The sequence below is a fragment of the Triturus cristatus genome, chromosome 3_1 (assembly GCF_964204655.1).
Source record: "Triturus cristatus chromosome 3_1, aTriCri1.1, whole genome shotgun sequence".
NCBI classification, from domain to species: domain Eukaryota; kingdom Metazoa; phylum Chordata; class Amphibia; order Caudata; family Salamandridae; genus Triturus; species Triturus cristatus.
In genome coordinates, this window is record NC_140583.1 from 1,044,641,130 (window position 1) to 1,044,929,487 (window position 288,358).

A 288,358-nucleotide genomic window follows, 5' to 3' on the forward strand; every position below is an offset into this window, starting at 1 on the left:
GGGAGGGTACTCTGAAGGGGGATGTGGCAGAGTCCTTCCGTTTTGGCGGTGGAGGAGGAGTTGGCTTGTCTAAATGTCTTTTCTTGGAAGACAAAGTCAAATGTCCAGTCTTTGGATCCTTTGTTAAAGTCTTTTGAAGAGGATCTGGCGTGAAAAGCTCCTCCAGCACCGATTCCTCTATCGGTGCCGATGTTTTCGGAACCGACGGCTTCGTTGGTTTATCCGCGCCATGCTTTTTCGGGGCCTCCGATTTTTTGTTCGGCGCCGAGGCATGCTTCGGCACGGAAGCGTCGGTGCCGAGGGATTTAGGTTTGGTCGGCACCTAGAGACCAGGTTTCGACAACGATGGCTTCGGAACGGAGCTTGGTGTGGTTTTCTTCAGTGCCGAAGGGTGTTTTTCGGCGCCGCTAGTAAGCTGGCTCGAGCCCGAGCCGCCGGGAGACTTGTGATGCCTCTTCAACGGGCCCGAAGGTGGGGTGATGGAAGCGGTATGCTTGGTTTTTCCTAGGCCCGGAGGCGAAGGTGTAACCGGAGTCTCTTTCGGTATGGGCGCGGGAGTGGGAGGGGGTAGAGTACTCACGACCCTCTGCGCCGGTGTGATCGCCTCCACGTCGGAGTAGTCTGCCTCGGAAGCGCTGACGACATCGTCCTCCTGTTCGGTGTGCTGCTGTCCCGAAGCTCCGGTGTCTTCTCCGAAGATGTCAGGTGGAGCCGAGGTCGATGAGTGCGCCATGGTGCGTCGAGCTTGTCGATCCCGAATAGTCTTTTTCGATCGAAAAGACTTGCAGGCGGGGCAGTCTCGGGCCTCGTGTTTGGGAGAGAGGCAGAGGTTGCACACCTTATGGAGATCGGTGTGGGGAAATTTAGACCCACATTTTGGGCACTTCTTGAAGGGAGTCCTTTCCATCGGCCGAGACCGGAGTCGAGATAGGCCCGAAGAGAGAGATGAAGAAGCCGATTTCGTCTGAAGAATCTCAATGGACGAGGATTTTTCGTCGAAGGTCGAACTGGAAGGGTTCGAAGCCGGAGCACGAAGTATTACATCCGAGCCCGATGGCGGAAAAAAACAATCTGAGGATGGAGCCGAAGCCCATGCGCAGTACGGACCGAAGGAGGAGTCACCGTGACTTCCAAAGACTGTCCAAGAAGAAAAACAAACTGCAAACATCCGGGCCCAACACCAGATGGCGATCTATGCACAGTGTATAATCTGCAGCTCATATGCCTCGAACATAGTGTTTTTTGTAGGTATTTATTTTTAAAACCTGAAAAATACTAAAAATTGTGCTTCTTGCGAGTGACTCTCCATGCAGTCATTCACAAATTTCAGGCCAACAACTGACCAGATGGATAGCACAAAGCTTTAAAAAAAATTAAACAAAATTCATTAAAGCATTTTTGTATATAATAATGTGGGTATAGAGTTTTGATAGATTTGGCGGCCTTTTTTGCTAAAACTCGATAGGCATCAAAGTACGAGTGTATGTTTATCAGTTAAATAAACGGGGCCCTATACCATTTTATGTCTGCTTATTATCAAAACACAATAAATATGGATAAATACCAAAAAGATGGCCAAAAAATAAAATATGGAAAAATAGACTCAAATGTTATAAGAATAAATACCATGAAATAGGGAACCCTACTCATAATGTACGTGGTGGCTTACTTCATCCCTCAAATTATACTGTACATTTAATAGGTGGATTGGATTTTACATACTTTCTGGGAAAGAAACATTTGTTATCAATTACATACACTTCGATCGGTCTCTTAAAGAACCATGTGAAAATCTAAAATAAAAAAAAATTGTCAATCATACTTGCACATCTTACATTGATCTCCACAGATTGTGTGAAAGCATTACCCTTTGACCTCAAAGGGCAACCACCCTCAGGAAAAATGGAGAAGAGGTATAATAAGGTCCAATGGATGCTTGTGCTTACGATGGGCCGCAATTGTAAGTCAAGGCTGGTTTAGAAAAACATTAGGTTCTACTTACTTGCATCTTGAAAATCTACACAATGACAGGGGACTGACTCCACACGGAGTGCGCGAATTTAGGTGACATTCAATACAAAACTTTCAGATCAGTACATAAATATCAAAACTATGACAACGTTTGTGTTCACCAAAGCAAGTCAAGAAACTTCAGAAAAACTGTTTGGCAAGTGTTCATCAAAAAAACATTAAAAAAGAGATGACTCAATATTTACATACGCAATGGCAATTTTATTCCATATATTAATCAAAAACCTACTGAACCAATTGACTTTAGATTTGCTAAGGGTCCCCAACACAGCTTTCCCTCATCTAGAGTTTGATACATGTGTTACTGTGGGATTTTCTGAGAACACAGACAATAGTCATGCCCGCATGAAAGAAAAAAAAAAAAAGGACAAGGGGCTGGCAATACTATGGGTCCATCGAATGTTAGGGTGAAAAAGAAAAGGTAATTTAAGGACCCATCCCTTTCTGGAAAGAAAGAGAAAAGAAAAGTAGAGTGCTGCCACCATATAAAAACATTTGGCACAGTACAGAGATCTAAATGACACAACCTTAAAGTATTGTTCAATGAGTATTTAAAACAAGTCCAAACAATTCACATTAATTGCATGAAATGAACTTATACTGAGCTACCTAAAGACTGGATAATTTATCTTCTTTTTAGGGGAAATTAGGCTTTTCTACTCCAACTTAACCAGCTACAAACCCAGGGATAGGCCAAGATGTTTAATAAAGGAGTCTAATTATCACCTTAAAGAGCTAGAGGATGAATTCGTTCTTTAGTGTGTTGGGCATGATGGTTAACTGAAAATGGCAATATAAAAAAAAAGCCAATAAAACTGCAACTCATAATATACATACATGCACCTGTCACTATTTCTCGTTCACCTGAATGCTTCAACAACACGCCACCTATTACTCTCCAGCAAGAACTACAGGTTAGCATACAGTACGCGGTTGAAGATTCATGGTGGCAGAGCTGCACATGATCGTAAGAGCATAAATAAATGTTTCTAAAAAAAGTCTTTAGAAGAACAGCATCATTGGGAATAGAGTTCTTCTAACAGTAGTTGCCATTTGTTTTCATGAGAGGGGGTTTGGGGGAGGGCAGGGGGTTGGTGGTAGTGAGTCACACGTTTCAGTCTTCTTCAGAAATCCTCAACAGGTTTGGAATCAGAAGATGCAACTGCCCGTCCCATCTGTTACGCCAAAACAAGAACTAGAAAGAACAAAAATAATTAGTCAAATTTGAAAAAGCTTAAGCACCAATTACTCAAGCTCAATAAACAGGCAGAGTGACAATTAAACACAGCATTTGAATATGAAAAGGTACAGGTCAAAGAGGTAAATGGTTCATAGTACAAAACTTTAGAAAGGTCGGAAAGCGCCAACAATGTATAAATTGCTCTGCAAAAATACGTCCCAACATCTTGTGTTCTGAATAATCGTGCTGCACAAATACCAGTTTTTTTTGTTGTTTGTTTTTTAAGTCAGTGGAAGAGCTTTTATACATCAATGAAGAGATGGAGTAAGGTGGGAAAACAAGGAAAGAGCGGAATTTTACCACTTGAGCATTAGAGCAGCTAGTTAAACAAACCGTTTCCTACCACCTGACAGGGAGCAAAGTTATTTAATCACAAACAAATTCACGAAGACAGTTAAAGTGCCCATGTCGAGATAGAAGATGTGAAAATGTGTTATTTTATAGGTTATTGTACTGGTGCATCTTTAGAGCTATGTAGAGTACTTACCACTCATTGCTTCTTGCGCAAAGTATTTGACATCCATGTCCTCGTCCTGCCCCAACTTCTGCAGCACTGGTTTCACCTCTGCCTGCAGTGTACTGTTACAGTAGACACAAACCACAATAATGACAACTTACCACACAGAAAGGCAGAGTACAAAGATGCAGTTAAACACAAAAACAAGGTATAACATCTCAACCTGGCTGCTTATAATGGCAAGAGATCGATTTTTGAGAAAATCAGCAATGTCAAAAAATTCTAATGCAGAAAAAAGTGTGTACTGTTTAAAGACTAATAGTTTCATAAAAGTAAAAAAAAAAATCACGCATGGCAGGTAGGGTGCAATGTTTTAATGGTTTCATATAGGGAACAAAAATACCTGCACAACATTAAAGAACAGCTTTAGAGGGTGGCAAACGCTCCCCAAAAATGCATCCGACAGCAACCAAGATGGTTACATACTGATGCCCCTAAAATGATGATTTGTTGGCTTTTCATATGATCTCTGAACCCCCTCCCCAACCCACAAAAAAACCAACAACTAAAAACATGGAAGTCAACCTGAAGAAACATGGATCTCTGTTCAGTGGAAAGGTTACCTGCCATCTAGTACTGGCCCGATTTTCTGAAGCGATTTGGCCACGTTGAAGCGAACATTTGCTACCTGGTCTTCAGCCATTTTCAAAACAATGGGCAGCATCAGCTTGGTGGTTATGTCCTGTCCACAAGTTTCAGACAGTGCCTAAAGAAGATATCGGTGAAAGGTTACAGAGTGGCCCCCACACTGGATGAAAATGAAGACAGTCCAACTCATTGAAATGGATTTTTAAAAAGCAGCATAATTCTTCCCCCAATACACCTAGCAGTTGGTGCCCCTCTCCCCATGTTTACATTGCAATCTCAAGAGACACAATGTGCAGTTACCTCCCAGTACGACAGATGCAGACAATTGCTCTAACTTTACTGACTCAGATTCACATCAGCCATCAAATCAGAGATTTTGGTTTAAAGACTTAGTCATCACAACTGAACAAGGTTCTCTGTGGTTCACCATTAGCTACATTTCATTTTACAATAGAGGCGACCAAATGAATGCCTAAACACAAATTAAGCTCACCAACTGCTTCCAACATAATTAAGTTAGGGACACCACAACTCTGTTACATCCACCAGAATACCAGCCCATAACATTTCAGCTTTGCAACCAAGCTACTAATTTCCAACTAAGACAGTGCTTAATTTGAGAAAGGAGTGCCAATGCCGTACGTTCTGCTAAGCAGGCCGCGGCCAATGCTATTAGAAAGTGCCTCTTGATATGGTTAGCTCCCACTATTTGCCTGGTACTGGTATGTTTTCAATTGTATTGCGCAGGGTCCCATCAAACCAGGTTGCCAGTGCTTCTTCCCTCAAAACTATTCCACAATTGGCATTTCAGGCCCCCTGCAAGTCCCTAGTAAATGGTACCCGGGTACCTAGGGCATTGGGACTGAAGAGGGAACCCTAGGGACCCCTCACATGCCACACAGACTGCCATTGCAGCATGCGTGGCCTGGTGCAGACAAAACCGAAAAAGTTGACATGGCACACTGCCTCTGCGCCATGTCAACTAGCAGTGCCTAAGTATAGCTAAGTTATCCCTCTAGCAGGCTTTCCAGCCCCAAGGCAGGGTGCACTAAACTATAGGTGTGGGCATATCTTCATGAGACGATATGCCCCTCACAATATTTAAGGCCATTCTTAGAATATTGCAAGTGTCAGGGAAGCCATAGAGAGTACATGGGCAGGAAACTCGACAACTCTAGTTCCCCAGCCCCGTGATTGCTTCTGAGTTTGGTGCCAAACTACTCCAATAAACACACACTAATGCCAATGTGGGATTTATACATGTACATGAACCATGTACACCCAGAGGGCACCTCAGAGGTGCCCACTGAAAACCTACCAACCTTGGTGTGGTACGACTTGCTGTAGGCAGCCTGCCCCCACAGACATGTTTCTGGACCCATGGGTCGAGAGCCTCTGCTTTTTGGGTCCAGAAACAATGCACAGCCTGGGCAGAGGTGTCACACCTCCTCTCTCAGGATGTGCCCAGTGCTAGAGAGGGAAGCTTCAAAGGCCTGCCGCCTTTGTTATGGGACTCTCAGCCTATGCTGCTAGCAGCAGATCGCAGCCCCCGGTTTACACCCCTATTTTGGGAGGGATAACTTAGAATAGGTGTGCCCACCTCTGCCAACTCCACTGCTAAGGTGAGAGGCGCGGTGAAGCACATCTTCAAGTCCCTGCCATCTTGAAGATGGCAAGAACCCCTCCAATCAGGGATAGGTCTATGCCCACTCCCACAGCAGGATGTCATAATTGAATTTAGGTGTCCCCCAGACCTGCCGACCTAAGAAAAAGGATGATGAAGACACCATACAGCGAAGCCTGAAGACGACTGATTTGGATCCAGCTCTACCTGCCTGTCTCCAGCTTCCAAGCACCTGCAAAACAAGAGGACGCCTGTCCTGCAGCCAATAACTTCCAGAACCCGAGGGAGACTACCTCCTCTTTGACAAAGAACTAGAACTCCAGAGAACATCTGATCCGTCCCCAAGAAAACTAGACAAAGGACTATGGTGCCCTCTGGATCTGAGACTCCTGCCCACTGTGCAACAGAGCTGTAATTTACACTACAGGCAGATCTAAATAATCAATATTTTGATAGGCCTTAGAGGATACGGTTGAATCTAGGTGAATTATCTTAGAAAGGTCAGCCTTAATGGAAGAGGAAACCTCACAGACATTGGCATGCTTCATCATAGGAATCTTCTCCCCACCCCGTTAGGACAGTGCCACCGAGGCGGACTCAACCTCCTCGAAGACTAACGGTAGGAGGGAGTTCTTGAATAAATCTTACTGGACAACAAGGGGGATCCAGGTGGAAAAGAACAAGTTACTTAACTTCGGAAACAATGTATCTGTAAGAAACATTAGTTAGTCCGATTCCTCACCTTAGAATATACCCAGGCGTCAGGCTGGATCCGGAAAGATTTTTGTAGCAATACCCCTTGCGCGTCGCTAGGTGTCGTCTGCGGCTCCGCGTCCGTCGTTGGCGTCTTCCGTCGGAATGACGTCGTCTGAAAGGGAGAACCTTATCCCTAGATGTTGGTTCGCAGAACGGGGAGGCTGGGTGGGTCGGTGAGGAATCTAACTAACTAATGTTTCTTACAGATACATCGTTACCGAAGGTAAGTAACTTGTTCATCTGAAAGAAACACGTTAGTTAGATTCCTCACCTTAAAATAGATACCCCAGCAATACCAACCCCAGAGCTGGGCCTGCGAACCAAGATCACACCAGAAAGTCCTGGAGAACAGAACGGCCAAAGTGGCCATCTCTCCGGACTTGGCTGTCCAGGTATTAGTGCTTGGCGAATGTGTGCAGTGAAGCCCACGTCGCCGCCTGACAGATGTCCTGCAAGGGGACTCCCCGTCCCAGGGCAGTTGTCGCCACTGTGGCCCGGGTGAAATGGGCTCGCAGCCCAACAGGAGGGACCTTTTTCGCCAAAGAATAGCAGAGTTTAATACACAACACGACCCATCGCGAGATGGTCCGCTTGTGCACAGCTTTACCCTTCTTCGCACCTACATATCCAACAAATAGTTTGTCGTCCACCCGGAACTGGTTTGTGCGGGCCAAATAAAATGACAGCGTGTGAGAAAGTGGCTCTGTATATACTGTTCCCTAATAGGTACAGGGTGTACAGAGTCCACAGTCCCCCAGAGGCTGATAGAGGTCAAAGTTAGGTATGACCTTACTCTCAAAAGTGGTAGCTTGGTCGAGCAGTAAGGCAGTACCAGAGGACAGTGTAAAGCATTTATTGTACACACTCAGTCAGCAAATGGTTTCACACACAATAACTGAACTCTAGGCCAATGGTTTATATATATATAAAATATATGCTTGTTTTATTTTTAGAACCACAAAGGGGGTAAAAATATACTTTCTCAGAATGAGAGGTTGAATATAAATACTTTTGTCTTAAGCAATAAATTTGTGTAAACAATCACAGTTGGTTGCAATAAACAATCCTATTTCCTAAACATAACAATGCATTGAGCTCAATGGTAAATTCAGGTTATTTGTAATAAATTACTTTTCAGATTACTTTTGGAATTCCAGGTCTGGCTCCTAGAACCAGCCTGGGGTCAGTATTCAGAATCAAGTGATGAAAGTCGACTTAATAACTGTAATGATTTTTAAATAATATTTAGCTATTTCAAAAGTTAGCACTTAGAAAATATTTCAAAGAAAACATTCAATGGATCTCTATGGCAAGAAATTCAAATTGCAGGTAGAGTACTTTATCGTTACTTTAGTAATCCAGGACTGGGTACCTAGACCCAGGACTGGGGTCCTTATCAAAAGCAGGTAAGTAATTTCGTTTGCAGAAATGGTACGATTTTAAAAGAATATTTCAAATTTGCAAAAATAGACACTTAGAAGAAATTTCACAGAAAAGCAGACAATGGTTTCCTAGGGGAGAAAAATGAGTTAGAGGTAAGTATAGTTGTGAACACTTTTCAGGGTCAGGGCTGGGCACCAAGATCCAGCACTGGGAGCTCACCTAGGAGCAGGTGAGTAAATTCGTTTTTGTCACTTGGCTGATTTTTGGTGAATTTTTGCAGTTTTGAAAAGTTCACACTTAGAAGATTTTTGAAGAAAAAGCCAGTCAATGTTACCCTATGAGGAAAATGAAGTTAGCGGTTTAAGGGTAAGTACTCGACTGGCAGAGTTGAAATTCCGGGCATGGACTCAGGGGTCCCCCAGTGTTAGGTAGGTACAGTTGGTTCACCCTCAGCGGTTTCAGGACGGCCGGGTGCAGAGAGAGTTAGGCCCAATGTTATCCTATGAGGGATAGGGGGGCCTTGGTTGGTGGCTGCTGTCTGGCAAGCCACGCGGCTGTGGGAGCTGGGCTCCTGCTCACTTACTCAGGGCAAGTGGGGAAGTAGGTTAGTGTAGAGAGGGCACTGCCAGGGCCACTCGGGCGGCTGGGTGCAGGGTGCTTTTGAGCCTTCGGGCGCTCAATGGAAATCAATGGGAATGTTCCAGTTTGGAAAAAGGCTGCAGGCTCGAGGATGAGGATGTTTCAGGTAACACCACCACTTCGAGAGGTAAGTTGGGTAGTTGTAGGTTAGGTGGGTACCCCGGGATTGGGCACAGGGGGCCGCAGGGCGCCGGGGTGCCTTTTGACGTCGGGAATCTTACCCTCTGGTTGATCGCGGTTGGGGTGGCACTTGGTTCTGAGGCTGCAGGCTTCCTCCGGGATGTCGAGGGGGGTCCTTGGGTGCCGGACTCGGGGTCACAGTCGCCATGGGGTCGTCCTCAGGGTCTTTGTCCACTCCAGCACTGGCCAGGCTTGGCTGGTGCAGAGTGTGTTGGGTCCGCGGTTCCGGGCTGCTGCCAGGGGTTAAAAATAGGTTTCTTGAGTAGAGCCTCTACTCATGGGAGTCCCAGGGGCTTAGAGCCAAAAGGTAGCCAGATCCTCTGGGGTTGGTGAGGTTGCTGGCCACGAGAGATGCCGCGCTGGTGCAGGTTCGAGAGTCGACAGGCCGGTGGGGCTGGGGCCTAAGCAGTTGGTGTCTTCTCTTTTTAGCAGCTGCAGGGCAGGTCTTTGTTCTTCTTGCTCTTATGTAATTTTCTATCTGGAATCTACGGGAGGAAGGTTCAGGGTGCCCCTAAATACTAAATTTAGGGGCGTTACAAGTAGGTGAAGGCCAGGGACCAATGGGTCCCTGTCCTGGGGTGGGTACACCCCCTATCCTGCCTCTCTCCTGTGGGAGGGGGGCAGTAGCCTAATCCTGATAGGGTAGGGCCTCCCATCTTCAAGATGGCGAGAGCCCGGGGATGTGTTTCACCTCGCCTCCCCCACCTGAGGGGTGGGGTGGGCAGGTTGGCACATCCCCTGTCCTTGTATGGGGTTTCCGGCCAAGCTTCCCGCCAGAGTGAGGGGTTGCAGTGGCCTGGGGAAACTCCAAATGGCGGTATGCCTTTGAAGCTTCCCTTTGCTCATCCTGGGGGAGGAGATTTCTCACCTCACCCAGGATGTGCATTGTTGCAGGCCTCGGAGAGCAGGGGCTCTCCCACCCAGGGGTCCAGCAACGTGTCTGCTGTGTGGCAGCCTGGGCAGCCTCAGAGCAGACGTGAATTGTAGGTTAGCTGTGAGGGGGCATCTCTAAGATGCCCTCTGGGGTGCTTAGTACATTAAATCCCACACTGGCATCAGTGTGGGTTTAATGTGCTGAGAAGTTTGATACCAAACTTCCCAGTCTTCAATGTTGCCATTATGGTGCTGTGGAGCTCGTGTTTGACGAGCTCTCAGCACCATGTACTCTTAAATGGCAGCACTGCACTTACAGTGCCCAGGAATGGACCCGGGTACTGTAGGGGCACAGGGCTCCTGCTCCTGTGCCCACACCATAGGCGTAAGGCACCCAGCCAGAGGGGTGACTGACATATGCCTTGGCAGTGTAGGTGATGGGCATGGCACAGATGTGTGCCATGTCGACTCTTTGTTTTGTCCTGCACCCAGACACCCAGCCTGCAAGGCAGTGTGTGTGTGTGTAAGGGTACAGGGCCTCTGAGGGTGGCACAATGAGTGCTGCAGCCCTTAGAGGCCTTCCCTGGCCACAAGGCCCTGGGTACCTAGGGTACCATTTACCAGGGGCTGACATGTGGCTAGGGTTTGCCAATTTGGAGTTTGTGTGGTTTAAGGAAGGAACATAGGCCCTGGGCACCTGATTGGCAGGAACCCAGGGTACACTCAATCAAAGTACATTCAGCAATTTAGCAAAAAGTGGGGGCATACCATGCAAGAAAGATGGCACTTTCTCACACAGCGCACGTTTTGGGTCCAGACGGTGCAGCCTCTCTTCATCTTTTGAAGGATGCGGAGGCGGAAAGAAAGTGGGCCGCGTGACAGATTGCCCGATGTGAAAGGGAGTCACGACTTTAGGAAGGAAAGAAGGACAGGTCCGGAGGACAACCTTATCCGGATGAACCGAAAGGAAGGGAGGCTTAGCTGACAGAGCCTGGAGCTCACTCACCCACCTAGCGGAGGTGATAGCCACCAGGAAGGCAGTTTTCAGAGTCAGTAGACGAAGTGGACAGTTATGAAGGGGCTCAAAGGGAGCGCACATCAGAAAAGTAAGAACAAGGTTCAAGTCCCACTGAGGCATTACGAATGGAACAGGAGGGAACATATGAGTAATGCCCTTGAGAAAACGGGAGACAGCAGGGGACTTGAAAAGAGAAGGCTGATCAGGAAGCCTTAAGAAAGCAGAGATTGCAGCAAGATAACCCTTCAAGGTGCCCAGAGCAGAGCCCTGCTGGGCCAAAGAAAGAAGAAAGAGGAGAACCTCAGAAAGAGGGGCAGAAAGGGGATCCACAGCCTTTGCTGTGCACCATGCCACAAATTTGTTCCACCGGCAGGCGTATACCGTCTTTGTGGAGGGACGCCTGGCTGCCAGAATGACATCACAGACTTCAGGAGGCAAGTCAAATGGCATCAACTGCCGCCGCTCAATCTCCACGCATGGAGGTGGAGGCTGGACAGGTTCGGGTGGAGGACCGTCCCCTGCTGCTGCGACAGAAGGTCCTCCTGAAGAGGCAGTCGTATCGGGGGATCGATGGACATACTGAGTAGCTCGGGATACCAGTACCTTCATGCCCAATCCGGAGCCACCAAGATGACTTGGGCCCGGTCGAGCCTGATCTTCTTCAGCACTCTGGGCATAAGTGGTATAGGAGGAAAGGCGTACAACAGACCGCAACTCCACTCGCGACGAAAAGCGTCTGAGCGAGTGCCGCCTTGGTAATTCCAACGCGCAGAACTGCTGACATTGCGCGTTCTCTTCGGTGGCGAATAGATCTAACCAAGGCTCTCCCCACTGCAGAAAGAGACCTTGCGCCACGTCCGAGTTCAGACGCCATTCGTGATCCATCATGCACCGGCAGCTGAGTTAGTCTGCTCTGGCATTCAGAGAGCCCGCCAGATGTTGAACCACCAGGGTGATGCCCTGATGGTCCAGCCATGTCCAAAGGCGCAGAGCCTCCTGACAAAGGGTCCACGACCCCACCCCGCCCTGTTTGTTGCAATACCACATGGCAGTGGTGTTGTCTGTGAACACCTGCACGACACTTGCCCGGACAGAGGGAAGGAAGGCTTTCAGTGCAAGTTGGATCGCCCTCAGCTCCAAGAGGTTGATATGGAGCAGAGTCTCCGCCGGAAACCAGAGTCCTCTGATCTCCGCCTCTCCCATATGGCCCCCCCATCCCAGGAGGGACGCATCCGTCACTACGACATGCTACGGTTGGGGTAGGGAGAGGGATCTGCCGCTGACCCAATCACGATTCGTGAGCCACCACTGCAGCTGGTTCGCCGTGCCCTCCGAGATCAGGAAATGGTCGGACAGGTTGCCACGATGCTGGGCCCACTGAAAGTTCAGGTCCCACTGCAGAGCCCGCATCCGCCACCTGGCGTGAGGTACCAACAGGATGCAGGAGGCCATCAGCCCCAGAACCAACCTGACCGAAACCCAGGACAAAGGCCGGAAGATGGAAAGCAGGGCCTGAATGTCCCGGACCCGCTGTTCCGGCGGATTGACCCAGAACTGAGCCGAATCGAGAACCGCTCCGATGAAAAGGAGCTTCTGGGAGGGACTCAAGTGCGACTTCGGCACATTGATGGAGAACCCCAGCAAGTGCAGGAGGTCGGCCGTAGTCTGGAGGTGGGAGACGACTTGCTGGGGCGAGCCCGCCTTCAACAGCCAGTTGTCGAGATAGGGGAAGACTGGAACCCCCGATCTGCGCAGATGAGCTGCGACCACCGCCAATCACTTTCGTGAACACCCGAGGGGCACTGGTGAGGCCGAAAGGGAGCACGGTGAACTGAAAGTGCTCCTGACCCACCGTGAACCGCAGGTAACGCCGGTGGGCCGGCAGGACGGGGATGTGAAAATAAGCGTCCTGCAAGTCCAACGCTACCATCCAGTCTCCAGGGCAGCCAGAACCTGAGCTAAAGTGAGCATCTTGAATCGGTCCTTCCGGAGGAAAGCGTTGACACTCCTGAGGTCCAAGATCGGGCGTAGGCCCCCTTTGCACTTCTTGGGAACCAGAAAGTAATTGGAATAACAACCACGACCTACTTCTGGACCAGGAACGCGCTCGACGGCCTCTTTGGCCAAGAGGGCCGAAACTTCCTCTCGTAGAAGATGCAAATGATCGCCCGACTTACGGTGGTTCAGCGGTGGCATGGCTGGAGGAGTCGTTTCGAAGTGGAGGGAGTAGCCCCTTCGAACGATTTGCAGCACCCACCTGTCCGACGTGATGGAGTGCCAGTGGAGCAGGTGATGGCAAACTCTACCGCCCACTGGCGTTGAATGGGCCTGAAAGCTCGGACTAGGAGGGCTGAGGCGGATGCTGCCGGGGTGGATGTGGACTGACCGGCACGTTGACCTCCAGTACCGGCACGGCGGAATCCACGTCCGCGACCACGTGCAGGTTGGTTCTGCGGCCGGTGGCTGGGCGGACGTGAGGAGGCGCCCCTTCCTTGGCCACGAAAGGCGGAAGTTTGCGGCCGCGGGGCCGAAAGACCCAAGGACTTGGCCGTGGCCTGGGAGTCCTTGAACCGAGCCAGCGCACTGTCCGCCTTCTCACCAAAAAGGCGAGTGCCATCAAAGGGCATGTCCATGAGGGAACTCTGGACATCCCCCGAAAATGACGTGGACCTCAGCCAGGCGTGACGCCGAAGCGCCACCGTGGTGGAAATCGCCCAACTCAGCGAGTCCGTGGTGTCAAGTCCACACCGTATGGCATGCCGCGCTGCATCTCGACCGTCAGCAAGAGCTTGAGCGAGTCGTGTCCGGGCCTCCACCGGACACAAGGGCAGCACGTCCTCCACCGCATCCCACAGAGTGGGAATAACGGTCCAACAGGCAAGCGGTATTTAAGGACCGCAGTCCCAAACTCAGGGACGAGAACAGTTTCTTGCCAAACTGCTCCAACCTCTTCGATTCCCGATCCGGAGGAGCGGACGGGAAGGAGGATTGGGAGGTTGAGGCCTGGATAACCAGACTCTCGGGGGTGAGGTGTTGGGAGAGGAAACTGGGGTCGCCCGGTGCAGGACAGTGGCGCCGGGCAACGTTCCGGTCCACAGGAGGGACTGTGGAGGGCTTGGACCAAGTGCCCTGCAAAACGTCAATGAGGGCCTCATTAAACTGCAGCAGAGGCTCAGTGGAGCTTGCTGTTGAAGGACCTCAGTGAGGACATTAGTCCTCACGGCCACAGCAGGCAACTCCAGCCCTAGGGCTTCAGCCGCCTTGCGCAGCACCACTGAGAAGGCTGCACCCTCCTCCGAGGCCACAGTCGGAGGAGAGATGAAACCAGCGGCCGGGGAGGTATCCAGACCGCTGGCATCCCCAATTCCTCTGCCCAGTCCTGAGAAATTTGGGCCTGAGCGGCCAAAGGGTCATCATACCCCTCCCAGTCGCCCTCGTCATCCGATTCCCGATAAACAGGAGGAACGATCGGAGCCGGGCCGGCGTCTGGCCCGGACCGGGGCTAAACTGGGGATGGCGTTGGAGGTGGAACCAGTGTCGGCGCAGGAGTCGTCGTGAGGTCGACCGGCGCAGACCGACATCCAGGCCTGGATCCCTCGGAGACCTGCGGCATTGGGGCCGGAGCCGCCGGCACGCGAGGTTGCCCAGTCGAGCCCACGGGGCCCGAAGGCGTGCCGGCAGGCGTCGACGGCGGAGTCAGGCCCCTCATGGCTGAGAGGAAGGAACTGACCTCCGGCGGAGTCGCATCAGTCCCAGGGACCGGCGGGTATGGGGACGGACGCGGCTCCTGCGGCTCCGACGGAGCCGCGGGGTGGGACCACTCTGACCCTCGGCTGAGTCGCGCGACCAGCGAGGGGAGTCCGGAGAGCGATGTCGTCTCTTGGACTTCTTGGAGTGCTTCGACTTACCCGAAGACCCCGACGAGCGATGACGATGGCTGTGGCTCCGCGATCGGTCCTTGGACCTCCTCCAGGACCGGGACCGAGATCGGCGCGGAGCCGAGTGCCGAAGCTCGAGAAGCTTACGGGACCGCTCCCGCCTAGCTTTCGATGTCAAGGCCTGACAGTCGGGGCACGACTCCGCGTCGCGGTCGGCCCCCAGGCAGTAAAGGCACCGGCGATGGTGATCTGTCACCGACATCAGGCGTCACAGGCCTTAAAACCAGGCATCCTACCGGCACCAGAGTCAAGTCGATAGACCAAAAAGTTAGTAAAAAAATGACTAAGGGTAAGCTCTTCCCGGATCGGCGTGGAAAAAAGAAGAACTGACGTCAGCGCGCGAGGGCGGCGTTTAAGTACTCCGACTAAGTCATTCCGGTGCACGACGCCAACGACGGACGCGGAGCCGCAGACTACGCCTAGCAACGCACAAGGGGTATTGCTACAAAAATCTTTCCGGATCCAGCCTGACGCCTGGGGATATTCTAAGGTGAGGAATCTAACTAACGTGTTTCTTTCAGATAGCAAAAATACCTTTGTGTGCCAATAACAACTTTAATATACTGGACACTAGGTATGATTAAAAATTAACATAAATGGGTTAGGAGATCAATGCCTCTCACCCATACATCTGTTTGCCAACATGTGTCTGCCCAACTACATTAGCCTTAACGGTATGGGGAATTAGTCAGGGCATGTGGATCCGTAGTGTAGGTGAAATAGGATGCGTTATCCTCAAGATAGACACACCTATATTGAGAAGGAATTCATGTGTTTGAAACCAATTAGTTTTTTGTATAGTTGGGACCTATCCAACCGACTACTCCGTGATGGCTTGATGCCCTAGATTTTAGGGGCAACGTACAAGTTGCTTAACTTCGGTAACGATGTATCTGGTAGAGACTATTCTAGCCGCAGATTCCTTCACCTAGAATTATCCCCAGGCGCTAGACTGGATCCGGAAACTTTTTGCCACAGCATTCCTGCGCACCGGGGGCGGGGCGACATCACGCGACTCCACCCAGGCGTCGTCCGCGTAAGTGACGTTAGCAAGGTCACATAAGATCCGCCCCGCCCACGTCAGTTTTCTTTGGAGAACCTTACCGCACCACAACGCGGAACCACCAGATAAACTGTGGGAGCATGTGAACAGTGTGCGAAAAGCAGAAAAAGTGGAAAGGAACTGTGACTAACACCACCAGGGTATTGAAAACACCGCAGACCCCAAGGGCAGGGAAAGACGAAAAAGCAGAAACCTGCGCAGCCACCCTGCCTGCACATAGGCAACCTTCCATTCCTGTGCCCCGAAGGGAAGAACAGGCATAAAAGTCAAGGCACACGTAGGAAGCCCACCCCCCATCATCCTGAGCAAGGAAGGGGACCAGACAGACAGGGACAACAAGCCACCCCAACCTGGAGGACAACCACGCACAAAGGCAAGACATGGCCAGAGGACCCTCAAACCAGAAGATAGCAGTGGAAGGAGGGGAGGGAGGACAAGGATAGAAGCAATCCCCCCCCAAACCTGAGGTAGCAGGGCACTGGCGCACCGAAACCCCATCCTCCAAAGAACGAAGGGAGGAATGAACCACCCCCAGATGGAGCCACCCATCAATAACAAGGAAGGCACTCACAGGAAACACAGTCCCCCCACCGGGAGGCGAGTACCGAAGACCAACCTAAGGGTCCTCGCAGAACAGGGGAGGAAGGGCGGGCCGTGAAGGAATCTGCGTCTAGAATCGTCTCTACCAGATACATCTTTACCGAAGATAAGTAACTCGTACATCTGATAGAGACTACTAGCCGCAGATTCCTTCACGAAGAATAGATACCCTAGCAATACCCCCTGGGAAGGAGGGTCTGCGCAAGGACCCCACCAGCCAATGCAGAACAGAGGGCCCCACAGGGGACCAGCTCTGTGGATCAGGTAGAGCCTCACCCCTGCCAGGCTAAGGGAACCCCCACAAGCAGAACCCCACCGACCCCAAGGGGATGTAGGAGGGAAAGAAGGCTGAAGCAGCTTCTACACTCACAGCAGAGGAGGCAAGGGCTGAGAGGCCGAAGCACCCCATTCCCCCACAAGGCAACATAGCTTCCACCGAATGCCAAGACAGGAAGAAGCCTAGAGAGCCCAAGGAAACTAGGGAGAAGAAGGCGAACCCACTCCCGATGGAGAGCAGCCTACCAGCCAGAACAATGCCGGCAGTCAAGGCCAGAAGCAAGAAGAACAGCTCGAGGCCCCAGGAAGGCCAAGTAGGCAACGCCTGGCAAAGGAGAACAGAGGGACATCCCAGACCGCAGAACGGGAGCAAGGAGAGGCCCGGGCCACCACCACGAGTGGCCGCACACACTACCTCAGGAAGCAAAAGCAACCTACGTAATCACCATGGAGAACAGGTACCCGAAGGCGACCAGAACCCTCCGGCAGAGTGCAAGCCATATGACAGCTACCATAACCCCACATAGGGCACGTGAAGTCCCAATATATGGGAACCCTCTTTGGAAGAACTTCCGAAGCAGAGAAATTAAAAAGAACCACGGGGAATAAAAGCATCCCTGCTACAGGCTTGACAGCAGCCCAAGCACAGTAGAAGGCCCAATCTCAGGGCCAAGTTTGCGCAACAACTCCTGCAGAACTCACACAACAACAAAAGGGCCGTCCAGCAGCCAACAATGCCAAGTCCCAAGGAAGGACAAAAACGGCCAGAAAAACACACTCCATAACCGCCAGCCTAAGAAGGCCAAAAAGCAACCCTAACTCAGAAGTCACAGAGGAGTGAATGGAGATGGAGGAGGAGGACGGAGCCCTGCCAAGAGCCTCTGGAAGGCGGAGTCGGCCGGGGCATGAAACAGACTGCCATCAAATGGGAGATCAATGAGCCTCTCCCGAATATTTTCGGGTAAGACGCCGTCCCGAAGCCAAGCATGGCGACGGAGGGCGACTGAGGAAGCCATGGCTTGGCCCAGCGCCTCAGACGTCCAGAGCGGAGAGGAGAATAAACGCCGCAAGCTCTCGGCCATCCAATGTGTGGAGCCGCAAATCCACCTGAGCAGACTCCTGGGACGCTGCAGACCCCAGAGACTCAGCCGAGTCCCACAAACAGGAGGAGGCCCTAGCCAGCACACACAGGGTGTTAAGGGCCCGCAGGGCCACGCTGGTCGAGGCGAAAATGTTGGGTCTAAGTGTCCAGCCAGCAGGCCTCACTGGACGGCGGAGCCAACGGGGTGGCAGGGAGGGAAAAGCAGTCCTCAGAAGGGGACTGGCGGCTGAGGGGTGAATGGACAGGCACGCGGCGTCGGAAGGTGCCGATGCAGAAGATGCGGAGGGACCAGGTCCCCGGAGGCAGGACGCCTCCAAGCCCTGGTCAAGGCAGAAAGGAGCGAACCCTCGAAGGGAAGAACAATAGTTACTTACCTGTAATCTGTGGTTCTCCAGTATTGGTGTCTTTCATAGATTCACATGCCTGAATCATTCCCCGTCGTCGGAGTGGGAGTCCCACGGTACATAAAAAAGCAATAATTATGCATATACCAAACGAAAAACCTTGGTAACCTGAACCAGGAAGTAAAGTAGCCTAAGCTACAAGGGAAAAAACTTCCACAGCTATGACTATCACTGTCATTATATACAGTCCAAACTGCAGCCAATCAGGCGACAGCACCCACCAGAATGTTCTCCTCAGAGGCTAAGGCTCTCAGATTTTCTCGCACAGGAGTGAAGTAATATACCATAGCCTAAAAAGCCTCTGAGGGGAGGTGGGCGGGTTGCATGTGAATCTATGAAAGACACCAATACTGGAGAACCACAGATTACAGGTAAGTAACTATTGTTCTTCTCCAGTATTTGGGGTGTCTTTCATAGATTCACATGCCTGAATCAGAGTAGATAGCAGTACATAACCTTTTGCTCATAAGACGCCACCTTATATATATATATATATATATATATATATATATACATATACACATTATGAAACAGTATAACCATACAGAAATACACATGTGTTTCAATTTATGCAAAACAATTTCACATCACAAAAAGCGTCTTATAAAAGCATAGCGGAGGAGGGAGAACAGAGGCTCACCTTATTTGAAAAGATTACGTAGAACAGCTTGTCCCACTGAACCATCCGCATCACTTGCAGCTTCCAAACAGTAGTGTCTGGTAAACGTATGGCAGCTGGACCATGTTGCCGCTTTACAGATCTGGTGAAGAGGCACACCGGCGAAAAGAGCTGTAGATGACAAGATTGCTCTCGTAGAGTGTGCTCTTGGGGTCGCTTGTAGTGGTCTTCCAGCTTGATCATGGCATAAACAAATTGCAGCTGAGATCCAACGAGCTATGGTTGGCTTTGATACTGAATGGCCTTGACGTGGTCTGCCATAAGCTACCAAGAGCTGGTCCGATTTGCGCAGCGGTGCTGTACGTTGTAAGTAAAACTTCAGACATCTCCTGATGTCTAGGGAATGCAAGGCCCTTTCTGCAGCTGTTTGCGGATTTGGAAAGAACGTTCTCAAAACTATGGGTTCATTAAGATGGAAATCCGTCGGGACCTTTGGCATAAATTTTGGATTAGTGCGCAGCACCACAGACTCAGATGTGAATTGCAGAAAGGGTGGATGAATAGTGAACGCTTGAAGGTCACTAACCCTTCTTGTAGAAGTTAGAGCCAATAATAAAGAAACCTTCCAAGAAAGGAACTTTAGATCCGCCTTGTGGATAGGCTCGAAAGGATGCCTCATTAGTTGTGAAAGCACTATATTAAGGTGCCAAGAAGGAGGCGGACGCCGAATAGGCGGAAACATCCTAAATAGCCCCTTAAAAAATTGCTGGATGACTCTGTTGGAATAGAGAGAGTTAGTACCATCCTGTCGGAATCTTGAAATTGCAGCCAAGAACACCTTCAAAGTAGAGTGGGAAAGACCAGACCTCGCCAATTGTAGAAAGAAAGGTAGAAGTTGTTCCAGCTTTGCGTGGATCGGATGGAGATTAACGGATTGACACCACATGCAAAACCTCTACCACTTTAGTTTGTAGGTCTTAACAGTTGCTGGTGCTCCAGCATTGGCCAAAATCTCTTGGCAGTCTGGCGGGATATCTAGGTGTGCAAATTCAAGCTGTTGAGGAGCCATGCCGCTAATCTCAGCGATGCTGGGTCCGGATGACAAATTTGACCGTTCTGAAGGGTCAGAAGATGTGGAATTGGTCGAAATTGTATGGACTCGGCCTCCGAGAGGAGGAGAAGTTCTGTGAACCAGTACTGGCGGGGCCACCTGGGAGCAATTAAGATTATGCGGCAAGGCTGTTGTTTGATCTTGCGCAGAACTCTTGGAACCAACGGGATCGGTGGAAAGGCGTAAGCAAATATTTGCGACCAATTCATCGAAAAGGCATTCCCCAGCGAGTCCTTGTGGGGAGCCCAGCTTGCGAAGAATGGGCATTTGCGGTTCTGGCTGGTCGCAAAGAGGTCTATATCGGGATGCCCCCATTCGTGAAACACTTTGTCTAGGAATGGTTGGTGTAACTCCCATTCGTGATTCGACGTTGTGGTCCTGCTGAGGGAATCCGCCAGAACATTGATTCCCGGGACGTGAATGGCTTTGAGGTTGATCTTGTGGCGGATCGCCCAATCCCAAATCTCTTGCGCTTGCTGGGATAGGAGGGCCGACCTCGTCCCGCCTGGTTTGTTCACGTAATGCATACTTGTAGTGTTGTCTGTTCTTACAAGTATGCATGCTCCTAGGATGATGGTCTGGAAGGATTTTAGAGCCAGGAATATGGCTCGCAGTTCTAGCAGGTTGATAGGCCACTTTCTTTGTTCTAGAGTCCACCTGCCATTGATTGTCATTCCTTGAAGGTGCGCTCCCCAACCCTCGAGGGATGAGTCTGTGGTGACTGTGAACTCCGGCATTTCGACCAGAAATGGGCAACCCTCTTTCAAGTGGTCCATCTGACTCCACCATTGAAAGGCCTCACGCATTCGCGGGGTGATGTGAATGAGATCCTCGAATGACCCTGTGATCTGAAGCCATTGCAAATTGAGTTCCTCCTGCAACGGTCTCATTCTGTACCGACAGTTGGGAATGAGATGAATGCAAGACGAAATCATCCCTAGGAAGGATTTGTATACACGGACTGAAACGCACTCTTGATTTTAGAGAGCGCGCAAGATTGCATATTTTGGTTTGCCTTTCTTTTGATACAAAGGCTTTGACCAGATCCGTGTTAAACGTCGCTCCTAGAAACGTTCTTCTTTGCGAAGGAATTAGATGTGATTTCTCCAGATTTGTTGATAGAGCCAGGGATTGGAAGAGTAAAAGGCATTTCTGAACATGCTCGGATGCTACCTTGGCGGAACTCGCCTTGATAAGACAGTCGTCCAGGTACGGGAATATCTGAACTCCCTGCAGACGGAGATGCGCAGTCACTGGCGCTATGACCTTTGTGAAGACTCTGGGTGCAGAACGGAGTCCAAATGGGAGGACTTTGAATTGGAAATCCCTGCCAGCCACTCTGAACCGTAGATATTTTCTGTGCCTTGGTAGGATTGGTACGTGAAAATAGGCGCCCTGCAGGTAGAGGGTGGCCATGTAATCTCCCATCGAAAGCAACTGCAGAATTTCTTGGAGCGTCAACATCCGGAACGACATTTTCTTTAGGAATTGGTTGAGGGCACGAAGGTCGAGAATTGGACGCCACTCTCCTGATTTTTTCCGGATGAGGAAAAATCTTGAGTAAAAGCCCGTTCCCTTTTGTAAGAGAGGGACTTTTTCTATTGCTCCTTTTTGAATCATCAAATTTATTTGGGAAAAAAGCTCCTTGAGATGAGCAGGGGGTGGACCTTTGGGAGGAGAATTTGGCGGAATCTTTGTGAATTCCAGAGCATGTCCTCTGGATATTTTATCTAACACCCACTTGTCTGAGGTAATCTTGGACCAATTTGAATAAAAGTGGGATATTTGACCTCCGATTCTTGTACGTGGGAACGGTAGAGATGGTGGTAGGTGGCTGAACTCATTGCTTCTTACCGGACTCTCGTCCGCGAAAGGACTGCTTCTTACGCGACTGCGAATATTGTTGATTTCGCTGTCCGTAATACTGCTGGCGATAATTCTGAGATCTTTGGTTATACTGAGAGGTTTGAAAGGAACGCTGCTGGTTATTACCTCCCCTGCTAGAGAAGGATCCACGTCCTCTGGCTCCGCAGAAGGTAGATTTTCGGAATTGCAAACTACCCAGGGACCTTGCCGTCTCCGTATCCTTCTTTATTGCCTGTAGCGCTTCATCTACATGTGCACCGAACAAGGATTCGCCATCAAATGGCATGTCTATAATTTTAGACTGCACCTCCTGGCGAAACGATGTGGACTTCAGCCAGCCCTGCCTTCTCAGCACTGCGGCTCCTGCCAGCTGCCTGAAACCAGTTGATGCCACATCCACTGCTGCGTCGATGATCTCCGCAGACGCATACTCTCCTTCCTGCAGGATCTTTATAGCCTCGGATTTTGAAGGCTCCGGTAACATGTTGAGGAAAGGAGAGATGTCGGACCACATCTGGCGGTCGTATCGCCCTAAAATCGCCAGGGAGTTTGCAGCCCGAACTGTGGTGGCTGCCATCGTAGACACTTTCTTTCCTATTGCGTCCAACCTTCTACCATCTCTATCAGGTGGAGCTGATATGGGTGTTGAGGGATTTCTAGCCCGTCTCTGAGCTGCTTGTGCTATAACCGAGTCTGCCTTAGGTTGACCAATGAGGCATGCTGGTGAATTACTTGGGGCTCTATATTTCTTGTCCAGCCTTGGTAACACTGCTGGAAGAGAATTAGGGGTAGCCATCAGTCTCAATCCCTCTTTCCAAATAAAGTCAATGATTGGGATTGCCCGAACCTGCTTCCTTGGTTGGTCCTTGAAGTCATATAGGAAGCAGTCATCTTCCTTTGTTTCCATGGGAATCAGGAATCTCTTGGTCGCTCTTTCCATTAGTGAATGGAAATTCCCAATGTCCACCGGGGGAGAGTCCACCGGAGCTGGAGCACTTGGAGAAGGAGTTTGTACTTGGTAATTATCCCACTCCGACATGATAGATTGATCATCTACCTCTCCTTCCTCCCTTTCATCGTCTGAAACCTGCAATTGCCGAGATGGCAACGGAGAAGGTGGTCTTGATGACTGGAGCGACGACAACTGTACTCGTGGTCTGGGCGTAGCCGGAAGAGATTCCGCCGTTTCCGAAGGAGGAAAACGTCTATAGTAATCTTGCAACATATACTGCAGATTATCAAGTAGTTCCAACGGCATTTGACCAGACGGCACTGGTGCAGGTGGTGTTGGCTGTGGTTCCATATTAGGATGTTCGTATTGTTCATCCTCATCTTGATATTTGATGAGAAGCTCTGATGGACTCCTTACAGTCCGAAATCTCTCATCTTCTTCAGAGTCGTTATCCTCCGATTGTAAAAGTTGTGCCGGTAATTTTAGAGGCGATATAGCCTCTAAAGACGATCCTCTACGCTGTAGAAGCGTAGATGCTGGTGACCTTTGATCAGACACGACAGACGAAGGAGTCGCAGTCCATACCTGCATATCCATGCAGGTAGATAGTGAAGGTGGTAACACTCGTGTCGACGGAACGAATCCTGACGTTACAGCCGATGACGAGGCTGTTTGTCGACGAGATGGCATCCGTCGACGATGGGACAATCTTCGTCGACGATGGTGCCGTCGGCGAGGTTGTCTTCGTCGACGAGGTCGTCTCCGTCGACGAGGGTGTCTTTGACGACGAGGTCGTCTCCGTCGACGAGGGTGTCTTTGATGACGAGGGCGTCTTCGACGACGTCGACGCGCCCATCTTCGTCGACGGGGCTTTCTTCGTCGACGAGGTATTCGTCGACGATGCAACTGTCGACGGTGCCACAATCTTCGTTGACGGAGTAGACGTCGACGAAGTAGTCGACGGAGCCAGCTTCTTGATTCTTACCGTCGACGGAACGGAGACGAGAGATGACACTTCCCTCGTCGACGAGATGGGTTTTACACTCACCGAAACCAGCGTCGACGGCGATGAAGCTGATGACATTATCATTGTAGGTCTCGGCGACGAGAATGTAATCGTCGACGTTGAAATCGCGTCGACGATAATAACTGTCGACGCTACTGCCGTCGACGGCGCCGTCGACGACAGCAATCTCACCTGAGGTGATTTCTTGTCAGGAAAACTCTTAGCTGGCTGGGTTTTTCCTGTTTTCCCAGGGGGCGTAGAGGGCTTGGATCCTGAAGGTGGAGATGTCTTCTTAGATGAAGACGAAGACTGCCCCTTAACAGACTGGGCTCTCCGCGACACCTTTGCCCCAGTAGAAGAAGATTCTTCCTCAGCCACCCTTTTTGTGGACGAGATAGAGGATCCAGAGGCAGTTTCTATCTCTGATAAAGGAGCATCTTTATCCTTAAGCTTCTGTAGCCACAGAAGAAGGCGTCCTCTCTATCTCTTAAGGTCTTCTGAGAGAAGGTACGGCAAATCTTGCACTCCTTCACCTCATGATCAGGATAGAGGCAATAGATGCATTTTTTGTGAGGGTCTTCAGAAAAAAGCCTAAGCTTTCCGCAGGACTCACAAGATCTGAAGAGTGATTTCTTTGTAGTTGACATCCTAGAAGTTGTAGAAACAGCAGAAAAACTTGAAGAACTGAGCAGAGCTCAGGGAGACTCCCTTCACACGACATGCGGTAGAAAATGTGACAGCCTGAGCCTCTGAGGAGAACATTCTGGTGGGTGCTGTCGCCTGATTGGCTGCAGTTTGGACTGTATATAATGACAGTGATAGTCATAGCTGTGGAAGTTTTTTCCCTTGTAGCTTAGGCTACTTTACTTCCTGGTTCAGGTTACCAAGGTTTTTCGTTTGGTATATGCATAATTATTGCTTTTTTATGTACCGTGGGACTCCCACTCCGACGACGGGGAATGATTCAGGCATGTGAATCTATGAAAGACAAACCAAATACTGGAGAAGTAAGATTTCCCCCCCACCAGAGCCCTGGTGGAGGACCTCCAACAGATGGTCCGCCGGAAAGTGAGCCACAGGGTCACCCATGCAGAGGATTCCCACAGCCGTGGACAGCGTGTGGGCGAAAGCCGCACCCACATCCGTAGGGCCCCGCGGTGGAGAAAGCACCTCCTCTGTGGGCGACAGCTGCAAACTAAGGCAGCCGTCCCCTAAGCCAAGCGGGGCGAGCCACGGGTTTCCCATTGGTTATAATGGCGCAAGTCGCGGTTAGATTTTTACAGTTCTAGGGTACTTCTAGGAAGACAAGCAAGCCACTTACAAGTATTTCGAGAGCCAACACACACTTGGGAAGCGGAGTGCACGAGTTACCTCACCCAGTAAAGCCGGGTGCATAGGTGTCGGGTCGCGTCGCTGTTTTCTATGGAGACCAAAGAAGACTAGCGGCTTGCGTCGTCTGAAGAAGTGTCCGGTGGAATCCGAAGGTGGACTCAAGATGGAGGAGACCTGAAAATTGAAGGGACAGTGCTCAAACTTGCTTGCCAGTGACCGGTTGCCAGCAAGATGGATGACCACAGATGTCGCGTCGATTCAGGTTGTCGATGGTGTTTTGACACTTCGCTCACGAGGTCCAGGAGAGATCGACGATGACCAGCAGCTGGATTTGGAGTGTCCCACGACGTCTGCAGTGATGGCGGTGTCGGCAACCGGATTGGAGCCAACAAGCCTTGGCAAATGCAAGTCTCGTGTAGACTGAAGAAGGTCGATGGTGCAAACCAGCAAGGTCTGAGGGACTCACCCAGCGAGGGCGAGTGAGGGTAGGCCCGGAGCAACCAGGAGAGCCCTTTGAGTCGTTGAGAAAGTCTTCGGGGGACCCACTAGCCAATGGGCAAGTGATCGCTAAGACGCAGCCACAGGAAATGCTTTACAGGAGCCCACGGTCACTCGGGACGGGGTAGGCCGCTGATTTTTGGTGCAAGACCTGCTGGGGGCTTGGGCCACAAATGGTCCAATGCACAAGTTCGTAGAACGTTGTTTAGGGTTTGCACTCGAAAATAGTGCACGGTTTCCAGGTATTGCAGTTCCTAGTCACTCGAGGGGCCCAGACGCCACAGCTTCGCTGGGGACTCAAAATGGCAGTCGGAGATCAGGAAATCCACTTCTGGGAGTCGCAGGGACTTCGTACTCCGGCAGGAAAGTTTGCAACCATTGATTAAGGTTTTTGGTGCCTGCCAAGCAGGGGAGTCATTCCTTGACTCCAAGGGAGATTCTTCTGTCTTTCAAAGGTAGTGGAACGTCGAAGGGCCAGGATTCTTCTTTGTAGAGCATCGTCCAAGGTTATCTGATTTGTAAGGGCAATGCTTGCTATCTTATAGTGAAGATAGGGGAGGGACTAGCTCTAGGACCACTCCTTTAGGAGAGTCAGGGGAGGGGGTGGTTACACCCACTTCCCTTTGTCCAGTTTCGCACCAGAGCAGGGACAGGTAGCCCCTGAACCGGTTTGAGCTGGCATATGCACAGAGGAGCCTACTGCTCCCCCAGTGCAGGACTTCAAGGCACTCTAGGAGTGCCCCACCCAGCTCCAATACACTAAATCCTGTCTGGAAGGTGGTGACACCTCCCTGTGACAGGATGCCTTTTGATGGGCCTCCTCCACTGCGAGTTTCAGTCAGCAGCAGGAGGGCAGCCCAGTGTCTGTGCTGGTGGCATCCATTTTGTGATGCCAGGGCTCTATAGGATTTCTATCGTTTTACATGTCGTCCCCTCTAGAAGGGTGGGATCATGCTCCCACATCATGGACTGATGTGGGGGTATGATTCAAAGTTGTTTGACACCAAACACGACATGTTTTGATGCAGTCATTCCAAAGTTAGCATTTTAATGTACCTAAGAGTATATGGTTTAACCGCATCCACAAACAGCCATAGAGAATAGCCTCTGGTAGCTGCAGAGGAGCCCTGCTCAGGCAGAGGCACCCCCTCACATTATAAACCAAGCACCCTGCCCTCAGGATTGATAGGGCCTGCCATAGGGGTGGCTGATAGGTTTATATGTGTGTGTATGGTGAGATATAGGAACCTATATCTCTGTGAGGAGTGCTAACACTACCTCACACAGGCTACAGTAGCAGGCCTGTGGTGTCAGATTGCGTCTGCTTCCCAGGGGTGACATAATACATGCTTCAGCCCCTGGTAGGCCTGTGAAGTACCAATGCCCTAGGTACCTAAGGTACCATATACTAGGGGCTCATAAGATACCACAGTATCCAATCACTAGTGCATCTAATATGCACACCAAGTCGTTTAGAGAGAACAGAGAGACTGGGGCCCCGATTAGCAGGGAGCCAGACTATAGCCAGAAACCAGTGTATACATCAGAAAAAAAGTGGGGGCAACATTAGTGCAGATCCTACTCTCCTACAGAACGGATCCGCGTTGCACGCGGAAAAGGAAAAAAAACTGACGTGGGCGCGCCGGGGCGGGTCTTATGTGACCTTGCTGACGTCACGTACGCGGACGACGCCTGGATGGAGTTGCGTGATGTTGCGCAGGGATGCTGTGGCAAAAAGTTTCCGGATCCAGTCTCACGCCTGGGGATAATTCTACGTGAAGGAATCTGCAGCTAGTAGTCTCCATCAGATCGGAATCTCGGTCACAGAGGGGGTGGTGTCCTTTGAAGTCACACATTCATCAAAAGGTACGCCACTCAGTTCTACCTTAGCTGGTCCCGTTCTGTGCCGCTGTGAACAAAATATGGTTCCTATAATTATCAGCCCCCGTACCTTTGTGTTAAACTCATACAAATACAGAGCCAGCTTCCTACAGTGCCAAAAACCAAGGCTGCGTAGTTTGGAATCCTTCTCATTCCTCCTTAAATCGACAACCAGAAACTCTTGCCCCTTTACCTCTCTTGCAGGTTCTGGCTTTCTCCCTTTGTGACTATATTCAGTCTGTATCCTTGTTGCCCCCAAAAATGAATGCATGTGGGCCCCACCAGCAAACACCGGCTGAAATTACGCACTATACTAAGTTAGAACTAAGAGGACTGTGGCAAACAAAAAGGCAACATTAACAGTATGCCATTGCATGCCTCCAAAGGCCATCTTCAGAAGTGACAGATGACAATGCTAAGAATTCACACTCCAGGCAAGGAGCTGGACACCAAGTACAGTGATGTTTTAAGGTATGGGCAAAGGGGGCTCTGGCTCAGGCTCCCAGTCTTTTAAAGGGCCTCTGATACAGCCAGCTCTGTTCTACAGAGTTTTGCCCAGATTACCTTGAATAATTCTTAAACAGATTGTTTTAATTACCATTTTCTTTTCATTTATTATTAATGTAGGTGATGTGTGGGAGTCCATTAGAGACATTTTGCAGAGAAATATTTTATGTTCTATGCAACATCAATGAAAAGAAGTTTAGAACAAAACAGGACCACCCATATGAGAAATGGGAAGGTGTTGCAGAGATTACTTGCAGTAATATTAGTAAGCTACTGCGGTAGTACAATATTGAAAACAGTCACTATCCCGGAATATTAGATGTAAACACATTTAGAATTTGTATGAGTGCGCCTGTACACTGTCTGTGACCTGGCCAAAGAGGGCATGAAAGAGCGAATAATATAATAATCCACATTTGTAAAGCGCGAACAATTACCCGTAAGGGTCTCTAGGCGCTGGGGGACGTCGGGAAGATTAAGCAAGCTATTGCCCAGAGTCACATGGTGCTGGGCTAATCTGCTGCCGGCGCTGGGGCTCGAACCGTGATTCCCAGATTCTGGAGTCAGTCGCCCTGGCCGCGGCGCCACACTTCTTTGCTGAAATTGGATCATCAATTTGAGGCTGTTCAGAACAGGGGCACACAGAATTCTTAAGATGTCCTATCACTGGCAAAAAGATCTAAAAGCGCAACCATCTGCCCCCACCCCACTCCCCCTTTCCTACCCCCTCACCTCAGATCTCTACATTCTGCATCTGTCACGAAGATCAGACAAGGCTCTAAAAGCGATTGGGCACTTTTTTTGTTGACTTTCTGTAGCTAGCTAAATATTAGGAAGCAACACTTTTAGTTTTAGTAATGAAAGTAGGTGCATCTTAAGAAATGCAACAGATGTAAATTATTATTATTATTTTTTTTTTTACTAAAGCAGTGGCGAACGAGCCGGACTAGAGATATGCATCACCACACTAAGTACTTGTGTTCCACTCTAGTCATCACGGACTTGCACTGCTGTTGCAGCAGTCATTGGACTGCCTGGACTTCCCTCCCACACACAACAGTGCTTAATTTGAGCCGGTGGTTTCCGGTGCTTGGCACTGGCAATAGTTTTCCGGCACTAGTAGTTAATTGCCTGAACATGCACTTATGACAGCTGCCACATAGTGGCCCTGTTTGTATAATTTAAAGGGGCGGAAAAACTTTTGCTTGTTAATTCAATATACTTTAACAGCAACTAATACCTGCCGCCCAAGCTAGTCTTCAAGCTCTGGCGGCCTCGAACAGTCTGAATTGTTACACTTTAGTGTGTTGGTTAGTAGTTGTGCAAGTGCAGTGGCAATGTGTGGTGCAAACTGCGGTGGCATCCTGACAACGGCCCCACCACTTCTTTTTAAACAAATCAAGCACTCACTGTACATTAACCCCTATACGTGTCACAGCAGCCTTCCACATCTGTTTTGATTTCACGGAGATCACTTGGACACACTGTTAAGCATTCACCCCTTCAGTCTTCACGCAGTAGCATTTGGCCGCAGCACATACGCATGGAATCGCCATTATTCAAATAAATAGGATGTCACGTTTAGAGTTTATAAAAGCAAACTCAATTAGGATTTTTTTTTATTTATACCACAAGCAGAAAGTTCATCAGAATTGGGGTGACAACCTAAAACGGTGTTTACTGGACTAATACTTAGTTTTGTGTCCCCTCTGAACAGAGAAAGCCGTCTGAGCACTGAAGACCATTGAAAAATGAAAATGAAAAAAACTGAGTGCATGACACGACCCCTTCCTAACGTTCACAATTGACTACCACGCTCAACCCACTGGCTGGAGAAACTATCAATAGCTGTAGTCTGGCTTCGGCGCCGGCTACAGTACAGCGTTGGCTTTGATAGAGATGGCTAATGCCATTCGATGGGCAATGGATGAGGGTGCAGCGTTCATGCTGGTGCTGCTTGACCTATCGGTAGCTTTTGACACGGTGTCCCATCCCATCCTGATTGATCGGCTTAAGCAATTTGGCATCCATTGGATGGCGCTGAACTAGGTCACTTATCTTCATGGCCGTGACTACCAGATCTTTCTCCACCCTTTTTCCTCTGAGCTCAAGCCTTTAATATGGGGTGCCCCAGGGCTCTGCCCTTAGCCCCCTCCTATTTAATATCTATCTGGCTCCTCTGGCTAAACTGATCGCCAACACTGGGATCAAGGTGATATCCTACGCGGACAACACCCAACTGATGTTTTCCTTTGGGGAAGTGTCAGTATCGGCCTTTAACTCCTTCAGAGAGTGCCTTAAAAATATCTCCGTCTGGATGAGTAGCAATTTTTTAAAGCTCAATCGTGATAAGACGGAAGTTCTGTTCTATAACAAAGCGGTCCCTCTCCCAGGGGCCTTGTGGTGGCGGGCGAATTAGGAACTGCCCCCACCCCCACCCCGAAGGATTCAGTCAAGAATTTGTGTCCGCTGGGATAACATCCTATCCCTTTCCACACAGATCAAGCATGTTTCTGCGGTCTGCTTGGGTAAGATGAAGATGATTAGGAAATTCAGCGACTGCTTGCCCGAGTCAGTGCGTAAATCTGTGGTGCATGCGTTAGTCACCTCCCATCCTGAGTACGCCAATGGACTATCTGGGTCTGCCCAGTGGTTTGATCCGAAGGCTGCAGACCGTACAAAATGCGGCAGCTAGGCTCGTCCAAAAGGTCCATCTTAGTCATCATATTTCCCCTCACCTCAGACAACTTCCATTGGCTCCCTGTGGCCAAGAGTTGAATTTAAGGCCCTCACATTTGCCTTCCGAGCTTACCAGGGAAGAAGCCCCAAGTATTCGAGGTCGAGCCTAGGCCCTTACCTTCAGGACAGATCGCTGTGGTCCAACTTGAAGCGCTACCTATGCGTCCCCCGTTTTGCCAAAGCCAGACTGGGGGCAGAACTTTCGAGGTGGGAACCTCTAAATGCTGGAATGACCTGCCACTCCAGCTTCGTATGATTAACTCGGAGCAGGAGTTCAGAAAGGCCTTGAAAACCTGGCTGTTTACCCGCAGAGTCTAGTGGTCCGTTGGGCTTGGCTACAACGTTATACGCCTTAGCGCCGGAGCACCTCAGTTGAGGTAGCTGCGCGCTCTATAAATGTCTCCTATTGAACAAGTTACTTACCTTCGGTAACGATATATCTGTAAGAAACATTAGTTAGATTCCTTACCTTAGAATATCCCCAGGCGTCAGGCTGGATCCGGAAAGATTTTGTCAGCAATACCGTTGCGCTTCGCTAGGCGGCGTCTGCGGCTCCGCGTCCGGCTTCATGATCGCCGGTATGACGGATTACTTAGACGCCGCCCTTGCGCGCTGACATCAGTTCTTGTACATAGCTTTCCGCGCCAGGAACGCAGAGCCATGCAAGAGACCGACACTGGTGCCATGAATCTAGGGCCCTGAAAGGGATGACCTTAACCCTAGACATCAGTTCGCAGAACGGGGAGGATGGGTAGGGCGGTAAGGAATCTAACTAATGTTTCTTACAGATATATCGTTACCAAAGGTAACTTGTTCATCTGAAAGAAACAAGTTAGATTCCTTACCTTAGAATAGATAACCCAGCAATACCAACCCCAGTGGTGGGTCTGCGAACCAAGATCACACCAGGAAGTCCTGGAGAACAGAACGGCCAAAGAAGCAGTCTCTCCAGACTTGGCTGTCCAGGCAGTAATGCTTGGCAAACGTGTGCAGCGAGGCCAACGTTGCTGCCTGACAAATGTCCTGCAGAGGAACTCCCCGTCCCAGGGCAGTAGTAGCCGCTGTGGCCCAAGTGGAATGTGCCCTCAGCCCAACAGGAGGTTCCTTCTTAGCCAAGGAATAACAGGCCTTAATGCACAAAACGACCCACGAGAGATGGTTCGCTTGTGCACCGCCCTTCCCTTCTTAGCGCCCACGTAGCCAACGAAGAGTTGGTCGTCCACCCGGAACGGTTTCGTGCGGTCCAGATAGGAGAGCGCACATTTTGGGTCTAGACGGTGGACCCTCTCTTCCTCTTTCGAGGGATGCGGAAAGAAGGTGGGCAATGTAACAGACTGGCCGATGTTATGTTATGTTAGATGATATTTATATAGCGCACTGACACCAAGGGTTTCCTGGCGCTTAACCACGAACGAGTGATAATGGCAACAGAAGAGAATTGAACAGTAAGCTGATTAACAAGGAGGAGGGAAGAGGGAAGTTTTTAACAGTTTCCTAAAATTAAAGGCAGTAACCACCTTCGGGAGAAAGGAAGGACGAGTCCTGAGAACAACCTTGTCCGGATGGACAGAGAGGAAAGGAGGTTTAGAACAAAAAGCCTGGAGCTCACTCATTCTTCTGGCAGAGGTGATGGCAACCAGGAAAGCAGTCTTAAGTGTCAGAAGACGAAGAGGACAATTATGAAGTGGCTCAAAAGGAGCGCACATCAGATAGGTTAATACCAGGTTCAAGTCCCACTGAGACATTGCGAAAGGGACAGGAGGAAAAATATGAGTAATGCCTTTAAAGAATCAAGCAACAACAGGGGACTTGAAAAGAGAAGGCTGATCAGGCAGCCGTAAGAAGGCAGAAACGGCTGAAAGATATCCCTTGAGGGTGCCCAGAGCAGAGCCCTGCTGGGCCAGGGAAAGAAGAAAGAGGAGAACTTCAGAAAGAGGGGTGGAAAGGGGATCCACAGCCTTTGCTGTGCACCATGCCACAAATTTGTTCCACCTGCAGGCGTGTACCGTTTTAGTGGAGGGACACCTGGCTGCCAGAATGACATAACCGACTTCAGGAGGCAAGTCAAATGGCATCAACTGTCGCCGCTCAATCTCCACGCATGGAGGTGGAGGCTGGACAGGTTCGGGTGGAGGACCATCCCCTGCTGCTGCGACAGAAGGTCCTCCTGAAGAGGCAGTCGAATCGGGGGATCGATTGACAGACTGAGTAGCTCGGGATACCAGTATCTTCATGCCAAATCTGGAGCCACAAGGATGACTTGGGGCCGGTCGCGCCTGATCTTCAGCACTCTGGGCAGAAGTGGTATAGGTGGAAAGGCGTACAACAGACCGCAACTCCACTCGCAACGAAAAGCGTCTCCGAGCGAATGCGCCTTGGAGACTCCAAAGTGCAGAACTGAGGACATTGCTTGTTCGTCGGTGGCGAACAGATCTAACCAAGGCTCTCCCCATCGCTGAAAGAGGCCTTGCGCCACGTTAGAGTTCAGACGCCATTCGTGATCCATTATGCACCGGCGGCTGAGTTTGTCCGCCCTGGCTTTCAGAGAACCCACCAGGTGTTGAACCACCAGGGTGATGCCCTGATGTTCCAGACATGTCCAGAGGCGCAGAGCCTCCTGACAAAGAGTCCACGACCCCACCCCGCCCTGATTGTCGAAATACCACATGGCGGTGGTGTTGCCCGTGAACACCTGCACTATACTGCCCCATACAGAGGAGAGGAATGCCTTCAGTGCAAGCCGGATCGCCCGCAGATGCAGGAGGCCATTAGACCCAGCACCCGCAGGACCATCCTGACAAAAACTCGGGATAAAGGCTGAAAGATCGGAATCAGAGCCTGAATATCCCGAACCCGCTGTTCTGGAGGATATACCCTAAACAGCGCAGAGTCCAGAACCGCTAATGAAAAGGAGCTTCTGGGAGGGACTCGGATGCGACTTCAGCATGTTGATGGAGAACAGCATGTTGGAGAACCCCAGCAAATGCAGGAGGTCGGCCGTAGTTTGGAGGTGTGAGACTACTGCCTGGGGCGAGCCCGCCTTCAACAACCAGTCGTCGAGATAGGGGAAGACTGGAACCCCTAATCTGCGCAGATGAGCTGCGACCATCGCCATCACTTTCGTGAACACCCGAGGGGCACTGGTGAGGCCGAAGGGGAGCACGGTAAACTGAAAGTGCTCTTGGCCTAGCGTGAACCGCAGGTAACACCGGTGGGCCGGCAGTGCGGGGATGTGGAAATACACGTCCTGCAAGTCCAACGCTACCATCCAGTCTCCAGGGTCTAGGGCAGCCAGAACCTGAGCTAAGGTGAGCATCTTGAACTTCTCCTTCCGGAGGAAGGCGTTGATGCTCCTGAGGTCCAAGATAGGGCGTAGGCCCTCTTTGCCTTTCTTTGGAACCAGAAAGTAGTGGGAGTAACAACCCCGACCTACTTCTGGGCCAGGAACGCGCTCAATGCCCCCCCTTGGCCAAGAGGACCGTAACTTTCTTCTGCAGAAGTTGCAAGTGATCCCCCGACATGCGATGGTACTGCGGTGGCATGGCTGGAGGGGGTCGCCTCGAAGAGGAGGGAGTAGCCCCTTCGGACGATTTGCAGCACCCACCTGTCTGACGTGATGGTACGCTAGTGGAGCAGGTGATGGCGAACTCTGCCTCCCACTGGCGGAATGGGCTTGAAAGGTCGGTCTAGGAAGGCTGAGGCAGATGCTGCGGGAGCAGATGTGGGCTGACCGGCTCTGTCCCCCTTCTCCACCTCGGCGGAATCCACGTCCACGTTGAGGCTGGTTCTGCGGCCTGTGGCTAGACGGACGTGCGAGGGCGCCCCTCCCTTGGCCACGAAAGGCCACGAAAGGGGCGAAAAGCGGAAGTTTGCGGGCACGGGGCTGAGATGCCCAAGGACTTGGCCGTGGCCCTGGAGTCCTGGAAAGCGCTCCAGCGCACTATCCGCCTTGTCGCCAAAAAGGCGACGGCCATCGAAGGGCATGTCCATGAGTGTGCTCTGGACATCCCCGGAAAAATTTGTGGATCTCAGCCAGGCGTGGCGACGAATCGCCACCGTCGTCGCAATCGCCCTACCTAGCGAGTCCGTGGTGTCAAGCCCACATCGGATGGAGAACCGTGCTGCATCCCCCCCTCAGCAAGAGCCTGGGTGAGCCGTGTCCGGGCCTCCTCCGGACACTGGGGCAGCACATCCGCCACTGTATCCCACAAGGAGTGGGTGTAACGGTCCAAAAGGTACGCGGTATTAATAGACCGCGACCCCAAACTGAGGGAGGAAAACAGTCTCTTCCCAAACTGTTCCAACCTTTTGGATTCCCGATCCGGAAGAGCAGACGGGAAGGCGGTCTGGGACGTAGAGGCCTGGATAACCAGATTCTCAGGGGTGGGGTGCACTGACAGAAAGCTGGTGTCGCCCGGAGCAGGGCGGTAGCGCCGGGCCACTTTCCGGTCCACAGGAGTGACTGTGGAGGGCTTGGACCAGGTGCCCATCAGAACGTCAGTGAGTGCCTCATTGAACTGCAGTAGAGACTCCGAAGAGCTTATTGGCGGTTGAAACACCTCAGTGAGGCCGCTGCAGGGAGCTCCAGGTGAAGGGCTTCGGCAGCCCTGCGCAGCACCACAGAATAGGTTGCACCCTCCTCCGTAGCCACGGAGGGAGGCGAGATGGCGAAGTGTCGAGACCACTGGCATCTCCTAGCTCGTCTGCCCTGTACGGACTAAACTGGCACTGCTGTGCCAGAGGGTCCTCAGACCCCTCCCAGTCGTCCCAGTCATCCGTCTCCCGGTAGAAAAGACGGAGCCGGGCAGTAGATTAAATGCTCATCCATCGGCGCCGGAGATGGCGCCACTGATGCCGGACCCGGACCGGGGCTAAAAATGGGAACGACGTCGTCCGAAGACTGAGCCGGGGGCGGCACCATAGGGGTCGGTGCCGGCGGAGGGGTCTGTGCCGGCGGAGGGGTCGTAAGGTCAACCGGCGTCGGCCGGGATTCCACGTGGGCCTGCAGCGTCTGGACCGAAGTCGACGACAGCGCCTGGGGCCGAAGCCGCCGGCTCGCTAGGCCTCCCAGTCGGGTCTGTGTAGCCGAAGGTGCGCCGGCAGGCCTCGACGGCGGAACGAGACTCCTCATGGCCACGAGGAAGTCCCGAATCTCGCCCGAAGTCGCATTAGGTCCAGGGACCGGAGGGTATGGGGCCGGATGCGACTCCCGCGGCTCCGACAGAGCCGCACAGGTGGTGCCACCCAAACCCTCAGCTGAGTTGCGCGACCGGCGAGGGGAGTCAGAAGAGCGATGTCGCTTTTTTGAGTTCTTCTTACTGTGCCTCAATTTACCTGAATGAGAGGACTCCAAACCCAACGAGCCGACTGCCGGATCTCGAGGAGCTTGCGGGACCACTCCCGCCTAGCCTTCGAGGTCAAGGCCCGGCAGTCGGGGCACGACTAGTCATCATGGTCGGCCCCAAGGCAGTAGAGACACCGACGGTGGTGATCCGTAACCGACATCGTGTGACGCCTGTCACTGACTAGCTTGAAACCGGGCATCCCTACCGGCACCAGGAGTCGAGGTCGACTCTAAAGAAGAGACCAAAAAAGTCCAAAAAGTTAGTCAAAAAGTGACTAAAGGGTATGCTCTTCCTGGATCTGCACTTACTGGACGGGAAAAAAGAACTGACGTCAGCGCGCGAGGGCGGCGTCTAAGTACTCCGACTACGTCATCCTGGCGATCACGACGCAGACGACGGACGCGGAGCCGCAGATGACGCGCAACGGTATTGCAGACGTAAAATCTTTGCGGATCCAGCCTGACGCCTGGGGATATTCTAAGGTAAGGAATCTAACTAACGTGTTTCTTTCAGATATTATTATAGCTAGCCTTTGGCTAGAAGTACTTACGAGGAAAGCTTTAGTGAACCGGATATCTGCAGACATATATAGTTTATTAAGAGTTTACATTTAGAACAGCCAATGCTTCTGCCTTAGGAACTTTTTTTTTTTTTTTTTTTTTTTTTTTTTTAACAACGTGCCGGCAATAGCAAATTAAAGAAGGTTGCTGCGCAATCTGTGTAAATAAACTCGCTGCATCTGTTTACCATTTAATAACCCTCCTTTGAGGGGTGAAAATAGAAATGGAATAATTAGTTAGTTTACTTAAGAATCCACCAAACAGTGTTGTAGTTCAGCCTTCGACTTTGCCCTCTGCAACGGTCCATTCAATTATTTGGTCTGAAAATCACAGGTCAACACGACGCACAATCACGCGGATCGCTTCATCCAGGCAGTCTTAATTGTGTTACAGTGCACTATAAATGGCATTCGACAAGATGATACATATCACTGAACACGACAAAGGATACTTTAAATGAAGTCGCAGATGTGTTAATATAGTTCCTAAAGAATGATAGCGCTCCAGTTTGCAAAATTACGACGCCCTTCCCCCAAGTCGTTTAAGCCCAATCAAAAATGCACCTCAAGTTGGCTATTTTTTTCTAATACGTGGGTCCAGCGAAAAACAAAAACCCAAATTCCCATTTTCTAATGAGCTAGATTCCTCATTGTCGGTCTCCAGGAGTAGTAAAGAAAGCCCAAGTGCTAACATTCCATAGAACACAAACAAAACAAAAACAAAAATAGTACAGGTTTTGATTTTCAAAACATGTGCCACACCACTGGCCACATTTAGAACTCTTAATTAGCTAGTTGATATGGTCATTAGAATGGCATACAGTGTCTCCATAGTGGCTACCAATAAGATATAAACATTTTCTTTAAGGGTCCTACTTGGCTCGCGTATGGGTTAACAAGATCCAGTAGTAACCAAAACAAAATTATATAGACTGTACTAACATGGTTCATACACTGGAAATATTATTTCACCAGTGTATTGTAATATTTTGATAAGGTTTACTATCCCCAAGTGGAGATGCTGAAGCCCTTGTCCACAAGGGTTTGAAGGTGGTTGTTCTGGTTTTGATCCGATGTGTGAAGTGTTGCCATGTCGTCTGTGATGACAACAAAGTGTAGTTGTGTTTTGGGATGCAGCGATTTAGTGGTGTGATTTCAGGCTGAAGGGGTATGAGACAGACATTTATGGTTAGTAGCCTACCTCGGTTTCGAAGGTTCCATTATGACTGTCTTGAATTCTACAGTTCACCTTAATGGTTACCACACAAGGTTGTCTATACCAAGGTCTTATGGACCCTAACAGCCATGGGTGGGAGGGGAGAAGGCCTGAGATCTGCCGAAAGAGACTACATTACTGTAATTCTTTCTGTGAATATCATTAGAAAAAAAGGCGTGGTCATAGTATGTAGCTAGCTAGGACCTTTAGGGGAGGACCAAGGTAAGCATCCTCCAGGTGATCAGCAGTGAGTAGTAGAGCTCTTCAGAAAAAGCCCTCCGCTCCACATGCCTGTCCAGATGGTGAGAAGATTAAGTTACATTCTGTGACCGGATAACGTTACTGAATCTTAGGCGAGGCCTAAAACGGATCTGCTCACGTTTGGTTTACGACATCCTTGTGGCAAAGTGCATTATTAGGCAGCCTGTATTGGTTTACAATCCACCGCAGGACCACTGTCTCAATATAGGCCTGGTGGAAGGAGATAGGAATCTGAGCAATTTAGCCCCCTCTGGATTGAAAGAAAAAAAAAATGACAAGAGACCAATAGATTGCTCGCTAAACTAAATGTTTGAAGCCTATCTTAAGGTTTGAATGCACTCTATTTAGGAATGCTGTTTGCGAGGAGGAAGTCCATGCTCTAGGATGATCAGCACCAGGTGGCGGTAGGGCACCTGTATTTGAATTTGTGACACGCGACTCATGGGTTTAGAGATTATACAGAACAAATGCATCTGTATTGGGCTTCTTACTGCTTAGTAAGAGTAAAACTTGCATGAGACAGTCAATCAGGCTAATTCTAGTCTAGAAATAAGAAGAGTGCATGTATGCCTAGTTGAAGTTTAGGAATCCTTTCCAGTGGAATGACATTAAGCACGTTACTTTAAAACTCTGAATGTTCAGTAAATGTCCACCTTACAAATAAGAAGTGACAGTAGCTCCTTACATCACTTATGAAAAACAACTTTTCAGGGGACTTAAATACCCACTCTGGGCTTTGTAGCAAAAAAAATAACAATTAAATTAAAAAAACAAAGACTTTTCAAACGGATCAATGAGATGAGACCCACAGCACCTAAAAACACAAAGTCTCAATTTTATTGTGAACACCACCACCTGGTAGATCTACTCTCTAAAAAATAGTGAATATCAAACCACTAAAGAAATAGTCTTGAGGGGGTGAGAGTAGTTTATTTCATAATGCGGTCACAACTCCTTCAGGAATGTTTTCTATTACTTCACAGTGACTCCCAGAGCATTTCTGAATAGCTATTTCCTACTCCAGAACAATTCCACAATGGTTGCTTCAAGGTGGTCCTTTTCTGTGACTGACAAATTTCCCTCCTAAGGTCCTTTAACTAGACTTTAAACAGTACTGGGGTGGGATGTTAAAGAAACAGATGCCCCCTATTTGGAGTGCGGCAGACACATTCAAACCACTTAATGATAACACTACAATTCTAGAAAATGCAACTCGAAGACTAAAATGCAAATTACCACAAGATGTGTAGATCATTTGATTTGGATAGGTCAGTGTGAAAGGGTAAAGCATCCATTCAGATCCATGGTGCAATGGAAATAGTGAGGAAAAAAAGGAACATCTTATTTATACAAGCGGTGTCAAGGTGGCGTCTGCCACATGCAAATCGCGTTCTAAATTGAACGCTAGGATCACAACATGGCATCTGTGTTGAATCAAATAACTAGGATTATAGCAATTATACTGAAAGATGGCTGTCTTTCCTGATAAAATAACAGCCATGGTGTAAACAAAGGTAGTGTCAAATTCTAGATCAGTAGTGGTATTTAAGGTGGAACCCTTCTACAAATATCTAATACACCTATCTTATAGCATGAGACGACAGACGACAAAAAAAGATAAAAATTGGTTCCTTTATTATAATTAAATTAGCTAATACAAGTACAGCAATGTACCAGGTAAGATTTGAACACCTAATGAAATATCTGGTTGATCCTCTACCAGTGAACCTTTTACACCCCCCCCCCCCCCCCCCCCCCTCGCCATACACCTTTGATGAGCCTCAAACTACTTCAGGAAAGAGTGCCCAAATTATTTAAAGTACAATGTGATTCTTTTAGAAAATGTTATTAATAAACATTAACAGTAATTTTTTATTGTCTTGCATAAGAATAAAAGTGTGATCTTTATACTATTGATGGAAAATGTTACTTACCATGCAACCATGTGTGTTATGCAGTGCAGTAGGTTCATATGCTCTGCATACTCCTGCCATGGACTATAAAGCATTTCCTCTGCAAAGCATGAACTAGTGAGCAGATGTCTGAAAAACTGTTCTTAAGACGGCTAAGCCATCCAAAGCCTGTTGACTTTGAAGGACTTGACAACAATAATGTTTGTTGAAGGTATGTGATGTTAACCAAGCAGGAGCCTTACAGATGTCGGTTATAAGGGGGTTACCCAAAAAGGCTATTGTTGCACCCTTCTGTGAGTAAAGTGAACTAAGGGGCACAGGAACTGTGGCTTTACTTTTGTATAGCAAATTTGAGTACACTTAACTCTCCACAGGCAATGCCAGCTTTAGAGATGGCAGCACCACTGTGGAGGTATGGGGAAGGCCACACAAGGTTGGAGACGTTCTAAAGGGCTTAGATCTATGAACTTGTTACATTAGCACTTTTAACATCCAGAATGAGAAGGACTCTTTCTGCCACTGACTTGGATGGGGGTGATGGTGTCAAGTTCAAAGAAAACAAACACCACAAACCACAAGGAGCTCAGTGGTCTGGTTCATGTGGAAAGGCAAAACAATTGTAGGCAGAAAATTGGGGCTGGTATGAAGAATCACCCTATGTTTATGAGCCAGAATTCAAAGGTCTTGCGCTGTATGAGCCTGAAGCTCACCAATGTGTCCGTAAGAAGGGGGTCTTTCAAGACTAAAATTAAGGTTGCACTAGATACAAGTGTAGGGGTGCAAAAGGAGGACCCAGAAGTCGAGAGAGAACTACACTGAGGTTTGAGGCAGGTGCCTGTGGCATTTTTGGAGGCATTGCCCTCTATAGAGCCTTAAGGAAGGCTTTAATGACTGGTTACCTTTCCTTGAAATTGTCTTTAGCAGGCAGCAGCATGCCCTTGAGCATCTGTAAAAACAGTAGTATGCTTTTGGACACTTTGTACAAGAAAGTCATTCACCTCTTCCACTGTATGGGATTTTATGTGCTGATGCGCATCCCATTGAATTACTGAAAGGAATGCAAGCGTAATCATCTGGTGGGAAGGAATTGACATAGTATGGCTCAGAGTCCCGAGTGATTCTGTGGTTCAGATGCTGGACTTCTGGCTTGAGGCTCTCTCTAGTGCCAGAGCAGTTGGAGAAGTGTGCCTCTGGATGAAAACAAGTTACTTACCTGTAACTGTAGTTCTCCAGTATTGGACCTTTCATAGATTCACATGCCTGAATCATTCCCCGTCGTCGAGACGGGAGTCTCCGGTACATAAAAAAGCTTTGCTTAGTATCATAGCAAACAGAAAAAAGGCCTAGGCCCATTTTCCTTTGCAACCCATAACCTTCGTTATGTAAAAAAGGACTAAACCAGTCCCTGAGCCAATCAGAGCCTCTCACCCTCTAGAACACTCCTGAGAGAACCTTCTGCCCTCAGATTTTCGTGCACTTGTGCAATAACACTCTTTGTGCTAAATCCGAGGTGAGCCTCTCAGGGGAGGAGGGTGGGTTGCATGTGAATCTATGAAAGGTCCAATACTGGAGAACTACAGTTACAGGTAAGTAACTTGTTTTCTTACTCCAGTATTGGAGCCTTTCATAGATTCACATGCCTGAATCAGAATAGCGAGCAGTAAATAAATGCACATTTTTTGTTACCTAGAAAGTGAATCCAGGAAACATATACAGTGTGATAAAAATGGTATCTGTAAACCAAATTCCACCTCTCAAAATTTCTTTGCAAATGGTAATACAATAAACAACCATAAAATGTGCCAACGTACATAACAAAGGAAGGAGGGATGGTAAAGAAGGCTCACCGTTACTGGATAAGGTTCCTCAGCACCGCTTCTCCCACTGCCACATCTCTCTCTGTGGCTGCATCCAAGCAGTAATGCCTGGTGAAGGTGTGTGTACTCGTCCAGGTCGCCGCCCTGCAGATATCCTGGATCGGTACTCCTGCAAATAGAGCAGTAGAGGTGGAGACTGCTCTTGTAGAATGAGCCCGGACTCGTGCATTCAAAGGTCGGCCAGCTGCCTGATGACAATACCCTATGGCACTTGATATCCATCTGGCAATTCCTCTCTTTGACAAAGGGAAACCCTTTCTGGGTGCGCTGTAGGCCACAAAAAGCTGTGAAGACTTGCGGAAAGGCTTAGTTTTCAGCAAATAGAATTTCAAACAACGCTGGACATCCAGCGAGTGGAGAGCTCTTTCCGCCGCTGTTGATGGTTGTGGAAAAAATCTTTTGAGAATTAAAGGTTCGTTCAAATGAAAGTCAGTTGGAACCTTAGGGATGAATCTTGGATTAGTCCTGAGTATTATCCTGTCCTCCTTGAACTGCAAGAACGGCTCTTGGATCGTGAGAGCCTGAATTTCTCCCACTCTCCTGGCTGAAGTGAGTGCAATGAGAAGCGCAACTTTCCAGGAAAGAAATTTCAGTTCCGCCCTGTGAATTGGTTCAAAGGGCTGTTTCATCAACTGGGAAAGAACGACATTCAATTGCCAGAGAGGTGGCGGTGGTTTTATTGGAGGAAAAACTCGGAACAGACCTTTCATAAACTGCTTGATGACTCTAGCAGACCACAGAGATGGACCAGAGGCCGTTCTTCTAAAGCGTGAAATTGCAGCTAGATGTACTTTTATAGACGCATGCGCCAAACCAGACTTAGCCAAAAGCAAGAGGTATGGAATAATCTCGTGAGCTTCTGAAAGCAGCGGATGAATGTTAGACCTTTTGCACCATAAACAGAACCTTTCCCATTTCATCCGATATGTCTTGTTTGTACTATCCGCTCTAGCTCTAGATAGAATCTCTCTGCACTCCGTAGGGATATTCAGATGTTGAAATTCACGGTATTCAGGAGCCAGGCTGCTAACTGCAGAGATTTCGGATCCGGATGCAGCACTTCCCCCTGGAACATTGTCAGCAGAGACGGTATCGGCTGCAGGCAAATCGGGCGCTCCTCTGACAGTAGAAGAAGCTCTGCAAACCAATGCTGTCTGGGCCACCACGGAGCTATCAGGATTAACCTGCATGGTTCTTTCTTGATCTTCATAAGAACCCGCGGCAGGAGGGGAATTGGAGGAAAGGCGTAGGCAAAGATGCCTGACCATGCCATCAAAAACGCATTCCCCCAAGATCCCCGTTGGGGAAGCCAGCTTGCGAAGAACCGGCATTTTCTGTTCTCCCTTGTCGCAAAAAGATCTACTATTGGAGTTCCCCATTTCTGGAAGATGTTGTCCAAAATCCCGTTGTCGATTTCCCAATCGTGACAGACAGACTTTAGTCTGCTTAGAGTATCCGCTTTGGTGTTCTGGTCCCCTGGAAGATGTTCCGCTGTAATGGATACTTCGTGTCGTAGAGCCCATTCCCATATCCACTGGGCTTCCCGAGACAGGGAGAGAGATCTTGTGCCTCCCTGTTTGTTCAAATAGTGCATTGCTGTTGTGTTGTCTGTTCTTACCAACACGGCTGCACCTTGAATCCTTGGCAGGAACGCTAACAATGCTAAGCGGACGGCTCTGAGCTCCAAAAGGTTGATATGCAATTGTTGTTCGTCCGCTTTCCAACGACCGCTGACCTGCAGATCCTGAAGGAATGCTCCCCATCCTTCCAAGGATGCATCTGTTGTAATGACCAATGGAGCTGGCTGAGTCAGGAAAGAAAGACCCTGTGAGATGTTTCGTTTTCGGGTCCACCATGTCGCCGCGTGGACCATGATCGGCGTCACTTTGATTATATCCTCGAAGGATCCTGTCGCTTGATGCCACTGAAGATCCAATTGCTCTTGTAACGGACGCATCCGTAGTCTGCAGCAAGGTACGAGGGGAATGCAAGATGACATCGTTCCCAGCAAAGACTTGTACCTGCGTACTGAAAGAGACTTTCTTTTTATAAACGCCTGGGATAGAGATATTATTCCGCGCTGTCTCTCCTCGGAGGGGAACGCTCTGTTTACCTCCGTATCCAGAATCGCTCCCAAGAAAGTTATATTTCTTGAAGGTTGTAGAGTCGACTTCTCCTCGTTTAGAGTGAGGCCTAAACTGGCAAATAGTTCTATGCAAGCCTCTGTTGACAACTGGGCTGACGCTTTCGATGGAGCCTTGACTAGCCAGTCGTCGAGGTAAGGAAACACTTGGTGTTTCTGTCTCCTTAGTACCGCTGCCACTGGAGCCAGACATTTTGTAAAAATCCTCGGGGCCGATTTCAGACCAAAAGGAAGCACCCTGAATTGGTAATGATCTTCGGCCACCACGAACCGAAGGTACTGCCTGTGTGAAGGATGGATTGGAATATGGAAATATGCATCCCGTAAATCCAGTTTGGTCATATAATCCTCTGGGTTTAACAGCAGCAGAATATCCTGGAGGGAAATCATTCTGAAGGTCTGATCCTTGAGGTAAGTATTTAGGGATCTGAGATCCAAAATGGGGCGCCATTGAAGAATGTTTTTCTTGATCAGAAAAAACCGGGAATAAAATCCCCTTCCTTTCTGGGAATTCGGTACCGGTTCTATTGCTCCCTTTCGGAGCATTGTCCGAATTTCTTGACGCATCTGATGCAAATACTTGACCTCTTGAAATCTTGGAGGTGAACAAGGGGGGCTTTCCAGAAATTCTAGAGTATGACCGAATTGAATTATCTGGAGGACCCATTGGTCCGTCGTTATCTGCTGCCAATTTTGATGATGATGGGAAATTCTTCCACCCAGGGGAATATGTGACATATGAGGAGTAAGTGTCACCAGAATGTCATTGTCTTCGGGTGGTGTCTTTCCCTTGACGACCTCCTCGACCTCTAGGAGTAGATTTTGTGAAACCTCCTCTTTGTGAATATTGTTGTTGACGATATGGTTGAGATGATGTGGAGTAGGAAGAATAACGGCCTTGTTGATAACCCCCTCTATAAGAGGGCTGGCCCCTACCACGTGAGCCACGAAAAGGAACTTTCCTATACTGCAATGTTCCCAGAGATTTCGCTGTTTCCGTATCCTTTTTTATACTCTGTAAGGCCTCATCCACATGTTTTCCGAACAGATCTTCCCCATTGAACGGAAGATCCAAGATCTTATTCTGGACTTCAGGCCTAAAAGATGTTGCTCTCAACCATCCTTGTCTGCGCAAAACCGCCGCTCCTCCCAGAGATCTGAAGGCCGTGGTCGCAATGTCCATTGCACAATCTATGACTTCAGCCGAAGTCCTTTCACCCTCCTGGAGGATTTTTCTAGCCTCTTGTCTGTCCGCTTCAGGTATGCTATCAATGTATGGTGATAGGTCGCACCACATCTGCCTATCATACCTGCCCAGGATGGCTAGTGCATTTGCTGCCTTAACCAGAAGAGCCGACATGGACGAAAACCTTTTTCCTGCATTATCCAAGCGCCTACCCTCTCTATCCGGTGGCGTGGAAATTGGAGCAGAGGGATTCCTCGACTTTTGCTGCGCCGCTTGAGTTATAACCGAGTCCGGTTTGGGGTGACCTAATAAACAAGCCGGAGCATCGGAAGGCGCTTTGTATTTTTTGTCCAGCCTAGCCAGCACTGGAGTAACCGTTGCCGGCGTCTCCATTACTTTGAGACCTTCCTCCCATAGATGACTCACAATTGGAAGAGATCTAACAGTCTTGCGAAACGGTTCTTTAAAATCATATAAAAAGCATTCTGCTTTATCTGATGACATACTGAGCGCAAATCTCTGCGCGGCTCTTTCCATCAGATTATGGAACCCTCCAATGTCCTCCGGAGGGGAATCCACAGGTCTTGGTGACGGAGATGAAGGGGACGGAATCAAATACTCATCCCATTCCTTACTAGGATCTGTTATCTCCCCTTCCTCCTGCTCTTCATCCTCAGAAGTGTCCAGAGCCGGCTGTGGCAAAGGTGTTAGTGGCCGCGGAACCGGTATCTCCTGTCTTCGCAGTGGTGTACATGGCACAGAGTGCGCCGGAGCCACTGGCATCCTTTGGGTAGACTGAGGCAAAGTATGCCTCTTCTTGTAATCATCCAACATGAACTGCAAATCCGTCAGAAGAGAAGCTGGAACACTCACCATCTCTTCCTGTTCATGTTGTCGGGGGGGGTCCTGATAACCCCCATACTCATCCTCCCAGTCATCCTCCTGACATTTAACGTGCAACTGAGAGGGGCTACTTGCATAGCCAAACGGGCCCTCATTATCCTCTTCCTGCGAATCTTCTTCTTCCAATAAATGGGATGGAACCAGAGGCGTTACCTTACTAGGAGACGTAATATCCGGGGTAATCCTTCTTTTCCTGTCAAAACCCCGCTTTTCCGGGGTTTTTTCCCTCGTCGACGAGCCCGTCGACGAGATTGCCATTTTAACCGCCGTCGACATCGTCGTCGTCGATGCCGTCGTCGACGCTGTAGACATAGTCGTCGTTGCCGCCGTCGACGATGTAGTTGTCACCGTCGTCGACGGTGCCGTCGACGCTGTAGTTGTCGTCGTCGTCGTCATTGCCGTCGCCGTCGGCGCTCTCGTCGTCGACACTGCCGTCGACGATGCCATCGTCGACGAGAGTACAGGCTTAATAATGACTTTTACTTCACTCCTCGTCGTCGACGACGCTACCTTCTTCGTCGACGATCCCGTCGACGATGTAGATTTTCCTAATTTCTCCTCAGGTGAAGTAGACGCTGGCTTTTTAAGCGCATGTTTAATTTTAAGGGGTGATTTTGAAGGCTCAGAACTTGTTTTCTTTGGCTGTTCCACCCCTGAAGCATGACCCTTGCTCTCCTTTTCTTTAGTTTTAGGAGATTTTGAGGGACTGCGCTCTGAAGACCCAGCAGTGGTCTTTTTAAGAGCCTTCTCAGGTTTCTCCCCTGAGGTATGAGCCTGAGGAGATCTGCCTCTCTTCTGAGATCTCCTTGAAACATTTGACGCCTCCTCACTGTCACTAGACACGACGTCCTTCCTGGTTTTAAGTTTTTGGAGCCAAATTAGCAGTCTGCCTTCACGATCCCTTAAAGTCTTATTAGAAAAGGTGCGACATACCTTACACTCCTTCGCCTGGTGGTGTGGGTAAAGGCAGTATATACAGTCCTTATGAGGATCATCAGTATATAATCTCTTCTTTGAGCAGGTGGCACAGGCCCTAAACAAGCCTTTCTTTTCTTTATCAGCCATTCTCCTAGATGATGTAGAAATTTCAGTAGAAAAAATCACCTCAATCTAAAACCAACTGTAGAATTTGAGCAGAGCTCAAAGGAGACTCCCTAGCACAACGTGCGGTAGAAAATCTGAGGGCAGAAGGTTCTCTCAGGAGTGTTCTAGAGGGTGAGAGGCTCTGATTGGCTCAGGGACTGGTTTAGTCCTTTTTTACATAACGAAGGTTATGGGTTGCAAAGGAAAATGGGCCTAGGCCTTTTTTCTGTTTGCTATGATACTAAGCAAAGCTTTTTTATGTACCGGAGACTCCCGTCTCGACGACGGGGAATGATTCAGGCATGTGAATCTATGAAAGGCTCCAATACTGGAGTAACTTGTGGTTCTAGTCGTGCAGGAATACCGTAAGGGCTGTCATGTCTTTGGCACTGAAAATCGTAGGCATATGACAACTAATGATACTGCATCTTGTGATATGCCTGCTTACTCCCGCTCAAGATACCAGAGTCTTCTTACAACAGTAGGCGCGGTAGGCGTCATAGGATGTCTCAACACGCTCTGCGGTGAGGCAAAGGTTGCAGACCTTTTCGCGATCCGCCAAAGGATATTTTGTGCTACATCTACGGCAAAAGCGGAATAGAATGGGTTTACGTAGTCCTCAGTGCTTTCAAGTGTCCAACGTAGAGAGTGTCAGAAATAGTGGCTCAAGGCCAAGTTATGCCAAGGTGCTGAAAGTCTGTTCCGAAGATCTGGCAAAGTGAACAGAAGCTACTCCTGATGCAAAAACATGTTTTCCAACTAAAGACTGAATAAGGGAGCTCCTGAGCCCACAGCAGACCAGAGAAAGATGATCCTGTGCATTTAAATGCTCAGACTTCAGAGGAGCATTCCAAACCATCGGAGTCCAATGGCGAAAGACAACAATTTGAGGTGGAGCCAGTGTGCTGTTGCATTGTTGACTAAGGATGGAGTCACAACAGGTCTTGTGACTCGCACTTCTTTGAAGAAAAAGTATTTGTAAACGTCCGAGCCCAACATTAGATGACAGGGGTAGGCAGAGAATGTGTATACTGCCACACAACCTATCAACCTATTAATTTAACTTATCTTGGCTGTAGAAAAAACAATTTACTCTTCCACAACACAACTAAAGCACTGAAGAAACAATAGGGATTTTGAAGTGTTGGCCAGTACTTCTCATACAAAAAATTAGGAGGATGGTCCATTATAGGAGACAAAGTTGAAGAACACATGCAAGAGGTTTGATGCATCACAGAGTAAACAAGCTTGTACATTTCTCATTCCGTCCCTCACAGGATTTGTATTTAATAACAACCATTTTAAACAATGCATGTCTCCGAATGAATTCAGAGTGCACAAAAAGTACAAGACTGCCATAGCTCACAGAAGAAGGCATGTAGGGCAAAATTCCATGAGACACTATCAGGAAGGACGTTTTTCCAATCAGTCCCATTTTGGTTACACAAATTTTTAAACACTCAAGAGAATATAACTTCCGCATCAAAAGCTGCATGGCAAAGAAGAAAGAACCCTTCCTCTTCGCTTGCAATCAGGCTAGTGGACCAATGCACCTAATTTAGGGGTCTGTCTCTACAGGTTTTCATAGATGTCATTCAGTGGACTGAAATGTTATCAGAAACTGCACTAGCAGTTAACTTGTGCTTAACAAAACAGACTTCGAAGAGTTCCTGTGGAAGCAAAATAGCATTCAGTGACTTAAGACCACAATGTGGCTCTGAAACAAGCACTTCTCTTAAACTACTCTTAACAGCTACCATGAAACTGACATCACCCTTTGTTTCTACTCTCAAAAAAGGTTACCAGACGACTTCTTGTCAGCATGTAATACACCAAAGGGGATGGGAGAAATGCTTGCAATAACTCTCACTACTGGCAATAGCAGGGTAGCATTCCAACCCATCGTTCTTATGCCCACTTTGCCACCTCAGTTTGGACCTAGCCATATGCAAATCACTCATGACCCTGCTCCAATAGGAACAGTCCATCCGAAGTACCGGGCCAGGGCAACCCTGAACAGGAACACAAGCAACCAAGACAATGTCACCCCGATGGAGCTCTTCAGTCAGGGATAGCTTGGTTCCAGTGGCACAGTGAGCAAGGGCCTAATTTGTAAATGGCTGGATACAAACTGAGGCGGCATGGCGTACTAAACAATGACTGGGTTGCAGACCCATGCAATTACCTATGGCGAGATTAAAGTATTCCACCCATCACCTTCTTGTATACTTCAATGCAAGGAGTATGCGCAGAAGCAGGTCCAATACTCAGTGTAGCACTGGAACCAAGTTACACCTGACTGAAGGGCCTCAATCCGGGTGAAACTGGCCTTAGGTTGCTTGTGTTCTGGTTCAGGGAGGACCAGGCTTGGCAGCTCATGGACTGTTCACATTGGAGCAGGGGTATGACAATCGCATATGGATGGGTCCAAACCGAGGTGGCATGGTGTGCAAAATAATGATAGACTGGGATGCAGCCCTGAATAATTAAAAGTGGCTGAATTTAATTCAAGCATCCCACCCACTACTTCTGTGTATACTTTCTTAGCATGGGAACGAGATTCCTTTTTTGTGGGTCATTTTGCAACCCCAGGCATTCTATGGGGTGTAGTCCAGATGATCTTATTTGGCCTAACGGTATAGATTTTATTTGCCTGTGGAAAAGTGTGGGGGGGGGGGGGGGGGGGGAAGAGGCCAAAATGGTACCCAATTACATGAAGTAATCTTCTAACGCAGCAAAGATGTGCCCTCAAAGTGGTCAAAGCAGACAATTATAAAACTATGCACTAATCAAGTGAACAAGATCACTAGCGAAATTCAGAAAAAAGATAAAATCAAAGATCAAATAATCACAAGGCCCAAAGGATATAGAAAGCACTGGTTGAAAAGAAAGAAAAAAAAAGTTGGAGTGGCATGGCATGCGAGTCCTGGAATTTAATATGCACAAGTACTTCTCATGCCTTGGAGTGGCGTCATAAATTAGAGGACAATGTCAATGAGAAGTAAGATACAATTCAAGGTGTTATTTCAAGCTTACTAATAAACACGCGCAATACCACAGCACAGCATCAACATTTGGAGCACAGCCACCAGGTTAGAGGCTTCACACTGGACACCATAGTTGCAAAGCTCTGCCCAACCGGGTTCAGGCTCCACAAATTCTCCATGCCCACCATCTTTTCTTGGGTGGATGAAGGCAGCAGTGCTTGCAGTTCGGCAAGAAGTTATTCTTACAACTATCGTGCCTCAGACCACCCTTCAAACTCCAAAGTAAATGGAGTCTTATTCCCCCTTTCAAAATCCATAATACCCAAATTTAACGACCACCACCAGACTTGCATGCATTAGATTTGAAATGAGGGTGAAAAATGCAGTCACACCATAAAAAAAGCACACAGTAAAATCCTTCATGGGAAACTAACAAATTTCAGGTCCTTCATGTTTAAAACCTTCGCTGCTAGGCCTTCCCCTCACCCCCTTCCCCGTGCAACACTTTGTTGGCTATTTGGGATAGTCTGTGCTCAGGCCCCTGTACCTTTTGGACCACATAAGATATCCACGCCAAATTTGCATTCTTTTCTCCCAACACAATGAGGATTTTAAAGGTACCCAGGTTTTTTTGATTCCCCTGGAAGGGACCCAGAAACTAGCCTAAATACAATTAAATTTAGTTTTTGGGGGGGAAAATGGGGAGAAAAAAGGCTGCAGATGAAAGTGTTTTTTTCCCTGCAAATAGCAACAAAGGGTTTCTGGTGCTGAAATCATCACCGGGTGTCTAGTTTTCAGAAATGTGTGGGATTGGTAGATTTCCCAAGATGGCCGCCGAGCCAGACGCTAAAAAACCAGGTGCCCCCCCCCCCCTCCCCCTTGCAAAACCAGGTTGTTTTGGGATAGGTAACTTTGATGTCTCCAAAATAGGTTTTGGGCCCTTGCCGGTCACGGGTACTTGACCCACGCACGCGACTGAGGTACCATTTTTATTGGGAGACCTGGGGGAATGCTGGGTGGTAGGAAAATTGTGGATCCGTGCATATTCCAGAACTTTCCACCACAGAAATGTGAAAAGGTTTTTTTTTTTTTTCTTTTACAAAGTTTAAGGTTTGCAAGGGATTCAGGGTTACAGAACCCGGTGAGAGCCAGATAAGACTCCCATGGGCGTCTAGTTTTCAAAAATGTACAGGTTTGCTATGTTTCCCTAGGTGCCGGCAGAGATAGGGTTCCAAATCCACAGCTAGGTACTTTGCAAAAAAAGGATCAGTTTTCACTGTAAAAATGCGGTGTCCACGTTGCGTTTTGGGCCGTTTCCTGTTGCGGGCACTAATCGCTCTCACAAAAGTGAGGTGCCATTTTTATCGGAAGACTTTGGGGAAAGTGGGGTGGGAGGAATTTGTGGATCCACGCAGATCCAAGAACTCCCAGCACAGAAATGTGAGGATTTTTTTTTTTTTTTACTATCGGAGGTTTGCAAGGGATTCTGTGTAACAGAACCTGGTGAGAGAGACAAGTCACCCCATCCTGGATTCCCCTGGGTGTCTAGTTTTCATGTGCCCCCAACGGGGGGCAGAAAGACTGTGGCTATTTGTTTGGGGGTGGGGGCATTGGAATGCCCATTCTGGGCAGCCCCCACGCATAAAGAAAACCTAGCGTAATCGCTGGAGCTTAGTGGGCTCTTTGACGCCCCCTGAGGGGGCAGTTCAGGGGCTACTGCCCCCATCTATCTCCTGGGGGGCAGAAAGACTGGCATTTTTGGGGGGTGGTGGGGGCATTGGCATGCCCATTCTAGGTAGCCCACACCCCCGAATTAAAAATATATATATATATTCCCTGATGCCCATTTGGCTTTCTGCCCCCCATGGGGGGGGCAGATAAGGGGCTATTGCACATATGCCTCCCGCAGGGGGAGCAGAAAGGCTGTCTGGCAACATTTTATGTGGGGGGAGCAAAGGCCCTTGCCCAAGGGGCTGCTGCCCCCTCCCTGGTGGCTAGTGGATGGATTCCTGCTTGGGGATTGCCCTCCTAGGGCAATCCCCAAGCAGGGATCCACTAGGCAAGGGTCCCATTGGAAAGGGGAGATTCTCCCCTTTTCAACCATACTTCTCCCATGTTTGTTCGGCGCTCGGGGGCTGAGATAGGCCCACAAGCACCGGAACTGTGAAACAAACCAAGTTTCAGTTTCGTTTTTATTGTAATGACGATAGCGAGCGATAGTCATTACAATGAGAACCCTAACCATGCTTTGGGAGGTTAGGAAAGCTCTTCCCCCACCTCCCATGACAAGAAAAAAAAAAAAAAAAAAAAAGGAAATACCTTTGCCGTTTACAGCAGAGGGATGTGTGTGTTCATGACGGAACGGTTCTGTCATGAGCACACTTGCACTTCTGCTCATGACGTAACCATTCCATCATGAGCACGGAAAGGGTTAAACACCCCTTTGATTAAACATTTTTTTTAAAAATCCCAAAAAATGTGTTTGTGACAATACAGAGACAAAAGCAAGCATCAGAGCAACTGCAGCAACAGTCGGTCAGTCTAGGTCACAAAACTGCACTAGATACATACATTAACACAGAATAAAGTGGTCATTCTGTGGAGGTAGTTCGGGTCATTGGCCATGGCTAGCACTTTCGGAACAATGGTGTTCTGAGCCCACTCTGCACCAAACTTCTCCACCAGCTTCATGAGGTTGTTGGTGGCTGCTTCACGTATTGCGTACACTGGAAAGTACAATTTAGAGAGACATAAAGAGTGTTACACACTGAAAACATGCATTTTAAATCAGCACAGTGTTTGTCAAATAAAAATAAAAAAAACTCTTCATACCACATTTTTACCTTAAGCAACAGTCGCATTAAAGTGTAGAGTTTAAACAAACAGCCTGGCTGGTTAAAATTAAAGCATTGAACCTTCACATCATTCCACACACGCACAACCAGTATTCTTATTTTGAGTTTTATGCTTTGCACACACTGCACAGAAACATCTCAAGGTTAGAAAAGGAAGAGGTGCAAAAAAAGTCTGCTTGTGTGCTATCAAAAGATTACAGATTGCTATCAAAAGATTTTGATTTAAGTCTGCTTCCATACAACACTAACAGGATATCTGCAGGCATGGTCAGTCACACCAGTTTAAGGTGAGTGCACGGCTGTGATTTAAAACTCAACAGGAAGCTTACTTTAAGAAAAATAAGCACAACATTAATAGTTCATTTTGTTGAGTAACAGATTTGATGAAGACCTGGAACATCAGGCACCACTAACTTGTCATCAACTGTGAAGGACAGAATATTCTTCATGGGGTCTTAGTATATGACGTTTTGGTTCAAAACACCAGCACGACAGATGGGTCAAGTTGGTCTACTGTTCATTACACAAGCGTGGGAAACCTACAAGTTACAAGCTCAAATCCAGTCAGGGTGGAGTCAAACTTGAGAAGCTGGAGAATTATCCAGGTGGGTATCCAGCCACACGACGTTGACCCGTTCAGTCCAGAGTTCATCATGCTGTAATGTGTACGCTAGCCCCCTTCAAATAGAATTATTTTCTGGCGTGATTTGCGTAGTCTTGCTCAGTGAATCAGTTTTTTTTTTTACTGTGACTCCAACTTGAAAACACAAATGGAAACGTTTACTTTTATTAGAAAAGTCTTTCTTTCTGTATTTAAGGAGAGCCACGGCCATCCGACTTGCACAGCTGTTTTTCACCTTTCCTGGATTCCGAAGTGTATAGAGTAAAACCTTCTCAAAGGATGGTGTCAATTTTAGTCCGTGTTGGTACGGATCCTTACAGTACCAAATCATCAGCCTCGAAGTGATTTAAGGATGAATGATAACTGATGCTCTAGAGGACGAGATGTTCGGGTTGGGTGATTAGCTCACTCGGATGTCGCACAGCAAACTAAAATGCACATCGCAGGTCAGTGCAGACTTGTCTAGCAAGGTAGGACAATAAAAATGCGTCTGGGTAGTCTCCAGCAGAAATAAATTACAATGTGTTTTGGTTATGGAGCACGTGCAAGCCTGTCCAGTCCCATTCCAAGCATACCCAATCTTAGAGGATGAGATGGGAACAAACTGCAGACACAGATTCCGTGACACATGTTTTTCTCCACTATACACCCAGGGATTAGAAGACTGCCAACTGGATTCGGGTGAGCAGAGTGACCGTTTGCCCAGTGCTCTTAGCTGTTCAGGTATAATAAACATTGATCAATGAAGCTGAGAAATATGGTTGGCGCGACAGGGTGCCCGTCGCCTGCAATAAATCTTTGGCTAATATGAGAGCCAAAAATGAGAATCCACGTGCAGCTAAATAACAGATACAAAACACCAACAATAGATAATAAATGCGTTCGTTGCCAAAAATAGAAAGTGTCAAACAAAGAGTTTTGCAAGGCTTCTCATCGTTAAATCTGAAAGAGCAAACCCATTCACCAGCCTGTCCATATGTGGAAAGGTAATGACGTAGGAAGCCAAGAGGAGGTAAGACAGGACCTTCAAAAACTGGCCGAGAAGTAAAACCTATCCCTCGCAGAATAAGAATCTCTAGAGAGGACTCTCCGAAGAGCACATTACAGATCCAATCCCTTTCTGGGGTCAGGCTGGGGTACCCAGCAAGTCACGTTACCTTTCTGAACATATGCAAAGCTAGGTAGATTTCTGCAACCAGGAAGGTAGGGGAAGCCATGAACAGACTGACAGGAGTGCTCACGCAACCCCAGCAAGGAAAAGGGTACTCTAAACTCCAAGCCCATTCAGTCAGACACCAAACTGGAAAGTCAGATTCATTTTAAAAGTGATCACCCAGCAACAGATCATGCGAGTACTACTGTGCACAAAGTCCTGTGCAGTGAGTCCAACTGCCTGCTAAGTCTACCCCAACTCTTGACGAGTAAAGCACACGCGATAGCTTCACAGTAGGAGCCTTGCAGGCCTGTTGACATTTCAATAATATGCTCCAAGTATGCACAAAAATAATACTCCTCAGTGCAGAAGACAGCAGTCTATCAGTTGCAGCTCCTTTAGGTGGGTGGGTGTGAGGTGTTTGAGACTCCAGTTTCATACCGCCTACTAAAGAACACTCCGAATGGGGTTCTGGGGTACTGGATGTGCAGGTAGGCGCAGTTAGTGCACTTCCTGAGAACACGTCCTGCCCCTGTATCAGTAACGCTGCACAGGTGCAAGGGCAAACGTTTTTTTTGTTCTCATTTTCAAGGAGCCATACTCTCATGCAATTAAGGCAACACAAACTATCAGGATGCATAATGAGTTATATTAATTTGTGTGCAAAAGCCCACAGCACCCGGTGGTCCAACACATGGTGTATTTAAGAGCGGGTGGATAGGACAGGCTCAGTGGGAGTAGGACAGAAGATGTTGGATAAAATAGAAGGCGACATTCTTAAGTATCTTATTAGTTGCACGTAGGTTTTTTTTTTTTTGTCGCACATTGTGTCGCGAATGAGCTCAGATCTTGGGTAGGACATCAATTTCTTGGCTGCCCTATCAGCCAAACTGGGAAAAGCGGAATCCCTTCCACTGAGCAGATTAGCAATGTAAGATCTTCAGAGAGTGTTGAACCTCGACCTCAGAAGCTGTACACACTGTTAAAGCGGAGGTTTGCTTTGCACCTGTCCCGGTATTCAATGCAACAATGAAAACACAGCTTTAAAACAAGTTATGAAAACAACTTACGGCCATATATCGATCAGTAAAATGATTGTGCCTTAAGTGGGTGACTGGCCCGAACAGTTGGTCGGGTTGCCCTAATTGATAGCACAACTAGCAGATCCGAGTGTATACAGTTACTCTTGATACTGACACTGACAGGGTCAACTAAAGAATGTCTTTTTCTTGCGCAAAGAAAACTCACCAATATTTTTTTGCTTTGCAAAACATAGGTTGAAACGGTCGAAATGCATAAAATAAAGTCCCAATGGACAGGCTAGGATAAAGTACACAAAATAAACATTCAGCGGCAGCAAGGCGCCCAGTAAAAGCGGTTTAGCTCCTGTGTGCGGGGCATGGTTCTCATTGGGTGAACGTCGCACACAACCCACGCACCGAACCTCCAATCGCCACATCTTATGTATAAGGATAATGTTACCAAGTACATGACTGGCATGGGTCCCGGCGCGAGCGGAAGCCAAGAAGCTCCCAGTATGCGGGTCATTAGCAGCACTCCACACAGGTAACGGGTACGCGAACATCAAATACGTCATCTGTGGAGAAAACAAGGCTGTGCGAGGGACCACGTCGTGCACGTCTCGGGCGGAAATCACTGCCGAGGCCAGCGTAAAAGAAAGCGCAGGCGCGGTTTATACAGGCCCTGTGGAATGTACCACGGGGTGTCACTGGAGCCACAGTATACAAGCTTCGGACAGCCTGCCAATGCAGAAGAGACAAACGGGTTACAGTGGACAACATTTGTGCTAAAGAAAAACACCACATCGGTTCAAGTAAAAGTACGGGCAGGCATCGTGTTGGGCACAGAGATGAGCTTCTGTGCTGCCCAACCTTTCCTCTCGGAACCGTTCGTTTCAACCTCACAGATGGGCATGTCCACATGACATACATTAAAGAACACTATAGGCAAGGGTGGGTGGGGTTGGCAGACGTCGAGGTTGGGCAAAGACATGGAATTATAGGAGATCGGACATGGGCCTAGCGCGGCGCCCATGTGGTTCGGACTCAAAGTAACCACATTCATGACAGGAAGCAGGGACAGGCTCCCTCTGAGGGAACAGTAGGTCGGGGCCAAACAAGGAGGGCTGTGGTCAGAGTTATTTGCCTGCTCCCCCATACTACTCCAACTGGTCCAAGGTCTGCTCATTAGCTTCAACAGCAGCTTGAGAAAAGCAGTCAAGGGCAAATGGCAGAGCGGCCTACTGAGGAGTCTTGTCCAGGAGTAGTGGCAGTAAACCCGTAGGGCTTTAAGTGGGGCATGCCCTGCTAATGCTCAGCAATGGCTGCAATTAAAACGAATCCCATTGAATCGTATCCTTTCCGGGCCCTACAATAATTCCCTTAATTTAAAAATTTAGGAAATGCCCTTGACACGGTGCACAGGAACCCTGAAGGCAATCCAAGTCGATAGTTACATTTTACATGTTCAACTTCGAGCCATTTTGTCACTATTTTGAGTTTTTTTTTTATTTTACGCAGATACGTTTCAGTAATTTGGTTTTCACCCAACATATGACTCCATTGTAATATATAGGGCAAAGTGAGTTGCCTCCAGGCATTTGGGCGAGGCGAATTAAGTGGATGGGTGTCAAGAGCCCCGATGTGGAGGCTAAAAGCAACTTAAGTTTCTCTTTAAGTGCCTCTCATTTTGTCCCAAAGGTGTTCAGAATACATGCTCATTCAATCTTTGGGCTCTTGCACGAAGTGCAATTTCAACCCTCAGGCAAAGCTTGCCTCAGGAAACATTTTTGGACTCGTTCCAAGGGTTTAACACGCACAGACAAAGAAAGACAAGTGCCTCGATGCAAGCCAACAGCACTAGACCATGCATTGTGCGACTGCATTACTAGAGTATTGAACAGCCTGAAGAATTAGCGTCAGGGGCAAGTTATGCTTAACACAATAAGATGGCAGATTTAACACACCTCCCGCTGTAAACTATGCACTGAATTTACAAAAGAAAAATTGTTCGAGCAGTGCATGAACCTTGCTCTATGGGAGTTCAAGTGGCCTAAGAAGAAACAGACGAGTAGAGATCTGAACGATAACTATTCAGGAAGCAATTCAGTCTTTCCAACTTTGCTTCACAGGCCTAAAGTCACCTGGAATTTCAATTATGCCAACAATCTTTAGCTCTGAACACTGATAGATTACATAACTGGCATGTGTTCTTCCAAACTTTCACAAGACTTGAACACTGTTCATGGATGAAAAAGTGAAACCCCAGTAATAAGCAAGCGGCACGTCTGCAGCCACATTAGAAAACAGTGTGTGCAGAATCTGAGATAGCGGGCCCTAAGAAGACACAGTAATACGGAAGTGGTGCCTGTACAGCAGAGGTGCTAGAAGCGGCACCCAAGTATAAACCGGCATTAGAGCAGCTAGGTAGTAATCACCTGAACAGCTGCAGAAAAAAAGGGTTGCATGAGCCACAGTATTAAGCACTAAGCGGCGCCCGAGCAATCTAGACACAGAATTAGGATCAAGCGGCACCCAAGCAGCGTCCGTTAAAAGGAAAACAAGCAGCTCTTATGCAGTCCCAGTTAGAGAAGATTCGGAACCTGTGCACCCATGGATGAACGCAGCGCCATGGTACACGGCACAGGAAGCGGTCACAGGGGAAAACAAGCATTGGCATAGCCAATAGGTCTCGCCTTAGGGATCTTATAGGTATTTAGTTATGCAGCAGGCCCCAAAGGCGAGACCAATTGGCTATGCCAATGTTTGTTTTCTGTGAATGCTGGGACTTATAGTCCTGTTTTATAATGGAATACACAAGACTACAAGTCCCAGAATTCAAAAGAAAGTACCTGGACTGGACCTAGGAGACTTGTCAGCCATGCGGAGTATATACTGCAATTATAGACCTGAAGCAAAGTCCTGGGAGATTTTCTCCGGGCATCAATTTTAGCACTAAGAAACTGGGTTAAAAAATTGTAAACTAAAAAACACTCATCTAAACAGGGAGGATTCACGGTCACAGAGCAACAATTTAAGCAGCTAAGAGGGTGTGGTCAGTTTAGCCCCATGCTGCAGGGTGTCGGATGCTGACTTTAGAATCGAGTGCTTTGAAAAGTGTACTTGTGTGTGAGGACACGCAGACCCGCCGGATCTGACTTGCACTGAATGTAGTGTCTGTTTCAGTCAGGAAGTCGTTCGCCCCCTGGGCCCCTCCCTGCTCAGCGGGGAGTGTACGTGCGGGGAAGAGGCAGAGACCGAGGCCTGAAAGGGACGTCTCATCAGCAACAGTCAGCATCCTGCGGCAGGCAGGACTGTGGGTCTGTTACCGGAGGCCTGCGCCGGGAAGGGAAAGCCCAGGGTCCATGCAGGAGGGGTAGGACCGCACAAGAGAAGAGAAAACACAGGGCAAGGTAGAGGAAGTTGGGGTGCGGCAGTAGGCATAACAAGAAAGAGAAGGAAACTGGGGTAAAGGAAGGGAGTCCTGGGGTGAGAGAGGGCAGCAACACGTGCAGGGGATGGTCATACTAGCAACAGAGGAAGTGTAGGGGGCAGGCGTGACACCAACCGCAGAAAAGAGGAGAAAGTGCTGTGAAGGAGGTGGGCATGAAAACACATAGCAGAGGAACGCACACGGGAGGGACTTCTAAGAGAGGGGGGAGGCGGGTGCAGGAGGCAACCTGCCAGGGCAGAGGCTGCTGTGGCAAAACATCGTAGGGACATATGATAAAGGAAGGGCACTTCAAGAACCACGCATTGCATATGGCGTGTCTTAACTTTGAGACCCGAGGTTCCTCTGAAACTTGCTTTATTTTGGAAGGAACCAAAGCTGAACTTTGAACTAAATTGATGGGCGAAAGATCGCATACTTTGAACGCCGAGTAACAAAGTGCTTTACTACTGCAGAGAGACCCTGAGGAGTACGGGTGCTGCAAGGCACTGAATAAAGGGGGATACACAGCTTTAGCAGATGAGTGGAGTGATGCTATCAGCCGAGTGCTAAGGAAGTGGAGGGCAGAGATGGAGAGCAATAAAAGGGGAAGTGGGCTGTGGGGTAGTGGCAGAGAAAGAGGAACGGCTGAGAGGGCCGGGAACGCGAAGGGCTGGCCGAAGTGTCGAGAGAGGGTGTGGAAAGTAGGCAAGACCAAACAAACCCAGGAGTGGTGCATGCGCATGCAGTCTTCACTTATCAAGCACTGCACTCGTGCTTGTAGCGTGCTGCTGCTCGCTCCCGCAAGGTGGATGCCGCCACAAGCATGAGTGCAGTGCTTTAAAAGGGAAGACCGATGGCTAAAGGCCCTCCTAGAGCAGTGCTTGCGCGCTACCTAGGCGAGACCTAAAAAGGAAGACTAACTTTATAACAAATCATGCCCCTGACAGTTAATAAATGGAACGTTCCTACCTTGGAAAAAAAATTAAACAGGATGGTCCATGCACCTCATAGAAACTAAGGATTTGCCCCTGCAAACTCCCCACAGCCCCCAGGAAACGATGAGGGCACACAAAACAAGCAACACAAAAAGATACGAGCAATTCTAAAATTTAGAACAAAATTAAAAAAAAAAAAAAAAAAGGATGCTGCCTCAAAAGTTACGACGCGTTTATAAAACATATTACAAAGGAAACAAAATGGATGCTGCTACGGACAAAGGAAGAGGAAAAAGACTAGTGAAATGCTGAGAGGGAGACTTTACAAAGACATCAGTGTGGAGGATAATGCCATAAGTGGCTAACTCAGACTGCAGTTCAAAGTGATGAAAGCAAGAACTAGATATGCTACTCATTTATATGTATAGCGATTTGAAAAAAAAGCTAAAAAAGTAAAGTATAGGTGCAGCTTTAGTACCATGTGGTCCTTGATCTTTAATTTAATGCGATACACTGAAACACATAGAATCACCCAAACACAGGATGGTGGCACCAATATGGTCTCAAGCACAGGATTCTAGGGCACAAGTTTGAGGCCATGCCCATGATTACTTAAGCCTCACCTCTTGTAAAACATTTAGTAACATTTCTATGGCTACAGTCCTTTTAGAGAACCCCAATCTTTTTCATTCCACTTGGCGCACAGAAATCAGGACATCTTACTCTGCTGCCTGTAAAACAAAAGGCACTATACCACTCTGCCTCACCTGTGTTATGTGAAAACTGTTCATCCTTGACTGTGTTAAACAACCTCAGACTCTACTTTGTTACAAAGGGACTACCTTGTTTTAATTAACTTATACCAAAGGCTCCGTCAACCCACACTGCCTCTATTAGACAGGTTCGACTTCATTTCCCTGGTCACAAGTCCTCTGCATTAATCTCCTTTGCGACAAGGGCACTAGTAAGACAAGAATTGGCAAAGCCAATAAGTCTCTGCAATCCAAGACATATTGGCGTAGTCAAAGACAAGGTCTGTTAGCCATGTGTTATGGAGTGGATGTATGTGTTGTGGAGTGGAATTAAGAGGGTTTGACTGGAATGGTTTGTTGTGGAATTGAGGAGTGTGGAATTGTTTGATGTTCGAGTGGAGCCATGTAGCGGAATTATGCAGCATGGTGTGAAGTGGAAATATGTGGATAGTAATTATGTGGTAGAGTGCATTTATGTGGTGTGGTATTTTTGTGTTGTGGAATGATGTAGTGGAGCCGAATTATGTGGTGTTAAATTTTTGGGCACGATGTGGAATTCAGTGGTGCGGATTAGATGTATGTGGTGTGTAGTGGATTTGTGTTGTGGAATGATGTGGTTTGTTGTGGAGTTATGTGGTGTGGAGTTGATTTGTGTGGCTTGTAACTGAATGGAGTGAAATTATGTTGAGGGGAAATATGTGGCATGCGTGGAGCGCAGCAAGTGTATTGTTGCTAGGTGGTATAGAAGGGATTTATACCAGGTGTATATATGTATTAAGTAAAGTTGAAAAACTTTTTTTTTTTAACTAGAGCATTTTTTTAAATTCCAAATCAAACTTTTATGCTGTCTTCCAAAATAGGGAGCCCGGGGTGGGGGGGGTTTTGGGGGGTTGAGAAATGAAGGAGAATGCGGAGCTGTACCAGCGGAGACTGATGTAATACTTTGTTGTAAAACGCATGGGAGTTTTTCTGGTAGAGGGGAGGCAGACTGCCACTTGCCGTCTTGGAACCCTCATGGCCACTGTTGACTGTGAGCTTGGCTTTATGGGGAATGCTGAACAATTATGGCCTGCTTTCGTTGATTGCATGCCCTTGCCTACATCACAGAGCAAAAATGGCACAATCGGTAAGAGGCACGGGTTCGGAGGGAAGGGTGAAATGTGTTAACAAATGTCAGTTCATGTGGTAGATTGTTAAAAGAAAACTGGAACTGCGTCACCACAGTTGGCTGACAGACAATTAGGGGAAAAAAGTTTAAACAAGACGACAGGCAGCAGGAGGGAAGTATCAAACACCACCCTATGACACGAGAGAGGTACAGGGCAAGCAGGCAGGAGGAGGGGTGTCTGAAACAGCAGCTTTTAAAGAATGGAGATATGCTTCATACGTTTACTTTGTAGGTTCATTTATTTTAGTGCTCTGAAGCTACCGAAGTGCTTTACAAGAGCACACACAGCCCAAAAATTCAGAGAATGTCAAGTTTCACACAGACATGTGCAGGCGTTGCTTAGCAACCCTTAGAGCAGCATTTCCTCGGAAGGTGGTAGCTTGGATTAACCAGCTCAGTGTCAACACTTGACACATCACATAATCCATCTTATTTTGGTAGTCCAATAGATAGGGGTCGTTTCAAATGCCATCAGCACATATAATAAGCAGGCCAGTCTATGCCTTCCCTGCCTGCTGATGGTAAATGTATCCAGAGGGAAAATAATTCCTTAAATTATTGCATAATAATTCCGTGTTGTGGTTAATGATGCTTGCTGAAACAACTCCCAGCTTCTGAGTTCAGATCCAGTGGCTAATCACTCCGAATCACAATTGCGCTGCTATACCCTGTGGGGAAACAGATGATCGGTATGCCACTGACCGTGCCTTCTATTGGCCTGGCTAAGACCAGTTACTGGGAGATAGGGCCTCTAACGATGGTAGGCACAACTCCTGCTGTTTAGAGATGGGTGCGCTAACAGCCCACACAAAGCTCGTAAAGTGCTTACAATGTAGATCATGCAACATCACAATAATATGATAGTTTATAAAATACTCTTGAGTGTATTTCTTGAATGTATGGAAACTTTGATATTAATACGGCACAGAGGTACTTGCTAAAAGTAATTGTTTTTAAAGTTTTTTTTAGAAGTGCAAAGAGCCCTTGCAGTCGCAGGTTCAGGACAGGAGTAGAGAATTTGGCATTTGGCCAGAGCAGCCAAATATGGAGCTGGGAAACCAGGTTCTAGACCTGGAACAACATCCTGTGATCGTGGGCAAATCACTTAATCTACCTGTTCCTACAAAAACAAACGTTTCCTTGTGTAAAGTAACAGACGCTCACGTAAAGTGCTCGAATGCACTCGGTGGTGTTCGCGCTATAAATTTTTTTTAAAAAGGACCGAGTGAGTTAACTGAAACCACGAGCACTGTATAGAGTGCTCCAAAACAAAGAACAAACGTAGTTCTTAAAAATGGGATCAGTGTATGGTTACAAGCACTTGGTGCATGCTCTGGGGCAGAGGGACAAACACAGGAGAGTCATGACACATTAATGCCATAGACAAATGGGGACAAAAGGATTTGAGAGAGACGCTGAAGCAAGCAAATGGAAAGCCTGTGGGCAAGCTGAAGCCCACAGATGGAACACTACATGTCTCTTCGAGACAGCTCATGTGCAGTCTAGCAGATACCTAAAAACAGCATCTTTGGGAGCCTACACTTATTCAACACAAGAGTACCCATCTCTCCCCCCGCCGAGGACTCTATGTGGACACTTTCTGATAAAATAATATGTGCCTTATAGCACAAGGGATTCGCATTGTGCAGCTGGTTTACATGAGTCTACACACTTTCAAGGTTTTGGAAATCTTAGTTTCAATGACAAAAGAAGATAGAGTGCTGCCCAACAAGCAAACACCTTGGTATCTGCAGGTTTAGGGACTGTTGTATTGCTCACTCATGATTTACTTAGATTTGGGGCAAATAGCAACAACTGCCCTACGATCCATCTTTGCTTTTGTCGATGCAAGATCCCCATGTCAAACGAGGCGCCAAGTTGATGGCCAGGACCTAGCAGGTGAGCACTGAAAAGGGAAACAATGTTTGGAAGCCAGCATTGGCCACACTGGGGTAAAGATTGCAAGAAGGCTCAAACAAGAGTTTTGTCAATTAGAGCTGCGTGGAAAGGCGATGTACTGTCCAGAGCCAGGCAGTACTATTGATGTGGCTACAATTAAATGAATCCTGTGTGGAATCACAAAACTGTACAACCCTATAACATGCACTGGAGAGATTTGCAACATGCTTTAGGTTGGGTAGTCTCCTCCTTCATTTATGTCACACCTTGCAATTCATGCATCATTGGACCTTTTTGAGAAAGTCTTTGTGGTGTGCAATGGATGATTTTAGGTGCAAGGATAGTAGCGGTAGGTTGCAGGATTTGGCCGCAATTACTAAGAGCGCTTGGTTGCCAAATGTGGCAGGTTTGGCTTATGGCACGTCCAACAGAGTAAGGTAAGCAGAACACAGAGCAATTTGAAAATAGTGTAGTAGTGTAGAGAAAAGAGTATTAAGACTAAATTCAGAGGCAATAAAGTGAGGGTCTGTTTCAAAAGCCGTCCTGAGTAAAACTGCCTGAAACCTAAACAGCACTTGGAAGCCAATGCAGGGCGCAGAAGACTGGACTAACTTGCTCACAATGAAAGAGATCCAAAATGGGCTGCCCTGTGCATTTTGCACCAACAGTATTCTCTTAAAAGGAATATGCTACTTACCAGTATGCATCTGTTCTTGGCATGTAGAGCTGCAGATCTATACACTGTGCATAGATCGCCATCTGGTGTTGGGCCCGGATGTTTCCAGTTTGTTTTTCTTCTTGGACAATATTTGGAAGTCAAGAGTTCAGTGACTCCTCCTTCGGTCCGTACTGCGCATGGGCTTCGGCTCCATCCTGAGATTGTTTTTCGCCAGCAGGGAAAAGATGGAGCGTAGTGATAATAGTAAAGAAACCCATGTGTGTTGTATCTAAATAAGATAGACTGGAACGGATACACGTAGCCGGGGAGGCGGGTGGGCGTGTATAGATCTGCAGCTCTACATGCCAAGAACAGATGCATACTGGTAAGTAGCATATTCCGTTCAAGGCATATGAGCTGCAGATTATACACTGTGCATAGATTATATAGCAGTACCCAACCCTAGCAGCGACCACCGGTATCCGTTGCAGTGGTTTGAAACAGTGTCTTTAGTACAGCCTGGCCCACACTAGCTTGTTGTTTGGAGTGCACATCTACACAGTAATGTTTTGTGAAGGTGTGCGGTGTTGACCATGTGGCTGCTTTGCAGATGTCATCTAAGGGTATGTTCCCTAGAAAAGCCATAGAAGCCCCTATCTTTCTTGTAGAGTGGGCTTTAGGTGGAACAGATCATGTTCTTTTTGCTTTATGATAGCAAATTGGTATGCACTTTACAATCCACCTAGCTATCCCTGATTTTGAGATGGGGTTGCCTTTATGTGGTGGAGAGAACGAGACAAACGACAGTTTAGTCTTTCTGAAAGATTGCGTTCTTTGGATGTAGTAAAGTAAAGCCCTTTTAACATCAAGTGTATGTAGAGCCCTTTCCGCAACAGATTGAGGTTGCGATAAAAAAAAGCAGTAACTCCACTGATTGATTGAGATGGAAGGGGGAAATGACCTTAGGCAGAAATTTTGGATTTGTGCCAAGTATCACCTTACTGTGATGTATCTGTAGAAAGGGTTCTTGTATAGTGAACGCTTGTATTTCACTAACCCTTCTAAGGGAAGTGATAGCTACGAGAAAAGCTGTTTTCCAAGTAAGGAACTGCAGCTCACATTTATGCATTGGTTCGAAAGGCGGTCCCATCAGCCTTGTAAGAACTACGTTTAGATTCCACACAGGTGAGGGTGGTGCCCTGGGCGGAATTACTCTTAAGGCCTTCCATGAAAGCTTTAATGGCAGGCACTCTGAACAGTGATAAATGCTGTCTGTTTTGCAGGTAAGCAGCAATTGCTGCTAGGTGTAAACGGATGGATGAGTATGCCAGGTTACACCTTTGTAGATGGAGTAGGTAGCATATGATGTGCTGTATGGATACATCTAAAGGGTTGATTGTATTGTTACGGCAGTAAACAACAAATCTCTTCCACTTTGCGGCATAGCATGCTCGAGTGGTAGGACGCCTGGCTTCCCTGATAATGTTCATGCAATCAGGGGGAAGGTTAAGGTATCCAAATTCTAAGATTTCAGGAGCCAGATCGCAAGGTTGAGCTGAGCTGGGTCCGGGTGCCTGATTTCTCCATGGTTCTGGGTTAGGAGGCATGGGGACAGGTGCAGTTTTTGGTGTGGTACCACTGAGAGCTGTAGTAGTGTGGTGTACCACGGCTGCCTGGCCCATGTTGGAGCTACCAGAATGAGTGTGAGGGAGTGCTGTTGTAGCTTCCTTTCCACTAATGGAATTAGCGGGCGAGGTGGAAAGGCGTATGCAAATTTGCCTGACCGGTTCATCCATATCGCATTGCCTTTGGACAATGGGTGTGGGTATCTGGCGGCGAAGCTTGGGCATTTTTTGTTTTCGTAGGTGGCGAAGAGGTTTATCGGAGGATGCCCCTACTTGTGAAAGAATGGGTGAAGAACTTGTGGATGCAGTTCCCATTCGTGCATTTGCTGTGTTTGTCTGCTGAGCAGATCTGCCATGGTGTTTTGTATCCCTGGGACGTGTTGTGCCAGGAGAAAGATTTTTTGTGAGATTGCCCATCTCCATATGCTCTGTGCTAACCGAGAGAGCTGTGGAGAGTGTCCCCCTCCCTGTTTTTGAATGTAGTACATTGCAGTCATATTGTCTGTGCGAATGAGGACTGCTTTGGCTGAGATCCGTTTCTGAAATGATTTCAGGGCTAGAAAGATCGCCAATAACTCCAGATGGTTGATGTGGAGTAACTTTTGTTGTGGCGTCTATATACCTTGCACTGTAAGGTGTAATAGGTGCGCTCCCCAGCCGGAGAGCGATGCGTCCGTTGTTAGAATTACCTGAGGAACCGGGTCCAGGAACGGTCGCCCTTTGGAAAGGTTTGTGGTGTTCCACCACTGCAGAGAGCGATGGGTGCGACCGTCCACCAACACCAGATCCGTCAGTGAAATGAAATGAAATGAAGATTTGTAAAGCGCGACTGCTGCCCGAGGGAGTCAAGCGCTGGGTAGAGAGCAAGGTACTCTGAGGAGGGGGGGGGGGGGGGGGGGGGGGGGGGTTAGTTTCTGAAAAGAAAGGTTTTTAGTTTTTTTCGAAATGAGGAGAGAGTCTGGATAGATCTTAAAGAGAGGGGAAGGGAGTTACATAGCCTAGAAGCATTGAACTCAAAGGACCTGCCTCCGGCCCTGGATCTTTTTATTCGGGGAACTATGGCAAGGCATGCGTTAGAGGATCGGAGCTGTTTTCCGGGGAGGTATGGAGTGAGAAGAGGGTGGTTGATCTGGGGACCAGCTCTGTAAAAGGCTTGATGGGAGATACAGAGGGCCTTGAATTTTACTCTGTCTCTGACAGGGAGCCAGTGGAGAGATCGAATCCCCGCCTTGGCTGATTCTCTGCGGGGTATCTGTAGTAGTTTCCTGGCTGCACAGTTCTGGGTCAGTTGGAGTTTTTCTAGTACATATTCTGGTGCTCCCAAGTAGAGGGCATTATTAAAATCGAGCCGAGATTGAATGAGGCCCTGAATGACGATTTGTTTGGCTTCGAGTGGTAGGACTGGGAAGATTTTTTTCAGCATCCGGATTAATCCGAAGCAAGTTGCTGAGGTCTTAGTTGCCTGGGTATTGAGAGTCAGGGATTTATCAATCCAGATTCCTAGGCTCTTAATGTCCTCTTTTGGAGATGGAGGTGGGCCCAGGCTAGGGGGCCATAGCTGTGAGATGGTGGTTGGGGAGGGGGGGGCAGAGGAACAGGATCTCAGTTTTGTCCTCATTTAGTTTTAAAGAGGATGCCGTCATCCAGCTTTTTATCTCTTCCATACAAGATGCAAAGTTGACTTGAGGAAGCCTGCAGTTTTTCTGTGCCAGGGAGACCACGAGCTGGGTATCGTCCGCATACGATATGATCTGGATATCGTATTTACGAACGATCCCAGCCAGTGGTCTCATATAGACATTAAACAGCGTGGGGCTCAGGGAGGAGCCCTGTGGTACCCCGCAGCTCAAAGGTTTGCTAGTGGAACAGAAATCGCCATCGAAGACCTGGAAGGTCCTTCCACTCAGGAAGGATCTTAGCCATGCGAGAGCATTTCCAGAGACTCCAAGATCGGACAGTCGATGTAATAGAGTTTTGTGGCATACTGTGTCGAATGCGGCGCTGAGGTCGAGGAGGACCACTGCCACTGATCCTCCTCGGTCCAGGATCTTTCTTGATTCTTCTACTACGGCTAGGAGAGCTGTCTCCGTGCCATGTTTTGGGCGAAATCCTGTTTGAGACATCCAATAGGAGATTTTCTTCAAGGTGTTTAGTTAGGTGGTGATTAAAGTACTTTTCCAGTATTTTACTTGCCCAGGGTAGCAGAGAAATAGGACGATAGTTATTGGAGTTGTTTGGGTTGAGGTTGGGCTTTTTTAAAAGTGCTTTCACCATGGCCTTTTTCCATATAGGGGGTACTATTCCCTTTTCTAAAGAGCAGTTCAGTAGCTCTAAAAGGGTGGGGAAGATTGTTTGGGTGGCCCTGGTCATTGTGAGGGGGGGTGCTGGGTCAGAAGGTGAGCCAGATTTTATTTGATGAGCAAGGGTTTGAAGCGATTCCAGGTCTAGTGGAGGGATGTCACTCATGGTTGTTAGACACAAAGGGGTAGTATTTGTTGACAGCTGGGGTTTATTGATGATTGGGTCGGATGTGGAGGTGGTGAAGGAGGAGTATATTTTATTGATTTTTTGGTGGAAGAAATCGGCTAGATCATTGCATCGGATGATAGGGTTATCGGCTAACACTGAAGGGGGAGAGATTTTGGAGAGGGTTTTGACAATTTGGTAGATTTCTTTGGGTTTGGATCTGGCGGAAATAATTTTTTCATTGTAGTAGGTGGATTGGGCTTTAGTAATCCCAAGTTTGTATGCATTTATGGTTTCCTTGTATCTGACTGTCAGTGGTGGTATATTGAAGGCGCCATTTCCTTTCCATCTTTCTACACTGACGTTTGAGTGTCCTTAGTTCCTCTGAGTACCATGGAGCAGTTTCCTGGACTCTTTTAAAAACTGTTTTCCTGATGGGAAGGACGGTGTCAAGGGAATCCTTGATCCACTCATTAAAGATCCCGCTGTCCAGTAGGGGATCCTGAGAAAGGAATATGCTACTTACCAGTATGCATCTGTTCTTGGCATGTAGAGCTGCAGAGTTGTACACTTAGCATAGATCGCCATCTGGTGTTGGGCCCGGATGTTTGCAGTTTGTTTTTCTTCTTGGACAGTCTTTGGAAGTCACGAGTTTGGTGACTCCTCCTTCGGTCCGTACTGCGCATGGGCTTCGGCTCCATCCTCAGATTGTTTTTCGCCAACAGGGAAATGATGGAGCGTAGTAATAACAGTGAGAAACCCATGTGTTGTATCTAAATAAGAAGTACTGGAACGGATACAGGTAGCCGGGGAGGCGGGTGGGCGTGTACAACTCTGCAGCTCTACATGCCAAGAACAGATGCATACTGGTAAGTAGCATATTCCGTTCGAGGCATATGAGCTGCAGATTGTACACTTAGCATAGATTATATAGCAGTACCCAACCTTAGCGGCGACCACCGGTATCTGTTGCAGCTGTTTGAAAAAGTGTCTTTAGTACAGCCTGGCCCACCCTAGCTTGCTGCTTGGAATGCACATCTACACAGTAGTGTTTTGTGAAGGTGTGCGGTGTAGACCATGTGGCTGCTTTGCAGATGTCATCTAAGGGTATATTCCCTAGAAAAGCCATAGAAGCCCCTAACTTTCTTGTAGAGTGGGCTTTAGGAGGAACAGATAATGTTCTCTTTGCCTTTTGATAGCAAATTTGTATGCATTTTACAATCCACCTAGCTATCCCTGATTTCGAAATGGGGTTGCCTTTATGTGGTGGAGAGAAGGAAACGAACAATTGTTTAGTCTTCCTGAAGGGTTGCGTTCTTTGTATGTAGTATAGCAACGCCCTTTTCACATCAAGTGTGTGTAAGGCCCTTTCCGCAACAGATTGGGGTTGCGAAAAGAAGACAGGTAATTCCACTGATTGATTGAGATGGAAGGAGGAAATGACTTTGGGCAGAAACTTCGGATTTGTGCGAAGTATGACCTTGCTGTGATGCATTTGTATGTAGGGTTCCTGTATGGTGAACGCTTGTATTTCACCAACCCTTCTAAGGGAAGTGATAGCTACAAGGAAAGCTGTTTTCCAGGTGAGAAACTGTAGCTCACATTTGTGCATTGGTTCGAAGGGCGGACCCATTAGTCGTGTAAGAACTAAATTTAGATTCCATACAGGGGAAGGTGGTGCCCTGGGAGGAATTACTCGTTTAAGGCCTTCCATGAAGGCTTTAATAGCGGGCACTCTGAACAGTGATAAATGCTGTCTGTTTTGTAGATAAGCAGCGATCGCTGCTAGGTGTAGGCGTATGGATGAATATGCCAGGTTACACCTGTGAAGATGGAGCAGATAGCATATGATGTGCTGTATGGATGCATCTAGAGGGTTGATTGTATTATTACGGCAGTAAATTACAAATCTTTTCCACTTTGCGGCATAGCATGCTCTAGTGGTAGGACGTCTGGCTTCCATGATGATGTTCATGCAATCAGGGGGAAGGTTAAGGTATCCAAATTCTAAGATTTCAGGAGCCAGATCGCCAGGTTGAGCTGAGCTGGGTCTGGGTGCCTGATTTCTCCATGGTTCTGGGTTAGGAGGCATGGGGATAGGTGCAGTTTTTGATGTGGTACCACTGATAGTTGTAGTAGCGTGGTGTACCACGGCTGCCTGGCCCACGTGGGAGCTACCAGAATGAGTGTGAGGGAGTGCTGTTGTAGCTTCCTGACCACTAATGGAATTAGTGGGAGAGGTGGAAAGGCGTATGCAAATCTGCCTGACCAGTTCATCCATATCGCATTGCCTTTGGACAATGGGTGTGGGTATCTGGCGGCGAAGCTTGGGCATTTTTTGTTTTCGTGGGTGGCGAAGAGGTCTATCTGAGGATGCCCCCACTGTTGGAAGAATGGGTGAAGAACTTGTGGATGCAGTTCCCATTCGTGTAGTTGTTGCGTTTGTCTGCTGAGCAGATCTGCCATGGTGTTTTGTACGCCTGGAACGTGCTGTGCCAGGAGAAAGATGTTTTGGGGAATTGCCCATCTCCATATGCTCTGGGCTAAGCGGGAGAGCTGGGGAGTGTGTGTCCCCCCCCTGTTTTTGTATACAATACATCGCAGTCATGTTGTCTGTGCGAATGAGGACTGCTTTGCCCGAAATCTGTTTTTGGAAAGATTTTAGGGCTAGAAAGATCGCCAAGAGCTCCAGATGGTTGATGTGGAGCGATTTTTGCTGTGGCGTCCATAGACCTTGCATGGTGAGGTGTAGGAGGTGCGCTCCCCAGCCGGAGAGCGATGCGTCCGCTGTTAGAATCACCTGAGGAACCGGGTCCAGGAACGGCCGCCCTTTGGAAAGGTTTGTGGTGTTCCACCACTGCAGAGAGTGATGTGTGCGGCCGTCCACCAACACCAGATCCGTCAGCTGACCCTGGGCCTGGTTCCACTGTTGTGCTAGGCACTCTTGAAGTGGACGCATGTGGAGTCTTGCATGGGGCACTATGAAGATGCAAGACGCCATCATTCCTATGAGCTTCATAAACACTCTTGCTGGAAGAGAGTGTTGAGGAAGGAATGTTTTGCGTAAGGCTTGAATGCTTGTGATTCTGGCTGAGTTTGGATAGGCAATACCCTTGGAGGTGTCTATAGTGGCCCCGAGATATTGCTTTGTGTGAGATGGTATGAGGTGGGACTTTTGGTAGTTCACCGTGAAGCCTAGCTGGTGGAGCAGTTGGATGGTGCTGTTTGTATGTTGCACACATTGGTTGTAGGACGCGGCTTTTATCAGCCAGTCGTCTAAGTAAGGGAAGACGTGAATATGTTGACGTCTGAGGTGTGCTGCTACTACTGCTAGGCATTTGGTAAACACCCGTGGTGCGGTGGTGACCCCGAAGGGGAGAACCGTGAATTGGTAATGTTGCCCGTCCACCACGAACCTGAGGTATTTCCTGTGAGAGGGGTGTATTGGAATGTGAAAGTATGCGTCTTTCAGATCCAAGGTTGTGAGAAAGTCTCCCTGGCAGAGGAGTGGGAGGACTTGTTGTAGGGTGACCATGTGAAAATGGTCTGAATGTATGTAGGCATTTAGAGGCCGGAGGTCGAGAATGGGTCTGAGGGTCCCGTCTTTCTTTGGTATTAAGAAATATAGGGAGTAGACCCCTAGATTTTGTTGATTGACGGGGACCTGCTCTATAGCGTGTTTTTGGAGGAGTGAGAGTACCTCTTGTTTGAGCAGTGTGGAATGTTCTTGAGACATTGGACGGTGCCTTGGTGGGATATTGGGTGGGGTAGATGTTAGCTCGAGACAGTACCCTGACCGAATGATTTGGGTCACCCATTTGTCCGATGTTATGGACTCCCATGTGTGGATAAAGTCTTGTAGTCTGCCCCCGACCGGAGTGGGATGGTCTGGGGGGAGCGGAGGGGAGTCATTGTGCGGGTGGGGTGGCAGAACGGGTGTTGTTGGTTTTGCCCCTGCCCTTATTGTTGTTGCCTCTGTAACCACCCCTTTGATTGCCCTTTGAAAAGGTATTTTGAGGAGGGGACTTGTAGGAGGTAGAGGTGTTATCGGTGGAGGAGCCTCTGCCTGTGCCACGAAAGGACGAGCGTCGAAAGGAACGTTTAGAGGCTTGTGTTATGAGTGCCCCCATAGACTTTGCTGTGTCTGTGTCCTTTTTCATCTTTTCCAACGCTTCGTCTACCTTTGGCCCAAAGAGAGTTTGCTGGTCAAAGGGGTGATTGAGTATGGACGCCTGGACTTCAGGCTTGAACCCTGAGCCAGGCATGGCGACGAAGCAGGACACTGGTATTTATGGCTCTAGAAGCAGTGTCGGCTGCATCGAGGGCACACTTAATGGAGGTGTTTGTAATTAGTTTACCCTCCTGTATCAGGTCATGAGCCTTGCGCTTGTGTTTTTCTGGAAGGTGCTGCATAAGAGCCTCTAGTTCGTCATAGTGTGCTCTGTCATATCGCGCAAGCAGTGCTTGTGTGTTTGCAATGCGCCACATGTTTGCAGCCTGGGAGGCGGTGCGTTTACCAGACGCGTCCAGAAGTTTAGATTCCTTGTCTGGCGGTGGGGCTTCTCCTGAGGATTGGGAGTTAGCCCGCTTTCTAGCTGTGGAGACAACTAGGGAATCTAGGGGAGCAGGGCCCTTAATGTATGCAGGGTCTGTGGGTGCCGCCTTGTACTTCTTCTCTATTCTAGGGTTCAGTACTCTGGCCCTGACAGGGTCTTTGAACACCTCTGTAGCGTGCTTGGTGACACCCTTAAGCATGGGTAAAATAGAAGTGGATTTGTCTTGTATGTCAAATGTATCCAGTAGGAAGTCTTCTTCCACTGGTTCACTGTGCATGTCCACCCCATGGTAGTGTGCTGCTCTCTGCACTAAATGATGAAACCCTAAGGAGTCCTCTGGAGGAGACGGCCTGGATGGGTATAGGTCGTCCTGAGGTATATCTGGTATATCAGGGTTATTGTAATCCTCCCATGGGTCTGGGGTCCCTGGTGGAGTGGGATCCATTGGGGCGTCCGCCGGGTAATTGTCCGGGTCCCCGTCATCCGGATCTGGGGATGGGGCCGGATCGTAGTGAGGTAGAGGTGGCGGAGACCTGGGAGGGGGAGGGGGTGGAGGAGGTGGAGGAGGTAGGGGAGGCGGTAGTGGGGAGGGCACTCTGAGGGGAGAAGTAGCAGAGTCCTTCCTTTTGGGTGGAGGAGGAGGAGGAGCCGGAGTATCAAGGCGTCTTTTCTTGGTAATTAAAGTCAAAAGCCCAGTCTTTGGATCTTTGGACAGAGTCTTTTGTAAAGGGTCTGGTGTAAACAGAGCCAATGGTGCCGAATCGTCTGTCGGCACCGGTGATTTCGGAACCGAGGGTTTCGATGGTTTGTGTGCGCCATGCTTTCTTGAGGTCTCCGGGTGTTTCGGCGTCGAATGAGGTTTCGGCGCCGGGGCGTCGGTGCCGACAGATTTATGTTTGTGTTTGGTCGGCACCGAGTGTCCAGGCTTCGGCACCGGTGGCTTCGGAGTCGAGCTGGATATTGCTTTCTTCGGTGCCGGATGCTGTTTTTCGGCACCGGGCGTCGGCTGGCTCGATCCCGAGCTGCCGTGAGACTTTGGAGGCTTCGACACCGGGCCCGTAGGTGGGGTGATAGAAGCTTTGGTTTTGGTTTTGCCCAGGCCGGCAGGCGAGGGAGTAACCTGAGTCTCTTTGGTTTTCGGCGCGGGGGTGGGAGGGGGCATAGTACTCACGGCCCGCTGCGCCGGTGTAACGTCCTCCACGTCGGAGTCGTCGGCCTCGGAAGCGCTGACGACGTCTTCCTCCTGCTCGGTGTGTGTTTGCCCCGAAGCTTCGGCGCCGTCTCCGAAGATGTCCGGTGGAGCTGCAGAGGATGAGTGCGCCATGGTGCGTCGAGCTCTTCGATCTCGGATGGTCTTCTTCGATCGAAAAGACTTGCAGGCGGGGCAGTCTCTAGCCTCGTGTTCAGGAGAGAGGCAAAGGTTACACACCTGATGGAGGTCGGTGTGGGGAAATTTAGACCCACATTTTGGGCACTTTTTGAACGGAGTCCTTTCCATCGGCGGGGACCGGAGTCGAGGAGGGCCCGAAGGCCGGTGCCGATGTACGGGATGGAGAAAGTGCCGCTTCGAGAGATGAAGATGATGATGAAGAAACTCGAAGAAACGAGGATTTTCCGTCGAGGCTGGAACCGTAGAAGTTCGAAGCCGGAGCACGAAGTATCACATCCGAGCCCGATGGCGGAAAAAAACAATCTGAGGATGGAGCCGAAGCCCATGCGCAGTACGGACCGAAGGAGGAGTCACCAAACTCGTGACTTCCAAAGACTGTCCAAGAAGAAAAACAAACTGCAAACATCCGGGCCCAACACCAGATGGCGATCTATGCTAAGTGTACAATCTGCAGCTCATATGCCTCGAACAAGAGGGTTTCTTGGCCATAAGTTCGTTGCCCCATTGCTCTAGAGGGAGTTTTGACCAGTTTCTCTTTGTGCGTGAGGCGGGGTTTTTGGGGGTATGTTTATGGGTGGACCAGGTGAGTGAGATGAGAAAGTGGTCGGTCCATGGGAGCGGAGTGATGGACCCTACTGAGAGATTGGGGCAGTTACTAAAGATGGGGTCTAGCAGGTGACCTCTGTTGTGGGTGGGGTTTTTAATTAGTTGTTCCAGTTGGATGGCAGCAAGACTTGAGACTAGCTCATTAGTAGTGTTGTTAGACCGGTCGTCAAAGTGCAGATTGAGGTCACCAAGTATAGTGAAATTGGAAGAGGACATGGCGGAAATTGCTGCTTGCGAAGGAAGTGCTATGTGAAAGTTGTTTAAAGGTCCTGGGGGGCGGTATATGAGTATACCTGTTAGGCTATCATTAGGAGTGAATTTCAGGCAGAAGGACATACTTTCACAGTCCGGGATTGGGTTTGGTGTGTGGTAACATTGAATTGCATATTTATGTATAACAGCAATCCCTCCTCCTAGTCGCTGAGTGCGGTCTCTGCGGGCGATCTGATAGCCTGTAGGGAGTGCTTGAATTACATCTGGGTCGCAGTCAGGAGTTAACCAAGTCTCGGTCAGTAGGACAACGTCGGGTTTTTTCTCGTCGATTAGTAGAAAGATTTCTGCACTATGTTTTGGCAGTGATCTGCAGTTTAGGAGTAATATGGTGAAGCTTTGTTGCTCAGGGACGTGTCGGTGTGAATGGAGACTAGAATCACAGCGAGGGCAGGAGGTAGGAAGACAGAGGGTGGTGGAGGTGGCGACAGCCGGCTTTCTTGGGAGGTTTCAGTTTGTGAAGGTCACTGAAGCTGTATTGGGTTCTGGTGGGGGAACCAGGGGGGGTGGCCCTTGGTCCCTGTCGGTCGCGGACGGGCGCAGACGGGCTTGCCTTTAGCGCGCCTTCGGCGCGCTGGCGGCACGTCCTGGGGAGGCACATTTAAATGCGGCGTGGCCTCACGTTTGTGGGCGTGGCCTGCGGGCTTTCGGCGCGTTAGCGGTCTCCACCCCGTGACAGCGTTCAGCTGTGCTGCTCGGGACTGCGGAGATCAGTGACAGGGGTGGGAAGTGCTCGGGAGACGAGGTAAGCTTGAGAGTGAAACACACCAAGATAAAAGCAAAGTTTTAAAATCAGCGCGCTTTTTAAGTAAACTCCCGGCTTCCGCCTCAGGAGTGCTATGTCTCTGGTGAAAGTCTGTCGCCGGCGCACCCAAGTAGCGATGCAGGGGGCGTGGCCTCACGTTTGTGGGCGTGGCCTGCGGGCTTTCGGCGCGTTAGCGGTCTCCACCCCGTGACAGCGTTCAGCTGTGCTGCTCGGGACTACGGAGATCAGTGATGGGGTGGGAAGTGCTCGGGAGACGAGGTAAGCTTGAGAGTGAAACACACCAAGATAAAAGCAAAGTTTTAAAATCAGCGCGCTTTTTAAGTAAACTCCTGGCTTCCGCCTCAGGAGTGCTATGTCTCTGGTGAAAGTCTGTCGCCGGCGCACCTAAGTAGCGATGCAGGGGGCGTGGCCTCACGTTTGTGGGCGTGGCCTGCGGGCTTTCGGCACGTTAGCAGTCTCCACCCCGTGACAGCGTTCAGCTGTGCTGCTCGGGACTGCGGAGATCAGTGACAGGGGTGGGAAGTGCTCGGGAGACGAGGTAAGCTTGAGAGTGAAACACACCAAGATAAAAGCAAAGTTTTAAAATCAGAGCGCTTTTTAAGTAAACTCCCGGCTTCCGCCTCAGGAGTGCTATGTCTGAGTTGCCCCTGCGCCTGGTTCCACTGGCGTGCTAGGCACTCTTGGAGTGGACGCATGTGGAGTCTTGCATGAGGCACTATGAAGATGCAAGATGCCATCATCCCTATTCGCTTCATAAACACTCTTGCTGGGAGAGAGTGCTGAAGAATGAATCTTTGTCGCAAGGCTTGTATGCTTGCGATTCTGGCTGAATTGGGATAGGCTATAGCTTTTGAGGTGTCTATCGTGGCACCGAGGTATTGCTTTGTGTGAGACTGTATCAGCTGGGACTTTTGGTGGTTCACCGTGAAACCTAGCTGGTGGAGGAGTTGGATGGTAGTGTTTGTATGTTGCACACACTGGTTGTAGGACGTGGCTTTTATTAGCCAGTCGTCCAAGTAAGGGAAGACGTGAATGTGTTGTCTTCTGAGGTGTGCCGCCACTACTGCTAGGCATTTGGTAAACACTCTCGGTGCGGTTGTGACCCCGAAGGGGAGAACCTTGAACTGATAATGTTGGCCGTCCACTACAAATCTGAGGTGCTTTCTGTGAGAAGGGTGTATTGGAATATGAAAGTATGCGTCTTTCAAGTCCAGTGTAGTGAGAAGGTCGTTCTGGCAGAGGAGTGGGAGAACTTGTTGGAGAGTTACCATGTGAAAATGGTCTGAATGTATGTATGCATTTAGAGGACGGAGGTCTAGAATGGGCCGTAGAGTCTCATCTCTGTTTGGTATCAGAAAGTACAGAGAGTAGACCCCTACATTTTGTTGATTGATGGGGACCTGCTCTATAGCTTGTTTTTGCAGGAGGGAGATTACCTCTTGTTTCAGCAGTGTGGTATGTTCTTGTGACATTGTACGGTGCCTGGGTGGAATATTTGGAGGGGGGTAGATGTTAGTTCGAGACAGTACCCTGACCGAATAATTTGGGTCACCCATTTGTCTGATGTTATGGTCTCCCAGGTTTGAAAAAAGTCTGGTAGTCTGCCCCCGACTGGAGTGGAATGGTCTGGGGGGAGCGGGGGAAAGTCATTGTGTGGGCGGTGTGGCAGAATGGGCGGTGTTGGTTTTGCCCCTGCCTTTATTATTGTTTCCTCTATAACCACCTCTTTGATAGCCCTTTGTGAAGGTAGTCGGAGGAGGGGACTTGTAGGACGTAGAGGCGTTATCGGCAGAGTAACCCCTGCCAGTGCCTCGAAAGGAGGAACGGCGAAAGGAACGTCTAGGAGTGTGGGATTGTAATGCTCCCATAGACTTCGCCGTATCTGTATCCTTCATTTTTTCCAGGGCTTCGTCTACTTTTGGGCCAAATAAGTGTTGTTGGTCAAAAGGGTGGTTCAATATAGATGCTTGGACCTCCGGCTTAAAGCCTGAGATTCTGAGCCAGGCGTGGGGGCGAAGCAGAACACTGGTGTTTATAGCCCTGGAAGCGGTGTCTGCTGCGTCAAGTGCACATTTAATAGAGGTGTTGGTAATGATCTTTCCCTCCTGTATTAGTTCATGAGCCTTATTTTTATATTTTTCTGGGAGATGTTGCATGATAGTCTCCAGCTCATCATAGTGCGCTCTGTCGTACCGTGCCAGCAGCGCCTGCGTGTTGGCGATGCGCCACATATTGGCAGCTTGCGAGGCAGTGCGTTTGCCTGACGCATCTAAGAGCTTGGACTCCATATCGGGTGGTGGAGCCTCACCCGATGACTGAGAATTGGATCGCTTCCTAGCTGTGGATACCACTAATGAGTCTAAGGGCGCAGGTCCTTTAATATAGGCAGGATCTGTGGGGGCTGCCTTATATTTCTTCTCTATTCTGGGGTTTAAGACCCTAGCCCTGACTGGGTCTTTGAAAACCTCTGCCGCATGTTTGGTCACCCCTTTAAGCATGGGTAATATGGCAGTAGATTTATCTGCGATGTCAAAAGTGTCAAGTAGGAAGTCTTCCTCAACTGGATCACTGTGTAACTCCACCCCATGATAATGTGCCGCCCGTTGTAACAAGTGGTGGAACCCCAGGGAGTCCTCTGGTGGAGATGGCCTGGATGGATAAAGATCATCCTGAGGCACATCTGGATTATGATAATCCTCCCATGGGTCTGTGTTCCCGGAGGAGTGGGGTCCTGTGGGGCATCTGTTGGATCATAGTAGGGATCCCCTTGCTCATCAGGGTCTGGAGACGGGGTTGGAGATCGATGAGGCAAGGGTGGAGAAGGTGGAGGCGGAGATGGGGGAGGTGGAGGAGGTGGAGGCGGTGGGGAGGGTACTCTGAAAGGGGATGTGGCAGAGTCCTTCCGTTTTGGCGGTGGAGGAGGAGCTGGCTTGTCTAAATGTCTTTTCTTTGAAGACAAAGTCAAATGCCCAGTCTTTGGATCCTTTGTTAAAGTTTTTAGGTCGAGGACCGCCGGTCTGCCGAAGGCAGAACCGGAAGTCGGAGATTTAATGACTTGGAGAAGAGGGGCTTGAACCCGCCCCTCTTCTCCCCTGTTCTCCATTGGCTGGCCTCTTCAATGCTGGCCAGCCATTGGAGAAGAGGTCCCGTCACTCCGATCAGGCCCCGTCCTTTTCGGATCGGGGGGCGTGTTTTTTGCAGAAAGCCTAATTATCTCCTCCAGCCAATGGCAAGAGGAGATAACAGCAAAATACGCCCCCAAATCCGAAAACGACGCTGCGTTTCTCCGAGGCATTTCTGCTCTGCCTCGGAGAAAGGCGGCGGTGTTCGATGTTTGAGTTTCAAAAAGAGACAATATAATCATGCAGTGGCTGAACTCGACAGATTAAGAAATATATCCCAAATTATATATAACAGTCGGTAGACGCATGCCTCTACAGTGTTCTCTTATATTTTGAAACCAGAATTGGTCAAGTTCGTATCCTTTCAAAGTTCCCTTTTCAAACAATCATTATCAACGCCAAGTCTGGCCCTGGCACGGTAGTGCGATTTTTGTTTAGTATTAATAAAATTTGACACTTCAGACACAGTTTCAGCAGAGAGGACAAAGAAGTGGCCCGGTGGCAGTGGGCTGACCGGTGAACGCTTGGAGAGCTTTGCCACCACTTCCCTGCATCTCGCCCCGCTGAATACGAGCGGAGGCGCTACTACGTCGCGCACTGTATTTTTAAACTGTCACTAACCTTTTTAAAGTTTGTGCCGGTTCTGACTTGATTTCTGTTTCCAGGGGTGGGCTGCCGGCTGGGGTTGGTCGTGTTTGCGGGCTCCCAGCGGCAGCGGGCGCCATCTTCGGTTGGACTGACTACCTATCCCAGCCCTGCCACTCCCCCACCGCTCCGCCCCTATTTAAACGGGCAGTATGTGTCAGCGCAGCGGACGAGCGCAGCGGGCGCGACGAAGGCGCGCCGGAGTTGCGCCTGAGTTAAGCCCGTCTGCGCCTGTCCGCGGCAGGCCGGGGCTAGGGGCACGAGATGCTGCCCGTCCAACTATGTATTCGCCATCTCAACTTTGCTCATATTAGGCCCCAGGTGCCATCGACCCCTCAGTAACTACTCACTTGATGCAGCTTTGTTTGTTCACCCCCCCTCCTTACCCCCCCCCCCCCCCGGGATCGCATCACATCTAGCTTCGCTACCTACTACGCCTCTCTTCACTCCCCCACCACCATCTGTCCCTCTGGTTCCGGTATTTAACACTTCGGCCACACTCCTAAACACTAGGTCTGCGGTCAACCATCAGTACAAGCTATTCTACTACATCGATACCCATGAACCAGATCTCTTATTCCTAACAGAGACCTTGTTCAAGGCTGACTCCCTGCCCAATGTGTTAGCCGCATTGCCCCCTTCATATTCCGCCATTCGAGCGGACCGCTTAGAGGGCAAGCGGGGCGGTGGAGTGGCCTTAATAGCTCGGACTGATTTCAGTTTTCAGATTCTCCCCTCCCCTTCTATTCCTGACGTAGACTACCTTGTAGCCCGTTCGACCTTCCTTCAGGTACCCCTCACTTTTGTTCTAATTTACCGCCCTCCCCAACCAACTCCCTCTTTTCTCTCAAGCATTCAGGCCCTCTTGGCTACTCTGGTGATCAACAATTCATCAGTACTAGTCCTAGGGGACCTTAATTTTTGGCCTAATGACCCTGCTGAGAGTCCTCAATCTAAAGAGTTCACCGACCTCATGATCAGTTTGAATTTGTCATCGCTCATCCACAGTTCCACTCACATACACGGCCACACGCTCGATCAAATCTGGGCATTGAATGTCCCGTCCACATCCCCTACAATATCCCCGTGCTCCTGGTCAGATCATTCCATTATCACCTTTTCCCTTGCTTTGGCCCCGATGGCCAAACCCCAGCTCCCCAAGAACACCTGGGTCAGGAAATGGGGCAAAACTGACATGCCTTCTCTCTGCTCGACCTTGGCCAAAACTAGTCCTGACCTTTCAGGCCTTGCAGCTACTTCCCAGCTGGCCGCTATGAACAACTGGCTGACCGTGGCGGGTGATGAATTCGCCCCCCTGAGGCGGCTCACAGTCAAGCGGGCCCATGCAGCCAATCGGTGGTTTACCCCAGATCTAAAAGAAAAGAAATTAGCCGCAAGGAGAGCCGAGCGAGCTTGGAGAAGAACCTACAGCCCCGCGCAAAAGAATTTGTCTGTTTTACAAATTTATAAAAAGGGCATTCTTGAGGCCAAAACAGAGTTCTATACGAGCAGGATAATGGCAGCAGAGTCCTGCTCGAAGGAAATCTTCTCTACTGTCCATGAACTGGCATCATCCAGTAGAGCTACGGCCACTATCCCCCCCTTCCCAGTCCCTCTGCAACTCGCTCAACGAGTTCTTCATTGACAAAGTTGCCAAAATTAAACTCAACATCCCCCCGCCCTCCCCTACATTTGTCAATCCCTCCCCACCCCCTATGGCCCTTAAATTGAACACTATCCCGCTGTTAACCAATGACACACTTCCCCCGCTGCTTCATCGGGTTAAATCGGGTTCCCCCCTGGATTTTGCCCCAGCCCATATCCTCAGGGAAATCTATTTAGCTTGTCCCACCCCACCCCTGACTCTTCTTAATGACTCGCTTAGAAGTGGCATTGTCCCCAGTCCACACAAATCAGCGGTTGTCATTCCTATCATAAAAAAACCTGACGCCGACTCATCCTCCCCCTCCAACTACCGCCCTATCTCCCTTCTGCCCTACCTAGCAAAAGTTCTTGAAACCCATGTCACGACCACCCTGAGTACCTATGTAGAGGCTAACCATTGCCTCTCCCCTTGTCAAGCTGGCTTTCGCCCCCTGCACTCTACGGAGAAGGTGGTGATCTCAGTAATGGACGAGCTGCGTGAAGGTATTGACATCAACCTTCCGCAAGCCCTGATCCTCCTGGACCTGTCCGCCGCTTTTGACACGGTGGACCACTCCATCCTCCTCAACCGTGTCAGGGCGGCGGGCATAGAGGGCTTGGCCTTCTCATGGCTTGAGTCCTTCCTAGCCGGGAGAGCTCAAGCGGTCCATCTGGCTGGCTTCACCGCGGCCTCCCGTAAGGTGGAGTGCGGGGTCCCTCAGGGCTCATCACTCTCCCCGCTCCTATTTAATTTATACATTTACCCCCTTATTTTTATGTTACAACAGCTGGAGGTCACGGTGTTTAATTACGCCGATGACCTCCAGCTAATCTTCAACCTCTCCCATTCATCTTTATCCGCCCAAAATGTCCAGACAGTCAGGACGTTCATTCAGGATTGGATGAACTGCAACCACCTCAAACTCAACCCGGACAAGACCGAGTTGGTCTTGACCGGAGGTGGTTGCAGTCCGTGGTCCCCCTCCTTCTGGCCCCCGTCACTTGGTGTCCCTCCACTCCCCGTACCCAAAGTTAAAACTCTTGGGATCTTTCTGAACTCACAACTCTGTTCATTCTCAGGTTGGTTCAGTGGTCTCTTCCTGTTTTTTTCCCCTCAGAATAATTAGGAAAGTCTCCCGCTTCTTTTCTCCCTCGGCTTTACAAATTATCGTGCTGGCCATGGTATTATCGCGCATCGATTATGGCAACATAATCTATAATAGGGCTCCTGCCTATGCGATCCACCGCCTGCACTTGGTACAGAACCAGGCTGCTCGCCTGATTCATGGCCTACCTAAATACCATCGGGCCACTCCACTGCTCAAAGCACTACATTGGCTTTCGGTGAGAGAGCGCGCCCTTTTCAAACTTGGCTGCCTCACTTTCCAGGCTAGGTCGGGTACTGCCCCAGAGTTCATATGCTCAGCTATTAAGCCCTACCTTCCGGGCAGAGAACTTCGCTCCACTCATATGGCTCTTTTAGCTATCCCCCGTTTTAAAAAACAGAAGTCTGGTGGAGCGAAGTTCGCTGTTCTTGCTCCAGTCTTCTGGAATTCCCTTCCTGCTGCCCTCCGCACATCGCCTTCTTATCTACAGTTCCGGAAGGATCTTAAAACCTTCCTATTTGTGCGAGCTTACACTGCCTAGCCCTTCCAGCTGCTGCCGTCCACTGCATCACACATAGCAGCATGAAACCGCCTGGTAAAAGAGCGCTGAATAAAAGTTTTTAAATTCGAATTCAAATTCAAGGAATGGGCATGGAATCCAAATACAGAAACTGAAACTTCTCTATCAAGGGGAAACATCACTGCCAAAGTTCAGAGCTTGTGAAAAAGCGACCAGCGAAATCACTTGCTAGTTAATGTTCGGGGGGGTGGCTAAGCAAAAATTTCAGGGGGGGCTGAATCTTTAAACAGTAGGCAGAGTGGCGCTGATTTCGGGGGTGGGGGGGCTGAATCTAGGCAGAGTGGAGCTGCGGGGGTTCTTAGAAGGGTGAACCAACAGCGAGGCCTCATTAACATGCAAATGGTCTTTTTAAAGACCTGTGAAGTGCTCGGGCGCGGCTTTGTGTCTGCCCGGGAAGCGGTCTCATCCCGGGCTGCCACACACGACGTGTGGGGGCTGAAGCCCTTTGAGTTCAATTGGTGTTGCGCGCCTGATCACAGGTAAATGCAGGAGAGAACGGGGTTGTTGAGCAGGGCCGGGCTGGCTTGCCCGGGCATCGGGAGTTTCCTGTAGCAAAAGTGCTTCACAGTTAACCTCCCCCATGACCCTCCAGCTGGTCCGACATAATTGCCAGGCCTACTTTGGGGTTCCAGTTCGGCCCTGTTGTTGAGTATCCTACCCAGGGCTTTAAGTGGGATAAAAAACAAGCATTTGCAATGCAATAGGTCTCGCATTTATGCAAGTTTGAGCTAATGACATTGCAAATAACAATACCTTTTATTTTTGTTTTCGTTTTTAAAACATTTACAATGCCAATAGCTTAAACTCACGTAAATTTGAGACCTATTGCATTGCAAATGCTTGTTACTTTGGTTATCCATTTGGAGTAATGATCAGGCATTACTTACATGCATCTCCTGTGATAATGAACTCCGAATTCCATGGTTGGCATATATTAAATCGGAATTCAGAAAAATTGTTAAGGAGAGAGCTTTTGTAAAGAGAGATTATGCCCTTCTTTTAATAAAAAAAGAAAGTAGCTTTAGCTTTTTATGACTAAGAACGAGAAAGTTGTTTTAGAAGTGTAGTAGGGAAACCACTGATAAACGCATATCTGTCCCAGAGTACCTCACCGTCATCACCCGTTTATTTCGAGCAGCCTTGTGGGAGATGGGAGCACTCCCTGTTATTTAGGTTTAGAGCTGACACAGTCCACTATTCACTGTGTTTTCCTTTTGGGTACCAAGCAAATCTTGCAGCAATTCCTGCCCTTGTAATAATAAGTCAGGCCAAACCATGAAACTTTTTTTATTTATTCTGTAAATCTTATCAATTGTATACAAGGTTATTCTTGATTCCACTGTTTAAAAGGAAATATCACAACATTAGACTGAGTGGAGCAATGTTTTAATCAATTTTCCAACTGCTGACAGTGAAACATGTTTACACGTAGGCACATTTCTAAGTCATGCTGTGGGGAAACGTGGCACGTTATTATAACAATCCGCTGCTATTTTGTATTTTTAATCTTCGCTTTTTAATCCATAGCGTTTCGTACAGATATGTTTTTTATTTGATATATAATAGTTTGATAATGTACTTATGTTCATAACCGAATGGAATGTCGACTGTTACATATGCATTTACTTTTATGGAAGGGAAAACCTTCTGGATAAAGTGACGAACTGAACTGATCCACACATAATACAAGGTTGGCACACCACACGAATACAAAAACGATATCCCCTACTTGCACTTACAAAACTAACAGTAAGGTCGCCCACACATGTAACAGTCAGTTAACCCTGACAACCATACATATGCATCTTTAACCCTGTACACACACTAAGAAGACCCTGCTTTATCTACTGCTTACTAGAGGTGGATGAGCCAATGAATGGTCGGGGCTGGCTGGAGTCAGATGCCTGGAGTGGCTCAGAGCAAGTTCCTCTTAAACGCTCAAGTTATAACCAAGATGAAATATGATGCAGCTTTGCCTGGCGCTCTCATCTGAAAATAAAAACGAATACATTCCCCACCCACTGACCATCAGCACTCGGAGGTAGTGAGCAGCGCTCCACTGCTGCTTTTTGTGCCAGTTTTAACTGTTGCGGGGAGGGTGGGTGTGTAGAATCAGATGGGCTGATGCTGAAGATGCAGAGGAATGCTACGAAAGTACTAAGACAGGGTTGTCGTGTTCGTGGTTTTTCAAGCAGTTGCTTGTGTGATCGTATTAGTAAGTAACTACCACTGATAGCATTATCCTCCATAATAGGACATGGCTCACTGCTATGAACATATTCAAGAAGGTTCGCAAAGCACCAAAAGTGAAAAGTAATTTAGAGACTGAAGTCACACATACAGAGGCAGTCTTACAATGACAACCACAATAAAGACTCCGGGAAACAAGCAAAACAGAAAGCAGCTCCGGGCTGGGGAGGAGACCTGGGAGGCGAGGGCTGCCCGCGCATGCGCAGTACCTGTTACTTTAGCGTGCAGCCGGTGTGGGAGCTGAAGTCCCGGGTCCCAGGAGGGGGCCCGGGTGAAGAGCGGCAGATAGCAGTGCGGGGCTCCCATGCATAAGGAGAGAGCCCCACGTCGTGCTGGCAGTAGTGGAGCTGGAGTGCTCCGGAAGCCGCCGTTCAGAAGGATTCCCCCCGCAGACCGGGTGAGTGGGATTCTCCATATGTAGAAAGTGAAACTAAATGCTGGCTTGCGAGGGAAGAGGGACAGGAGATGTGCACGCCGCCGCGTGGCTGTAGGCGCGTACACCAACTCAAATCCGCCGAGAGCCTGCGCGTGCACATCTCCTGTCCCCTTTCCGAGGCAAGTCAGCAACAATAGATCTCGCCGAAAGCAGCGCTCCGCGCTGCGTTCGCAGGCGAGACCTAAAAAATGGGTGGGGGTGGGGGGGCGGTGTTGCGCGGGGTCTATACGACTTGTATTTTGCTGTCTCTTTTGTCATTGCATCCAGGCATAATGATACAACAAGTAACATGATACCTACAACAAGTTAGGACTATTGGCTTTGTCAATCGTGGTTAGTTGCATAAGATAAATTAGCAGTAACTGTGGCTTGTATATAATATTGAAAAAGCATCCACTAGAAGCCCTAGTGACACCACGACAATGTTACTGCTCCTGAGTTTCAAAAAGAGAACAATATAATCATGCAGTGGCTGAACTCGACAGATTAAGAAATATATCCCAAATTATATATAACAGTCGGTAGACGCATGCCTCTACAGTGTTCTCTTATATTTTGAAACCAGAATTGGCCAAGTTCGTATCCTTTCAAAGTTCCCTTTTCAAACAATCATTATCAACGCAAAGTCTGGCCCTGGCACGGTAGTGCGATTTTTGTTTAGTATTAATAAAATTTGACACTTCAGACAGCAGTTTCAGCAGAGAGGACAAAGAAGGAATGGGCATGGAATCCAAATACTAATCTGGGCCACTGGCATTTTGCGATGCTGCAGCGTTTTCATCATAATTATGGATTTGCCAAACTTCCCAAATAATGCTCGCATTAAAATCTCGCTTTTGAGAGTGATTAAGCTATTGACATTGTAAATAACAATGCCGTTTCTTTAAATGTTTTAAAAACAAAAATAATGTCATGAGCAATGCCAATAGCTCTAACTTTAACAATGCCGAGACCGTTGCATTGTAAATGCTGATTTGTCGAGGATCTGGCGTGAATAGCTCCTCCGGCACCGATTCATCTGTCGGTGCCGATGTTTTCGGGGCCGACGGCTTCTTCGGTTTATCTGTGCCATGCTTTTTCAGGGCCTCAGATTTTTTGTTCGGTGCCGAGGCAGGCTTCGGCACGGGAGCGTCGATGCAGAGGGATTTATGTTTGGTCGGCACCGAGAGGCCAGGTTTCGACACCGATGGCTTCGGAACGGAGCTTAGGGTGGTTTTCTTCGGTGCCGAAGGGTGTTTTTCGGCGCCGCTAGTAGGCTGGCTCGAGCCAGAGCCGCCGGGAGACTTATGATGCCTCTTCACCGGGCCCGAAGGTGGGGTGATGGAAGCGGTATGTTTGGTTTTGCCTAGGCCCGGAGGCGAAGGTGTAACCGGAGTCTCTTTCGGTATGGGCGCGGGAGTGGGAGGGGGTAGAGTACTCCCGACCCTCTGTGCTGGTGTGATCTCCTCCACGTCGGAGTCGTCGGCCTTGGAAGAGCGGACGAGGTCGTCTTCCTGTTCGGTGTGCTGCTGTCCCGAAGCTCCGATGTCTTCTCCGAAGATGTCAGGTGGAGCCGAGGTCAATGAGTGCGCCATGGTGCGTCGAGCTCGTCGATCCCGAATAGTCTTCTTCGATCGAAAAGACTTGCAGGCGGGGCAGTCTCGGGCCTCGCGTTCAGGAGAGGGGCAGAGGTTGCACACCTGATGTAGATCGGTGTGGGGAAATTCAGACCCACATTTTGGGCACTTCTTAAAGGGAGTCCTTTCCATCGGCCGAGACCGGAGTCGAGATAGGCCCGAAGGCCGCTGCCTGGAATCGAGGAAGTGCCGCAGAGAGAGATAAAGAAGATTATTTTGTCTGAAGAATCTCGATGGACGAGGATTTTTCGTCGAAGGTCGAACTGGAAAGGTTCGAAGCCGGAGCACGAAGTATTACATCCGAGCCCGATGGCGGAAAAAAACAATCTGAGGATGGAGCCGAAGCCCATGCGCAGTACGGACCGAAGGAGGAGTCACCGAACTCGTGACTTCCAAACATTGTCCAAGAAGAAAAACAAACTGATAACATCCGGGCCCAACACCAGATGGCGATCTATGCACAGTGTATAATCTGCAGCTCATATGCCTCGAACACAACGTTAAGTAGGAATCCAGGAAGGTAAAATTACTTTTTTTTTTTAAATTTTCTTTATTGATTTTATATCATCAAAAAGCCAGGACACAAACATTATATAGCATATAGACCAATTGGTAATATCATCAAATAGATCACAACATAAGCAATACAAAAACGTAAAATTCCATTCATAGCCAATTGAGAACTGGAGACCATAATTTTAACCCAAGTGCCCTTCTATTCTTACCCTTTGTTTTATAGACAGCAGTTTCCAGATGATAGACAGACAGTAATTTGGCTTGCCAATAGCTAAAAACGGGTGGTTCAGCATCTAGCCAGTGTGTAGTAATACAACAGCGAAAGATAAACATGCATATAAATAAGAATCTATCCTCCAAATCAGTTCTTGAACAAACACTACTAGTTTGTACACCTAAAATAACCAGTTCTGCTGAAATTTGCGTTTGGACACCTAAATAGGTTGACAAAAAATTCTCTATATCACGAATGAAATGACTTAGCTTTGGACACAAAAAAAACATATGTATCGTATCTGCTGCATTTAAATCACAACGGTTACATTTGTTCACTTTGCCTGGTGCCCATCTCGCCAATTTAGCAGGCGTATAGTATAAATCATATATGGACATAAAATGTTGGCTCATTAATGATCCATTATATAATGTTTTAACAGAAATTCCTATAACTATGCATGTCCAAACTTGGCACGTTAAGTTTCTTTATCCATTTATCTTCTAACATCAATATATCATCTTGATAATGCTCCATCAGCAATTGGTAAATATGGCCGATTCTTGGTCGTTTCCGAAGTGCTTCAATAATTTTGACCTTCTGAAGCACATTTTGACTTTCAGAACAATTTCTATCTAGAAAACTCCGAATTTGTAAAAACTTAAAGAATTCAGATCGTAAAAGACCATATTTTTGTTGTAAAAACGAAAAAGACCCTATATGTTGGCCCTCCATCAAATCACCCACTTGGGTTATCCCAGCCCGATGCCATCTATACATAATAGGGTCTTTAAAAATATCAGGTAACAAAGGGCAATTGCTTAAAGGTGTATAATAGTTTAAATTAGTAGTAAATCCAATTTTCTTTTTAATTTTCTTCCAGATCTCAAAGACGGTTAAAACAATTTTAAATTTAGTTTTCTTGTAATAACTTGGTTCAATGATGCGAACTAAACATTGACGAGCTTCCTGTCCCAGTAGCAGCTCATAGATTGAAGGTCTTATTGCCTCATCCAGATAAGCTTCTTTAAACAATAAAACACCCATATTCTGTAAAAAAATTAGACCAATAGTATAACTGGAAATTAGGAATTGCCCAACCCCCTCTGTCTCTAGATAAAGTACATTTTTTTAGAGCTCTTCTAGATCTATGATAGCTCCAGAGAAACCTGGAGCACATTCTTTCAATCCGATTGAATATAGACATAGGGAATAACAGTGGAATAGTTCTAAATAAATACAAAAACTTAGGAAAAATAAGCATTTTCAAGACGTTGCTACGACCATATAATGATAAATGTAAGTTATCCAATTTCTCCAAAATTTTATTAGTAGACACTATTACAGTATCAGTATTTATTTGAACAATTTTATCAATATCCGCAGTTATTTTGATCCCAAGATACATAGATTCCACCTCAAAATGCATGTCTTGTGGACGTCCAAACTCTGAATGAAGCAATTGGGTCTTAGCAACGTTAAGCTTATATCCAGAGTGCTTACCGAAATTCTCCGAAGCTTGTATTAGCTTGGGAAGGGCAGACTTAATATCTGAAGTAACAATAGCTATATCGTCTGCATATGCAAAAACCTTATAAGCTATGTCATGTATGCAGACTGGTTTTATTCCAGCATTATTATCCAAGCTACTTAAGAAGGGCTCGATATACAGAGCAAATAGCAAAGGCGATGTAGGACAACCTTGCCTTGTCCCCCTAGTGATTATAATATTCCCAGAAAGATGGCCTGCTATCCGAAGCGTTGCTTTTGGGTTTTTATATAAAGCCTGAATAGCCTTGATAAATTCCACCGGAAAGCCCTTCCAAACTAACGTTGACCACAAAAAATTCCAGCATACCCGATCAAATGCTTTTTCAGCGTCCAATAAAACGACTGCAAGAGAAGAGCTCGTAGCCTGCGCCCAATCTAATAAGGAGATGATCCTCTTAATATGATCTGTCGTATCCCGACCTGAAATAAATCCATGTTGTCTCTTAGATACCAAAGACATAAAACTGTTTAATCTGTTTGCAATAACTTTGGAATAAATTTTACTATCCACATTAAGGAGGGATATAGGTCTATAAGATCCCATGTCCGTATCTAGCTTACCTTTCTTCAAGAAAATTACTATAGTGGCCATTGACCAAGAAGCCGGGGGATTGCCTAGAAAAGCTTGTTGGCATACTAACAATAAGTCATTTTTTAGCATGTTCCTGAACGTACGATAGAACTCCAAGGGGATTTGATCTGGACCCATAGCTTTACCCAAAGCTAAAATCGCTCTTTCAACTTCCTCCCATGTTATTGGGGCCTTTAAGCTTATTACCTGTGCCTCGGTAAGTCCTGTGGTTGGGACTCCCAACAGATAATCCTTCCCATGATCTAAAATCTCTGATGCCGGAGGTTTGTAAAGAGATTGGTAAAAGCTTTGAAAAGCCCCCAGAACCCCTTCTCTCGTTTCTTGCAAAACCCCATTTACATCTCTAATTTTAGATATATCATATGCAGCTTTTTGCCTTATTCTTTTAGCCAAAATTTTTCCAGTTTTTTCGCCAAATTCATATGCCAACTCCTTGTGTTGCTTATATTTTAAGGCTATTTTATCCGCCAGATTAGAATACACTCTAGCCCTATTCACAACGAGTTCTTTCTGGGCCCCTTCCAGATCCCTACCCAGCCTAATTGTCTCAGCCAATTTCTGCTCGGATAGCATAACCGACCTAAAATCTTCTTTATATTTACTTAACAATAATTTACGTCGTGATAGAGAGAAGCTAAGGGTTTCCCCTCGGACTACTGCTTTAAAAGCATCCCATATAGTTTGTGTAGAAGCTGTACCTTTATTGAGCAAGAAAAACTCCTGTATCACTTTGACCATAAATTGACAATATTCCTTATCCCCGATCAAGCTCCGTTCAAAAGACCATGAATGCGGTCTATTCTCTGTTTGTGGATCAAGTGACAATCCCAGAGCTAGTGGGTTATGATCAGATATAAATTTAGGTAAAATCTCTAACTCAATTTTACCTTGATATTCTAAAGAAACAAAGAAATAATCTAGTCTGACAAATTTTTTGTGTGGAGCAGAATAAAAAGTATATCCCAAATCATTCATATGAATTGCATTCCAGGTATCAAACAGGCCGTGATCTATAATGACCTCTCTTAGTGCTGTAAACAAACCGGGCTTCCTCCCCTTATATAATGAGGATGTCCTGATATTAAAATTGGCATCGAGGTGAATATTCAAGTCCCCACATAACACCAGAGGCTGTGGCCATTGAGCGAGCTCAAGGTTGAGAAAATACATAAGCTCCGTATCGTCCAGATTAGGTCCATAAAGATTACAAACAGTAAATCTGCATTGCCCAATCTGGCATAAGCTAATCACCCAACGCCCCCATTTATCCTCTGCTGATTTAACACATACCCCCAAGCCTCGTTTCATGAGAATGGCGACTCCCCTCTTCACCCCAGTTTGTTTAGAGCATGCAATCAGTTCTAGCCCAAGTTTCTTTAGACAATTCCTTTTAGCCCATGGAATGTGAGTTTCTTGCAAACAGAGTAAATCAACATTAATAATCTGAATAAATTTAATGAACACCTCTCTTTTTTTCACATCGTTTAGCCCGCAAATATTGAGTGAACACATTTTTATCTTCTTAGCCATGAGACCAGTTTGAGAGACCAAAAAAGGACCAACCTCTTCACATAATGCTTGGCCAAAGTGATTAAGATGATATACTGTTTATTCCTTTTTTTTTTATTATCCTTAACATGAGAATTAAGGTTTCCTAGCTCAAAGAATTCGTGTGACCAGGCAATTGATGATTTTTCACCCCCCGTGCCCACTTCACTCAACACCCCCCCCCAACTCAAAAAACCCACCCCTCCCCTCCGCCCCCCACATACCACCCTTCCCACCCATCCCACCCAAACCACCACATGAAGCATAGGGATAAACAGCCCTAATAAGATGGTCTACCGCTTTCCCTCTCCCAGCTACAAGGAGAAACTTAATAGGAATCAGATCCCTCGCACATATTAAATCCTATGTTAACAAGGAATGTAAAAATTCACTGGCCATAACCTCAGAAAAAAAAAACCTAGTTTGGCCTTTATGCATAACTTTAAGCTTAGCAGGGTTTTGCAGAAAGACGACAGCACCTTTCTCCTGAAACCCAGATATCAACTGTCGTAAATGCCAGCGTCTTGTCACAGTTTCTCGACAAAAATCCGGTCTGACAAAAAAATAACAGCCTTTTGCCAATCTTTTCTTATCCGGTCTAGCCAAGCCAAAGACAGCCTCTCTAGCCAAAAAATTATTGAAACGAACCAGGATAGCACGGGGTTTCTCTGCCTCTCCCGGCCTCGCTTTCCTCACATTAAACGGAACCCTATGTGCCCTCTGGATCTCTATAGACCAGTCCCATGAGGTGAGTTCCGGAAAGGCTTCAGAAAATAAGTCACATACAAAATTTCGGACATCAACTCCTTCTTTCTCTGGAATGCCCAAAATACGGAGATTCTTTCTCCTGGCCTGATTTTCTAATTCTGCCAGTTTTGATACTACATCATCCTTATGACCAGATATAGTACTGATTTCAGTTTTCTGTGCCGCTACTATGTCTTCTAGAGCCGATATTCTTGACTCTGTTTCAGTCACTCTTAACGCTGTGTCCGAACAAATCTTAATCACACGTCGCACAGAGTTTTGCACTTTCCTGCAAGTTGCTTGCATACGAACATTCTCTGCTTTAATCTCGGCCCTATGATCCAACATGGTGTTATAAATTGTTGACAGTGTTATCCCATGTTCAGATAATTGCTCAGATGATTGTATGGCACTTTCTTCCAAAATCGGGCCAGTTTTTGTAAATCCTATAGACATATTGCCATTTGCAGGGCTTTCCTTCCCCTTTTTAGTTTTTTTTACCGTGGTAATCGGAGAAATCTTACTTGAGTCAGCTTCTTTATCCGTGCTATATTCTGCCTCGTCCTCAGACCATTCCTTGCTGCTTTCGTCCGATGATAAATCAGATAGGGAGTAAAAATTCTCAGTTAATTCTTGAGAACCAGTATTAGCCTGTGATAGTTCCTCCTTATTCTGCTCTGCTGAAGGGGTTTCAGCTATTCTAGTGACAGAGTCGTCAGTTGAGCCTTTAGAAGGAGGGATATCAGATCCTACAACTCCCAGAACCCCCCTGCCGAATTCTGATAGTACCTGGTTTTCAGATGTGGATTGTTCAACCACTAAAGCTGTTTTCTCCGGGATAGATAAAGATGAAACAGCCGATTCAACCAGCAATGAAATCTTATCGGACACAATGTTGCCAGAATCAGAAGAAGACAAACGTGTCTCACCTGCCTGTTCATTCAGTTCGGTCTGCAACAAAGTATCCCCATTAGCCATCTGTTTGCCAAACAGCTCCGGCAGTGTCAATCCCCCATGCTTTCCTGCTCGGGCTTTCTCTTTTCCTACACCTCGTTCTCCTTTCCTCTGAGGTGGGTTGCTGGAGCGCTGGGTGCCCGCCGCACCATCCGTGAGCTCTCCCGACAGAGTTCTCCACAGCTCCTGCCTGAGCCCTCGCACTACGTGTTGATTTTGGCGGCATCCTGAACCAGGCGCTACTATCGCGTCCACCAGCAGAGGTCCAGCGAAGACGCCACACACGAACCGTAGGGAGGCAAACGTATAGTTCTCTCCAGTATCGACCGGTAAGCGCCCTCCAGCCGTTGCAGATTTTGGCGGCAAAGGAGGGTTTGAAAGCGCCGAGAAACATTCAAATGCTGATATTTTAAATAGGAGGTTTATTTAAATGTGGAAGGTAAAATTACTATAATCACGTCTGCAGTGATTAAGATCATTTAAATGGATGGGTGTCAATATTCATGAAAAAACGTTGAACTGCAGAATTTACATACGCACATAACATAAGACTTCATATTTGGGTCAGCCATGAAGTTGCTTGCATGTCGCATAGCAGTATTAACATTTTACATAGATGTAGCATGTGGCAAAAAAATTACAAATATTTAGATGGCTTGGGGCATATACAAGGGCCAATACAAAAACGCAACTGGGCAAGACTGGCTAATGCCCTTCATGCAGATTATCTGAACTATTTTAATATACGTGCCCATGTGTGGATGAACGATCACTAGAATGGAACTCGGAAACCCATGAATGTGGACAAACTAGTTGATTGTAGAGTCTACATAAAGGCGGTTGTTTCGCTGCATGCATAACTTACCATGATCCACAAGCCACGCCATACACAATGTATTCAGCTTTTCATCAAAAAATTCCACCCCCTAAAACCACAAGAGATGGCGATTAGTGTTTCAGAACATTAGGATATGTTATTCGCAGTTATACAGCACAAACCATAAGATCTACACAAACAAGGATAAGCAACATACTTCATTATGGGACCTGACATTACTTTATAGAGGCAGTACTCGGAGCATACTGAAGAATAAAGTTACTTACCTTTGGTAACGCTCTCTGCACTGAAAATAGTAATTGGTCATGGTTAGTATTTCTCAACAGCGAGATCTAATTTAGGATTGTCAAATACTGGCATATCTATTTATAAGAGAATCGAAATCACTTTCTGAAAAGATTAACAAACCATGTAAAATCAGTAACATATACATGCTTACCAGATGTTTAGTCAAAGGAGCACACTTTATACCCCAAAACGACCATGCCTCAAGCAGGTAACGGACAAAGACCCAATACCTTGCCGGATTTGGGAAGAGAGCCATGTGAAAAAGGTGTCCTAACGAAGATAATTTTTAAAGACCTTCTTGGAAAAGCTTATTTGCACCTCTACATTAGTTGCAATGGAAATTACAAAAAGATTTGTGGCCGAAAGATGGTGGGAGAGGAGCAACGCAGTCTACTGGTTGAACTTCTTGGTTAAGAAACCAATATGCACACGGACCATTTACGTGAAAAAAAATTAGGTACTTACCTATAACTCTAGTTCTCCAGTATTGGCATCTTTCATAGATTCACATGCTTGAATTCATCTCTGTAGAAGTGGCAGTCCCACTGTACTAGAATAAAGCAATGTGCAGTACTATCTTAGATTATGGCAATGAACCATAGGTCTTAAAGCCTATGTCCTTTAAAAAAAAAAAAAGGACAAAACTACAAACTTTAGCCTATCAGGCGATGGCACCCATGAGAACACTGCTTGTCCCACAGTCACATCAGTCTTAAGAGTCTCGTGCAGTCAATAATACTTTGTAAATGTGTGCCTGATGGACCATGTTGCAGCCCTGCAGATATGTTGTATGGGTACCCCAGCAACAGGGCTGTAGATGGAGAAATGGCTCTGGAGGAAAGGGCCTTGACTTTGTCTTGTAGTGGCTTTCCTGCTTGCTAGTGACAAAATTGTATGGAAGATACAACCAATCTAGCGACAGTCTGTTTAGATACTGGGAGAACTTTTCTTATGCCCCACCCCATAATCCAGAAATAATTGATCTGCTCTACAGATTTGATGGGCCCTGTGCAAGTATGGAAAGATGGGCTGCTACTGGGGCTAGCACCATGGTAAAAATTCTGGCGGCTGATTTTAGCCCAAATGGAAGTGGCTGCCGGCTACCCGGAAGCGAAGGATCTTGCGGTGTATCTGAAAGTGGAAATATGCGTCTTGAAGGTCTAGTTATGTCATGTGATCTCCCTTGTCGAGGAGGTGTAATATATCCTAAAACTTCAAAATGCAGAAAGATTGCTTCTTTAGAAATGTGTTCAACCTTTGCATGTTAAGAACTTTACACCAATCTCCTGATGGTTTCTAGATGAGAAAGAAATGAGTAGGATACCAATTTCAGAACAACCTCTATTGCTTCCTTTTTTAGCATGAGGGAGATTTCGTTTAGTAGTGTTTTTAAGTGAGGGGGAGGTGGTCCTGATGGTGGGTTGTTTAGAGAAACTCCAGGGTGTGTCCTTGGGCGATTACATCTAGAAGCCACTGTTGGATGTTAATCAGGACATTTGGTGACAATGGTTTGCGATTCGACCTCCAAGACTGGTTGTTGAGGAGTGGAGGGTAGTGAGCACTAAATTGAGGTCCACGTTTCCTGCTGGAATCTCTGCCACAGGCAGGCAATTGTCCTCTTGCTGAGTGCTTATACAGCATAATACACACAACCGCCAGCGCCTGCATATATGCAGCTGCTGGCAGTTGTTTGTATTGCTGTGGTTGTGCATACTGGGGACAATACTGGGTCTGGTTCCGATTCATATTGTTACCTGTAGGGTTGGTAACCACCTATAAATGAATAAGCTCCTCTGCCTCTGGACCCTCAAAAAGGTCACTTCCTATACTGGAGTGTGCAAACAGACTTCGTGTATCTGTCAGTTTTGATTAATTGTAGGGCATCATCCACGTGTTTTCCAAACAATGAATCGCCGCCAAATGGCATGTCCAGTATTCTACTTCGGATCTCAGGGCGGAAGGAAGTGGATTTTAACCATTCTTGTCTGATGAGAACAGCCGCTCCCACAAGTTGTATGAACCCAGTAGACAAGAAATCAATAGTGCAGTCAATTAACACTGCCAATTTTTTTAACCCTCCTGTAGGATTTTTTTCGGGCTTCCATCTTGGTGTCCCCTGGCAGCAAGTCAATGTAAGTGGACATATACGACCCACATTTGGCGGACATAACCGCCCAATGTAGCCAAGGAGTTCGCAGGTCCGAATGTCGTGGCTGCCATGGAGGAGAATTTCTTGCCGATATTATCAAGCAGACACCCATCTGTCTGGAGAAGAAATTGGTATGGGCTGGCTCTTACAGCAACCTAACGCCGCTTGGGATACTACAGAGTCTGGTTTAGTCTTTCCAATGAGACCAGTTGGAGTCATCTGGAATGTTGTATTTGTCTAATTTTGGAATGATCGCTGGAACCGTAGCCAGGTTCTTCATGGCCTGAAGACATTCTTGCCAAATAAAATAACTGGGACAGCCATAATCGATTTCATCCGCTTGCTTGGCAAGCACTGATGTTCAAATCATTTGGCTGTTCTTTCCATTAAATTATGAAAACCGGCAATGTCCTCTGGCAGAGTGTTTACTGGTGCAGCCGGTGGAAGGGGGTGGAGTAGGAATAAAGTAGTTGGCCTACTCATTTGCCACTACGGTAGCGTCTTGAATTTCTACTTCCTCTCTGTAGTCTGCAGACTGAGATTCACCACCAAGAGGCAGCTAAAGTATCTGCCAAATCTGGTTGAGGGGCTAAAGGTGCCTCAAGCAATCGTGATTTCTGCTGTTGTGGTTCAGGAGTTGGAGCAACTGAACAGGTCTTGGAGCTTGTGGCAGAAGAGTCGCAGGAGCAGAAGGTGGAAATCTGCGATAATAGTCTTGCAGCATACTTTGTAAGATGGTAACAAGAGACATGGGCATTGGGATAGAAAGCTCCTGTTAGTGCTGTCCTGAATATTCCGGTTGGTATGGTTCAAGGCGTTCTCCTGCCGAGTAATCATACTCCTGATACGGGTCATCATCCTCAAAGTCCTGGCATTAGACATGTAGTTGGAATGGACTACTAGCTGCCACAAAGGGAGCTTGGTCCTCAATCTTCATCCTCATCTAAGAAGTTCGCAGGTGGATAGGGCAACATCTTACTTGGAGAGGTGTTAACTGGTAAAATGGTGTCTACAGTCGATTTTTCATTTACAGCAATGAAAGGCAATGGAGGAAAAGTCATTTTTGCAGGTTTTTTTCCCTTTGGTATAGACTGTTCCATCAAGGTTTTCTTCATTGATGGTACATGCGTCGGTGATGGCATTGTCAGACAATAGGATCAATAGCGGCATCATCGATGGAAGCGTCAACGGTATAGTCGTTTACTGTAGCATAGTCAACAAGCTCATCGTCAACAGTTTCACTGATGAGTGAGGTGTTGACAGCAACTGACCGCCAGCAACGACTGTCGACTGTATCTTCGCCAGCAACAGTAAGCTGAGGAGAGACGCAGTCAAAGGAACCCGTGATGACTGACATTTTAGTATCCTCGTCATTATAATAGTCGATGACAGTGGTGACGAGATCATGATCATGGGAGACAATGCGGTGGTAAAGCACGGTGTTGTCCTAGTTACCATAGATGCCTTCAAAGGGGTAGTCGTAGACTGCGTTGTCCTCAATGAGAAATTAGCTGGAGAGCTGGATTCCTCTAAAGATTCTCGTAGATGGCATAAGCTAGGAAGCTTTTTTAGGGAAGAAGTGGTAGGCTCTAAGCGAACCATTTGTGAGGTAATTATTTCCTTCTTGGAGGAGGAAGGAAGATCCTCATGCCTCTTTTTAAGGCCAGATGTAATAAATGTTGATTTTCTAATGGACATTAAAGGCGGCTCAAAGGCAATTTTTTCTCTTTGATTTAAATCACTATCCTCCTCAGATAATGGGCATTCATTTTCAGCCTTTGAAGCCACAGCAAAAGTCTACCTCCTGTCTTTAAGAGTCTTCTGAGGAAAAGGTGCAACCGATTTTGCAGTCTCTCACCTTATGCTCTGTATAGAGGCAATAGATGCATTCTTGATGTGGGTAATCCGAATGGAGCAGCCTCTTTCCATAAGTCACTGGATCTGAAAAAAGTCATTTTTTAGGAGGTTGGGACATAGTATCCTGTCAGGATATGTAGGCAAGTGCTGGTTTTGGGAAGTAAATTCTAATGAAAAATCAGAGAAAAGTAATTGGAGCAGAGCTCAAAGAGACTCCCATCACACAACGCAAGGCAAGAAATTCAGCCTCTCGTGGAAGTATTCTAAAGGGTGCTCTCATCGGATTGGCTAAAGTTTGTAATTTGGCCCTTTTTAATAAGACAGATTGGCAATAAAACCTATGGTTCTTTGCCATTATGTTTAGGATAGTAATGCACATTGCTTCATAAAGTACTCCCACTTCGATGACCGGGACCGATTCAAGCATGTGAATCAATGAAAGACAATAACTGCAGAAATGAAATTTTTCTTAGTCTCTAGTAAAGAGTTTTGAGATGCAAGTGTTTATGGTGTGGAAGGCACAGGTTTGCCCAAGAAACCCACTGCGCGCTTTAAAGGCTGTACAGATAAAAGTAGCTCAAAGTACACAATTACATCAAAATGCCCTTTTTTGGTCCGAATGCCCAGCAAAGAGTGCAATTCTACACTGAAGAACCAGTGAGATCTACATATGAATCCATCTCGATGCCAGTGTATATCAAGTAACTCTTGAATTTAACAAGACCACTAATCTAAGCAATGGTTGCAGCTGTATGGCACTACTACCAAAGAAGGTTGATTAGCTTTGGTCTGAGTGCAAACAGGACTATCTGTTTTATTCTGCAATTGCAGCACTTGCTGAGCCCCCAACACTCAGCAAAATTCCAAATCATGGGGACCTGAGCAAATAACTGGCCACCTTGGAAACAAGGTTATATTGTTGGATGGTCATAAGATAGCCGATGCAAGTGCACTTTGAAACAGCATATAGAGAGATCCAATTTAAGATTCCTGCTGAGGGATTACTCTAACCCTCGCATTTTGAGCCCTCCAAAGTTTTACATTCAACCTCAAGAGGCTACAATTAAAAGCACTGCAATAAACTAAGTGCAAGACTGTGTTAGCCCTGACAACCAGGGGTTTTGATAGAAGGATAAAAATGAATTGTAACTTTCTTTACTGAAGGAAAACACCTCTAAATCTCCCTAAATAGTCCAACTTATGACACTTAATTCAACATAACTAGTATAAACATACATTAGGGTTATATAGTCCATACACATTGGCCACATACATGCGAGAGAAGGAATATGCTACTTACCAGCATGCATCTGTTCTTGGCATGTAGAGCTGCAGAGTTGTACACTTAGCATAGATCGCCATCTGGTGTTGGGCCCGGATGTTTGCAGTTTGTTTTTCTTCTTGGACCGTCTTTGGAAGTCACGAGTTTGGTGACTCCTCCTTCGGTCCGTACTGCGCATGGGCTTCGGCTCCATCCTCAGATTGTTTTTCGCCAACAGGGAAATGATGGAGCTTGGTAATCACAGTGAGAAACCCATGTGTGTAGTATCTAAATAAGATGTACTGGAACGGATACAGGTAGCCGGGGAGGCGGGTGGGCGTATACAACTCTGCAGCTCTACATGCCAAGAACAGATGCATACTGGTAAGTAGCATATTCCGTTCGAGGCATATGAGCTGCAGATTGTACACTTAGCATAGATTATATAGCAGTACCCAACCCTAGCGGCGACCACCGGTATCCGTTGCAGTGGTTTGAAATCGTGTCTTTAGTACAGCCTGGCCCACTCTAGCTTGCTGCTTGGAATGCACATCTACACAGTAATGTTTTGTGAAGGTGTGCGGTATAGACCATGTGGCTGCTTTGCAGATGTCATCTAAGGGTATATTCCCTAGAAAGGCCATAGAAGCCCCTAACTTTCTTGTAGAATGGGCTTTAGGCGGAACAGATAATGTTCTTTTAGCCTTTTGGTAGCAAATCTGTATGCATTTTACAATCCACCTAGCTATCCCCGATTTAGAAATGGGGTTGCCTTTATGTGGTGGAGAGAAGGAGACGAACAATTGTTTAGTCTTCCTGAAGGGTTGCGTTCTTTGTATGTAGTATAGCAAGGCCCTTTTTACATCGAGTGTGTGTAAGGCTCTTTCTGCAACAGATTGAGGTTGCGAGAAGAAGACAGGTAATTCCACCGATTGATTGAGATGGAAGGGGGAAATGACCTTGGGCAGGAACTTCGGATTTGTGCGAAGTATGACCTTGCTGTGATGTATTTGTATGAAGGGTTCCTGTATAGTGAACGCTTGTATTTCACCAACCCTTCTAAGGGAAGTGATAGCTACGAGAAAAGCTGTTTTCCAGGTGAGAAACTGTAGCTCGCATTTATGCATTGGTTCGAAGGGCGGACCCATTAGTCGTGTAAGAACTAAATTTAGATTCCATACAGGGGAAGGTGGTGCCCTGGGAGGAATTACTCGTTTAAGGCCTTCCATGAAGGCTTTAATAGCGGGCACCCTGAAGAGAGAGAAATGCTGTCTGTTTTGTAGATAAGCAGCGATCGCTGCTAGGTGTAGGCGTATGGATGAATATGCCAGGTTACACCTGTGAAGATGGAGCAGATAGCATATGATGTGCTGTATGGATGCATCTAAAGGGTTGATTGTATTGTTACGGCAGTAAATAACAAATCTTTTCCACTTTGCGGCATAACATGCTCTAGTGGTAGGACGTCTGGCTTCCATGATGATGTTCATGCAATCAGGGGGAAGGTTAAGGTATCCGAATTCTAGGATTTCAGGAGCCACATCGCCAGGTTGAGCTGAGCTGGGTCCGGGTGCCTGATTTCTCCATGGTTCTGGGTTAGGAGGCATGGGGATAGGTGCAGTTTTTGATGTGGTACCACTGATAGTTGTAGTAGCGTGGTGTACCACGGCTGCCTGGCCCACGTTGGAGCTACCAGAATGAGTGTGAGGGAGTGCTGTTGTAGCTTCCTGACCACTAATGGAATTAGTGGGAGAGGTGGAAAGGCGTATGCAAATCTGCCTGACCAGTTCATCCATATCGCATTGCCCTTGGACAATGGGTGTGGGTATCTGGCGGCGAAGCTTGGGCATTTTTTGTTTTCGTGGGTGGCGAAGAGGTCTATCTGAGGATGCCCCCACTGTTGGAAGAATGGCTGAAGAACTTGCGGATGCAGTTCCCATTCGTGTAGTTGCGTTTGTCTGCTGAGCAGATCTGCCATGGTGTTTTGTACGCCTGGAACGTGTTGTGCCAGGAGAAAGATGTTTTGGGGAATTGCCCATCTCCATATGCTCTGGGCTAAGCGGGAGAGCTGGGGAGAGTGTGTCCCCCCCCTGTTTTTGGATATAATACATTGCAGTCATGTTGTCTGTGCGAATGAGGACTGCTTTGCCCGAAATCTGTTTTTGGAAAGATTTTAGGGCTAGAAAGATCGCCAAAAGCTCCAGATGGTTGATGTGGAGCAATTTTTGCTGTGGCGTCCATAGACCTTGCATTGTGAGGTGTAGGAGGTGCGCTCCCCAGCCGGAGAGCGATGCGTCTGCTTTTAGAATCACCTGAGGAACCGGGTCCAGGAACGGCCGCCCTTTGGAAAGGTTTGTGGTGTTCCACCACTGCAGAGAGTGATGTGTGCGGCCGTCCACCAACACCAGATCCGTCAGCTGACCCTGGGCCTGGTTCCACTGTTGTGCTAGGCACTCTTGAAGTGGACGCATGTGGAGTCTTGCATGGGGCACTATAAAGATGCAAGACGCCATCATTCCTATGAGCTTCATGAACACTCTTGCTGGAAGAGAGTGTTGGGGAAGGAATGTTTTGCGTAAGGCTTGAATGCTTGTGATTCTGGCTGTGTTTGGATAGGCAATACCTTTGGAGGTGTCTATAGTGGCCCCGAGATATTGCTTTGTGTGAGATGGTATGAGGTGGGACTTTTGGTAGTTCACCGTGAAGCCTAGCTGGTGGAGCAGTTGGGTGGTGCTGTTTGTATGCTGCACGCATTGGTGGTAAGACGCGGCTTTTATCAGCCAGTCGTCCAAGTAAGGGAAGACGTGAATGTGTTGACGTCTGAGGTGTGCTGCTACTACCGCTAGGCATTTGGTAAACACCCGTGGTGCGGTGGTGACCCCGAAGGGGAGAACCGTGAATTGGTAATGTTGCCCGTCCACCACGAACCTGAGGTATTTCCTGTGAGAGGGGTGTATTGGAATGTGAAAGTATGCGTCTTTCAGATCCAAGGTTGTGAGAAAATCTCCCTGACAGAGGAGCGGGAGGACTTGTTGTAGGGTGACCATATGGAAATGGTCTGAATGTATGTAGGCATTTAGAGGCCGGAGGTCCAGAATGGGCCTGAGGGTCCCGTCTTTCTTTGGTATTAGGAAATATAGGGAGTAAACCCCTAGATTTTGCTGATTGATGGGGACCTGCTCTATAGCGTGTTTTTAGAGGAGGGAGAGTACCTCCTGTTTGAGCAGTATGGAATGTTCTTGAGACATTGGGCGGTGCCTTGGTGGGATATTGGGTGGGGTAGATGTTAGCTCGAGACAGTACCCTGACCGAATGATTTGGGTCACCCATTTGTCCGATGTTATGGACTCCCATGCGTGGATAAAGTTTTGTAGTCTGCCCCCGACCGGAGTGGAATGGTCTGGGGGGAGCGGAGGGAAGTCATTGTGTGGGCGGGGTGGCAGAACGGGTGTTGTTAGTTTTGCCCCTGCCCTTATTGTTGTTGCCTCTGTAACCACCCCTTTGGTTGCCCTTTGAAAAGGTATTTTGAGGAGGGGATTTGTAGGAGGTAGAGGTGCTATCGGTGGAGAAGCCTCTGCCTGTGCCACGAAAGGAGGAGCGTCGAAAGGAACGTTTAGACGCTTGTGTTTGGAGTGCCCCCATAGACTTTGCTGTGTCTGTGTCCTTTTTCATCTTTTCCAACGCTTCGTCTACCTTGGGCCCAAAGAGAGTTTGTTGGTCAAAGGGGTGATTGAGTATGGACGCCTGGACTTCAGGCTTAAACCCTGAGATCCTGAGCCAGGCATGGCGACGAAGCAGGACACTGGTGTTTATGGCTCTAGAAGCAGTGTCGGCTGCATCGAGGGCACACTTCATGGAGGTGTTTGTAATGAGTTTACCCTCCTGTATTAGCTCATGAGCCCTACGCTTGTGTTTCTCGGGGAGGTGCTGCATAAGAGCCTCAAGTTCGTCGTAGTGTGCTCTGTCATAGCGCGCAAGTAGCGCTTGTGTGTTTGCAATGCGCCACATGTTTGCAGCTTGAGAGGCGGTGCGCTTGCCAGACGCGTCTAGGAGATTGGATTCCTTGTCTGGCGGTGGGGCTTCTCCTGAGGACTGGGAGTTAGCCCGCTTTCTAGCTGTAGAGACAACTAGGGAATCTAAGGGAGCAGGGCCCTTAATGTATGCAGGGTCTGTGGGTGCCGCTTTATACTTTTTCTCTATTCTAGGGTTTAGTACCCTGGCCCTGACAGGGTCTTTGAACACCTCTGCGGCATGCTTGGTGACACCCTTAAGCATGGGTAAGATAGAGGTGGATTTGTCCTGTATGTCGAATGTATCCAGTAAGAAGTCGTCTTCCACTGGTTCAGTGTGCATGTCCACCCCATGGTAGTGTGCTGCTCTCTGCACTAAATGATGGAACCCTAAGGAGTCCTCTGGAGGAGACGGCCTGGATGGTTATAGGTCGTCCTGAGGAATATCGGGTACATCAGGGTTATTGTAATCCTCCCACGGGTCTGGGGTCCCTGGTGGAGTGGGATCCATTGGGGCGTCTGCCGGATAATTGTCCGGGTCCCCGTCGTCCGGATCTGGGGACGGGGCCGGAGAGTAGTGAGGTAAAGGTGGCGGAGACCTGGGAGGGAGAGGGGGTGGAGGAGGTGGTAGTGGGGAGGGCACTCTGAGGGGAGAAGTAGCAGAGTCCTTCCGTTTGGGTGGTGGAGGAGGAGCCGGAGTATCAAGGCGTCTTTTCTTGATAATTAAAGTCAATAGTCCAGTCTTTGGATCTTTGGACAGAGTCTTTTGTAAAGGGTCTGGTGTAAACAGAGCCAATGGCGTCGAGTTGTCCGTCGGCACCGGTGATTTCGGAACCGAGGACTTCGATGGTTTGTGTGCGCCATGCTTTTTTTGGGGCCTCCGGTTTTTTCGGCGTCGAAGGAGTTTTCGGCGCCGGAGCGTCGGTGCCGACAGATTTGTGTTTGTGTTTGGTCGGCACCGAGAGTCCAGGCTTCGGCACCGGTGGCTTCGGAGTCGAGCTGGATATTGTTTTCTTCGGTGCCGGATGCTGTTTTTTGGCAACGGGCGTCGGCTGGCTCGATCCCGAGCTGCCGTGAGACTTTGGAGGCTTCGACACCGGGCCCGAAGGTGGGGTGATCGAAGCTTTGGTCTTGGTTTTGCCCAGGCCGGCAGGCGAGGAAGTAACCTGAGTCTCTTTGGTTTTGGGCACGGGGGTGGGAGGGGGCACAGTACTCACGGCCCGCTGCGCCGGTGTGATGTCCTCCACGTCGGAGTCGTCGGCCTCGGAAGCGCTGACGACGTCTTCTTCCTGCTCGGTGTGTGTTTGCCCCGAAGCTTCGGCGCCGTCTACGAAGATGTCCGGTGGAGCTGCAGACGATGAGTGCGCCATGGTGCGTCGAGCTTTTCGATCCCGGATGGTTTTCTTCGATCGAAAAGACTTACAGGCGGGGCAGTCTCTGGTCTCGTGTTCTGGAGAGAGGCAAAGATTACACACCTGATGGAGGTCGGTGTGGGGAAATTTAGACCCACATTTTGGGCACTTTTTGAACGGAGTCCTTTCCATCGGCCGGGACCGGAGTCGAGGAGGCCCGAAGGCCGGTGCCGATGTACGGGATGGAGAAAAGTGCCGCTTCGAGAGATGAAGATGATGAAAAAACTCGAATAAACGAGGATTTTCCGTCGAGGCTGGAACCGTAGAAGTTCGAAGCCGGAGCACGAAGTATCACATCCGAGCCCGATGGCGGAAAAAAACAATCTGAGGATGGAGCCGAAGCCCATGCGCAGTACGGACCGAAGGAGGAGTCACCAAACTCGTAACTTCCAAAGACGGTCCAAGAAGAAAAACAAACTGCAAACATCCGGGCCCAACACCAGATGGCGATCTATGCTAAGTGTACAATCTGCAGCTCATATGCCTCGAACATACTTTTATTCTCATCACAGAAAGAAAGGCTACAAATACTCACCAGCTGTCCAGCAAGTAGAGGCATATACTCTATGATCGCAAGTCGAACTCTCCATTTGGCGTCTTCAGCCAGCTCCACAATTGCAGGAAGGAGGGACTGAGAGAGTTGGCGAATCCCAATCACTTCATTCACACAATCAAGATTGGAGATAATGTTCAGCCGCACTTCAGGACACTAATTAGAGAAAATAAATGAGAGGTTGAAATGGAGAGAAGTAAGGCCATATTAGATTATTTACTACACCAAGGAAGGTGAACAAGAACAGGCTAGTGGGGAGTAAAGTCTGGAAGTAAGTGGAAGGAAATGTGTAAGGGAGGGTAAATATACACAGCTGGAGTATTTCTAAATTGCCTTTCTTCTACTGTACACTGTATGGAGGCAGAGAACGTAAAGTCTGCGGTCTCTTGGAAGGGGAGGTTCTTGGCACTTAAGTGACAGGTGGAAGCCTGAGCGCATTGTATCTCCACTGTTTAGCTTTTATTGTGCCAGCCTTTGAGTCTTTACTACTGCGCCACCAGTCTAACGTGTTCAATTTAAACAGCAAGTATAACCTGCCCCTGGATAATCAGGAAACGTGCTGCTACAAGGAGGAAGCACAGCCTAAATTTTTAACATTTAGCAAGAAAGGTGAGGAATTGGATGGAAAAATGTTTTCCATTTTAGTTCATCCTATTCACACCTTTGATGGTAGTCCTCTGCCATCTTCAGTAATACCTACAAGGTCTAACACTGGTATGGGAGAACTCTGCATAGTACAACTAGATTTCAGAGTCTCGGGCACAGCCACTGAGATCACATGTGTTTTTACTTCAACCACAGAACCATTTTCTCAATCCCCCAACCTAGATAACAATTCTCCCTCAAACCCCACTTGCCCAACCTATAGCTCACCATTCTAGTTAGTTCCCCCTAGCTAAAGCGATTCTGGTCAGAAGCTACAAATAGTTTTATCTTGCATCAATTGTCCATTCAATACATTACTACTTTTTTTTTTTTATAAACCGGCATACACCAATATTGAGAAGATTACCTCATCCTTCAGTTGAGCCAGGAACAGAGGTAGAAGGTGTTCAATCGTGTTATCTTTACCCAGGATAGTGGATAGTCCCATGATAACGGAGGCTAGGGCAGACTTCACATGCTGGTTTGTGTCAGAAACCAGTTCCTACAATTCAAAAAGGTAGTAGATCAAACAATTCAAAATTCATTTTCAAAACATTTGCAAGAAATATTGCTTTATCCAGCCAATAAAATTCACTTTGATGACTGAATGAAAAAAAAGATAGGCACCTGGCACTAGTCTTTCTGGAACAAAACATTTTAGTATAGAAAAAAGCAGCTTGAAATACAGGATTGTCTAGCATATGGAGCTCAAGTGTTACAGGAATGAAGGGTCTTATTTATTGTTAGTTCCTAGTAGAGCAAGTTTAGATTCATGCCTAAACTAATTTTAATTTCTTCCGCACAAAAGCAGTACAGCATAAAAATAAAAAATAAACATTAAAAAAAAACCAAAAAAACCCAGCATCTATGACTACAAGATTGAAACCATCTTACCTTGACATAAGGAAGAATGTGGTTCATAATGATGGTTTCTCGACCATCAGCAGGTAGGTTCTCACAGAACTCTAGAACACAAAGAAGAAACTGAAATTACAATTGGGACATAACGGATTGACAATGGTCACGCTCTCAGAGCTGACAAGATGGCAGGTGGAAGCAAAACAGACATTTTCAACAGTAGATGAGGTGGGAAAATACCAACTGTATACCTTCAATAGCAAGGTATATTTCATAGAATATTGCTGACCATATTGAACCACCCCAATTCAAACCTTCTCTACATACAGTACAGAAAGAACAGAACACATTATTAAGTATCAGATACAAACCAGAGCTGCAGTGAAAACAAGTATTTTCATATTTTTCTGTTAACTGTGCATACATGTAGAATTACGGATTATTCAGAATTACTTTTCGTTGACAGATAGTAAATCAGACACTGCAGTATAAATTTTACTGACCACTTAGTACCCAAATGCACACATTCCTCACTAGTTTAGACAATCCTATGAACCAATTAGATTTTGCATAATTTTGAATCAAAAAGGGAACAGCACAGAGGTATTCATATTGAGAGTGTTTGAAGGATTAGTTACTTACCTGTAATCCTAGTTCTCTTCCAGGGGGTATCCTCATCAAAGTCATAAGCACTAGAATATTCCTGCCCATGCACCGGACCCCGGAAACACAATCCTATATGTGACAAGCATATATGCATCTCTATACATATACTGGATTCACAAGTTGTGGCTAGGTTGTAAATTGCGCAAAATCAAAAATAGAGTACATCACAAATAAACGGTCATAGAAAGAGTGCTCAAGAAACAGGGGGAAGCAACCACAAAGAGTCACCAGATCTTCAATTAAACAAATTAATTGACGATAAACATGTAAAAAACGTGGTTAGTTCCCGAGCATAGGCAAAGTCAAAATGTCCAGTGTAGTTGAAACAATTGACAAAATCAAGTTCAATCCTTTTGTGTGAGGATTTATATTTTCTTTATTTTCTCAGTTGTCCTGATCACATATTCCACAGCATCACGCCAAAGGTGCATGTGGCCACATGCACCTTTGGCGTGATGCTGTGGAATATGTGATCAGGACAACTGAGAAAATAAAGAAAATATAAATCCTCACACAAAAGGATTGAACTTGATTTTGTCAATTGTCTCTCTATACATATACACACACACATATATATTCACTGAAAAAACCATAGGTTTCACACAAGTTATAGTTAGCGGACATTTTACTGATAAAAAACCATTGAAATTCCACGTTATAGTTAGTGCAGGCAACTATAACTCACGCAACCGCAATCCTCTGCTGATGCTAATACTGTATTTAGACACTTATTTGCCCATGTCTTCTTCCATTAAATTTTAGCTATACATATAATACAAATATTTTTTTTTCATAAAGACACATATGTCATCAGCAGAGGATTGCGGTCGCGTGAGTTATAGTTGCCTGCACTAACTATAACGGGGGAATTTCAATGGTTTTTTATCAGTAAAATGTCCGCTAACTATAACTTGTGTGAAACCTATGGTTTTTTCAGTGAATTTGCAAGGTTTTTTAAATGCTAATTCCCAACTATAACGTGTGTGAAACCTATGGTTTTTTCAGTGAATTTGTACGGTTTTTTAAATGCTAAGTTACTTTACGCCGTTCGTGGCGTGCGCGCCCACTTTACGCGGTTCGTTCCGTGCACGCACGGTGCGCACCGTGCGCGCACAGTGAGCACGCGGTGCGCTTCGCGCACCCACTTTACGCAGTTAGTGCCGTGCACGCACGGTCGGCACGCGGTGCGCTACGCGCACCGCGTGCCCACGTTACGCTAAATGGGCCATGTACGCACGATGCGCTTCGCGCACCGTCTGCACACGGAGGCCGTATTAGGCACATCGTTGTTAATGGTTATCTACAGATAGTCTTTAAAAAAAAAAAAAATTGGCCATGCACAAAAGGTGGCCTTGGGGCACCTTTTGCACACGGGGTGAGGAAAACGTGGATATTGGTTTTTTTTATTTTTTTTAACCGTACGCGTACGGTAAGCGTAATCGGCGATTTTTCGAAAATATTTTTTTTTACATTTTTTGCCTTTTGGGTTCTTTGGGGACACCATAACAATGACTGGGTGGTTGGGAGCTGTCTATCAAGCCGCTTTTACTGTTTTCGGACTTTGTTTTTCCTCCACTCCCCTCAGAGTGCGAGAGAGAAAATGGCGGCTGACACTTCCTGGTTTCGACCGATTCGAATGTTAACTAAGATCTAACAGCCAATCAGAATCGCGCTCGTCACCGTACGCGTACGGTAAGCTTACCGTAAGCGCACGGTAAGCGCACCGTAAGCTGGCTCAGATATATATATTGATTTAAATGCTATTTTCTCAGGAACTACTGAACAGATTTACACCAGACCTACAAAAGGCACTTCCTTGACCTGAGGACTACCTCTCTGCCAAATTTCAAGTAACTCTGTTCAGCCGTTCGGGCTGTAGCTGTGTCTAAAGGTCCTATGGAAAAATGCATGGGAAAAACGCGTTTTGGGACCCCCCTTTCTTCTCAGCCCCCGCTTGACGAATCCGCCCGAGACTTTCAGGGTAGGAGCGGAGCGCCCCACCTATTTTGAAAATTTCGCGAGGATTCGTCGACCGGCGCCAAAGTTATTCCAAATAGAATGTTGCGGATTTCCTATGGAAACGTGGTCCTAACTATAACTATCTACTGGCGACCGCCAGTAGATAATATACACACACACATATATATATATATATATATAGATGTACATATACATATACACATACACACACATTACCTACTGGCGGTCGCCAGTAGGTAGTTATAGTTAGGACCCTGTTTCCATAGGAAATCCGCAACATTCTATTTGGAATAACTTTGGCGCCGGTCGACGAATCCTCGCGAAATTTTAAAAACTAATGGGGCGCTACGCTCCGCTCCTACCATGAAAGTCTCGGGGGGATTCGTCAAGCGGGGGCTGAGAAAAAAGGGGGGTCCCAAAACGCGTTTTCCCCATGCATTTTCCCATAGGACCTTTAGACACAGCTACAGCCCGAACGGCTGAACAGAATTACTTGTAATTTGGCAGAGAGGTAGCCATAAGGTCAAGGAAGTGCCTTTTGTAGGTCTGGTGTAAATCTGTTCAGTAGTTCCTGAGAAAATAGCATTTAAATCAATATATATATCTGTAAGCGTGCTCCGTGCGCTTACCGTAAGCTTACCGTACGCGAGCTCAAATCTGATTGGTTGTCACATGACTGTAAACATTCGAATCGGACGAAATCAGGAAGTGTCGGCCGCCATTTTGTGTGTTTCACACAGAAAAAAAAAAGGGAGATATCGTGAAAAGGGGGCAAGGAAGAGAGTTACAGACCCCCTAACATTTGAAAGGGGGTCAAAGAAGGACACAAAATTACGAAAAAAACATTTATTAATTTTTTTTTTAAATCGCGGAGTACGCGTACGGTAAGCTTACCGTACGCGTACGGTAGAAAAAAAAAAAAAGAAAAAAGAAATAAAATTCAGATTTAAGTGTTTAGATATTAGGGGACTCTAAAAAGAGCCGTTGTGTTAATGAAGTGCTTTTTTAGTGGTACCTACAAGTAAGTACCGATGCAGAGTCTAAGGTTCAAGAGGAAGACTCTGTTCCCTTCATCAGTGAAGTGTACACCATCTCCTCTATAAATGTCTTGCATGTCGTAACGCAAGTTGTTGTGGTAAATGGAACCCATACCATAGTCTCGGAGGAAAGCAGAAACAGATTTGTTGACGTGTTTCCTAGCTTTCTCAATCTGTGGACAAAAATGATTGGACCAGTTCCATTTTTGCCTTTGGCATATGTTAGAATACGCAAAGGCAGTTTTAGGGAAAAGTGAAAACAGTTGTGCAAAGGTGTCCTTCATAAGCATTTCCAGACCTACCCCAGTCAAAGTGCCTAGGTCATTGCCACCACAGTGCACTATTATGAGGTCAGGGTGTTGGATTTGCATGAAGGATTTCACCAATGGCATCAATTGGTGCCACTTTAACCCTCTCTGACCAATCCATTTAATGTCTACATTTGGCAAAGCAAGGTCTCTCACTATACCCGTTTTCTCTGCATACTTTTCACTCCAGAAGACATAGCTGTGCCCTACAATCCACACTGTGAACATCTTCCAAGGAGATCTGGATGCACTCAGGAGGTGTATTTCAGTAGAATGGGAAAAAGAAATGAGACAGTTTGGAAATGGAGGCATACATATTTTTTAAAAATAAAAAGAACTCATTGGCTGTTTCATACCATTCTACACTAAAAACTAGGCTGTATGTGTCAAATTATAGAAGCATGTTTTGTATTGGTACAGAAAAATGTGTTACCAAAGAACAGTACTATGGATTTGCCGTTAGGTTCGAAAAGTCAAGCACTCTTGCTGTTTGGAAATGAAACATTGTGTGGTGAACTTCTGACCTAACTCCACACAGCAGTGTTCCATGAGCTGTTGCTATGGTAGCAGGCAGAAGTCAAGTTGGGGGAAGGGTACTTTTGGAAAAGGGTTGGTTTTCATCCAAAAGAAATGTGTGATTACATTTGAAAAAAAGGGGGAAGCACTGAGATTTGAAATTAACATGTATATGTGTGGAAAAAGAGAGGGAAACATTGCCATTATCTGGTTCTGCTGAGAGGAGAGAGGTGTACAGAACAGAGATCCTGGCTCTGATAATCTGCTGTTTGAGTGCCACATTTCTTTCACAACTAACTAACTTTAAAGGTGAGTTATGAGTTTGAGAGGGGATGTATGTGGTAAATTAAGAAATTAATAATAGAATTTGAATTCCTTTTGTTGAAGTTCTGTTTATCATTTTTTTTGGGGAGAAATTTAAATGTAAGGAACATGTAAAATATTATGGACTATGTTTTCACCATAAATTAAGGTGTACTGGTATAAATGAGGAATACTGTTTTCTAATTAAATTTTTGGGTGGGTCAGGTAAGTCAGAAATTAGATGGTCCCTTTTTTCCACTTCTCCTCAAACAGATTTTCAGTATTTCGTTATTAATCCCTCAAGGACCTTGTAATGTGGTAATTGTTTTAAAAAAAAAAAAAAAAAAAACGCTTACCGTTTTTAAGAAAAAATTAAAAAAAGTTGAGAGGTAAGGATGGCTCTTAAAAGAGCCGTTGTGTTCATGCAGGGACAGAGGAAAGGAAGAATGGGAATATCAGCTGGTAGGACAAATGTGCTGGTCTATTTTGTTGTTAATTAGGGGAACACTGGTCTCCCTATGAACAATTAGACCATGGCAATTTGAGCACCGCATTGTAACCCTCGCAAATCGATGGTTAGTTTCCACAGGACCAGAAAAAGGTGAATCTGCCCCCACAGATGAAGGGCTCAGCTGAGCTTCCGAAGATGGACTTGGCTGAGCTGCTGTGGATGTGCTTGCTCGACTTACTGAAGGGTTTCCTCTAGTATGTCGTGCATGTGTCCTAGGGTGTACATCCTCAAGGTGTCGTAACATAGTGTGATTCCCGAAGGAATACTTCTTGTTAGGATTACCTCTAGAAAGTGCACGCTGGCACAGCTTGCAAGTCACTAAAGCAGCATTTACTTTTTTCTCGCCCTCAGGAAAAGTAAAATACTCCCATATAAAAGAGCTCTTCTGTTTCCTCCTTCTCTGCCTGATGGTGGTGCTGCTAGCCTCACTCTCAGAAGAGGAGTGCTGGTCTGCCATTGTATCCCAAAGACAACTCAGCTCCTTCTTCTAAGGGATCACAAGCAGAAATGAGGGGAATGGGTGTGGTGTAGGAGAGTTCTAGAACTGAAACTACTTTGAACCAATCAAAAGTTTTGTTTCTTGATCACATGACCCACCGTGCGCGTACGTTACGCTTACGGAGCGCTTACGGTAAAAGTACGCATGCGTGTATAAAAGACACGCGCACGCGCGCACAGGCACGCCCCAACACTTCCGCGTAACGTGCGCGTGTAGCGTATGGGCTTACGCGCCGCGTACACAGTACGCACGGCTATGTAAATTGCGTAACCATACGCAAAAAGAGTAGAAATATTACGTACATTACGCAAACCGTACGCTTACCGTAAGCTTACCGTACGCGCACGTAAAAAAAAAAAAAAAAAAAGGAAAAAAAGAATCACTATGTTATACTAATATATCTAACCTGTTTGGTAAAAAAAAAAAAAAAATGAGAAAAAATAATATATTGCAGAATTTTTAAAATTTAAGCATAGTGTTTTAAGAGAATATAAAGTAAAAAAAAAAATGTAAAAAACCTTGCAAATATATAAAAAAAAACCACACGTTTAATATAAGAATTTGTATTAAAAAAACCATACAAAATCAATGAAAAAACCATGGGTATCACACATGTTATAGGTAAGAATTAGCATTTAAAAAACCTTGCAAATTCAGTGAAAAAACCATAGGTTTCACACACGTTATAGTTAGCTGGACATTTCACTCGTAAAAAACCAATGAAATTCCCCCGTTATAGTTAGTTAAGCTAACTATAACTCGCGCACCCGCAATCCACTGCTGATGACGTCACATTACATCACTCATGACATGGTCAGTGACACTCATGACATCACTGATGACATCTCAAATGACATCACTGATGACATCATCCTTGTGACAGAGTGGCAGACCTCCTCTCACCCTAATATAACCTTTGAAACACACATTCAAAAATAGAGACTAAAATTTTCCAAAAAATGGACATAACAATACCAGTTACAACAACCTCTTCAGTAATTCTAAGATCCACATACACATCCACACATTCACGAACAGTCCTGTACAGTCACTCATACATGTACTCATTCATCATATGTACTCATACACCTATACATCCTGCTACACAATGCCACTCATCCACAGAGTTACTGACACACATAGTCACTCATGCTAATAAAGAATCAAACATCAATTTACTTGCATATACAGTTCTACACACACCACCACACTTACTTCTACGGAAACTTACACATACTTAGTCTTTTAAACAATCACTTATAGAAACACATACTTATTCATACAGGAACTCTTTCAATCTCTCACTCTCACATATACTCGCTTATATACACCAATAGTCACATATATCAGATTAAAACATATGTAGTTACTCATAAAGACACTATTGAAACAGTCATTCACTCACTAACACACCCATACACACTCATCCACCCATACAGTCCTGCACACATGCTGTCTTCAACACATACAACCAGTGAGTCACTCATACATGCACCTATGCACTACGTAATACCCCCCACCGAACCATGCAGACACTCAGACTGATACTCAAAAAACCACCTAATATCCTATATAAACACCCATGTAGCTGCTCACCAACCCATGCAGCCACTTACACAAAGTGAGAGACTGATACAGATATTTACATATTTAAACATTACTCAGTAAGCCATATATTCACTAAGATACACTTAATCAGTCAGTTATACAATCAATTTAGACACTTATATACCCATTTATTCTTCCATCGTCCGTGAGATATACATATATAAAACATTTAATTTTCAGACAAATACACATTCACTGGATGATGTCAGTGATGTCATTTGAGATGTCATCAGTGATGTCATCAGTGATGTCACTGACCATGTCATGAGTGATGTAATATGTGACGTCATCAGCAGTGGATTGCGGGTGCACGAGTTATAGTTAGCTTAACTAACTATAACGGGGGAATTTCATTGGTTTTTTACGAGTGAAATGTCCAGCTAACTATAACGTGTGTGAAACCTATGGTTTTTTCACTGAATATATATATATAAATATAAATAATAGCAAATGCAGCCTTTCGTAACCAGAGCTGAATAATGTTGTAAGGACTCCTCTGTATATCATAAGCAATACATTAAAAACCAGGGAAAAACAACAGCAAAGCATGTTTGAAAACTGTTTTAATGCTTAGCACTTAGCACAATCTCTCAGATAGGACTGAAAGCATTGACAGCTCACAGGCTGCATTGCAGAAAAACAGCCTAGAAAGGCTGAAAAGCTAACTCATAGCAACATAGAAATAAACTGGCACCGTGCCTTTAAGGCAGCCATGACCCATAGCTTCCCATCATGCCTCAGGGGTGACAGTTAGGTCAGTTGTTCTTTGCGGTGACTTAAAAGCCATGACACAAAGAGTTGACAATTCCTTAAAAACAAGGTTCCTTTGCCTGGGGAGGTGGGAGGGTTGCTTATGACTTTGATGAGGATACCCCTGGAAGAGAACTAGGATTACAGGTAAGTAACTAATCCTTCTCTTCCAGGGGATCCTCATCAATAGTCATAAGCACTAGAATAGAATAGCGAGCCTCACCTCTTCCACCTGCGGGCAAAGGAAAAAGTAATTCATAATCAAGCTCAGATAACCAAACTTGAAAACCCAGATCGAATATGCTACTTACCAGTATGCATCTGTTCTTGGCATGTAGGGCTGCTGACATTCATATCTGTGCATAGATCACCGCCTAGTGTTGGGTCCGGATGTTTGCACGTTGTTGTCCTGGAAGAGTCTTCGAAGTATCCTGAGATAGGCGACTCCTCCCCTGGACTACAGTGCGCATGGGCATCCTCTCCATCCTCAGATTGTTTTTCGCCATTGTGGCAGTGATGGAGTAGATACAGAAAGTGATGACCATGCTATACAGTAATTCTGAGAGCTGCAGCTGCTACAGGCGCCGGGGAGGAGGGTGGGCGATATGAATGTCAGCAGCCTTACATGCCAAGAACAGATGCATACTGGTAAGTAGCATATTCGGTTCGAGGCATGTGGGCTGCTGAATTCATATCTGTGCATAGAATACATAGCAGTACCTCCCATTAGCGGAGGCTACCAGTGCCAGCTGCAGCGGTCTGAAAAAGAGTTTTGAGAACAGCCTGTCCTACAGCTGCCTCCGGTTTGAGTGTACATCTACACAGTAGTGTTTGGTAAATGTATGTATAGTGGACCATGTGGCTGCTCTACATATTTCCTGTAAAGGAATGTTTCCCAGGAAAGCCATGGATGCCCCTAACTTACGTGTTGAGTGGGCTCGTGGGGGAATCGTTAATGTGCGTTTAGCCTTTTGATAGCAAATTTGAATACATTTAACGATCCATCTGGCTATACCTGCTTTTGAAATGGCGTTGCCCTTGTGCTGTGGAGAAAAGGCAACGAAAAGTTGTTTTGTCTTCCTAAAGACCTTAGTTCTGTCTATATAGTACATGAGGGCTCTCTTTACATCTAGTGTATGGAGCATTCTTTCTGCTACATTCTGTGGATTTTGAAAGAAAACAGGCAGTTCAATAGTTTGATTCATGTGGAACTGCGATATTACTTTAGGCATGAATTTGGGGTTGGTACGTAGTACGACCCGGTTTGCGTGAACCTGTATGAATGGCTCTTGAATGGTTAGTGCCTGGAGTTCACTAACTCTTCCTAACGAAGTGATTGCCACTAAGAAAGCTACTTTCCAGGTGAGGAATTGAATCTCACATGAGTGGAGAGGTTCGAAGGGTGGACCCATCAGTCGGGTGAGGACCAAGTTGAGGTTCCACACCGGTGCTGGTGGGTGTCTTGGGGGAATTACACGTTTAAGTCCCTCCAAGAAAGCTTTGATGGCAGGCACTCTGAATAAAGAGAGGTGCTGCCTGTTCTGGAGATAGGCTGCTATTGCGGTCAAATGGATACGTATTGAGGTGTATGCCAGATTGCATCGGTATAGTTGTAAGAGGTAACAGATTATATTTTGAATGGATGCGTCTAGCGGGTTAATGTCATTGTTGTTGCAATAAATGACAAACCTCTTCCATTTAGCTGCATAGCAAGCTCTGGTAGTGGGTCTCCTGGCCTCCTTAATGATCTCCATACAGTCAGGTGGCAGGTTTAGGTAGCCAAACTCTAGGACTTCAGGAGCCAGATTGCCAGGTTCAGCTGTTGCGGATCTGGGTGCTGAATTTCTCCATGGTTCTGCGTCAAAAGCGCGGGTTTGATCCGCAGCCTTTGATGCGGCACCACGGAAAGTTCCAGAAAGGTTGTGTACCATGGCTGGCGTGCCCATGTTGGAGCAACCAGGATGAGTGTCATTGAGTGCTGTCGCAGTTTGCGTGCCACCAGCGGCATCAATGGCGCTGGGGGAAAAGCGTACGCAAATCTGCCGGACCAGTTCATCCATATCGCATTGCCCTGCGACTGTGGATGTGGGAACCTGGCGGCAAAGCTTTGGCATTTTGCGTTTTCGCTTGTCGCGAATAGGTCTATCTCTGGATGACCCCACTGCTGGAAGTACGGTTGGAGTACTGATGGGTGTAACTCCCACTCGTGCATCTGGTGGCTGTGTCTGCTGAGCAGATCCGCCATCTGGTTGTCCTTGCCTGGGAGGTGTTCCGCCATGAGGAATATGTTCCTCTGAATGGCCCACTTCCACATGCTCTGAGCCAGATGGGACAACTGTGGAGTGTGTGTTCCTCCCTGTTTCTGTATGTAGTACATGGCAGTCATGTTGTCCGTCCGGATCAACACGACCTTGTTGCACAGATGTACTTTGAATGCCTTCATGGCTAGAAAGATTGCCAACAGTTCCAGAAGGTTGATGTGCATCTTCTTTTGGTGTGTTGTCCATAGTCCCTGCACTGTGTAATTGAGTACATGAGCTCCCCATCCCTGGAGAGACGCGTCCGCTGTCAGTATTATTTGTGGAACAGGCTCTTGGAACGGTCGGCCCTTGCAAAGGTTTTGTGGATTCCACCAATGCAGAGAGTTGTATGCCCGACCGCTCACCAACACTAGGTCTTTTAGTTGCCCGTGAGCCTGATTCCATTGACGTGCTAAGCACTCCTGAAGCGGGCGCATATGTAGTCTCGCGTGTAGGACTATGAAAATGCAGGAGGCCATCATGCCTATCAACTGCATGCGAAGGGAGTGTTGGGGTTTGAACTTTGAAATCAGCGTTTGCATGCTGCTGATCCTCACTAAATTTGGCTGAGCTGTGGCTGCCAGAGTGTCTATGGTCGCACCTAGGTACTGTTGTACGTGTACGGGTTGGAGATGTGATTTTGGGTAATTTAGTGAGAATCCCAGACTGTGAAGAAGCTGAATGGTGCGGGACATGTGGCTGGCACATTGCTGGGCTGACTTTGCCTGAACAAGCCAGTCGTCCAGGTAAGGGTATACGTGAACGTGTTGCCTCCGTAGATGTGCAGCCACGGTAGCTAGGCACTTTGTGAAAACTAAACTCTGGGTGCTGTTGTCACTCCGAAGGGGAGGGCTTTGAATTGATAGTGCTGGCCCTGAATGGTGAACCGGATATATTTTCTGTGTGACGGGTGTATGGGTATGTGGAAATACGCATCTTTGAGGTCTAGCGTGGCTAGGAAATCTCCCGGTCTGAGGAGCGGGAGAACCTGCTGCAGGGTGAGCATGTGAAAATGCTCTGAGAGAATGTAGTGGTTGAGGGGTCTCAGGTCTAGGATAGGTCTGAGCGACCCGTCCTTTTTTGGTATTAAGAAGTACAGAGAGTACACCCCTGTTCCCTGCTGGTGTACGGGCACGACCTCTATTGCGCCTTTTTGCAGCATACTTAGCGCTTCCTGCTGTAATAACGCTAAGTGCTCTGAGGACATAGGACGGTGCCTTGGCGGTATGGTGGGTGGAGGTTAATTCGAGACAGTAACCGTGTTGGATAACATCTTTGACCCACCTGTCTGTGGTGATGGAATTCCACGTGGACAGGAACCGCTGGAGTCTCCCCCCGACAGGTGTTGTGGTCGGGGGGAAGGGAGAGGGCGTCCCTGTTTGTTCTTGGGGGAGGACCTGGTATTGCCGTAACCACGTCCTCTGCCCTTGGTGCTGGAGCCACGATATCCACCTCGGGTGTTTTTATCGTAGGAACTCTGTGTGCCCCCTTTATTGTATGTTTGCTGTGCCCCCTGTCCTCTACCTGCACCTCTATTTCCGGGGCGACGAAAGGAGCCACTACGAAATGTCTGCGTCTGCAGAGCCCCCATTGACTTTGCAGTGTCCGTGTCTTTTTTTATCTTTTCTAAGGTGGTGTCAACCTCCGGTCCAAATAAGTAGTCGGGGTTGACCGGCTGATTGAGGATGTTGTTTTGGACCTCAGGTTTGAATCCGGAGATTCGTAACCAGGCGTGTCGTCGTAGCAGGACGCTGGTGTTTATTGCCCTTGCAGCAGTGTCTGCGGCATCCAGTGCACACTTGATGGATGCGTTTGTGAGCAGTTGTCCCTCCCTGATGAGGAGCTCCGCTGCCTCCTTGTACTCGTCTGGCAGGTGTTGGAGTAGGGTCTCTAATGTGTCATAGTGTGAGCGGTCGTAGCGAGCTAGGAGGGCCTGTGTATTGGCGATGCGCCATATGTTTGCTGCATGGGCTGCAATCCGTTTGCCGGAGGTCTCTAGAACCTTGGACTCTTTGTCCGGGGGAGGAGCATCACCAGTTGTCTGCGAGTGTGCCCGTTTGCGAGCATTGGCAACTACAATGGAGTCCAGAGGCAACTGGCTCCTAATGTACGTGGGTCCCCAGGTGCGGGTTTGTATTTTTTCTCGATCCTGGGGTTTATTACCCGTGCCCTGGTGGTTTCTTTGAAAATGTCCTTTGCTGGCTTGAGGACACCCTTTAACATGGGCAGAGTTTTTATAGTCCTCTCGGAGGATGCGAAAGTGTCCACCAAGAAATCATCCTCGATAGTGTCTGAGTGGAGTTGCACTCCATGATTGGTTGCGGCCCGTTCAATGAGGGCGTTGAATGCAGCAGTGTCCTCTGTGGGGGACGTTTTTGCGCCATAAAGTTGCGTGTCCTGTGGATCCAGAGCGGCACCTGGCTCTACGGGGTCATCCCAGACCTGATCAGGGTCTTGCTGGCCCTCAGGGTCCATGTCTTCGGGGTAGGTGGCGTCGTCACCCATGTAGTCCTCCACTGCATCCGTGTCGGAGTGCGTTGGAGAGAATGATGGATTTGTGTAAGAGGTGTGGATGCGTTCATAAAGAACTGGTTCCGATTCCGCCGGCATTTTTTGTTTTAGCGGGATCCTATAAGAGTCCAAAGCGTGCCCTGAAGTGATCTTCCGCTTTCGGAGCATAAGCCTGCCGGTGTCGGCGTCGATGAAGTGGGACGGCGATGTCCCAGTAGTCGAGTGTTCGGTAGATGGGGACCTTGTCTGGGTAACGCGGGTTCTGATTTCGAAAATTTTCAGCGCCGTGGGTGGTGGCAAACCAAAGGTGATATTGGCTGGTGCCGAAGGTGCCTTCTGTGGCCGGTTCGGAGCCCGACGAGGTCTGGAGGGCTGCCTTTTCCCTGATGCGTTGCAAGGACGCTGCCACTTGTTGCACCTGGAACGCCGACGGTTCTTTGGCGCCGAGAGGTTCCGTAGAGGCAGGTGTGGACTTCTTCGGAGTCACCGGGTCATCGAGCCGAGGAGGGGTAGTAGCCGTCGACGATGAATGTACCTTAGTCGCTGCCTTCGAGGTGGATAGCGATGCAGTGGCCATTTTCACCTTGATGGCTGGTGCCGATTGCTTCGGTGCCGGGGGACTTGGCACTTTGACGGTACCGATGGATTTTCTATTTGGGTCGGCGCCGACATCTGCTGCAGCAAGTTCGGCACCGAAGTCCCTTTTGGTGCGGTCGGAGCCGACGGATTTGGCTGGCGTCGAAGGTGTGGTGGTCCTCGAGCCGACCAGTGTCAGTTTCACTTTCGGTTTCTGTTGAACCGGTGCGATGATTGGTTTCGGTTTCGTGGTAGGGAAACCAGTCTTTTTAGGTAACAATGGCTCTCGCTGAATGTCCGTGGCCGGGCCAGAGGGCGGGGCCGAGGAACTGCGGGATTGGTCTTGGGTAAGGCCCGAAGGCGATCCCTCGACCGGAGCCGTCGACCGACTCACTGGGATATCCTCCATTTGGACGGGTAGGCCCTGCTCCTCACCGGAGCTACCTTCTTCGGCCCCTAAGGCCTCATCGTAGTCTCCTACCTCATCGTCTGCTTCTTCCCTGTGAAAAAGCTCTTCATCGACATCTTCCGATCGGGAACCGTGTTCGGAAGTGGGGCTGGAGGGTGTATTTTCCACGCTTTCGACATCTTCGTCCTCGGTGCTGAAGATGTTGGTCGGGGCCGGTGTCGCTTGCTGCGCTTCCAGTCGCGCGGCTCGTAGATTCCGTAGAGTCTTCTTGGATCGGAATCGGGCACAGGCCATGCATTTCGATTCGTCATGATCCGGTGAGAGGCATTTGTTACACACCGGGTGGACGTCGATATGGGGGTATTTGGCGTGGCAAACAGGACACCGCTTGAATGGGGTCCTCGATTCCATCGTCGAAGTTCGGTCGATGGTCGGATTTAATGGATCCGAAAAGTTGTTATCGGAGGATGGAGAGGATGCCCATGCGCACTGTAGTCCAGGGGAGGAGTCACCTATCTCAGGATACTTCGAAGACTCTTCCAGGACAACAACGTGCAAACATCCGGACCCAACACTAGGCGGCGATCTATGCACAGATATGAATTCAGCAGCCCACATGCCTCGAACATCTTATCTGAATAGATTCCTCAAGGAGGCTTGGCCTACTCGAGTATCCGTTCTGGAATCGGATTCAAGACAATAATACCATGTGAAAGTATGTACCGATCTCCAGGATGCTGCCTTGCAAATCTATGCCATTGGAGCATCATACATCATGCAAGAAAGCTATTGTAGCCACTCGCTCCCCCCCCCCCACTCCCTCCTAGTGGAGTGTGCTTTAGGCGACAATAGGGGTTTATTTGCCAACAGATAGGCCAATTTTATACAGGACACTATCCATCTCGAATTGGACCTTTTGGAAGCTGGAAAACCTGTCCTCATGGAACCATTATTTAAAAAACAATTGATCTGATTTTCTTATGCCTTTTGTTCCCTCCAAATAGAACTTGAGTACTCTCTTAAGGTCTAAGGAGTGGAGGGACCTCTCCGCAGGAGTTGCGGGATTGAGAAAAAAGGATGGTAGGGAAATTGACTGGTTAACATGAAAATCAGATACAACTTTTGGCAAAAAAGCAGGGTGAGTCCTTAACACTACCCTGTTGTGGTGAAAAATTGTATATGGTTCTTTGGCAGACAGCGCTTGGATTTCACTGTTATCGCCACTAAGAAAGCGGTTTTCCATGTTAAATGCTGCAATGTGGCCTTCTGGATGGGCTCAAAAGGAGGACCCATCAGTCTAGAGAGGACTAGATTCAACTCCCAAGGAGGAGAAGGAGGCCGAACCGAGGGATACACTTTCTTCAACCCCTGTAGGAAATCCTTGACCACCTGTATTTGGAAAAAGGAAGGCTGGCTTGGAGACTTTCTGTAGGCCGTAATGGCCGCTAAGTGTACCCTGATCGAGGAATACTTTAAACCTGATTTGGCTAGGTACAGGAGGTAAGGAAGAATTACCTCCTCCTGCCCTGTAGTAGGATTAAAATGATTACGAGTGCACCACAAGTAGAATCTTTTCCACTTAAGAGTAGGACGCCCTCGTGAAAGGTCTCTTTGCCTTTTTTAGGATGCGCACACAGTCCTACGGTAAATTCAAGTGTCCATATTGCAGGACCTCAGGAGCCATGCTGCCAAGTTCAGTGAGGGAAGGTTGGGATGTAGAATCTTCCCGTCCATTTTGGTCAGCAGGTCCGATCTGTAAGGTAGTCTCCTGTGGGGGAGCACAGACAACTGTAACAGGTCTGGGTACCACCACTGCAAGGCCAGTCCGGAGCTATCAAGATCATCATCATGTTGGATCGGATGAGTTTGGACACCACCTTCGGGATCAGAGACAGGGGAGGAAACGCGTATGCAAATATTCTGGACCAATCCATCAAAAGAGCATTCCCCCTCGTCCCTGGACGGTGGAACCTGGATGCGAAAGCGTGGCATTTTTTGTTTTGGTCGTCTGCAAACAAATCTATGGAAGGTTGCCCCCACTGATGGAAAATATCTGCCACTACCTAGTCGTTTAGCACCCAGTCTGGCTGATCTTCGAAGTGCCGACTGAGTGCGTCCGCTCGCACATTTCACTCCCCTGGAAGATGCACCGCTGTGATGGAGGCCTCGGGCTAGAAGCCAGTGCCATATCGTTTGAGCTTCCAGGGAGAGCGGGCGAGAGCGCGTACCACCCCGTTTGTTGAGGTAATACATGGTGGTTGTGTTGTCTCTTTGGATCAGGATCGAGTTGAACGTGATGGAGGGCTGAAAAGCTTTCAGGGCTAGGTGGACTGCTCACAGCTCCAACAGGTTTATATGGTAGGATTGTTCCCTGATGGACCACCGTCCCTGCATCTGCAGGCAATCCATATGCACTCCCCACCCTTGTAGAGATGCATCTGTTACCAAGGACTGTGTCGGAACTGGTTGATGGAAGGGGACTGCCACCAAGAGGTTCTTTGGTCGAGTCCACCATAGAATGTACGATTTTGCTGCTTGCGAAAGCACAATTCGGTCTTCCCAGTGACCCTATGCTTGGTCCCACTTGTCCTCTAGGTCCTGTTGCAAAGGTCTCATTCTCAGCCTGGCGTTGGGAATGAGAAATATGCAACAAGGCATCGATCCTAGCAGAGATGCCACTTGCCGGACTGTTGGACGAGCTGCCCGGAGAAGAGTTTCGCACTTCTGTTGCATTGAAGAAAGTCTTACCTCCGAAGGAAACGCTCTTCCTAAGTTTGTATCCAGAGTGGAGCCCAAATAATGGATCACCTGGGTAGGCCGGTGAACCGATTTCTCCATGTTCACATGCAGACCTAGCCTGCGGAGTAGATTTAGACAGATTTGAAAATCGCTCCTTACTTGCTGAGGGGATGGCCCTTTCAGGAGCCAATCGTCCAAGTACGGGTAAACGAACAGACCCCTTCTGTGTAGAGCCGCCACCACCACCGCCATGCACTTGGTAAAGACCCATGGGGCAGATTTCAGCCCAAAGGGTAACACCTTGAACTGGTAGTGTTTGCTGCCGACCACGAATCGTAGATATTTGCGATGATGGGGAATGATAGGTATGTGGAAGTACGCATCTTGGAGGTCCATCGAACACATCCAATCTCCTGTTTGCAGGTGGACATATTTGATGTAGCGCCAACATGCGAAACTTCTCCTTCAAGAAGACTTTGTTCAGCGATCGAAGGTCCAGGATAGGTCTGAATTGGTGCTCTTGATCTCTTTTTGGCAAAAGAAAGTACCTGGAATAAACTTCCTGCCCCCACTGAGACGGAGGAACCTCTTCTATGGCCTTTTTCCGCAGAAGGGTTACCACTTCCTGTCGCAGTAACTTTAGCTGGTGATGACTAGATCTTTTCGGAGGGATGTCCTTTGGAGACACACGAAAACAAAGTGCGTATCCATTGTGTAGTATACTGAGCACCCAACAATTATTTGTTATGTTGCTCCACTCTCTCAGATGATGTGAAACACTTCCTCCCACTGGAGTGGGCAACGGCGCCAGAGGAAGCTCCTGCTCATTGCTTCCCTGCTGATCTAGCCGTGGTAGAAGACTACTGCTGAGGACCTCCTCTACCCCTGTTTGACTTACGGCTTTGGAACGGTTTTCCTTGATTTTTGTTTTGGGACCACTGAGGGGTTTGAACCCTCTGTTGGTAGCCCTTGCACGGTTGGGTCTGTATCTCCGCTTGAACTCTTTTTTCTTTTCTAATCCCACCGCCTACAGAGTGTCCAACTCGGCTTTCATCCCAGCCATCTCCTCATCGGTATGGGTGCCAAACAGTGAGGAGCCAGAAAAGGTAGGTTAAGGATCCTCTGTTGTGCATATGGCTTGAGAGCTGTTAGTCTTAACCAGGCAGACCTAGCGCAAATCCCATGCGCATAAGAATGCGCAGACAGCGTGGCACCATCCGCTGCCGTGCTAATCACTTGGTTAGCTACAAGGGAACCTTCCTTGATGACCTCTTCAAAGTCCCTTTGATCTTCCTTTAGCAGCTTTTCCTTGAAACGGTCCACGGAGTCCCATAAGGCTCTGTCGTAGCGGCCTAATAAGGCTGCTGCGCTAGTTACTTTTAGCGATGATGCTGCAGACCCGCAAACCTTCCGCCCCCAAGAATCCTGGGACTTACTTTCTTTGTCAGGGGGGACCAACGAAGTTGCAGACACTGCATGCATTTTTCTTGCCTCTGCGACGATAACAGAATCCGCAGGCGGATCGGATTTCAAGAACACCGGGTCTGCTTCAGCTGGCTTGCATTTTTTCTGAATCCTAGCCGGTGCAGCTTTAATTGTAGAGGGGGCTAGGAAAATGTCCATCACTGGTTCCAGGAACCAGAGGAAGCAACGGACGAGATGCAGATCTCTGATGTAGTGTCTCAAAAATCACCGCTGTTGCAACGAGGAGTCACCATCTCAATGTTCAGCTTCTGAGCCCACTCTCTGAAGAACCTCATGATACGTATTTATATCATCCATCGGAGACACTCTCGATTGAGGGCTATCCGATAGGGCGGGTGAATAGTGTTTTAGAGGAACGGGTGGAGGAAGACCATGTAGGAGACCTTTTGTGATGTGAAGTAGAAGGTCTGCGCTCCCGCGATCTGCCAGTACGGACTTGACGTGTAGCCGAAGGCGATCTATCCACCTATTGCACCAACCTTTGCAGAGGAGATCTGTGGATCGGACTGGCATATTCCTCCTCTCTTCGTGATGCTCCTGTCGGATTCTTACTCCAGTGATGGATGGGAAGAAGCCACCTTGGAGATAAGTGAACAGAAGGGGAAGCCCTTCTGTGATGTGAAAGATCTTTGATGTGACCTCCCCGAATGTCGCTCTGGGGACGCAGATGGCGAATGCGTTGAAGGGCGTCTCGAGGAATGAGAGGATGAGTGTCTTGACGCTGATTCTGTCACCAAAACTACTGAACCTTCTCCAGACCTCAACGATTTGGGTCTCGACGTCGAGCGTATGACCTGCTCCGACGGAGCCCCTCGACGTCGACCTTCTCGACGTTGAATTTCGGCCAGGTGTTGGAATCGATTTCGACGTAGACTCTGTTCTTGGACGTCGAATGTTTTGCCGACAACGGAGTACTTCTGCGCCTCGACGTCGATCGTCGTCGGCAAAGGACTTCTGCGCCTCGACGCTGATTATCGCAAGGTTGGCGACAGCGGAGGGCTTCCTATCCTCGACGCCGATCGTCGCCGTGTTGACGACGGCGGAGGGCTTCTTGTCCTATACGCCGATCGTCGTTGGATTGACGACCGCGGAGGGCTCCCAGCTAACTACTGGATATACGCCCCTTCCCTGCAAACTACGGTTGACTTGCTACAATCTTCTGGAGTTGCCTGTAGCTACACTGGCAAATTCCACGTCAAAGAAACACTGTACTTCTTGAAACAGCCAACCAGGTGTTAGTGGTATACATTTACTTTGAAAGCAGACACGCAGGGACTTAGCATTTCGTTGTGAAAGGGAGACCTTGAAAGTCTGTTGTCAACATTGCAAAAAACTAGAAGACTTTGGTCATGTGTAACTAGAAGATCCCCTGTGCCAGAATAAAAGGTTAAAGAGATAACTTCTTATAGTTGTGCCGCACTGAGATCACTTAACCAAAGGTAAGTCTGCTGGAAGTGCTGAAAAGCCTATAGGAAAGGACTGCAAATGTTTTTAGCATTTTGTGAAATACCACTGGGAGAGTCATCAAGAATTTAGCAAATGAGAAATTTGGAGTTTTACTTAGTTCAGGGTTCACTCTGCAGTTAACTCAATTTAATTCTGAGCTGCAAAAGTAAAGCTATAGTTTGACTTCTTACCAAATATCCTCCACCATCCAGTCATGAAAGTAGTTCAATGCGGAACCAGACTGTAACCAGGGAATACAGCAATATGTAGTTCCACAGCAATAAATGCACTGGTGCACATAAAGGGGATATGCACAAAAAAAATTACATTAAGAAAATAAACCAACTAGCAAATTCTGAATAATGACTGCTTGGGAAACAGTTACAAGATAGGTTTAAAAGTGGAGAAAAAGGCACTACACTCACCTTTCACCTTGTGGGCACCAGCAGCTCGCACCTCTGCTTCACAGTCTTTCAGAAGATTTTGAAAAGCAGGGACGAGATCATTCTTGGTTATTTCTGGCCCGACTGCTTTTTGGAGCTGAAAATTTAAACAGGATTGCACACTTACATGGATATAGAATTCACTGTCTATGAGCATCTGATAACACTTTGGATCATAAAGAATTAGATGACCAGTACTTTGACATTAACACATGCACAAGAATGATTCTTACCCCCAATATGGGCCTGAACTTGCTAACTCACCTCAGAAAATTTATCTGCCACCATGTACCGAACACGCCACGATTTGTCTTCTGTAGCTTGTCGGAGAGTTGGCATTACCAAGGCCTCTAAATCTTCCTCTGGAAGGAGCTGTGCAATGCTAACACAGGCTTCTACAGCAAGTAGACGCACAGAGTCCTGCAGAAAAAAACATGCAAGATGAATAAAGCAGAAAAACTAGAACATAATTACAGTGATCACTTGGCACTTAAAATGTTCCACGTTCCCCATGCGACTACATCGAGCTGGCAGGGCTCCTCAAGCTTGCTGTGCACATTGCTCCCCAATTAATACCAATTTCTTCCACATGTTCTGGTCTTGCCTGGCATCGATCCCTTCTGGGAGGGCACAGGAAGGGAGGTTTATGATTCTAGGCCATCAGGTTAACCTCACCCCCAGAGTTGGACTGTTGGGCCTATTGGAGGAGACTGTGGGTTAGGGAATGGAAAGGACCTTTCTTGGGGTGACCACACATTGGTGACCAAACGGGACACTGCCTGCAGGTGGAAGTCTCCCAACCCCCCCCCCCCCTTGCTCACAGAGTGGAGAAGGAGTGTGGACTGGTGTGCCCGCAAAGAATGATTTATCTACAAAGCACTGGGATACCCTCGAAAACTTGACAATCTCTGGGGTGGGAATACCATGGATTGCATATGGGATCTTAATGTATGTAACCCGATTGTGTTCCTACTGCATAACCACATGGAGCCGATGAACAGTGTTACCTCTACAAATCTGTAAAATCTGGTTAGCAAAAATGGTGTGACGTTAAGGACGGACACGTCATTAAGTTAAGACATTTAAAAAGACTACCACCTCAAAAAACATGTATAAAGTCATAGAGACTAACGAGAAGAAAAGTGATGTAGCAAAAGACTGGAGATGGTGGAGAAAGGGTAAAGAAACGAGCAACAGACAGAAGATGAGAAGGGGTAATGTCTTAGAGACAGGCAAAAGCTCTTTACAAAACCTATACACAGACAACACAAAGAGACCAGAATACACACTTCTGCTGAAACGTCATGTAGTGCAAGCCCTCTCTTTCTGGTAGAATTATAAACCGAGATTCATCATGTAAAGCTAATGAGAAAGGCAACGCAGAGTTCTGGCACAGGAAACATTGCAGAAAGAATTAACGAGTTGATGCAGCTGTGTAAAATAAGTCAACAGCACATAAGGTAGTAGTGAAGGCACTGACTAGCAACTAAAGGCAGACCGGAGAGATACAGATACACTGAAAGTAAATAAAAGCCGTTAACATTTAATCGAAATTTGGACTTCAGCAGAATCATTGGAATAGCTTCCAGAACCTTATAGAATGCTGATCATTTTTTTATCATTACATGATAAATACTTAATGCATCAACAAAGTGCTTTATTGGTAAATTTAAAGATTATAGTCCGTTGAATTCAGGAGCATCACCCCACATTTTAACAAGATTGTGCTTATTTTGTTTAGAAAAAGAAGGTCTCTAAACAAGTACAAATGTTTTCTGAAAAGAATGTCAAGTTATTACAAAATATATTTATAGCTAAACTATATTGCATTACGTTATAGTTCTAATCTGCCCAGAGATCAGAGAATCCATCTGCAGAGGGAAAGCAGCAAGGTTTACTCAAGCACTCCATGAATGGTATCCAAAAAGGAAATAAATTATGGCACAGCCAAATAATTAACGCTAATGACACCCTTCAAGGCCTCTTCAAATGGAAAACTAATATCAAGTTTGAGTATAGTCTCAACAAAAATCTAAGAAATTTGAACGAAAACAAAAAGGAATTAAAGACATGCTTCACATATTGTGTGGTCAAAACAGAAGCCTCAGTCAAATCTTTTTCAGGTCCTAAAATCGTAAATCTTACAAAGCCAAGTGGTGGTAGAAAAGCAAGGATTTTGCACTCAAAGCAAGAAGTGCGGTTATCCAATATTAAGTTAAAATTGTGCATGACAAACTAAAACCAACACCACTATTTAAAGTATGAAAGAAAACATGTATGAATATTGTATTGTCTTCCATGCATTAATATTGTAGTGAGAGCACAAAAAACCTTTAGTGTGTGAAACCACTCTAATGCTTTTCATTCAGCCGCTGTTACATGCATCACAGAAGTTTGGGCTGTGAAGTGGGCATGTCACTCAATGTTTTACTCCAACAAGAAAAAATAAAGTACACTAAAAAAACTACAGTGAAAGACAAGCTAGATTAAAATCTAAGAGCAACTCAAACCAGTCCAAAGCAACCAATCATACACGGCAGAACTGGCGCTCTATAACAGCACACAAACAATTAGTGAGAAAAAGCATTCATGCGATGATTTTAAGGTGGACCAGGTCAGCTTAGAATAGTGATGCCTGTTGATTCAAAAAGCAGTTTTCAAACCAGAAGCTTACCTGTTCATCAGAAGCTAAATTTGTAAACAGGGGAATTATGTCATTTTTTACATATTCGAGCTCCAGAACCTTTGCAAACTCCCCGAGCTTTGATGCTGCAGCACGGCGCACCATAGGAGTGTCATCAGAACACAAACTGCGGAAGTGTCTGTAAAGGGGGGAGGAAAAAAAAAACAAAAAAACTTTAAAGTAACCCAAACCTAGGTACTTCGGCAAAGTTTAGATTGAGCATCAGGAAAAAAAAATGTCCATGGGAAGTGGTCTAGTTGGGGGCCAACAGTGTATGCCAAGGTTCTAAGAATACAGAGGAGATTACATACCCAAGTGAGTTGAAGTACAAAAGACTATGCATACCCATATGCATTTTAATAAAAAAAAAATCTAAAAATGAGGTTAAGTGCTACCTTGCACTGATTCCTGCCGAAAATCTTTTTCATACTTACTGCCTGATCTCCGCTTTTACGGTGCTGGAAACGCGTGGATAGCACACGCTAAACAGGCCGCATGCAGAGGTCCTTGAAGTAAACCAGTCACCACTTGCAAGGCGCTTGACCAGTGGCACAAAGTGTGCCTCCAAATCCACAGGTGCATGCTCGTGGGATATCTTCCTCAAGGAATCTACTGCCTTGTCCCTAACAACTGTTTCTTCTACGGTGGCCAAACTCTCCAAGGGAGGCTGCAAGAAAGCACAAGACAAAAAGGAAAAATAGTTAAACACAAGAAGCGTTGGGAATGCTAAAAGAGAGTTCTGTTTATATAAAGCGTAATCCTCTCATCGAGTGCAAGTTAAACCAATGAGGTGTCACCACCTGTCAGGACACTGAAGTCTGCTGTTTGTAGAGCAACTATAAAACAGGATCTCAGTGAGTCCAGCTACTAGATATCCAACACAAGAATCAGTGTTTCATGATATAGTATTCAAACATTGGGAACAACAAGAACATGACATATGAACGACGATTGAATACCAAATAGCTGTATGCCTTTTGGGGAATGTTGAAACTGAATGCAAAACTGGAATGTTGGGAGTTCCATTGAAGACAATTGGGTGGCTCAGGGCTAATAATAGCCGGTATAAGGTTTCTGCTTCAACATTCCAAATATGGTCTTTGTTTCCCATGTTAATATAGATTATTCGATCTGCAGTGCATGCAGTTCTGGCCAATAACTCTAGTTCAGAGCTTTAACAACCAGTATGGTAAACAGCCATTACAACGAGGCTGTTACCACACAAGTTGTGACAAAGCATGCGATGCAACAGAGACTACCATTACAACGCAAACCATTATATTGCATGCGCTTTTAAAACGCATGTGATGTAATGATTATCCACATCGTTGTGAGAAAACTGGGCTGTTCAGTTTCCTCACAATGACGTGCACGGCCCCTCTGGCGACGCTGGAACCAGGAGAGAGGAACCACGAGGAGAGAGAGAGAGGTAAGGGGGGGGGGTTCAAGATTGTGCTTGGGGTGAGGGTTACTTTATAAGGGTTATGGGTAGTGTAGTAATGTTTTTGTAGTGTAGTGTAGGGTTGCGTTTTAGGACTTAGGGTAGTGTCGGGGGGTAGGGACCGGACTGGGGGGAGGGTCGTGCTGGGGGTAGTGTTTTAGGGTTGTGTTGTGGTGTTTGTGTAGTGTAGAGAAGTGTTTTTGGGTTTAGGGTAGTGTAGAGTGGGTCGTGCAGGATAGTGTTAGAGGAGGGTCGTGCGGGGGGGGGGGGTAATGGTTATCCACATTGTTGTGGTAAAACTGGGCTGTTCCGTTTCCTCCCAATTACATGCACCGCCCCTCTGGCGACGCTGGAACCAGGAAAGAGGAACCACGAGGAGAGAGAAGTAAGGGGGATTGCGCTTGGGGGTTACTTTTTAAGGGTTTAGGGTAGTGTCGAAGTAGTGTAGTAATGTTTGTGTAGTGTAGAGTTTTAGGATTTAGGGTAGTGTCGGCGGGGTCGTGCAGGGTAGAGTTAAGAGTGTAGGGACCGGACTGGGGATAGGGTCGTGCTGGGGGTAGTGTTTTAGGGTAGTGTTGTGGTGTTTGTGTAATGAAGGGTAGTGTTTTAGGAATTAGTGTAGTGTCGGGGGGTTGTGTAGTGTAGTGTTATTGTAGGGAGAGGACTGGGGGTCGGGGAATTAGTGTAGTGTTGGGGGTTGTGCAGGGTAGTGTAGTGTTATTGTAGGAAGAGGACTGGGGGTCGGGGAGGCTCATGCAGTGGAACTACATTAGGGATTAGGGTAGGTTGGAGTCACTTACCTTGCAAACGTTTGCCATGTGTATACCTTTACCACGCATGCCTAGGCGTTGAAATGGCATGCGTGGTAAAGGTATAGTCCTGGTAAAATTTTGCGATGTAATGGTACTTGTAATTGACATCGTGTAGCAATACCCGCTTTGTAAAGGCATGCGTGGTATTTCTATGCCATGTAACGAGTGCTATTCAACTGGTAAAGCCATAGGCAGTGGGCTATAGGTCATTTTTTCTTTCCGCGGATGGCCCCATTAATCTCTTGTGCAATTAAGCAACAATGTAGATAGAACGTTGAGCAGGTCACTGGGAAGATATTGGCAGTTATGAACTGGAAGGTGTGCTATTCCTGGTGTGCATCACAGAAGTCCAAATCTCACAGAATCCAATCAGTTCAATGTCTCGGTAATGGCAGAGGTTGAAGTTGTGGTGGTTAATAATGAAGTCATCTTTTACACAACAGCAACCATAAGCCTGAAAGAACAGGTACCATTAGTCGCCATTTCCCAACTCAGTGTTGATCGTTTAGAAAATATAACAAGCAAAACAGTCTAGGATTGAAACTGCTCCTTAACATTTTAGAACCATTCCTCTATTGCAGATTCATTAGCTCCCCAACTAACTGGCTACTTTGGGGGGCAAAGGGGGTTGAATAAGCGTGGGTCCTTCATAATCTGCAGGGAAGGTATTTTGATAATGCAATCAGCGGGCTGAAGAGCTTGGCAGGGTGGATTGAGCGAAGCCATTTAGATAGTTAACTCTTGTTCACTTTAGAGGGTGTATTAAGACAACAAGATTATCACAGGAGCCCTTACATCAGGGTGTTTGAAGGATATTTTTAAGTCAGAAAATGTCATTTCAGAATAGAGCCATTTGGAAAAAGGTGTTTAAAAAAAAAAAAAGAAACCTGGAATCCCTTAAAAAGTATTGTTTCTAAAAAGAAAAATCGGGGACAATTTGCGAAACCCAAGCTTCTAGGTTCCACTTGAATCTCTAATGGACTAGATTGCTACAACTCGTTATATAGCAAGATACATTTTTTGTTAAATCAGCCATGGGTAGATGGATGGATTCCGTGATAATGGTGTTGCAGCCTACCTGTGCCCCGATTGCAGTGAGCTGAGTCCAGGAAGTGGTAAGAAGGCAGACTAGTGCTGTCTCTATCCTAAAAAGTTTTTAAAAATCAATTTTCCCTACCTGTGATTACATCTTATTTTTTTCTTTTTTAAATGTCTTTACCAGTCTTTGCCTGTGGTTGTTACAGTTTAAAATTGTATTTGTAACCTGCCAGTGATCGCATAATTTATCCCATGTTTTTGTGTTTAAACTTGTGGTTTTTCCTGCCCGTGACTGCTTCCATTTAACCTGTTGAATTGTGGGATGAGCAGTCCCAACTCTGTAGTTTTTCCCTCTTATTCCCTGTGACTATCAGTTTTTCCCTCCAAATGTCTCCTTTTTGTATGTAAAGCAGTGCATCCCCAGCGACCAATTTGTGTTAACAAGTCAGTTAAACAGCCCCCCTTCCCCCGTCAGACAGCAGTAATCTGCTGTAAGCTGTTTAAAGTGTGTTTAATAGGGACTGTGCACTTCGTTTTTGGGCTAGGAGAGGGAGTAAAGCTTTATACAAATAATGTTAGAGGACAAGTTTGTTAGGGTCTTACCAAAGTGTAGATTGAGCCTGTCTGTGTCCTAGGAGATCTCTGAATAGAGCAGCTCCCCAGTTCCAGCCCCACCCCTAGGCCAGCAGACCTAGGACTGCAATTGGTTTTCCCCAGCTCCAAGCAAATCTGAGCCCTCCTCTCACACCTGCCCAGGCCCCTTAAGATTTTGCTGGGTGCACCCCAAATCAGTCTCCTCCATCTTGTGAGTTGCAGCCTACCTGTGCCCAGATTGCACTGAGCAGAGTCCAGGAAGTGATTAGGAGGCCGACTAGTGCGGTCTCTTTCCTAAAAAAGTTTTAAAAAACGATTTTCCCTACCTGTGATTGCATCAAAAATTTTTGCTTTTTTAATGTCTTTACCTGTCTTTGTCTGTGGTTGTTACAGTTTAAAATCGAAGTTTTAACCTGCCAGTGATTGCATAATTTATCCCATGTTTATATGTTTAAACGTGTGGTTTTTCCTGCCCGTGACTGCTTCCATTTAACCTGCTGAATTGTGGGATTTGCAGTCCCATCTCTGTAGTTTTTCCCTCATATTCCCCATGACTATCAGTTTTCCCTCCAAAGGTCTCCTTTGCTCTGAGCTAAGACCTGTATGTTAAGCAGTGCACCCCCATCGACCATTTTGTGTTAACAAGTCAGTGAAACAGCCACCCTCCTGTCCCCCTGAGACAGGAGTAATCTGCTGTAAACGGTTTAAACTGTGTTTAATAGGGACTGTGCACTTCGTTTTTTGCCCAGGAGAGGGAGTAAAACTATACAAATAGTGTTGTTAGAGGACAAGTTTGTTAGGGCCTTACCTGCAGAAGTCCAAAGTGTGGATTGAGCCTGTCTGTCCCCTAGGAGATTTCTGAATAGAGGAGCAGCTTCCAACTCCCTGGCCAGCAAACCTTGTCTGAAGTAGCTGGGACCTTATATAGTCCGATATTGTTTGGTACATGTTTACACGGATTGGTGGTTGTATCTGATGTTTCTATTGGATTAGGGTTAGTGTCCTTATTGGAGGTGTATTTGAGGGTTCTGATTGGTTTCTGGGTCTGGGATTCAATCAATGTAGGGTTGGGGCTAGGGTTAGGATTTCCAATAAAGTAGGGACTAGGGCTTCCTGTGTTATTGTTTGTTGGGATTAGGGGGGGGGGGGACTAGGGCTAGGGTTAGGCTTTTAATTGGAAGATGTGATTAGGGCTTCTGGTGTTATTGGTTGCTGGACTAGGTGTGGGACTAAGAGTAGGGTTAGGCTTTTTATTAGAACTAGGGACTAGTGCTTCCTGTGTCATTTGGGTGCTTGGACTAGGGCTGGGACTACTGGTAGGGCTAGGGCCTCTATTGGACGTAGAGATCAGGGTTTTTTTTAAACTGATTGGGTGCTTGGATTAGGGCTAAGACTGGCTGTAAGGTACTGGTCTCCTATTGGTTCTAGATTTTAGGGCTAGTGTTGTGATTGGATAGTGTTAGGATCCCCATTGGCTGAAGGGGTCACCTGACTACTAGGGCTATAAACAGCCAAAGCTTAGGGCGTCTCAGCCCGGGCGTCCAGGCCAAGGGTGGAGAGGACAAGGGTGGAGAGGACAAGGGTGGAGAGGACAAGGGTGGAGAGGACAAGGGTGGAGAGGACAAGGGTGGAGAGGACAAGGGTGGAGAGGACAAGGGTGGAGAGGACAAGGGTGGAGAGGACAAGGGTGGAGAGGACAAGGGTGGAGAGGACAAGGGTGGAGAGGACAAGGGTGGGTGCCTGTTTGAGCCTGATCGGGACCTGGGCCAGAAATGCTGCCCATTTTCCCATTCATTAATACCCACCCTATGTAGGTGTCCCTCTGTATATAAGCATTTATTTTCGCTATAGATATGTACCTATCTTTGTGTATTGCTTTTGTATAAACATGTAGAATAATTAGGTTTTAAAAACAACAACAAAAAATCATCTTTGGTCTACATGTACTTGCTTCCATTGTGCATCTATGGACCTCCATGTACTTGGATCTTTGTGTCTGTTACTTTTCTCCTGAAAAAGCATATCCAATGCACTACCCTATTTCTCATCCTGTACCTCTATCAATAACTTTAATCTGCATATACTTACCTACTTTATGCATCTATATACTTTCAATGTACTAATGGATCTATATATTTATCACTTTCTTCTAATTTAGTATTTCCAATGCACTACCCTATTTCTCAGCATATACTTCTCTCGATACATCTTCTAGCCCAACTTTGACTCATCTCAAACTTCTTTCTACTACTCTTTCCAATGCACTACCCTATCTCTCACCCTATACATCTATTACACCCTCTACACCCAACGCCACAACACTACCATGTTCCCCCCCAAAAAAAAACCGCTCTTTTTTTTTTTTCCTTTTTTTTTTTTTTTAAAAACCATTGACAGTTCAATCAAGAACAAGTATGGGCCTACAACCCCCCGGGGCCGGCCGCTAAGCAATCAGAGCAAAAACAGGCAAGTGTAAACACAGGCAGCACTTCGGGGAGCAGAATCGTAATGCTAATACTGTGAACAAAGTAGGTAGGGCACCAGGAGAAAAAGGTTTTCATTTTATAATGAAACAAGGCAGAAGGATCAGGTGCCAGACAATTTTCAAACAGCAATTACATTGCAGAGTAATAAACGTAAGCGATTTACAGCAATCCATTAGGTCAATGGCGCAAACACGAAGAACATCAGGATGGGGAAAAATGTCATAAGCAGTTGCGCCTGCAGTCCCACGCCAGAACTCCCGGAGAGCACCCCGGAAATTGTGGTACACACGGAGCGGCAACGAGTCATAGCAAAGGAGGTGTATCACGCTGATCCCAGAAAAGAAAAACAAAAAGAATCAGAGAAGAAAAAGGAGGCCATGGAAAAAGGGATAAAAGACTAAAGAATCCCCTCCACCAACCCCCCACCCTGCACCTCTGCAGATGAGTACGGCCCCCCCCCCAGCAGTGTGCCTGTCGCCCTGGAACCAGACCCGAAATATAGGAGAATAGGGAAAAAGAAGTAGGAAAAGAACCCCACCAGACGGGGGGGGGGGTAGAGAAAGTAATAATAAACTGGAGGAGGGCCTTCAAAACATACCCCCGTCTTCTCCCTCCCGCACGGTAAGTTTCCCCCAAAGTGAACAATAAACGGCACAAAATCTATCTTCTAAAAAAAAAAAAATGGGGAGCATTATGCACCTATTATGCTGTTAGCTATGCCAGGAGAGCACGCAACCCCTGAGCCCGCCCGTCCACTAGATGACCACCCCTGAAGGATCAGCCTCATCCCTGACCACTCTTTGGGAGTCTGCCCATGCCTACCCCTCGACCCAGCACCATATCCGATGTTCCAAGGTAGAGGATTGTCCAAAAACGTCCGAGAAGCGACGCACACAGGTGGGGTGGAAGTCTGAGCATCAACACAGTCCGCAGCGTGGAGAAACAGGCTTCCCAGTGCTGCACAAGGATATGCACTGCACTCCAGGTCCAGGAAGGCAGAAGCAGCCAAAGCAGACAATAGTTGCTGGAGTTGTCTCTGGGTCGCAGGAGGGCACGTACGGGACGAGGCTACCACATCCCACTCAGGTCTAATGCCTCCGGGGCAGATCAGGTCCTCAGCTGGACGAACACACTGTAGCATACTGGCCGGAGTGTCCAGCCGTGCACTAACCTCAGGGGTGGCCGCCAAAGTGTCCTCCTGTGCGCAGTGTGGGTAGTCCCTGTGTACATGCGGACAGGCGGGCCGCCACTGCCCCAACGCCACACCGTCAAGCTTACTCCCCAAGACCCCGACACCATGAATCAAGGAGGAGTGAAGAGCACCAAGGGCCTCGAGGAGGTCGCCGTACCCCAGCACAGCTCTCTGCGATCGCGCCGCCACACTCCCGAAAGTCGCACTCCCACAATCCCGCTGCGGCCCAGCGGACAGGAAGGTAGGCTTCATCGCAACAAGATGGCCGCCAAGTATGCCCGACCCTCACCGGGGCCGGGACCCCGGGACAAGCGTCTCGATGTCCACGTCGCTGGTGACCGGGTTCCGGGGGCAGGCGAAAAGTTATCCGTTGCGTGGTCACGGGCAACAGTCGTCCCCACTACGGACCAGCTCCCGTAAAAATTCGGGGGCGGCCCGCAATGATCAGGGCAGGATACGGGCGGCGGCCGGGCAGCTCACCATCAAAGGCAGGGGCAGCCACCGGAGGGTCTGAGAATTGCACCCCCGGGCATGCACTCGGCCCGCTACGCTTGACAGTAGAGACGACCACGATGAAATGTAGGCCGAGTTTGGCACCGCTCCGGTGGACCGACTCCACCCAGTCACAACAGGCCGCTGTTGTTGAACTGCCACCCAGCCACGGCGTCCACTCGAGGTCCCGGCTCCAGGGCCGCACAGGCCGCAAAGTTCAAATGCACATTTCTCCAGCGATACCGCAGCCAGAAACCTCGGAGTCACACAGTCGGGTGCCTCTCTCCTTCAGAAACACGACCGCGTAGCACAGGTTAAGGATCTCGTGCAGGATATCCGTGCGGGATGCGGAGGTTCACGGAGCCGGGAGTCTACGCTGCCGTCCCGGTCGCCATCTTGGCTCCTCCCAAAAAAAAAAAAAAAAACGCTCGACTCTCTCCTACTTTACCCCTCCTTGCATCATCTGACACCTTTTACTATACCGATCCCCTAAAACAAACCTTTCTAAACTCTTCCCTCTTGACTCTTCCTCTCCAAAAACCCTTTTTACTCATCCAAAAGCCTCCTCCTACTGCTATGACCTAAAAAACAGAAACCCTTCACTCTTCTATCCTTTTCAATCAAAATAACAGACTAACCTGTTCACTTCTCCAATTACATATTGCACTATACTAATTCACCACTAATCCTTTATGGGTTCCAGAGTAGCATGCTACTCGCCAACAAAGCGTTTTAACACCTCAGGGTTACAAACGCTATATAAATGCAAACCTTTTCCCCTTTTTTACCCCTCCCCAACCCTTCTCCATCCAAATAACTGACTAACATATCCGCCACTCAAACTACTTCATATTTCACTATTCTAATTTTCAACACCACTCCTTTATGGGTTCCGGAGTAGCCTGCTTCTCGTCAGAAAAGCGCTTCAACACCCCATCGGGGTAACAGGTACTATATGAATGCAAACCTTTCTTTCCCTTCTACCCCTCCGCTAAGCTTCTCACTCCAAATAACTGACTAATATCCACCACTCAAATTACTTTCATATTTCACAATACTAATTCACCACTAATCCTTTATGGGTTTCCGGAGTAGCGTGGTACTCACCAAAAAAAGCGCTTCAACACCCCATCACGGGTAAGAAGTGCTATATAAATACAAACTTTTTTTTCCCCTCTATCCTTCTGAATCCAAATAAATGACTAACATATCCACCACTTAAAATGTACTTGCATGTTTCACTATACTAATTCAACACTAATCCGCTATGGGTCCGGGAGTAGTGTGCTACTCGCTGAAAAGCGCTTCGACGCCTCGTCCAGGCTAGTAGGCGCTATACAAATGCAATTACAATACAATTCTTTGTCTTGCGGCGAGTCAGCACGGCTATTAATTCATGTATGTTTGGTACTAACCTCAAAGTCAATAGGTCTCCATGTAGACCCATTTGCTATGCCAAGAATTTTGCCGCTGCTATGTGGGGGATAAACATTAAGCCAGGCTGATAAGAGAAAAAACAGCACATGAAGAGAGCAGAAAAGAGGTGATGGGGGAAGTCTGGCATGTGAGAAGAATAAGAGAACAGCACACGATGCAGAGGGCAAGCCTGTACATGGAGTGCTCAACAAATAAAAGTTCCAAGAGTAAGTGGTGATAAGACCCAAGTTAGCAGTCCAAAGGGGATGGCAAAGATGTGAAGCTCTAAGGGAGGGACAAACACAAGAATAAGAAGGCAAGCCATTGATTAAGAAGCCAGTGAAATGACAATAAGCCAACCAATGGAAAGCATAGGGCAGGCTCCAAACCCACTTTAAGTCTTTGGTAAGCCACAAAAAACTATTTCGCAACAAGACCGATGTGCTGTCTGGTAAATAAGACCTTAAAAAAAAATAGAGAAACTATTTCCTACCATGTTGCTAGTCCCAGTACAGCTATGAACAGCTTTGTTGTTTATTTTTTTCACAGGGATACAATCCTCAGACTGCAAACTAATTAGGGGACATTGTCTGTGATATGACAGAGAACTGGATTCAACTCAAGTTGTGTACTAACAACTAGTCCTACAGTTCCACACCCACTCCCCGAGCACAAAATCCAGCCGTAAGATCCAACCAAGTAAGGTAAGACGTATTGCAGCAGGAATGTGGAAAATGGCTTTGACGAAAAGGTGTTTTGGGGGACACAAAACAGCAGTCAGATACAATTTGTAAAAAAACACTAAAACAAGCCAATTTGACCTCGTAATCCTTACCAACAGACAGTGGACAAACTCTGGACCTCCAACAAGGACTGTGAAACTCCCAAGCTGTTCAGCAAGAGCCAATAAGACCTCATCTTCATCATAGATCGTATCTGCAGAGAACAAACAGTCAGTTGGTTGCAACCTGCTCAAGAGAAACTATGTTTTGTTTCATTTAACTTTTCACAATTGGAAGGTCAGACATTACATCATCATGTTTTCTATAAGCTACATCAAGAGGAGTTCAACGTGAAAAAATATGCTTGCACTGTATAGCCAATTTTCTAAATAAATCCTCATCAAGTTCTCCTCTAGAGAAGTGAATATTTCAGCATTTTGCTTTTCAGCAAAATGGAGTGGAATTCTCATCTCTAGATGCCCAGGACATATTGTTTGGAGGTAGCGACAAGTGTTCATGTATATTTTGCCAGTTGAACAAGTAGGTTCAAACCCCTGCAGCACAAACTCTTTGGCTGTCAGTTTTCAGTAGGACTGTATTGATCTGTGAAAAAGGAAGGCATACATTTAAGTAAAGATTTGTTTAAAGTTGAACATATGATATATGAATGCAAAACCTTTACTATGAAGGAAAGCACCATTAAGAAATGCCATTTTCTGTGGTTTCAGCTAGTATTAGTGACAGAGGTTCCAGCATGAACACAATTGCAAAACAGTGAGAGGCTGCTCACAATGTTCCCAGAATGCTCTCTGATTAAATGTAAATACATGCAGAAGCCCGAAAGGCAGATTGGGGATTGTTTGCTTTAGAAATAAAATGTACATAAAAATTAAAATTTGGAAAAGAGGAATCTTGTTAAGCTATCGTGCAACTTTGGAAACCATTTACTTGAGGCATCATTTAGTAGAAGTTGTTTGATGCAGGCCGGTATTAAAAAGAAAAAAAAAAATGAAATATTGGACAATCACTTTAAAACCATTTTGGGTTGGCATGAAAATAAAGAACGTCACAAGTGCACCCATATCTATATGGACATGTATGGATGCAGATTTACGAGTCTGAGGAATTCACTGGAGTTTACAGAGGTAGGCCTGGAAACCATACCCCAAGCATTTTGGCACGAGCAAGAATAGATGTGCAAATTTGATAGAGGAAAAATTTGCTGAGCAACTACAAAATCAGTTCCCCTACGCCCTTAATCTACTCTACGTAAAAAAGATGTACTACTGCCCTTGTCAGGAGAAAATAATTTCGAACTTTTTCCAGTTTGACTAAATTGGTGAAGCCTTTGTGAATACCCTTAAACATGCAGGTCTGATGAGGTGCACAGACTTAGATGGCATGTCAACCATGGAACTAGAGTTTACCACTTAATTCTAATCTCTGTATGTAGATTTGCAGAAAGGTGGGAAAATAAGAGCCTTGCCAGAATTAAACCCCTAATATATTAGGAGTCCTAATCAAATTAGTTATCCGAGATCTTCTATAATGGGGCTGCTGTCAACATTTGGTACCCTGCTTCTTTAAAGTGAAAGCAACAAATAGTTTTTTTGTTTGGTTTAAATAGGAGGGATTTATTAAGCTTCCATTTTTTGGGGGGATACGACATTTTATAAAATTCTATAGACACGCTTCAAATTAATCCTTACTTAAACGCAGTCTTGACAATAGTTCCATCGCTGGCCAACAAAGTTAGATAACTTGTGAATAACGAGGTTAACCGTAGTAAATGATGCATACTATCCCTAGGTTTAACAAGATTTTACATACCAGTAAGAAAAGGAAGGAGTTCTGTTCGAGTTCGCTCAACGCCCAGTGCTAATGCAATGGTGGACAGTTTCTTGATGCTGTTGAGGCGTAGCTGTGGAAAGAGAAGAACAAGAACTTTAAACCTCAGTGCTGTCCGATTTTAGCATGTAAACTTGATAGGTAACTGGTTAGATGTGACACACCAGTTAACCTCTAGACCGTCCGTATGAAAACGACTCATTGCTTTAGCGACTTAAAAAAAGGAGGGTTGTAGGCACAGAGTTCCTATTGAACCAGGTCACCCACCAGTCACAGGTGACTTATTGTGTTGCATGCCAACAGAACAGCCACTGAACATATTCTACATATCCTTACTTGAAGGATAACAAATTGGATTCAATTTAAGCAAAAATAATTAAAAAAATAAATAAAAAAGTTAATAGGAACTTTGGGGTCAGAACAGAGAAGCAAGATAAAACATCCGACGAAAGGCGGAGACAGGGTATACACTTGCTTTGCTAAACATATGAGCCCACAAATGACCTATCCAGCGAAGCATGGTCGAACAGTCTTGGTTTGCCCATAACTGACCATTCAAACAACAAACAAAGGAGTACAGAATTAAACGGTAATAGTCTCTTCTGGGGTTTCAAGACAGAGCAGAGAAGTAAATGTTTATAGAACACAGGGACATACTTTGGGCAGCAGGATGCCCCTCCTCTTGTAACAGTTCTTCATAATTAAAACTAATTTTGAAAACTGCAGAATTTGCCTGGATATACATAGGGAAGCCTAATCCATCATTTGCATTCAGGAGTTTGGAATTAGAATAGTTATGGTAGATGAGAGTTCAAGAGCTTCATTTTCCCTAATTTCTGAGATGTTTCCTACCCTATAGGAATATATATTATGGGATATACCTCTCAGTCTGCCCACCATCTACCCCGCCCACAAACATGTACGCCCTGCTTACTGCTCAAAGTAATAAGCTGCACAGCGAGTGCAAAGTTAACTCAAAGACAATGCACTGGCCTGCATGACACCTTCAGCAACAGGCTGATATTCCACCACTTCTACGCTTCACAGTAAAGCGGAGCCTTTAATACATACATCTCATACTACCCGTTAATATCCGTTTGGCTCATTCTGTATTTTTATTAATCATTTTGTATTACATCAAAAGGTAGAATTAACTAACAAGTGAAAATTCACTTTGCAATTAAAAAAAACAAATAAAATAAATCAGAAGAAAAGACACAAATTTAGTATAGAGGAAAAAAAGTAGTTAAAACAAGCATTGGTAATGCATCCGTTTCGCCTATGTAATGAATAACAAGCATTTACAATGCAATGGTCTCGGCATTGTTAAAGTTAAAGCTATTGGCATTGCTCAGGACATTATTTTTGTTTATGTTTTTGTTTTTAAAAAACATTTAAAGAAACAGCATTGTTTTTTTACAATGTCAATAGCTTAAATCACTCAAATGCGAGACCTATTGCATTTGCACCCACACAGAGCCACACACCCAAAGCCACCCACACACACACAGCCACCCACAGACCCACCACCCATAGAGCCACCCACCCACACAAAGTTACCCACCCACAGACAGACCCACCACCCATAGAGCCGCCCACACACACACAGACAGAGTTACCCGCCCACACACAGACAGAGTTACCCGCCCACACACAGACAGAGTTACCCGCCCACACACACAGACAGAGTTGCCCGCACACACACACAGACAGAGTTGCCCGCACACACACACACACACACACACACACACACACACACACACACACACACACACACACACAGCCGCCCACTGTTGGAAAGGCGTTCGCCGGAGGGGGGTTCAATGCCCGTCTTGCCCACCCCTTTGACCCACCTCTCCCACGTAGGCCGAACCAGGCGCGCACACCCTGATATACACTACGAACAGAGTGACACCACACGTATTCTTTGTAGGACGATAGGTTCTTTTATCGATGTTTTCAAGGGATCTTTATGATCCAAGATGCAAGCAGTACAGCAGTGGCACTTAGTACCACAAATCGGTCGTGGGGAATGGGGGTAGCGAGACAGTCTTTCAAGATAGTGTCTCTGCGAAATACCCTGCGGATAGCTCACAATCCTCGAGCCGGAGGGTGTCGTGTCTCTGGGCGATCTCTTACCGAGTCGTCCTCAAGGGGAGCGCCGCGAGTCTCTCAGCAGGCACAGGTGGTCGGAGTTCGGGAGCCGCGATTCCGTCAGCAAGGCTCAGATGGTTCAATAGCTGGGGGCCGCGAGTCACTCAGCAGGCCTAGGTGGTTCAGGGTTCGGGAGCCGCGACCTCGTCAGCAGGGCTCAGATGGTTCAATAGCGAGAGGCCGCGAGTCACTCAGCAGGCCCAGGTGACTTCAGCGTTCAGGAGCCGCGACAGCGTCAGCAGGCTCAGATGGTTCCAGGTCTTCTCTGCATTCGTTTCTCCGGCACCCCTTGTTATACTCCGCTGGCTCTTTGAAGTCCGGAGTCCTCGCAGAGGGGGGACTGGGGTGACGGAGGGGGTTCGGCGGGATTTCCTGCCGCTCACTTCTTTGGTCTTTTCAGGTGGGTCTGGGAGGGACCCCAGACGCTCGGCAGGGGAGGCGCCTGCTCCCCAGGGGCCTGGTGGCCGATCGAGTCCTCCCGGGGAAGGCGACCCGAGGTGTGACTGGGCTGGCGCCTCTGGGTCTGGTTCGAGGGTTCCCGCTCCCTCGGGCGGACATGCGTGGTAGGGTGTCGAGTCTGTCAGGGCTCTGGCCGGCCCTCGGATCTGGGTGGCTGGGGCGGCCGGAGTCGGAGAGGCCGTGTCTTGAGGGTGGTGGCAGGTTGGCTGGGTGATGGGGAGGGCAACGCCGTGAGGCCGGTCTCACACCCACACACACACAGCCGCCCACACACACACACACAGCCGCCCACACACACACACACAGCCGCCCACACACACACACACAGCCCCACACACACACACAGCCGCCCACACACACACAGCCGCCCACACACACACAGCCCCACACACACACACAGCCCCACACACACACACAGCCCCACACACACACACAGCCCCACACACAGCCCCACACACAGCCCCACACACAGCCCCACACACAGCCCCACACACAGCCCCACACACAGCCCCACACACAGCCCCACACACAGCCCCACACACAGCCCCACACACAGCCCCACACACAGCCCCACACACAGCCCCACACACCCACACACACCCACACACACCCACACACACCCACACACACCCACACACACCCACACACACCCACACACACCCACACACACCCACACACACACCCACACACACACCCACACACACACCCACACACACCCACACACACCCACACACACCCACACACACCCACACACACCCACACACACCCACACACACCCACACACATGGTGTGAGGTGAGGGTGGGAGGGGGGCTGGGGGGGATCGGTGGGTGGCATAAAGGTGCGGACAGCTGCAGGGCCACGGTGGTGCATAAGAGCCGGGAGGGTGAAGCGCTCTCTGGGAGGGATGAGGGTCGCGGTACACGGAGCAATGCTGGAGAGGGCGGGGGTGGTTGCACTTGGTGATAGCTGACCTGCAGATTGCTGCTGCACCCCGGCTTCGCCCGTTGCATAGGTGACCCATGCGGCCTTTAGCGGAGGGTCGGTCGCGGTGGTGCTCAGGAGCAACAGGGGGAAGACCTGGGGGGTAGGCAGGAGTTGCGTGGTATTTATCCCGAAGCCTTTCGTCCTTCAGAGGCTGGTTGGGTGGGTCACAGTTTCAGCGGGGAGCCCGGGAGCCATTGGGCAGGGGGGGGTAGGTGATGGCCGGGAGGGGCCAAGGAGTGTATGGTAATGGAGGAGGCGGGAAGGGCCGAAGGAGACCAGTGCAAGTGGCGCCGATCAAACTGTCACCCAATGCCAGCCAAATGGGAAATGATTTAGCATTTTGGGGATGTAAAATGCATCACTTTGGAGAGCTATTGAGTGTCGTCGAAATGCACAGCCAAAACAAATGTAAAGAGATGTTGGGTTTACTACTCGGTCTTCTTCCATGTGCACCTACATTAGTTTTGTACCGCACGGTTTCTCACGAAAAGAATGAACATAAAGAGATGTAATATGTCCGAAGTTGGTGATAGCCTGATCAGCCCCAAAGCCCTTGATGACGTGTACCTAGCGCCTAACACAACCCCATCGGTGAGCGCTCTGTGTAAGGACTCCACACATAAAATTACGTGCACATCAGCCACCTCGTTTCTGATCACCACAAGCCTCAAGAGTGTGAAGCCTCTACAGTCACTGCATCCTAAACCCTCCACCCATGCATTACCTAGACCAACATACTTCCTCTCCCATTCATCTGTCTGTGTGCTCTACCACAGTCACCAAGTATCCCGGGAAACTGTCTCACGGCCACCAAGTCCCTTTGTAACATCAAAACAAGCCCCCTCCCCCTTGCTCCAGACCACTGTTTGCTGACGTGTCGTTTTAAGCCATGCTAGCGTCGCTCCCAACTCCTTTGCTTACTCCGTCCATGACTAGAGTGATGTGCTCCTACTCTCTTAAGCACGGTGCTCTGAAATCAGACAAGGCACTTACTGCTTCAATACTACGGTGTCTCACCTCAACGACGTCTGGCACTGTCCACAACATGAACAGGAGGAAAGGACGAGTGCGCGTGAGTGAATAGCCCTGCCTGGAGAAAGTCCCACCCACGGAAACACAAAAGGAAGAGAAGACTGGTGGATCGCTCACTAATCTGTAGTTCGCTAGGTTGCGAACTGATATGGCTGCCATCTTGAAACTACAACTTTTTCATAACTCCGAAAGAAACCTTACTATAAAATTAAGATTTGTAAGGGTATTTAAAGTTATTTATGTGAAATCGAGCCTGTGTAATAAAAACGAAGCTTTATCAATTTGAATATCAAACCTTCAAAAGTACCCTTTTTTCATGGATGGGGTATTTGCTATATAAACATTACTTGCATCATCATTTCTGGATAAGAGATTATATTATTCTAAAATATATACCAGTCTTTGTATTATGCATTATTTGTATTTTGTATATATTGTATTGTGATTGAATTTATAGAGCTTGCTTAGTGATTTAAATAGGAAAAATAAGTGCAGCTGCAGCACCAAATTACGCAGTGGATCAGGGATGGGGCTAGCAATGCCAGGCATTTATTCGGATCAGTATTTCTAATGCATGCCAGTGCACGCTGATGGAGCAAAAGTTCACATTCGTGTCAGTATATAAGTATATCAGCAGCCGAACACGGGAGCCAACAGCAGGGGGGAGGACGCCATTAACACCGCCGCCTTTCTCCGAGGTGAAGCAGAAATGCCTCGGAGAAACGCAGCAGCGGATTCGGGGGCGTGTTTTTCTTTTTCTCTCCTCTTGCCATTGGCTGGAGGAGAGAAAAACACGCCCAGCGAAAAGTAACGAAAAAAAACACGCTCCCGAATCCAAAAAGGACGGGGCTCGTTTTGAGAGACGAGCCTCTTCTCCAATGGCTGGCCAGCATTTAAGAGGCCAGCCAATGGAGAAGAGGAGAGAAGAGGGGCGGGTTCAAGCCCCTCTTCTCCAAGTCATTAAATCTCGCGAGCGAGACTGTGCAAGCGCAGCCTTCGCTAGCCGAGACCTAAAAAACTGTTTTCCTCAATCATCATCCGGAAGAACTAAAGAGCTCTGACAGATAACAAGGAAGTGGAGATGATGTGGCGCAGCAGCCAGAGCTGCTGACTCAACAGCTGGGGATCCTGGTTAGTCTCGACAGCACCGCTTAACATCCCGTGATTCTATGCAAACAACAATCACTTGGGGTGATAAAACATTGAATAGATTTGCGGCAAGAGTAAAAGGCAAAACCTTATGAAAATATAGTTCCACCAAAGCAGATGTTAACAGTATTTCGGCGGCAGTAAACTGATAAGAGAAGCATTGGTAAATTCAGGAAAATATGCTAAAGTCAATTGAAATGGAGGAAAGGTAAGTGGCAAGTACAGGAATCAAGGAGTAGCCAGGATAGAGTGGAGACAGGATGCAAGTGCCTTTTAAGTTTATATTAAAAACAATACATTTTTCAGGCATAGCGCTGAGCAGGCAAAACCTTAAAAGAGAAACACAACATGCAATCTTGCTAAAACGATACAGGTTTGGCCAACTCAGTTTAGATTACCAGCATCGAAAAGCACCAAGGTTGCTTTTCCAAATACTTACACAAACACTTTCAGCCCCTTTCAGAAACGGCAAAATACTTCTATTTTACAGTGCATGAAAGGGAAATTCGTTTTTGCAACAACATTTTCTTTATCCAAACTTTGAAGATATGGTCTATAAGTTTAGTCAGCCTAGACACAGAAAAACTTAATGGAAGTGACATCTGCACTGAGCGCTCTCTCAACTGTGTTGTGTCTACTTTGAACTTGTGGCATCAGAGTGGCAGGGACACGGTATGATTTTAACAACGCAACCTACGCCCCCACTACAGCCGAAGTTCCCTTCATTTTCTTCCTGTAGCCCAATCAAGAATTCATAAACTTTGAAGTACCCGTCGGGTAAACTGGACATCCTTTACTTTGCTACAGGCCACTTTTGAAATGTTTCCATTCATTTTTTTTAACTTTTCACGCCAATAGCAATTGGAGCTTAAGTTATGTCATTTGTTTATAGCATTCTCGCAAATTGTGTGATCCCAAGGCACCCTCGGAATCTGGGCTTGCTCTAGCCAAATTGTCTTGTTGATTTTTAGTTGGTTTTCATATACTTTAAAAGCGAGCTGTATTGATAGTAGCTAGCAAGGTTGTAGATCACCAAAACATTGTTTAATGATTACCAAATATGAATTCGCTAGGTTATGAAGTAGTTGTGAATAGCCATTTGTATAGTGATTTATATGGCAAATCCCCTTAAAACCTAGCAACCCTGAAGTATCCACAAGGGGATGGGTGGAGGGTGAAGCTTACAGGAAGGACGAAAGAGAGGGAGTAACTCATCAGGAGTGATTTACCCACAAAGAAAATGTTGAAGAGCTGTGGTTTCAGTTACTGGTGGAAATCAAAGAAAATTGTCAAGGGTATCTGGAATGGAATGCAGTTATTATCATGAGACAAATACTTCAAGGTGTGCATGCATCACCAGAGGTCCTGGGTTACCTGAACTGTCAGTCGCAAGGGTTTACATTACGTTTTTAAAGTGATGTCTACAGGCAACAAGAGGTACAGTAGTTTTGAGGGTAGCAACAGCCTGTCCTAATTTGAGGCAAGTGACTGCAAGAAGGAGGCTCCTCTGCCGGTCCAGAGGGATCTCAGGAAAGTTGTTCAATATGCCTCCACTGAGATAGGAAGTTTTGATCCTGGATAGTAGTTGTTTTTATGATAGAATGGCTTCATCCAACACAGTAGGGCCAATTGGCACAGGCAGTAGTCTAGTTGAATGCAGGGAACTGGCAAAGTCAATAAGTCCAAGAGTGAAGTTGTGAAGATTCAAATCAGTCAGTTGCAAGGAGCACAAATTATTCGTCAGGTTCAAGTTTAAGGTAGGCCATATGCATCCAGGCTTGTATCATTGGAAAACACAGGACCTGTTGGAGACCAATGTCAGACCATTCTCAAGAGCTGTACATCACAGGCATACCAGAAGATTCCAATGCCTCGTCAGTCAAAAGGATTATCATGGACTTTATGGGGAGAGTGGAAAAGCTTGTGAAATGACAGAGGACACAGTTAGGAGTCTTGATCTTGAGGAGCTCCTTTGGACCAGTTACTGGTCTCTGTCCACCAGGTATAAAATGTGAACCATTACAGGACAATGTTTCAAACACCATTTAGGATGTGGAGGTGTACATTTCCACTCAACAGTTGAGCACACCGTCAGCTGGGCAGAATAGAAGAGGGAGATGGCAAATGTCATATTTTTATAACCAAGACTGAAAATCAAGTAAATTTGCGATTTTTTTATTTTTTAAACAAGTGGGGTGTCAATGCAAACGTCTAGAGTGAGTCCCGATGCAGTAAAATGATCGAAAGAGGGAAGCAGTCAAGATTCTGTTTGATCTCATAGCGTTTGTGTGTGCCAGCATTTTCAAAGGACTTCAAGAATGGGTGGTAGGTGATTAGCAAGTCATTTTTTAGGTCACTTAGGTGCACTGCAGGCTGTCCTTCATGTGTGGAATAATCTGCCTGTACGCGAGAGCATCCAGGAAGGAACCATGAGCACGGGATGCATGGAGCAAATTAGGTAGAGGCATTCAAACATTGCCTGAGATTTCCTTGCCTTAAAGGAAATTGCATGGCATTGGTCTGTTTTAAATCACCATAGATTTAAAAGTTATTATCCAGTACTGTGTATTGTTTGCAGAGAGTAAAGCATGACTGGGATAAGAATACAAATTACCTGGTGACTGTATGCAATTAGTTTCTTGAATAGCAGTTACTGCATCTAGTTCTATAATTAGAACATGGTTGTCTCGAGTCATCCGATTCAGGATTAGCGAACACACTGCCTTCTGTATATGGTGGAATTACATCAGATAACTTTGCCCGACGTGTCAATTACACAGATGTAGTCTATATCTGAACCTGTTGCCAGCAGGGAAACAGTCTTCAGCCTGCACTGCTCTCCAGAGTTGTGTGGTCAGGTTAAGTCACAGCTCTAAGAGTACAAGTGCAACAAGAGCAGCAACTAGTCGCAATGCAGAGAAATCAAAAACCAGCACAACCCTGACCAAGCCTTTTTGAACACCGTGCTAACCATCACACAGCACTTCACCAAGAGGATGCGAAAATGAGCCAGAGGCAGAAGAACAGGAGCAGGAAAGACTGCAGATACTTCAGTGGGCCCAAACAAAGTTCTCCAGAATCCTAGGGTAGCAACAGTGGTGACGTCATATCACCAACAGAGATGCAGTTAATGGTGCTCCACTTGGCAAGCAGTTAGTATCAGGATGGCAATGTTTGATTAGGCTGCAGCGTTGATGTGCTGTAAAATCCAGTCAATGTGGTTTTATGAGTGCCTGACTGGTGGATGCCCCATGGAGTTTAGGTGTATACACAGAAAGATGGACCTTGCATAAGGAGGTCTATTAGTGTGGGGGCCTTGGCATTAGTGACACCATTTATGGACAGCACATAGGCCCTTCAATATAGCTAGGTATTGCTGCATCTATGTTCACTTCTAATTTCAATAGCCCGATCAACCAACTGCAGTAGACTAGCTTCTGGATGTACCATGTTTTTGGAGTGAGGGGGTGGAGGGGCTTCGCTTTCAAAGAGCAGGCTCTTATCGGAGAGGCTGGGTAGCCTGCGTCATACAAAGGGGTTTTGTAGCTGGGATCTTATTGGGATCTCCCGGGTGGGGGACCTTTGGGGGCCGGAGGGGGTCAGATCATTGGCCTATCTCCAGGACACTTACGTCCTGGCGCGCACAGATTATTTTAGGTATCTACAGGTCCGTCACTCCCTCCGAGCTAATATCCCTTCGGGCACCAGACCCCCGCAGGCCTCCCCGTTGGAGGACAGATTGCTGGATGGCCACATGCCAGAGCATGCCATCTCGCTCACATATAAGAAATTGGTTAACAACCCCCCTGATCCTTTGGACTCCCTGAAAGAGAAGTGGATGGCGGATGGCCTTGAGATTGATGACGAGGAATGGACCACCGCTTCGGCCTCCCCTAGGGAAGTCGCAATCTCGGCTAGACTCCGTCTGGTGCAGCTTAAAGTACTACATAGGGTATACGTCTCCTGCACCAGGCTACAGGCGATGGGGCGGGGAGGGACTGTGTCGGCGGGGGTGCGGAGAGAGGGGCTCCTTCTTCCATGTTTTGTGGGAATGCCCTAGGGTGCAGCGGTATTGGAGGCGAGTGGTGTCATGCATGGGTGAGATATGGGAGACTCCTATTCGCACTGAGGCCAAGAGGTGTTTGCTTAACATTTGGGAGCCTACGGACTTGCCCCAGCGGGGGAGACTCTGGGTTACGCTGGGGCAAATGGTTGCAAAGCGGAATATTGCCCGTCTGTGGGGAGCATCGACACCACCTAAACTGGTGGACTGGCAAACCGATATGGACTGGTGCATGCTACAGGAAAAGGCGGTATACACGGCACGAGGATGCCCACGAAAGTGGGGGGAGGTGTGGTCACTGTGGAACACCTTCCGAGGGGACATGGTTGAGCCTCCGCAGGCCCGGCTGTCTGGCCTAGAGATTCCGGTCTAATCAATGGCTGGTGCCCGACTTCAAGTATATTGGTTTAGTCCTCCTGCTGTCTCTGTAGGTTCCTGGTGCTGCGACACCCCAGACGTGAATGCACTTTTAAGACCTGTCTTTTGTGAACTGCTTTTGTTATGTTCTGTCATAAAACCAATAAAAAAGATTTTACAAAAAAAAAAAAAAGAGCAGGCTCTTGCTGAATAAGGGCTTCTTACTCTTCATCCTCAACCATGGTGTAACGTAAAGCAGAAGGGACTACTTCTGTACATTGAAGCACTGTGAAAGGTAGAAAGCTATTTGCAAACGTGTCCACTCACACAATCCAAAGCATATACTGTGGCATTAGGACAATGGCCCCCAAATTCAGATTATCCCACCACCTTTATTTTCCAATCTATCGTTTTACTGCTAACTTTTAGTTAGCACTTTGCTACAACCATACCTTTCTATGGTTTGGTGAGATTATTTCATTAACAAATGAAAGTATCCTTTAGAATGTAATGCCTTGACATTTTCATCCCTAAAATGTATGCTGCTTCTCTGAATTACATCAATATACTGGCAGATGGTAAATTGCCCTGCCCAAAAATAAAGATTTGTAAACATTGCAATGACTTGGAGATGACAAGACATTTTTTACTTAAATGCTTGTGTGCTGTCAAGCCTGCATATATGTCATGTTTAAGCAATGGATACTTGGAAACAGTTAGTGCCTTTAAACTTCGGGCAATGGTCTGAGGACAGTCTGTCAGAGGTGAGAAAAATATGAATTTGGCAAACTAAGGGAAAAGAAAAAGATGTGCCTGGTTCAAGACACTTTACTCTTGTAGATAGCGCTAGTACACCGGTCTACATCACTGTGATGTAAACCATGATAATGCTTCCAGAACCAGTATTTGGTTTTGGACAATTGTTGCTACTGCTAAAGACTTTAAGTACAACTTATAAAAGGTGTTTGTGAATCACTTTTTGTCACCTTTTTGTCAGCTCAGCGTGCTGAAGATGAGATGGCAGACATATGCTGTCTGGAGGCAAACTTTTAAGTAGAGTTAGTGAAAGGTTGCCAGAAATCTGATATTCTTCAATCACTGTCCAGTTTGCATGGAAGCCAGCTGCAAGCCTGCCAAAGAAATTCAATCTTTAGGCCTCTACTGAAGTGTGTGTGACTTCTAACTGCTATAATACTTCACAGTCTAGGATGCTTAACTTCCAAGTTCCTGGTTAAGTTTGAGTTATTTAAGACTAATTGGCTGAGGATGTGTGTGTTTGTGAAATACCAAGAGGTGTTACACATATAATGGGAATGCTAATTTTTGCAGATGGTCTGGCCCTCGGCCCAGTGGTCTTATGCACTAAGCAGCGCACTTTAAACCAAGTCCTTGCAATCCCTCAGTCAATTCAGAGGAGTTTACATTTTTGATATTCAACCAAATGACCAATACTTTGATATGTCAGTTTATTCATAGTGGATGATTTTTCTGGTATTGCAATAAGTCCACCCATTTAATCCATACATTCAAAACTGCCTTTACTCCATAGACTGCTCTTCCTCTGATGTGCTGCACCAGTCCCTTCTGTCAGCCATAGACCTCTCTGGGCACAAATATATGTAATGAGCCATTAGCTGCAGGAAATTTCCTATAGCGGACAACAGGTTTAGCATCAGCAGAAGCCAGAGACTGATGCATCTAGGTCTACTCGAGGCAGCAGCAAGAAGCAGTGAATGTCCAAGCACCACAATGGAATAATCCACTAGTACCTCTAACCTCAGTGATTTGAATACTCACACAAGTAAGCCTGTGAGACAAGTAGCAAAGTTTGTTTTCACCTCTAAATTTAGACTGTTGTCCACTTTAAAAAAAAAAAATCCACCTTTCCTTGAGCCCAAGGGTAAACAAATGATGGCCTACATTTTGGTAGCATTAATGCACAATGGAAAGCAAAACAGGTTTCCCCAAACAAGGAGCTGGATAGACACTGCATTTAAATTTCATTTCTCCACCTTGACATGCAGCTTAGCCTCCTAGACAGGGATATAAAAGTAGCAGAATTTGTGTTTAATTTTGTTTAAGGCATGGCGTGCATCTGTGAGGCACCCCAACAATCACTGGTACAACTACGATACCCAAAGCTGTCAATGTGGATGCAGTGGGGGAAGTCTTTGTTTGAAAAAAGATGGGAAAGAACCAGCTATGGTTTGGCCAAGCGTTATATTTATAGGATTTAACAGGAGGTGTCTATGGCAGAGTTTTACTTTTTCTGGGACAATGCTAAGATCTTAGTTGCAGCCTAACGGGAAGAGGAGTGTCTTCAGAAGCCGACTGCACAGCGTGCTTGTAAACTGCTAAAAAGTGACCTACCAAGGAGTTTTTGTACCTGTATGACTAACGGGTATGATTGCCAGGACGGTGCATCAGATGCAGCAATAGTTCCGCTAGAGATTGTGACCACGACCATCACCAGGTCTATTGTAGGAGGAACAAGGGGGAAGGATTCCACAAGTATGTCATAGGTGAAGGCGCACATGCCGGGAGACTGCATTTGTATAACGTGTTAAGGAGTAGTCACTAAAACAGTTTTCGGACCACATATTTATAAGAGCCTGACTATTTCTTTGGTAGGGTTCTTTTAGTCTTACGTTTATTTATCATTTCTCAAGAGATTGTTGTGGGTAAACGTTGCATACATTATGCTAAATAAATACGATTCATCAAAAAAGTGACACGCGCATCTGCGTGTCAAAAGAATTGCACAGCCTGATACACATTTGTAGTCCATTGAAACACGTACTCCGTATTTTTTTCAAAGTTAATCCCATTTATTTTCCATTTTAAATCCATTTTTATCCGTCACGTCAAGGATGTAAAGTTATTTTTTTCAAGCATTTTCATTAGCGCAGGAATTGCCCATCCAGGCCTATTCACAGGCACGTATAAACTTCATTCCTCTGTATTATACAAGTTAACCCAATGCGTTTCGGTCATATGAGACCACCTTCAGGGGTATCTAAAAAGTGGTTAAAAAACATTTGTTAAATGAGAACTTTTTTTGAACTCACCCAAAATAAAGACTGGATGCTATATTTATAACTGTACCATACTTTGTGTCTCTCCCTCATCCCTCAAAACCTTAACATAAAACATAAAACACTCCCCCTTCAACCTCCCATTCCCTATCCAAAGCGTCTAGAAACATAAGAGCCACGATGTTCCTCTCGCCTATCAATTGATAAAGTTTTCCATTCTAAACCGCCCGTACTTCAAACCTTCTAACTCTTCTTCTCACAATTCTATCAGATTCTTTCTCACTTCAAACTTTAATGTACAGTCAATACCCTCCCCGATGTTTACCTCTCGACAACTTGCATTCTGCCCAGTCGTTTTCTCTCCTAATGTATACGATTAACATAAGCACCACTGCCACAATGAGTTTCTTCTGTATTTGCCCTGGAGATGAATCTATAGTATCTGTCCATGTTAAGGTTATGAGAAACAGATTCAATGGGCTGAACAGTCATGCAGCATTATATATGATGTCATAAGCAACAGTAATAGAATAGGATCTTCATTGAAAGTTGAACATGGAGAAGAGTCGCTGAGGGTGGATAAAGCAGCGACATGTGGATGCTGCCCAATGACTATGTATTTTGGCAAGTATATGTCTTTCAAGACTTCAGTCTTTTGGCTTACTACAAACTACAGGCTACACATTTCCAAAATCCACAGAGATCATCCTGAAGAACCAGTGTATTCCATATCACTGGCAGTTTTAAAAGGATCTGTGAGCTCAAAAGTCTCACCACCTGTTGGAGGTGCAAGGACTACGCAGTAAGCTGTAAAACTGGAATTGGCCAAGTATACTTAAGGTAAAATAATTAATGCGGTCTCAAAATGTGCTTAATCACGCCATATTATTTGCCTTTCCTTGCCGCATAATTTACTCAACCTTGCTGCATAATTCGGGACTCCATTGCTGCATAATTCAAGTGGCTCTGCTGATATCTTATGGAAACAGTTGAGTAGGGTCAATAAAAAGAGTTGCATTAATTTTATGTTTTGGTGTGATTTACATGATTTTCACATGGCTTAAACTACTCTGGCATATTATTCAACCTTTTCCACTTTAAAAAACCCAAAAAGCAGGTGCAACATTTAGTGCACTCGCACTTTGCATTTGTCGAAGACTTTTGTTAGTTTTGGAAATCTAGAGCCACTGACCAGCAACCCGCTCCAAAAATTGTTCCAGTACCACTGCCCGTGACAATACCTGCAGAGCCAATCAGTGCCAGCAAGGACACCCTGAGGTAGGTGAGAGACCAAATAGAATGGAGCAGGGTTTAATGCTCCAGGCTAAAACAAAACAATGGATCTCCATATGGTTTCTCGCCTGAACGGGCAGAGTTTTCATGATACATGGAAGCAGGAAAAAATACACACCCCCCACACTGGAGACCGCCTTCATTTTTTTTTTTTCTTTTGCGGCAGCATTTCTGAAAATTTCGGGCATCACAAGAGTCATCGGATTTTGAGGGAAAAATGAAATTTGCAAAATTGAGAAAACCTGGAGGGTCTGATGGAATTAATTCCTCTTCCAAAGAATACTGAACTGCTGACCATGATCAGTGGATCTAAAAGTTTCACAAAACTTGATTTGGCATCAGCATACCTTCAGGTGGTACTTGTTCCTCAATCCAGACATTTAGCAACATTTGTCTAGCCAACTGGTATGTTTCAGTTCTATAGAATGCTGTTTGGCCTCTATTCGGCAGACTGTCTTCCAGAGAACTAGGTTTACTCCATTTAAGGAAGTCAAATGTATAGCTTCTTTTTATGATGGCCTAGTATACGCTGTCCCCTAGAGAAGAACTTGACGTGGTGATAAAAAATGTTTTTGAAGGTCATGCATGGCATGGAGATGAAAGTAGAGAAATAAAGTTCGACATTTAGGGTACATGGTCTATGAAAATGGGGCAAGACAGAGACCTAGATTAGTTACAGTCATAATTGATGCACCCCTGATACAACTGGTCTTAAATCATTTATTAGACTATGCGTTTTACTCAAGTCTCATTCCAGACTATGCATAGCATGCCAAACCGATGACTAACTGGAGAGAAAAAAAGTAAATCAACTAAGACAACCAGTGCTAGGGAGCATTTGAGTGGATCAAATCACGGTCAGTTGGCTCAAGATTTCTCAAACCCTAAGACTCCCAGCTTGCAGTGAATGTGAACAGTGGATGCTAGCAATGTGGGTTTCTGGACAGTAAGAACACAAATCAAGGACGGAGTCAAAAACCAGCAGGTTGATGAACAGATAAGTGAATACATGATTTGAAACAGAGTTGGGAAAAAGGATTTAAAGTTAGAAAACCTCCACACCAAACATCAAGGAAACCATGGGAAACTTTGGGGAATTGATTTGGTCGGTCCTTTTAACGCACTTCCAAGTCATCAACTTTATGCCTTGGTACAGATTATTCAAATTGGTCAGAGATTAGTTTTGTAGGAGAAGCAAGCTCAAAGAATACAATCTAGTTTGTAAAAGATGGATTTTTTAGAGAAGATTTTCCGTCTTGTTTCGTCTTCGATAATGCTGTACAATCTGTCAGTGAAGAGTTCCAAATGCTTTTGAAACAAGGTGGAGATATCTTCTGAGTGCACTTTATCATCCCCAAACTAATGGTTTGGTGGAGAACATGAATAGTGTATGAGTTCAATGTGTACAGTAAGCTGTTGAAAACAAATGTGTGATATAAGCAATGCAGTGCATGAAATGCTGTGGCTCTATCGCACAACACCTCATTCGACAACCAAGGTATGAATTATTGTGAGGACACAAACTTTCATCTAAAATTTGCCCAGGATGGATGTCCAAATCGGGTAAACAAGGAGTGTCTGTGTGACATGAAGCTGCGTCGCGATTGTGCAGAGGGAGCGAGCGGCAGTGGCGATGCAAGGTCTGTGCATGGCGATTTGTCGCGCCGCAACTGTTCTGAGGAGATGCAGTGGCGACGAGAGGTCTGTGCATGGAGATGCAACACACAGCTTCAGTTCCGATGGGCTGTAATGCAAAGTCCTGCATCAGGGGTACACTGCGCAGCAGTTCCGATGCAGTCTTGCAAGGTGATGCATTGTGCTGCTTCGGTTGGGCTGGCAGAGCACCTTCAAGTCCACTTCAAGGGTAAAAAAAATCTACAAGTGACACCAACCTTTGCCCCAAGGAGCTAAAGTAACTTCTTTCTACTCTCAACACCCACTTTGACACTTAGTTTAATTTAGGACTCAATTAAATAGATGGGTGTGATCTGATGGATTACGCGATCAGAGCGCTGAGCAAATAATGTAGGGGAACGTTACAGATCCGTCGGTAGTAGTTGGTTTGAGCTGGAAGGCAATGTTTCCATGTGGATTTCGTAACATAAATTAATGAATTATTTACTCCTCTTGTGCTTGACTGTTCAGTGCAAGGCACTGCCGCCTAAACAAACCACAGATTGTTATTCAAGTACACAATACCTCTACTTCCAGTAACAGGACACTCACCCATCTCACCGTGGGCAGCACCCAGCTGATCAACACCACACCTCTTTATATACAAAAGCAATTCTAACAAGAACATAAAAAACGACATTGACAAAGACCAGGATGCAACAAAAACTCATACTACTCGGCAATGAAATAAAATGTTCACAATTTTACAATCATGAAGCCTAAACTGCATGATGAGCACATTGAAGATGATCTGCTCATCATAATGTAGTAGATCAGTAAAAAAAAAAGCACTCAACTCAACAGAATCCATGCCTCACAAAGATTCCGAATCTCTCTAGAGATCCAACTAGTGTTAATGAGGTTAAATGCAAACCTTAAAATCTTGACAATTCGTGCCTATTTAACCACTTCCAAAATCAAGACAGCACTTATTATCCAGCTACATAAGAACATCAGAACAGCATCTTGCAGGACAAGTGGACAGTAGCTACAGAGCTATATACAGTACAAAAAAACAATCCACATGTTAGACAACATTTCATATCACTAAATAACTCGTCCTTTTCAACCACGTTGTAGTACTGATACTCTTAATCCCAACATAGCCTTCAACATGCATTAAGTAGTTCACCTAATACCCGAAGAACTAGGAGCAAGAAGATCTGAGCACATCTAATAAGCGGTGTTGCACCCTAAGTATCTACCGTCACTGATCATCTTTAAAATGACACGGATCACTGTGTGCCCCCAGTTGGCTGCAAAACCCAACTGGTAATGGTAGAAGGCCCTTAATCAATAAGGCACACCAATGCCCAGATTTACAAACATTTTGCTTTGCATTTGCAAGTGCATCACAGAAATGACAACCCAGAAGACTTTTTTGCGCTGTAAAGGTATGCGAGTAATGCAATGCAGTGCAAAGCGCTGATTTGACCTACTCTGCGTCAAGGGAACGTTCCATGGATTCTAAATAGGTGCTCCCATGCAACTACCTATGTTTTTTTGAAGCAAAACCATAATCTACTAAGATTAGACAGGGTTTTGTGCAAAATAATTAAGCCACTTTCATCCAGACGTTAAAAGGAGACAGGACTTCTCACTTCTCCCACTTTGCATGTGTGCTGCACTGTACAGACCAACTCCTAAGTGGGAAAATTAATGTTTATCTGGGTATAGTATTTTGTACCAAAAGGGTGCCATTTCAGAACAAAACCTATGCTAGACTCGGGCAAAGACCTTTGCACTATGGTGCAAATGTGTGTGCCTGGCACTAGACAGCATGATTCTTCACAAGCGTTAAGGATGGAGAAGGATAGTGCCATCTTTGTAGATATCTTGATTTCTTACTCATTCTCAGTCACAAAACGCAACAACTTTGGTGCCTTTTCGCTAATAAAAGGGCGATACGTTTACTATTGTGTTAATTCTTGGAGTTTGGCCCAGTAAGCAATGGGGGGGGGGGGGGGGGGTGAGCTTCCTAGGCTATTGCCCTCCCAGAAACTAAGGACACTTATGAAAACTTCTTCCCAAAACTGCCCTACCAGAAAACACTGCCAGGCCATTTGATAAAATCCTGCCTCCTCTTCAGCACACGTAGGACAGGCATTGGACTCTGAGTACATTTGCCCAATTCTTACAGGAGTCAAGTATGTGTAGTGCAGGTACCTGAAATTTTAATCTGGCAATTCAGGAGACTTGCTTAACAATTTGGCCAGAAATTGGGTCCATTCCTCCGTAGTCAATTACCTGTTCAAGTGATGCTCCCACCATCCTTTCTGAGTGCCCACTCAGGTCCGTGTGTCATGTACTAGGGGGCATTGTACAGACGGGTAATCTCCTTCCTACTGAGCCGTGTCTTGTGGCTCAGTGGACCAATGCATCCACTGCAGGGACCTGTGTTCAACCTCAGTCACAGGTTCAAATCCCAGCAGGTCCACTCAGCCTTTCTTCCATCTGAGGTCGATAAAATGAGTACCATTGAGCTGAGCTGGTTAACAATAGACATCTGTTATTCAGCACCAAGATGTCTATGGGTGAACGTGCACTTTACAAATACACAGTTTGTTACAGCTGTGTGCCGAGAGCACTTGTAATAGCTGTGAGACCTCCGCCCCCACCCACAGCGAATCCTAGAGTCTGTTAGTAGCTGTGTGAGGGCGCTGTATAGTAAGTAGCTTCCAGGCCCAGAGTATGAACATCACTGAGATCTGTCAATTACAGCACAATCTTAACACTAAACCGGTCCCCCCAGAGCGTCAGGCCCATCTCTGTTCATAGTAGTATGTTAAGCACTCTCCGGAGCTCTGGACAGTCAAGGCACAACAACAATGGTAGTTCAGGTGCATATGGCATCTTATCATTCTTCCTCCGTACATACACATTCCAACACTAGTAAGCTACTCTCTTCAACGTATCATTCAGGCATTTATCAATCCTTGGCCCCATCAACCACTCCAAAATATGCTTTGCATGTGTATCCTCTGCCACCAATCCATCACATCAGCCATTGCAGCTGTGCCGCCGCATAGCACAGCTCTTAATTGGGAACAGCCAACCTACTCTCTGCTACAGGTATATATTGTGTATGCAATCGTCACTCAACAGATCCTCTTTCACCATACAGGAGTTGCAAGCAGTTTTTAAGTACAGAAGTCAATGGAGCTCCAACATTTTAGATCACCACTATCCATCTGGGACAACAGGAGTGAGTTTCAGAATGGAAGCTATTGGTGTATCGATGCTACTGCTCATCCCAAAGTTATATCTACTAGATCTTTTTCAGAGAGATAAATATTAACCCCCTGATATTTGAGTGTGTTGTATTTCTGCTGCAAGACCGTATTGGGCACTATCAATCTCTGGGATTCAGATAGTCAGTGCAGGGGGAACAGACAGGACTTACCCCAGTTTATCTTTAATCCCAACACCATTCCAAATCAGTCCAATAAGTCATTATCATCTCGTAAAAGTAAATCAGTGCATCGTTTTTCATATCGCGAGACGATGTGCCATATGGAGGGTCTACAAGAAAAAAGTTTTAAGACCACTCGTAGGGGTATAAATATTCCATAAGTAACCTAGTAGGCCTTGTTTGGCAAATAGCAATAAAAAGAAAAAGGCATTTCTTAGAAGCAGAAGTTTAGTCCATAAGATCTCAGATTCAGTCAGCCAAAATTAGGCCTAGAAAACATTTCAACGAGTCAAAGCAGCATCTAAGCCCGGTGCCACTCAAGACCAATCAGAAAAGCAGCAGGACTAATGTGCACATTTCTTAGATGCCATCATCAAAAACATTGAAGCATTTCTTCCAGTGCAAACTTTAAACACTCGTGCCGTACTGGCCAGAAAATCCACTAGAATGTGGTCAAACAGGATTAACATCTCCCAGACTGAACTAAAGAAATCCGGTCTCCAAGACTAAACCCTTCTAGTCATTTCTCAGACTCACTACTGGCCAGTCCAGCAAAAGAGATGAGCAACATCCTACTATCCAACTGTTTGAAACTTATAAACCTTCATCCACAACAAGGCATTTTCCTAGTCTGCCAAAAAGAAGTTGAAAAAACACCAATGATTACCCATAAGATTTCAAAAACTATCATCCAGTCTCTAGACTTATTCCTGGAGTGCCGCGTCAACACTCAAACATACAGAGTATCAATCTGGGTTTAATGAAGGTTGGGGTACAGACACTAGGGTCTGTCATTAAAGTCTCCAGACCTGGCTCAAAACTAGAAAGACTAGGGTCCTCCTTAAACTCCACCTTCGATAACTTAAACTCCTCTTTACATTCACGCTTCCATGAAAACTCCACACCCTTTTTAAGCAGAATTTGCAGGCTGTTGCTCTTCTCTGCTAAGTTTGCTATAAATTTGCCATAGTACTTCCCAAGAACTTCCCCAACGTATCCTTGTTGGTTGGAGATGGCATCTCACCAACTGCAGCCATCAACTCCTTTACAGGACAAATACCCTTCGCAGAAACCTGGTGACCCAAATACTCTAGCTTGTCTACCTTGAATTTGCATTTTTTCAACCTCAGCACGGGTCCAATCACATCTAGCCTTCTAAGAACTGTACACAACCATTCATCGTGCTCTCTAAGAATACTCACAAAAACCAACACGTCATTTTGGTAAATCTTAAGAGCTGGACCCCCCCTCACCTCTTAAAAACAATCTCTGAAATACTGAAGAAGCAGATGTCAGTCCAAAAGGCTTCCTCACATAATTAAATGTACCATATGGAGTGATAAAGTTAGTTCTTGCGACAAAGGATGAAATTTGATCTGACAGTACGCAGACAAAGTCCAGTGCAGAAAAATATTTGGCATCCCCCAAGGAGCTCAACATCTCCATTATGTTTGACAACAGGTACCATTCTACAATGATTCATCGGTTCAACTTTCTCAAGTCAACACAAAGCCTCACAACTCCGCTCGCTTCCTATTACACGACCACTAGAGACAACCACTCAGACCCTTCAACTTTTTCAATTATCGCACCATTTTCCAACCTTTTCAATTTATGGGCCATCTCATTACTCACCCTTAAAGGAACACACCTCAATTTGAAAGCTTTGGGTATTGATCTCGGTTTGATTTTTATTAAGTGGGTGCAATGCCTCAAACATTCCAACCAATTTCTGAAAACAATAGGAAATAACATTTTATATTTGGCACTGTAAGTATCAGACTCCACTTCACACAGTCTCTTTCAGCTCAACCCCAGCGAAAACACTAGTTGGTCTGTCATTCAATGGGGAATTACTAGTCTTGACGTTGGTCCGTTTCAACTGGACTGCTGGGGATTCATTAGAGTCAAGGTAGACACCCAACTCTCCTTGATGGAGCCAGCTAATAAGAGTTTTCTCATGGATACATATATCTTTCTGGACCTCAACCTCCCTCCAAACTCAATCTCACCCACAAAAACACCTATGGGCTTGATAGGTTCTCCCTATATCCTCTAGGTCTTATATCGGCTCAAAGGGTTTTACCTTTACTCTTATTTCTCAGTCATAAAACAGTTTTGGTACGAGTGTGATCTTGGCCCCTGATTTAAGCAACATTTTCACCTTTGCACCCCCTATGCTCACCTCATCCATAGACCCATCCTCACATTTGACTTGGACTTGTAAAATGATGTCACAGTCACCTTCCCGCTCACACTCCACTTCCCTTAATATCCCTTTATCACCAATCTATCTACAATTTGTCATAAAGAGACTTTCTAACACATTCTTTTTTAATTGCTTTCCACCCCAGGCAACCCTTACAGGTGGCCAAATGCAAAACACTTAAAACAAAAGCAACAAAGTTGCTTTTTAGACTATTTAGGATTATCCTTTGTTATTAAGTCTGTAGGACCATCCTTTTGAGTATGGCTACATTCTTCCATTTCGACCAGTGGAGGAAGGGAAGAATGTAGCTAGACTTACATTTTTCATGGCAGCGAAACGTTACTTCTTAAATTTAACTACACACAAAAACAGGAATTACGACAAATGTTCTCCAGTATACGATGAATAAACTAACTCCAAGTCCTGCAGGGAACGAAAAATTAGTGAAAAACAAGTGTTCCAGATGTTATATAAAAAGTATGATTGATGAAGCAGATACAGGTAGTCAAGCAAACTCCAACCACTGCACAAAGATAATTCCCCCATGTCTGATGGCGACGGACTTGAAGATTTAAACCTCCTCAATTCGATGAGACACCCCGAGGACTTGATGCAATATGGTCTGAGCAAAGGCATGCATCACTGAGCAAAGCAAGCAAAGAGGAACCGTTTGACAATCTCCACCCCCCCCCCAAAAATCAATAAGGCCACCTGTGACAGCACAACAAGTCTGTACATCCTGGCCGAGAAAGGTTGTACGGCAACGAGCTACCACAGTACTTTTGAGTGTCCTCGTACTAAAGTGGTGCACACGCAAGTAGCGCGAACAGCCTCCAAGAATTGTTGCCTGCCAACCAGCTGCTGCAGTTCTTCAGTGAGTCCTCCTGTTGAAGCGGGGTGCGCATGCATATTGAGAGCTGCATGGATCTCTGCGGGTAAGCGAGAGTTGGAGGATAGTGGCCGCTAGAAGGCTCGAGCTTCGCCAAACAGTAAATATCAGATTGTAATCAATACGGAGAAATAGTTTTGACACAGCAATTCTATGCAGTGCAAGTTATACGTAGGCAAAGGTTTAAGGTGTACAGTTCTAAGTTTAAAACTAGTTTGAAGTAGCGCTGTGAGGTTAACATAAGCGAGCGCTCATTAAGTTTCCTTGCGATGGGGCAGCTCACAAAGTTTTCATACGCAAAGACCTCTAGTGTTCATCCCTCAAAAAATGTAAACGCGACTGATCATCTAACAGAAAACAGACCAGAGGACAGTTTAGTCTTTAGTGAAAGATAGCTAAGGTGAACCCGTAAAACTATCATGGGTTACAACTGCTCATCACCAGGGTAGAGTCGGAGCCAATAGCTTATTTTAAGTCGTTATTTCAAGCTGCGGATAACGCCTCATCCAACTCTTTCCGCCTTCTCCAACTGTTTCCCACTTCATCTACAAGCATTCTCAGAACCCACAAGTCTCATCACAAGAATGCTGCCCTGCTGCATGAAATTCTATGCCCATGCATGCAATTATCATGCCAAGACACCACACACCGCTAGTGCAAAAAACAGATAAAGTGTTAGAATCATGGATAACAGACACTTGTGCTTGCTGATCTTACTTAACTTTTTAGTGACATTCTATACTGTCAATCATAATGTCCTTGCCTACACCTTGAATGACCGTATGGGCTTTGAAGGGAAAGTCCTGGAGAGGTTCCAGTCATGCCTGAAGAACTGCTCTCGAGATTTAAGTAGAACATGCATTGTAGAAGCCTCTGAAAGTCTCCAAAAGCATGAACCAAGGCTCTGTTCTAGTACCCACCTGGAACCATTGGATTAGCTCCTAAAGAACACACACATATACTTGCAACACTTTGCAGAGGACTTCCAATCATACAGGAGAATATCTTGCCAGCTTACATCTCCCCACTGGTAAAAACTCATGATAAATTGCGATAAAGGAGGACAACTTGCTACCTCAAGATAAACCTCCAATGACCTTCTTGCACCGAATGCATCTATGTCAATCGAGGACTAATTGGCCATGACTAACTTCCCACACTGCCCAACTACCTGCAAAATCTCCAAATTCATAGGTTTCATTTTTGACAAAACACAAAGGGGCATATTCTCAAGGACTTATCGCCGAGTTATCGGCACTTTATCGCAGCCAAAGTGGTGATAAAGTCATCTCCCTATTCACAAGTGATAGCAGCCGCAAAAAACATGGCCACCGATGCAGAGTAGGCGTTCCCGTGCAAAAAACCGCGACAACACCACTTCGCAACATTCTCAACGACCAGCCAGATCTGTGATAAGATCGCAAAACAGGCGATAAGGCGCGTTAGCAGCAGGGATTTAACAACTGCTCTGACCTGGTGTAAAGTCGGACGACAACCTGCACCATAAAAGGGAGCCCAGCCCAGAGCCACACCGGAAGATCAACAGATGCCAAGGAGCTAATGATCATGCAGCTCGGAGCACCAACAGGGCCACAACACCCACCGCCACCGGCCACAGAATGTGTGGAGAGATGGGAACCAGGCATGTGCGAAGGAGGCAAGTGACACAAATGAGAATGGACACAATGACAAGTGTGGCGTGGATGTGCTAGCCAGACTGCAGATCACAAACATGCCCATGTTGACATCCACTGCTGTTGCCTGGAGTGTAGTGAACAGTGGACGCAATCATATTACCCCAGGCAGTGGGGAAGATCAGTGAAATGTAGCTTGTTACGCCCCCCCCCCCTCTGTAAGCGTGAGCGGAGTGGTTTGGCCCAGCATACGCCAGGCCAGCGTAGGGGTGTGAATAAAAAGCCTGATGCTCTGGGCGTGGTTCTTTTTCACAATGGCCAACGTGTCTGCCAGGGTGGCGCCTCACAGCCCACCACAAAGCAGACGCCGTGAGCGGCGGTGCCTGAGATCATGTGCGCATGCGGCACCCCAGGCCCCAGACCCATCTTGGCCGCCCCCGCGCAACCAGGTCACACCGCCCGCCTGCCGACACCAGCGTGTGTCAAACAGGGCCCACCACGTGCCTATGCAAGCTCCAAGCCAGAGGCCCGCGTCCTTGGCAGCGTCCTCAGACCATCACGGCCTCCATGACACACACACCCAGCACTCCTTTTTTGTTGACGTACTCCACCGGCCTACACTGCGGTCAAGTAGGTCACACATTTGGAACGGAGTCTTGATTATGCAATGGCAGAGTACACATTTTATGGCTGTGTTGCTATCACAGTACTCCCTTCGATGTGGTGCCACCAACTCTGTGGATAGCATCCGAACAACTCCTGTCTGTGGTCCCTTGCGGACTACTGCCTTCGGCCTACACTGCGGTCGAGTAGTCCACACATTTGGAACGGAGTCTTTATTTCTTCATGGCACAGTTCATATGATTGTACGCAAGCATAGGAGTAAGAGGAAGACGTGTTTCAGTCCGGAGGAAAAAAGATAGTTACGGAGGTGATCGAAGTCTACCAACAGCTGCTCTGGTGCCACTAACTCAGTGCATCGCAAGCCAACGACACGTGGCTGTGGGCCTTTGCAGACTACTGCCTTCGGCCTACACTGTGGTCCAGTATGTCACACATATGGAACGGACTCTTGATTTCATGATGTCCAAGGTCATATTTATGACCGCTTTAATTTCACTCTACTCCCTTCGATCTGGCGCCAGCAACTCTGTGCATAGCATCCCAACGACACGTGTCTGTGGGCCCATGCGGACCGCTGCCTCCGGCCTACACTGTAAAGTAGGTCAAACATTGGGATCTGAGCCTTGATTTATTTATGGCAGAGTTCATATCAGTGTACAGGCCTCATCGCAAACTGCATCCCCTTCTAGCTCTGGTGCCACTAACTCGGTGTCCCGAAATTCATGGACACTCTCTGGTTGAACTTTGGTGGCATCTAAGCATATGGCCTGGGGGTTGTCTTCATCATTATGTAGCCGATACTGACTTGGAGTTAAGAAAGAGTCTGTAGCATTCATCCCCATATTGCCTGTTTCTGCCCCCTGCATCATGCCCTGGAAGAACACCTTCCATTGTCTCCCGAAACACTCCGCGACATTCACTTTGGACATAGACGAGGACCCGCTCAGCCCTACCTCAGTGCACCGCAAGTCACCGTCCCGTGGCGATGTGTCTGTGCCGGCCGCAGTGCCTCCAGGGCTACTAACTTTGTGCCGCTCAAGTCAGGGACCCCTGCTGTTTGAACTTTGAACTTCTGATTGTCTGGTCACTGTTGTAGTTCTTGCCAGCACCAACCACTCCCTGAGGGCTGGCTGACATTCACCCCACACCCATCCAGCACAGGAGTCACTCGACATGTGACCCTGGCAATAAAAGGGGCCGGGCACACGTGCCCGTAGCAAGGTCCTCAAACTATACAAGTGTGTCCGTGTGCTCATTATGTATGCATGAAGGCCCCGGGCCCTACCACATAACATTGTGCCGTGTACAGCAGACGCAATCATGTCCCCACAGGCAGTGGGGTAGTCCTGGAACATGTAGCGTTGTACCCCCCATACGTGTAAGCGGAGATGGACTGGCGTACGCCAGTCCAGCGCCGGGGTGTGGTTCATCAACCAGTTGCTCTGTGCGTGGTAAAGTATTGGCAATGCCAAGGAAGTAACCACTGTGTGTGTGTGTCTGTTGGAGTGTCGGCACCACCCGTCCCGCAATGGCCAATGTAGCATGAACCCAGTGCGCGGGCTCGGACGACTTGCGCTCCCTCGAATAATCGGGGATCATACATGCCAATTGCTGCGTGCGTCACTGTTACCGCTGCATGAGCCAAAGGCCTACCCCCAACCGCATCGCGAGTTCAGCCAGTCATGAACTCCACATCTGTGTCCGCCCTATCCTCACAATAGACCTACACACACACGTGGCCGCCCCCACCTTCAATGCACAACATCACTGTCGTTCTCAGGCTTGTGGACAGGCGCAGACAGGCAGGGCAATGATGTGTTGGAGTGCAAGTGATGGAACTGCTCAGCACACAGCAGTAAATAGGCTCAGGGGTAGGGAGGAGCAGCAGTGAGGCTACGTAATGCACAGTGATGCCGCCCATTTGCTACAAGCAGTACATATCAAACCAGATTCACTAAGTCACACATATCACACACCAATGAACCAGTGAGCCTGCCAACACATCATGCAGAACCAACTATTGACTCATGTCTCTCTCCACTGTCACAGGTGACCAAGGATATGCACTCTGCCCTTGGATGACAACACCCCTCCGAGCCCTAACACACAGGCCCAGAGGCAGTACAATGCGGCCCACAAACGCACCAGGGGCATCGTGGAACGCACATTTGGCGTGTTGAAGTCATGTTTCAGGTGCCTGGACATCACAGGTGGAAGGCTCCTGTACAGCCCAGACCGTGTGCAAGATGATCATTGCATGTTGGGAGTTGCACAACATGTGTATGCACTAATGCCCCATGGATACGCGTACCAGATGCACCGGACAATGATGAGGAAGAGGAGGCAGGTGAACCACACCCCACTGCAGCCGCACCAGGATTAGCCCGTAGGAACATCATCATTGCCAATTTCTTCACATGAGCACGTCACATTGTCGGAGTCCTTAGCAATCATGGGACAGTCTTCAAAATGACCACAGGCACTGCATGTGCAAATAAATTAATTCCAACACACATTCCCTGAGTGCATGTCACTCCTCTGTACAGGCACGTCACTGACAAGTGTAAGTGCAACATGTAGTGCCAACACTCTCATTATTTGGCAATAGATGGTGGGTGTGTCACCTCTGTACAGAGAGGCTGTTTGGGATTCCGTACTTTCTTTGACACACACAAATGGCATTTCGAAAACATGACACCCCACTCATCTGCGTTTCACATGTGTCCAGAATGATTACACATAGGCTGTCATTTGTGACCTACAGCTGACAACAGGTCTTCTTGAGGTGTCATAAGTACCACCATGATGCAGGGATGCACCCTTTGACTCAAGTACCACGACATGAGCAACATGGACTTGAGGGTGGAATCACTGCCCCTACATTCGTCCATGCTTTCATACTTGATTAATCATAGACATGACACATCTGTGTGTATTAGTTTGTATCATTCACTTTCAGTGTAGTGTAGAAGCTGTCTTAGTCTTGGGCCATGCAGACACCACTTTACAATGTGGCCTCATGGAGGGCCGTCCGGAGTTCTTTGGGATTGACAAGTTACTCGGAAGGGGGGAAGAGTCCAGCCCGCAGGCGGATTGCTGTGTCTATATTGAGGTGCAAGGTTAGTGTCGCAGAGTATCGGGGGACAGTGGAAGGTGTTAATCCAGGGCCTAATGCAGAGGGCAGAAAAAAGCCATATGGCAGAGATGGGTGCTACTGCCTCACCACTAATGCAGATTCATCCTCATCTTCATCCTCTGAGGTTTCATGTGCCTCAAATGTGGGTGGTGAGGCTTGGTCTGCAGCGGTGTGTGACAGACACATCAGGGGCCGGAGATGTGGATGTAGAAGTAGCAGCAGCATTCAGCTGCGCACGGTTTTGTGGCATCACTCCCATGATGAGGATCTGGATGAGGATCTGCAGGGCATTGCAGATCCCATCTACAGCTTTCTCGTGTGCAGCTGTGGTAGCCATTCTTTGCACCTGCTCCATGTTCACCATGACCCTCCTTATGTTTCCCAAATCACGGATGACATCGATGTAGCCACTCTGACTGGACAGTTGTTGTTGTTTCAGAGTCATGACTCCAGCTACGACAGGCATGGATTGTTGGAGGGCATGGGGCAACCTGTGGGTGTCCGTTGGGGAGTGCAAGTGGTCTATGATGGGAGTTAGAAACCCAGGCATGGCATCTAGTTTGGCTGCCATGAGTCTGACCCCACCTGCGCCTGTTCAGCCAGCTCCTTCGGGCAGTCTAACACACAGCGTTGGTACGCCGTGTGTTCTTAGGTGAGGTGCTGGGAGCCAGACGTGGTGGTGGGTGCTTCCTGCTGTTTGGTCTGCGCAGGGGGTGGGCTTCCCTGCCCTGCTACTGGAGGTGGGGTTTGGAGGTTGTCCATGAACGGTTGGATTTCGTCATAGTCGTTGCCCTGGGGGTCGTGTACGACCTCACTGACGTGATGTGGAGTCTGCTCTGCAGGAGGTGTTGATTGTCCCTCTGCAATGTAATGGGGAGATGCAGTTTCACAGTGTGTTCCATGTATGTTTACGCATTGGCGAAGTTTACATACGGACTGCATGACAATGTACATTGTGGCTGTTTGTGAGGAAGTGCCTTTTTGATGCGGGACAGTGGACATTTGTACATCACGGATGTGAAGTTGTACTCTCACATTGTTGTCTCACATTTTTCTCTGCTTTTCTGGTGCATTTTCCTGCATGACGCTTGGGAATTCCAGGGCTGTCGCTGGTTATCGCTGTTTGGGACATCACCACTTTTTTAGGCGTCGTGTTATTTTTACCACGGTCATTTGGCGTGTTATCTGGAGGCTATCACAAGGTACCTCCGCGTTGATAATACAACGTTAACACGCCGTTATTTTCCCATGATAGACTGCGATGTGAAGAGTTGCGTTAAGCTAATTTTGCAATAATTATCACACGTTCTAGAGAATATCCCCCAAAATATCTTAAGGCACATCAGGGTTACAAAAAGGGCAGTATACAGGGCTGGAAAAATCAAAAATGTTACTAGACCTGTAGGTCTAGTAACTTGAAAAATCTACTCGACCCATGAACCCGTTTTAAATTGTGTGATCCTAGGCAAATATTTGGCATATGGAGCTGCCCTTTTCTTCATTATCACATGAGAGAGCACCTTCAAATACGCAAATTCGCCATTTCGGCTGTCCGAAAAAAAACACTACTTACTAGACTAAACATTTGCTTGGTGTATGATAAGAATCAAGCACACATATAGGATACACGTGATCCCTGGCTTGCCTCTTAGTTCACTAATAGCACTGTCATCTGGGCAGGATCAAGAATATTTCCCAGTTCATGTTTAAAAACTCACTTAAAAAAATATATTACTAAACCATGATGTGGTAGTACACTCATTAACAGATAGCAAGTTTTCCCTTGAAATGGCCACAAAACGTTCCCACTAACATGCAGAACTGATAAAATTATATAGTGCATAAATAATGTTTGGAAAAGTGGTTTCAGCAAAAAAAAAAAACGAAAAAAATAAACATTTGCACTTCAAGTAAGGTGTATGGATTTGTTTTGATTCTATACAAATCTTTTTTCCGACACAGAATTACATAACTGTGTCTTTATTACCAGTGAAATATTTTTTAAATGTTTTAATAGTTCACTTATAAGCCATTTTAGTGTTGGGTTAGAAAAAAAAGCTTGGAATCTTACAGCCTCTCATTTCACATGCTTTGTACAGCGCAACTGTCACAGTTCACTTTACAAAATCTTCTAACTTCAATCACAGAAAGAATATGAATGTAGGAAGACAAATTGACTTTTGACCAGTGTCTCTGAAAGCTGAGCAGGTGTGACGAGATAAGATTTAAAGGCATATTTATTTAAGCTGGGTCTGGTGGCTCAGTGGACTATTGCGTCCACTGCAGGGTCCTGTGTCTGACCTCATGTTTACGGGTTCAAATCCCATCAGCCTTTTATACATCTGAGGTTGATAAAATGAGTACCATGGAGTTGGGTAACAAACATCTGTTATCAAGCGCCAAGATACCTATGGGTAACGGTGTGCATTATAAATACACGTTATGTTATTGCTCATTCACTATGTGAGCAAGCAGAACACCTGTTGTAGCTTGTCCTGATTAAATCTGGCTCGCCAGAGCAAGTGGATTTAGCGGGACCCGAGTAATTACCAACCTCAACTCATCTGGGGTACCAAACCGTTCCAAACCACCAAATACCTGAAAACCATCATAAAGTGGCATAGTTCTATCCAGACTGGACAATAGGAATTTCGTCTTAGCCGAGACCCCCAACATACACATTGCTTCATAGAGAGTCTCACTACATGCTGTTGCCTATCTGGTCTAACGGACTGACTAACTTGACTGTATCACCCTAATCTTGTCTTCCTTAAACAGGCTTCATACTGAAGGGGGATCCATGTTTCAAGTTGCCTACTTAGTCCACTCTGATCAATCATATTAGCTTGCAAAGAAAGTAGAGGCAGCGGCTCACACCATCTGCGGAACATTGACTCACTATCATCTGAAAGTCCATGAACCAGTCCTTTTCTGGCTGTGCTCCCAGAACTTGGAATTCTATTCCTCTGAAAAGTTAGGAGGCCATCTTCCTTTTGTGTTTAAAAGCAACTCAAAGGTGCTCTCCTCAGTAAGTTTCTTCTTCACCACACATCCGTCCTGACAGGTAAGAGGTACTAACATGTGGGGTAGGTCAGTGTTTGTCAGCAATCTAGCATCCCCACTCAGAGGACATGAATCATTGGCTCTGAAAGACTGACTAAGGGTACATGCTATTGGACCATGGGTGCTCCTCCTCGACTTCCTCCAATTCCCACGGTCTGATTTGTGATCAGTTTGTGTAAAGTCAGTTCATTATTGTTGTGTGCCTTCTTGATGTTTACATTCAATGAACTCTCCTTGAAATTTAGAATACCATGAATTACTCACATTTCATGGGATTTGTCAAGTTATTGACTTGTTAATGGGCATTAAGAACTGATTCCACTGATCTCGCTCACTGCCCTTCTCTTCATTTGCTTAGATAGATGCATTCCTGCATAATGTAAAGCCCAGAATGAGATATAAAAAGTCCTAAAGTCATGAAAGCTTCATGATCCGGATATTTAACCCCATTTTGCGAATAATTTGTAAAGCTATGTTTCTTCAGCATTCAGAGTAGGAAAAAAAAAAGAAGAACTAAGCAACTGCTTGCAATAACTTGCTACAGCCACACAGTTATTACATGAAGTATTACCAAACGATCTTGTTACAACGCTGAGCTGATGCGCTTGTAAAGATTGTTTATTGACATGGAGACACCACCAACGATGCAACCAGCCGATCGTTTCCCAGTCTCCAACTGTACCCACCTATAACCCTGCTCACACGGAGACCACCAACATTCCTGGCACTTAAAGGGCCAAGAAAAATAGAGCCACAACACATTCCCCTTACATAACAATGCAATACATATAATAACAACTTACATAACAATGCAATACATATAATAACAATATAAAGGATGCAGTACAATTGGAATAAGAAAAAAAGGTCAGCACACCTTATTGCAATAAACTGTCAAATGGGTTAAGGGGGTGGGGAGGGAAGAGGGGAGGTATACTATCAGAAAACAGAAAAATATATTTCAGAAATAGCAACTAAGTTATTTCATCACAAAATCTCTGAAAAGAGTTGGACTCTAAGTCTTGTAGCATGTCCCCCACACCCTCTCCCCCGCAGTACTTTTGTCCACCCCATCACCAGAAGGTGATTCGCAAGCCTAGACATCCTACGCTAACAGCCCATGTGAACTGTTACTACATTTTACTTGGTCAAGATAATGGTGAAAGGGCACATATACTTGGTTACACCCTTCCTATACAATCTTGGTTTCATTCCACTTCTTGTTCTTCGCATATTTTTTTCTCCCACCAAATCTTTTTTCTATCTTTGCTGATAAGACCTGGCCCTGGCACCTACCTCCATTTTATCCCAACACAGCAGAGCTTCTCATGGGTAACCACTTGGGATTGAACTTGGAAGTGGATGGTCAGTCCCTCAAAGGCTCAAAGGGCGGGCGCTGTGTTATGCAGTTGGGAGTGGTGTGATGTGCCCACCACATGTCCCTAAGCACACCCTTGAGTGGTATTCTTGTCTCCACGGCATGCGCTGGGTCAGGCGAGACCTAAAAACACTTTACCGCAAGTCAGGGTCACAGTCCTCCTGAAAGCACCGCCTTAATACTCCAACCGGAAAAGTCCTTCAAAATAGAAGTATCACCAAACATATGGGTTCTCAGGGGAATTGGTGGAGACACTGGTCCCCAATCCAGCTCCGCTAATCGCCAGTGTTACAACACTGAGCTGATGTGCTTGTAAAGATGGTTTATTGACATGAAGGGATACACCACCAACGATGCCGCCTGCCAATCAGCCCCCAGTCTCCAACTGTCCTTGCCTAGAACCGGGAGACCACCAACCTTCCTGGCATGAGCTGCCCCCGTACCTACTTAAAGGGCCAAGAAAAATAGCCACAACAGATCTTTAGGCAATGTATCCTGGCACAGCAGAATGTATCCCATCCCTCCTCCTATGCAACACCTCGTTGCTTTACAGCTAGATTTCCACTTTAAAGATGTGCTTGTTGACAGCAACCAAGCACATGAACCCTGGAAACAAAAAGTGCGAGTAACATTTTTACATGGTCAATTCTGCACTACCTTTTCACTTGCAAGGGTTTGATCGGACGTAGGCGGGTCCAATGTGAATACGGGGCATAAATGCAGCCACCCTACTACAATGCAAGGCCGGTTCTGGAGCGTGGGGCCGGACCATCCAAGGGAGCCCTGTTGTTCTCCCAAGGCCCATTCAGAAGCCAGAGTGCACATTGGCTGCCCTGCCAAGTGCCACGCATTTGTTACTCTAATGCATTTTGGTAAATTCATCGCCTCACTGCAAGCCCTCGGTGATTGCCATGCAATTATGTAGAGTAGCATGTTCTGTCTCAATGTGCTTACACTGGGGGTGGTGCTGATGCCTGCTCTGCCTCCTTTGTTTTATTTCTCAGGTGCAATGCGATAGTGTCAGTTACTCTTTTCAGGCTCTGCAAAGGCAGTGATAGCCCTCACTGCCTGCAGTTTGTTTATGCCCTTCCAGGAGGTGGCTTGGTGTCTCAAGAAGGAATAAGGCACAAATACAAAATGTACAGTGGAGTGAAGAACCCAATACAACTGATGTTTTGGTGGACTTTTATTATTCAACAGGCAAAAGGATGAATCCGTTCTCCGATTAGGGCCCATAGTAACCTTTCTACACCACTACAGATTAAGTCTATTGTGCACCACCCTTTATCTCACTCACTCGCCATCACTATCTCTTTGGCTATCTGCCCTCTCCCAAACACTTTCTGTTCTTTCCTCCCTGTGCTCTTTCCTCCTCTTCCAAATCATCTCCCTATTCCCCCTCCGTTCCCCTTTGTCTTGCTCTCCCTTTTGCTTAGGTTTACCCTTACAAGCCCTACGTTTCCTACCCTCAGTCTGATTCAAGCCCAGGTAGCTGTAACAGGCTAGAGATCTGAGAAGTGGAAGTAATGCAAGCAAAGTCTTGCAGTGAGGGCACAACCCCAATCATAACCCTCTTTGAAAATGTAACATACACCTGCACCATCAAAAGACACATAAGCAGAGTTACGGGGCCTACCGGCACAACCCCTTTTGACCCGGTGATACCAAAGACGAGGCTCCAATTCATTTGACCGTCAAGACTGTTGCAAGAGTGCAGGGAAACTAATATCGGCCACAATGTCGACCACCAGCGGCCCCAAGACCACCCAGACCAATAAACTGGCCAGGTACACTTGCCCCAAGACGGCCCTGCCCGAACAGCAACAGCTCAGAGATAAGCTGACGGGGGGGAGCAGAAGGGAATGTCCCAGAACCCACTTTGAAAGATGCAATTGTGGCAATTAGCGAGATTCGTACCTCACTGGAGCAGAGAATGGACACTATCTTCTCCGAGGTGATGCTGATTAGGGCAGACCTTGCTACGAACAGGGAAAAGGTCAAACAACCAGAAATCACAACCACAAGCCTCGATGACACCAACCACTTGCAAAATGAAGTTGGGGAGCTACAAGCATTCCGTAAGTTAGCCGAAGAGAAACTAGATGACTATGAAGGGCGCTCGAGGCGTAACAATGTATGCATCCTAGGAGTACCGGAAAAAGCTGAAGGACAGGCTGCAGATCTCTTCGTGGAGAAACTAATCACTACTCATCTCCAGCCGAAAGGCCTGTCAAACATCTTGGTGGTGGAAAGAGCCCACACAGAGGCCGCCCGAAGCCCAGGGCTCCCCCCCCCCCCCGCCCAATGCTGGACAGGCGCTCTTGAACTATCGAGATAGGGATGTCATCCTGCAAATGGCCAGAGTGGCACCCCCGCTCTGATGGGAGAACTCAGCGATCACCTTCTTTCCGGACTTCACTCAGGTGGTCCAGGGACAGCGCAGATCGTTCTTAGCGGTTGAGAAGAGACCGAGGGACAAAGGCCTAAAGCATGCAATGTTGTTCCCGGCTCGGCTTCGAGTGGAGGCCGGGGGAAAAGTTTGTTTCTTTAAAGTTCCGGAGGAGGCTGCCGAATGGCTGGAGAGACTCCGCAGAGCACAACTCCCACGGACACTAGCAAGCACAGGAGTGCCCCAACGTATTTGTTCTGAATCCGTGACTTTGGCGACCTCAAGTCACGTATAGACTGCTTCCTGTATGGACTCAGGGTAAATAAAGAACAGGGGGGATGAATATGGCTCTTTTGGCTTAATCTAAATACTCCACCACAGTACAAGGACAGCCATACCCAGGGTAACTACTTGATTATGTAGGGGGGGAGGGGGGGGGGGGGGGGAGGAGGAGAAGAGCGGAGCGATACATTCCCCCTTATTTTTCTCCTCTTAGTCTAGTTTTGGGGCGATAGGCACTCTGCATTAAGAAAGTCATGGGCAGTTCCAAGCCCAGAGTGCAGGGGAGCGGTGAGTTGGGAGGGGTTATTGTTTGGTTGTTTTGAATCGACAAGGTAACAAGGTTCCGCTACGAGTAAGGATTGGTAACACGTAAAAGCTCATGACTACGCAATGGGATAAGAGTTTTAAACTCATGAGTTGGAACGTGAATGGTCTGGGGGACAAGGTGAAGCGTTGTGTAGTGCTGCAATATAATAGACGTCATGCCCCTGATTTGTTTCTTGAAGCAATACATCTGGTGGGAAACACATGCAGAGCCCTAGACCGGTGGGGATACAAGTTAGTAGCACATGCAGGCTTCACCACGGGCTTGTGAGGAACGGGTATACTACTGAGGAAATCCTTCCCAATGACAGTGCAATCCTCTTGAGTGGACACGGGGGGAGGTACATAGGCAATCACGGGACAATGGGAGGGAACCACGGTGACCCTTATGTTGGTGTATGTGCCACCGGGCCTTCAGGGACTCGCATTTAAAGACCTGGGTTCTAGCCTACTGGCGGTACCGAACGGTCTCCTAGTAGTGGGAGGGGACCTTAATTTTGTGGTCTCTGGTACGTTAGACCGACACTCTCCGCGAGAACTCCATCCCTCAACTCGCTGGCTCCCGGACTTTCTGGAAGCTCCAGGGCTTCTAGATACATGGCGAGCGTATCACCCTGACACCACCCAGCACACCTTTCACTCTGGTGCTCACAATAGCCAGTCGCGAATTGATTACCTACTTGTCCCACCAGACCAACTAGCACACATTCCGGAGGTCAGACACATGGCGAGAGGTATATCGGATCACTCCCCGTTGTGGACCCATTTTGTCATCGGCCAACATAGAGTGGGACGGGTTGGTCCTATTAACCCCTGGCACCTCCGCAACCCAGTGGTTTGTAAAGCATTACACGCCTCAATAGAACACTACTTCCAAGAAAATTAGGGCTCGGTGCACTCCCACCAGACGCTGTGGGAAGCGTTCAAAACAGTGGTAAGGGGACAAGCACTCTCCCAAATAGCGGGGGCACGAAAAGAGAAAGCGAAAGGAGGTTGCATTTAGAGGATGACATTTCCGGTTTGGAAGAGGAGACTGAAGCGGGGTCCAATCCAGATAAGCTCCATGTCCTACAGCTAAAGAGAGACAGTTACAAAGCCTTGGTGACTGAAAGACAAAGCAGTGAGATGCAGGATAGACTATATGATCAGGGGGCAAAGCGGGGAAACTAATTGCATGGTTAGACAAAAAAAGAACTGGCTAGTAGATTGGTGCAAGAGTTAACAGACAGGGCGGAGCAATGGATCACTGAGATTACCAACACTTTTGCTGCTCACTATAGGGAGACATATTGCTTGCACTCACCTTACACGAAAGATGACTCCCAAGATATCCTTAAAGATATCACTCAGCCAAAACAGTTGGCTGCAGAATTAGATTACTTAGAGGGTGCTCGTACAACAGATGAAATTGCCCTTGCGATAAGAAGCCTTAAATCTTGGAAGGCATCAGGCCCTAATGGCTTGCCGATTGAACTCTACAAACTCAGGCCCTAATGGCTTGCCGATTGAACTCTACAAACTCAGGCCTGATAAACTTGCACCGCACCTGCGTGCAATGTTCGAAGAAAGTAAAGAAAAGAGGGAACTGCCATCAGACCAACGAATAGCGACTCTGGTGACTGTACACAAGGAGGGCAAGACGAGGACAGACTGTGCTTTATATAGTCCAATCTCTTTACTTAACGCTGAACCCAAGATCTTGGCTAAGCTCCTTGCTCCTAAGCTGGTCAAGGTGATCGGTGGATTGGTTCATCGGACCAATCAGGCTTTATGCCACAGCGCAACACTGCCTTGAACCTACGTGGAGTACATGGAGTGATGGGGAGGGTGACCACCATACAGGAAGCGGCGATAATCGTGTCACTTGATGCCACAATGGCGTTTGATATAATTGAGTGACTGTACCTATTCTAAATCCTGGGAAAAATGGGGTTTGGTCCCAGTTTTATCCAGTGGGTACAGCTCCTATATTCAAAGCCTCTAGCCTAAGTAGTTGTTACCAACAAAAACGTCCAAAATCTTCACCCTGAGTATAGGGACTCGTCAGCGTTGCCCTCTCTCCCTGCTCCTGTTTGCACTGGCGTTGGGAGCCCTTGGAGTCCTGGATACGGAAGGACATGGCGATACGTGGACTGAGGTGGGCAGACACGTGGGAAAACTATCTCCTTGTACGCTGATGACTTACTCCTGTTTTTGGCCTCACCAAAGGCATCCCTCATAGCTGTACTAGACATCTTTGCAGTCTTTGGCAGATACTCCGGGTACTCTATCAACTGGAGTAAATCAGTACTACATGTCCTCCATGGACCCCAGCCTGACCTCCCATGGGGATGCCCGGTGCAGATTACCACGGTAGGCTTTAAGTACCTAGGCATCTATATCACAGCTGACCCTACGGGTAGATCTGCTCAATCTCCTCCCGCCCCTACAGAAATTGCAGAGGGATTCGGAACGCTGGAAGCCGCTTACACTCTCTTTGTTGGGCAGGGTGTCCTTATTCAAAATGATGTCCTTGCCACGCTTCCTGTATGTGTTGCAGAACTCATCGGACCTCGTCCCTTCAAGCTACTTTAAAAAAAATTGAAAGCCTGCAGAGAAGCCTTCTGTGGAGTGGTAGGCCACGTATAGCGCTCTCCAAACTGAATCTCAACTGATACGATGGGGGTATTGGTCTCTCTGACCTTAAAAGATATTACTGGGCAGCGCATCTAGCTGCCATCAATCATGGCACATATAGGCAAGCTGACGACCCAGGCTATGCAATGGTTAGATGGCTGCTGCCGGGAGGGAACTACAACAGGGCTCTATATACAAACAAAGGGAAACTATCTGACTGGGCCGACAAAGCATTCTGTGCAAATTTGGCATGCAGTTACTAGAAGTCTGGGGTGGAAACGCAAACCAACATTGGCTACCCCCCTGTGGGACTCTGACCTACTGGGGAACTTGTGGAAAACTAAAGGCTTCGACAAATGGGACCTTATAGGCATCTCTAGGATCGGTGACCTCTGGGTGAAGGGAGAGGTTAAATCATTTCCCACCTTGCAACAGGAGCACAATCCAGCCGCCACAGAACATTTTAGGTACATACAGGTTTGACACACACTACAGACATGCCTCAAGAAGGGAGAAACTTCTCCTGAATCCTCACCTCTTGAGGACAGGATTCTGGACAGCTACTAGCCAACAAAAGCCATTTCACTAACCTATAAAAAAATTTGGTAAATAACTCAGTTGAACATCTCCAGCGACTACGGGAACAAGCATTTGCAATGCAATAGGTCTCGCATTTATAAGAGTTTGAGCTATTAGCATTGTAAAATTACAATGCCTTTTATTTATGTTTTGGTTTTAAAACAAATAAAAGGCATTGTCATTTACAATGTCAGTAGCATAAACTCGCATAAAAGCAGTGTGCGGCGTGCAGCAGTGTGTAATGCAGCAGTGGGCGGCGTGCAGCAGTGGGCGGCGTGCAGCAGTGGGCGGCAGTGAGAAATGCAGCAGCGAGTAGTGCGAGGCGTGCAGCAGTGCGAGGCGTGCAGCAGTGCGAGGCGTGCAGCAGTGCGAGGCGTGCAGCAGTGCGAGGCGTGCAGCAGTGCGAGGCGTGCAGCAGTGCGAGGCGTGCAGCAGTGCGAGGCGTGCAGCAGTGTGTAATGCCGCAGAGTGCGGCCTGCAGCAGTGAGTAATGCAGCAGTGAGCAGCAGTGCGAGGCGTGCAGCAGTGCGAGGCGTGCAGCAGTGCGAGGCGTGCAGCAGTGTGTAATGCGGCAGAGTGCGGCGTGCAGCAGAGTGCGGCGTGCAGCAGTGAGTAATGCAGCAGTGTGCAGCAGTGCGAGGTGTGCAGCAGTGTGTAATGCGGCAGAGTGCGGCGTGCAGCAGAGAGCGGCGTGCAGCAGAGAGCGGCGGTGTGAGGCGTGCAGCAGTGTGTAATGCGGCAGAGTGCGGCGTGCAGCAGTGAGTAATGCAGCGGCGTGCGGCAGTGCAAGGCGTGCAGTAGTGTGTAATGCGGCAGTGTGTAATGCGGCAGTGTGTAATGCGGCAGTGTGTAATGCGGCAGTGTGTAATGCGGCAGTGTGTAATGCGGCGTGCAGCAGTGTGCGGCGTGGTTTGTAAACAACAAGAAAAGCGGACATCAAAGGAAGGGTGGGAGGGAACGAGCATATGGGGTGCGAGTTATAACGAAAGTTCTGGCGAAAGCAGTCTGTTGCTTTCAAGTCCGATGCCAGATACCAGCTTCGCGCTTGAATGCCTCACATGCACTGGCCATAAACCGCATTCCTAAGGTCTTGTGCCCCTTACTAAATCTCTGAATGCGTGAGGCGGCGCACGTGCAGGAAGTAGCTGGTGGCAAATGGAATGTGCTGGGTTGTGCGCGTAACCGCCACCCGATCCGCCTGGGAAGCCTTTGGTAGCATTTTCGGAAGCCCCTACATAAGTCTCGCTGAGCGATCGCTTACGCGATAGCCAGGCGAGACCTAAAAATGGGAAAGGGACGGCATTATTCTGGATGACGAAGACTGGGGGTTGCGATCGCCTGCCCACGGGAAGTGGCTATATCAGCCAGACAAAACCAAAGGGGATGATGACGGAGTGTTGGACATTGCAAGCACTCACCCCAGTCAACTGATCTGGGTTTAATCCATCATTCTTTAGCTCACTCTGCCACCCCAGTTCAGACATGGCCATATGCAAATCAGTCTGACCCTGTGCCTCGTGGGAACAGTCCAGCCCAAACTGCCAAGCCATGTCTTCCCTGAACCGGATACAAGCAACCTGGGACCTGTTTCTGGCTAATCAGACGTCATCAGCCGGCTAGCTTGAATCCAGTGGCAAAGTGAGCAAGGGACCCACGTCTGGGCATACCCTGCCAACTTAGGGCAAACAAAGCAAAACCAAAGGGGATGATGGACGGAGTGTTGGACATTGCAAGCTCTCACCCCCAGTCAACTGATCTGGGTTTAATGGGGAGGGCAGAGGACAGTAACCGTGGAGGTGAGGGCACATTCCTGCATATACTCCGGGAATGCCCATTGTGAGACCGGCCTCACGGCGTTGCCCTCTCCATCACCCAGCCAACCTGCAACCACCCTCAAGACACGACATCTCCGACTCCGGCCGCCCCAGCCACCCCCGATCCGCGGGCCGACCAGAGGCCTGACAGACTCAACACCCTACCACGCATGTCCAACTGAGGGAGCGGGAACCCTCGAGCCAGACCCAGAGGCGCCAGCCCAGTCACACCTCGGGTCGCCTTCCCCGGGAGGACTCGATCGGCCACCAGGCCCCTGGGGAGCAGGCGCCTCCCCTGCCGAGCGTCTGGGGTCCCTCCCAGACCCACCTGAAAAGACCAAAGAAGTGAGCAGCAGGAAATCCCGCCGAACCCCCTCCGTCACCCCAGTCCCCCCTCTGCGAGCACTCCGGACTTCAAAGAACCAGCGGAGTATAACAAGGGGTGCCGGAGAAGCAAGTGCAGAGAAGACCTGGAACCATCCGAGCCTGCAGACGCTGTCGCGGCTCCTGAATGCTGAAGTTACCTGGGCCTGCTGAGTGACTCGCGGCCTCTTGCTATTGAACCATCTGAGCCCAGCGGACGAGGTCGCGGCTCCCGAACATTGAACCATCTAGGCCTGCTGAGTGACTCGCGGCCCCCAGCTATTGAACCATCTGAGCCTGCTGACGGAATCGCGGCTACCGAACTCCGACCACCTGTGCCTGCTGAGAGACTCGCGGCGCTCCCCCTTGAGGACGACTCAGTAAGAGATCGCCCAGAGACACGACACCCTCCAGCTCGAGGATTGTGAGCTTTCCGCAGGGTATTTCGCAGAGACCCTATCTTGAAAGACTGTCCCGCTACCCCCATTCCCCCCGACCGATTGGTGGTACGTTGTGCCACTGCTGTACTGCTTGCATCTTGGATCATAAAGATCCCTTGAAATCATCGATAAAAGAACCTATCGTCTTACAAAGAATATGTGTGGTGTCATTCTGTTCGTAGTGTATCTCAGGGTGTGCGCGCCTGGTTCGGCCTACTTGGGAGAGGTGGGTCAAAGGGGTGGGCAGGACGTGTATCGAACCCCCCCTCCGGCGAACGCCTTTCCAACACCCATATATCCAGAGTTATTGGAAGAAAATACATGACATACTTAGTGAGGTGCTCACGCTTGCTGTTCCCTCGGAGGCCATACTTAGTGAGGTGCTCACGCTTGCTGTTCCCTTGGAGGCCAAACGATGTCTCCTGATTGTGTGGGAGCCAACAGATCTTACCAACAAACATTACATGGGTCACACTGGAAAGGAGGATGGCAAAGCGGAATATTGCCCAAATGTGGCAGGCTATACAGGCACCAGCCGTGTCCGCTTGGAAGAAGGACATGGATTGGTGTATGTTCCGTGAAAAGACAGTATATGTATCTAGGGGATGCCCGAAAAAGTTGTCTTACTTCTGGAATGATTGGAATGTGTATCGTGGTAATATCTGTGCTCCGCCAGCTGCGTCACCCCAGGAAGTTCTCTCATCGCCATGATAACTGTTACCAACTAGTAAATTAGACTTCACATGTAACCGATAAGGATTGCATCAATGTCTACAGAATGCCATGCAATTTTGTACCTTGTAATGTCGTCTCCTTTTGTTCAATAAAAAGAACTTTAAAAAATAAAAAGACACAAAAGCTGACAGCAGAGGACCCATAGGGGTGGTTCACCCTCTACCCTGCAGACGTCTGTTGCTCTGTTCCGTCTGGAGTATTCAAGGCTAACAGTAGAATATGTACCCAAGTACCATGAAATGGAGAATGCTGCCACCCCTCCACACCCAGTCAGGAATATTGCGGCAGCGTACTAGTCCTTCCTCCAGGTTTGTTAGCAGACAGTGTGCAGGTACTGGGGCGCTCAATCATCAAGAGATGAGAAAGTGCTGTATATTGAGAAGGAAGGAGGGGGTTCATGTTACATTCATTAGCCAGCAGAGCCTTCAAGACAGGGTCTCAAGTATATGGGATTACACCAGGAGAGTTACAAATTGGCAAGATAAACTGACTGCAATTTGCCAACCAGCAACCATTTTTCTGTTGTATTTGCAAATTTGTTATTTTCATTATGAAACAGAATTAGGGGTGCCAAAATTCAAGGATAAAAGTCGCTGGGCATCTCAGTAGTTTTTAGGTTTAACTTCTTGCTATATAGTACCACTCAAAGTGTCATGCTTGAGGTATATATAAATGTCACACATATGAACACTGCAAATATACAATTGTCAAACATGTACATACCAAAAACTTGGCAGGTATGGTATATTCATGTTTTTTTTATGTTTGATGTGTGCCTGTAGCTTGTCCTCTGTGCCTAGCATCTTATTCACATGAGAGCCAAGGGGAAAACATTTTTTGCTGCAACAACTTCAGTGCTTAATGTAAGAGCTCACAATGATGGGGCAGGCAATGTCAGTGCAGGGCAGATTTTTCCTAGCTAAACTGTAAACTACCAATTGAAAGGGTTGCCTCTTTTTTTTGAGAAAAATGACAGCAAAATCTTCCCTGGATATTCTTCAAGGACACCAAGATACTGCCTGCATATGTAGTGGATGGTACAATGGTGCAGCAGTCCACACATGGTATTTAATTTCCAGGCCCTGGACAAGCTTTCTACACTTTAGGAATAAGCCACTTTACCATGTTTACAGAGGAAGCACAGGCACTTTACCATTGGTAAGCAGGGGTTGAGTGCACAGAGTACTCAAGGCAGCAAACCGGATAGGGAAAAAAATCTTGGCTACAACAAGCAAAAGATGGTAATTTCCTGCAATCATAATGACAGACTCCCAACCCCTCACACAATGTACGGTTCTCAAGACGTTTAGTAGCTAGGGTAAATACATAGTCAGTATTGGTGGGACCACCAAGAAGAAAGGTAAAACAATTGTGGAGACTGGCCTTAGTGTTTCTCCACCATTTGAAACTTGCCCACAGAAATATACAAGAAGAAAGGCAAGTCGGAGAAGAAGGAATTTGCTCAACTAGGCACAGAGGCAGCACTATTTTGCCCAATAATAAAATAGAAAAAAGGTAAACAGGAAGATTAAATGGTTCAAACGCATACAATACATACATGATTGTGAGAAATAAATATATATTTTCTAAACAATAAATATCACAGTTACAATTTAAAAATTTGACAGTACCTGGCCTCACTAAAGAAGTTAAAATGAATATTACCAATATATATTAAAAACCAATATTCTACAACTCAATTTTTTTCCAATATGACACCAGTACATTTCACAAACCATTTGTGAGTTGAGGATCTTGGCAACCTAATTTGATATTTATTAATTTATAAATCCCCCGACAGGGGTATCGCCGCCCTATAGTTACTACAGCCGACCAGAAATAGCAGCTAATCAGAACAGTGAGGTTTATAGCAGCCTTCTGAACTTAAAGTAGTCTGGGCAGTGACGCTGGTGGATGGACAGTTGGTTCCAATAGTAAGGGGCTGGGTGGGAAAAAGCTTTAGCACCCAACCATGATTTTTTGTAGTGCGGACTAAGAAGTAGAGCTTTGGAACCTCATCGAAGGGACCTAAGAGGCAGATATTTGGTATATGTATCTGATAGATAACTGGGGCCTAGGCCATTTAGAGATTTGTGCACAATGCAACAGACCTTAAATCTGATCCGCTTCCGCACCGGAAGCCAATACAATTGTTACAGAAGAGGGAGGAAGGCCGTTCGGGGAGGAGCATTGGAGACCAAACAAGCTGCAGTGTTCTGGACTACTTGCAATCTATTTAAGGAGACTTCATTGGCTGAGATCAGCAGGGCATTGAAGTAGTCTAGGCGGCTCAGCACTAGTGCCTGGATCAGAGTTTTCCAAGTAGTTAGAGGTAAGAAAGGGAATACTCTTCGGAGAAGACGAAGACCCTTTTTTGTTCAACCAAACCAAGGTATCTGTAGGCTGGTACTATTGCAAATGCATGACTGACTATTTATTCATCACCACCATGGGTACAAAAAGTTTTTGCCAAATACCAAATCATTTGTGTATGTTGTTTTTACTGCTGTCTTATTGTTTTCGCTGTACTTATGAAGGACACTTTATTGATCCAACAGGTGCAAGTCAACTTTCACGCCTGCTTTGGGGACCAAGATTTATGATTGGCCAAAGCAGTCCCTAAATCTGCTACAAAGAGGCTAAACAAGAGAAGGGGGAGCACACCACCTTTTTTCAACCTCATGTAAATATAGATCCTAGAGGATAAAGCAGAAGCGATGTTAAGCTTTAATTGAACTGAAGTTCCACTGTATATCTGCCAGATTTTCTTGTCACGGGCTGGTACGGCTCCAGCATTCATTAGATCAAAGATCACTGCTTATGTTCCTAGTAGAATCCTCCGCTCTTCTACCCAATTCCTCCTTAGCACCCCTCGCTATCGGAAAAAAAAACTTGGCGGATCTAGATTCACTAACCTTGCCCCCCTGTTCCGGGACTCACTTCCTCTCACCATTAGATCTATCCCCACTTATTCTTTTTTTTGCAAAGCTCTTAAAACCTATTTCTGTTAGCATACCCATCTTGTTGCCCCTCTGAAGTAGCTTTGTCCCAGCGCCAAGAAACCGCTTGGTAGTAGCGCGCTTTACAAATCCCTTCAACTTCAGATTGCTTGTATGCAATATCCAAATTATAACATGTATTCTACAATAAGCCTATCAACTCCAACAAATGTTGTTTCCAAGTTCATGAAGCAACCAAACAGTAGTTTTCCAGCATTCAAATATTTACAACAAAAGCAGTGCTAACATTTTATCTGATGTACGATCAAAAAAGACCATTTAAAGAATGGCAGAAGACGTTGATATACAACCCAGTTTGTAACTGATGCAGCAACTTCAACATAAAGTAATGTCATTAGTTAATAGTTCACTAGGTCTGTGCAGGGGTCGTTTATACAGCGGGCGGAGTAATGCCCCCCTTCCCTCAATTCCGTAACCCCTTGCTGATTTTAACTGCCTCCCCCATGCATATTTATGGCTCACCCAGGTGTTTTCATGGCACTTCCATGCTGAGAATCCTGGAGCCGGGCCTGCTACAATGACACCTAGAAAAACGTGTCCAACATATAAGATGAAATAACGCGCAGAGGAGGCTACCCTGTATTAGTGAAGTGTTCGAAATATAATTATACACCAGTTTTTTTTTTTTTTTACCGTTTCACTGAGTTAATGGATACCGACACCGGACCCCACTCATTCCCTCACTCACATCAAGGCCAAACACTGAGGTATCCTAGGTGAGGCCAGGCCACGCCCCCGGTAACACCTCTTCTCCACCAAGAGGTACATACCCTCTACCATGCCCCTAAACCTCAGCAGACCACCATTCTCTTTTCCCCTGAAGATTTACCTGCACATCCTCATTCCGCAGCTCGTCGATCAGCACGGCAATGGGGTAAAGCGAGTCGTCTCCGTCAGCACCAGCCATCCTGAGCCCGAGAGAAAAGCACCACTTCCGGCCGCAAAGAGGAAGGCGCGGGGTCTCCGGGAGGAAGCGGCAGCTGGAGCAGGGGCGGGGAACCAGTTTGCTGCCTTGGGCTTTCTCTTATTGGGCGTAGACGTAGAACGAGTACTCTTCTGACGTAGAAGTCACCGATGGCGGCCATTTCTAAAGTACAACGCAGGGGACACAGCACACGTTTCTGGTCTATTGAAGGGAAATATCAGCTCTGTTAGAATACTCTTTAAACACCTAACAATATGTCGTACATGAGGTAGTTTGATTATAAACTAACAATTGTTTCCTTTCATGTTATTCTCACTAATGCATTAGCTTGCATTAGTTTGCTAGAGTATCTTCATAGCGTTCTTTTACAACCTTTCAATTATGTTATCGTGTTTTTGTTTCTTTTTGCCACTGCTCCAGTCTACTGTGCAACTCCAATATGGCCCACTTGTCTCGTACACCATAATAAAGGCTGTTACGAGAGGCGAGGCGAGGCGAGGCTTAACTATCCCTTTTCAATTATTCCCTAGGTTCTGCTAAAATATGAGCAAAAACGGTAGTAAAGTGAGAAAAAGTCCCCTCTTAGCTACGATAAAGAGTCTCGTGTTGTGAAATGTGTTAACAATTTTTGTAGACAGTATGTTTTATGTAACAGGGTTGGTTTATCAACACGAATGTGTAAAAATATATGTTAAATAACTAGCTATTTGTTTGTTTACCTCTTAGTTTTTAGTTTTATAGTGAACTCATTAAAGCGACGTTCGTATTAAATGAATTACAATGCACATTGGGGAAAATAGTTTACAGATAGCTGACTGCTTAGGTTTGCTAAATGCTTTTAAGGCTGTGCTTCCGCTTGTACTTTTTAAAAATTTATTTATTTTATGCGTTTTTATATAGCGCAGACTTTACCCGAAGGTGTCAGAGCGCTTCACAATAGGAACAGTAATGATTCATGAGGAGAAAATTACAAGTGAGCATGTTACAAAAGCAAACATTACATTACATGAGGCAATAGTAACAATTGTGCATGTATCAAGAGCAAACAAAATACAAGAGGTAGCAAACAATACGTTACAAGAGGAAAAAGTGACGTGTGCATGTTACAAAAGCGTACAAAGTAAAAGTAGAGGTATAATACTGCAATAAATGGCAGACACTCAGAACACAAGAGCAAACGTTACGTTACATGAGGCAATGGTGGCAATTGTGCATGTATCAAAAGCAAACAAAATACAAGAGGTAGCAAACGATACGTTACAAGAGGAAAAGTGACGTGTGCATGTTACAAAAGAGTACAAAGTACAAGTAGAAGTATAATACTGCAATAAATGGTAGACACTCAAACCACAAGAACACACTGGGAATGCTCTTCTATAGTCATGGAGAAGAGAATTTCCTATAATGGAAGGACTTCCTTCACATAATAGAGAGGGCGTGAATTAAATTTGGAAGTGTCTTAGAAGGAGGAGAACTTTGAGGGCATTTTGAAGGCCTGGGAAGAGGTGGTGGTCCGGAGCTGAGGCGGAAGTAAGTTCCAGATTCTCACCGCGTTGCCTGAAAAGGATTGGGCGATAGATCTTTTCTTCATGAAAGTGGGAGGTTCAAGCAATACATTTTCCGCATTACGTGATGGCCTAGAGCCTCCAGAGATTTTCAGTTTATTCGCCAGGTAGCGAGGAGAGGAGGAGTGCAAGGCTTTGTGGGTGATACAAACAGTCTTGTAGATAGATCTTGCCTCGATGGGAAGCCAACGGAGGGTGGATAAAATGGGTGTGATGTGGTCGCTTCTTTTGGCCCCATATATGAAACGAGCTGCTGAATGGAGAACAGATTTAAGGGGGGACAGGTGGGATTTGGAGAGGCCAGTAAGAAGAGAGTAGTCCAGTCTGGAGAGAACCAGCGATTGGACCAGGGTTTTAAGGTCTTGCTCCGGGAAGAAGCGACGAATCCCCCAAAGAAGGCGTAGTTGGTATCGGGCAGACTTTGCAATGGAATTGATGTGGGAGAGTAGATTGAGTTTTTTGTTGAGTATGACACCAAGGGATTTTGCGCTGTCGACAATGATGGGTTTATTGTTAAGTAGATTCATCTTATCCATCCATGATTGAACCAGGAGAAGAGAAAGTGAGGAGGAGAGGAGGAGGAATTCAGTTTTGGAGGGATTCAGAATCACTTGATGAGTTAACATCCAGTTTTGAATGGAGTCGAGAGTAGAGCTTAGGATGGAGAGATCGTGAGTGGAGGCCACCTTAAGGTAGATTTGGGTGTCATCCGCATAGAGATGATAGTGGATCCCGGATTTACTTTGGAGATTTCCCAATGGTTCTAAATAGAGATTGAACAATGTGAGTGCAAGTATAGAGTATGGGGAACACCTTGACCTACCGCCAAAGGAGATGAAAGACTGTTCGTTATTTTGATCATTTGGGATCTATCAGAGAGGAAGGAAGCAAACCATTTAAGTACAGTGCCCTCCATGCCCATTCTCTGTTGAAGAGTGTTAAGGAGAGTGTTGTGATTGACAGTGTCAAAGGCTGCAGAAAGGTCAAGGAGAATTAGAACACAAGACTCCCCCGAATCGAGAATCCGCAGCGCCTCATCAATGACTTGCAGCAGGACTGTTTCAATGCTGCAGTTTTGAATGAAGCCGGACTGGAAATTGTCAAGAAGATCATTTTCCTTGATATGACGAGAGAGTTGTTTTGCTACACATCTTTCTGTGATTTTCGCAAGAAAAGGTAGGTTAGTGATGGGGCGGAAGTTGTTGAGGTTGTTCGCATCGGCGGTGGGTTTTTTAAGCAGAGGTGTGACCTGCCCAGTTTTGAAGGAAACAGGAAGGGAGCCTTGACAGAGGGAGAAGTTAACCAGAGTGGTCCAATAGGAAAGAGAATGGGTATAGAAGTCAATGGCAATGGCACTAGGGATGGGGTCAAGAGAATGGTTGGAGGGCTTTGTTTCGAGGATCCATTTGAGGAGGGCATCTTCAGAGATGGTGTCAAAGTTCTGCCAAATGGCTAAGGATTTGCGCTCCTCTGGAGGGGTAGGATGAATGACCTGATCCATAAGTGATTTCACTTTTTCGTCAAAGAATATAGCGAATTCCGCTGCTTTCTTTGTAGAATCCTCCAACTTGGAGGTTGGGGGAGAGCCGTTTGGTTTCTTGATGAGATCGAATAGTTTTTTGGGTCTATTTTTGGCTGAGTCGAGGAGGGTTCTGAAGTGCGACGCTTTTCCAAGGAAGATGTGCTTGTGGTACTTGGATCTTGTGGAATGAAGTGTGGCCAAATTATCAGTGGAGGGCGCTTGTCTCCATTGTTTCTCCAGGAATTTTAGGTACTTCCTTTCTTCATAGAGGGATTTGTTGAACCAAGGTGCTGAGGGAGTAGGCCTTTTCTTTTTGCTTTGGAGAGGAGCGACGTTATTGATTTCGACTGCAAGGACTGTGAGGCATTGGGAGGTGAGTTCGTTAACATCTAGGTTCGGGTCTAGCCTTGGAAGTGATAGCAAAGGGTACTGAGGTCAATATTTTTAGTGTCACGGAACCAGGAGGTAGCCCTCCTAGGTTGGCCGAGAGTTATAGAGTGTGATAGGTGAAGAGAGAATGGGATGAGGAGGTGGTCAGACCAGTCTACATGATTAGGGGTAGCGATAGTAAGCATGCCTGCTTTAGAAATAACAAGGTCCAGGATTGAGCCCTTAGAGTGTGTTGTTTCTGTGCAGTGTTGGATGAGATCATTTGCAGAGAGGAAGGTGGCCAGCAAATTCGCAGAATAGTCTTGAGGCGAGCGAGCCCCAGTGGAGATTGAAGTCACCCACGAAGATCTGATTGTCACTTTGCGAGTATTGGTCGCTGATGAAGTCAGTGAGTTCCTCCATAAACGAAGGGCCGCTACCAGGCGGGCGGTAAATGGCATGGAATCTGAGGGGTGAGCGGTGGTGCAATAGAAGCTCAAGAGATAGACATTCAAAGGTACGGAAGGAGCTGTTACGAAAAGCCTTAAGTTGAAGGGAGTTTCTAAAGATGGCTGCAACACCTCTCCCAACTTTGTCAATTCTGACATTTTTAAATATAGAATAGCCTGTGGGTAATAGGAGATCAAACATAGAGTGAGAGGTATCGTTGAACCAGGTCTCTGTGAGGAAGAGCATGTCAATATTGTGAAGGATGATGGTATCGGAGATTTCAAGTTTGTGTTTTATTGCAGATCTGCAGTTCTGCAGCAGACAGCGCAGCTCTGTCGAGACTGTTTTGGTGACAGGGGCACTTGGGCTATGAGGGGTGATAGGGATATTGTACTTATACGATGGTGCTCGGGAGGGTGTAGGTGGATGAGTGGTTCTGACAGAGGAGATGGTCGGTGTAGGAAGGTGGATATCTGACTATGTTTACCCCCAACTTTTTGCCTAGTGTCTAGCTGGTTTTTCGACTTAGTTGGCCTGAGATCCTGCCATTCAGGGCCTCAGGCTGTCTGCTCTCTCTTTAAAATGGACTCCATGTACCCTAGGTACATATCCAATTGGTAAGGATCACCTTATTGGACCCTGTACAGTGTACCCTAGGTACCCAGGGCATAGGTGTACACTAGGCCTACCAGGGGCTGCAGCATGTATTATGCCACGCCTGGCCTGGCCTTCCAATCAGACACAACTGGCTGATCACTCAGCTGGGGCAAGGTCATGTAATCACCCCTTGCTTAGGTGTAGTATTCCTATACCTACCTTATATATAGACACATGTGTACCTATCAGCCACTCCTATGGCAGGCCTTAACAATCCTGGAGGCAGAGTGCTTGGTAACATGTGAGATGGTGCTCTAGCATGAGCTGAGCCTGTCTGCAGCTTTCGGAACCATGTCCTTATAGCTGTTCTATGATATAGCCTACCATATACTCTTACAGTGCCTTATAATCTTAAACGGTTATGGTAACTATGGTATGGCTTTATCAAAACATGTCGTGTAAGGTGTCTAACACTTTGGAATAATACCCCCATCCCATTTCTGTTGATGAGGATATTATCCCTCCCTTCTATAGGGAGAAGACATGTTGAAACCTACTTACCCGGTTAAAGTTAACCAGAGCCCCAGCATCACAAAATGGATGCTGCTGCCACAACACAAGTCTGACCTCCTGCTGCTGGGAGTGATCCCGGCACGGGAGGCTTGGACAATAGGTTTCCTGCCTTGGGAGGTGCGAGCACCACCCCAGACAGGCCTTAGTGTATTGGGGCAGGGAGGGATGAAAGAAACTAGACACTGCCTGGGGCACACAAGGTGTCCCATGCATAGTCCAGTTCAAACCGGTGCTGGGGCACTCCAGCCCCAGTCCTGGCGTGAAACTGGACAAAGGGAAGGGGGTGTAAACACCCCCCTCCCAGGTCCCACCCATAAGGCGTGACCTAGCAGGCAACCCAGCCCCCAAGATTAGTATAAGTGTGGTAGCTGGGCCGCAGGAGATTAGATTATCCTGAACCTGCAACTTGAACAGAAACTCTGGACCTTCGACATTCGACGAAAGAAGAAGACTGAAGAATCTCCCTTGTGGCCAAGGAGTGGCTACCCTGTGCAAACAGGCACCATCAAGAGACTTACCCTTTGCTTTGCTGAAGTTCTACGAGGGACCGACTGCAGAGCCCGACCAGAGCCTTGACTTCCAGACTTCTCCGACCCTGATCCACATCCACAGCCGAGCTGAGATCCCTGGAGGCGACGAGAGACGTGGGACCGGCTACCTGGGAAAAATGGCGAGTATCTTCCAGCGCAGCTTCTGAGGCACCCTCGAAGTTGTGCACCGGGGATTGAGAAGCCCCAACCCCAAGCACCATCTGCACCGAAGATCAGCCCCCCACACTCCACGAGTCCTGCGTGGGGCCCTTCTGCATTTTCCTGCTTGCCGTGTCTGTCCGGTTGCTTGCCCGTTGGCTAGCGGCCTTTGCGACGACACACCTTTGAATTTCCACTGCTGGTTTGGCTCCTCCAGACTGGCCGCTGCTCCTCTGCAAAAGAGAAGCACCCCAGACCTTCCTGGTCTGCACCAGAAGCAAGTCCTCCATTCTTCGTGGGTTCCGCTTGCCAAGGCTTGGTGAGTCCTAGTTCGACTTCGACGCCGCCGACAGCAAGGGCCTTCGTGGGACAGCTCGCCTCCTGGTCCTGGTCGTCCTCGACGTCTCCTGGTAACCGTGGCTGCTGCGACAAGCTACACCTCTTCACCTGCATCTTCACGACATCGCCTGGTTCCTTCCTGGTTCCACGTGGTCACTGGCTAGTGACCCAGACTCTGTCCCTTCTGCTTGCAGGTATCCTTCCTTCTTGATCCCGGCCTTGGGATCCACCGGACACTCTTCACTGACTGCCTGTCAGCATCTTTCCTTCAGGCATCCATAGAAGTCCACGACGAAACCCGACACAAGTTCACACCTATGCACCCGCAGCCCGTGGGCTAGGTAACTTGGGTACTCCGGTGCTCTCAAGGGTATTGACTATCCTAGGGTCTAGTTTCCGAGTCTCGACTTTCTAGCTATACCAGAAGTGTCCTAAAACTGCTTATTTCTAACTGCTAGTGATTCTATCGACTTTTACGCATTACGCGTGAGTGTTTCCACTCTGCACCTGAATCCCGTGGGCCTCCCACTTCCTAACTGTTGGTAGTGTAGTGTAGCCCCAGCGATTCCCTAGGCCTAGGCCTATTCTATTTCCGTGACAGTGGTCCTTATACCACTTCCTTAGTATATGGTTTGCGTGGCCCCTAGGGCCTAACTGTATTACTTACCTGTGTGACTTAATGTATGCTTAAATAAGACTGTGTTGTACTTACCTCGAATCTCATAAAGAGTGCTGAGGGTTTGACTAGAATAAATACACTTTATTTTATATATATATCTGTTGTGGTGTCCTTTCATTTGGTATTCAAGGGATTATATATGGTATAACAGCTGGCTTCACATGCCATTCAGAGTTTAGCCTAAGACTGCTCTTGTCCATGCTACCACTAGGATAGCTGGTCTATAATGTTGACTTTACAACCAATCACCTTAAGGGTTGTTTGGACTGATATAAGGTGTACACTAGAACTAGTGACATCATACATCAGGCCAACTTCTCACATTGGTGGCAGCGGTGGGATCTGAGCTTGTTGTTGTAATACCATTGTAATCTTGAGATACTAAATTGAAAGATCACACAGATATTGTTTAGGTACATATAACATAGATTATAATTAGGGCTCCCGGTTTTATGGTATTTATTTTTTTGCCATTTCCGTCTGTATTTATCCATATTTATTTTTTGGGCATTTTTTCTGTATTTATCCACATTTATTTTTGCCACAAGCAGAAGGCAACGCTGCAGCTAGTATTTTTCCACATTTATTTAAATTGACAATGCACACATGCATTTGGTTGTTCTTGGTCAACACAATACATTCATCTGAAAACTTTGCCATTCGCAGAATGCCCCAAATACGCTTAAAAGTGCTATCACAAGCCATTTGTCTCAGAGCCTTGCAGTTTCTGTCATCTGCAGAGAGTGCTGTATCCTCTGCCCCACTGAACACCATACTGTCCCACTGATATAAACTCACACTCCCTTCAGCTACAACCCAATTGTGCCCTGCTATAAACACCTAGAAGCAACTCTATTCAAACTATGCACTAGACCAGAGTAATTTGCTGCCTGAAAAAAGTAACAACATTCTGGAAAAATCAAACACTCATAGGGAATACAACTTAAAGCTTTTACACTAATTATTCAGAAAGCTAAGGACATGAAAAGAAAAGTAGCGCTAGACTGGCAAACTCTGTAAGGTGGCGCTAATGTGTTTGGGTGTGAATAAAACCAATCTGGCCACTTTGCGACGACTCTGTCTTGTTTTATTCAGTTATGTGTTTATTGTTCGTATTTTAAAACCTTTTTTCTCCTACTGAGGTCGCGTTTTGGAATAGAAACATGCCAGAAAAAGACTTTTGTAAGACGTGTCCTCTTTTTTTGGATCCATTTCACTGGGGAACGAATGACGAGAGGAAAGAACAGTCACGGTTTTCTACAAGTGAGGAGGAGCACGACAAAGAGAGGGAGGAAGAGGAAAAAAGAGGGGGGGCAGCAGAATTGGACATTGTCCTTGTCTTGTCCAGGCAAGAAGGAAGAGACAGCAATGGCTTTGGGCAATGCAGTCAGGTCACAAACTCTGCAAAGACTGTTTCTGAGTCTCACTTACACCCTCTTCCCTGTATGTGTGTCTGACTGAGCCCTGCCTTCCAGCGCAGCCCGGGCTGAAAAGTCAAGGATCCGGTTTCTTCTCTCTGCTGCCCACTACCGTGTCGACACGAATAATGCGCAAAATAAGCTTTTCCCAGGCATGTATACCAATATAGGCGTGAGGAACGAAAATGGCTTTTTCTTCCGACCTTTGGCCTTTCGAAAGGTTCGCTGAACCATAGCTTGTAGACGCTCTAATTAAAACTGATATATGTTAATTAATAATTGAATTATAAATAATTCGATATATGTAATAATGCATATTGAATGAGAATGGTACAAATTTCCTGTCAGTATGGTGGATTAGCCTAGATACATTTTACTCTGCTTACCACTGGCCGTTTTTTCATCTCTGGGTGTTGCCTAAAGAACACAATGCATATTACAGCAAATGTGAGCACTTCGAGAAAGAAACACAATTTGCAGCACAAATCTCTCCTTGGTTGTTATTAGGCCTGGGCGGTAAAATCCGTTCCGCTCGCGGAATTTGCGGAATTTGGGTAATTTCGCGTTCCGCGGAGAACGCGAAATTGCCCAAAAATCTGCGTTCCGCGACTTCGCGAAATTTTTGGCTTGTTCCCGTTCTCAATATGCGTGTTCGCGAGATATTTCACCCCGAGCACGCAAACAGCGATCGCGAACAGGAAAAAAGTATCGCGAACAAGCAATTCCGCGTGTTCGCGGAATTTCTGCGTGTTCGCGGAGATTTTTTACCGTTTCGCGGAGATTTGCGTAACGCGGTTACGCAAATTCCGCCCACCCCTAGTTGTTATTCAATGTTCCAGGCTATGACGCACGGTGGCTCTCACTCGGAGAAATAAACAACTCGTGCCCAAAGACAACAGCAATAAAGAGACTGAGGCATAATACAGAGTTATATCATATCTCTGTTGCCATCTTGCAGTCACTGTGGTGACTCATTAACAGTGCCTGTAGCCGGTCCGCTTCCCCATTACGAACTGATGTCCCGCTCTTGTGCAATGTGGCTGTAATTGGATGGATGCCGTTTCCTGCAGGGAATGTTGTATTTTTGGATTTCAATAGCTCATTAGGCATTTATTCATTTTACTTAAGAAACGCAGCCATTTGTGAAAAATGGGTCTTTAAAAGAGAAATTGAAGTACTCCAGTTTAAATCCGAGAACCTGTATACAGGATTCTTCTGCACTGCAGACTTTTGTTGTCAGTTGACTACCCCCTGTCCACCCCAGGCGTGTCTGCGAGAGTGAGAGCTCAGCCCGAGCCAAGGGAGGGGGTCTGAATGCGCTTTGTGTGAGAGTGATTAACTTCGCACAGGTGGGGCCCTGAGAACAATGCAGGCCTAATGGCGCTAGCAGCCACAGATCATCCAGGAGCACAGAAGCGCTGCAAAATGTGCTAGTATTTTCCCGTTTTTACATATAAATACAGACAAAGGAAAACTTGTTTTCCGTCTGTATTTATACGTAAAAATCCGTTTAAACGGAAAACCGGGAGCCCTAATTATAATACTTAAGTCCTACTGGACTTAGTTGTTGTAGGTTGAAGGGCCTAACACACCCTGACTACAACTACTAGAGAGGTTTAGTAGATACAACTAGTGTAGGTAGGTGCACACACCACACCCTCACTAGAATCATGTCCCTGAATGGAGATCACACTGATACTCCCTCAGGAGAGGAGAATCCTGGACAGATTCCCTCTAGATATGATGCATTCACTTTCCAGGAGATGAGACAACTGTGTACCTCCAGGAGATTAAAACAGGGTTCCAACCCTACCCTTAGACGGCTAGTGGAGCTTCTGGAGGCCTATGATGCTGAAAGAGCTGCCAAGTATGGTGCCATAGCTGTAGATAAGGGCCTCCCCTCCACAGAAGAGACCCCTGACTTAACTGATACAGATGAGTTAGAAGAGACCTCAGAGGAAGAGGGAGGTAGCAAGACCCCAGTCAGAAGACTTAGTCAGGCTAACTTAAGCTTGCATGGGAGCTTGCATGGGAGCTTCCCATACAGGCCCCCAAGTAATCTTAAAAAGAGAGATAGGAGGGGTAGATCTCCCTCAGGGGACTCTCTCCACTCCTATCACTCAAGAAGCTCCAATGCTTCATCCCACAGGGGGATGACTTCCCCCCAGAGGAGAGAGCATCAGGCCAGAATGAGGGAAGCCAATCTGAGGATTGAAAGGGAAGAACTTGCCCTTGCCAAAGAGAAGCTTGCTCTGGCCAGAGAGCAAAAATTGTGTGGGTCAGAACCCACTGGTGGCAGCAACATTCCTAGAGATAGGGATAGGTCTTATGACCATAGAAACCTAAGCAAGATAGTCCCCCCATACAAGAATGGGGATGACATCCACAAGTGGATGACTGCTTTGGAGAGGGCCTGCAAAGTGCAGCAGGTACCCCAGAGTCAGTGGGCAGCTATCTTGTGGCTCTCCTTTTCTGACAAAGGTAGAGACAAACTCCTCACAGTTAATGATGAGGATGCTAACAATTACAAAGTCCTGAAGAGTGCTCTGATAGATGGGTTTGGCTTAACCACTGAGCAATATAGGTTGTTATTCAGAGACACCCAGAAGACACAGACACAGGACTGGTCTGATGTTGTGGATTGTGCCACTAAGGCTTTGGAAGGTTGGTTAACTGGCAGCAAGGTGCAGGACTATACAGGATTGTACAACTTGATTATGAGGGAGAAGATCCTTAGTAATTGTCAGAACCAGCTTCTCCATCAACAACCGGTAGACTCAAATTTGACCTCTCCCCAAGAATTGGGAATGAGGGCAGATAAATGGATCAGGACCAGGATTAGGCCTAAAAATCAGGGTGGTGACCAAAAGAAAGATACCACCAAGCCTCAAGAGAAGGGTGGGGATAAAACAAAAGAGAAATCTTCCTCAGGGCCCCAAAACTCCACACAGGGTGGTGGGTCCCAAGCTCCCTCCTCTACCACAGTTAAAAAGCCTTACTGCCATGAGTGTAAAACTCCTGGGCATTGGAAAACTGACAGCAGTTGCCCAAAGGCTAAAAACAAAACTGTTTCTCCAATTACTCCTGTCACACCACCTATTACTGTCAGCAGTAATCCCCCAGGTGGTGGGAGTGCCCCCAAAAATGTGGTTGGGTTTTCTTGGGGAACACAGGGGGACTCTGGCTTAGCTAATTCCCCTACAGCAGCTACTCTTGTCTGTGATGGTGGCATGGGGTTTGCCAACTTCACTGCCTGTCTCAACACTTTGGGTAGGTACAGACAGGAGCCCTACATCAATGGTAGAAAAGCTGAGGCCTACAGAGACACTGGAGCTAGCATCATTTTGGTGGCCCATAGGCTAGTTCCCTCTGAGCAGCTTTTGCCTGGTTTCTCATACCAGGTAACTAACATTGATGGCAAACAGAACAGTCATCCCATGGCAGAAGTATGTCTCAGCTGGGGAGGTGTCACTGGCCCTAAAAGGGTGGCAGTGTCCCCAACCTTGCCTGTAGACTGCTTACTGGGGAATGACTTAGAACTCTCAGCTTGGGCTGGAGTTGAACAAGACACCCATTCTAAAATGGTAGGCCTTTCACAAAAGGGTAGTGGGGTTGTGCCAGCCCTGTCCAAGTAGATTTCCTCCCTGAAAAGGTTGGAAGGGCAGTGGTAGCCACAGCCCAGGCAAAGACAGACTTCCCTGTAGAGATTGGCAGAGCTGTGACAGTCACAGCTCAAACCCAAACTGAGTGCCTCCCTGAAAAGGTTGGCAGGACTGTAATGGTCTCAGTCCATACTCATACTGACATAGGTGTAGTGAAGCCCGAAACTATGGATCACTCCACACAAACAGAGAGTAGTGGGGAGGAAGAAAAGTCTCCATCTCCCCAGACATTAGGAAAAGGTCAGCCTCCTCAGGGATCTGCCCTCACCCCTTGTGAAGGAACTGCCCCAGAGGTAGCCAGGCCTGGCCTGGCAGAGCCTCTGATGTCAGTGGCCCCTTCCAAGGTGGGACCCAGTCTGGTGCAGGTAGCCTGCCTCTCTCTACCCTGCCTCAGTCAGCCCAGGGCTGCAGAGGTCAGGGAGGCCAGTGGACCCCAAGAGGGCCCCTGTCCACAAGAACCCCCCCATCAAAAAGATGAGGATTGCCTGGCTAGTAGCCCTAGCCAGGTGATGGTTAAAAACATTCCTGAGGGATCCCCTTTACAGGTAGTTAGGGACCTTCCCCAGAGGGATTCTGTTGGGCACAGGCAAACATGGGACCTTAGGGCCCCACACCTGACCTGTCCCTCCAGTAAGCCCACAAAAGGGACCCAGCCTCCAGCTTTAGGTAGCCAGAGGCTGACCCTGAGAGCACAGTGCAACTCAGTTAAAGAAAGAAAGGCATCCATGGTGGAGGATCATTGGAGGAAGCTGAGGCCTCACTTTGAGGACACTCACTTCAGTACTCCATCTCAACACCAGCCTTTTACTTTGCAAAGACACACCAAAGGTAGAGATTCCCTATGGTGGAGACCCTATGATACCTTTAGGGTGAGGGATTGCTTAGTGGACCATGAGACAGGGGGTAACCATGCCAGTGCTGGTTCTTCCTTATATGGCCACTTAGAGGCTCACTTTGTCAAGGACATCCTTATCTCCTTTCGTTTGGGGGGGGGGGTTGTGTAGGAAGGTGGATATCTGACTATGGTTACCCCCAACGTTTTGCCTAGTGTATAGCTGGTTTTTCGACTTAGTTGGCCTGAGATCCTGCCATTCAGGGTCTCAGTCTGTCTGCTCTCTCTTTAAAATGGACTCCATGTACCCTAGGTACATTTCCAATTGGTAAGGATCACCTTATTGGACCCTGTACAGTGTACCCTAGGTACCCAGGGCATAGGTGTACCCTAGGCCTACCAGGGGCTGCAGCATGTATTATGCCACCCCTGGCCTGGCCTTCCAATCAGACACAACTGGCTGATCCCTCAGCTGGGGCAAGGTCGTGTAATCACCCCTTGCTTAGGTGTAGTATTCCTATACCTACCTTATATATAGACACATGTGTACCTATCAGCCACTCCTATGGCAGGCCTTAACAGTCCTGGAGGCAGAGTGCTTGGTAACATGTGAGATGGTGCTCTAGCATGAGCTGAGCCTGTCTGCAGCTTTGGAACCATGTCCTTATAGCTGTTCTATGATATAGCCTACCATATACTCTTACAGTGCCTTATAATCTTAAACGGTTATGGTAACTATGGTTTGGCTTTATCAAAACATGTCGTGTAAGGTGTCTAACACTTTGGAATAATACCCCCATCCCATTTCTGGTGATGAGGATATTATCCCTCCCTTCTAGAGGGAGAAGACATGTTGAAACCTACTTACCCGGTTAAAGTTAACCAGAGCCCCAGCATCACAAAATGGATGCTGCTGCCACGGCACAAGTCTGACCTCCTGCTGCTGGGAGTGATCCCGGCACGGGAGGCTTGGACAATAGGTTTCCTGCCTTGGGAGGTGCGAGCACCACCCCAGACAGGCCTTAGTGTATTGGGGCAGGGAGGGATGAAAGAAACTAGACACTGCCTGGGGCACACAAGGTGTCCCATGCATAGTCCAGTTCAAACCGGTGCTGGGGCACTCCAGCCCCAGTCCTGGCGCGAAACTGGACAAAGGGAAGGGGGTGTAACCACCCCCCTCCCAGGTCCCACCCATAAGGCGTGACCTAGCAGGCAACCCAGCCCCCAAGATTAGTATAAGTGTGGTAGCTGGGCCCCAGGAGATTAGATTATCCTGAACTTGCAACTTGAACAGAAACTCTGGACCTTCGACATTCGACGAAAGAAGAAGACTGAAGAATCTCCCTTGTGGCCAAGGAGTGGCTACCCTGTTCAAACAGGCACCATCAAGAGACTTACCCTTTGCTTTGCTGAAGTTCTACGAGGGACCGACTACAGAGCCCGACCAGAGCCTTGACTTCCAGACTTCTCCGACCCTGATCCACATCCACAGCCGAGCTGAGATCCGTGGAGGCGACGAGAGACGTGGGACCGGCTACCTGGGAAAAGTGGTGAGTATCTTCCAGCGCAGCTTCTGAGGCACCCTCGAAGTTGTGCACCGAGGATTGAGAAGCCCCAACCCCAAGCACCATCTGCACCGAAGATCAGCCCTCCACACTCCACGAGTCCTGCGTGGGGCCCTTCTGCATTTTCCTGCTTGCCGCGTCTGTCCGGTTGCTTGCCCGTTGGCTAGCGGCCTGTGCGACGACACACCTTTGAATTTCCACTGCTGGTTTGGCTCCTCCAGACTGGCTCCTGCTTCTCTGCAAAAGAGAAGCACCCCAGACCTTCCTCGTCTGCACCAGAAGCAAGTCCTCCATTCTTCGTGGGTTCCGCTTGCCAAGGCTTGGTGAGTCCTAGTTCGACTTCGACGCCGCCGACAGCAAGGGCCTTCGTGGGACAGCTCGCCTCCTGGTCCTGGTCGTCCTCGACGTCTCCTGGTACCCGTGGCTGCTGCGACAAGCTTCACCTCTTCACCTGCATCTTCATGACATTGCCTGGTTCCTTCCTGGTTCCACGTGGTCACTGGCTAGTGACCCAGACTCTGTCCCTTCTGCTTGCAGGTATCCTTCCTTCTTGATCCCGGCCTTGGGATCCACCGGACACTCTTCACTGACTGCCTGTTAGCAACTTTCCTTCAGGCATCCATAGAAGTCCACGACGAAACCCGACGCAAGTTCACACCTATGCACCCGCAGCCCGTGGGCTAGGTAACTCGGGTACTCCGGTGCTCACAAGGGTATTGACTATCCTAGGGTCTAGTTTCCGAGTCTCGACTTTCTAGCTATACCAGAAGTGTCCTAAAACTGCTATTTCTAACTGCTAGTGATTCTATCGACTTTTACGCATTACGCGTGAGTGTTTCCACTCTGCACCTGAATCCCGTGGGCCTCCCACTTCCTAACTGTTGGTAGTGTAGTGTAGCTCCAGCGATTCCCTAGGCCTAGGCCTATTCTATTTCCGTGACAGTGCTCTTTATACCACTTCCTTAGTATATGGTTTGCGTGGCCCCTAGGGCCTAACTGTATTACTTACCTGTGTGACTTAATGTATGCTTAAATAAGACTGTGTTGTACTTACCTCGAATCTCATAAAGAGTGCTGAGGGTTTGACTAGAATAAATACACTTTATTTTATATATATATCTGTTGTGGTGTCCTTTCATTTGGTATTCAAGGGATTATATATGGTATAACAGCTGGCTTCACATGCCATTCAGAGTTTAGCCTAAGACTGCTCTTGTCCATGCTACCACTAGGATTGCTGGTCTATAAGGCTGACTTTACAATCAATCACCATAAGGGTTGTTTGGACTGATATAAGGTGTACACTAGAACTAGTGACATCATACATCAGGCCAACTTCTCACAGTCGGAATAGTGTAGATAGTAGGGTTACTTGGAGATGAAAGTGGAAGAAGGGTTGCGTTCGAGGGCTTGTGTGAGTTTGAGATGTTTGCAGACGACAGGTTATGCTTCGCTATTATGGAGTGTGGGGGCGAGGTGCATCTCGTGGGAAGGTGCGTGTTTTCCAAAGGAATTGAGGTGTATGGAAAAGTGGAAATCTTGGTGCTTAAAAGTGAAATGGTAGCTTCAAGTTGGGAGATGGAGGTGATAAGAGAGCATAGCTTATTTTCCAGAGAGAGTAGGGCAGAGCACGTCATGTTGGGTGGCTCGATGGAAACACGAAGGGGTGCAATTGGTGGTGGAAGGCAGGGAGAGGTGGGGGAATGGGAGGGGAGTTGGGGTACAGGGTTCAGAGGTGGGGAAAGGTGATGGTTGAGAACGGGCATTGGTGCATCAGAGGTGAAAGAAGAGTTGTCTTTGTTGGCGTTGCAAGAAGGATAGGAATTAAGGACATAATTAGGGGGAGATAGGTGAGGAGCGAGGCGGTGGGGCGGAAGGAGAGGGGAGGAATGTGTGTAGACATAGGAATGAAGGAGGTTTGGGAGGAAAAGAGAGGAAGGGGTTGGAGAGGTCCTGTCAGCTAGGTGAGGTGGCTGTGAGGGAAAGGGCATCTGGCAGAGTGAGGGGGGTTGGGAGAAAGGGAAGTTGTAGAAAGGTAGTGGTTCTGCTAGGCCCAAGGGAGGGAAAGGGAAAGGGTTACCAAGGGGGGGAAAGGGGGTAGCAAAGCATTGCTGGAGGAGTGGGGGGAAGGAGAGAGATGCAATGGGTTTGTGGAGAAATCGGGGTACATAGCGAGGGGAGGAGGGGGTAGAGAAGAGGAGGGAATAAGGGGAACGTAAGGAAAGTTAACTAGGGGAGAAGTGTGGAGGAGAGGTGGACTAAAAAGGGGGGTGGCAGGTAGGGATAGGGAGAGGAGATGAGATTGGAGTACCGGGACGGTGCAGATTGGACGAGGAGCATATTAGCTAGAGGTAAGGCTGAAGTGATGAAGGGGGGGCAAACTGTGAGGGGAGAAGTATGATAGAGGAGGGCACAGAGCAGGGGGAGGGAAGAGGGTCGACCTGAGCCTCCAGAGGGAGCAGCCTATTGGAGTGTAGGGGTGTCAGGGGAGGAGAAAGGGAGTAATGGGTAGAGCTAGATGAAGAGTCAAGGGATAACCCGGTCGCAGGGGAGGGGAGTAGGGAAGGGAAGAGGTGGTCAAAGAGAGAGAGAAATTAATTCTTTAAAAAACTCGTCTGTTTTGTTACTGTGTTGCAACGTCATAAACGCTACTTATGGTGTATCACCATAGCTGACAAGTTTTCAAATTACATATGTTATATTTCCACGGTTTAGGTGTACTTATGAGTGACATTCTACAGCCACATGTGTGACACTTCGACTGACAAGAAGTATTATGAAAACAGCCTCCTGAAAAAACCTACATACCTCGCAAGCAAGCTATCAAAAGCTGTCCAAAACAGACTTTTGCAAAGCTCAAAGACTTTATTTCTGATTCTGCCCAAATTTAAGAAAGAAAAATCATTCACCTGTTCTTTCTCTGAAAATGCACCTAGAATGTGGCATGCTCTTCCACAGGATCTACAAGAAAAAATCTTACATTTCTTCTTCTCAACAAATACCTAAACAATCTTTCCTAAAATAATCAAATTCCCTTGTTACACTTCCACCTTCCACTATCATGGAGCCAGAACTTCACTACTCCTCTTACCTCTGAAATAACCTGCCTTTGCTACCTACAAACTCTTTCGTCCTTCCACAACACCATTTATTGTACATTATTACCTTATATGCCTATCACTTTTTTTCCTCAAATGTATTCCCTGTAAACATTGCTGTGCAAACTATGTAAAGCACTCTGATACCTTCGGGTCAAGTCGCTATATAAAACTTGAAAGATCAATAAATACATATTTTCTGTGTAATACAAATTCAAAACAACAACATGCATAGTCACAGGCTGGGACCGTGTAGCACTATAAATACACAAGTCACTATTCCCCACTGCGCCAACCAAGTTTCAATTATTTTTCTCTTTGTTTAAACACACACAAAGACATCTGCAGAGATGGAATTGACCAATTGAGGATTCACAATGTAAACAACTGCAATGTCAGCCCATGCTAATTTATTTTAAAAGCACTTATTTGACATGAAACTGTAAAAGGTTTTGCTCATTTTGTGACGGTCTATCATGTTTAAAATAATTTTAAAAAGTTGTACTTACACAGACTGGAACCCCATAGCACTATAAAAAACAAGTCAGTAACACCCTCCACCCTTACGCATAGCTGGCAAGTTTTCACATGCTTACGTTTGACATTTCCATGGTTTCAACGCGCCTATTAGTCACATTAACTGCAAATGTTTGACACTTCGAGTGACACTTTCATGAGAATAAAACCAAGCAATGAAGTGCATAGAGCACCAAAAATATCAGAAATGACAAGCATTTTGAGTAATGAGAAGTTAAAAAAATATATTGAAACTGTTGCAAAACCCCTGAAATGGAAGGGGACGCTTGCTTTTAATTGAGCACTAAATGTCTGCATGGTTTGTGGCAGCTTGTTTTATGCTGTGTGTAATACAATTATAAACAATGTGAGTATTCATAGTGCTTTTAGCCACAGGCTGTGACCTTATAGCACTATAATACAGAAGTCATTCTATTTCCCAGTGCACCAAGCAGGACTCAGTTCTGTTGATCTCTGGTTTCACACAAAATCTCGGCAGTCATTGCATTAAACAAGAGAGGTAATGAAGAAGATTCCTACCTTCGCGGTGAACAGCAGATGTGATCCTTGGCAGCCCTTTTGGATTGATGCGCTCACTCTATTATTCATAGACCTCTTCTTAATATGTTTGTATGTCCCACTCACCCACTGCCCCATATTTATTTAGTGGGTGGGGCAGATTGAATCATTCTGACGTTCTACCCATGTGTGATCCTCAGCAGCTCTGCAGAGACTGATGCACACCATGCTTTTTACATACTCTACTTTTTGGGTGCTCTAATGAAACTCCTAGTGACCCATGCTAATCCACAAAGACCAGCGCCCACTTATATATGCTTGCTACACAGCACAGGTTATTTCCACCCGAGTCACCCACTTGTGTCTGGGGGGAGGCACACCCATGAAGGATACCCAAAGAGAACACCACCAAATGTGTTCTTCAGTAGGAGACAATGGATTTACTCTCCACAGTGTGTCTGCCCCATTGAAGGGCACAGAAAAAAGCGTTTTAAAAAGGCAGAGAAGCACATCTGCACATGCTGTCTGAAACTCTGAAATATGCGCACAACCTGTCAGAAATACGAGCTCTGGTTAACACGTGCACACTGTGAAAAATATGATCATCTGTGTCCATCTTATATTTGTGCCTAAAATGCAAACTCATGCCTGCATATGCACACACCACTTCACAAATGGATGTACAAGATTAAACAACTAAAATTTAGAACAGTGGAGATAAAATACCAACATACTACCAAAGAAATAAATATTTTAAAAACTTGCAATTCAGGACAGCAACACATCTGTACTCTACGCTCCTCCATATAGTGTGTGTTCTCTAGCATGAGTAGCTGGGACCTACTTTATAACTGTTCTTTCTTTCTTACCCCTACACACATGTCCTTCATAGAATACATGGCCACTGTAGTGATGCTTCAGTTACAGGTGAAGCTCTTCAGTCAGGCGCGCAACACCCATTGGACTCAAAGGGCTTCAGACCCCCCCCCCCCCCCCCCCTCGTGTGTGGCAGCCGGGGATGAGACACCTTCCCGGGCAAAAAAGCAGCCGCACCCGAGCACTTCACAGGTCTTTAAAAGATCATTTGCATGTTAATGAGGCCTCGCTGTTGTTTCACCCCTTCTAAGAGCCCCTGCAGCTCCACTCTGCCTTTTGCTTAAAGTTCAGCCCCCCCCCCCCCCGAAATTTTTGCTCAGCCTCCCCCCCCCCCCCGAAATTTGGCTCTAGTTGCGCCTCTGTCTTCAGTTATCATACTGCACTTAGGTAGCTCACCTGTGTTTTGCTTTTGCATTGCTACTTGTAGTCCTGCTTAGCTTTTACACACTGAAAACGAAAACAGAAACAATTGTCATAAAAATAAACATCATACATGAGAAACAATTTTCTCGCATGTTACAGCAGACAAATTCAGATCCCGGACCTTCTTACTAGTTTGTCCTTGCCACTGACCCAAAAACGCTGTTTTACCTCCTGCAATCTGCTACTAAATTCAGGCTGGTCGTTCCTCTTGTTCTCCCAGATGCATGGACTGGACTTCCCATGAGGCTCTCACTTCCGGCTGTTCCGTTTCGGGCGCTTTCAAGTACGAGACATAGGAGGTTGGCAGTAAACTGTCCTAGCCAGCTGTTCACGAGGTGCCAGTGCTAGAAAGGGTGCAGCAGGTCATAGTCCAACTTAGGGCACAAGTCCTAAACAAGCATTGGCATAGCCAATAGGTCTCGCTTTTGGGACCTTCTAAGTGTTTATCCATGCAACAGTTGATGTTGTTGCAACAAGGATATTGTGCTGCATAACTAAATACTTATAAGGTCCCAAAAGCGAGACCTATTGGCTATGCCAATGCTTGTTTCACTTGTCTCTTGTCTTAATTGTTTAGCCATTTGTGTTTTTCCTCCAAGCCTGCTTTTTTACCTTTTAAATATTGTTTTTTGTTTCTTTCAATTTAATAAAGTAAATGGTATTTTTAGCGCGATTGCCTAGAAGATGTGCATTCTATAACTGACTGTTTATAGACTCCATTGTTGCTCCCGAGACAACCTTTTTGAGAAGACTGACAACTTAAAACTTAAAATGTGCAGGTCTAAGTAACTTGCCTATAAGTGCTGTGATTTTTCTATAGATCTGTTTTGTAACAGCACTGCAAATGTAGGACGCGGTGAAAAACGTCTTGTTTGAGCAGAAAATTACCAGTAGCAGCAATCGCCTGCCTGAGAAGAGCTCAGTTTTCACCGACCCAATTCGTTCTCATACAGATAGTACCAGCAATCCAGGGCAGGCTGGTGTTCAGGTTGACTGCACTCAGATGAACCCAGACTGAGGTCCACTGTCACTTGCATGGTATTCCTGCTGTACGTGCGCGACTGCTTGAGAAGCAGGCATCCTGCCTTATTATTTGGCCCTGGTATCACACTAATCCAGCTTATGTGCAAAGACCTTGGCCTGTCCCTGGTAATGCAAAGTCTGGAACCAATTCTGTGACCGGCAGAGGCGCACAAAGCATACCCTTATGGTGGATATAGGATTACTGTTCGTGCCCGAGCTAAGGCACAAAGCAATGGTGGCAGCGTACAGAGTTTTGTGAACAAGTGTGTAACCAGATCTTTTCCCCCATGTGTGTGTGTCTGCGTGCCATGGGCGAGTATGTGAAGCATGTTTCGAATATGTATGTGCAGTAAGTGGGAAGCACATGTATGGTAGTAGGAATCTGTGTGTGGTAGGAGGTTGAGTACTGAGAACTGTGGAATCTGTTTAGAAATGCCTCTAATTTAGCAAGACACAAGAGAGAGTGGAGATATCTTCCCTAGACAGTGAAAGTGTATTCCTTGTATTCCTGTGGCTGGAAGGTGCAGACGCAGACAATGAACTGAAGAATTGAGACAGGGCTCCCTTTAGATATTCAACGATGATCTTGTTAGAAAAAGGTTGCCAATTAGTTCTTTCTCAGCTCTGTCATTTGATAGATGGTATGGCTGAGGGGCTGGACTGCAGTTTCTGTTCAATATGAGGCAGTTTGTCTTCCCCAGATTGATGCTCCAGGAAAGCGGATAAGACCAATCCAGACATCTCACACTTAACTGTACCCTAGTCTTGGATACTCCTGCTTAGATTTAGCATCACTGCTACCTGCTGTGACAGCCACCACCAGCACAAAGGCTGTGTCTGATGAGCAAACAGAACGTGACATTTGAAAGAGAACCACTACAAACTGATACTGAACTCTAGGAAGTGGATCCACATCCCCTGACTGGAAAATGCATATTACCAGTAGGATCCACACCACTTTAAGTTGTTTTTTTAGTGCTCCTCAAAGTACTTGAAGAGCTGCTCTGTAACCAGGGCTGGTATGAGATGACCGCCAGTCACCAAGAGGTGAGGGGACCACACTTGAAGTCTGCACTTTTTGCTGAAGAGAAGAGTCTCTGACTAGAGCCTATGTGTTTGCGGAGGTAGAGTGTGTAGCCAACCCTACAGGAGAAGAGATCGACCTGGTGGAGAAGCCTAGCATGTTCGCGCCATGGAGAATAGCCAGAGAAAGCAAGAGACTACAGGGGAACTAAGACATTAGCAATGCAAGTGCGGAAGTGGTCCCCTAGACTCCCTAAATGGTTCTGGTAGTGAACCTTATCAAGTGTTCTGCAAAAGATCATGTACCAGTGCAATCAGCAGTCACTCATGACTAAGCGATGTCAGAGGTGAGCACCCTGGTTTGATCAAAGGCTCAGAATATTGAAGTCCTCAATGAGCTAGAGAATGGCCTGGAGGTTGTACCTGCTGCACCAGTGTACCATATGAAACCGGCTTAGCAAGACTGACACTACTGAAGATGGTAATTATGTGGTAAGCATGCGAGTGGTGCGCGTGCAGCAGTGATCGCGCTGGAAGGGAGGCAGATGGCGGCTGCGCGCGTGCACGCTCGCGTGAACGCACGCTTTAGGCCAGCAAGGTCTGGTAGCACTTTGAAAACCCCAACTAAATGTCTCACAGAGCAGCGCATGCACTGGCTGAGGCGAGAACTAAAAATAAAAGTGGGGAGACGGTGATGTCACGACAGGAAGTGACGTCACGAAAGGTGGCTTGCACCATCAGTCTCATTACCTCCCCTCGCTCACCCCATAGATGCAATTGCATCAGAGAAGCCAGCGCGTGAGCAGCGTTATAAATGAGCTCCGATCTCGCCCCAGGGAGGCCAAAGAGTGAATATGTGGCTCCATTTGCTCCAGTTATCGAGCTCCCGGTAAAATAAGTGGGGGGACGCCGTCCACCCGCGGGGTACCCCGACTCGAGCCCTGGTCCAACACCACAATTTGCCTAGCCTGTGCCAGGAGATCCAGCAGCCACCCAGGTGCATCAGAGAGGCTAACAGAGGTAGCACAATTCCGTTTTTGCGCACGGTAAAGATACAACGTATCGCCGTGTGCTGTGCACCCATGACAAGGAGCCCTCCAGGCCCGGCAAGCTAAATTCCCTTGAAGCAGAGAGGCAGTGTAGAAATTCAGAGCTTACACGCTCCTTGTGGTCCCCAAAGCGTGTCAGGGAGCTTTATATGCATTACCAATGCATTTTAAAGTGGTGAGGCAGACATCAGCCTTAAAATGCGCTAATCTAACTCCTGATGCTTGATACTTGGCAGGGCTCCTTGCGTCAACAAAGATTCAATTCCTTTTGGATACTCACACGCAGTTAACTGCACTGTTTTAATTAACCTAAACATTTCATAATGAAAAAGACTGCATTTCCTACTAATTTACTCAAATTCATCCTTCAATTTAAGTGTGCAGTGCGTCTTTCATTTAAACAGTTACCTGAAGGTGAAGACCACAGGGAAAGCTTGTTCGTTGGCCTCCTAGGTTTGGATGGTGACCACTGTCTCGACATGTGCTCTGACTGAGATGCCAGCTGCCTGCCTGTCTATGTGGTTACTGCTGCTGAGGCTGTGTCATGCTGGCAGGCTCTGATTTCTCATCCAAGATCCTTGGAGGAGGCACAAATGAGTCTTGACTGGATGCAGGTAATGTCACAGGTGGTGCTGGCTGATGTCTGGCTTGGCCAGAGGACTCAAGCTGCAGGTATAGGCACACAAATCTCACCTTCTCCTCCTATGGGTGCGCCAACGGCTCGGACCAGGAGCTGTGTAGTCCCTATATGAGTTTTGGGGCTCCCTGATTGCACTCCACTCTACTTCTTCGAAGACTCAGTAATAAATTAGGACTGTGACATTTTCAATAAGAATGACATGAGTCAAGGGTTCAAGGCTTTATGTAAAGAGTTATTGGGCAAAGCACATGCAAAGCACATGCAATAGCATCAAGCAGTTTAGCAGCAACAACACATCATAAATACAAAGAGCTTAGTAAAGTTCGTTAGTTAATCCAGCATAGATTTGCCTTCTAAGAGTGGGAAAATAGGGGATCCATCAATTTGAGAAAAGCACATTTTATAGCAGTTTAGATAAATGATTTCACACAATACTACAAGAATACACACTTCTCAGGATATGCACCAACGAGGAACAGGCAACAAGAAACATTTTACTACAGAACACATGCAAAGATTCTCTCATAATACTATTACATTGAATTGAGAGGCTCCCAGAGTCAATTCAGGTAACGTGAACTGCAATATTGTATACAGAGCGATCTGGGACAGATCGTTTGTCCTTGGTAAGGTAAATCTTAATTAAAAAGGCTGGGAAAGCTCACAATTATCAGTTTGAGCAAATGCAACAACAACAATGGTCACATTGTATAGTATGGTGTCATTTAAAAATAGAAGACAGTTTACTTTCGGTTATGTCAACGCAAGCTGGATTTTAAACACATTGGAAGCTTAGAAAAGATAAAAAACCATTCTCAACCCCCGCTGATGATTTCTAAACCATCACATGTACATCACTATTGCAACACAGTGTTCATCAGCTTGGTGTTCTTTTCCTTAGATTCTCCTAAATATTTCATGGTATTGTAGAGTTCCCTTTGCATCTCTTCAACCTTTCTATCAATTCTCTTCCTCTTATTTCCTCTTGTTGCTAGCAACTTCTTATGCCCACTACCAAACCCGTTGCCTAATGAAATTCCTTTGCAGAATTTTAGGAGGAAGAACACACATGCAACACCAATTAGCCAAGAGAGGAGTTAAAAGCAATTTTTGTATTCCTACACCCACTAACCATTCGACTATCTTAGCAAATCCCCCGCCAATAGATCCAAATACTAAACCCTTTAATTCCCAGGCTCCTGTCTCTTCCAACTCATTTAGTTCATCCCTTAGAATTGTAAAGTTAATAAAATAACCATTAAACTGGTTATCTATTTGTTGAATGTATGCAAAATATTTCCTTACATGGATGACCTTACAGACTTGTCTTTCTTCACAAGCATTAAATCTAACGTGAGGTGGTTCTGCATGAGCATAGCTCTCATAACTAGGAATTCCTTATTAAAGACCTTTAAGGCATCCGCATTATTAGCGGCGAGTCTATCTACTAAAGCCGACAACTTTCTAATCTTAAAGTCATTTAATGCAACTCCTACTGAGGCTATTAATGCATACATGCCAACATTTTACTAGAGGAAAGTGGATTTAAAAAAAAAAAGAATCTGAAGAAGGCATTCCCCTATTGACGTCTATTGAAGGAGAGGCAATTTCAGGCGGGAGACAGCCAAAATGAAGCCATTTTTTTGGCTTAAAAAGTTGGAAGTTTCCCACCTTAATCAGGTCTATTGGCATGTATGTTAATGCTCCGAAGATATGGCTACGGATCTGCTTAAAGTGTTGCTTACTTCCTTTTATGTAATGGTTGGGTGGTAAATCTAACTCATTAGTGTGATAGATTCTAGGAAAGACTAAAGTTGCATAACAACTACCTACCCAATTATGTTGTAAATGGAAATAAGCTGATTTGCCATATTCATAATAGATACCCTTGATACTTACCTCTAGCTCAGTAAAGATTTTACCCTTCAATGGATAACTATGCTCACATTCACTCCAACCCACTATCTCTGTGGTGTTATTTCCCTCTTGTTTTCATATCATACACAAAGTTCCTTTCTTAGCAATGTCAATGCTTAATCTTGGGCTGGGTCCTTCAAAACTTCCTTTACCTTTCCAATAATATGGTCTCTGTTTGCTTTCTTGTTCCCCCTCTCTTCATCAAGTCTTATCCTTTCATTTTGTTAATCTGTAAAGACCCTCTCATCTTTGTTAATTTTACAGTTTAAATCATGGATGCTTTGGTTAGTAGTGCTCAAGTTAGTCACAGGGAAAAATAATTTTATCATATAAATTCACTGATCTCTTAGTTTAGAAGCCTTAGAGGAATGATAAGCATGTTTAGTGGACCACAAATACATATGTGCATCAATTACTATCAGTACATTTTGTAAGGGTTTGTCAAAGTCAATAGAAAGCAACTTAATGGAATTTTGCTGATAGAATACATTAAAGAAAATAGCATACAGGAAGGAGTATGACAAAGACAGAAGGAAATAGGTAGCCCCCTCAGCTACAGAGGCCAGGAAATAAGAGTAAGCAAAGCAGTCTTCTACCTGTATGATTTTCACATATTCGGCTAACATCTGAAAATAAAAATTATAACTATAAATGCCTTCAGCATGAGCAACGTGTGTCTTTACGACTGATTCACATAGTGGTAAGTTTAAAGCTTGATGTTCCATTTTATCTTTACTGCTAAGACACACAGGGACATCTGTACAAGAGAAGTGGCAGAGCATGTCATTAACCTTCTTGGCTTAACGACATGCTCTGCCACTTCTGAAATGCAAGGCTGCACCATATTTACAAGAATATGATGCAACCCTGCGTTTCCCCCGCTCTGGCACTAAGTTTTGCAGCCTAGCGCCAATGCAGGAACCCTTGCACCATAGTGCACCAGAGTAAGACCAGGTTTTCCCTGGTCTTAATTCTGGCACTGCCTCCTATTTACACCTCCCTTGTAAATAGGAGGCAGCGTCAGAATCAATGGGTGTTGCAATGGAACGCCCACAGCAACACCCATTGCCCTCCCCTTTCACATTAAGCATAGCGCAAATGGGGGCCTTATTTACCAGGCAGCGTTAATCCATGTTGAGTGGCTTAACGCTGCTTGTAAATAAGGCAAAGCCACAGGAACGTCGGGAAAAGTGACATTCCTGTGAGGCTTGTACATATGCCACACAATCTTTTGTTTTTCCAAATGAAGCATTTCTAGGTTAAATTGACTGCACTCATCCAATGTTGACATGAGGTACACAATCTGTTTCTGGGTTTCCATAGGATTGTGCATTATAGAAGCTGATGAATCATTGTGTGGGAACAGAGACCTAACCATGCTAGAAGCAAGAGCTTTCTTTGCTTCTTTGGTAATAATTCCTATTCTCATGCCTTTTAACATATTGTCATGCTCCACATCTGCAGCCGCTCTAATATTTTGTGTCAACTCAGCGTACTGCAAATGTAACCATATGTTAACATTTCCCATATTCTCTAATGACTTTTTCGTTTCTTCATGAACCAGTTTCTTAAAAACGGATTGACCTTTCACAGGAGTCAACAGTAGCAGGTCACCAAAAACCATGACGTGTTTACCACCAAAGAGAACATCATAGTCAGTTCTGAGGGACCTCTTGCGTCCTCAGATGAATGAAAGCTAGCATCTGGTTAGATACCATGCTAACCTCGTCAATAATGAGAACGTAAAAAAAGAATGAGAACTTTACATTTTTTCTGAACTCTGGAGACTTTAAGACAAGCATCACCAGGTAACTTAAAGTGCTCTAGTTTGTTGTCATGTTCCACAGGCAACATAAGTAGTTGTACAATGTAAATCCTTTAATGTTGTGAGACGCTAGTCCAGTAGGAGCAGTCAAAACACATAAAAGATCACAACTAGTCTTCCTGCAAACAAATGCAGTCAGCACTTTAATTTGAAAATGTTTTCATGTATCTGCTGACAAATAACATAGAGCTGTGTAGGCTTGAATGTTCTACAAGAACTTTCACACTTATCATGTAGAATTCCATGCTCTACAGATGTTTTTATTTGCTAAATAAGTTGTAGCTGTTCTTCATTCAATTTAGGGATAAAAGTTTCTAAATCAATGCTCTCACTTCTCAGTTGGCCCAGAAAATGTTCTACTTTATTCATAGCTATGGATGCCTCATTTTCAGTGATAGACAGGCCAAAGGGATCTTGACTATTAGGCCCTGAACTCTGGCTGTCTTTTGAACTGTCATTAGCAACCTCTATAACAATTGTTTCCTCCTGTTGAATTTCATCATTTTCAAATTTCAAATATATGGAAAAGACTTCACATTGAATACTATCTTTGACTGCATTGAAAGTGTCTTCAAAACAGTCATACTCACCTTAGGTCAATCTCTGAACACCACGATTCAGAAAGTTACAAATGCCAGCTAAGAGAATTCTCTTTTCGCACTTGTTTGACAGCTCAGTTTACAATGATTAATGAGACTTGGTTTTAAATGTCCCACTAATCATCTGTTACATCCAGTCACCCCAAACTTTCCTTGTTCAATATTTTCATCTATGTTATTTCTGTATGTATATTACTGTAGTTATTCATACAAACAAAGGTTTTCTAGATGGACACTCTGATTAGGGTCATACATGTCTGTCATATTTGTTTTAAGTAGTTCAGTACTTTCTGAATCAAACTAAGCAAGATACTCAAGTTCAGGAAATTGTTTCAACACAAGTTTTTGTGTTGATGCCAAGCTTAAACTGGCCAGATTATTGATTTGGACTCCTTGTAAAAGCTAGAAGAACTGAGCTTGCCACAAGCTTCATAAGATCTGATTTTTCTATGTGCAAGAATCTTTAAACTGAAACTGTAAAGCTTTTTTACTTAAAGAGTTCTCTGCTGCTATCTCCTTGCATACATCGTTCATTTCTGTCTTTGCTGACTTTGTTATATATGAATTGACGTATCGAGCTACAGCAATTGGATTGACTGCTACAAACTGAATATCTATTTTGGCATTCCATATGGACAGGATTACCAGATTGTAATAACTGATCACTGATATTTGTAGCCTCACTTCTTTTCAGGTTATATTCATTTTTAGGTGATATCTCAGTAACAGTGTGTCTGACTGCAGGCATAAAACTGTTAACTCTTCCTTTGGAGATTACAGGTCTAGGCAATCCAAAACGACACTTAGTGTAGTATTTCCCTTTTGCTCCATAGCTCTGTTGACAATAGTGGCCACATTTATGGGACCAGCAATGGCCAGTGCAGGTAAGCGCCGTGGGGCAGTATGTCGACAGACGATGGAATATCATTAATTAATTTATTTAAATTTCCCTATCCCGTCGTCTGTCGACATCCCCCCACCCCACCGCACTACCAAGCTTACCTACACAGGCAGCTGTTGTAGGGGACTAAAATCATAAGATTTGTGCCTAAAAGGTCTGTTCCGAGACTCTTCTTGAATGCCACAGGTTACATATTGCTTAACGAATGACATAACTGACATCAATATCTTGACCAAACGTTGGTGCATCTTTCACCCACAATAACCCTATGTATATGTTGAGCACCTCTAGCTTGGTATTGTTTACTCTAGTACAGTCTACGACCTCACCCAGTGGTAGGTTCCTTTTGTTATAGATAAAGAGAAGCATGGCTTCAAATCTATGCTTAAAGTATCTACAAATATTTTCAGGATAAATGGAACACAATTCACCAGAAGTCTTAAAATGAATCCCTGCAATCTATGCATTAGTTAGACTGAGAAAATCATGACGATCATCCCAAGCATACTCTGAACAGTTCAAAGTAACAAACCAGGTAGGTGCACCTAGACTGCATAACATACACTTTAGCTCACCGTGGCAATGGAACCAATATTAATTCGTACCACATTGGAAAGCCATGATGTTCATCAAATTACTCTCTAGGACCTCATTTTTACCATGTACTTTTCACACAAAATCTCTCGTAGTGATGTCAGTAAACCATGTCCCTGTTCTCGTAACATGGCCCACATCATAAGATAGCCCTTGCAGATCACTTTCAACCAAAAGGTGGGAAGTGTATGGAATGTTTTGCCTAAAGTGAGGATCTTCAGAATATAATATACTTGATCTATAGTCTGATACTGGAATCTGTACTGGAAGGTCCTCATAATGACCACCTTCTCCTGTAGGGAACAAAATTGGAAAACATCATGTTTCTAAGCTCTAATCCCACACATTTTCCGGTTCTCCTTTTGCTTGCTTCATTTGATACAATTCTAAAGCATCACCCATCATGTCTCTTGAATGTAGAGCATGAATTGTAATGCTCATATAGTTCTTCTGCTTTACCTAAGTCAACTTTTTCACGCTGAGTAGAAGCAGCTAAGGTGGCCCTCCCTGTTCTAAGACAGGTAACATATCCCTCTACATCAACAGCTCTGTAAAACTATTTTGTTAGTTTAAGATATTGCAAAGCTTTCTTGACCCTATCAATGCTTACAGGTTCCTGCTATTTTTTGTGTGCCCTCCATTTACTAGAACCAGTAGTGATTCTTCTTCTTCTCGATCTACACCTTTAGTTTAAATATTCTCCTTCATATTCGAAGGGAAATAGACAACCTTACCTTTTAGATCTTTTAATAATTCAGTAGGACGTAGTTTCTTATTTTTGGTCTGCATTCTAACAATTTCTTGGAAGGGCCGCACTGTCTGTATGAAACTCTTATAGACGTTGAGGTTTAGAAGCTCAGGAGGAAATGGATAAACTGCCAATTTATTATGAACACCTCTAGCAGGCATTTTTTTATTGTCCAGTCTGTCAAAACAATATTCTCAGACAATCTGCCTTATACACAAGTCAAAGCGATCTTCAGCTATCAAATAAAGAGCATGTTAAACCACTATACTAGATCACTCTCTCTTGTTTTTTCACAAATATAATTTTTGGGGGTTTGTGATCTGTAGTGAGTTTGACTACAACAAACACAGACTTTGTCAGGAATTTCTGCAGTTGTTGTTGCAAATGTATGAATTTCATTTTGAAAATTTTCTAAAACTGTGCTTGTATTAGAAAGTTTCAGTATTAGTCTCCACAACCATATCATTCTCTTTAGTTGGCCTTTCAGGCCCAAAGTATGTCATCAGAACATCATCTATAACAGAACTGACTTGAGAATGGCTACCTCCTAAAAACACATCATTTAGTTTCTGAAGCTAGAGAGCTGGACTTTTCACAAAATACAATCTTCTCACTAGGTTATGCATTTCAGTGTGGTGTGCAGCCAGCATCCGTATATGATTGAAAGCATAGTCACAAATCTTTTCTGATAAGCAAGCAAATGAAAGTCCATGGAGGTTTGTTAATCTCTAAACTTGACAAGGATCAACGCATTGCAGTAGTTACATTTTTTGTTTCACATTTTCTCTTCTGTATTGGTTTAAGAAGAATTTAAGTTTTTCAATAGACTGTTGTCTTATGTTGCATACTATTCCACAGTTCTTTTAAAAAATGGGTTGCCGAGGACATTGACCTAATGCTTAATTCGTTATTTCTTCTTCTACATTTCTAAGCACTCATTTTTCTTTCTCAATTGGAATACTTTAATTTCTTCCATATCCACGAGCTTCTCTGTGAATTGCAAACACTAACTCATTTTCCTGTAAATAGCTTTCCTCATTAAAAAATGGCTCACTACTGGAAGTGTGTTTCAATTCACCCTGGGGAAAAGTGCAAACGTTTGTTTTATTAACTTGAACCTTTTGGCAACATTAAATTAACTAGTTTATCTTAAACATCTAAATATCTTCAAAATGAGAAGAAATAGCTGCCTCTTTAATTCAAAGGCCTTTTCTACTAGACACTGAACAAACTCTGCTTTTTCAATGCTTTTCTGCTTTTCACTGTCTTCATGCTTCTCATAATATGAGACACTACTCTTCTAAGGAAGAACCTCTAGCAAAGTTTTTTAAATTTCTTGTTTTCAAATTTGACTGGTTGTTCTGTTTCTTTCTGGAATTATATGTTTTAGGAAAACAATAGGATTATTTCTTAGATGCTGACAAATCTTCAATTCTACTTTCACCTGCAGAAGAACGTTTACAACTTATTCATTTTTTATGAAAGACTGGGTACTCTTACTTGATTTCAATCTTTTTCTTGTTGTCGAAATTCTTTTTATTCAGCATCAAAAGTAGATACAACATGAATGCAGTAGGATGCAGAACATTTAGCCAATTGTAGTCCAGTTTCATATGTCTCTGAGTCCACTACATCCCCCCTGCAAATCAAAGAGAAGATGTATTTTTAAACACAACCCTAAGAATGACCCCTTAAACAGGAAAGCTCTCAAATGTCAAAATGTCATAGTTATGGAATAAGTCCGCTAATTTTAAGCAGCCCCCCTCCCTCCAACAGTCAAAGGGCCCCTCGCGCATTGCCGGTGGGAAGTCCGGGTTGAAGTGGATTGGTGTGTATTTGACCCCATACTGTAAGTGTGGTACGTGTGGAGGTGCTGAGGTATGCGTTCGCTGGCCTGGCTGACTTTGGTTTCCACAGAACACCCCAGATTGTGCGCCCCACAATCGCCCTGTCCATGTGTAGCCAATGTTTGTCGGATTCTCTGGTGGTCCATTCCATCACCACCCGCAGTTGTGCCGCCTGGTAGTATTGGTGGAAATCCGGTAGAGCCACCCCCTCATCCTTCTTTGGACGTCGCAGGACATGGAAATGTAGGCACGCTCTCCCCCCCTGCCAACTGAATTTGATGAGAAGCGAGCGCAGGTGCGGTAGGGGGTCTCGGTTGAGTGCAATTGGGAGTGCCTGGAATAAATACAGGAGTTTTGGAAGGACCGTCGTTTTGACCGCGTTATTCCATCCCAGCCAGGAGATATAGAGAGGCTTCCATCGTTTAAAATCTTGTTTAAGCTGCGCTTCTAAAGGACAGTAGTTAGCCTTGTAAAGGTGCCCAATTTTGGGTGTGCGATAAACGCCCAGGTATAGAAGGGAGTGTTTGGCCCAGTGGAACAACGTTTGACTCCGCAATCAGGCCCAAAGTATGTCATCAGAACATCATCTATAACAGAACTGACTTGAGAATGGCTACCTCCTAAAAACACATCATTTAGTTTCTGAAGCTAGAGAGCTGGACTTTTCACAAAATACAATCTTCTTACTAGGTTATGCATTTCAGTGTGGTGTGCAGCCAGCATCCGTATATGATTGAAAGCATAGTCACAAATCTTTTCTGATAAGCAAGCAAATGAAAGTCCATGGAGGTTTGTTAATCTCTAAACTCGACAAGGATCAACGCATTGCAGTAGTTACATTTTTTGTTTCACATTTTCTCTTCTGTATTGGTTTAAGAAGAATTTAAGTTTTTCAATAGACTGTTGTCTTATGTTGCATACTTTTCCACAGTTCTTTTAAAAAATGGGTTGTCGAGGACATTGACCTAATGCTTAATTCGTTATTTCTTCTTCTACATTTCTAGGCACTAATTTTTCTTTCTCAATTGGAATGCTTTAATTTCTTCCATATCCACGAGCTTCTCTGTCAATTGCAAACACTAACTCATTTTCCTGTAAATAGCTTTCCTCATTAAAAAATGGCTCACTACTGGAAGTGTGTTTCAATTCTCCCTGGGAAAAAGTGCAAACGTTTGTTTTATTAACTTGAACCTTTTGGCAACATTAAATTAACTAGTTTATCTTAAACATCTAAATATCTTCAAAATGAGAAGAAATAGCTGCCTCTTTAATTCAAAGGCCTTTTCTACTAGACACTGAACAAACTCTGCTTTTTCAATGCTTTTCTGCTTTTCACTGTCTTCATGCTTCTCATAATATGAGACACTACTCTTCTAAGGAAGAACCTCTAGCAAAGTTTTTTAAATTTCTTGTTTTCAAATTTGACTGGTTGTTCTGTTTCTTTCTGGAATTATATGTTTTAGGAAAACAATAGGATTATTTCTTAGATGCTGACAAATCTTCAATTCTACTTTCACCTGCAGAAGAACGTTTACAACTTATTCATTTTTTATGAAAGACTGGGTACTCTTACTTGATTTCAATCTTTTTCTTGTTGTCGAAATTCTTTTTATTCAGCATCAAAAGTAGATACAACATGAATGCAGTAGGATGCAGAACATTTAGCCAATTGTAGTCCAGTTTCATATGTCTCTGAGTCCACTACATCCCCCCTGCAAATCAAAGAGAAGATGTATTTTTAAACACAACCCTAAGAATGACCCCTTAAACAGGAAAGCTCTCAAACGTCAAAATGTCATAGTTATGGAATAAGTCCGCTAATTTTAAGCAGCCCCCCTCCCTCCAACAGTCAAAGGGCCCCTCGCGCATTGCCGGTGGGAAGTCCGGGTTGAAGTGGATTGGTGTGTATTTGACCCCATACTGTAAGTGTGGTACGTGTGGAGGTGCTGAGGTATGCGTTCGCTGGCCTGGCTGACTTTGGTTTCCACAGAACACCCCAGATTGTGCGCCCCACAATCGCCCTGTCCATGTGTAGCCAATGTTTGTCGGATTCTCTGGTGGTCCATTCCATCACCACCCGCAGTTGTGCCGCCTGGTAGTATTGGTGGAAATCCGGTAGAGCCACCCCCTCATCCTTCTTTGGACGTCGCAGGACATGGAAATGTAGGCACGCTCTCCCCCCCTGCCAACTGAATTTGATGAGAAGCGAGCGCAGGTGCGGTAGGGGGTCTCGGTTGAGTGCAATTGGGAGTGCCTGGAATAAATACAGGAGTTTTGGAAGGACCGTCGTTTTGACCGCGTTATTCCATCCCAGCCAGGAGATATAGAGAGGCTTCCATCGTTTAAAATCTTGTTTAAGCTGCGCTTCTAAAGGACAGTAGTTAGCCTTGTAAAGGTGCCCAATTTTGGGTGTGCGATAAACGCCCAGGTATAGAAGGGAGTGTTTGGCCCAGTGGAACAACGTTTGACTCCGCAATCTCATTGCTTCAGCGCCAGAGAGGGTAAGATTTATTATGGAGGATTTGGATAAGTTAACTTTGAAACCTGAGACCAGCTCAAAATTCCGCAGTTCCTCCTGCACCGCTCGGAGCGAAGAGGCCGGCTCCAAGAGCGTAAGCAGGATATTATGTGCAAAGAAGGATGCTTTATGGTCTGTGCCTCCAAAGCGTATACCCGAGTTTCCTCGTTGGCTCGAAATTGTGTGGCTAGGGGTTCGATACTAAGAGCAAATAAAAGGAGGGAGAGCGGGCAGCCCTGCCGCGTACCCCTGCTGTGGGCAAAGGGGAGGGACTTGTAACTGTTGACCAATACCCGTGATTGTGGAAGATGATAGTTGGCCCTGACCATGTTGATGAACCTCTCCCCAAAGCCAAATTTCTGCATAGTTAGAAAAATAAATGACCAATCTACCCTGTCAAAGGCCTTTTTGGCGTCAAGGCCCACTAAAATAGCAGGTAATTTAAACTTGGAAACTTTCTCTATCAGATGTATAGTACGCCGAACGTTATCATGTGTTTGCCGACCTTTTATAAAACCTGATTGATCAGGGTGGATGAGCGTGGGCAGTAAGTCTTCGAGTCTAGCGGCCAGAATCGTGGAGTAGAGCTTCGCATCAAGGTTAAGGAAGGCTATGGGCCTATAAGACGCACAGAATTGAGGGTCTTTCCCAGGCTTTGGGATACCAGAAATCACCGCCTCAGCCATTGAGGCCGAAACCCTAGCGTCTGTCGCTATTGCGTTGAAGAGTTCAGTTAGATGTGAGGTTAGCTCGGATGCATAGCATTTATAAAACTATGCCGTCAGGCCCCGGGGCTTTATGCAATTTAAGCTTAGCAATGGCCTGCCTAACCTCCTCTGATGTAGTGGGAGCATCCAACGGCTCTGCAGTCACCGGGGACAGGTGAGGTATTGCTGTTGAAGAATGGTATCAGGGGGCGTGCCTTGATAAAGTTCTCCATAGAATGCGCCGAAGATATTAGCTTTCATGTTGTCTGCGTGTGTAAGGAGACCAGCTGCATCCTTGATACACCCAATGAACTCACGTTCCGTCTCCCTTAACTGTCGCCCTGGGAGTATGATGTCTGTTGCAATTTAAGCTCTATTATTGTAAATGGCCCGCAATTTACCCCTTAACATGGTGAGCTGTCTGTGTAGCACCCTGGTAGGTTTTGCCTTGTGTGATTTTTCCGCGGCCTCTAGTTCTTCTTCTAAAGCCAGGCGCTCCTTCGCCCGTTGTTTATTTAGGACTTCATTAAGCTGAATGCATTTACCCCTTAAGACCGCTTTGAAAGCGTCCCAGTTGTTTTGTGGAGTAGTGGCCGCTGGAGTATTGAGTGTAAAGAATTCAGTGATGGCAGACCTCAATTCATATCGAAGGGATTTATCTTGGGTAACTGAGGCCAGGAAGTACCACCTAGATGTGCCTGGCTTATTCTCTCCTCAATCTAGGCTAATAGACACAAGGCTATGATCTGATATCGAAATTGGCAGGATCTGAGCAGCTTGAAGGGACCCTATAAGCGTCTGGCTAAGGAAAACGTAGTCAATCCTGGAGTGGGAGTGGTGGACATGAGAAAAATACGTATAATCTTTGGTGGTAGGTTGTAAGGTCCGCCACGCGTCGCACAGGCCCAAAGTGAGCAGTTTCTGTTTAACTCCTTTGGGAAAGCAGGTGAGGGTCATCCTATGGGAGTCCTAACTATCTAGGGTGTCCTGCCATGTCAGATCGAAGTCCCCTAGAAGAATCACGGGGCCCTCCGTGAAGCTGCCTATTAAGTCGAGGGTATTAGAGAGGAACGTCGTCTGTCCAGAGTTGGGTGAATAGAGGGAGATAAACGTGCAAAGAGTCCCCCACAGCCTCCCCTTCACCATTATGACCCTTCCCTCCTGGTCATCCTTAACTGCTTCCAGCTGAAATTTGTCTGAAGCCCGAAAAAGCAGGGCCATGTCCTTGTGTTTGGTGTTAGCCGATGACTTAAAAATTAAAGGGTAGGATTTGTGGCAATGCGCCTCCTGTGATGCCACAATCTCGAACTGGCGGTCATTGAGATATTTCCAGATTTTTTGGCGCTTTTGAGGCGAGTTTAGACCCTTAACGTTCCAGGACACTATGGAGACCATTGGATAGATTGAACACGCCCCCCTGTCCATTGAACCTCCCTCGCGGGCTGCTCCCCTCAAGTCGCTTACTGCGAAGTGCAGCTAGTTGTACAGCCACGCGTTGCCCATTCCCATGAAAACTAAAATCCAACTCTCCCCTGACACCACCATCAGGACCCCCCCCTCCCAAAACCAATTCCCCAACATCCCCAAGAAAAAAGGTGCTGAGTTGCCAACAGGCTCTCGGCTCGGTTCTATGGTAAGTAGAATAACGAAATTCTGGGCAGTACGGACAAGGCCCGCACCCCCTGGCTGCCATGCGGCAAAAACATAACGAGCAGTAGCAAAGATCTGTTATATCGTGGACACCTGTGCACTCTAGTCCGAAATCAAGGTGTGAAATCTAGGTAGCTCTGTTGCGCCGGTAGTGCGGCTGATAATAACTCAACGTCTGAGCTTTGTGGGTGAGTCCCTGTGAAACGGAGTGGCTATCGCCATCACCATGCAAAAGAAAAAAAACAACAAAGGAAGGGTTTTCACTTAGGTATTGGCCTGTTATTCGTCACCGTTTGCCAGGATTGGGTCTCTCTCCGGGGCGGTCCTGAGCCATGTGAGGGACCTGCAGCGCAGTTGTCTTCCGATAGTGGTAGGCCCAAAATATGCAGACCCTCGCTCAGGTCCGTTACATGTTGGGGCTTATTTTTATATTCAAAGACAAGACCAAAAGGATAGGTCCAGCGGTAGCGAGTATTGTCCTCCCGGAGCTTGGTGGTGACAGGACGGAACGCTTGTCTGCGCACCAAAGGGGAGGGCGCCAAGTCCTGGAACAGCTCGCATTTATATCCCTGAAAGGAGGTTTCGTCTTTCTTTCTAGCGGTGCTTAAGATGGCCTCTTTCGTTTGGAAGGAGTGCATCTTCACCAAGATATCTCATGTCCTTCTGCGTTCTCCTGTCTGTGGGTGGGTTCCCTACGTGGTGAACTCGGTCGATCTTCAACTTCAATTAGCGAGGTGCCAGAATCTCAGAGAAGAGGCATATCACAAACGCCTCTAGGTCTGGCCTTTCCGTGCCTTCTTCTAGGTCTCGGATACGTATGTTCTCCCTCCGAGACCTGTTTTCTAGGCTTTACGCCTTTAGGAGCACTTGGTGCAGTTGGGACTGAAGGTGCTGCTGGGCGTCGTGCAGCTTGCTGGAGCGGGCGTTGAGGTCCTGCGTCTGTTCCTCCATCTCCAACACCCTGGAACCCACCGCGTCCACATCTTGTCTGAGGGTCACCATCTTCTCCGTTAGGTCAGGCTTCAGTAGGTCTATCGTGGCACGCAGGTCTAGTTTTATCTCTTGGCACACTTCAGCTTTAAAGTCTCTTAGAGCGGCCACCAGGTCCTCCCTGGTGAGGGCCATGGTCCCCGCCGGGTCCGAGTCAGCGGGGTTAGCGGTCTTGTCTGCAGTCGCAAAATAGCGGGAGACTTTATTTGTCACCTTCTTTGGTGGCATAGGGGCAGAGCGAAGTACGTCGCCGAGGCAGGCAGTGGTCCCTTTCATGAATTGGCGTCAAGAATCAGGCTCCATACTCCCAATCACCTAGGTGCAAGGTCGGGCCTGTTGCTGGCAGTTATAAACTGGGGGCCATCCTAGGGCCAGGCAACATGCATGGATGAGTGGCACGAAAGCATTAGCAACTGAGCGCCTTTAGAATAACACATCACTACAAAGCAAAAACTTTATGTAGATGGCATAACAGAATCTATATACCCTGCTTTTCCCATTATAACAGTGTATACAATCTCTACAGTACATTTTCATACATTAGCTCCATATCTTACTACTATATAATAGAGGCTCAATACTTCATTTTTATGACAGCATATCCTCTTAGTTAACACTTGTCTACTGAGTGATACATAAGTTAAATAACCTTTATTGAGAAATGTTCTCCCCCTCAAACACCTTTTATATTAGTCAACACACTTTATCATTGTGTTTAGGGCATCCATTGTCCAAAATTATGAATACTAAGCACCCCTCTTGTGACTGACATATCCATACTGTATCATGGTTCGTCTCTGGATTTTGGGATACAGCTTCATCCACTGGGCTAAAGAAAATGGCATTCATTGTGGTATTGAAATATATCTTGGATTTCCAAACTTGGACATTACTCGGATTGGCCATTGAGGCATGAAGTGACATCAATGGTTGCCAATGGTTCAGAGCATTTTGAATTTTGTGAGCACCCAGACCTTATGACAGTGGCACAGTGCGGTGTCAATGACATAGGCACAATGACAGGGGTTGTCCTTGACATCACATGAAGGAGAACTTTTCACAATTGATGCCTCTCTTCCCTTACACAGCCTTTGTATATTTTAAGGCAAAAATGGCACCAGTCAAAAGAGTTTTGTCCTAAGATTAGGAAGACCCAGAAGCATGTTAAAAAAACAATTTCTGCATTTCTTCGTGACCATGGCATGGGCTCTATTTATCATAACAATATCCATTTTGAGATCCCATAAGTGTATAGGCGAGATGGAGTGCACTTCACTGCAGCAGGAAACAGGAACTTCCTTAATAACATCAAGCAATGCTTGCAGTTCTGTGTGTAACTGAAAACTACACACTAAAAACACTAATGCTCTTGTCAGAGCCTCCCTATTTCTACATTATGTGATTCTTTCATGTTATAACTCTCTTATTTTTATTGGGATAATGACACCCTTGGGACTCTCGTGAGAACAGGAGCATCCAAACACCTCCCTACCACTCCTATATCTGTCCGACTCTCGTGAGCTCAAATATTTAACCTATATCTTGTGGATGATAACTATGAATAGTAGGGTGTGCGCAGCAGTGTCCAAACACCAAGCCTCTCTGCTGAGACCTCTCTCTTCAGAGAGATTTTACACTCTCCTTCATTAAAGTACTTATGCCTTATAGCCTACACTAGTACGGTTTGGGGAGAAAGTGGCTTCACCCCTGAGATATTTCAACAGTGTGCCAGGAGTGCATATTAGGATGGATGGGGAGACTGGACTCTTTACTGACACCTCTCCCCAGGGCACCAACTGTGTATAGTAGATTGTGGTGAGGGACTGGTCTATCCACTGAGACCTCTCTTTAAGGTGACCAGTGTGCATAGCAGGGTGTAATGAGAGACTGCCTCTCCACTGACACCTCTCCTCCGGGTGAGCAGTATGCATAGTAGGGTGTGAGGAGGGACTGGCCTCACACTTGAGACCTCTCTATTGCATGACAGGTGTGAGAAAGTACTGGTCTTTCCTCAGAGACTTCTTCCCGGGGCAGTAACCACGTATATTAGGGTATGGGAAGGGATTAGCCTGTCCACTGACACCTCTCCGCAGGACGGCAAGTATGTGCAGTAGGGTGTGCAGAAGGAGTGGCCTCTCCACAGAGATCTCTCCGTAGGGCAACAGAAATGCACAGTAGTGTGTGGGGTGGCATTGGCCTGTCTACTAACACATCTCCCCAGTGTGACAGGACTCTGTAGTAGGCTACGAGGAAGAACTACCTCTCTGCTCACACCTCTCTTTATGGTGACAGGTATTCATAGTAGGGTGTGGGAGGAACTGGCCTTTCTGTTGACACCTCTGTCTTGGGTGTCCATTTTAGAATGTGAGAAGGAACTGGCCCCTCTCCTGTGACCTCTGTATTGAATGATGGGTGTGCAAATTAAGGTGTGAGGAGGGGCTTCTTACCTCACGTCTGCCCTCAGGGTTACATATGTAGGATGTGGGGATTAAGTGACCCCTATGCTAAGAAGTCTATATTTGATGATGGATTTGCATCCTTGAATGTAGTGCAAGACTGACCTCTAACTGAGACCTCTCCTCATTGAGACAGGTGTGCATAGTACCATGTGAGAGTAAGAGGTGTGTGTAATAGAGTGTAAGGAGAGATTGTCCTCTCCGATCACGCTTCTCTACAGGGTGATGCTAATGCGTAGTACATTGTATAAAATAACTGCATCTGTGCCGATATCTCTCCCCAAGCTGACATCTATAAGTAGTAGTGTGTGAGAAGACACAGACCCGTTCCCTAACACCTCTCCACAAGATAATGGGTGTACATAGTACGGTGTGCAGAAGGAATGGTATCTCCTCTGAGTCCTCTCGTCAGGATGACAGTCATGCACAGTATACTCTACCTAGACCTTTACCTAGAGTAACAGGGGTACATAGTAGGGTGAAGATAGGCACTGACCTCTCAGCTGAAACCTCTTACCAGATTAATGTCCATACATACCAGGGTGTGTGAAGAGATTGGCCTCTGAGAAACCTATCCCTCTATTGGATGACAGGTGTGTGTAGTAGAGTATGAGAACAGACAGCCTCTCTGCAAAGACCTCTCTCTGGTATGAGAGCTCTCTATCCTACAGTCTGTACAAGGAGTGATCTTTCTACTGAGACCTCACTCTTGCATGACAAGTGTGTGTAGTAGGGTGTACAAATAATTGGCTTCACCGCTAACACCTCTCTCTGGCATAAAAGATGTGCATTGTACTGTATAGATATAAATACATGCATGTGCACCCATGAAGTCCGAGGAGATGGAACTGCCAGTTTCAGTGAACATTCCAATACTGTAATAATATTGAAATCTAAAATAACTAGCAAGTAAAAGAAAAACACTAATAACTTTAATGTTTTTTTATTACCATAAAAATAATTAACAACATTACAAACCTACAACTATATAAAGAAACTATATGTAATGTAATGTAATGAGGTGCTTATATAGAGCTCTATCACCCAACGGGTATCCTGGTGATTAAAAATGAGAGTCCCCACCAGAAGTTAATAGGGGCAGCCGAGGTGTGACACAGGAAGGGAGGAAAAGAGAGATAATATCAGAAGGAAAAATTACTCCAGCCTAGGGAATAAAAACGTTTTCAGCTTTTTCCTGAAATCAATAAGACTTTGGACCTGACGTAGATCCAAAGGGAGAGTGTTCCATAGCCGAGAAGCAATGGCAGAGAAGGATCTGCCACCTGTTCTGGACCACCTGAACCTGACTACATTCATCAGGAATGCAGAAGCAGAACGAAGGTTTCTAGTTGGAGAATACCAGCTGAATTTTCTTTGCAGGTTCTTAGGGCCCATTCCATGAGCTGCCCTAAAGACAGTGCATAGAGCTTTGAATTGAATTTGCTGGTGGATCGGCAGCCAATGCAAATCTCGCAAGGCTAATGTGGTTGAGGTCCTTCGCTGCCTATTTAAAGCGAGTTTCGCAGCAATGGCCTGTATTCTGTACAGCTTCCCGATAAGGTTGTTAGGCACACTCAGATATAGAGAGTTGCAGTAATCAAGTCTGCTGAGAATTACGCATCTCACAACCTACGTTTTAGCAGAGTTAGGCAAAAAAGGGAGGATCTTTCTCAGCACTCGGATTAGCGAGAAGAAAGTGCCAACCGTTTTGTTAACCTGAGAATTCAGTTGGAGGTCCTGATCCACCATCACCCCCAGATTGCGTACTGTGCTAGAAAGGGTAATAGGTGCGCCAGTAGGGGACAGCTGAAAGATGGGTAAAACAGGCTGATCAGATCTTCTGGAAGAACACAGGACCACTTCCGTTATAGAGCTGTTAAATTGTAACCAGTTCTTCTTAAGCCACTTCGTGGTGCTAGTCATACACTCGTGAAATCTTTCCAAGGAAATGGAATCATTCCCTTCCAAGGAAAACACGCGCTGGGTATCATCCGCGTAATTCACCACCTCCACTCCAAAAGATCTAATAAGCGGAATGAGAGGCTGCAAATAGATGTTAAAGAGCACAGGACTAATCCCTGAGCCCTGCGGGACGCCCTGTCGTAAGGAAGACTTGTTAGCGGAGAACGGCTGAAGGCACACTGTCTGTGTCCTGTCTGTTAGATAGGAACAAAGCCAGTCGAGGGCGCGACCGGTCACACCCTGGTCTTTAAGTCTCTCCAACAGTATACCGTGGTTTACAGTGTCAAAAGCCGCTGACATGTCCAACAGCACCAAGATCACTGACTGGCCACTGTCCGCCCGCATCCTCATATCATCAAGCACGGTAACAAGTGCTGTTTCAGTACCGTGCCTGGGCCGAAAGCCAAATTGCATCTCGTCAAGGAGCGAATACTCCTCAAGATACTGGGATAGAGACTTACTGACGACGCGTTCCAGAATTTTAACAGGATACGGCAATAAAGAAATTGGCTGATAGTTGGCCACACACCCGGGGTCAAGCGTGTTTTTTTTTAGAAGAGGGATCAACAGCACAAAAACAAACAATACAACCAACTTAAGCCACGTATAATATCTTTTTCTGAGTCTGATCAGCAGACATCAAGAGTTTTAGAGAATCTAGATGAAGTTATCTGCCAAGTTTGTAACTTGCAAACTTTGAAAGGAAGAACTCAGCAGTGTGACAAAGAAACAGTACAGCACAACCACATTTAAGATCTACACACCCAAAGACATTTGCCAGGTCTCAGATGACTTCCTGTACTGAAATAGTCCACACTTCAGAAGCTTCTACATCTTTTTTCACCTGCACATATGCTAGCACCTCAAGTACTATCCAGTCAAGCTGCTACCAATCCAAACATTTTAAAGAAGGCTGTATTTTTCTTCTTCCATAAGCAAATGATATGTTCTTCTGAAAGAACTACACCTTCCAAGATAAGCTTCATAGGAACATAAATACTCCTCCAAACATTAGTTTTTTTCCTGATTTTCCATAAGTAATTTTTTCCTGCTTCTTCAAAAGTGAATTTTCCTCCTCCATATATTTTGGCACATGGTAGTTTTCTTTCCGGCAATCTCTGTTTTCCATTTTCCTCATACAAAAAGAGAAAATAACCAATAAATTAAAAAGTTACATACTGCTCAATAATGATAATAGTGATTCATCACTATATCGTCTAAACATTTGTACATTTTTCACCCACAATAACATATTAATATCTAGTGTACCAGTAACTTTTATTCCTTTCTCCTGAAAATTTCCACAGTCTCACCCAGTGCATCATTCTTTTTTCTACAGATAAAGTGGAGCATGGCTTCAAATCTTTGGTTACCTACCTACAAGCATTTGCAAGATCAGTACAACACAACTATCCAGAAGTTTTATAAATCATTCCTGCAATGTTTAAATTAGCTGGACTTAGAAATGTATCAAGATCGCCCTAAAAATACTATACACAGCTCAAAGTGACAAAGCAGGTGAATACACCTACATTGCATAACATACACTTTAACTACTAGCACCTTTATATAAGATAAAAGCTTGTTCCGTAAAGAATTACAGAGTAACACATTTTTCTTGACACACCTTTGCTAACAGTGAGCAGGGTGTTTCACTATAGAAACAGCAATTTCTCCACTGAAACCTCTAATAAGCAGCCGCGGTCCGTGCAGGTAACAGCGGTGGGGCGGTGGGGCTGGGTAAAGGGGGATTTCAAAGGACGATGCAGAGGGAAAATTAAATAAATAACTAATTTTCCCTCTGCATCCTCCCTCCAAATCCCCCCTTACACGGCCCCACTGCCCCACCGCTGTTACCTGCACGGACCGCGGCTGCCGATAAGGGTAAGGGAGGTGTATATTAGAGTTTCGTTTTTTTCTACTTTCACCCATATGATCTCGCAAGACTCCAGCGGGATCGTAAAACACCTTCTGGCAGGCTAATTCAGTAATTTTCCATGTGGTCTTGCGAGACTCTCGCAGGATCGTACGAGCCTCATACGGTAAGCTTCCCTCCCTGAAGCTTGCAAACTACTCTCGCAAGACTCTCACTGGATCGCAACAGAATTGCAACTTCAATGAAAACCATACTCCTTTAAAGAACTAACACTCTTTAACCAATAATTATTTTTTATATAATGACTCCCTTTTTATTTGGTTATTGACATTCAGAGGATTCTCGCAAGAGTGTGAGCACCCAAACCGCTGCCTCCTCCTGCAAGACTAATAAACCTAATAAATAAAAAAGGCTCTAAACTGAAGAGACTGGATTCATCACTCAGACTACTAGGGTAAAGAGAGTGAGTGGCCTTTTACATGGGCCCTCTCTGGTGGATGACGGATTTGTGTACTGGGGTGTGACAGGAGAGACTAGCCTCTCTGCTGAGATCTCTCTCTCAGATGACAGTTGTGTGTAGAAGAGTTTGGGGAGAGACTGCCCTCTTCACTGAGATCTCTCTCCTGGATGACAGGTGTGCATAGTAGGGTGTGGAGAGAGACTTGCCTCTCCACTGAGACATATCTCATGGAAGACGGGTGTGTGCATTAGGGTGTGTGAAGAAACAGGCCTCTTTCCTAAAATTTCTCTCTTAGATGACAGATGTGCATAGTAGGGTGTCTGGAGGGGCTCACCTCTTCACCGAGATCTTTTTCTTGGATGATAGATGTGCGTAGTAGAGTACAGGGAGGGACTGGCCTCTCTGTTGAGACCTCTCTCTAAGATGATGAGTGTGCGTAGGAGGGTCTGGGGAGAGACTGGCCTCTCTGTGTGTACTAGCATATGGGGACAGATTGCTCTCTTCGCTAAGATCTCTCTCTTGGATGACAGCTGTGCATAGTAGCATGTGGGGAGGGATTGGCCTGTCTGTTGAGACATATGTTTCGGATGACGGATGTGCATAGTACTGTGTGGGGATGCACTAGCCTGCCCACTGAGATTTCTGTCTTGAATGACAACTGTGCGTATTACGGTGTGGACAGACACTAGCCTCTCCGATGACCCCTCTCTCTGGGATGACAGGTGTGCGTAGTAGGGTATGGAGATAGACTGCCCTCTCCACTGAGACCTCTCTCATGGATGACAGGTGTGCATAATAGGGTGTGTAAAAGGACGAACCTCTCAACTAACACCTCTCCACAGGATGATAAGCATGTGTAGTAGTGTGGGGAGGACTAGCCTCACGGCTGAGACTGCTCTCTTTAATAACAGGTGTGTGTAGTAGGGTACAGAGAGGGATCGGCCTCTCTGTTGAGACTTTTCTCTCAGATGACGGGTGTGCATAGTAGTCTATAGGGAGAGACTTAACTCTGTGCTCAGATCTCTTCCCAAGCTGATGGGCTTAAAGAGTAGGCACTGATAAATACCATCTCCAGTAAGATTCCTTGCTACAGTGGCAGGTGTACATGGTAGAGGGTATTCACTCAGTAGCGGCCTGTATGTAGATAGAGTGGAGGGGTGGGGGGGGAGGACGGATGGATAAATCATAATTTTATTTTTTAAACACTTAGCTGCTGCATCGCGCCCCTCTGGTCTGCAGGCGCAGGCACCCAGAGTGCACTGCAGCCAATCCTGACGCCCCTTTCATGCTGCTGAAAGCAACGTCAGGATTGGACTCAGCGCCAAAGATTTGTACACCCAGTTAGACTGGGAGCCTGTACCTGCTCTCTCCAACACGGCGTGTTACAGCACACAAATGATGGATGGAATGCTGACAATGCAAACATTCTCCCACAGTCAAAAGATCTGGGCTAAATCGATCGTTCTTTTGCCCACTACGCCTCCCCAGTTTGGACCCAGCCATATCCCACAGTCTTGACCCTGTGCCCCATGGGAACAGTCCAGACCGAACTGCCAGGCCAGGTCCTCCCTGGACTGGAAACAAGCATCCTGGGACTGGTTTCAGGGTATGTCACCCATTCTTCAGCCAGGCTAGCTTGAATCCAGTGGCACAGTGAGCAAGGGACCCACGTCTGGGCATACCTATCCCAGTTAGGGCGAAAAGTGTTACAGCAAACAATTGATAGACGGAATGCTGACAATGCAAACATTCTCCCCCAGTCAAAAGATCTGGGTTAAATCCATTGTTCTTTTGCCCACTACGCCACCCCAGTTTGGACCCAGCCATATGCAAATCAGTCTTGACCGTGTGCCCCATGGGAACAGTCCAGACTGAACTGCCAGGCCAGGTCCTCCCTGGACCGGAAACAAGCATCCTGGGACCGGTTTCAGGGTATGTCACCCTTCTTCAGCCAGGCTAGCTTGAATCCAGTGGCACAGTGAGCAAGGAACACTCGTCTGGGCATACCCATCGCACTTAGGGTGAAAAGTGTTACAGCAAACAAATGATGGATGGAATGCTGACAATGCAAACATTCTCCCCCAGTCAAAAGATCTGGGTTAAATCCATCATTCTTTTGCCCACTATGCCACCCCAGTTTGGACCCAGCCATATGCAAATCAGTCTTGACCCTGTGCCCCATGGGAACAGTCCAGACTGAACTGCCAGGCCAGGTCCTCCCTGGACCGGAAACAAGCATCCTGGGACCGGGTTCAGGGTATGTCACCCTTCTTCAGCCGGGCTAGCTTGAATCCAGCGGCACAGTGAGCAAGGGACCCACATCTGGGCATACCAATCCCACTTAGGGCTAAAAGTGTTACAGCAAACAAATGATGGACGGAATGCTGACAATGCAAACATTTTCCCCCAGTCAAAAGATCCGGGTTAAATCCATTGTTCTTTTGCCCACTACGCCACCCCAGTTTGGACCCAGCCATATGCAAATCAGTCTTGACCGTGTGCCCCATGGGAATAGTCCAGACCGAACTGCCAGGCCAGGTCCTCCCTGGACCGGAAACAAGCATCCTGGGACCAGTTTCAGGGTATATCACCCTTCTTCAGCCGGGCTAGCTTGAATCCAGTAGCACAGTGAGCAAGGGACCCACATCTGGGCATACCCATCCCACTTAGGGCGAAAAGTGTTACAGCAAACAAATGATGGACGGAATGCTGACAATACAAACATTCTCCCCCAGTCAAAAGATCTGGGTTAGATCCATCGTTCTGGCAAAAGAACGATGGATTTAACCCAGATGTTTTGACTGGGGGAAAATGTTTGCATTGTCAGCATTCCGTCCATCATTTGTTTGCTGTAACACTCTCCCACATGGCAACACAGCTCGGGTTGGAGAAAGCTTTAGGGCGTATGAAGGTTTGGCCGGTCTAAGGGAACTAGCCAGACCATCATCTGCACTGAATAGCAGTGCAAAACTCTCCACCAACCTGTCACCCCCTGGCCCCGCACCCACGCCTCGGCTCCAGAGCAAAACTAAAACAATAATAAACAAGGGTTTATTTTAATTTTCTTTTATTTGGCTGCTGGCAGGTGGCGCGACACGGAGCCGCTGCTGTATTCACTCTTTTCAGCTATTCATGATCCCATGAGTGTACCACAAGACCACATTTAAGATTGACTTTTTAAAAAAAACTAAATACATTTACTTTCATTACACTAGTTGTACCTTAGAGACCTCTTGTCGGAATCGGGGGTGGGGGGGGCAGGATGCCTGTCTCCTGCCCCTGGTAAAGCTTTTTTACTTCATTTCCCCAACACCTGAAATTATCTGTAGCAAACAGTAATAGCGGCGATTTCATTTCTAAACCTCCAACAGACAGCTAATCAGAGTGATCACTCCCACAGAGCACACTAGTCAAAGAGTAGCACCTTTTTGGAAAGTTTCATTGAGATTTGTGTAATGGGGCCAAAGTTATTAGCAACTGACAAAACGCTTTTCCTATGGAACAGCTGACCTAACTATTTGCGACCGCCACTGGGTAATGTGTGTGTGTGTGTTATATATATATATATATATATATATATATATATATATATATAATATAGATATAGATATAGATATATAAATCTTGGGAATTGCCCAGGGTTCCCTGATTCATTTTTTGAATAACTTATGTGGCACTCAAAGCCTGAAATGTTATTGTCTTGACTTATTCTGGGTGCTCCCTTGTGTCTGGACAAAGCTATATCTTTCTGATGAGCTCTAACTAGAGCAAAATACGTGTCAGGGGTTGTTTTTATTCGTTCCAGGTTGGCTTGGATGATATATTACCAATCCAAAACTGTAATACTGGGCCTGCAGTGGTAAAAGGGTTTTGTGATTTTTCAGCTTGCCTTGGATGGCACTTGCTGATTCTATGCTTAAAGACTTTGCTGTAAAAATGAGAAAAGGCTTTGTCATGCTCTAGCTTGACGTGGAAGGCACTGTGCTCATCTATGCTTAAAGACTCTGCTAGCGAAACAGATGTTTGAGGTGCGCAGATTCAGTGTGTCAGAGGTGTTGTATGTAGGGTGCCCCATAAAAAAGTAGCTGCTCTCTGCCTAAAACTTGGGAACTACTCAGAGTACCCTGTTTCCTTTTTTGCATATATACATATAAATCATATGAAGAGATGAATGTATATGACCACATTACAATGTGAGAAGTTAAAGAGATTTGTTTGAAAATGTTGGGGTCTGTTAGAATACATTAAATGTCAAGTAATGTGAAATACTTTCAACTGAATTCAGTAGTTGATTAAAGGATCAAAAGGTAGAGTCATACTTTGATGACTGTAGATGACACTTGTGATATAAAATGTTAAACAGTTAAGTGATGATATTGATGATGACTTCATAATGATATTTAAAAAGTATGGCATCGAAATTTGAACTGCAGATCAGCTAAATGGAGGTTTTTGAGAGGAAGACATTTGAATAATGTGAAATATTCAAGTTATGATGTTGATGATTTTAGAATAAACAGGAACAAGTATGGTCATGTACTAATGGACATTGAAAGTTGAAATATACATTAATTAGACAGCTATCGTACTAAGTATTATTTTATATGATGGTATTGAAAAATTGTTGAGCATTGTTGTAAAGATGTGCAATAAAATGTCACAAGTGAATTAATGTTAATTGTTTAAAAATAGTTTGTACTTTTAGACACCCATGTCCTAAATGTGCATATGGCCCCCTCAGTGAAAAGATCAATTATCCTGATGAAGGCATGAATAAGAATTTGCTGAAACTATGTGATCATAGTCAATATTGTTTGGATTGACTGATAATTCAAATAAAGTACGTAAAAACACTGGACAGCTAAATCGAACACCACAGTATTCTGTGATGGAGTTACACTCACCAAGTGGTATTAAGACTCATGAATGAATAAGAATGTTCTTGGACTAGGTTTGTAATCAATATATTGATGTTGGGTTTGTTTTAAGAACAATATATTTGACAAACGAATTTTGATATTTTGTTATGAAAACGATTTAATAAAACACTTTAAAAAACATTGATTGCAGACCTTTGTTGCTCAACGTATATGTAAACATTAGTTTGTTGCCCAATTTATGTGTAAACATTAGGTGTTCGGTATAATTTGAATCATTACTAATAAGGTCTAAGTGCACTGACCTATTTATGGCCAATCTCATGTATATATACAGCTGCATGGATTGAGAGATATATAAAGTAGAAAAACTATTTATCCAGGTAAAGGGTGAGACTGGGGATTCAGAAAAAGTATTTTAAACCCTCCAGAAGTCTGCAAGGTCTTTATTTAGAGCAGTCTCAATCAGCTTATCTCTGGCTTAATTTATTTAGAGCTCTATTCCAGGCAGGGGACATTTCTCCTACATCAGGCAATATCTTCAGGATTTATTGAGAGATGTCTCACATGTAAGTCTTTGCTGGCCTTCTTACATTTTTTTATCTTGCCACTTATTTCCCAGGAGCATCGACGTCCTATGTTTGCGTGCCCTCAAGGTGAAAACAACTTTTTCTGGTAGACTTGTGAATACCATGAGGCAATCTGGACCTTCGGGGCAGTCATTCAAACAAACATCAGGCTAGACATTGATGAGAAGATTACCCTGTTGGTTATGAAATAGTGTTGATCTTTTTCCATTTTCACCAAATATCTTGGTGGAGGACATTTTATCTTCGAGGAAGAAAAATGCTAAAGACATTAAGAAAAGGAGGGCCTAGTGTTAACACAAGGTGATTGTGATCACTCCAGTATCTGGGATTCACCTGACAATCAGTACCAACTGAATTAAATCACTTGTAATAGACTTACTTAATTATACTACAAGCTCCTCTCATGCCATAAACTTGCACAAAAGTTCCAGAACCTGTGAAACACTGCAATACTCTCTCTCATTAGCAATTTATTCTGTCTGGTTCAGTGGGAAAGGTGTCTGCTGAGAACTATTTTCCACTCACATTTCTGATTGAAAATTGCACACATTGTCCACCCTGGCTATAAAAGCACCTGTTGATTAAACTTTATGAGCATGCTCCAGGCTATGAGTGCAACTGCAAAAATATTATCCCAAAAGGAGCATAACTGTCTGAAATTTGGCACTGTAGAGGTGCTAAAGCAATTGTCATAAACATGTACAATCAACAGCTTTTCTCCCTCTGTAAGCTTCAGCTCGAGGTTTTGTAAATTCGTGTACTCTATATTTCTTACATCCACTTCAAGGTTTACAGATAGCCAGATAATCAGGCCTTCCTTAACCTGGCCTAACTCTGTGGGTATTGCTGGAAAGTTAACTGTTAAAAACCTATCCAATAACTGATGTTCAACTGCCTCGTTTACTTGGAGTAGGATATCAAACAGCTTTAACAGAGATACCCAATATAGAATGTTTAGTTTTGATCTTAATCCCTTAATATTACAAGACAGTAGTAGTAGCACTCAAACAATGTGTAGAATGTTTAAGAAATGTCTGTGCATAGGATTTTGTACTAGAAGGCTAAGCTTTCATTGCAAATCACACGATAGACAGCACACACCCCTATGCACCATGGTGCGAACCTTGTGTGTGGTCGTAGGCAGTCTATGCACCAGTAGAGGGGTAGTTGTAGGGCGTAGTGAGCAGCAGCAGGCCATTTTTAATAAACCTGGCTCTGCTCTGCTTTCACCCCCAGCATAGTTAGATTCGCATGTGTCAACAGGTCTCTAAAGAGTGAGGGGTTTCTAGAAGTGATCAAACTACAGCCCCCTCTATAGAGTTCTCAGAAAATACCTAACCACTCATTTCGCCTCTACATTGAAATATTGGAACATTTGGTGCAGCTGCTACCCAGATTGTATTGGAGCCAATGAAATGATTTGTTTTTCAAGGCCATAAAATCTTCTGGGTGGCCTGTCTCAAAAGTGGAACATTTCTTAGTAGCATCACATAGGTAGCCACTAGAGGAGGTAACGTGGTACCTAGCTTTTGTGCCACTGTTACATTAGCAGGGCGGAGGGTTGCCTCTGATACAGGCCCTTCAGGAGACCCCTCCTGTTGAACCAACTGGTTGTTGTTTGTCAGATTAATAGAACTAGGGAAAACTGGTGCTTTCAAGAGGTGAGAAGGACTCAGTATCAGTGGCCTGTGCTTCAGCATTTTTGTAAACAGGTTTCTTACCCAAAAACAACACTAATTATTAATTGTTTTAAAGTCTACCGCAAATCGAATCAAGTAAGGGCCAAATTTGGCACATAGATGCTTCAAAGTCATTTGAAGTTGCAGATATTTATATAGTTGAGAAAGTCCCTTTTAACTGATTTCAAAAGGTTCGGGTGTATAAGAGTGAGCCGTGGCTGTTGGCCATAAGATATTTTGAATAATCCAAAACTTTCTTAGTGTCCTTTACGTGGGCCAGTGCTGTGAATTGATGTGGGACTTCTCCTGTCACCACCTCCCTAATAACATGTTGAGCAGCATTTTTGCTAGATTAATTATGAGCTATTCCCACACTAATCACCCCATGGCCTTTTGTAAGAAAGAATCTAAAGAGTAAATGATTGATGGTTTGCTCTTCTTGCCTCTGGCTCCTGATTGTGGAAGGGAAACCATCTTTCACTTTCCCATCTTTTTGCCAGATGTACACTGTAGAGATTATGAGATAAAGTCTGAAACCAAGAGTAGGCATAGCCTCTTCCAAGCACTGACAAGCGTAAACAAACCCATAGCCTTGCATTGTGTTATTAGCACCTTATGTCTCAGCTGCACTACAGGCAGGGCTGGACTGGCCGTAGAGGGCAGCAGGCGTTTTTCCGGTAAGCTGGAAGGGTGGGGGCTGATTTTGGAGGGGTCAGGGGCCGTTGTTTTGTGACTGGGGCCACTTGGCTATATGTATTTTAATTTTAAGCACTCCAAAATGCAGATTTATAAATAAGGACCATGCCAACAGTGGTTGATTAGGATATACATATGCTTCATACCTAGGAAATGGGTCATGAAGGATGAACCTATTACTGAAGGTGCACAGAGAGATGCGTCTGTGTGGGACAACTTGGATATATTCCCAAAATGCTGCTTTAACTATTTCCTTAGAACTCTGTGTTATTGTACGGGGTTATCCCATAGATCATCTAAGCCCAATTTCCAATACCATTGGCAGAGGTGTTGGAACCATGGAAGATTGGTGGTAGCGAAAGACAATATCTCCTTTAAGGTTTACTCTGTATATACATTCCTTACCTCAGTTGCCCACAGCCTAATCCAGAAGAAAAGAAGCCGTAGGGCAGCACATAACTGGATACATTTAAGGGAGGCACGGAGCTGATTGTTGTTGCGAGCCATGCATGTCTGTGGGCTGTGCTTATGCAGGAGCAACGACTAGGTGTGTGCCCAACCCCCTTGCATTCACACTACCTGCACCACTTTTGTAGGATTCTGGGCAACCTCTGATGAAATTGAGGTTGTGGATCAATTACTTTGTTTCCAATCTGGGAGTAATCAATGGCCTTAGATCATAGATACAGACCATACAAGAAAAATATTGTGCATTTTTATTATGTGGCAGTAGAGGCAAGAATATCTTTGAACAGCTGCTTCCTAGTTATATACCTACACAAAAAGAAAATGTTGATGAATTCCATATAGCATCACAAAGCTTAAAAAATCTTTTGAAGATCAGCAAAATTGTGTGGTTGACAGACATACATTCTTCACAAGGGGTTTTAGTAATGATGAATCAAGAATGACTTTGAAAGTCATCAAGACACCTTTCAGCTAGAGAGAGACCGAGGTCCAGATTCATCAAAGGATCGCGATGCCCTTGCATCACGCACGGTGACCCATTAAACAAGCATTTTCAATGCAGTAGGTCTTGCATTATTAAAGTTTGAGCTGTTGGCATTGCTAATAATAATGCAACACCAATAGCAGCTCAAACATTCAGTAATGTGAGACCTATTGCCTTGCAATTTTTTGTAATGTTTTTTTTATATAGCACGAACTTGAGTGAAAGGTGTGTATTTATGTTGCATTGAGTACAGTGTAGTTATGTGTTGTGTTATTATGTGGCACAGAGTGGTATTGTGTGGAGTGTATTTATCTTGCATTAAGTAGAGAGTAATTATCTGACGTGCAATTATGTAGTACTGAGTGGTATATGGAGTGTATTTATGTTGTATTGAATACAGTGTAATTATGTGACGTGTAATCACACAACCACACACACAACCACACACACACACACAACCACCCACAACCACACACACACAACCACACACGTTACAATACTGCTGAAGATTACACTAATCTCTGATGATGAAGAACGCCCTGCAAAAGGGTAATGTGAGGGCATCAAATGTGTCTAGGTATAACAGTGCATTTGGTTGTCACTAGCGAAACGACTTTCGACACAGGTGATTGTCAACACACCGGAGAGAACTTCAATCGTGGAAGTTTGTGGGGGAACAAGAGAGAGGTTTCACAAATTCATCATATACATGATAGGAGTATATACATATAGCAGAGGACTCTTGAGAAAATAACAATTTGAAGAAAAGAAGAACTACATTTAAGTGGCTTCATAAATACACCAAAACACTGTCATGTGTGGAGACGGTTTGCAGAACTGCAGCAAGAGATACACAGCTTCAAGCACTGTGAATCGGCGTGTGTACCAACAAGGTGCTATCAGACCCTGCCCCGTCCGAAACTGGCACGACCCACGCCCACTACTCACCCTCGCCCCCCAGTTGCATGCTGCTGTGAGTTCCAGTCATGCCGCTCCTTCCTGTCTGAATCTGCTGCTGCGGGTCTGGCTCCCGGCCTGATCCCAAAAAAGGAAGAGGAAACCGCTCACCTGGCTGCCTTTTCCTCTCCTTCCAGGCGCACTTCCCCATTAGATGAGGCTGCAATGGGGAGAGCGCATGCCACTGAGGGCTAGGCTGTGCTGGCGGGTTGCGTTTTGGTGCATGACAGTACAGCAGCAGCTTGTGCCTCCGGCTCCCAGTCCAGGCTCTCGCGCACGGCTCCCACCGCTGCTCACAGACCCATCAGCAGCACACGGAATAACTTAAAAACATACATATTAGCAACAAACTCTACTTTCAAAAACCTGACCGAGGGGGTGGGGGTGAACTTTTCTGTATTCCCTGCCAAACAGCACAGTAGGCGTACCTCCAGAAAACACTTCAAACATCAAATGGCGCTTTCCCACCTAAACAAGGTTCACAGAACACTGCTACGTCAGCAAAGTCAACAACCGCAGCAAGGAACGCACGAAAGATGAGGATTCTCCACAAATAAATACAATTGGTACTAGCTGTGCAGAAAACGACCTTCATATATATTTAAATTAAACACTGTGGCCTCCGATTCCGTGTTTTTTTCCCGAAACATATGCCACAATGCACATAGCATATTTACAACGAGTGCCGCGATTATACCAAAACTAAAGACAAACAAATGGCGCGCGCCGCACGCCTATGCCTGGGCACGATCATAGCTCCACCCACGGCCTGTTGCTGTCTATTACGCGCTTGGTGCGCGTAATAGACACCAATAGGCCATGGGAGGAGCTATGCGCGCGCCTCAGGCCAATTGCGTGCAGTCTTTTGGAAGAAGATGCCCGCAAAGGCCAATGGGAGACCTGAAAAGGAATCGCACAGGCATGAGCGTGTGCAATTCCAAAGTCGATTTCTGAAACCCACACAAAAGGACTCTCGCCTGCGCGAGCACTGCTGCGCAGTGCAACGCAGGTCACGAGACCTAAAAATGTATCCTTTAAGTCATATTTACCAAGTCACGTAAGGCCACCATGCATGGCCCTGCATTTCTTGGTAAATCTGGAGTAAGGCAAGGCAGTGCAAGTCGCTGCCTTACGTTACATGGGTAAACAGTGGGTGTTTCCATGCACCCACCCATATAGTTTTGGTGCATTCCCAGACTTACTAAGAGAAGTAAACCCGGGAATGTGTCAAAATGATACGCCTTCCAGATAAAGGTGCAAAAACAATAAACATCTTTATTTATCTTTGTTTTTTCCTCTTTCTAAGTGTGCTGCAGAATATATCTTTATTTCTCCTCCTTTTTTTCTTCTAAGTGTGCTGCAGAGGGAAACGCCTCTAAGGATTGTTTTTGAGCAGGAAGGGACACCTTCCTGCACAAAAACAATCCTGCGTACAACCCAGGAACAGTTGCACAATGGCACGAGGGTGCCTGCATTGGCGCTAGGCAGTACACAGTGTGCCAGTGCAGGGAGGGAGCAGGAATGTGCCATAAGTTGGTAAATATGGCGCATTCCTTCTCTCTCTATTTGATGCAGTGCAACAAATTGCCTTGCTGCGTTGCTCTTAATCAATTAATTATAAATCTGGCGCTGACTGTTTGTGCGGTGCAATTCCAAAAAAGGGACAAGAACATCTCTTGGTGGGTGAAAATCACATCACTGGATAAAATTAGGTATTTATGAGCATTGTGGCATGACAAGATGTTGCTAAACAGATTTAAAAATCAGCACTAAATGGCAACTTCTAAGACTCAGTCGTTTGAGGTTAAGAACATATTTTGAGTTGAAGAGGAGAGCAGGTGGTTAGTTCTTAAAAGTATGTTAATCTGAAAAAGGACTACATGTTGCAAGTGTTAGTTGACGATACATATGACAAATACAACAAGCATTGACACAGCCAATAGGTCTCGCCCTTTACTGCCAATGCAGACCTATTGGCTTTACCAATTATTTTTGCTGATGATGTGCAGCGTGGTCAAAAATAAAGGACAAAAAAAATCACAATGACACTTGAGTCCCCATATATATATCATCGCTCATCCGTATGTGTCATGACGCCACAGTAGCCCATCGTGATGACATACAAGCTCACATGCATCTCTATGTATGTGCACACATACTGCATGACAAAACCACCATTTTCCAGATGTATCTACACTAAAATATGCACCATAGCAGCAAATTGCAGCTGCCAGTCCTTCCGAAAAAGGAAATAACAATACAAAAAGAAACAAGCATTTACAATGCAATGGTCTCGGCATTGTTAATGTTAGAGCTATTGGCATTGCTCATGACATTATTTTTGTTTTTGTTTTTAAAACATCTCTCTCTCTCTCTCTCACAAAAATAAGTCTTATTTTCGTGAGAGAGAGAGAGAGAGATGTTTTAAAAACAAAAACAAAAATAATGTCATGAGCAATGCCAATAGCTCTAACTTTAACAATGCCGAGACCATTGCATTGTAAATGCTTGTTTCAAGATGACAGCAAGAGAGTTAGGGAAGAAGAAAACATTATTCGCTCACGACACGAGTTCTGCTTGTGGGGCTAGCTTCACTAATGGCAGCTAGAAAATTTTGATAATGCACTGTCTAGAAGCTGAGGCATAAGCAGGACAACTGAAATTATGCAATTGCAGTGATTTGTGCATAATTATAGATTTGCCACATTTGCCACATAATCGATTACCTGCTGCATATTCTGCAGATTTTAACACCCAAATTATTGTTTCTAGCTCAAATTGATCAAAAGTTACTATAAACGCAGCAACACGTATTGCTGCACAGTGGAAGGCGCTTTGCAAAGTTGGACTGGTCACCTTTCTGTTGCTTATTGCTATATTTGTTTAACTGGCCCAAACAATGTTAACAAGTTAAAACTGACAAAATAATAAAGTCATACTATCAAAATATGTGCAGCATAATTTGCCTTTTCTTGCCGCATAATTTACTCAACACTGCCACATAATTTAGCCCTCCACTGCCGCATAATTCCAATGCCACGGAATAGGTCATCATTATACCTTCGATTGTTGAATGATACAAACAGTACTGGGTGCTGCAAAGTGTGAGTGCACTTGTCTGTGGGAGCCTGGTTAGCATCCCAGGCATGCTATTTAAAGTATTGTTAAAAGATGTAGCCAGTGTTAAGGCCATGCAAACTGATAGGGAGGGCAAAGGGGTGTAATAACTCATCCATCCATTAAATAATGCTAGCGATACGCTAGCGCCACACATCCAGACACTCCCTAGAACACCCCAGGTGCAGCATAGAAGTGTGGCTAAAGACGCATGTGGGTACACGCTAACAGGATTATGGGAAAATAGAAACTCACAGACTGATGAATTAGAAAAAGCTTGGATTTGGGAGCTAAGCAAGGATGTCTTGACCACTGTTCTGAAGCTTAGAATATGAGTGGGCTCACGTTTAGTATGCTCTTGCAGACCGTCCCTTATCTGTTAAGATTTCACATGAGCATGAGAGGCGTGGTTTTAAAACCCGTCCCGTATCTGTTCAGATTTCACATGAGCATGAGAGGCGTGGGTTTAAAAGGAGCAAGAAAGTAGATGGCTGTACACAAAAAAAGACAAATCCAGAATGAATAATGGTGGTGAGGAGGGCGAAGGGGTGCCTATGGGAACCATTCTTTGAGTGTTGAAAACACTCCTCAAACAGAAGTGACAAAATGGGTGGCTCCAGAGGCCACTGTGAGGAGGCCTGTTAATGCGTCACCGGGGCATGTCATGCTAGGAACGAGGAGCAAAATATTCCTACCACTGAACTTGTTAATCACCTTACATTGTAAGGTTTACAACCTGAGAGCAGCACATAAACTGGGGTCTCCCAGATTGGGAAGCCCCACCCCTCACGTACTCAAGTACTATCTACCACATGCCGCGTGCACTCGGTGGGAAATGACGTGGCCCATACTACGCAGATTCAAACAGAGATAGGCAGCAGGCTCTTGGGAGGACGCAGAAAAACTTCTACCTCACAACTCCACGGACCAACTGCCACCAACCACTGGTCGTGTCACGAATTGCTCACAGGGACGAACGCTACCCATGAGTCCTTTTTTAATAAACGTGATGCCATGCAGGGGAGTCTAGAAGTCTACCAGGCAGCGAGGTATAAAATATGCCGAGACGTAAGGGAACACGTGGCACGCGCCAACGCCACGGAAAATGTACTAAGTTTGTTAGCATGGTAAAATGAGGAGCGGCAACTGTGCTAGGGGAAGAAAAGGAGAGAAAACAAGTGCTTTAGAGACAGTATGGGCATGTGAGCACCTTACCTTTTTAATCTGAAAGAAGAGGTAAGGTTAATGCAAAGACAGTCTACTCTGCTCCACGAATAGTCCAAAATCGAACCGTAGCTCGTTTCCCTTGCAACAAAACTTTATGCAAGGCCACACATTTTGAAGCAAAATATCTGCATGATTCCATAGTAAGCCGCAAAAGGGTTCAAAAGTGTTACCATTTTTGCACTTGCACCTTAAGTCTAGAAGAATACTGTTTTCAACTTCTATGTAAGTCAAGTAACTCCGATGCCCTCAACCCGGGGGAAGTGGAGGGGGGGGGCAAAACTGCCTGCACCCCAACCCATACCCACCTTCCCTGTACCTCCAGACTACTTAAAGGGTCTCGTCTGAGCACAGAGCAGGCCTCTTGTCTCTAACTCGTAGCTTCCACCGCGCGCGCGAGCTGATTACAACCCCCCAAATAAGCACTGCAATCGGCTGACAGGAGCGTTGCGAGGCCTCCATTTAGAGCCGTAATTACGCACAGATGTTTAGATGCAGTGTCAGGCAATGAAAGAATTTATCTGGGGCTTTAAACGCTGAAATGAAATCAGAGAGAGGCGGCGAGGGCCGCCCCTCCCCGTCCTTCTGGTCCACCCCTCCGCGCGCCCTCCCCAGCAGCACTTATCACTGGTGATGTGAGGGAGAGAATTAATTGCAAAGGAAGGGCTCATTTAGCCGGATATTGTTCTTGGCGGCTTTGACTAGGCCGAACGGCAGGCAGCAAAGAATTCAATGCTCTCTGCTAGTGTAGCGGGCACGTCACGCGCGCATCGATTAAGGGGAGAATGAGCAGCGTCCCCAAGTTCAGGGTACTTATTGGCCCAGCCGTGCACCTTTATCGTTTGCGTTAACAGGTGCCCAGCTGACAGGAGGTCGCCATTACCTCACGCACTCAAGGTCTTCACTGTCGGACAGTCTGCGCATGCTCTGTGGCGCGACTGGAAAGCTGCGTGAAGCGAGGGCCACATTATTCCAGGCAGGCCATTATTTGATGGATCAACGTCGTCGATTCAATCAGTAGCAAGGCACGTCTTATGCAATACAAAGAAATGATGGCAACAAGTAGAAAAGCCTGTCTGTCCACAAGTACCGCTGAAGGGCTCACACGGTGCAATAGCTATCAACCATTTGACTTCACAGCTCTGTTCTGCTGCAATTTACTCTGCGCATGAAACAGGGGCACAAACTTACCACTACGCTATCCACTCCCGAAGGTAAATAAGAAAGGAAAACAACATTCACCATCACTGACAAACATTAACAAGCCGAGGGCACCGGAAGACACCACCGCCTTTCTCCGAGGCAGAGCAGAAATGCCTCGGAGAAACGCAGCGTCCTTTTCGGATTCGGGGGCGTGTTTTGCTGTTATCTCCTCCTTGAGACTTCTTGCAAAAAACACGCCCTCCGATCCGAAAAGGACGGGGCCTAATCGGAATGACTGACCTCTTCTCCAATGGCTGGCCAGCATTCAAGAGGCCAGCCAATGGAGAACAGGGGAGAAGAGGGGCGGGTTCAAGCCCCTCTTCTCCAAGTCATTAAATCTCGGAGCTAGACTGCGCAAGCGCAGCCTTCGCAGCCGAGACCTAAAAAGTGGCAATGGGGAGGGGTAGGGGAAGAACGGTGGAATGCGCAGGGATATGGGTTTAATGAATGCCACAAGAAGTGAGAATAACCAATGATCGGGGTGGGGGAGCAAGGGAGGATGTGGGAGAAGCTTACATTTGTCAAAATAAATAATAAAAAAAAAATTTAAATGACAAAAATGCAAAAAATACACAACCAAAAACCGAGCGGGATAATCAGCAATAAGCTTCGACAAAGAGAGAGTGGCGATTCGAGAGGTAAAGCAGCTTACAATGGAGAGAAAGCTAAAACACATGGACTGCTAAAGGCAAATGAGAAAAAGTAGTGTCTGAATGTAAGCAGAGGAAATATACAAGTCATCCAATTAAAAGGATAGCAAACTCGTTATGCTGCAGGAGATGGACAAACTCAAAAAGAGGAAGGAAAGTTGTTGAACAAAAGCAAACAAATGAGATGAGAAGAAATCCAAGGAAAGTGCTGTCACAAAACTCCCTCAAAGTATTGGTATTGTCCACAACAGATCTTTGACAGTCTGTAAGCAAGACCTAAAAATGTGATGTTCTGTGAGATAATAATCCAGGTGGTGTTGCAGAGTAATTTATTTCAGCAGGGTTTGTAGGGGTGGATGAAGAATGGATGTAAGGTTTGTGGTGAACATCGATTTGTTGGAAAACATAATAGAGTTAGTGGAGAAGTGTCGGAATCAAACAACATTTGAAAGGTTCTATCAAGTTCTGTAATCTGTATCTCCATGAAGGCCAGGGTAACCCCGAGGAAGCGCCTGCTGTGGAGCGCAAAACAAATGTGTTGGTTTGGAGCCAATCGAAATTTTGTAAAGTTCTCTAAAAAAAGTCACATCTGAAAGAATGATTATTTTTAAGAATTATTTTCCACCAAAGAGTGTGAAACATATTTTTCAAACACATGGACTATCATTGTCTGATTGAATTATGAAAACATATTTGGAGTTGCACAGTGGAGTTCTAAACCATTTGTACTACAGAAATTGGAAGGTCAAAAAATGTAAATATCTGCACGTATGTATCATGGTTGATGGTTTTAAAATCAAATTACTGGTAGATTTTGGATCTAAAGTTACTATTGTTGCTGAGTATAAGTACAGGAGATTGTAATTAAATATTCTGTTGTTATGCGCTGATATGTCACTCATGACATTTGAATAGAGTAGGATTGATTTATTCTGTAGTTCCTCCAAGGGTGTATTTAAAACCTTTGAATACATCCACAGTGGCTTAATTTAAAGTGGTGCATTTGTCCTGGGATAAAATTCAGGTTTCAACACAAAATAGGCAAACATAAGATAGTTGTGCATAAACAAAGTTAAACATGTTCCATTGAAATATAAATTGTGCATTGTGCTCATAGTGGCAGATGTTTATCCAAACTTCAGGACTTGTGTGGACTGGATGTGACTGAGCTAGTTGCAGCCACATTATGTTGTCACCAATTCCTTCAGCATACAAAAGTTAGGAAATTGTAATTTATGCAGTAATATATGTAAGTTATAGGAGGCTATCTGGCTGAAAATGTATCTCTGGCCCAGAATTGAGAATTGTTTAACCACAGATAATAAGACCAAATAATACGTCAAACTGCATCCCTGAGTGGTGTAGTGCCAAGTGGAGGAGAATGCTGCTTATGGTCTTCATCAAAATTAATTGTGTTTTCCAGTTTGGTAGGATGCCATTTACTATACTCCCACTTCATCTGTCTGTAGGAAAATCATTTTCAGCATATTTAGGGGTGTAAAACTTGTTGCAGTTCTTAAGGACGCTATGCTAGTGTTCAAGGACACACAACAGGAGCACAATACTATTGTGGAAGGGATATCAAAAATGTTGAGCTCACACTTCAGAATAAATGTATATTAAAAACAAATACACAGAGAATTTAGGACACATATTGTCAAAGTGAATGAACGAAACCCAACTAAATTTGATGGAGACAATTATACCGTCGCAATATCTGAAACAAAAGGATCCGTTAGTTGAATTTTTAGAGGTTTGTGAGATCTTCTATGTTTAGACCCTTACTCAGTACAGGAGCTGAATTTATTTGGTCTACGGAGTGTCAAAACAGCTTTGACATTGGCGTTTCAATGGCACCGCCTGCACAATTCTCCATGGAAGCTAGAACCAGTTGCATGGCGATAGATGCCACAGTTTACGCATTGGTAACAGCATTTAGGTGGTGGTACAGTTAGAAAGAGGTGACAGTTGGATTTGTCTCAAGGACTTTGTGTGCAGCAGAAAGAAGACATTACATCGTTGATAGAGAGAAAAAGAGAGGTGTATGCGCATGGAGTGTAGACAACTTCAAAGCATCCTTGTGGAGGCGACTTTTTACACAGAAAATTAACCATCAGCTTTTGGTAGGCATTTCTACTGGAGGGCAGATAACGACGTCTGCAGCTCGTTTCTCAAGACATTCCACCAAACCTTTGGCGTCAAGTTTCAGAGTTGCGTTTATATCTCGTGGGAAGAGTTTCAGAGCTGGTTATTTGAACTCTATAGGAAATGTAGGATGTTGAAGTGCAATAGGAATAGAGGGGTGTGTATTTGCACATGTGCTAGTGACCTCCGTGGGTTGCAGCCTAAAAAGGGCTTGTGTGAACTGATCAGGAGGGATCAAGTTTCAAAAGAGCTTTAGGAGCAGATGGTAGCAGGTTGATCTGATGAGAATATTTTAAAGCAAGTATTGCAGCCTTAATGGACATAGCCATTGAGCTTTTGATGGATGGAGGGCTTTTGGTGAGGTGTGACAAGTGTATTCCAACTAAGTATTTGAGGGATAAGATTAGTGAAACAGCACTTCAAGAACACTTAGGGATTGGTTTAACCAAGAGGAAGGTTAAGTGTGATTCTGATGACTGGACTTGATAGATAGGTTGAAAAGAAGGTCAAAGAATTTACATAATGTAGCTTGAGCAACAAAGACTTGATCACCCTCACATCTACTGGGTGTTCTATTGAATGTCCGCAGTGAACATGGCAGTAGGTTTTGATTATATATGGTATATTTTACCAGGGCATTTGAAGTAAGTTTGTGAAGATTTATTGTTTGTCAACATGGCTGAAGATTACATTTGTGACTGACCCCAAAACAAAATATGTGATGATTTTGCTTCAGATGGCCTTCCTAAGAAAGGAGCAGCTAGTTTACTTTTAACTAACAATGGGGTTCAGATATCCTCCAATGCTTAAAGGGTTTTTTGGTCAAGTGCGGCTTCAAGCCTTACAGAACTGCACTTTATCATCCACATAGGAAAGGGCTTAGAGAAAGGTTAATAAAAATATTAGTAGAATGTATGAAAAGTACGCACAAGCATAGAGTTGATCTAGGAGGTCCTGTACAGGAGAGATTGTGGCCTAATAGCATAATTTTGCCTTTGGCAAAGTTTAAATCATCATTTGAAATGATAAGAGGAAGAAGGATACCCTCAAAATTGTGTCCTTTCTGATTTCTACAATGATGAAGGAAGGGGTAGTTGGAGAACTGTGGAACAATGATACAGAGTATGTAGCTCTCACGGCTACTAGGAAGAAATTAAGTTGTGTGGTAATTGTCGGATAAATTGTCAGTTATTTGCCGTAGTAGACTAGAGCAAGGGACTCATTTTGATAAAACAGAGCTATCCCAGTTCCAGGATCCTCATCAAATTGAAGAAATTAAACAAAATACTATGATGGTTTTGGGAGGACGTGGATGAATCTAAGGTGGGTGTGATCAAAAACAAGATGAAAATCATCAAACCCATGAAGAAGGTAGAATCTAACAGGGTAGACTTCTTCGTCGCAGCTGCCACACTGATGGTCTGTGCAGCAGCTGATGCACACCCAACAGGACTACTACGCTGAGCAATTGGTTAGGTTAGACTTTTTATTTAACCTTTGTTATTTAGTGTGAATTTAGTTTGATTTGCCACAAAAGGAAAGAAGCAGCGCCCTGTCTGTGTGTACCATCATGGAACCCTACTTGATCTAAGGACACACAGAGAGGGATCATTCTGAAGTTCCAGTCAGTTGAATTGCGAATCACATCTGGCTGCTCCTGCAATAGGCCTGCCTTGGTTTATGCAAATAAATAGAATACACCTCGACCAGCACGTCTGCCTCGCTACACCGTCGTGAGATAGTAACAGGAATGCCTATAAAATGTTTTTAGCCAAAGCATGGCAGGCATGACTGGTTGACTCGACTATGGTAATAGCTTTCTCAACAGTTAAACTTCTAGATCTTGGTATGGATCCTCAGGGGAAATTAGGGAAAGCATTTGAAGGAAGTGGAGTTAGCAGTACTACACAAACAAACAATGTCGGCACAGGATGGATTTGGCATGGGTGTAGGCTACGATTTGAATCCTGGAGCTAAAAACCTTTTTCTGTGCTGAGTTTCCCGAATAAATTAAGTAAGTTGACACTTTTCTGTGAGCTGCAGGGGTAAGGAGGACTTCACCACCCCCACCACCAACAGGCACCAGGCAGGAGGAGGCGGTGCTGTAGAGCCGTGCAGGCACATTTATCCTGATACTTTCGCCTGCGGCAAAGGACGAGCCCAGGCGAAGTCCAGCCCAAGAGTGGACCTTTTTGTGCCTGTCCATGGCTGGCCGAGACCTGAGCAGGCCCTCCCTTTTCGCTGTGTGTTTGGCTTCTTTCTACCATGGGTATGTGTAAATTAAATTCTGCTCCCAGCGATGTTAAGTGCCCTCGCAATGGTCTGAATACTATGACGATTTTATCGTCTGCTGTGGGGGGGGGGGGTATAACTGTGGAAATCAGTGTAGTGGAGGCAGAGCTTTGTTTAGCTGCCCTGCTCTACCTTAGGTGAGGCTGGTCTCAACCACCATGCCACCTCTTCCACTCCTGCGCCAGGAGGTCCTCCAAATTCTGTTGGTTTTCAGGATACTCCAGCTGCTGGCCCCTATGTTCTTCTAACCTTCAACGATGTGCATGCAGCTGCAGACTGTCCCTTTGCACCCTACTAAAACAAAACAACCTGCCAGGGGCCTTTTGACTTAGGTGTCTAAACAGCCTCCCCCAGGCGGAGCCTCAGTACTTCCATTTACTGTTGACTTTTGTGATTCATTTATTGATAGACTTATGGGTAGACTTGCCCTTTCGTTTTTTATCATCTCAACAGAGAATTTCAAGCATTGAAGACACAATTCTCAAATTCCCAGACCAATTTAAGACTCTTTTGTAGGGCTCGCGCCCTAGCGTTGCAGTGCGCAGCACTGCTCGCGCAGGCGAGAGCCCTTTTGTAGGGGGTTTTAAAACAGAGCCTAGAATCGCAAACGCTCGTGCGTGTGCTTTTCCTTTTGGCTTTTGCGATTGGCCTTTGAGTGCGTGTATTTCCCAAAGATGGCACGCAATATGCCAGCGGCGGACGCATTGCTCCGCCCATGGCCTATTGGTGTCTATTACGCGCACCAAAGGCCATGTGGTTTCAATTATCGTGCCCAGACACGGGCGCGATAATTGAAAACATGTTCGCTGTGGCGCGTACACCACTCAATGTGCGCGCGCATGGCATCTCCTCTGAAGGCGGACAGGAGATGTGCATTCCGTACGCGTGCATATCTCCTGTCCCTGCGTGACCACAGTGCGCGCATGTTTTTTTTTTTTATTTGTTATGAGTGTTCACAAATTCCTCAGTCACGAAATGCGTATGCCAGTCCACTCATTGATACCTGTATCCGGACAGCATGGCATTGAAATGCTGTAAATATTAAAGACCTCTTTTAACAAAGACATATGCAGGGGGGTGGGGGGAGCAGGCTCGTTCTTGGCTTCTTTTTTTAAGCCGCACATTAATTTTATTACCCTTTACATCATGCACATGTGCCCTTCCTTTGTCCTAATTCCCGAGCATTGTGGTCGCCTCACTAAGTGGCACCCTGTCACCCCAGCCCCTCTAGTCTTTCCGCTATTAGCACATGCTTATAGCGGAACACAGACACTTTATTGAATAGTCAACCGCAAATAAGCGGCGATTACAGTAGCGCGACAGAAGGAGGTTAAAGTAGGAATTTCCTCACGGCCTTTTCTTGTTTGACTTAATTTCAGGTTAATTTCTGTTTTCTAAACAGAAGAGTTATTTTTACCCACCCATCTCTTCTTGCTAGTGTGAGATTCCAGGCCGGCTGCTGTGGGTAACAAACACTAAATGAAGGAAATCAATGCGTGCCGAATTCCCCTGGGCCAAAGAGTGCCAGAAAGGTTTACTAAGCCACGGCAAGGCTGGGTATTTAAGCAGAGCCGGTCATGTTACACTTTAAATATTATTCTACTGATTTTTCTTATACGAGTCACTCGACAAGATTTTCTGTTGTGACTGGGGGAATGATTTTCCGTTGTTCTCTTTTGTGACTGTATAAACAAATTCACCACAACTCTGCTTACAATTTTGTATTGATAAAAAATAACACGCCACGCAGCTTCCTTTTGAACATCATTGGAACTCTGCGCACCTCAGGTGTGCACTGCGTGTTTGGGGAGGTGGGAGCGCGAGGGGGTAGCACATCCGATGGCACTGTATTTTAGACACACGTATTCGGTGTTCAGCCATTCCAGAAGCATACGATTTAGGCACGGGTAGGCAGCACCAGAGCTAGAGTTCCCACTGATTTCTTTCCTTGTATTTAGTTACACCTACCTGGGGTTTCAAACATAGCAGGACCAATACCTTATTTCAGACACTGCAGTACTAACGGCTGCCAGCCAGGGAAACTGCACAGGAAAGGAGTTTATTAATATGAAAAACCACAAAAAGCAATACCATTCTGTGCAATAGTGCGCATATTTCTGACGATTATGTATGTTTAGGTGTTTTCCCTCTGAATCTTGGACCTGACGCAGTTTGTTTTTGTTGTGCTCTACTGTTTACTGTCTGCAATGTAGATTGTTTTTTTGTCTGGGCGATCATCTAATCTCTGAAATGTTGTTTAAATATTTGTGTATGGAGCCAAACAGTTGAGAATACATATCGTCTAATAAATGGCTCTAATGTGTAAGTTGTCTGACTACACACTTAGTGAAATATGTCCAGGCTTGACATACATGTTCTCTTTTATTGACTACTGATGCTGTCAGATGTGTGTCTGTGTCCATGTTTTGAAAACCGCGGTGGTGAAACACTCCCACACACATTTTGGATGTGTTTTAGACTCCATAGTTTTTCCAGTCCAAATATTAATAGCCATTCCCATTTCTACATTGTATCGAGCTGACACATGCAGGTGTGTTCACCTTTGGAATCAACAGAGTGCTAAGAAAGTGACGGACTGTCAACACAGGAATTATTCTCCGTGGCATACATGTCAAATTAAAGGCATTTACAAGTGACACATAATTGTGCGTGATTTTCTATGGCCCACATTCTGTTCTATACGCCACTACTTACGGTTTTAGTTATGCATTTTTTATGCAACACAATTTGATTTCTTGACATGTTTATGGTTGTTTGATATGAATGATTGTGTCAGAAGTCAGCCTTTTCTGACAAGTAAGAACTTCTTTAGCGAGTTGAAATCTTTTTATTCACCAGTGATTTTCGAGAAACTGTTTTACAAATGTCTGCTAATGTGCTATTCCTTACATATGTACTGGAAGGCAATCTCACCAAGAAAAGCAAACTTGTTCATAAAAAAGAAAAGGGAATACAATGGAATGCTGCAAGATTATAATCTTGTAGTGCGGTGGCATTGCTAAATAATGCAACACCAATAGCTTAAACTTTAATAATGCGAGACCTATTGCATTGCATATGCTTGTTCTAATTTCAGAGCAGGGGCTGAGTTATCTGTTATCCAACTGCTTGTTGCCTCGGCTGCCTTTCTTACATCTGTTTCGACCACTGGTATGATGCCTTTTCCTAATGCCCCTTACCAGCGCACAAGTCCTAAAAAAAGAAGTGGGGGGAACTAACCAAGTTAGGTTGTATGCAAGTGAACGCACGACGCGTGCCATTATAGCGCATTATGTCACAACTTGTGACATTGCATGTGGCATCACAGGAAGTAACATAACAAGAAGTGACATCAGATAATAAGACGTCACACATATGTTTATCAGGTATATCATGAGTACATTTAAGCGCATAATGATATTTACCAAATGAGATTTTGCGTTGGGGTTGTGCAAAAAGTTGGCGCAATTCTGACGCAAAATATGAGCCTCAACTAATACATTTATTTTTTTAAACCCTACCACAAAGATATTAGCAACAAGGAGAAGCATAGCAGTAGGTCTGTTCTGCTTAATTGGTTGCAAAGTCTGCATTTTAAAATATTTGATTGGGTTAAGGCATCTGCTGTAGAGGTGCCCAGTAAAACTCAGGGATCTGTGTTTTGTGGGGTCCCAGATTTGAATCAAAGTAGTATAGATAGAAGGTAATGTGTCTCCTGCTAAGCACATCATGTAACATGCAGATGACAGATATTAATTTTATGTAGATACGAAAGTGGGTTACTGCTTTTAACACAGAGATCATTTTTTTACCTGACGTTCATAAATTGCAAGCCTTCTAATATAGCGCAGTCAGATATGGACATGTGACTCCTACACCTTGTAACCCTGTCTCATGTCACTCATCTTGTACATTGATTTACACACTTACATGATTTATTGCCACTGTATAATGTGTATATTTTGTAAAGAGCTCTGACACTCTGCATTGGGATGCGTAGCGCTATAAAAGAAATAAAACAATGCTATTGAAATTGTTATTTGTGTAAATACTGGGACAGACCAACACATCTGACATTCTTACAGGGCATGCACTTATATACAGTGAATGAACAAAGTCAAAAGCATGCCTCTCTTAAGTACCTGTGAGGAGATAGCAAGCTGTGTGCCTTTGTTTCCCCTCCGTTGCATTTACTTTTAAGTCTGAGGTTCCAGGCCGGCTCAAGTTACCATATTCAAACAAAAGGAGACATGATGGCCCCTTAACTTTGGCCTTTATCCTCGGCCCAGCTGGAGGTGAAAAAAAAGCCCCCTCACCGCCTGCACGATGATGCTGGGAATGGAAAGAAGACAACATACAGGCGCTGCTGAACGTGTCCCGGTGTCTGAAAATTACACCCGTTCAACATACTTCTGTGGGGCTCAATTTCTTGGCACGGTGGACTGTGTCCTACCCCTGAAAATAGTGGGTGAACGCCATGTGTACCCCCGACTTGTGCCCTGCCCCTTATCTTTCTGCCCCTATCTTAACAAGCTGAATCCCATGGTCCAAATATCGCTACAGAGTCACAGTTTGCACCGAAGCCTATTACTTTTATTCTTTAAGTTCCTCATGAAAATACCAGTTGGCACCTACCTGTTGCACAAAGATGTGGCCCGATAGGCTGTAACAGCAATGGGGCAGCCCATTCCATGATCCCCTGCTCTATTCCCCACGGTCTTGGTATACCCCCAGCTGCCTCTCTTTATGCTCTCATACTGGCAGGAGTTCCTCCTTTGCCCCCTAATACTTTGGAGAACTATTTACAGCTAAAAAAATTAAAGTGGTCCACTGGGTAAACAAGCAGCAAACAATTATTTAAGGGCCTGATTTAGATCTCGGCTGACAGGTTACTCTGCCACAACAGTGACGGATTTCCCATCCGCTGAAATATAAATCCCATTATGTCCTATGGGAGTTATATTTGGGCAGATGAGACATCCGTCACCCTTGTGACAGAGTAACCCGTCGGACAAGATCTAAATCAGGCACTAAGTCGATTAATATGGCGAGGAGGGCGCCTTGGCTGGGTTCTTAACCTCTTCTGTGCCCATGACGAGATAGTCTCGTCATGGAGCACGGTTGCGCTGTGCCCATGACGAGACTATCTCGTCATGAACCCCGCCCGCTAATGTAACGCCCGGCACAGGAGGGGGAAAGGGCGTGGCACTGAAGGGGTTAATCTAAGTATTTAGATGGCGGCTGTGTTGAGCTTAGTTTTGATAACCCCAACACTTCTGTCTTTTTGCTATTCTAAGTTTATGTCTGGCCTTGTGACTTCTCCAGGCATTATTCCATTTCCCTTGGGTTACTTTTATAAACCTCACCTGTCTAATGGTTTAGGTAACAGCATGGCTCAAGTTATCTCTACTGTTCCTCTCGTTTTGAACATCAGGCCTTCGCCCAAATGTAGCTTGCCTACTCCTCATAGATGTGCTCCCTTGAGCACCCAGGCTGACATTGATTGACTGCCTCTTGCTCACGATGAGAGCATGTCCTCTAAGTCTAGGAGGTAACCCTTTGTATACTGAGTCTCCTGACTATTGTTTTTAAGTTGGAATATTGCTGGGCTTGTCAATAAAGTGGGTAACAAAGATTATCATTTTTTGTGCAGAAATGTAAAATAGTTTGTCTTCAAGAAACTTAGGATGCAAGTTCAAATTTCTTTTTAGATGGTTACACTTCTCTTTCCGTCCCTTCAACTCCGTCAATTCATGGGCGGGCCAAAGGCGGCTTCTTGTACTGATTGCATTGAACTTAGGGTGCAAAGCCAAGGAGACCAACACCAACTCACCCAATTTGGCTGCTGTTTTGCTAACATTTTGTGATTCTTCTAGTTTACTTCTGGTCATGCTCAGGCTATTAGCGATTTTTTTGATAGGTTGTCATTTTTTAACTATGCCATTAGCTTTATTATTTTTGCTGGTGATTTAAACTGACACGCCTGGTCTCGGGCAGTTTTTCATTGCATGGTCATGCTAGGTTTTATCTGAGGCTTTGCATTTTATTACATACCTCAGGGAGACTTTTGAACTCGATTATATGTGATTTTATTTTATCTTCAGCTTACTGTTTCCACCCCAAGGCCTCATCTGCTCAAAACGTACTCACTTTTGTAGGCAGACGCTGTTCTAGTGTGATTGTCTTTGTATCTACTCACCTACGGCTCACATTCTTATAAACATCGGGGTTGTGTGGGTTCCTCTGAGGGATCATAACCCTTTAGCAGCATTTTTATATGGGACTATAAAAAAGCCAATCCTCTTCGCCTGGCTTTGGATAATGATAGTTCTCATACGTAAGGGCGACGTCTTAGGTGGAATAAGGCCCTTCCTGATGTTTTTCATCATGGTATGTTCAGAGATTGTCAGCTCCGTTCCAATACCTGCCTGAATATCAATTCCAGTGATGTCTCTATCATGCCTCTGTTGTTATTTGCGAAAAAATAAAAAAAATTGCCGCCCTGTAATGCTACATCTTAAGGTTCTAAGCCCTTTAAATGGTGTGATAATTACTGTTCTAGGGCACATTGTGCATTCTTGGATGCCGTTAAGACTATTACAAAAGATTGCATTTTGGTTACTACTCACCACCATGCCTCCTATTAAAGGACTGTAAAAAGTTTTTGCGCGAGGAGGCTAGGGCACAACTTTTATGTGCGAGCAGACTTAGGAATAGCTCCGGATGTTTAGAAATCATCAATTGACCCCTATTCCAGCCTTCTGTGGAACCTGCTTTATTCTCTATTATTCTGCCTGACCTCTGGGTTAGTCATTTTAAAGCAAGATTTGAATCGCCCTGAGAATGCCACTTCTGTATCTATTCATTTTTCTTGGTAGTAGGTTCATGACGCTATTCTAGAGCTCCCTTTGAATACTGATGGGGTGCCATTGAATATTCTCAAATCCAACTTATCACTTTAGATCCCCTTGATTCCTTTATACATTATCGCGGTTGTTAAGTAGTCAACACCCATGACATGATCCCCCTCTGTGATTGTGCCTGTTTTTAAACAGGGGAACAGTGCCGATCCCAGATGCTATCGTCCTATCTATTTGATTAGCTCTGTGGTTAAGATCCTGGGGCAGTTGGTTTTGAACATGGTCTGTGGTTCATAAAGTGTTATCCGACGTCCAATTTGGCTTCCAGTCCGACCATGGGACTGTTGATCAATGTCTTAATCTGTATCTTATTATTTAAAAATATACAGTTGCCAAGCAAGGTGCTTTACATCTGGCCTTTATGGGTTTAACTTCCGCGTTTTAATAGGGTCAACAGGGAGAAACTTTGGGATATTATGCTATGTCTTGGTTACTTTGTTACGTGATCTTCATTCAAAGCTGTCCGCTTTAGCCTGTTTTGGGCTTAATGAAAAATGCACTGAGCACTTTACATTGAATCGGGGGGGGGGGGGGGTGCACCAAGGTTGTATCATGGCCCCACTCCTATTTATCCTACACATAAATCACGTGAAGAAGGTACTTGTTGAGGGTGTACCTATTTCTACAACTTCACAGGGGTTGGAATACTCGCTTAATTACTTTGAGCACTTCACGAATAATCTTGATCTAAGCACTCACTTGACTAAATCTCATGTTATGGTGAGTGGCCCTTGGTTTCTTAGAACTAGAACCTTTCGGGTTGAAGACAATATTATCAGCCATACTGCCACTTTTCCCTAGTTAGGAGTATTGTTTGATTAATCTATTTACTTCTTTTTTATTAATTTATTTAAGAGTTTTATATAGCGCTAACTGGTCCGCCTTGGTTGCTTCCAGATGCAACATGCTTGCCAGGAGTATAGACTCTGGTTTTGATTTTCCTACCAGGCGGGGCATAAATATATTAAGTTCATGCTGGATATTCATAAAGCTAAATGTGTTCCTATTGCTGCATTTGTCAGTGATATTTGGGGCGTTGCTAATCTTTCAATGCTTGCTGTTATCGAGAACAAATTCCTTAGAAGACTTTTTTTATGTCTCCCACACAGTTCTTCATCATTTATTATTCACAAAGGAAATTGGGCTTGGGATTTTGACTGGTATCCTGCAGATGCGACCTTTGTTACTCTGGCTGTTTGGCTGGGACCTGAAAAGATCCTTAATCGTCTTATCATGAAGGACTGAATGTCCTTTTATCAAATGTCCAGTATAGCTTGGTTAAAGTATGTCAAAGTGTGTTTTAGTGAATTGGGACGGCGTAAAATTTGAAATAATCCTGATTGTATTGTCACTGGTGATGTTTCTTGGACCAAGCCGGCATTCACAGATTGGGAAGAGGTGTGGCGCAGCGGCCAGGGTGACTGACTCTGGAATCTGGGGATCACGGCTCAATCCCAGGCGCTGGTGGCAGATTAGCCCAGCACCATGTGACTCTGGGCAATAGCTTGCTTAATCTTCCCAATGGCCCCCAGCACCTAGAGACCCTTACGGGTGATTGTTCGTGCTTTACAAATGTGGATTATTATTATTGGAAAACAAAAGAGAGAGCCCCAATTGAATTGCATACCTTTTCGGTTAGAACCTATGTTTCGCTACAAACTACTCTGGGGATGAAGACACGCTTAACTTTTGATATGTCAAATCACCATTGTTTCCATTTGACTGGTTTTAGACTTATTTAGTTTCATCACCCGCTCCTTTGATTCTACTTCTGTCCCATGTACATGCGACCACGTTTCCACACAGGATACTCAGCATTATATTATGTTTTGTTCTTTTATTTAAAAAAAAAAAAACTTTGCAAGTCTTTCATTATCTTTCTGCTGGTTGGCAAACATTTTAAACAAGTTCGACCTGCTTTGTTTTACTTACAGCTACTGTCTGAGGTGCAAACTCCTATTTAGCCTGTTTTTTATCAGGAGCTGACCGACTAAAGACATTTTTCACAATGTGATTGATTCAGTTCATTTACTACTCATGTCTTTTATGGTTTTATTTTGTCAAAACTGATTAAAGATTTTATGAGTAAGTGAATGAGTAAGTAAGATGAATGAGGTACCGATATTGGGTCAACAATTTCTGAATCGATTTCTTAGTATAATAAAGTGTCATGCCTTTGAGTGCTCGACCAGGCACTACATGGACGACTGTAAAAGAATCCATGCTGATGGACTGGTTAATGAGTGCTAGACACAGGGTTGGGGTAGGTAGACAGAACTCATCTGCCACTCATGGAGTCTTGGTGACTAATTCGGCTTCCTATGCCTCAAGTACTGTATTACAGGTCATTGTAATGAAACGTGTTTTTGCACCAGGCACATTCACCAATTGATTGGTCTCCTAGTGCTTTGGCCCAGAGTGTGTGTGTAGTTGTGTGTTTGCCCACAGGGCAGGAAGGTACTTGGAGGAATGCCCATGAAGGTGTCTCGGCCCATAAATAAATGGGGCGTAGGATATCTGTGTGGAGAGGTCCACATGGAAATTGGGCCTTCGACCTGCCATCTAAACCTGTCTGTGTTAAGTTGGTTTGTGTTTTTCCTGTCTGGGGTCTATTGCTGTAGGTTAAATGAAAAGAAGCAAAGATTTAGGAAACAGGATTGATGTCTTAATTTCAACAAACATAGGCAGCATAGCTCTTGAAAGCAAAACTAGTTATAGAAGCTATTTTTATAGCAAATGTTTAATAGTTTTGAATAAAGAAAAAAAGTTCATTTTTAAATTTGACATATATACATAGGAATAATCACAGTTGTTTCATTGCTATATACATAAAGATGTTGAGCCAAGGATGACATGGATGGTCTCCGAAAAATAAACATAAAAAAATAAACAATATGGAAAAGACACAGTAATAATAACAATATTTGCAATCTGTTACACAATTGATTAAGTGTGTCAATGGCCTAAGGATGTTTCCATAATCCTACGCGCGTTTCGGCATGTGCCTTCGTCAGGGGGCCATACAGTATGTTCACCAGTGCCTAAATAAAATACAGACAGCTATCAAGAGCATGCTTAGTCAACCAATAGATACAATCACAAACAGCTATTTAATGCCCATACTTCACATAGTGTATGTGGCATTTTAAATAAAGAAACGTTTAAAATCACTAGTCAACTTTTCAGATTTTAGAATCTCTTAACGTGAGCTAAAAGTTTTTACACCTTAAAAACCATCACCAATAGTGGGTTCGTATCATGTACCTATGTAATTCTAACATACAAAAAGAAGGACCAAGGACACACAAAGGTGGCTTGTGGCCTTGCCAGAGGGGGCAATTGGGATAGAAAAGTCAAAGATAAATATGAAAAGACAAGTAAATGGGTATAGGTAAATGGAAGTCAAATAAAATAAATTAAAGCCGTAAAAGTGAGGGGTTGGCGCAATAAAGTGTAAAGTTATACTACACTAAGCAGATTAGAATCATGTCTGTTTATACATGGTAACTCACAAATTTGGTTTGGTGGAGCAAAGGAATCGCTAGCACATGAATCGTGCTTCACATCGGCTCTGTCACCACATGTATATATATGGTTACTAACTGTTGAAGAAGAAATGAAAAAATGTATGGTTAATGTGTTGTAAAGGTTCTAAGTGCAAGCAAAGCCTGGATGGCAGAGATATGGGACCGACCTGTTTTCAGCTGGTCGTCTCTCCTCAACAAATCATGTGAATCATGTAGTGCGATTACTCAATATAGATGCTCCATATATGAGCAGTCAGATAAGGCTTGAGGAATGCGGTTATCTACAAATAAAAACAGATTGGGAAATTGACAGATGGTATTGTGGACATTAAAACTCGCGTGTCTAACAGTGAGTTCACAGGGGATATGACGATGGTAGCATAGCGGCTTACCTCGAGAGAGGTCCAGAGTAGCCTCGATTATGGTGGGATGATAGTTATAACTTAATCCGTAGAGATGAAGATATCTAAAATACGGAAAGCAACGTATTAGATGTAACGACTAAATCGGACCCGTGCATACGAGTAATGAAGTGCTACGGCGGTTAAGGATTTGCTTACTTGAGTTTGAAAAGAGACCCAACCAAAAGTCTAGTCGTTAGGTTAAGTCCTTAGCCGGTAGTCGTCTCTCGTATTCCTCGAAGCTCAGACGGGAGGGGTGGGAGCAAGAACTCAAACTGTGTCTTAAGTAGGCAAGTACTAAGAGTGCGGGGCCAGTCATGCAAGCGCTTCCGCTATCCTAAAGATAGAGGGATGGACTGTTGTGCACGAAAGTCACAGAGCCAGTGAGAAACAACGGCCATCTTGTAGGGGATAACTAATGGAGAAAACATAGGAACTCTTGTCTTCTGTCCTTGAGCCCTCCGCAATGGAACAGGAGCGCATTGTTTATGGTTTTGCTGAACTCCATGCTAACAGGTTACTACCCTCTTATGTTTTGCCTCGTAACTGCTCTGGTGATGGAGGGCCACTATAAAGGGCTAATGGCCCTTTTATTTGCTCTGAGGCTGAGCCAATAGTTTACATGTATTAGTGGAGTGACTTGATTTTCTATTTGGCTATGGAATTAGGTCCATTCTTTAGCTTACATAGGTTCCTGAATCCTCTTTGCCATGTGTCTCCTGGCACCTGTGTTTCCCTAAGACCAGGTTCCCATAAGCGCTTCCCCATGCCTCGATTGCTGTTCCACTGCGTGCCAGGTAGTCCTGGCTCAAAATGTTATTATGCCTAAAATGGAAGCCACCATGTATCAAGATCCAAGAAGGTCAATGGGAAAAACTGTGATGATATCAGTCCTCACTCCAACGTATACATCCCTTGGGAACCACAATATCCTTAATAGATGCAAGTTGCTGAAGCTGCTACAGTTAGAACCACTTTGGGAAAACTAACGCCTAAAGACATGGAGGGCGAGTGAAGGGGGAGGGGCGGTTAGAGAACAGCGCTCTGACTTAAATTGGGGAGGCTGCTGTTCTGCTGTAAAATTGACAGGACTCCTGCCTGACCAAAGTCTTACTTCCACCTCATTTAGAAGTGGGGAAACCTATAACCCGGCCGTCACTGGTGGCTTAGTGCACTAATGTATCCACTGTAGGGGTGTGTGTTTGACCTCATGGTCACAGGGTCAAATCCTGGTGTATCCACTCGTCCTTTCATCCTTCTGAGGTCGAGAAAATGAGTACCATTGAGTTGGCTAGCAATAGACATCTGAAATTCAGTGCCAAGATGCCCTTCTGGGTGAATGTGCGCTTAACAAATACACATTATATTTATTCTTTCCAGGACAGCTGTGTGAAGCTGATCAGTGGCTTACACATGTAGTGAAAAACTCCATGCATGTAACAGTCATTGTTTTTTGTCATGTAGAAACAAAATACACTTCATGGCTGGCTGACGCCACCAACAATGCAACTTTATAAACACCATGACATAGCCAATAGCCAGTGGGCCCCATCCCCTCTTACATTTTATAGTAGGTAGCCACTGTTCTGACTCTGCAGCAAGACAGTCAGTATTATAAGCAACAGCAATGTACCAGGTGTTACTGCAGGCTCCTGTATTTCATCACCTGCTGAAGGTAAAAGTCACAACTAGGTCTGCTGCACAAACTGACATCCGACACTGATGACTAAATGTTCTACATACCTTAACAGTGCTAATTCTTGTCCTAGCATGTAGCCACGCATGTAAACTGGTGTTTAAAGGGCCGTTTGAACAAACTGGCAAGGACAGGCGCGAGAATAAAATAAATACGTGTTTAACGATTAGCAGTTAGGCGATAGCTTCTGCCTGACTTAGTGGACTTAATCCCTCACGGGTGGATGGGCCTCCCCTGCATGCTATGGGTAATCCACAAGATGCCCTAGCCGAGATGCGCCAGACGAGATGCTTGACTTCAACAGTGCTTAATTTGAGCTGGTGGTTGCCGATGGGGGAAACCGGAACATATTTTTTGAACCAGCACTTATTTTTCTGCATCAGACATTAACCGCAAGCAAGAGAGGGAAATACAGACATAGAGGAAAGAAGTAGGAAGAAAAAGACGGAAAAACTGTCGCAAAGGGACAAGGCAGGAGCCTGGAAGCCTGAGATAAAGGGAGAGGGAGTGTCTGCTAGTGGATTAAAGAGGCTTGAGATGGATTGAAGTCTATGTACCCTTGTAATTCTGTGTGACATCATTTAATTGCACCATCAGCAGGTTTCAGATAAGAGCTTTGGGCACCAGCACTCAACCTACTACAAATTAAGTACTCGCAACACTCAGAGAGCTCATCAAGTAATCAGTGACAACCAGGGCAGAGAATTTCCAGCTAGATGATGGATACTGCCCCTATTATGGAGCCACATCTGTGCTGGCCCCAGTAAAAGATGCAGAATTTTTCCAAGTGTAATTCACTGACACCAGGACACCTTCATCTGCTCTCATACATTTTTCTACTGCCATTCAGAGGTGCAACCTGCAGGTGGAGAGAGGGGCTTTCTTATTTTCACTTCCAGCTGAACCCAAAACAAAAGTTTGATCTAAAGGGCCATTCGCCTTTATTTTCTTTACATATTGCTGGAAATAATGCGGAGCCTAACACCTAGACGCCAATACAATTAAGGGAAACATGCACACGACTTATCACTTCACAATTGCTTAAGAGAAACTATGATTTGGTGTCAGGTTTGTTATATTGTTTACCACCTATAGACGTGCATGCACTGTAAGAATGCCATGTGTATGTATCTGTGCGAGTAACTACACAAATAACAATTTAAATGTCGATTAATATTTTATTACAATTTTTTATTTCCTTCTATCACAGTGCTACTTATCCCAATGTAGGGCATCAGAACGCTTTACAAGGCAATAAATCATACAAGAGTGTAAATCATAGTACAGGAAATTTTACATAAGACAATGAGGGTTACAAGGTGTAGGAGTCACATATCGTCCATACTGGTAGGTATTATGCATTAAGAGTGCTTGGCTTGGGGAAACACTAAGGCCCATATTTATATCTTGGTAGTAAGGAAACTGTGTCGCAACGGCAATGTAGTATTCTTACCGCTAAGATGATGATCAGCCCACCAAATTTATATGCGGGCCGACCATAAATGTAACCATGGCGGAGACTACTCCATCTCCACGATGGTTATACCCCTACGTTGGCACGATGGAGTAAGGACCGTTGGAGGCTGACCGCTATGTCCACCCACCCAATTTAGAAGGGTGGACATATAGAACAGTTTTCATTGCTCGTCACCGCCAGGAAAACTCTGGCAGTATGGGTAATTGAAAACTGTCTAATGCACCCCTCACCGTAGGAGATAACTCCCATAGAGACTAACATTTTTTTGTTTTTGAGAAAAAAATCCTGCTTCGAATTTTCTTTTAGAAAATAAAAAAAGTTTTGACGGACAGCTCTGTCATATTGATGGAGCCGTGAGCCGGACAATAAAAAAAACTGACAAGAACTGCCATGACGGCAGTTCCTACCAATCCTTTAGAACTGAGCGCTGGCTTGGCAGTCACTTCTAAATTTGGTGGGTGCTGTAGCCTCGGCCTGGTGAAAATTTGTCCTCTGCCAGGCCAACGGGGATTACTCCATCCACAAATAATAAACCAGGCCCTAAGTCGGGATTTAAAATTTAACACAGTGGTTGGAGATGTCTGTACTAATGAGACTTTCTTGCTATTCAAGGGAACCCGTTTTAGTGACCTCAGAATAATGACAGATTGACAAAAAAAACATTAAGGTTGCAAACACATGACTTGCAACTTGCATGCCGTTCGTTGATGTCTGTTCATAGCTCACTGTGCTGTGTTAGAAGGACTGCACCAAATTACAAGAAACAAAAGGATCTCTGTGTTAAAAACAGTAACCCACTTACCTACCTACATAAAATACCAACCTGTGATCTGCATGTTGCACAATATGCACGGCAGCAGGCACATTAACCTTCTATACTACTTCATTCAAAACTAGGACTAGACAAAGCACAGATCTCTCTAGCAAATGCTTTAACTGCCAGTGTTGTCTGACTGTTACTATTATTCCCTGAAAAATGCTTAGCACACAAAATGATCTTTGCAGCAGAAGCCATAACCCCATTAAATATTTTAAAATGCAGCATCATTGTGACCAATTAAGTAAGCAAGAACAGATTTACTGTCACATTTGTCATTGTTGCCAATTCCTTTGCTGAAGAGTTTTAAAAAACTCAATGGGGCATATTTACAAGGGAATCGTGGAGCATGGCGTTAACGCCATGCTCCACCATTCCAAAAATGCAGGGATGAGCTATATTTACAAAGAAACAGCACATCCCTGCGTTTTTCCTAACACTAGCACTAAATTAAGCTACCTATCTCCAACGCAGTGGGTGCCTGCGTGAGGGAATGATTGTCTATGTGCAGGAAGGTGTTCCTTCCTGCACATAAACAATCACAAATGTCGGTTTGAACTTCTATATTCTGCTGCATTATGCAGCACACATATAAGTTTCAAATCATCATCATTTTTTAAATGATTGTTTATATGCAGAAAGGTACACCTTCTTACACATAAACAATCATTCACGGCACAATGCAGCACACATAGAAACAGCAAAAACAAGAAGAAATAAAGCATTTCTCCTCGTTTCACCATGTTAAGACCAGGTTTTCCCTGGTCTTCATTTTGGCGCTACCTCCTATGCATGCCACCCTTGTAAATATGGGGCAGCATCAAAATCAATGGGTGTTGTGGAGCAACGCCCACTGCAACACCCATTGCCCACCCCTTTCACGCTAAGTATAGTGTTAAAGGGTGCCTTATTTATATGGTGGCGTTAAGCCATGTTAAGTGGCTTAACGCCACCTTGTACATAAGGCGAAGCCCTATCGCCACAGGAATGTCTTTAAATGTGACGTTCCTGTGGCGATAGGGGCTTGTAAATATGCCCCCAAATGTATAAGTTGCCGGTCAGACACCTTTTTTGTGACTCTGTCCCTCGTCACTCCAGCACCTTTCGCTGCCACAGTTTGACGCCCAATATGGGTTCTCAGACTTAATTTTTCCAATTCCAGCACCAATGACAGCCAATCACAAAACTGAATCAAAACTTAAAACCAGATTTGTTTAGAACTCCTCATACCATCACAAAACCACTGCACCACACCACATCCCACGGCATGAAACACTACATCACATAGGGTGAGCGGTGAGTTAAGATGCTATTATTTAATTTCTTTGTGTGTTTTGTCCTCGATGTTGCAGGTTCGCAGCCATGTCCTCAGTGCATATTTGGCACATTTACATCAGCAGTTCACTCTATTTGAGACATGAGTTTAGTTGATCAAAACACCTTAGTAAATGCATTTTCCAACCTTTGGAAATTGTTTTGAGCACCCGCCATAGTGATCATATCTGCCGCTGAACCTTGATGGTGTCACCTGTGGCACAGGCCATTTTTAGGTCTCGTCTGATCCAGCGCTTGCGCTGATCTGGCCGAGACATTTTGTATACAGGCTTTTCAAAGTGCTGCCGTGGCCTAAAGCTTCAGTGCACGTGAACGTGCACGCGCGCAGCGCCATGTGTCTTTCCTTCGTAGCAGCGATCGTAATCTCGATCACTTTCACTTTCGCGGCGCGGCCGCGTTGCCAAAGCTTGTTAGAGTTGCAACTGGTTTCTTTTTCGGCTCAACTGCACAAATGAAGTAAGGGCGTTCGGAAGAGTCTAATGCCACAGCTATATTTGCAGCCTTTAGCTTAAGAAATCAATTACAGTCGCTGCCGATCTGGGTCACAGCGCAGAGCTGAGCCAAGGGCGAATGAGACCGTAACCTTCAGCCATCTGCTCAGCAATATTTCACCCAGTCACGCCGCATGCTACATTCACTTGTGGAAGCAAATGCAGCATGAAAAGTCGCCAGAGCCGGCCTTCCCGCGGTAGGGGTGTTCTGCGTTTCCAGAGAGTAAAAACAAACATCTCTAGAATAAGACAGGCGGAGGTGGGGAAATGTGTAAAATCAACGGAAAATAACAACACAGAGCTGATTCATCGGATTAAGTAATCACTTGCACATGCCAGATGGTAACACGCTGAGCCTGAAAACAATATGGCGTTTAAACGCAGTAGAAGAGAATACTTCATGGAAGAGGCATAATGACCAGCTACTGAGCCGTCCACAAACAAACACGGATTTGCATCAGGGGACCTCAATACTGCTGCTGAAGCATCCACATTAAACACAAATGTTTTCTATGACAGTGCTCTTATTTGTACCCACAAAATGACTGTGCAAGCAGCGATCAGAGGGATTCATAGGCAGGATCGGCCCCGCAATCTTGCCTCAGAGCTCAGCACACATCACACACGCAGAGCACTGAAAGAGGTCTGTCTCCTAGGGCCTTATTTAGAGTTTAGCAAGGGGTTTCCCACCCAAGGCGGGTGGGCTATCCGTCACGTTTGTTCGGTCCGCCAAACTCTAAAACAAGCTTTTAGGTTTGGGCTTTGGGTTGGCGCTCAAGCCCCGACCCATTAAAGTCTAGCGATCCAAACAAGCCTTTGGTGACATGTTAGTTTTGAACGAAATCGACAAATAACTACACACAAATGTATTGAATAAATAGTCCGTCCTTAATGGTTCAGCATTCAAGCCCTCCCCGCCAAAAAAATCCATCTGGCACCTGCAGTTTAACTCCTAAGCAAGAGACCAATGAAAAGTGCGCTTCTCTCACGCCAAAACGCTTCCCGCATAGATCTTGAAACAAATACCAATACAATTTCAACTAAGTACACCCCACAGTGTAGCCTGCCACTTGTCCGATGATGTGCTTCGGAGACCCGCAAGGAGTATGAAGCGCTATACACGTACAATCACAATTATAACCACCTAGCAAAACAATTCAAAATCTATGACCACCTAGGAGGCCCAGTTCGACAAAGAAGGAAAAAGCTTTCTGGGCGTTCGTTCATTCAGAGATTATTAATCATATGCAGGTTCAAACAGTCAGAAAAAGACACGAGTCACACGGGTCTAATGTTTTTCAAAACACACAGCTGATGAACGAACGTACATTCGCCTCTAGCAACGGCTTCTTAAATACTTCAAAACGAAAACCCTCGCACCCGGCGCGTTCTCATAAACACGGAGGTCACAAGGCGCCTCATGACGCCTCTGTTCTCCTGGTTATATGTCCACCCCATACAAGTGAAGTATGCCGCTGCTAAACTGGATGGTGTCAACTCCGCTGCATGCGCACTAAAAAACAAAAGGAACAAATAAAGCATCTTAAGTCAGGCAAGTGGCCCCATGGCAAGGTTCATGAGGTAGCCACACGTCTCAAACATCTGACTCTCCAAGGAGGGTGCGATTGAATTATTATTATGGGGGGAACCTATGGAAATAAATGGAGAGGAACGGTTTTGTGGAGGACCAGGCAAGCTTTTCAATACAATCGATGGCAATGAAAATGGAAGGGGCTTCAGGTTTTTTTTGGCAGCTGAAAATGAGTCAAAGGAAGATGCCATCCCTTCAAATGAGGGTGAGTTTAGGAACGTGTAGGACCAGCTACACTTTCTTGAATAAAAATACTGACTCAAGAGTGTCCATCTGTCCCAACACAATCCTGTCCTCACTGAAGAAAGACTCATGTGGGTTAGACACTGTTGACATTTTTGCAGCTTGTAACACGTTCCCTTCTTTAGTGGTTCCCCATCAAACAAGCATTTGCAATGCAATAGGTCTCGCATTTACCTGAGTTTAAGTTATTGGCATTGTAAATAACAATGCCTTTTATTTTTATTTTTTTTAAACGGAAACAAAAATAAAAGGCATTGTCATTTGCAATGTCAATAGCTCAAACTCACGTAAATGCGAGACCTATTGCATTGCAAATGCTTGTTGTATATACGTTTGTGTTTGTTTACTTCATAACAGTCAGCTCCGAGAGTGAAAAGTGTGTGTAAATTTGAATGAAAGAAGGTGATACAGATGCCACAGTGACAGCTGTATACCAACAACGTACAGCTAGAGAACACTGTTGCACTGCTGTCTTCAGGATGTTATGGCATGTTGTCACTGCTTTATCTGTGCCGATGGTTTGTTGTGGTGGGCACACGCACTCATTTTTTGGGAAACAGGTCTTACTTTTCATCATCGAGAATTACCAAGAATATATTTATTTTTATGATACATAATCATACACTACAGATAAATCGAAAAGTGCATTTCCTCCGATAAATAATTTGTCTATATATAAAAATACCTCCTAAAAACATTTTACCAAACACAGAAGAGAATAAAACAATCTTTTAAAACAGCAAAGTGCAGAGTGCAATATAAAAAGTGCAGATAGAAACAGAGCATTCCAAAAAATATTACAACGCACATATACCTAAATGAGAAGTAGAAATATTACTACATAAAAAAAGAACATTAAAATTCTTAACAGATAACCAGAAAAGTTTTAAAAAATAGATAAATCCTGTTAAAAATCATTTAATCATCAGACTTTGACACAAAGCAAGGGAGGAAAGGGAGAACGAAGTGTAGAAAACAGTGCCAAAGGGACACAGTAAGTATGAAAGGAAACTAGACTGAGACAGAGACAGATTAAGAGACTAGAAGTGTGGTGGAAGAAAGAGGAATAGAGTGCAGTGAAGACGAGGCAGCCTTTGTTGACAGGCTGCTAAAACATGGTTTGGCTCCTGGATGTTTGTCTTATAAATTAATCACTGCATGTTGCACGACAGCATATTCATGTTAAGGTAACTTGAGTTTATTTCTACTGATGCCTTATTCAGGCTTATTCAGTGTGGCAGATCCCATTGTGTGTGTACATTGTGCAGATATTAGACTTACAATGTTTGTTTAGTTGTGCACGTCACATTTGTATTCTTCAATAAATATGAGGTTGTCCTGTTCTATAAGCATGAACTTCTAACTACAGGTTCCTCCTATATATTTCTCTATATTGCAGTTGTTCCTCCATTGAGGATGCAGAAGCCAGGTCTGTCAGTTTGGAAGGCCACTAACTAAAACTTACATGACACGCCTTAATCTATTCCACACATTATACTACATCTTAAACTGTAGCTAAATATTGTGGAAGTTCATCTTGTAGTCACTAAAGCCACTTCATGCTTCCTCATTTTCCAAGCATGCTCCATTTCCTAGTAAATTCGAAGGACTTGTCAAATTTGACTTGAACAGCTCTATATAATGTATCTCCAACAGGACTCTAAAGAAAGCGCCACATTAAAAAAAGTGTAACAAAAATCGCTTAAACAAACCTCTTTCAAGGCATTAAATTCTGGGCCGGCACCCATTACATTTCACATTTGTTAGAATTAGCTATCACGCAAGATATTGACCGTAGAACTAATATAAACTTAATTAGTTATGTTAATTCTTACTTCACCTTCCTCTCTGACTTTTCAACTTTCACATCTGTAGTCAAACTTGCCCACACTACAGAGTAATTTCAGTGGTCTTCTGAAACCTAACACACCTGAGCATTCCTTTAATTGGTCTATGCTAAGTTTATCTACATTGTGTTTTTCAATGTGGGGTAGTGTTGCAGGGGCACATCTCTTTTGGCCCAAAAAGGGCCTCTTTGTACATATGTGCATGTGTTTAGTGCACTGTGTCATGACAGAAAGCTATCTAGTCAGCTCATTATTCCCCTTTTTCATGTCTGGGTTTTGATAGCTCTACTGCTTAAATTACACACAGAGTGGTCTATGGTCAGCCCTTTTCAACCACTGGCTGTCTTTAACCAGCATCTTTTAACTATTGGCTTGAGACTTTGTCAAACACTTCTTGGCACAGCCTAGTGAAGTGTTCATCTTTCATCTAATTGACTGTGTGGGTGCATCTTTCTGCTTCCACTCAAGTGCTTGCACTGAACTGTACAAGGGGCCAAAATATAAAAGATAAAATATTGTGTTGCCGCAAAATAATGTGCTATGGATATCAAAGAAAAAATATGATGAAGGGAAGTTTCTATAGGTAGGCAAAGTTTTACTATGCATAACTCAACATATATGCACCTTGACAATATAAATATATATAGATATTTCCTACCTGGGTATTCCAGTAGGTAGTTATAGTTAGGACCTAGTTTCCATAGGAAAATCATTTTTTGACTTGCTTATAACTTTGGTGCCATTTGACTGAGCTTTATGAAATTTTGCCAAACAAAAAGGGGAGGGGTCAAAAAAGTGTGTTTCCCAGGGTTAATTCCCATAGAGATGTTTGAGATGACTACAGCCCAAACTGAACAGAATGCCTCAAAATGTGGTAGAAAGCTAGCTATTGGTCCTGAAAGAGCCCTTTTATTATTTGGTGTAAATCAATTCAGTAGTTTAGAGATATTAAAGGAAAACCAAATGTGTATATTTGTGCAGAGCCTAAGCACAGATCTCATGTTGAGATCTGATTGGCTGTCAGCACTTCAACCAGGAAGTGCTGCAGCCGTCTTGGGACCATATACATGTTAGCAACCCTTTGAAATGCACTGTAGTAAATGGCAGGTTTTGCGGGTCACAAAAAGGAGAACGCATAAAGGGTGAGAAGAGATTTTAGTTACAATATAAATAATTTGTTGAGGGTACCATACTAATTTTAGGAATTGTGGTATGTTCTAAGGTGATTTTTACCCTGTGAAAGAGCCTCCCCCCTCCTGCTGGGATTTCATGAATCGTGTTTGAGAGAAAACCTTTTTCTCATTATTTTTCCACAGAGGTTATGGAAGGTGCTCCAGAAGCTAAATTGAGAGCATATTTTCTGTAACTTCACACTATCTTCTTCAGTCATGTGAGAATGAAGTCTGACATTCTCAGTAAATCATGTACTTCCAGCAGAAGCAGCCTAACAGTTGATTCCCTTGTGTTCTACTGCAGCCTCCCAGAGTGTTGCCATAGAAATTATGGTTAGTACTGTAGAAAGAAGAATTAGGACACATTTTAAGTGAGTTCTCAAATATCTTCTTCTATTTCATTTAAACATTCTGATCTGCAGACTGAAACATGCACTTTTAACACCAGCTGCAGACAGCCAGTTAACTCCTTGGTGATCAGCAGCTTTACTACAGTGTTCTAATGAGCAACTAGAGTGCCAACATTCACAATTTATGCCAAAAGAGTGGCACATCTGAACACCATCTTGATGGAATTGAAGTGGAAAACTGAAAGCATTTTCTACTGAGGATACTGCCGAAAATGAGAATATTAGGGAGCTACAATACACATAACTCTCCCAAGATGGCCACCAGAGAACAAAACAGCCCAAATATAGCACAAATATCACCAAAATGTAGCCCGAGTAAAGCCCACTGACAGAAGTGTGCAAAACACTTAATATTTTAGTTTTTTGCAGTTTTATATAGCGCAGACTCGACCCATAGGTATTGGAGTCCTTTACATGAGCATTCGTTACATTACACAAGGACACATTCATTTTGGTTTTAGGCATGAGAAGATTAAGTGATTCAGGCAGAACCACAGGATGTTGAGCTGACGCCCAAACTCAAACCTGGTTCCCCAGTTGCAAAGTCTGCAGCTCTGGTCGTAACACCACATCCTCTCCCTTAAGTGTAACATATAATCAAGTGATCAAAGTGATAAAAAAACATAAAGAGAGCAAATTATTTAAAAGTGTTTTGTCACTATTTGAGAACTCCGAAAATATGTCCTCATTTTAGTTGTTTAGAGCACTAACCATCATTCCTATGGGAATAAGACCCTCTCATGGAGGAGGGTTCAGAGGCAATAAGTTGACCACGCTGGGCAGGTGGGAGGAGCAGGTGCAGCACAACAGACCATGGAGGGCAGGGGAAAGGAGGGCAGGGGCAACAAACCAACCATGTAGGACAGGCAAGAAAGGCTGTGGCAATATAAAAGACCATTCAAGGACGAAGGAAGAGACAGCAGCAGTACAACCATACATGCCAACAGACCCGGTTCAGGCAGGAGACTCCCGATGTTTTTAAGCTTTTTATATTATCTGTCTCCTGCAGTGGTGGCTGTTGACACTTGAACGTGGAGGGCTGCAAAAGTTCAGAGTGAGTGCCCGCTGGCGAGAGAGTAGGCGAGCCCAATCATCATAAGGGGCGTTTGGGTGAATCTCCCCCGGAGAAAAGTTTGAAAAAAGATTGGGCAAATGGTGCATTTTCAAGCATATTTTCAGAAAGTAGGAAGATTAATAAAGCAATTGTGAAAGCATCTTTTCAGACTCCCAAACCTGCCCAGAAATCTACTGGAACTGCCCCAGCTCAACTGTCCTTTTAGTCTCCCAGTCCGCCCTTTCCCTTTCCCACTCCCAGGCCTGCCAGTAAGTCTACTGACACTGCCCCAGCTCTACTGTCCTTTCAGACTTCCAGGCCCGCCAGTGAATCTACTGACTTTGCCCCAGCTCCACTGTCCCACCAGACTCCTAGGACCCTCAGTAAATCTACTGACACTACCCCTAGCTCCACCATCCTTTTCACCTCCAGGCCTGCCAGTAAATCTACTGACACTTTCTAGCAGTGGCGCGCATCCAGTTGTACAAGGGTGTCAAGAAGCCAGAGATAGCATCAGCCTGGCCTCATCAGTAACCTTCAAGCCTCCCACCGGCACCAAACACTAATCTCTCCCCAACTACAGACCTCACGTAGGCCAGCACCTGTCGGATGGTTAAAACACTTTCTTCCACCCAGGAAAGATAGCAGCATTTGTAATTCACGAAGATGCGCTCTGCAGTGCTGTGTCCTCGGGATTGGCTGGAGCAGGCTGCCATGACTCTCACACAGGCACTGGGGGCCTGTGCCTGCTCTCCACCCAGCTCTTATGGGTGTGTGAGTGGGTGTTTGAGTGGTTGTATGGGTGAGTGAGTGGCTCTGTTGGGAGGCTGTATGGGTGAGTGACTGGGTGTATGAGTGGTTGTGTGGGTGAATAAGTGGTTGTGTGAGTAGCAGTGTGGGTGAGTGAGTGGCTGTGTGAGTGACTGCATGGGTGAGGGAGTGGTTGTGTGAGTAGGTGTATGGGAAGTGAGTGGCTGTGTGAGTGGCTGCATGGGTAAGTTAGTGGCTCTATGGATCAGTGAGTGGGTGTGTGAGTGGTTGTATGGGTGTGTGAGTGGGTGTATGAGTGGTTGTGTTGGTGTGAGTGGTTCTGTGAAGGATGTCATCAGTGATGTCATTTGAGATGTCATCAGTGATGTCATGAGTGATGTCACTGACTATGTGTTGAGTGATGTAATGTGTCAAGTCATAATCAGTGTATTGAGGGGCCGTAAGTTATAGTTAGGTAACTATAACTGCTGAATTACACTGGTTTTGTACGTGTGAGATCTGAGCCTAACTATAACGCTCCTGAAACCTTTGATATTTCCAGAATATATAGATATATATATATTTTACATTTGCTTGTCTTTGTTGCTGTTTGTTGATGATGTCAAGCCCATTGCAAGCGTAGTCTTCCTTTAACCATAGCGTGAGATAGGCTGAGGGTGACCAAGACCAGAAGAGGGATTTTAAGATTGGATCTTCTCAATCTCTCCAGCGCCCCCTCCGACCTTCATTCCTGCCTCTTACTCTGATTGGGAACACTTCAGAAGCTGTTTTTCCCCCTCCCGTATTAACCCCATGCTGCCCACTTCACCCCAACTCTTCTCACACTGTAAAATTTATTTGTTACTGTTACCTTTAAATTATTGTATAAGCATTTTTTCTATTTCTTATGTATGTTGTATTTGTCTTACTATTATTAACATTGCTCTAAATAAATGATTTACTAAACATATGTAATCATCTTTCCTTGAATAAAACATCTTAGTAAACATTTTTCCAAGCAGTTATATATGTACTCTTCTTGACTACACCAAAATGAAATTTTGCCCACATTTCCTTTGTCGTAATATCTATTTTTATTGTTTTCCACTTTCGAATATCATGCTTCTGGGTTCTTGATTATTGTTTCGTCATAAAGCTTTTATGGGGAACCCCTACTGATTTCTAGTGGAATGAAATCTGAGTTACATGTGGACGAGAGTGTCCTAATTAGAGGTGGTCCTTCTCCTAGGTATTACGGTGCACTTTATAAATAAATAAGAAATCCTCTTTTCTCAGAGCTCGGTCAGGTTTATTGAGGGACAGCGAATGCCAACCTCGTGAAATATTTAATGGGGTATCAAAGTGGCTGTGTTGGAAATACTGTCTGTTGCGCGCGACCAGCCGGGCCAACGCGATCACATCTCGTTAATGTATGCACCGTGGGCACGATGAATACCGCATTATTTAGAAGGATTACGGCGCAGAGGAGATGGAGACAGGGCGTGCGAGAGAAATGGAGTCCAGTGGTGACGTAAATCGTACGAACAAAGGCTCTGACGCACGTACGAGGGCGATATAAAACATTAAACGAGATACAAGGTTAGATACGACAGAGTTGAATTACAATTCTGGTGTTGTCGTGCTGGGAGAGGGTGCTTGACAACGTTGCAGCCAATGGAAGCTTTTTATCCACGTAATATTGTGAACAAAAGCTGTTACTGCTTGGCCCCGCCATAGACGCTTCCATTCCGTTGAATACGTTACAATTTCAAAAATCTCACTTCAGAAACACAAATTGTAATCACCTCTATGTGAAATGCACAAAGCAATAACCCGTTCTTCTGCAATGTTAAATTACAAATTTAAATGTACAAATATTTTTGTATTGCACTTTTTTTCTGCAAATAGGTAGTGTTGCACCAGGGTCTCCACGCCCAGTTTTTGTACAAGGAAAGGGGCCACGGTAAAACGACACAAAACAATGTTGTCATGATCATGCTATTTACCACAGGATTAGAACTCTGGTCTTGTGATTGCACAATTGTCCATGCTACTCAATATTTGCAAATGTCCAACTCATTTCCTTGATGCCCACCTCTTTAGACCTAGTCCTGCACTCACCCTTTTGACTGAATTCCATTTCTTTAGCTGTTGCTTACAGGCTGTCGAAAGACCTATTGCGTATGATACCGATACTAAAAGTCGGCTGTCGCTTAGCCTATTACTTTTTGTTGTTTGGCTCTTGTGAATCTCATGTGCTTTCTTCTTATTCAAAGGCTTTCCTTCCACTTCTTGTGTATTTCCCTCACATGGAGAGCAGCTTCTTCACCATCTTTCTGATTGGATGAGTTGTATCCTCGTGCTGCTTACATTCAGTATTATTTTTTACAATTTCAAGGGAGTGCATGTATTTTCTTACTCTTGCCTGTGCGCGGCTTCACCCTCACCTCACAGCCCTCGTGTTCTCCCAGTTGTTTGCCCACCCTTTGCTCATCGTTTTTTGGCCCACTATTCTCCATCTTGTTCAACTTTTTTTAAGACTCCTCCTCCGTTACTCCACTGCCCCTTGTTTCTCAATGCCACTCAGCAGTATTGACTTGCTCGCCCTCCCTTTCCCCACTTCTCTATTTTTCACTCCGCAGGCCCATCCCATTTTAAGGTCGAACCCCACCAGACAGCGCAACTCTCTGGTTGCAAAAAAATATTTGAGGAGATGCTGAAATCTTATCTAGGAATGCATTCCTTCATTGCTTACAATTGGCTTTGTGTTCTTCACTCACATTTGCTTGCATTCTATTTGCAGACTTTACTTGTTTCAGCTCGTCCGCCATGCCATTGTGCCTCCTGTGAAGCATTGCATCTTTACTACCTCTCTGATTCTTTCTCAAGTGCTCACTTTTCAGGAGCACTTTTTTTCTCATGAAGCACTCCATTCATGTGTTTTACAGCAGTCTCCTTTGTATACATTGACGGCTGGCACGGAAGGGGGGGGTCAGAGGTTGGGGAGGGGCTAAAGAATAAATAAAAATAAAACTTACCTCCTTGCCGCGTCTCTCCTCCGTCGTCTATCCACGTCGTCTATCTGCTCGGCCGGAACAGGAAGCAGCCAGGCTCCCCTGACCAATCACAACACTGCAATGCAGCACTGTGATTGGTCTGAGAGCCGTGGTTCGGCACTCAGCGAGAAAATGGGAGCCTGGGCATGTTCTCTCTGTAATGCGGCCTGGGTGAAGAACATGCAAAGTGCGCATGAATGTTTGGCCGGCCCATGACTGGTATCTGTGTGTGCTTTCCTGTGTGTCTAGCAGATCAATGGATGACTGCTTGTCTGTGTTCTTTACAATTAAATAGATGACTTTTAACCCAACTGGGTTTTCCTTTATTCGAGATGTGTTTGGACTTCAGATTTTGGAGCCTTGTTGGTAAAAGAATGTGACTAATTTTGTGCTTCTCCTAACAAAAGATCTGTAAGTAAGATCCTGTTCTCTTGCAAATCTGCACAGTGCCAACAAGCCAACATAAAATTACCAGGACACAAGGATAGGCAAAGCGTTATGAATTTTGTTTAGTTCAATAAACAGTGTCCACAGCAAATGTACTTGTGCAGCGACACCCATAACTATTGTGCTGTTTAAACACAACTGTTTTCTAGAAGAACATTCTGCCATTTCCTGCCTTTTGCTAACATGCCTTAAGCAATAATTAATCAATTCTTCAAAAAAAACTGACTTCTAATGTACCCCTGCCCCGAATCGCCCTCAAAACATTTTGCTTTTGTTTCCATTATTTCATCCTCTGTTTCCCCAAACCTCCCTTCATGTTCCTTCCGGAAGCTCAGTCCTTACTTTTGTTATTCCTACTGTGCTTAGAAGCATTTTTCTTCTCAGATAACCCTATACCGATACTTTAGTAAATAAATAAATTAGCAACCTAAGTGGGAAAAAATGTAGGAAAAGAACTACTAGCCCGGAAACATTGCATTGCAATGGTTTTGTAAACCACATTATGCCACTTGAAAGGAAATGCCTCTTTTTTCATGTTTACCCTCACATTTGTGAACTGATGCTGCTGGTTTTTCGACTCTGAGGGGCATATTTACAAGGGAAGTGGCAGAGTGAGGCGTTAGCCTTCCTGGCTTAACCCCTCACTCCGCCACTTCAGAAACGAAAAACTGCACCATATTTACAAGATTATGGTGTAGCCCTGCAATTCCCCCTGCACTGGCGCTACACATAGCAGCCTAGCGCCAACGCAACCACCATTGCACCGTAGTGCAAGGATGTCTGGGTGCAGGGGCAGATTGTTTATGTGTAGGAAGGTGTCCTTTCCTGCACATAAACAATCTCTAAATGCCATTTTGTAACTTCTATGTGTGCTGCTTAATGCAGCACACATCGAAGGTGCAAAACAGCATTGAAAAAATATTATTGTTTATGTATATGCGATAGAAAGCCCACAGCAACACCCATTGCTCTCCCCTTTCACGCTAAGCATAGTGTGAAAGGAGGCCTTATTTACAAGGCAGTGTTAAGCCACGTTAAGTGGCTTTACACTGCCTTATAAATAAGGCGAAGACCCTATCGCCCCAGGAACGTTGTAAAAAGTAATGCTCCCATGGCAATAGGGGCTTGCAAATATGCCCCTGAGAGAGCATTGAGGCCTGCTAACCAGACCCCAGTGCCAGTGTTCTATCCCTATACCAAGTTATGTTGAACTGGCCTGGCAAGAAGTGACTTACTTATAAGTCCCTAGTATATGGTACCTCAGGAACCTGGGCATGTAAGACAGAGTTTTAACCCAGGGTTGAAGCACTGTTTGTGCCACCCTGCATGTGACAGAGGCAAAAAGGACCCCGCCTGCCATTGCAGACTGACAGGGCAGTGTGTTACACTGCCAGTTCAACTTTGCCATTATACCTAATGGCAAAGCCACCACTTCCCTTAAGTAATATATGTAAGGAAGGTCTATGGAGTCCTATGGCAATGAGCTGTATATTACTTAGTAAGATAAATTATTTTCCATTTTTCTTAGCAGCAACACTTCCAAATTGACATTTTGCTGTGGGACGGTTAGGAGCCCCATAGGCTAACAGAGGGTTACCGTCTGGAACCCCAGCCGAGCTAACTTCTGAATGAGGCCACATAACACAGTAATGTGTGATATCAAATGAATTGTGACATTAAACCTGACCTGATGCCCATGGCAGATTTAAATGCAAAAACAACAATTGATGGACAGAATGCAGAACAATGTCATACATTCACCCCAGTACAGAGATCTGGGCCTAAATCCATCGTTTTTTTGCTCACCATGCCATTCCAGTTTGAACCCAGCCATATGCAAATCAGTCTTGACCCTGTGCCTCATGGAAACAGTCCAGCCCGAACTGCCAAGCCAGGTCCTCCCTGGACTGGAATCAAGCATCCTAGGACCGGTTTCGGGGTTTCACCCCTCTTCAACCAGGATAGCTTGATTCCAGTGGCATGGAGATCACGGGACTCACGTCTGAGCATATTCGTCCCACTCGGGGTGACAAATGCAAAAACAACAATTGATGGACAGAATGCAGAACAATGTCATACATTCACCCCAGTACAGAGATCTGGGCCTAAATCCATCGTTTTTTTGCTCACCATGCCATTCCAGTTTGAACCCAGCCATATGCATATCAGTCTTGACCCTGTGCCTCATGGAAACAGTCCAGCCCGAACTGCCAAGCCAGGTCCTCCCTGGACTGGAATAAAGCATCCTAGGACCGGTTTCGGGGTTTCACCCCTCTTCAGCCAGGATAGCTTGATTCCAGTGGCATGGAGAGCACGGGACTCACGTCTGAGCATACCCGTCCCACTCGGGGTGACAAATGCAAAAACAACAATTGATGGACAGAATGCAGAACAATGTCATACATTCACCCCAGTACAGAGATCTGGGCCTAAATCCATCGTTTTTTTGCTGACCATGCCATTCCAGTTTGAACCCAGCCATATGCAAATCAGTCTTGACCCTGTGCCTCATGGGAACAGCCAGCCCGAACTGCCAAGCCAGGTCCTCCCTGGACTGGAATCAAGCATCCTAGGACCGGTTTCGGGGTTTCACCCCTCTTCAGCCAGGATAGCTTGATTCCAGTAGCATGGAAGAGCACGGGACTCACGTCTGAGCATACCCGTCCCACTCGGGGTGACAAATGCAAAAACAACAATTGATGGACAGAATGCAGAACAAGGTCATACATTCACCCCAGTACAGAGATCTGGGCCTAAATCCATCGTTTTTTTGCTCACCATGCCATTCCAGTTTGAACCCAGCCATATGCAAATCAGTCTTGACCCTGTGCCTCATGGGAACAGTCCAGCCCTAACTGCCAAGCCAGGTCCTCCCTGGACTGGAATCAAGTATCCTAGGACCGGTTTCGGGGTTTCACCCCTCTTCAGCCAGGATAGCTTGATTCCAGTGGCATGGAGAGCACGGGACTCACGTCTGAGCATACCCGTCCCACTCGGGGTGACAAATGCAAAAACAACAATTGATGGACAGAATGCAGAACAATGTCATACATTCACCCCAGTACAGAGATCTGGGCCTAAATTCATCGTTTTTTTGCTCACCATGCCATTCCAGTTTGAACCCAGCCATATGCAAATCAGTCTTGACCCTGTGCCTCATGGGAACAGTCCAGCCCGAACTGCCAAGCCAGGTCCTCCCTGGACTGGGATCAAGCATCCTAGGACCGGTTTCGGGGTTTCACCCCTCTTCAGCCAGGATAGCTTGATTCCAGTGGCATGGAGAGGACGGGACTCACGTCTGAGCATACCCGTCCCACTCGGGGTGACAAATGCAAAAACAACAATTGATGGACAGAATGCAGAACAATGTCATACATTCACCCCAGTACAGAGATCTGGGCCTAAATCCATCGTTTTTTTGCTCACCATGCCATTCCAATTTGAACCCAGCCATATGCAAATCAGTCTTGACCCTGTGCCTCATGGGAACAGTCCAGCCCGAACTGCCAAGCCAGGTCCTCCCTGGACTGGAATCAAGCATCCTAGGACCGGTTTCGGGGTTTCACCCCTCTTCAGCCAGGATAGCTTGATTCCAGTGGCATGGAGAGCACGGGACTCACGTCTGAGCATACCCGTCCCACTCGGGGTGACAAATGCAAAAACAACAATTGATGGACAGAATGCAGAACAATGTCATACATTCACCCCAGTCCAGAGATCTGGGCCTAAATCCATCGTTTTTTTGCTCACCATGCCATTCCAGTTTGAACCCAGCCATATGCAAATCAGTCTTGACCCTGTGCCTCATGGGAACAGTCCAGCCCGAACTGCCAAGCCAGGTCCTCCCTGGACTGGAATCAAGCATCCTAGGACCGGTTTCGGGGTTTCACCCCTCTTCAGCCAGGATAGCTTGATTCCAGTGGCATGGAGAGCACGGGACTCACGTCTGAGCATACCCGTCCCACTCGGGGTGACAAATGCAAAAACAACAATTGATGGACAGAATGCAGAACAATGTCATACATTCACCCCAGTACAGAGATCTGGGCCTAAATCCATCGTTTTTTTGCTCACCATGCCATTCCAGTTTGAACCCAGCCATATGCATATCAGTCTTGACCCTGTGCCTCATGGAAACAGTCCAGCCCGAACTGCCAAGCCAGGTCCTCCCTGGACTGGAATAAAGCATCCTAGGACCGATTTCGGGGTTTCACCCCTCTTCAGCCAGGATAGCTTGATTCCAGTGGCATGGAGAGCACGGGACTCACGTCTGAGCATACCCGTCCCACTCGGAGTGACAAATGCAAAAACAACAATTGATGGACAGAATGCAGAACAATGTCATACATTCACCCCAGTACAGAGATCTGGGCCTAAATCCATCGTTTTTTTGCTCACCATGCCATTCCAGTTTGAACCCAGCCATATGCAAATCAGTCTTGACCCTGTGCCTCATGGGAACAGTCCAGCCCGAACTGCCAAGCCAGGTCCTCCCTGGACTGGAATCAAGCATCCTAGGACCGGTTTCGGGGTTTCACCCCTCTTCAGCCAGGATAGCTTGATTCCAGTAGCATGGAAGAGCACGGGACTCACGTCTGAGCATACCCGTCCCACTCGGGGTGACAAATGCAAAAACAACAATTGATGGACAGAATGCAGAACAATGTCATACATTCACCCCAGTACAGAGATCTGGGCCTAAATCCATCGTTTTTTTGCTCACCATGCCATTCCAGTTTGAACCCAGCCATATGCAAATCAGTCTTGACCCTGTGCCTCATGGGAACAGTCCAGCCCGAACTGCCAAGCCAGGTCCTCCCTGGACTGGGATCAAGCATCCTAGGACCGGTTTCGGGGTTTCACCCCTCTTCAGCCAGGATAGCTTGATTCCAGTGGCATGGAGAGCACGGGACTCACGTCTGAGCATACCCGTCCCACTCGGGGTGACAAATGCAAAAACAACAATTGATGGACAGAATGCAGAACAATGTCATACATTCACCCCAGTACAGAGATCTGGGCCTTGATCCATCGTTTTTTTGCTCACCATGCGATTCCAGTTTGAACCCAGCCATATGCAAATCAGTCTTGACCCTGTGCCTCATGGGAACAGTCCAGCCCGAACTGCCAAGTCAGGTCCTCCCTGGACTAGAATCAAGCATCCTAGGACCGGTTTCGGGGTTTCACCCCTCTTCAGCCAGGATAGCTTGATTCCAGTAGCATGGAAGAGCACGGGACTCACGTCTGAGCATACCCGTCCCACTCGGGGTGACAAATGCAAAAACAACAATTGATGGACAGAATGCAGAACAAGGTCATACATTCACCCCAGTACAGAGATCTGGGCCTAAATCCATCGTTTTTTTGCTCACCATGCCATTCCAGTTTGAACCCAGCCATATGCAAATCAGTCTTGACCCTGTGCCTCATGGGAACAGTCCAGCCCTAACTGCCAAGCCAGGTCCTCCCTGGACTGGAATCAAGTATCCTAGGACCGGTTTCGGGGTTTCACCCCTCTTCAGCCAGGATAGCTTGATTCCAGTGGCATGGAGAGCACGGGACTCACGTCTGAGCATACCCGTCCCACTCGGGGTGACAAATGCAAAAACAACAATTGATGGACAGAATGCAGAACAATGTCATACATTCACCCCAGTACAGAGATCTGGGCCTAAATTCATCGTTTTTTTGCTCACCATGCCATTCCAGTTTGAACCCAGCCATATGCAAATCAGTCTTGACCCTGTGCCTCATGGGAACAGTCCAGCCCGAACTGCCAAGCCAGGTCCTCCCTGGACTGGGATCAAGCATCCTAGGACCGGTTTCGGGGTTTCACCCCTCTTCAGCCAGGATAGCTTGATTCCAGTGGCATGGAGAGGACGGGACTCACGTCTGAGCATACCCGTCCCACTCGGGGTGACAAATGCAAAAACAACAATTGATGGACAGAATGCAGAACAATGTCATACATTCACCCCAGTACAGAGATCTGGGCCTAAATCCATCGTTTTTTTGCTCACCATGCCATTCCAATTTGAACCCAGCCATATGCAAATCAGTCTTGACCCTGTGCCTCATGGGAACAGTCCAGCCCGAACTGCCAAGCCAGGTCCTCCCTGGACTGGAATCAAGCATCCTAGGACCGGTTTCGGGGTTTCACCCCTCTTCAGCCAGGATAGCTTGATTCCAGTGGCATGGAGAGCACGGGACTCACGTCTGAGCATACCCGTCCCACTCGGGGTGACAAATGCAAAAACAACAATTGATGGACAGAATGCAGAACAATGTCATACATTCACTCCAGTACAGAGATCTGGGCCTTGATCCATCGTTTTTTTGCTCACCATGCGATTCCAGTTTGAACCCAGCCATATGCAAATCAGTCTTGACCCTGTGCCTCATGGGAACAGTCCAGCCCGAACTGCCAAGCCAGGTCCTCCCTGGACTGGAATCAAGCATCCTAGGACCGGTTTCGGGGTTTCACCCCTCTTCAGCCAGGATAGCTTGATTCCAGTGGCATGGAGAGCACGGGACTCACGTCTGAGCATACCCGTCCCACTCGGGGTGACAAATGCAAAAACAACAATTGATGGACAGAATGCAGAACAATGTCATACATTCACCCCAGTACAGAGATCTGGGCCTAAATCCATCGTTTTTTTGCTCACCATGCCATTCCAGTTTGAACCCAGCCATATGCAAATCAGTCTTGACCCTGTGCCTCATGGGAACAGTCCAGCCCGAACTGCCAAGCCAGGTCCTCCCTGGACTGGAATCAAGCATCCTAGGACCGGTTTCGGGGTTTCACCCCTCTTCAGCCAGGATAGCTTGATTCCAGTGGCATGGAGAGCACGGGACTCACGTCTGAGCATACCCGTCCCACTCGGGGTGACAAATGCAAAAACAACAATTGATGGACAGAATGCAGAACAATGTCATACATTCACCCCAGTACAGAGATCTGGACCTAAATCCATCGTTTTTTTGCTCACCATGCCATTCCAGTTTGAACCCAGCCATATGCAAATCAGTCTTGACCCTGTGCCTCATGGGAACAGTCCAGCCCGAACTGCCAAGCCAGGTCCTCCCTGGACTGGGATCAAGCATCCTAGGACCGGTTTCGGGGTTTCACCCATCTTCAGCCAGGATAGCTTGATTCCAGTGGCATGGAGAGGACGGGACTCACTTCTGAGCATACCCGTCCCACTCGGGGTGACAAATGCAAAAACAACAATTGATGGACAGAATGCAGAACAATGTCATACATTCACCCCAGTACAGAGATCTGGGCCTAAATCCATTGTTTTTTTGCTCACCATGCCATTCCAATTTGAACCCAGCCATATGCAAATCAGTCTTGACCCTGTGCCTCATGGGAACAGTCCAGCCCGAACTGCCAAGCCAGGTCCTCCCTGGACTGGAATCAAGCATCCTAGGACCGGTTTCGGGGTTTCACCCCTCTTCAGCCAGGATAGCTTGATTCCAGTGGCATGGAGAGCACGGGACTCACGTCTGAGCATACCCGTCCCACTCGGGGTGACAAATGCAAAAACAACAATTGATGGACAGAATGCAGAACAATGTCATACATTCACCCCAGTACAGAGATCTGGGCCTAAATCCATCGTTTTTTTTGCTC

General features: G+C 46.0%; 1 protein-coding gene and 1 long non-coding RNA gene across 2 annotated transcripts; both read right to left on the reverse strand.

Annotated features, from left to right (window-relative positions):
- Positions 1–2,211: 2,211 nt before the first annotated feature.
- PPP2R1B (protein phosphatase 2 scaffold subunit Abeta) lies at positions 2,212–208,571 on the reverse strand. The gene is made up of 17 exons (XM_085645800.1): positions 208,487–208,571; positions 208,292–208,342; positions 188,531–188,827; positions 142,575–142,665; positions 140,858–140,958; positions 130,986–131,218; positions 130,543–130,690; positions 128,133–128,288; positions 127,851–127,965; positions 107,818–107,888; positions 107,291–107,425; positions 106,261–106,434; positions 94,776–94,836; positions 52,788–52,942; positions 4,352–4,494; positions 3,759–3,850; positions 2,212–3,226 (listed from the first exon to the last, which is right to left on the reverse strand). Exons 3-17 carry the CDS (start codon positions 188,606–188,608, stop codon positions 3,210–3,212), a joined length of 1,770 nt encoding a protein of 589 aa, XP_085501926.1. The 5' UTR covers positions 188,609–188,827; positions 208,292–208,342; positions 208,487–208,571; the 3' UTR covers positions 2,212–3,209.
- Positions 208,572–263,135: 54,564 nt separating this feature from the next.
- Positions 263,136–264,641, reverse strand: LOC146861476 (uncharacterized). Its single transcript, XR_014979265.1, has 5 exons — positions 264,493–264,641; positions 264,325–264,398; positions 264,100–264,213; positions 263,918–264,007; positions 263,136–263,446 (listed from the first exon to the last, which is right to left on the reverse strand). It is a non-coding gene; the product is annotated as an uncharacterized LOC146861476 (long non-coding RNA).
- Positions 264,642–288,358: the final 23,717 nt, after the last annotated feature.

Coding starts and splice junctions, on each gene's coding strand:
- PPP2R1B (XM_085645800.1), bottom strand. CDS start 188,608: ATGGCTGGTGCTGACGGAGACGACTCGCTTTACCCCATTGCCGTGCTG. Junction 131,219..140,857: donor AGTTTGTCCACTGTCTGTTG/GTAAGGATTACG, acceptor GCTTTCTTGCAG/CCTCCCTTGGAGAGTTTGGC. Junction 107,889..127,850: donor TGGTGCCCACAAGGTGAAAG/GTGAGTGTAGTG, acceptor TTTGTGTTCTAG/AGTTCTGTGAGAACCTACCT.